Source organism: Panthera pardus, unplaced genomic scaffold (assembly GCF_024362965.1).
Source record: "Panthera pardus isolate Hobbes unplaced genomic scaffold, ASM2436296v1 HiC_scaffold_10, whole genome shotgun sequence".
In the NCBI taxonomy this organism is placed as follows: domain Eukaryota; kingdom Metazoa; phylum Chordata; class Mammalia; order Carnivora; family Felidae; genus Panthera; species Panthera pardus.
Genome location: NW_026526655.1, coordinates 18,113,034 through 18,385,925, shown reverse-complemented (window position 1 = coordinate 18,385,925; position 272,892 = coordinate 18,113,034). Strand labels below are relative to the sequence as shown.

General features: G+C 54.7%; 12 protein-coding genes, 3 long non-coding RNA genes and 1 pseudogene across 46 annotated transcripts; 9 read left to right on the top strand and 7 right to left on the bottom strand.

The window, feature by feature from the left end:
- Positions 1–7,546: 7,546 nt before the first annotated feature.
- On the bottom strand, positions 7,547–26,852 carry DNPEP (aspartyl aminopeptidase). 4 transcript variants are annotated; one of them, XM_053904595.1, is made up of 16 exons: positions 26,740–26,852; positions 18,592–18,639; positions 17,591–17,684; positions 17,416–17,504; positions 17,180–17,293; positions 16,828–16,953; positions 16,493–16,623; positions 16,156–16,231; positions 15,941–16,048; positions 15,118–15,195; positions 13,823–13,906; positions 12,645–12,805; positions 12,227–12,266; positions 12,021–12,122; positions 7,986–8,153; positions 7,547–7,679 (listed from the first exon to the last, which is right to left on the bottom strand). In XM_053904595.1, exons 1-16 carry the CDS (start codon positions 26,797–26,799, stop codon positions 7,629–7,631), a joined length of 1,530 nt encoding a protein of 509 aa, XP_053760570.1. In that variant the 5' UTR covers positions 26,800–26,852; the 3' UTR covers positions 7,547–7,628. The 4 variants fall into 4 exon arrangements, with proteins under 4 accessions (XP_053760570.1, XP_053760576.1, XP_053760580.1 ...); XM_053904601.1 differs by lacking the exons at positions 18,592–18,639; positions 26,740–26,852 and adding an exon at positions 18,302–18,422; XM_053904605.1 differs by lacking the exons at positions 18,592–18,639; positions 26,740–26,852 and adding an exon at positions 18,223–18,334.
- Positions 26,853–42,920: 16,068 nt separating this feature from the next.
- On the top strand, positions 42,921–50,285 carry DES (desmin). The gene is made up of 9 exons (XM_019445862.2): positions 42,921–43,605; positions 44,633–44,693; positions 44,813–44,908; positions 45,061–45,222; positions 45,394–45,519; positions 45,937–46,157; positions 47,700–47,743; positions 49,184–49,266; positions 49,482–50,285. The coding sequence occupies exons 1-9, from the start codon at positions 43,022–43,024 to the stop codon at positions 49,521–49,523; spliced, it is 1,419 nt and encodes a 472-aa protein (XP_019301407.1). The 5' UTR covers positions 42,921–43,021; the 3' UTR covers positions 49,524–50,285.
- LOC128777665 (uncharacterized) lies at positions 44,194–44,414 on the bottom strand. The gene is made up of 2 exons (XR_008422935.1): positions 44,336–44,414; positions 44,194–44,224 (listed from the first exon to the last, which is right to left on the bottom strand). It is a non-coding gene; the product is annotated as an uncharacterized LOC128777665 (long non-coding RNA).
- A 6,090-nt stretch (positions 50,286–56,375) lies between the features above and the next one.
- On the top strand, positions 56,376–112,797 carry SPEG (striated muscle enriched protein kinase). Of its 17 annotated transcripts, none has more exons than XM_053904555.1 (43): positions 62,169–63,784; positions 64,838–64,880; positions 65,794–65,823; positions 66,410–66,499; positions 66,583–66,919; positions 69,770–71,073; positions 72,902–73,045; positions 73,353–73,535; positions 82,766–82,941; positions 83,176–83,264; positions 84,160–84,335; positions 86,858–87,118; positions 88,147–88,305; positions 88,412–88,601; positions 88,705–88,928; positions 91,421–91,540; positions 91,760–91,864; positions 92,465–92,671; positions 93,074–93,197; positions 93,315–93,490; positions 95,816–95,928; positions 96,373–96,541; positions 96,792–96,888; positions 97,014–97,214; positions 98,742–98,799; positions 99,383–99,460; positions 99,567–99,745; positions 100,257–100,283; positions 100,974–101,126; positions 101,312–101,354; positions 102,294–102,362; positions 102,630–104,604; positions 104,889–105,020; positions 107,584–107,700; positions 107,841–108,008; positions 108,121–108,243; positions 108,399–108,566; positions 108,654–109,269; positions 109,727–109,966; positions 110,049–110,272; positions 111,339–111,414; positions 111,617–111,766; positions 112,091–112,797. In XM_053904555.1, exons 1-43 carry the CDS (start codon positions 63,752–63,754, stop codon positions 112,281–112,283), a joined length of 9,540 nt encoding a protein of 3,179 aa, XP_053760530.1. In that variant the 5' UTR covers positions 62,169–63,751; the 3' UTR covers positions 112,284–112,797. The 17 variants fall into 17 exon arrangements, with proteins under 17 accessions (XP_019301404.2, XP_053760533.1, XP_019301405.1 ...); XM_053904568.1 differs by having other exon boundaries at positions 63,498–63,784; positions 65,789–65,823; XM_053904560.1 differs by lacking the exon at positions 62,169–63,784 and adding an exon at positions 64,175–64,343 and having other exon boundaries at positions 65,789–65,823.
- A 2,827-nt stretch (positions 112,798–115,624) lies between these two features.
- Positions 115,625–117,492, top strand: SPEGNB (SPEG neighbor). The gene is made up of 4 exons (XM_019445844.2): positions 115,625–115,752; positions 116,077–116,384; positions 116,947–117,088; positions 117,258–117,492. The coding sequence occupies exons 1-4, from the start codon at positions 115,625–115,627 to the stop codon at positions 117,394–117,396; spliced, it is 717 nt and encodes a 238-aa protein (XP_019301389.1). The 3' UTR covers positions 117,397–117,492.
- A 584-nt stretch (positions 117,493–118,076) lies between these two features.
- GMPPA (GDP-mannose pyrophosphorylase A) lies at positions 118,077–125,472 on the top strand. Of its 9 annotated transcripts, none has more exons than XM_019445836.2 (14): positions 118,077–118,171; positions 119,058–119,118; positions 119,229–119,326; positions 120,247–120,350; positions 120,606–120,792; positions 121,144–121,203; positions 122,502–122,632; positions 123,335–123,349; positions 123,726–123,860; positions 123,967–124,064; positions 124,232–124,278; positions 124,473–124,565; positions 124,687–124,855; positions 125,172–125,472. In XM_019445836.2, the coding sequence occupies exons 2-14, from the start codon at positions 119,079–119,081 to the stop codon at positions 125,270–125,272; spliced, it is 1,278 nt and encodes a 425-aa protein (XP_019301381.1). In that variant the 5' UTR covers positions 118,077–118,171; positions 119,058–119,078; the 3' UTR covers positions 125,273–125,472. The 9 variants fall into 9 exon arrangements, with proteins under 9 accessions (XP_019301381.1, XP_019301385.1, XP_019301388.1 ...); XM_019445840.2 differs by having other exon boundaries at positions 118,150–118,171; positions 119,064–119,118; XM_019445839.2 differs by lacking the exon at positions 118,077–118,171 and adding an exon at positions 118,187–118,479.
- LOC128777649 (uncharacterized) lies at positions 120,460–122,518 on the bottom strand. Of its 2 annotated transcripts, none has more exons than XR_008422905.1 (2): positions 122,428–122,518; positions 120,460–122,316 (listed from the first exon to the last, which is right to left on the bottom strand). It is a non-coding gene; the product is annotated as an uncharacterized LOC128777649 (long non-coding RNA). The 2 variants fall into 2 exon arrangements; XR_008422906.1 differs by having other exon boundaries at positions 120,460–122,319; positions 122,428–122,503.
- Positions 125,473–132,603: 7,131 nt separating the features above from the next.
- On the top strand, positions 132,604–156,045 carry ASIC4 (acid sensing ion channel subunit family member 4). Its single transcript, XM_019445829.2, has 10 exons — positions 132,604–133,841; positions 149,462–149,606; positions 149,702–149,829; positions 150,025–150,187; positions 150,720–150,776; positions 152,793–152,946; positions 154,315–154,406; positions 154,488–154,567; positions 154,894–154,998; positions 155,216–156,045. The coding sequence occupies exons 1-10, from the start codon at positions 133,260–133,262 to the stop codon at positions 155,327–155,329; spliced, it is 1,620 nt and encodes a 539-aa protein (XP_019301374.1). The 5' UTR covers positions 132,604–133,259; the 3' UTR covers positions 155,330–156,045.
- Positions 133,905–141,765, bottom strand: LOC109265017 (uncharacterized). The gene is made up of 3 exons (XR_002078992.2): positions 141,554–141,765; positions 137,294–137,543; positions 133,905–134,161 (listed from the first exon to the last, which is right to left on the bottom strand). It is a non-coding gene; the product is annotated as an uncharacterized LOC109265017 (long non-coding RNA).
- A 168-nt stretch (positions 156,046–156,213) lies between the features above and the next one.
- On the bottom strand, positions 156,214–161,092 carry CHPF (chondroitin polymerizing factor). The gene is made up of 4 exons (XM_019445827.2): positions 160,562–161,092; positions 158,950–159,523; positions 158,256–158,435; positions 156,214–157,937 (listed from the first exon to the last, which is right to left on the bottom strand). Exons 1-4 carry the CDS (start codon positions 160,873–160,875, stop codon positions 156,678–156,680), a joined length of 2,328 nt encoding a protein of 775 aa, XP_019301372.1. The 5' UTR covers positions 160,876–161,092; the 3' UTR covers positions 156,214–156,677.
- A 184-nt stretch (positions 161,093–161,276) lies between these two features.
- TMEM198 (transmembrane protein 198) lies at positions 161,277–167,876 on the top strand. 2 transcript variants are annotated; one of them, XM_019445833.2, is made up of 5 exons: positions 161,277–161,693; positions 162,035–162,204; positions 164,734–165,309; positions 166,385–166,587; positions 166,972–167,876. In XM_019445833.2, the coding sequence occupies exons 1-5, from the start codon at positions 161,404–161,406 to the stop codon at positions 167,107–167,109; spliced, it is 1,377 nt and encodes a 458-aa protein (XP_019301378.2). In that variant the 5' UTR covers positions 161,277–161,403; the 3' UTR covers positions 167,110–167,876. The 2 variants fall into 2 exon arrangements, with proteins under 2 accessions (XP_019301378.2, XP_019301377.1); XM_019445832.2 differs by having other exon boundaries at positions 161,583–161,693; positions 162,000–162,204.
- Positions 167,877–168,011: 135 nt separating this feature from the next.
- OBSL1 (obscurin like cytoskeletal adaptor 1) lies at positions 168,012–188,161 on the bottom strand. Its single transcript, XM_019445823.2, is given in 22 exon segments — positions 168,012–168,144; positions 168,842–169,111; positions 169,415–169,519; positions 169,834–169,995; positions 170,166–170,322; positions 170,872–170,984; positions 171,852–172,118; positions 173,117–173,389; positions 173,557–173,826; positions 174,423–174,698; positions 174,870–175,157; positions 175,232–175,507; positions 176,270–176,542; positions 179,419–179,691; positions 180,413–180,685; positions 181,863–182,135; positions 183,142–183,438; positions 183,616–183,688; positions 183,690–183,919; positions 184,089–184,340; positions 184,425–184,694; positions 186,838–188,161. Coding segments are annotated over 22 exon segments (5,691 nt in total). The 5' UTR covers positions 187,850–188,161; the 3' UTR covers positions 168,012–168,136.
- An 18-nt stretch (positions 188,162–188,179) lies between these two features.
- Positions 188,180–192,693, top strand: INHA (inhibin subunit alpha). The gene is made up of 2 exons (XM_019445834.2): positions 188,180–189,251; positions 191,685–192,693. Exons 1-2 carry the CDS (start codon positions 188,978–188,980, stop codon positions 192,515–192,517), a joined length of 1,107 nt encoding a protein of 368 aa, XP_019301379.2. The 5' UTR covers positions 188,180–188,977; the 3' UTR covers positions 192,518–192,693.
- Positions 192,694–201,802: 9,109 nt separating this feature from the next.
- On the bottom strand, positions 201,803–210,178 carry LOC109264729 (UBX domain-containing protein 2B-like; annotated as a pseudogene).
- Positions 209,879–225,632, top strand: STK11IP (serine/threonine kinase 11 interacting protein). The gene is given in 26 exon segments (XM_019445819.2): positions 209,879–209,983; positions 210,152–210,237; positions 212,736–212,941; positions 213,140–213,214; positions 213,511–213,606; positions 213,988–214,095; positions 214,213–214,284; positions 215,366–215,492; positions 215,726–215,829; positions 215,964–216,032; positions 216,034–216,060; positions 216,296–216,337; positions 216,511–216,651; positions 216,850–216,934; positions 217,508–217,846; positions 218,252–218,457; positions 219,167–219,283; positions 219,385–219,562; positions 221,328–221,558; positions 221,672–221,775; positions 222,721–222,818; positions 222,912–223,090; positions 223,311–223,392; positions 223,607–223,677; positions 224,232–224,479; positions 225,224–225,632. Coding segments are annotated over 25 exon segments (3,216 nt in total). The 5' UTR covers positions 209,879–209,983; positions 210,152–210,176; the 3' UTR covers positions 225,374–225,632.
- A 13,579-nt stretch (positions 225,633–239,211) lies between these two features.
- SLC4A3 (solute carrier family 4 member 3) lies at positions 239,212–253,287 on the top strand. Of its 3 annotated transcripts, none has more exons than XM_019445813.2 (23): positions 239,212–239,523; positions 239,688–239,829; positions 240,166–240,331; positions 240,917–241,197; positions 241,360–241,475; positions 241,855–242,081; positions 243,645–243,793; positions 243,933–244,113; positions 244,584–244,719; positions 245,419–245,602; positions 246,036–246,135; positions 246,600–246,784; positions 247,455–247,680; positions 247,858–248,076; positions 248,365–248,513; positions 248,694–248,888; positions 249,338–249,556; positions 249,905–249,994; positions 250,509–250,675; positions 251,168–251,421; positions 251,749–251,918; positions 252,127–252,300; positions 252,966–253,287. In XM_019445813.2, exons 2-23 carry the CDS (start codon positions 239,779–239,781, stop codon positions 253,041–253,043), a joined length of 3,717 nt encoding a protein of 1,238 aa, XP_019301358.1. In that variant the 5' UTR covers positions 239,212–239,523; positions 239,688–239,778; the 3' UTR covers positions 253,044–253,287. The 3 variants fall into 3 exon arrangements, with proteins under 3 accessions (XP_019301358.1, XP_019301359.1, XP_019301361.1); XM_019445814.2 differs by having other exon boundaries at positions 239,213–239,523; positions 241,882–242,081; XM_019445816.2 differs by lacking the exons at positions 239,212–239,523; positions 239,688–239,829; positions 240,166–240,331; ... (1 more) ...; positions 241,360–241,475; positions 241,855–242,081 and adding an exon at positions 242,823–243,164.
- Positions 253,288–272,892: the final 19,605 nt, after the last annotated feature.

Genomic DNA, 272,892 nt, shown 5'->3' with positions numbered 1-272,892 from the left:
CGGAAGACTTTGAAACCCAGAAGGGGAGGTCTGGTAGAGTATCAGGAGCAGAACCCAGGAGTCCTGCTTCACAGCTCATCGGGGAGATGGGGTGAGAGAGCCCAGCTAGTCCCAGAGCACAGAAGCTGCTCATCCTGATTGGGAGAGAGGGAGCCCCAAGGCAGCCTCACCAAAGCCGGGCTAAGGCTGGACTCAGCCTTGGAGGCTCCCCAGTAGCTTTTGTCTAGGGGTTACTTTGGGGTGAGGGTGGGGGGGGGGAGGCAATGAGTGAGGCATGGGCTTCCATTACTGTGCCTCCTCTTGGGTATCCAGGGAAGGAGATATTATCATTGTGTTGAAGTCTGCAAGACCTGGACCACAACCCTTGGTCAGGCAACAGTGTCTTCCCTCCAGGACATAATCATCCTTTGTGGGAATCTCCTGGAAAATGAGGCTGTGCACTAAAGGAGCAAAGGAAGGGCAGTCTCCAATCCCTGGAAGCTGAATTCCGTGGAGAGCAGCGCCCCCTGGGGGATGCAGGGGAGGGGGATTTTCCTGGAAAGCAGGACTGACCTCCTCTATTCTCTGCCCAGGGCCAGTCCTGAGCTTCTCAGGTGTATTAGGCAAGAAGGGAACATTTCTTTACATCTAATAACCCAACCATCTTAGAGGCAACTCTTCTATTTAGAATGCATCTAATGCCACCTTTTGTGTTTGGAGGACTTTATGATTTTTTCCCCCCACTTTTTGATGAATATATTTAAGTGATGATTGTGAAAAGTGATACAGATAAACACAAGTGGTTAAGATATAAAGGCGAAGCTCAACAATTAGAGTGTGAACAATCATGTCATACTCTCCAGGCCACAGAACACTGCCAGTACCCCAGAAATACCTCCTTGTCCTTTCCAGATTTCAGCCCTTCTTCTCCCCACAGTTAATCACTCTCTGACTTTGTGGGCATAACTCCCTTCCTTATCTTTGTTGTGCAACGTAAGTGAGTACACATTTCTAAAGAGTAGTTTTTAGAAATGTAATTATACAGTGTACTAGCTTCCTAGGGCTCCTGCAACCAATCACATGCTTGGTGGCTTAAAACAAAAAGGTATTCTCTCCAGGTGCCTCGGTGGCTCAGTTGGTTAAGTGTCCAACTTTTTTTTTTTTTAATTTTTTTTAACGTTTATTTTTGAGACAGAGAGAGAGCATGAACGGGGGAGGGTCAGAGAGAGGGAGACATAGAATCTGAAACAGGCTCCAGGCTCTGAGCTGTCAGCACAGAGCCCGACGCGGGGCTCGAACTCACGGACCGTGAAATCATGACCTGAGCCGAAGTCGGCCGCTCAACCGACTGAGCCACCCAGGCGCCCCAAGTGTCCAACTTTTGACTTCAGCTCAGGTCATGATCTCACAGTTCCTGGGTTTGAGCCCTGTGTTGGGATCTGTGTTGATGGTACAGAGCCTGCTTGGGATTCTCTCTCTCTCTCTCTCTCTCTCTCTCTCTCTTTCTCTCCCTCTCTCGAAATCAATAAACTTAAAAAATGTTATCGAAAATGTATTGTGTCACACTTCTGGAGGTCAGAAGTCCAAAATCAAGGTATTGGCAGGGCAGTGCTTCCTCCAAAGGCTCTAGGGAGGATCCTTGTTTGCTGGACTAGCTTCTGGGGACTCGAGTTCTTTGGCTTGTGACAGCGTCTCCGCCTCCATCCCTGTGTCTGTGTCCACATATCCCTCTCTTTTCTCTTATAAAGACACTAGTCATTGGATTTAGAGCCCACCTGAAATCCACAATTTCATCTTGAGATCTTTAACTAATTACATCTGTAAGACCCTCTTTCCAAATTAGTACAGGGAGGCAGCAATTTTGGAGATATGCTATTCAAGTCACTAAATGACAATATATATTATTTTGTGTTGGCTGCTTTTGTTCAACATTATATTTTATTTTTTAAAGTAATCTCGATGCCCAATGTGGGGCTTGAACTCACGATCCCGAGATCAAGAGTCGCATGCTCTACTGATTGAGCCAGCCAGGTACCCCAACATTATATTTTCAAGACTGACCCATATCATTTTTTAATAAATGTTTATTTTTGAGAGAGAGAGAGAGAGAGAGCAGAGGGAGAAGCAAAGAGACAGGGGGACAGAGGATCCGAAGCTGGGTCTGTGCTGACAACACAGATTTGAGCCCCGCAAACTCACAAGCCGTGAGATCGTGACCTGAGTAAAGTTGCAGGCTTAACTGTGCCACCCAGGTGCCCCAACTTACCCATATCATTGAATGAAACAGTATTGTATTCATTTTCATTGCGGTTGTAGTCTTCCATTGTGTGATAACATTACATTACAGTTCAGAGTAGGGCATACTATAAAGCCAAGAAACCTCTAGCTCCAGGGATCCTTGTCTTCCCAGACCACTTCCAAGGTTCTGGGAGGAGCCTTAGCAATGTGTTCACATGATCGAATGTTTGTGTATGGTTTGTAAAAATTAATTTGTTGTACTATATATTCATATTCTAGTTACACATTTTTCTTGCCTGATTGCCCTGGGTAGAAGCTCTAGTATAATGCTGACTAAAACTGGTGAGCGTAGACATCCTTGTCTTGTTTCTGATCCTTAGGGGGATAGCTTTCAGTCTTTCATCATTGAGTATGATGTTTATCTGTTGGTTTTTCATGGATACCCTTTATCAGAGTAAGGAAGTTCTCTTCTATTTCTGGGCGTTAAATGTTTTGTTTTTTGTTTTTAATCATGAAAGAATGTTGGATTTTGTCAAATGCTTTTTCTGCATCTGAGACCATCATGTGGTTCTTGCCCTTTATTCTATTAATGTGGCATATTACGTTGATCGGTTTTTGTAAGTTGAACCAAGCCTGCCTTCCTGGGATAAGTCCCACTGTATCATGGTGTATAGTCCTTTTACTTGTTGCTGGATTCAGTTTGGTATTCTGTTGAGAATTTTTGTATCTAAATTCATAAAGAGTGAATTTCTTTCCTTTTCATGTGATGTCTTTGGTGTTGGTATCAGGGTAATGACTGATGTTCTCTCTTTCATTTTTTGGAAGAGTTTGTGAACAATTGGTGTTACTTCTTCCTTAAATGTCTTCGTTCTTGTGAGATATTTGCTTTCGTACTAAATTCTTATTTGTAATTTTGTATGCTTCTACTCAAAGAGGGTCCCCAAATTGTATGTTTCAGCCCCCACAAACCTGTGACCTCTACCAGAGTCTACTGTGTTGTGTATGGACCTTGGGTTGTTTCTGGTTTGGGAATCTTGTGAACAGTTGCTGTGAATACTCTTGTACATCTCCTGGTGCACACGCAGATGCTTTTGATGCCAGCAGGCTAGGTCCAGGGACCAGCCAAGAGGGTCCCTAGCTGTGTGCAGGATACAAATCAAATGCAAGCCCGCAGGAGGTGAAAGCAGAATTCACTGTAGAGAGAGAGTGTAGGTATAGACAAAGTGTCTGGGAGATCTCAGTAAGGAAAGGAGAGAAAGTCTCCCCTTTGCTTAGGATCTGGGGTTTTTATTGAGGATTGAGGTCTGGAGTATGTGTCCTCTCAGGCTTCCAGGAACCAGGTAGAACAAAGGGCCCAGGTGTTCTTAGTGTTGAGATGTCTATCATTGGTGGTCTGGAATACACATACGATAGCTTCCTCCGGTCATTTTCATCTGGCCTTTCCTTAGCTGTTATCTATTCTAAAGAAATCATCACCTCTTTGTTCCCTTCCAAGGAGGACATATGCGTTTTGCATTTCAAGGCATAAAGTGGGTGTGCATGATTTCATCTTGAGATCTTTAATTACATCTGCAAGACCCTCTTTCCAAATTAGGACACATTCTAAGGTTCCAGGGAGGCACCGATTTTGGGGATATGCCATTCAAGTCACTAAATTACAATATATATTATTTTGTGCTGACTGCTTTTGTTCAACATTATATTTTATTTTTTAAAGTAATCTCGATACCCAATGTGGGGCTCGAACTCATCATCCCGAGATCAAGAGTCGCATGCTCTACTGATTGAGCCAGCCAGGTACCCCAACATTATATTTTCAAGACTGACCCATATCATTTTTTTTAAATGTTTATTTTTGAGAGAGAGAGAGAGAGAGCAGAGGGAGAAGCAAAGAGACAGGGGGACAGAGGATCCGAAGCTGGATCTGTGCTGACAGCAGAGAGCCCAGTGCGGGGCTCAAACTCATAATAGCAGGAAAAGAAGATTTTTATGGAGCCCTTTGGCTTCCAGTCTCATTCTTACTGAGGGTGTCTGCTGGAGTGAAATAGCTGGGCCAGTGAGGATAATGCCAAACTGACGTCCTGAACTGTTGTCAACTTACATTCCCACTAACATTGTACAACTGTTCCCATAGGTCCACATCCTCACCAACACTTGGTATTGTCAGATTTTAAAATTTTATCTATCATAATGGGTGTGTGGCAAGGTCTTATCACGGTTTTAATTTATATTAGATTAAACCATATGAAATGACCATTTTTCAGTCAAAATGGTCAAACACAAACAATGTCATGATTCAGCCAAGTTCCTCTGATGACTGACAAAGTAGGGCATGTTTTCATATATTTAACGGCCATTTAGATTCCCTCATTTATGAAGTGACTGTTTAAGTAATTTGCCCATTATTTTAGACGTCTGACTTTTCTTATTGACTGTAGGTCTTATATACTCTGAATATGAGCTCTATGTCAATTACATGTGTTACAAACAACCTTTCTAATCCTTTTAGAGAGGTCTTAATTTCCAAGAGGCCAAATATGTCAATACTTTCCTCTATGTTTAGTGTTCTTTGTATCCTACTTAAATCTTCTCCTAACCAAGGTCATATTCTCCTCTAATATTTTCTAAAAGCTTTATGATCTTGCCATCTACATTTAGATTCAAAATCCATTTGTAATTGATTTTGCGTGTTGTGGGAGGTAGGGCTCCAACTTAATTTTTCCATATGGATATCCAATTTCCATAGCACAATTTATTGAAAAGATCATCTCAATTGCCCCTTTCCTCATAAATCAAGTAACAGCTATTCGCTTGTCTTTATTGGTTCTATTGGCCAGTCGACCCTTGAAACAATAATATACTCTCAATCACTACAGTTTTGCAATCAGCTTTAACTGATAAGGTGATTGTCTTCTTCAAGTGTATTAGCAATTTCCATATATATTATAGAATCAATTTGTCAACTTCCACAAAATAAGAAAAGCAGGGAGGAGCAAACCCGTTAACATTGTTATCAGGATTGCACTGAATCTATCAATTTGGGGGATAACCAGTATTTTAAAAATATTTTCACATCCACAAATAACACCTATCTTGCAAATTATTTGGACCTCCTTTTATATAATTCTTTTCTGTAGAAATCATGCATACTTTTTAAAAAAATATGTTTATTTTTGAGAGAGAGACAGAGCACAAGTGGGGGAGGGACAGAGAGAGAGAGGGAGACACAGAATCTAAAGTGGGCTCCAGGCTCTGAGCTGTCAGCACGGAGCCTGATGCGGGGCTTGAACCCACGAACTGTGAGACCATGACCTGAGCCGAAGTCTGATGCTTAACCGACTGAGCCACCCAGGGACCCCCATGCTCACTTTTTATATTTATTCATAGGTACTTGATTATTACGCTTTGTAGAAGTTGTTCTAAAATTTTCATTTTCAAACTATTCGTTGCTGGCCTAAAGAAATAATTTCTGTATATTGATTTTTCAGCCAGCTACCTTGATAAACTCTATTAATTCAAATAAATAATATAGCTTTTGAATTTTCTATGTAACAAATCATATCAAAAGGAAATTTACTCCTCCCCTTTCAGTGTTTCCTTTATCCTTTGTCTTCACCATATCACCCAAACTAAGGACTAACAGTGCAGTGTTAGCTAAAAATGGAAAACCAAGCATCCTTGTCTTATTCTCCCTCTCCAAGGAATTCTGTTTAGGCTCTCCCAGCAGCAGACCTGAGACCAGGATCCAAGTGCAAGGAGTTTATTTGGAAGGTGGAGGTAAACACTGGCAGGGGCGTGGAGGTGTGAGACAAGGAAGGGAGGGTGGACGATAAAGGGGTATGTTATCAAACTTAATTCTGGAGCTTGGTTCTGCTGCAGAGTCCCATGCTACCCATGTCCAAGTGATCTCCCAGGATGTGAGGGAGCTGGAGTTTTCTTCTAGCCTTGGCCTTCTGGTTGGAGCTGTTCTGGGGTGGGGAGAATTCATTCCCTGGCACTTCCAAAGGTCATGAATGGAAAACTGTAGTCGAGCAGCAAAAGCCAGCCCCCAGGCAAAGAAGTGTAGCTGTAAGCAGTTGGAAGTTGGGACAAGTCTACTGAAGTGATCAAAGTGAGGCACAGAGGGGGGGTTGCTAACGGTGTCTTCTACCAACGCCTTCCGTGTTTTACTATGACAAACAGCACTGGCAGTCCCCATAGGAGAGCAGCAGCTGCCTAAGTCCAGAACACGTCCTCCAAAAACCACCCAGTTCATCCAAAAGAAGGAAATAAAAATACTCGTATCTCGGGGCGCCTGGGTGGCCCAGTCGGTTAAGCGTCCGACTCTTGATTCAGGTCATGATCTCAGTTTCTTGAGTACGAGCTCCATGTGGGGCTCTGCACTGACAGCACAGAACCTGCTTAGGATTCCCTCTGACCCTCCCCTGCTCACACTGTCTCTCTGAAAAAAACTTAAAAAAAAAAAAAAAACAACCAAACTACTTGTATTTCACGGTTACAGCATACTGAGAAAATACTAGACTTCGGTGATAAAGGGCTGCCACCTGGTCTCAGCGATTCTGAGATCCTATGATCACATCAACACCAGGGAACTCAGTTCCAAAGCAGCATTCTACCGTCAACCCGGCCTCCAAAGGACTGGGCTCAGCCAGCGAGAGGCTTGTATTGGTGACCGTGCCACATGCCAGGGTCTGTCACCAGCACACTTAGCGCTAACAAATACGACTGCTGGCGCTTAGGAAAAAAGCCACAAGATAGGCAAACTTAAGACAAAGAAGGGGAATGAACAAATACAAGGAAAGGAGCAGGAGGAGGAGGAGGAGGAAGAGGAAGAAGAGGAAGAAAAAGAGGAAAAAAGGAAACAGGAAAAGAGAGGAGAGATAAATGATGGAGGGAAATTACTAACTAGAGGAAAAACATTTAATTTAAGAGATTGATTATAAAAATTCATAAGAGGCTGAGAGGGGCGGGGAGGGGGACAGCCTGGGCTGCCCAGGGCAGCTCTGGGGTCCCATGCTGAGCGTGGAGCCCCCACAGCACGGAGATGGGCTCCTGGACTCTTCCGGTAATGGAAGATCATTAAAGCTGCTTCCCAGAAGGGAGGAGTAGGGATGGGAGAAGAACCTTCCAATTGTGGACCCACCTACCTGTCACCCACTTCAGGCAGGGGCTTAAGGAAAAGAGATTCGAGATCCGGCCTCCAGCTCCCAGGAGCTGCGCCCCCACCCCCAACCTGCCCCCTACCTCCCCCTCTGTTCTGGTTCTAGTGGTTCAAGCCAGAGTCAACTCCCACCCCTCCAGCCTTCAAATGAGCACAACAGAATGCATCTGAGTGAAAAATCCACTTTAATAATCCAGCTTCAGCTCAGCTGACAACTTCTCAAGTGCAAGAGAAGTCTTTCCAAGAGGCCTCAATCCACTAAGAGGTTACGGCTCAGAGAAGGGAACAGCTCAAAGAAGCCCTAAAATGGAGAGCAACAAGGGATTTGGAATCAGTGCAGACCAGATGGGGGGGCCCTGCTCCCGCCAACATAGGCCCAGCCAGAGAGACACAGGTCCTTGACCCACACATGACAACTGCCCCCGTCTTCCCATCTCTCGTCCCCACTCTATCCTCTCATTATCCTCTGGGGGCTGATCGGGGCCCCTGTGTCTCAAGAAGAATGGGCACCCTTCCTTTCCTACAGGGTAGCATGGAGCCCCAGCAACCAATCCAGGCACCAGAGGAGGAGCCCAGCCACCATGATGATGGATGAGGTGGGAGTCACCTTGAAGAGGGTGAGGGTCTGGAGCACTCCTGAGGTGCAGGCGGTCTCCCGGATGGAGTGCATGGCCAGCTGGGGGCTGCCTAAATCCAGTACTCGCAGCCCCAGCCGCGAAGCCAAGATAGGTCCAATGGTGGTTCCACAGGGAGAGTCATTCCGCACCATGAGATCCTACGGAGAGGAGGACAGGTTCATGAACAACAGGTAGTGTCTGCTCATTAAGCCCAAACAGGAAGTCATCTTAGAACTGCAGGACTGAAAGGGGCCCTGGCAGAGGGCCCACTTCTGCCCCCTCAGAGAGTAGATGTGACCAGAATAAAGATAGCCTACATTAAATGGCAAGCCCAAAGGACAGTATATTCTGAATTGGTCCTACTCTCTCCATCTGAACTACTGCCACCCTAATTCCAGCCACCTTCCCTTCCATTAAGATTCCTTCCTCCACATAGCAGGCAGGGGAATTAAAAAAACAAAATGTACCCTTTATATCAACCTCTTGCTTAGCACACACTCACTTCCTGTACCCATACACACACAAAGATCACTCTGTAGTTTTAGTGTTTTTAGAAATATTGCTATTGGCATTCTGAGTTTCTTTACATTCTGATAAAATTAAATTAAATAAGAAGGGGCACGTGGTCGGTTCAGTCGGTTAAACATCAGACTTTGGCTCAGGTCATGCATGATCTCATGGTTTGTGAGTTCGAGCCCCGCATCGGGCTGTCTGCTGGGAGCAGAGCCTGTTTCTGATCCTCTGTTCCCCCTCTTCTCTCTGCCCCTTCCCTGCTCACACTTTCTCTCTCAAAAATAAACATTTAAAAAAATAAATAATAAGAAAATCATAATATGTTCAAAATTAAGATTTTTAGTATAAGGGAAAACAGGATTATAAAATCAGATAAATTAAGCAGTAACTATTACTTCTTACACAAGTGTAGTATTAATTCGTGGTTTGCAAAAAATATGTATATCTTTCTAACTATGTCTACAGAAATGACCCCAAAGCACCCCCCCCCCCTCCTCAAGAACAATGGACACTCATGGTGCCAGACAATGGTCTCTAAAACCATCATCCATGTCTGGGGACAGAAATGAACAAGATGAGCCTGCAATTTCTTGTTATGCAAAAAGCAAGACAACTTTCAAGAGTCCTGTCAAAGGTCACATGTCAACAGGGTTCCCACTGGTCAAAGTTATGATGATCCGAGGGTGAAAGTAAATGGCTACAGGGGCGCCTGGGTGGCTCGGTCGGTTAAGCGTCTGATTTCGGCTCAGGTCATGATCTCACGGTCCGTGAGTTCGAGCCCCGCGTCGGGCTCTGTGCTGACTGCTCAGAGCCTGGAGCCTGTTTCAGATTCTATGTCTCCCTCTCTCTCTGCCCCTCCCCTGTTCACGCTCTGTCTCTCTCTGTCTCAAAAATAAACGTTAAAAAAATTTTGGAAAAAAAAAAAAAAGAAAGTAAATGGCTACAGTGCTTCGGGTCACAACGAACCAATGAAACCCTTGATTTAATGACACAAACGGAAAAGGAAAAAAGCCCCTTATCTGTCACCATGTAAGGTGGCTACTAACACAGCTCGCCTTGAAAACTGATTAGTAAAGGGAAAGAATTAGCATTTATCCCGTCTTTCCACCAGAAACCCTATTGCATGATAACCAAATAGCCCTGGCTGACTGGGGAGAAAAGTTCTGCTTCCCAGAACAGCAGCTAATCTATGCAGAAGGGATTATGCGTAGAAAAGGGATGAATTGGGGGAATGAATTTAGTGATTTCAGCAAGGATTATTGACTGGTGTCAAAACCATCATGTGTCTGGTTGTCAGGGATCTCATCACTTGCACAGGGTACTGTCCAGCCAAAGGAGGAAAACCCCCATATGACAGAGGGGAAGGAGGGCACCCCAACGCACTGCATCACTAAGGGTGGGGCGCCCAGATAACACAAGTATGATGCAACATGAGGGACCCACCAGTCATGACTTCTGGCTAAAAATGTTTCATCTGCTAAGCCTTTAGGTATGAATTCCAATCGACAGGAAATGCAGGACCTACAGGCACCAGCTAACCACCACCAAGAGGAAGCAATCAGACAAATTCAGCAGGTGGGAAATCCTGTGGGATGATGAGCCTTGTTTCTTCAACAAGTCAATATTTTATTTTTTTAAGTCAATGTTATTTTAAAAGGGGGGTGGTGAGGGCTGCACTACGTTATGAGACACTTAAGCAACATATCAACCAGACATGATGCGGTCCTGAACTGGATACTAAGGTGGGACAAATGTCTGTAAAGAATATTTGGGGGAAAGGTGCCAGGGTGGCTCAATTGGTTAAGTCTCCGACTTCAGCTCAGGTCATGATCTCATGAGTTTGTGAGTCTGAGCCCTACATCGGGCTCTGCACTGACAGTGTGGAGCCTGCTTGGGATTCTCTCTGCCCCTCCCCCACTTGAGCTCCCTCTCCCTCTCTCAAAACAAAGAATATTTTGGGGATAACTAGGGAAAACTGAAAATGATCTGGAGGTGACTGGCTGGTTCAGTTGGTAGAGCATGTGACTCTTTATCTTGGGGTCGTGAATTTATTATTTTTTTAATTAAAAATTTTTTAGTGTTTTTTTATTTATTTTTGAGAGACAGAACATGAGCAGGGGAGGGGCAGAGAGAGAGGAAGACACAGAATCTGAAGCAGGCTCCAGGCTCTGAACTGTTAGCACAGATCTTGAAGTGGGGCTCGAACCCACGAACCGTGAGATCATGACCTGAGCTGAGGTCAGACATTTAACCGATTGAGCCACCCAGGGGCCCCTCGGGGTCGTGAATTTAAGCACACTGGGTGTAAAGCTTACTTTTAAAAAAATGATCTGTGCATTAGATACAAATTTATTGAAACAAAAATTTACTGAAATGAAAAGGTAAAGAATACGGAGTGAAGAGAAAACAAGAAATATATCCAATACGATTCCATTTTGTAAAAAAAAATGTTTTAAGTATACGCATAGAAAAAAATCTAGAATATACACAAATCTCTGTGGATTAACATTTTGTTTCTTTTTGTATTTCCTAATTTTCTGAAGGACACATGTCCTGCTTCTGCTGTAAGTTATTAAAGAAAATTCCTCCAATGTCGTCTCACTGCCTTAGAAGAAAATGCAAACCCCCTTCCATGGCCTAGAAGGCCCTATAAAGCTGGCCTGGGCAGGCCTCTCTCCCTGCAACTCTGGCTCTCACCCCAGCTCTATCACTGGCGCTCTGTCTCTTCCTGACAGACCAAGCTCGCTCCTGTCCCCGCCTCCCCCCAGGGCCTTTGCACTCATTCCCTTTGGCTGGGATGCTCTTCCTGCAGACTCACCCACGCCTCTTTCTGGTAGTTAAGTCCCAGCTCAAAGTGTCACCTCCTCAAAGAGGCTTCCCTAAGAGTGGAACTACTCAGGTCTAGAGGGGACAGGGTGGGGCTGTGCGGCAGAGAGAGCCCTGAGCCGGGAGACAGGATGCCAGGGTCCTGAGTCACCAGGACCTGCTCGCTGCTTGTCACTGGATCACCTGGGCCCCAGGCCCTTAAATCTCTGCTTCTACCTATTTCTGTCGAGATGGGCCACTGCTGAGGCAAGAATGCCGAGGCCGTTAGAGTTCCAGTCTCCCCAGCCCTGAACTTGCCTTATGGAAGCCCCCAGGGTATGTCAGAGAGACACAGGGGGCTGGATGGGAAAAAGGCAGGACTGACCCACCATGTGCCTCGAGCACTCTGTACCTTCAGTTCTGACAGAAATCCAGGAGAGGCATCGTTATCAGCCCCATTTTACAGGTGTGGAAACTGAGGCTCAGAGAAATGAGGAGACTGGCCCTCAGCGGCAGGACCAGCCCCACAGCAGAGCCAGCACTCATCCCAGCTCCGCCTACATCCAAAACCCACTCTTCTCACTCAACTGGAAGCCCATCCACTACAGGTTGGCTACCAGGCCCCCCTCCACTGGCGGGGCCCATCTGCTTATGTCCCCCAACCCCACTCCCTCCATCACATCTTCCCAGGCAGGGCCCGGCCTCACCTGCAGGGGCACCCCAACATTACTGGCCACCTCTCGGATCAGGGCCTCTGAAACCGCATTCGAGGCGTAGCGCTGCTTGCTGTTGACCTTGATCACCGGGCCCTGGAGAGAGGGACACCAGGAAATGAGGGCGAGCCACACATGAGTGATGGGCCCAGAACCAGCCAGGCCTCCCAAGTCCCTAAGGAGAAACAGGACTACCTCACCTTGTGGAATAAGGGCCGGTGGTTCTCCTCATGCTTGTCCCTGCAAGAGGCGGATTAAGGGCCAGGGATGGCAAACAGGAAGTGGGCCTGGCATCACCACCACCTACCCCGTGGAAACATCACTAATGCATCCCAGCATTCTTCCCCACCCAGCCCGGCAGGACCTAGGAGGCATATCAGTGTTCCAGGCGGCCTCTAGCAACAGAGGGAAAGAAGTTCACAGAGTCTCTTCAACGTACCTGGGAGGGGCATCACATGACTTTGGCCAATTTGGGCCTTGGAGCAGTCAAGAGGAAGCCACCACTGACCTTTCCGCCAGAAGGAGGAAGGAGGGGAAGGGGGAGGGGCTGGGGCCCAGCGTTAGGTTACCCGCGGGCCGCCAGCTGTGAGGACTACGAGCCTGGCCCGGCGGACTCACAGGTAGTTGGGGTGCACGGCGTGGGCCATGTCTGCGCTGATCATGTAGGACTTGGGGATGGCTTCCTCGAAGGCCGTCAGGTGCTGGGATGAGGCCGAGATCCGGCGCAGCACCAGCTCTGTCAGCAGCGACTGTGCCCCCTGGGCGCTCTCGGACCCCACCTGGTGAGAGCAGAGACTGGCTTTGGGATCGGGGGCCTGAGGCAGAGGCCAAGGAGAGGGGCCCAACACCCCAGACCGGCCCGGGACCCAACTGATTCAGTGGCTGAGGACTGTGGGATGTTGTCAGCAATGTCCCCAACACCATGCCACCGAAAACCTGATGGTGGGCTGGGGCCAAACTAACCCTGAGTCGTCTCTGGGGCAGCAACAGCACTTTCTGCGGGCTTCCTACATTGCCCCCCCCTCTTCTTCCTTCCCCTGACCCTCATGTCAGGGCCTCCTCGCAGATGCCCTCTCACACTGGCCAATCTTCTTTTATGCATGTGACAGAGGCGGCTAACTACCCGTGCTAGCTTGTACAACAGAACACCCCAACTGCAGCTAAGCATACAACTACTCAGGTAGAGAGGACATTCCCAGCTTCCCCTGCAGCTAAACGTGGCCATGCCAAGTCCCATGAACACAGACAGTGAGGAACGGCACCTTTGGGTGGTGCCTTAAATGAGCGTACACTCTCCCTGTGCCCTTTCCTCTCCTCCTAACTCAGTACAGACACGATGGCAGGAGCTAGGACAGCCACCCTGGATCCTGAGATGGAAGCCGAGTGCTCAGGATGGCAGAGACCTGTCCTGAACTGCTCACTCTGACCCGTGCAATTATGTGCGAGAGAACAACCCATCTGTTCAGGCTCTGTTGCGTTGTCTAAGACTGCACCTGACACAGGCACGCAGAGTAAAGGACCCGCCATGTGCTGAGCCCTGGGACTAACAGATGAAAGGGCAGGGTCCCTGTCCTCGAGACGCTCACCATGTGGCACACACAGAGACAGAGGAGGTATGGTCTCACTACTGAAAGCAGATATATGCTGAGCCAGGGGGACCAGGCACTAAGAGAGCACAGGCAGTATCTTCCCACCTTTGTGGCTTCCGGAATAGCCCTGGCTTACGGTGGGTACCTGACACGAGCTGGCTGCAGAAAGCTTCACAGAGGGGACCCTCCACAGAACCCTCTATGTACCTCTTCGTTGTCGTAGAGAGCAATCATGCGCACGTGGGGCTCCGCGGCCAGAGAGGCAGGAGATGCACAGGAGTCGATCAAAGCCTGTTTGGGGGGCGGGGGGGCGGTATCAAGAGCATCCTCCTCATCCCCCCTTCTTCCATAACCCTCCCCACCAACACCTCGGAGGTTCACACTCCCCGCCTGCCTTCTGTCATCACGGCCGGAGGGAAGTGGGCTGGGGCTTTCACAGGCTTTCATCTCTTGGGGCGCTGCCCAGCATGCGGGAGACCTTTTCAACTGGGCTGGGAGAACCACCCTTTGGGTGTTCTCCTCCCCTACCTTCCTATGCAAAAGGCAGGAGGATGAATAAGCTGGAGGGGAAGAGCTGAGAATCCTGGAAAGTCAAAAGAACCACACAGAGCGTGTAAACTAATTGGCCTCAGTGAAAAGATCAAGGTCCAAAGAGGTGACCAGGTGACCCGGACTCCATCGAGGTGATGCAGCTGGCTGGCTGCAGAAGCTAATACAGGTCCCAGGTCTGGCTCTGGTCTCAAGTTACAGCCCAAAGCCTGTCTCCAAGAACAGGATGGGGAGGGAGGGAGAGGTATGACAAGGGACAGGGCAAGAGGAAAGAAAGAAATAGAACTGACAGGCACCTGAGTGGCTCAGTCGTTAACCATCTGACTTTGGCTCAGGTCGTGATCTCACAGTTTGTGAGTTTGAGTCCCATATCGGGTGAGCACAAGTCCTGCCTTGGGTGAGCCCTGCTTCTCTCTCTCTCCCCCTGTCTCTCTCTGCCCCTCGTGGGATTCTCTTTCTCTCTCTCTGCCCCTTGCTCACTTGTGCCCTCTTTCCCTCTCTCTCTCTCAAAAAAAAAAAAAAAAAAAAAAAAGGAAATAGAAGTAACTAGGATAGAAAGGTGGGGACATCAAGGTGACTGGGAGGAAGACAGACTGCCCCACTGAGACCCCAAGGCACAGACAGAAGGCTGGGTGGGCCTCAGCCTGGAGGGCAGGGGGAGCAGAGGGAGGCGGAGGACATTGCCTTATGAGATACTAAGGCCTCTCCCTTGGAGCAGAGGCTAACACAGGGGAGAAGCAGACGGAGCAGGGCGAGGAGGAGACACCATGGTGCCCTGGCCGGCCTCTCAGCCTTCCCCCACCTCAGCCCCTGCCCATGGCCCAGCCAGCACCAGCAGACCGGGGAGGTGGCCAGCGGCCCTCTTCTGACCTGCTAGGACCTGAGGCAGTCCTCCCCACCCCCACTGCTGCTCCTCCTGGTGATGTGCTGCCTGGGGTGCCGCCACCACTCACCTGCAGGGCACAGAAGCAGCTGTGCAGGTTGTCCAGCCGAGGGGCAAAGATGAACTCCTCGTAGGCACCGCCCAGGACCTAGAAATACAGGACAGTCAGCCTGCCCTTCGACCCCTCACCCCAACTCACCTGCTTCTCCCTGCTCCCCAACGCCTGAGTGTGAGCGAGCCTCCCTGGCTCTGTGCGCGGCCCCTCCCTGCCCCCTGGCTTAGGGCACTGTGATCCTGCCGTGTAGGGCTGAGTGGACGATGGGGAACAGGGTCGGGCAGGAGCTGAGGGATGGGAGGGTGATGTCTATAGTTCCTACCAGTTCCTGTGAGACTAGAAAAGGGAGACGCTGAATGGTCACAAGACAAGCTAAGGAAATAAACAAGAGACCAGCCCGGAAACAGTGCACATTCAAACAGGCCCAAACATCCAAAGACTTCACAGTCTCCTACTGTGGGCAACTCAGAGGGGCACGAGGGCAGGCTCCAGAGAAAGGGGTGGGGGAGCACAGCCAGCCCTTCTGCCCTCAGAGGTGTAGGGCCGGTATGGGTCAAAGTACGAGTGACCACCTGCAGCAGAAACCCCTAAGGAGTGTGTGGAAGGAATGATTTCCAGGCCCCATCGCAGATGTCCAGGTAGGCAGTTCTGGAGCAGGAAAGTGCCCTTTTGAGAACCACTGGCCTGGAGGCAGAGGGGCATGATGACTACTGGAAAGAACAGGGATGAGATGGGAGTAACTGGGGGACCGGCCGACACGGTGAGTGCTTCAGGGCGCACAGAGGCAGGCTAGGATCCCGGCGATCCCCACCCATGAGTTCCGGCAACCATTCCTCACCGCAGGCTGGGTGTCAGCAAGGCAGAGCTCCATCTCCAAGATATCCTCAGGGCTCAGTCCCAGATGGGCACAGAGAAGGGACATGAGGACCGAGTGGTGCCGGTCATCCTGCAGGGCAAAAGGATGTTAGGAGAAGGTCTGCTCTTCCCCTCCTCCCCCTTCTCAGAGAATCAGTCCCTGCCCCACTCCTCCCCATGAGCAGGGGACTCTCTTACCGCAGCACTGAGAGGTCCAGGCTCAGGAGTCCCCTTCTCCAGCTCCTCCTGAACGGCTGTGGCAAGAATGGGGACTCTGTGTGGAGTCACAAGAGGGAAGTGTGGGGAGGGCTGGAGGCATGGCATCCCTGAGCTCCAGCATCTCCCAGTGGGAACTGCCCTTGCCCTGATTCTCAGCTTGCTTTCCAAGTGGCAGAGCAATGAGGGACCTCAGATAGCATCAGCTGGGTCCCAACAGTAGAACCTGGCTGTGGCCACCATTAGGTAGGTAGTGGTGTCCTAGATCCCACCGGGCCCCTTCCCTCACCTGGTGCCACAGCCCTCGCACCAGACTCACAAGTGCATCTCCATGTTGGGCCCGAAGTTCTCATTGACATTTCGCTGCAGATGGATGGCCAGGTGTGGGATGCGGAGAATGGGCCGGTCCACGTGCACCAGGCGCTGCTCCAGGCGGCCTGAGGCAGGGCACTGTGGCCCACCAGGCCAGGTCAGCCCAGGGCACCTCCCAATCACCGTTGGTTAAAACCCCAGACTGACCAACATGGTCCTCAGACCAGACTGCCCCGCCACCCCTTCCCTGGGGGGCTCTCCACAGGTACCCTAAGGGAAGGTCACAGTCAATCTTCAGGCAGCTGAAGGTGAGAACCTCCCAGGTCCCACCCCAGTTCCCACCTTGACAATGACTCGTCCGGCCAAGGTCAGGTCCCGGTCAAACCAGGTGCTCCAGATCCCGCCACCATAGGTCTCCACACCAACCTGCTGGAATCCCACCTGGCTGCGGCGGGACCGCCGTTTCACCTGCGTGTGAAGGTGGGGAAGTGAGAGAAGGCTGAACGACAGGATGTGGAGAGGAGACAGACTGATCGAGAGCTAGTTAACACAGAGCGAATACTGCCGCAGAGAAGGACCCAAAGTGTGGAGAAAGGGGGCGACAAGTTTCAGGAATAGACTCCCCAACCTGTACCTCTCCACTTCCTTTTGACCTGTCCCCCCCACCCCCGCCCCCGCAGCCCCAGTTCCTCACCCGCAGGCAGGGGCTGTCCGTGTGGGCCCCAATGAGGCTGAAACCGTTGCCAGGAACATACTGGCCTCCCACAGCAAAAGCGATGATGGTGGAGGAGTTCCTGGTCAAGAAGTACTGGGGGGGGTGGGGGGTGAAGGGGTGCGGAGATTGAGTTGGATTAGCTAGCCAGCTGGCACAAAGGACTTTGAGCCCCAGCCTAGGAACATGCTTCTCTGCCCCCACCCCACCCCAAGTACCTTGCTCTCTGGCTTGATATCCCAGCTCTCCGTCTCTTTGAGTTCATGGAAGCCAGCCTGGAGGAGGCGGCTGCGGCACTCAGCCACAGCTATAGCGAAAGAAGGCTTTCAGAGCGATGGAAGCGGGTAAGGGGGCACACCGGCCCCACCCTCCTCCCCTGTCCTGGTCACTTACCGTGGAAAGGAGAAGGGCTCTGGTTCACGAACTTGAGGAGTTCCCGGGCCGCGGCCTGCACTGCCTCTTTGCGGGCTCTGCCGGTCATGACCACCTAGGGGAGGGGAGGTGCTCAGACTCCTAGAGGTTTGGGACCCTAGAGTTATATCATCCAGGCCCCGGGAACCACCTCCTTCCCCAGCCCCATTCTCCCTAAGTGACCGCTGCGAGGTTCAGACCTCTGCTTCCGCCCCTTTCGCTACGGACAGACGCAGATGCCGGGCCAAACCTGTCTCAGCAGAAAGCTCCAGCCCTCCAGCCAAAGTATCACAACCCCAAGGGTGCTCCCCGCCCAGCTCCTCCCAGACGGCCCGCCCCCAATACGAGCTTTAGCCCGGCCCCCTAAATCCTACCCCCACGTGCCCGCCCACCGGGGAAATCCCGGTCGGTTCCAAGCTCTCAGCTCCCAAACGGGCCCCTAAACTCCGGGCGGGCCTGCACCAAGGAGCCAAAGCCCTATTCTCTGGGGAATACCACCCCCCCGTCCCCTCCACCCCCACAGTCTATAGCAGGCCACCCTTTTCCAACCCCAGGAAGACCAGGTCACGGAGGCCGGGCTTTCGGTTTCGCTTTGGGTCGGGCACGGCCCTCACCTCAGAGCGCTGCTGACCTCAGTCCCGAACGGGATCGGAGGGGATCTGAGCTGCAGCTGGGCGGGCCGGAGACACCTACCTGCATAACCCGACGCGTGGGCCGGTGTCCGCTAGCCTGGCTCCGGCTCTCTGCCCGCCCCGCCCCTCGCTAGCCCCCGCCTCCGGGCCCGCCCCTGCCGCGCCGTTTGCTCTGCCGCGCCGTTTGCTCCGCCCCGAGATAGGCCGCGCCGCCAGCCCCGCCCCGCCGTCCGCGGTGGGGGCGGGGGCCCTCTGCTGCCCGGGAGGTGCTAGAGCAGCCTCCGAGTAACGCGCCTCGTCGCCTGTCCCAGGTCAGAGAATCTGAGAAAAAACTCGCCCCTGCCGGCTCACCTGGTCCGACGAGTACGGTACAAAGTGCTCTCTCTCACCGCAGGCACCCTTGTGGTAATAAAAGCAACATGACTAGTGTTCATGGAGCGTTCACGGTAAGCTTTAGCTTTCCAGTAAGGCTTAACGTGTTACCTCGTTTAATCTTCGCAACTGCTTCGTCAACTTTGTACTTTTACTGTCCCCATTTTACACATGAACGAAACGAAATACGGAGGCAAGTACCCTATCCAGGGCAGTAAATGGCAGAGGTGGGGTTTGAGCCCAATTAATTTGATTCCAGGGGCCTGGAGCAAGCTACTCTCAGATCGTTTCTCGGCCTTTTTCTATGCACCTTGGTGAGTGTAACGTTACACGGCAAGTCCCCGAGGCCCAGGGAAGTTAATGACTTGCCTAAGAGCACACAACTGTTTGGATGCATCTGGAATGACTCATACCTGCACTCTTTCCACTTCTTAAGAGGACAAAATAAACTCCACACGTTCTTGGAGGCAATCCCAGTTTTCACATGTCAAGAGTGGTAAGCCACAATTTAAAAAACCAAGGTGCCCACCTAGTCATAGATTCTGATCAGGACTGTTGGTGGCCCCTAGGTACAAAACAGGGCCCAGCACTCAGCGGTGTTAACACTCTAGGGATTACAGGTGAGCAAGCTGCCCTTTATATACTGGGGTAGGAATGGGCCAGGGGAGTGGTCAGAAAGGCCCCGCAGCCTTCAATTCACAGAAGTAGGTATTGCGGGGGAGTGTTCCAAGAATATACGGGTGGTGGGGTAAATTCATGGCATTCCCTGTTTATTGAAATGTATAGTTTTTGTGCTGAGAGTGTCATGGAAAGAACATTCTTTTCCTCTGAGAGCCAGAGGCTGGTTAGTGGGGGACACATTCGCGGACAGTGACAAGGACTGAAACGGGTGCAATGTATAAGGGAAGGAGATTTAACAAAAAATTTTTGATGCTCTTCTGAGTACAAAAAAAAAAAGTACATGCTAATGTGAGAAATTCAAATAACACCAAAATGGGTAACTTAGAAAGTGAAAGTAAACATTTTGATAAATTGAACATCTATTCTTGATTAAAAAAACCCAAATGAAATCCTCTTAAGAAACCAGAAAGAGGGGGGCGCCTGCGGGGCGTTGGGCATCTGACTTCCCCTCAGGTCATGATCTCGAGGTCCGGTCCGTGGGTTCGAGCCCCGCCTCCGGCTCTAGGCTGACAGCTCAGAGCCTGGAGCCTGGTTTGGATTCTGGTATTCTGTGTCTCCTTCTCTCTCTGCCCCTCCACTGCTTGTGCTCCGTCTCTCTCTCTCAAAAATAAATAAGCTTAAAAAAAAGAAAGAAAGAAACCAGAAAGGAAGGATAAAGACTATCTACCAGAAATCTACAGTAGAAATTAGTGGGGAAATACAGAAGTGCTCCTGTTCAAGTCAGAAGTAAGACACTGGTGAGCTATTACTGCTCGTAGTCAACGTGGTTCTGCAGTGAAAGCCAGTGCCACAAAGCAAAATAAACAACTATAAATGTGGAAAAGTAAATTTTCTCGTTATTTATAGATTATTTGATTACCTAGAACCTCCAAGAAAATAAGCTGATAAGGTATTTGAGCGGGTAGCAGGAGTGACCTGATTTTGAAAATCATCAGCTTTCCTGTGCAATAATCAACTAGAAAATATACTAGTAAAAGGGTCCTATTTACAAGAACAAGAAATACTATTAAATTCCTAAGAATGAGTATGAGATACTCAGTCTCACTGTAATCTGGGAAATGCAAGCTGAAAGTGAGGTGCCATTTTTGATTTGTCATATTAGCAAAAGTGAAAAAAACTGGTAAAGTCAAGTGTTGGAGAAGACTTGGGGTAACGCATGCCTTTATACCCAATTTCTGTGGTGTAAACTCTCCCAGTGACTCGTTCCAAGCTGCCAGCATGAACTGAATGTGGAGTTGGGAAGAGATGCACAAAAGCAGGGCATTGTATAGATTTGTACCATACAGATATAATGGACATAAATAAACTCAAGAGCAGAGATTGAGGGGGGCCTGGCTGGGTCCGTCAGAGGAGCATGTGACTCTTGATCTTGGGGTCATGAGTTCAAGCCCCATGTTGGGTGTAGAGATTGCTTACATAAATAAATAAATAAACTTTAAAAAAGGAGCATAGATTGATAATAAAATAGCTAAGAAGGTGATGATTTTTGAGTATTTATTATATGTTTGCAATATAATTTATTAAGAGTGCATAATTGAATTTTTTAATGATTTCTATGTTTAATGGCAGGATCACAAAACTCCTGGACATTTGATAATCATTTCTCACGAGCTGATCCAAGTCAGCTCTAGCACACAACTTCTCTCAGACTCTACGTCTTTGTTCCTCACAGTGTGATTTTTGACCAGCAGCATCTACAATTCTAGGGAACTTTCTAGAAATGCAGAATGACAGGGCTCACCCCAAACCTATCAAATCATAATCTGCATGTTAACAAGATCCCTAGCTAATCTGTATGCGAATTCAAGTTTGAGACACGTTGTTTTAGACCGCTGTGTGGTAGTAAAAAGCAATGAGGTCAGGGGTGCCTGGGTGGCTCAGTCGGTAAGTGCCCGACTTCGGCTCAGGTCATGATCTCACGATTCATGGGGGTCATGATCTCACGATTCATGGGTTCGAGCCCCGCATCGGGCTCTGTGCTGACAGCTCGGAGCCTGGAGCCTGTTTCTGATTCTGTGTCTCCCTCTCTCTCTGCCCCTCCCCGGCTCATGCTGTCTGTCTCTGTCTCTCAAAAATAAATAAATGTAAAAAAATAAAAAATTAAAAAAAGCAATGAGGTCATGCTTTTCATGTATTATCATAGAAAAAAATTCTGAATATACTGAATGGAAAAAAGGCGATTTCCAGAACAACACTTACACGGCAAGAGCATTTAGGTAAAATTCACATAATGAGCTAAATGTCTAGATTTTATATGCATATACATGTAAGTGCGTGGAAACAGGTTTGGAGGGAGAATGGAATGGCATTAGTTAGGAAATGGGAGGGTCAAGGGGGGGACCTTAGCGATCCAAAAAAAGTTTCTGAGAATCATTCTTGCCCTCAGCCTGCTGAGAAAATCTTCCCGACCAGTCCTTAGCTGATGTTTACAATGCTACCATCATTCATTTCTGTTTGGCTGAACAACTTTTATCTTACTTTATTATTTTTTTAAATGTCTATTTATTTTTGAGAGAGAGAGAGAGAGAGCATGAGCAGGGGAGGAGCAGAGAGAATGGAAGACACAAAATCTGAAGCAGGCTCTGACAGCTGACAGACAGCTGACAGCTCAGAGCCTGACCCGGGGCTTGAACCCACCAATGAAGAGGTCATGACCTGAGTCCCACGAATGAAGAGGTCATGACTTGAGCCCAAGTCAGATGCTTAACCGACTAAGCCACCCAGGTGCCCCATTGGCTGAACAACTTTTAAAGAGCAAATACCTGGAAGTTATCATAGCAATTAGTCACACACACTTCAGCGTGTGTCCATTGGTTATATGTATCCTTTCTGACCCCTCTGTTTGTGAGAGAAGCTTTCTAAGTAGTAATTTGTTACATAATTGTTAAGACTGCTTTGAGATACAGAAGACCAAAGCAATGTAAGGGAGAAAAGGCGTGGGGTGTGTGTGTGTGTGTGTGTGTGTGTGTGTGTGTGTCTGTACTGTCCCTGTCTGCTAAAATGATCTTGATTTCCTGATTCTAAGACAGACCTGGGTGTCTCATTGATATCTTGGTTGTTTAAATGTATGAATAATTTGCTTCTGGGCATAATGATAGGAGCATACATAGGACACAGTACAATATGTCCTCTCACAGTGTTGTTGGAAGGACATTTTCGTTTCCAGCACAAGTCTTCTGCTCAAGTTCTGTTTTCCATGCAGGACTCAACGGATTAAGAACTACAAATCCCAGGATGCCTTGAGGTGATCTTCGGTAAGATTGAAATTTTCAACCAATTACGTTCTAGGAGGGAGGCTTTAAAAAGTAGTTTGTATGGTTAAAAAGAATGCAGCACCTCTATAGGTACTGATAGGGAACAATTTCCAAGATATACTAAGGGAAAAAACAAGGTGCAGAATAGCAGTTATGGTATGTTCTGTTTGTGTATAAACACACACACATACATACACGCATTCTTATATGTTTAAAAGCAGTCACAAGAAAATAGTGACTCTGGGAAAGAGAAATTTTGGCTAAGGGTCTGTGGTAGGAGGAATGTTTCTTTTTTCTTATAAATCCTTTTGTATGTTTTGAATTTTTTTCTACATCCACATATTACCCACTTTTAAAACGAAATAAGTAAATTTAAAAAACAGATGGAAAGATGATCTTTAAGTACTTTTTGTGAACATCTTGTTTTCTTCTGTACCCTGATTGAGTTAGTGAGCAATTTGTTAGTTAACACTTAACCCTAAAATCTTCAGTTTAAAAATGCCCATGTAATCGCCTCTGTGGCTCAGTCGGTTAAGCATCTGACTTCGGCTCAGGTCATGATCTCGCAGTCTGTGAGTTCAAGCCCCGTGTCGGGCTCTGTGCTGACAGCTCAGAGCATGGAGCCTGCTTCAGATTCTGTCTCCTTCTCTCTCCTCACCTCCCCCACTCACACTCTGTCTCTCTCTCAAAAATAAACATTTAAAAATTTTTAAAAATACCCATGTAGGGGCGCCTGGGTGGCTCAGTCGGTTAAGCGGCTGACTTCGGCTCAGGTCATGATCTCACAGTCTGTGAGTTCGAGCCCCGCATCGGGCTCTGTGCTGATGGCTCAGAGCCTGGAGCCTGCTTCAGATTCTGTGTCTCCCTCTCTCTCTGACCCTCCCCTGTTCATGCTCTCTCTCTGTCTCAAAAATAAATGTTAAAAAAAAAATTAAAAAAAAAACCATGTAAAACTGTATTACTTCTTTTTATTTTTTAAAATTTTTTAATGTTTATTTTTGAGAGAGAGTGAGACAGAGCGTGAATGGGGAAGGACCAGAGAGAGAGAGACACAGAATCTGAAGCAGGTTCCAGGCTCTGAGGTCAGCACAGAGCCCCGACGCAGGGCTGGAACCACGAACCGTGAGAACATGACCTGAGCTGAGGTCGGACACCCAACTGACTGAGCCACCCAGGCACCCCTGTATTACTTCTGATATAGAAATTGTGTCTACATTTGGAAGGAGGTGTGGATAGAATGTTTCTTTTGATGTTGATGATATTTAAACAAAAAATAGGGGCAACTGGGTGGCTCGGTTGGTTTAAGTGTCCTAAGCATCTGACTCCTGATCTCGGCTCAGGTCATGATCTCACATGTGATCATGTTGAGTTTGAGCCCCACATCGGGTTCCAGCATAATTCACTCAGTTGTCTTAATCATGCCTGTGCCCTGCCACTGCATTTGCTTACTTGCCTGGCAAACACCCAGCCCTGACTGCACCGAGATCACCTGCTCCATGTCTGCATCTGGCACCTTGTAGAGATACAATAAATACCCAATGAATGAGATTAAAAAAAAAATTGTTCATTGTTAAAATTGGCCCCCAGAGAATACTCCCCAGCATTTAAAAGGAACAAAGTATTGAAAACTGCAACAACTTGATTGGATCTCATGGATGTTATGCTAAGCGGGGAAAAAAATGACAAAATTATAGGCATGGAGAGGGAATTAGTGGTTGCCAAGGGACAGGCGTGATTCTAAAGGGGTAGCACAAGGAACATCTTTGTGGTGGCAGAATGGTCCTGTATCTTGATTAGGGCAGTGGTTGCATGCCTCTACACATGTGATAAAATGAGGGTTGCCAGCTAACATACAGGACACCCAATTAAATTTGCATTTCAGATAAACAATAATTTCTTAGTATAAGTATGTCCCAAATGTTGCATGGGATATACTTACACTAAAAAAAAAAAAAATAACCGAGTATCCTTTATCTTTATTTGTCAAATCTGGCACTCCTAGGTAATAGGGCATAGAAATATACACACACCTTTTGCCAATGTCACTTGCCTGATTGTGATATTATCCTGTCGTTATGTAAGATGTGACCATTGAGGGAAGTGGGTTAAGGGTACACAGGCCCTCTCTGTACTATTTTAGCAACCTCCTGTGAATGATAATTATTTCAGAATTAAAAAGTTTTTTAAATGGCCCTCGAAAGAAAACCAACGGCTCTTGTGGGTAATAAAAACAGAGCTAGAGGAAGCACAGGCTATTAACCAGCCAAGAAGTTTTATGGAGCATTGTAAAACTGGCACTTCACAAAGGTCTTAAGATGTATCCCCTTTCAAATGTCAATGATCTCATGTAGTTATTGACGGTTTAACAAAGTGGTTGTGCACGGGGGTTTGGGATTACACATACCTGGGTTTAAGTTCTGGCCCCTCCATTGATTAGCTGTGAGCCTTGTTTGCCTGAAGTGCTGAAACCAGCTCACACCCCTATGTCTTTCCAACTCCACATTCAGTGACATCGGGCTGGTAGCTTGAAACCAACCCGGGAGTATTTACACTACCGAGATTGACAAACACTATGAATCAGGGCTTTTTTTTTTTTTTTTTTTTTTTTAGTTTCAAAGGGCTTATTAACCATTTACCATCATACCATAGACTTTGAGCCTCAGTTTACGCATCTGTAAAATGTGGAAAGGCATCCGTAATGACTGCCTGATGTCAGGAAGAGTAAATGAGATCCTTAAATGAGACCCATCATGTTATGAGGGCTAAAGAGTGCCTGTAGGGTGCTTATCATTAAGTGTGTCGAATCGGCAGTGAACACTATATGTTACTATTTGTTCTTGTTTCTTTCATATTAAGCTGTGAGCAACTTGAGGGCACGGTTATGCCTTCCTTATCTTGATATCTTTAGCGACGGGCTCAGGGCCTGAAACACAGCAAGTGCTAAATAAATGTTCGCTAAATTAAGGAGTAAATGGCATATAATAGCGACTCAAGGTTCTATACCTCCAGAAAATATGCATTTTATCAGAGGCTTTTTGGGGCACACTTCTTGATCTTGAAACATGGAGATGTTCAGGCCCCGCGGTGGGCTTGCAGGGAGGGTTGGGGAGCACCCATACCCCCCAGGATGATGTCTGCTTTTGCAGGCCCGGCTCTGGCCACCAAGGCAGTGAGCCTGGCATATACCCCCAGGTGACAGGGACAGGCTCTCACCTCTCCTTCCTCCCGGAGCCAAGATGGGGCATTTCTGGCTCTGAGCCTGTCTGACTAGAGGTCATTTAATCCTCGCTGGATTTGTCCTGTTTATTTTAGTGAACAGGGCTGTTTACTTTCTGTTTGTATTTCTAGGGGTGGCTTGCTCATTTTGCTTCCCTTTTATTTACTTTTTGCAAGCACTTGGGTTTGAGTAAATATGTCTATAAAGTTCCAGGGACTGGGTTATTCTGTGTCTGGTATTTTAATGGCTTTTAAACAGTGTCTGCTCAGGTAAGCATTTTATAGATGGATCGAAAAGATAGAGAATTCTTTTCTCAGTGGCCTCTGATTCTTTCCAAGCTGACAGCCAGCCACTAGCAGCCTATGAATCATGGCTTTTCATCAGTAATAAAAATATCAAAACCAACACCCATGTTGGACGGAGAAACTGACCCAGGCTGGTCAGCTGGACTGGGGAACTATAGTAGGTATTTAAACACCAGGGCAGTGCTTAGGGTAAAAATTACCTAGGGTGTTTTTGAAAATGCAGATTCATGAGCAGCTTTGGAAGGTTTGGGCTGAGGCTCAGGAATGTGTGTTTTTATCTCGTGCTGCAAATTCTATCCTTAGATCACCCTGAGAAACACAGTTCAGATTCTCAAAAATACTGCGGCCGACGGGGGAGCTGCCCTTAAGCTCAGTGCCTTGTGGGCCCACACAGAGAGAAACTGGGGGACCAGACAGGGATGTTTGTAATGATCCCATCAACAATTAGCACCCTCCGCCTCCAAAGCTAGCCAGGAGAGGATGAGGAGTATTATTCTGATAAGCCTCTTGCTCAAGGTCTAATTTGTCAGCAACTCGAGGGTAGGGGCCATATCTCCCGCATCTTATCACCCCTCACAATGCCTAGGACAATGCTCGGCTTACAGATTGGCGATCTGCTCTGGCTGGGACTCTCCCACCCAAGACAGACCTAGAAGGCAGGCCTGGTTACCTCAGGGTAGCTTGGGAGCCAGTTGTTGGCAATGGACGAGGCAGAGAGGCTGATCGCCATGGTCACCTGCTCACCTCCTCCTGAGCCGGGCCAGGTCTGTCAGAGGCTGGATAGAGACCTGGGGTGGGGGGGGGGGGGCAGCGGGAGTCCCTACTGCCTCTTCTGCCAGCTCCTCCCCTCACCTCTGCCCCTCTGCAGCAATTCACTGGGTCCTCAGTCCCTGTCCCCATAGGGCCCATTGTGACATCATCAATGCAAGTTGAAACAGTAATGCCCTCACAGCGCCAAGCCTCAGGCTAGCCAAGAGCGCCCGATGTCTAAACAATGACTCCTGACCTGGGCGTGGGAGGGTCCTGCGTCCCAAGAAGCTACAAACAGACTTTCTTCTCTGCTTGAGGGATTCCGCTCTCATTCTCTCTCTGGGCCCCTTTGTTTCCCTTCCCAGGTCAGTGTGCTTAATTATTTCATTTTCACGTGTTTACTTGTTTATCCCATTTCCCGACCAGAAAGTCAGCTCCAAGAGGGCTTGGCCCACATCTGCTTTTCACTGCTGAATCCCTGGTGCTCAGCACAGTGCCTGATACGTAGCAAATGCTCAACAAACACTTTGGGGGTGCACGAATGCATGAATGAGAGGCTTCGCTGGCTCCAGCCGTCCGTCCATTTATTCACTCGACAGGCACGCTTTGTACATCTGTCGCGGATCTGGCTCTTGTCAACCCAAATAACTCCTTTTCTGCCCCAAGGAGCTCCCAGCCTGGTGGTGGGATGCTGGAGACGCATCCTTTGTGCAACGCGCCCTGACGAGGGCTATATCCAAGGTCTGCGGAGATGGGGTTGCAGGCAGGATCACGCTGTGGCAATGACAGGCACTTAAGCCAGAGAAATGGTATATGGTCTGGCAGGATTTCCCCAGCCTGAGTCAGGGGGCCCTAACTGCCCTGAGGCATCTGCCTCTGCCTCTGCTGACAACCACGGCTGCTTGTTTCTGCTAATATTGCAGCAGGGTGCATCTATAGAAGCGATCTATAAAACACCATTTACAGCCATAACTAAACCACAAAAATCAATCCCCAACGCTCACTCCCATCAACAAACATGCTTGGAGGGCCCCTCCTGGGGGGGGGGGGGGGCGCACAGCTTTAACGTGCCACAGGAGATACAGGGATGAATGAAGTGAAAGCTCTGACCCAGGGGGCTTCTAATCTCCCTGGGGAGACAGGACATGTGGGGAGGGGTGATTAGCCACACGTAATAAAAGTGTGTACGCACGACCCCGTAGAGTAGCCACCGGCCACGTGTGGCTGCTGACCGCTTGAAGTGGGGCTAGTCTGAATTGAGAGATGCAACACACAGAAAGCAATATACACATCAGCTTATGAAAAAATATATAATCTCAATTTTAAAATATTGATTACTTGTTGAAACGGTAACATTTTGGAAGAGCTGGGTTAAAATACTATATTATTAAAATTAATCTCACCTGTTTCTTTTACCTTTTATTTATTTAAAAACATTTTTTTAAAAGGGGTCCCTGGGTGGCTCAGTCAGTTGAGCATCTGACTCTTGATTTCGGCTCAGGCCGTGATCCCAGGGTCGTGGGATCAAGCCCCGTGTGGGGCTCTGCGCTAAACGCGGAGCCTGCTTGGGATTCTCTTTCTCTCTCTCTCTCTAATATAAATACAATGAAACGAAATTAGAAACATGTTTTTAATGTCTATTTATTTTAAGTGACGGAGAGAGTGCAAGCAGGGGAAGGGGCAGAGAGAGAGGGAGAGAGAGAGTCCCAAGCAAGCTCCGTGCTGTCAGTGTGGAGCCGGACGTGGGGCTTGATCTCACGACCGTGAGATCATGACCCGAACCAATATCGAGTGGGTGCTCAACTGACTGAGCCATCCAGGCGCCCCTCTTACATTTTAAAAACATGGCTGCTACAGGGTGTTAGTGCTCAGTTGGTTGAGCTTCTAACTCTTGGTATTGGCTCAGGTTATGATCTCACAGTCGTGAGATCAAACCCCACATCTGGCTCCACACTGACCGCATGGAGCTTGCTTGAGACTCTCTCTGTCTCTCTCTCTGCCCCTTCCCCTACTTGTACTCTCTCTCGCTCGCTTGCTCAAAATACATACATAAATATAAAAAAAATAAAAATGCGACTGCTAGAACTTTTAAAATGATACCTGTGTGGCTCTCATTACATTTCTATTAGGCTGGTCTAGGAGTGGAGGGGACCCAGCGGTGGACGGGTAGCCTGTGCTAAGACAGCTGGGAAGAATTCTGAGGAAACAATTAGGAACAATTAGGAGCAAGCAAGAGGGTGGGAAGGGATGGGAAGACATTTGAGAAGCTTGATCACAAAGGAAGGAGGGAGGATGACAGCTCAGGGAGGCAACAGAGTCCTAGGAACAATGCACACATCACCCGGGCTCTTCCTCCCCCTCCTGTCATCTTCCCAAAAGACGAACCTTGGGTGCCTCCAGTCACCCTCCCATGCATTAACTCTAGAATAAGGCTCTCTTCTCTCAATCCTGGGCAATACACAGTTGGCCACACGTGGCCAGTGATCTGGGTTTGGATGCTGAGTATCAGGTAAGTAAAATCCCTATTCACACCGTCCATTGCAAGAGTGGCCCCCATTACCCCTCCCTGATTCCCAGCACAGGGAATCTGGGCCCTGGGCAGAGGGCAGTGATGGGGGAAGGGAGAGAAGACCAGGGACACGGAGGCAGGTGGAGCTGGGGGTTTGGTCCATGTTTGAGATGGGGAGGATTTCTCAGAGGAGCAGTGTGGCCCAGGAGGGGGAAGTCAGCCCCCAAACCTGGCCAGGCAAAGCTTCCATTATGGACCTATTTCATCTGGGGAAATCAGGCAGCCTGGATCGGATATTCCTGCCTCTTCCCTCCCACTCAGCCACATAGAGAAGCTGTAAACACTCAAATGCAAGGATTAACTCTGCATGTGGTGTCTGGGACATTGTGAACAACTCTTGGGGGCTGTGTTTGTGTCTGTGTTAGATTGATCTTTTTAACCCCAGCACCTAGGACGTGAAGCTTGGTACACAGCCAGTGTTCAGTAAATACTGAAATATAAAGGAAGGAAGGGAGGGAGGGAGGGAAGAAGGAAGGGTGCATGAGTGAATAAATGACAAATCTGTGAACGGACAGAAGCAGATACTTGGAATGGGCTATACTCGGTCTATGCCAGATTTCTGGATGTGGGTAGCAGGAAGGTTTTCTCAAGGGCAAGATACCAGTGTCCCAGTTAGAGGAGAACTGATGCCCAGCACAAACCATCCCACCATCCTACCTCCCTGCCACAGGGCTCTGGGCCCACAAGTTTTGAGAGACAGTGTATGTCCAGGCTCTAGCCCTTCCTGGGCTAAAGCTCTGTCCCTGGTGTCTTATCCTATTAAGTACTTCTTTAAAGCCCCTTAAAGCCTCTGTAAAAGGAAAGATAATGTGAAGAATTCCAGAAGGGTTGGATAAGCCTGGCTGGGGGGTGGGGGTGGGGGCTGAGTTCATTCCTGGGACAGCAAAGGAAGAGCGCCCCAAGCTCATCAGGGAGCCTGCAGTTTTCCCTTATGGCCACTGGAGGGCACTTTGATCCTGAAATACCAGCTCTTCACCGCCTGTCTTCGGAGAGAACCGTTTTTTAAATCCTCCCAATAATGGTCGTTCTCCTGTGTTGAATATCCAACACAGTGCCAACACCTTAAAATATATATATTATCTCACTTAATACTCACTGTAATTGTGTCATCTTGGCTGTGTAGGAAAAACCGAGGCTTAACGAAGCAAAAGAATTTACTTAAGTTGGATCAGCTAAATACCATTTGGGGGGCGCCTGGATGGCTCAGGTCATGATCTCACCGTTCGTGGGTTCGAGCCCCGCGTCCGGCTCTGTGCTGACAGCTCGGAGCCTGGAGCCTGCTTCGGATTCTGTGTCTCCCTCCCTCTCTGCTCCCCCCCTGCTCACACGCTGTCTGTCCCTCAAAAATAAGTAAAGATTAAAAAAAAAATAAATATCATTTGGGAGTAAGAACTTGAATCCAAGCCCTTATCACCAACGATAATCAACAAATGTACAGGGGTGCCCAGCTGGCTCTGCGGGTAGTGCATGAGTCCCCAGACTCTTGATCCCTGGGTTGGGAGCTCAAGCCCCACTGTGGGTGTAGAGGTTACTTTAAACAGAAATGAATGCACATGAAGCAGCAAAGGGGGCTGGCTGAATAGGAGCGTAGAGAAGAATATGTTCTTCTCAACACAAATATTGTTACTGAACAATTTATACATATACAGAATTGGAAGATGGCTTACAATTTGTACATTTCATATGGTAATGTTTTTTTCCCCCTGAAATGATGTTATTAAATAAATGGAGTGTTTCACAGTTCATGGGTGTCTTGAAGGAAATGGTCATTGTAATATAAGGCAGAAAAAGATAATTTTCATTTCATACTTAAATAGCACTTTACAACCTACCCAGAACTGCTTTAAGCACTTTATTTACATAAAGTAACTCAATTAATCCTCAGAGCCACCCTCTGAGGTATGCACTGTTATGATCCCCATTTACAGACGAGGAAATAGGAGTCTCAGAGAGGGAAGCAATCTGCTCAAGGGCAGTAAGAGGCAGAGCTGGGATTAGGGACGCTGGCAGTCTGGAATCTGTACAGAATCTATAGTCTGGAATTTGGGAAATTAGGCTGGAGCTGGCCTGGAGAGGGGAGGGCTAAGAGTCCCTTGGGAAGGAATGCACTAGGGAGGTGAGGGTATTCCAGGCAAAGGGGAGAGCATTAGCAAAGGCCTAGAGGTGGGAAAGTGAGGTGAAGAGTCAGGCTAGTCTGAGGCCGGTGGCCCTGTGTGGAGGCCAGATGGCAGAGGCCTGCGCAGTCAGAGCTTCCCTGGGCCTCCTAGAGGTGGGAAGAAGAGAGGCACTGCAGGGGTGCCTGGATGGAGTGGGGGTGCTCCAGTGCGGGGTAGAGCTGAGGCCACCCTGCCCCCACCCCTCTCCAGGGACCGGCGTTGGGGAAGTGCAGTCTGTGCTCAGGAAACGGTTGGATTGGATTACAGGGAAGATTAAAGGAGCTAAATTGGGCCTGGGGCTGGGGGAGGTGTCTGAGAAGGGGACTGCAAAGGGCCAGCAGCTGGCTGGCCCCAAGAGGCTGCTGGGAGCTAAGGGTGGGGGCAGGGATCCCACACCAGGCAGGAAGTCCTTCTGACCCCAGTAACCGGAATGTGGGGTCACCAAGCAAGGGCATCCTTACTCAGATGGAGCTGGGGGAGGGTGGGGGCAGAGACCCAGAGACCAGAGGGGTGGGGTGGAGAGACCATGGCGGGGGCGGAGACAGACCTGAAGGTTGAGGGTTGAGGAGGGGTAGGAGGAATGGCCTGGAGAGGAGGGAGAGGGGGCAGAGACCAGAGAAGGGGAAGAAGCCGGGCTTGGAGACAGTCTGAGCCCCATCCTGAGAGGGTATACGGCACTCCAAGCCTTGTGGCTGGGAAGAGGGAGGCATTGTTGCTTGTAGGGTGTTGGTGGAGAGCTCCTGGCACAAAACTGAGGAGTACCCTCCCACAGTCCCAGCGCCCCCCTCCTCTCCTCCTAACCTCCCCCCACCCCATGCCTGATTGGCAGCACCAGCTGTGGCCCCTCCCAGCTCCCAGGGCAGGTGGTCAGTGGTCTATTCTGGTGCCAGGGTGGCTGGGGAGCTTGGGGAAGGGCAGAGGGAGAGCCTGGCCCATGTCTTCAAGGCTCGATGGGGAAGGGGCATAAGGGGGGCTTCTTGGGACAGTTAGGGGATAGGGTTCTGACTGCTCTGGGTACGGAGAAAAAACTCCAGTGCTCTGTTTCCAACAAATTGTCTCTCGGGATCTTTAAAGTTGGGAAGGGGGGTGTATCTGAGACATCTCTAGGTGGCTCTGGGGCCTGAGAGCTGTGGCAGTGGGAGTCCCCAGCAGCTGACCTTGGACCCCAGGATCCAGCCCAGCCCCCAGTCCCAGTGCTCCAGGCAGCCTCTCGAGGACAGAATGGGGCATGCTTCTGCCTGAGGCCAGCTCCCAGGCCAGCTGGGGGCAGTCTGGGGCCAGGGTGCATTCAGGGGATCCTCTCCAGCTGGCAGGGGAGCCCCAGTGCCTGGCTGGCCTGAGGGTGGCACTGGGCAGAGTGACCCCCACCAGCCTCTTTAATCCCTGGATGGAATATCCTCAGTGCTCCCAGGTCCCATGGGATGGAGGCCAGACCCCATATGCTGATGGGGTTTGACTCCCTAAAACCTGCCCCCTCCAAGCCCAGTCCCCTTCCTGGAGGGCAGTGGGGTTGGGGAGAGGAGCAGGGTGGAAGGTTGAGAAGGACTTGCCCACTACTAGACAAGGGACTTTTCAGTGGAGATCCCTGGATGGGGCTGAGTTAAAAAAAGGAAGGACCTAGAGCTGAGGCTACCAAGTCAGTCTGTGGCAAGGCCTTAGAGACGCAGAGAAATGAGCTGGGTTTCTAGGAGCTATCAACTTAAGGTTCAACCCAGACTTTGTTTTTACTTGCTATGCAACCTTAGAGAACTTCCCTAACCTCTCTGAGTCTAGTGTCCATAACTGCAAAATGAGGATAATGGTTACTTCCCCATGTTGTAAGGATTAGAGATATGGTGATTTTATACGGCAGGTGTCCAGAATACTATGCCTAGTATACAGTAGGTGCTCCATAACTGGTAGTTTTGTTGGGCATGGTATTCTGGACACCTACCATATAAAAATCTATCTCTAATCCTCACAACACTGGGAAGTAACTATTATCCTCGTTTTACAGATGAGTAAACTGAGGCTCAGAAGGGTGAAGTAACTCACTCAAGAGCGATAGATCCAATTTGACCCCAAGCAGCGGTCCAACAGTTGCTTCCCAAATCCCACCCCCCCCCCCGACCCACCCCTTACCCATACCTCTGTAGGGTCAGATGGAATTTAAGCCACTGGCTGGCTCTCTGGACAGGTGTGAGAAGATAGAAAGATGAAGGACAAGGGCTACAAAAACTCTGAGGGTTCGAGAAGGGCTATCTTCTGGAACCCACGACTCACTTCCACTGTGTACTTGGATGGTTTGAAGAATAAAGCACCCCACTCAGCCGCTAGAACAGCTCAGAGTGCTGTGGTGGACTGTGGTCTGGACTGGCAGAGAAGGCCCTAGGGTCTGAGTGGACCCCAAGATGACTGTGACTCAGCTGGCTAGAGGAAGAGGAGGATGATCCTATAAGGCTATAGATAGCAACTGTGCATAGTGGCCATGTGAGGTCATTGCCAGCCTGCTCAGGCCCTGTTTAAAGCACTCCACAGCCTCAGAGTGATGTAGGAAACCTGGAAAGGGCCCAGGACAGCAGAGATATGACCAAACTGGAGGGGCTGAAACCAAAAAAGCCTGTGAGGAAAGATGAAAGGAATGGGGACGAATCAAGGAAGGAGAGGCGGAGTGATGGCACTAAGAACCTGCCAGAAATCCAGGGAAGAGAGGAAGCTGCCTTTTCTATCTGGTCAAATTCTAAGAAAGAAGGGGCTTGCATTTCAGCAGAGGGATTAGAGTCAGGCCTTGAGAGGCTATCCAGGGTGTGAATCCTTGGGCAGGTGAAGGAGCCTGTGAAATCTTGCATGGAGGTCGGAGCAGGGCGGAGTGCCATCGGACCCCATCTCAGGGGCTCTCGACTTCCCTCTGACACCCTTCACCCCACTTCTCAGACCCCTTACCCTCTTCCACCCAGATACACCCTAGTGTGGTCAAAGAGCGTTTCTCTTCTTCTGCTTGGGGGTTTCCGCGGGGGGGCGGGAGGGGTGCATGGCTGTGTGGGGACAGACAGCTCCTCTGCCTCGGTTCTCTGTCTCTTCAGGAAATGGCTCAGGATCCGGCGCCATTTGGAGAAGTTTAGAGGCATCCCCTCCAAACTGCTGGTAATCGTGCTGAGGAGAGATATGTGTGGGGACAGCTGGGAGAGCCGGCAGGACACAGGGCTGTGTTGTTTTGTTGGGCGGGACCCCCCCCCCTCCCCAGGGAGAGGGAAGACAGGAGCACCTACAGGTTGCAAAGAACAGGAGGGTAGGGAGAACGTATGTCTAAGGAGGATGTTGATCCCATTTCTGCTGGCTGGTGTAGCCACGTCTCATCATGGGATTGGGGCCATTCTGTGGCTGTGCCAGGGAGCTGGGTTCCGATTGATGGTGAGTCTGAGAGGCTCCCAACAGGGCTGCCCCGGGGAGGCACCCAAGCCTTGATTCAGAAGAAAAAGGCCTCTCTCACTCCTCTCCTTGAGGCAGAGTAGGGAGGGATGTCCAGGATATTTCACTTTAAGCAAGGAGAAACTGACACCCAGAGAAAGGACATAACAGTCTGGTCACACAGCTTATCTGGATCTGGCAGGCCTCTGGCCTCCCAACTCCCAGCCATAGGCTGCTCTCTGCACATCAGAAAGCCTTCTGGGGGGGACCTTCTTCTAATGCTACTGAAGCCCCTTCTCCTTCCCTGGATTTGACTTTGGTCCCCTTCCTCTGCTTCTCCATCTCCTACCCATGCGAGTGACACCTGAGGGGACAGGATGCTCCGGGTCCACAAGGCAGTTTCACCTCTGCCATCTCAGTGGCCCCTCCCCTTGAAGCTCAGCCTCACCCCCCATTCTCTCCCCAGCCTGCAAAGTGTCCTATTTGGTAGAAGTTGGGGGCTGGGAGGAGGTGAGATTGGCCTCAGACTTCTCCTACTTTGGCAGAAAACCCTCAGCGTTCCATGTCTGTAAAAGGAGCCGTGGGGCAGGCAGGGGGTTGGAGCTGGGCTGTGGGGCCTCCCCGGGGAAGGGGCTGGGTCAGCGGTGTGGGGGTGATGAGGAGGAGGTGGAGGAGGGATTTATGAGAATGGAGGTGGGAGTGCCCCCCACCCCCCATCATGAAGCCAGGGGCTCAGAAAACAGTCTGGGATCACATGGAGACTGGCCTGAAGGTCTTAAGCCAGTGAGAGGCAGAGGGAGGCAGATGAGGGCTGGGGGGCTGGCCCAGCCTGGGGAAGGGCAGTATGAGAGAGAGGAGTTGCAGGGAGAATCCTGACGCCACCGTCCTGCTGGGCCCCCAACTCAACCTCCCCCTGGTGATATCAGGAAGAAACAATTGCCTCTGGACATTCCTTCCCTTTTACAGTCACTCCAGGCTCCTCAGCAGCCTGTAGAAGGTTAAGCAGCCACTAGAGCTGAGAGGAATGGGCAGGGGGGGGTGGGGAGGTGCCGCAGGGAAGGGGGCTGTTGCCCAGGGAGAGCTCTGGGAGCGTTGAGGCAGGGAGGCACCAGAGAGCAAGGGCTCAGCCCTCAGCCGGGGACCACTCACCACTCCCTGTTCCCACTCCCTCGGCCCAGGGATTCAGGATATCAGAGGCTGAGGGGACCTCAGAGGTGACCTGGCCTGATCCCCTTTCACACTTCTGACTGACAGAGCCAGAGAGCAAATGGGACTTGTCCAGGTCACCCAAATGATTAGTTGGTGAACCCCCAGGATGAAGACCCGTATCTTAGCCTCTGGCTGACCACCCCACACCCACACCCACACCCCCATGCTTGAGCTTACTACCTCCCTACCAAGCGGAAAGCTGAGGCAAGAGCCAGGGTTCCAGAGTTCACACCTGCCACACTGTCCCCAAGGCTCTCGTGCAATGGCTGCCTCCTGGCCCAACCCAGCTCTGGGTAGAAGCCCCATGTGTTCAGCTGGAAAACAGAAAGAGGGGGAGGATGGGTCCTGGAGAAAGGGGCAAAGGGAAAGCCTTGAAGGGGGGGGCACGTCAGTGGGTGGAGGAGGGGTGCAATGTGGGGAGACATCAACACTGTCTCCCACCTGGGATCCTGGGCCAGACTTGGGGTATGAGGTGCTCCCAGACAGGGCAAGGTGGAAGAGTGGCTCCTGGTCCTTTTCTGCCCTCTTTCAGTTTTTCCTCAATCCAAATGCCCCAGGCTGGTCAGGTCAGCACCCCCACTCCAGCCACCCACCAAGGCCAGCCACCTGACCCCTCATCTGTGCCATCTATGGGATCTGGGAGGTTCTATGGGCAGTTCCAGGGAACCCTTTGTGAGGTTCAGAGATCTGCCTCGGTATCTATAGGCCCTCCAGACACTAGGTCGGCGTCCACAAGCCCTCCAGACACCGAGCTTAGAGGAAGGCAGGGGACAGCAAATGCAGAGGTCTGGCGGCTGGAAAGAGCCTGGCAGGGTCGTTCAACTGGTGTCATCCAACCAGTGTCACCCAACAGAAAAGAGGATGGTGTGGTTGAAGTAAGGTGTGCCCAAAGGAAAAGTGAATGAGCTGAGGTTGGCAAGGTGAGCAGGGCCGGTCCTATGGAGCCTTGGAGGCCATGATGACTCTGGGTTTTGCTGGTTTGTTAGCTCAGGGAAGGGAGAGAAACTGAAAATGGTGAAACAGGCAGAGTCTCCAAGAGGAAGGTGTACTGCCCCCAAGTATTTGATCTGTGAAAGTGGAGCTTTTTTCACTCTGCTGGGCTCCCTGGTCAGAGTAAGAGCATAGCAGAGACACATCATGCAGGTTCAAATATAAGGGAATGTTTTCATATATATGTGTGTGTATATGTGTGTGTGTGAGTGTGCGTGCATATTACATATACATATACATATGTATTGGTATTGGAAATGGGAAGGTCCCCTAAGACAGACCATTTCATTCAGTGTTTTTCAGTATATATATTTTCAATATAATTTCAGTATTTTCAATATATATATATATATATATATATTTTAAGTTAAGCTCCATGTCCAATGTAGGGCTTGAACTCACAACCTTGCGATCAAGAACCTCATGTTGTACTGACTGAGTCAGCCAGGTGCCCTTAAGGAAATGTTTTCTAACAGCACAGCTGTCCATTGTCCATGACAGAGATGTGTGGTACCCAATGACTCTTAGTGGAATGGAATGGGCTGCCTAAAGACACCAAGTTCCCAGGCAGTGAAGGGATTCAAGCAGGACCCATGCCTGCTAGAGACACCAGAGAGATTTCAACCTTAATTGAGAAGTAAGGACATTGGACTGGCTGACCTCGTGACTTTTGAAGTCACCTCCAACCTCAAGCTCCCAAGACTCTCCAAGGTCAGGGTAATCTGGGAGGATTTCAAGCAAAAGCAGGACTGACTTTTTTCTTTAATTGGGTTGACAAAATGTATTGATAGCAACCAGTGTACAAGACATTGTACCACATACACAAGTTTATAAATCGTCCCCTTTTTTTCCTGAAAAACACTGAATGAAATGGTCTGTCTTAGGGGACCTTCACATTTCCAATACCAATTAGCTCAAAGTAAGACTGTGACCATAAAATAATCTATTTTTTTAAAATAGCTTATCAAAATTTATAAATTCAAAAGTGTGTCCCCAGGATGTTCACAGCAGCATTGTTTATCATAGCAAAAGAATGGAGACAATATAAATGCCCATAAATAAAAAATTGGCTAAATAAATTATGGCAAGCTCAAACAGTGAAATACAAATGAGGATATTAAGAAGAATGACTCAAAATGTCCCAATAAAGAAAAGAGCAGGCCCAGATAGATGGCTTCACTGATGAGTTTTACCAAACATTTCAGAATTAACACCAGTACTTCTCAAACTCTTCCAAAAATTTGAAGAGGAGGGCATACTTCCTAACTCATTGTATGAGGCCAGCATTTCCCTGATACCAAAGCCAGACAAAGGCACCAAAAAAATGAAACTACAGACCTATATCCCTTATGAATATTGATATAAATTCTAGAGGCTCCTGGGTGGCTCAGTTGTTAAGTGACCAACTTCTGCTCAGGTAATGATCTCACAGTTGGTGAGTTTGAGGCCCCCTTGGGCTCTGTGCTGACAGCTCAGAGCCTGGAGCCTGCTTCAGATTCTGTGTTTGCCTCTCTCTCTGCTCCTCCCCTGCTTGCACTCTGTCTTTCTAGCTCTCTCAAAAATAAATAAACATAAAAAAATTTTAACAAAACACTAGCAAACTCATTCAGCAGCATATTAAAAGGATTATATACCATGACCAAGTGGGATTTATTTCTGGGTTGCAAGGATGTTCAACATATGAAAATCAATCAGTTTAATATGCCACATTTACAGAATGAAGGGCAAACGCCACATGATCAATTTCATTTATAATAGCATCAAAAGAATAAGATACTTAGGAATAAACATAATGGTGGAGGCATAAGACTTGTTCATTGAAAACTATAAAACATTACTGACATAAAGAAGACACAGATAAATGGAAAGGCATCCTATATTCATGGATTGTAAGACTTAATATTGTTAAGCTGTCAATACTGCCCAAAGTGACCAACAGATTCAATGCAATTCCTATCAAAATCCCACAAATATGTTTTGAAGAAATGGGAAAATCCATCCTAAAATTCGTATGGAATCTCAAGGGACCCCAAATAGCCAGAACATATTGAAAAAGAACAAAGTTGAAGGCTTCACATTTTCTGATTTCTTTTTTTTAATTACAAAATTTTTTAATGCTTATTTATTTTTGAGAGAGAGAGAGAGAGAGAGAGAGAGAGAGAGAGAGAGGACATGAGCAGGGGAGAAGCAGAGAGAGAGAGGGAGACACAGAATCGGAAGCAGGCTCCAGGCTCTGAGCTGTCTGCACAGAGCCTGAAGCAGGGCTCAAACTCACAAACTGTGAGATCAAGATCTGAGGGGAAGTTGGAAGTTTAACTGACTGAGCCACCCAGGTGCTCCTCCTGATTTCAAAACTTATCACAAAGCTACAGTAATCAAAGCAGTGTGGTATTGTCAAAGGACAGAGAGATCGGCCAGTGGAGTAGAACAGAGAGCCCAGAAATAAATCCTCACACATAGGTTGAAATGGTTTTTAGCAAGGGTGCCAAGACCATTCATTGGAGAAAAGACAGTCTTCAACAAATGGTGCTGGGAAAGCTGGATTTTCACATGTAGAAGAACAAAGTTGGACCCTTACCTCACACCACACACAAACATGAGCTCAAAATGCATCAAGGACATAAAACTGTAAAACTCTTAGAAGAAAACATGAGCGGTAGAATTCATGACATCAAATCTGGCAGTGATTTCTTGACTATGACACCAAAAGCACAGGGAATAAAAGAAAAAATAGATAAATTGGATTTCATCAATATGAAAACCTTTTGTGCATCAAAGGGTATGATCAACAGAGTGAAAAGGCAACCAACCCACAGAATGGGACCTCTTGAATTTTGTGCCAAGTAGATTACACATCCAGATAAATTATTATTCTTTTTAGTGTGTCCCAGTCTAAATAGTTCCCTGGGGAGGCTAAACTCTTACTCCTGAGGTGCTGCCCAGTTCAGAACGTGTTTTGGAGCACTCCTCTTTCACCTGCTGTCCAAGACTTGGAGTGTTGTTTTGCTGCACTCCATGGTAGCAAATTCTTGGGGTTGGAACTGAAGTTTGGAAACAGCTCCAAGTGGTTCAGAGCCAAGTCTGGTAGATGTTGATTTTGAGTAGAGAATAGGTGACATAATTTATTTGTTTGTTTTCTACTTCATTTCACCAAGGAACTGAGATCTCGGGCTGGTCTGAAGGGCAATTTCCTTATGTGGTCTGGAGACTGTTCACAGAGAGGACTCCCAAAAATGTTCTGTCCTCCCTAGGAAATGGGTGCACAGTCTCCTACAATAGATTAGTCAGGAATGTTTGGCTACAAGTGAGAGGAGCCAGCACCAAGTGCCTTAAGTGAAAAAAAATGGAAAAGTTTATTGGCCCCAAAGTCAGGAAGGACACTGGGGGAGCTCACAACATTGAGGGAAGAGCTGCAGAACCAGGGCCCCAGGGGTTGGAATTTAGGACTTTTTGCCTGGCACTCTCCTCTCGAGGTGTCTCTGCTTCTCCTTGAATGTTGACCTCCCTTTCCTCCTAGTGCAGAAAGACCCCAATGGGCAAAAAACATGGTTGCCACAGCCTCCAGTTTAGTAATCAATGTTCCAGCTATAAATTCCAGGGAAGGTCTCTGATTGGCCCTTCTCAGGTCCAGGTCACCCGTTGAGCCAATCATTGCAGTCAGAGAGATACAGTTTATAATACCGGCTGGGAACTGAGTCACCTGTCCACCCATCATGTGCAGTGTGTGTGTGTGTGTGTGTGTGTGTGTGTGTGTAAGTGTGTAGTGTGTGTGTGTGTGTGTGTGTGTGTGTGTGTGTAAGTGTGTAGCATTTGTTACCAAAATAAGAGAATGAGAAATAAAGCTTGCAGGCTAGTTTGAATTACAACAAGGACGGTTGTTGCCTAGGATATGCTAAGGATCCACATGGTCTCTAAAATTCTCCAGGAGCCTACAATCTAGTTTGGGAGACAAGACACAAAAATAACCAGAACTCAACAGCTTGCACTGACTCCAGGCCTGGATAAGAATATCTGGAACTCCCCACCCACCTCATAGGCCTGTCTCCTGGATAAAAATTAGATACTTGGTGTAAAAAGACTTTGAAAAGACAGCAGTAACAAAGCCCTTTACAGTTCACCTGGCACATTCACATCCATTCTGGGGGCAAAGCACAGCTCTGGAGTTCGACTGCCTCAGCTCCCTGCAGTATCCCTGGGAATAATACTAGTTCCTACTTTATAGGATTGTTGGAGGATTGGGGGTCATGGGTGGGGAGTGCTCAGCACAGCGGGTGCTTAGTATGTGTAAGGTATTATTTGCATGCTGTTACCCAAGCCTCTTCAAACCCCTGTGGGGTAGATATGGCGAGGCTGACCATTTCCACTTTATTTGACTTGTGTGACTATTTCCACTTTATAGTGGAGACACAAAGAAGAAGGACTTGCCTGCTAGTAATTTGGCCCCCTGGTGACGGCAGAGCTAAGCCAGGACCAGCACCCTAATTCCAAAGTTTGCATTCTGAGAGGGTCAGATCTAAGAGAGGCCTGGAAAGTGCCAGGTGGAGATGTAGGGAGACAGCCAGTGCTCGTGGAGAAGTCCTCAGAGGTCAGCCAGTACCTTGTACGCTGCGGACGGGGAGCTATGAAGGACTGGACAGGTCCTCTGTGGGACTCCATTCTTGCTGGGGGCTTGGAGCCTTATGGGGGTGGGAAGTGACTGGGGCTTCTCTCCCCAAACCTCCCTCCGCCATCTGACACCCATGCCTCCTCAGGTACGGGCCCCCATCCCCCCAGAGCGCCTCTCCCGTGCACTTGCTTCCCGGATTGATGCATTCTCCTCTATAAATACCAGCTCTGGTATGTCAGGGCTGGCAGCTGTTGCTGCCAGAGAGATGGCTGGGTTGACATGTGGCTCCTGACAAAATACAAACCCCTGGTGTACGTGGGTGTGGGTGATGTGAGTAGGGGGATGAATCAGAGTATGGGTGGGGGTGGGCACAAGGGGGCAGAAGCCAGGCGAAGTTGGTGTGTGGGGGTGAGAATACACAGCAACTGGAAACTGAGAGGGCACTAGACTCTTTCTGGAAATCACCCTGTTGTTTATAAACTTGAGGCTCCGCCCTACCCCCCCCCCCAGGAGGGGTGGGGGAAGGGCCTAGACTAGCCCAGAGGGAAACTGAGGCTCAGGACTAGAACCCTGGTACCAGTGTAGATTCAGGAGCAGGCGGGATCTGGCCAGGACTGTTCTTTGCCCCCCAGGATCCTCTCCCACCCTGCCTGCCTGGAGACCCTCTTCCTCTATGCCTGGCTGGTGGACTGTGTTGCCTGAGCCCTGCCGAAACTCCATCCCTTCTAGAAAATCTTTGCAGGGGAGGGAGGATGTGGTTTTGAGCCTTTCTTGGGAATAGGTCTTGTCCCTTCAGGAAATGACTCAAAGTCTCTCCTTAGAGCAAAAGGGACACCCTCAAACCAAGTGGAACCCTCTCTCCTACTCTCTCCCCTGACTCCCGTCCCCCTCCCCAGGCACCCAAGGGCTGAAAGAGGCCTGTCAAGGGGTTCTGGACATGCTTGCTGCCCCCGGTGAAGGGGTTGGCAGGCCTGCCCATCTTCTGCCCTCCTAGGTCCTCCAGTCTGCCCCACACCTCTTGCGGGCCCCTTCCCACCAGCTGAGGGGCGCAGGCCTCCTGCGGGGGAGCCGGCCTCCCCGCCCCCACGCCAGCGGCCGCCCTTCCTGGCAGGACAGCGGGATCCTGCAGCTGTCAGGGGAGGGGCGGCGGGGGCTGATGTCAGGAGGGATACAAATAGTGCGGACGGCTAAGGGGCCCTATCTCCCCTCGACGCATCCACTCTCCGGCCGGCCGCCGCCGCCCGCCGCCTCCTCCGTGCCGCCCAGCCTCGCCCGCGCCGTCACCATGAGCCAGGCCTACTCGTCCAGCCAGCTCACGTCCTCCTACCACCGCAGGTTCGGTGGGGCCTCGGGCTTCCCGCTCGGCTCCCCGCTGAGCTCGCCGGTGTTCCCGCGCGGGAGCTTCGGCACCAAGGGCTCCTCGAGCTCGGTGACGTCCCGCGTGTACCAGGTGTCGCGCACGTCGGGCGGGGCCGGGGGCCTGGGGTCGCTGCGGGCCAGCCGGCTGGGGACGGCCCGCGTGCCCTCCTCCTCCTCCTACGGCGCGGGCGAGCTGCTGGACTTCTCGCTGGCCGACGCCGTGAACCAGGAGTTCCTGACCACGCGCACCAACGAGAAGGTGGAGCTGCAGGAACTCAACGACCGCTTCGCCAACTACATCGAGAAGGTGCGCTTCCTGGAGCAGCAGAACGCGGCGCTCGCCGCCGAGGTGAACCGGCTCAAGGGCCGCGAGCCGACCCGGGTGGCCGAGATCTACGAGGAGGAGCTGCGGGAGCTGCGGCGCCAGGTGGAGGTGCTCACCAACCAGCGCGCCCGCGTCGACGTCGAGCGCGACAATTTGCTGGACGACCTGCAGCGGCTCAAGGCCAAGTGAGGTCCCGGCGCTCCCGGAACCCCTTCTCCATGGGCTGGGCGCGGGAGGCGAGGCCGGGGGGCTGGGGCGCAGCCGTCAGCACCTGCCTGCCTCCAGGGCGCCAGGGACTCCTCTCCTCCCCACTCCGGGGAGAGAGCCATCTACGGTGTCCTCCGAGGAGAGATGGACCGCAGGTCTCTCCCTCGTGCTCTCACTCTGCAAAGGAGGAGTTTTCTTGGGGACCTCCTGGGGGTGCAAATGGGAGACCTGGGCCCTGAGGACAGCCTCCTTAAGAGCATCTTAAGATGCTGGGGTGGTGTTGACGGGGGACAGGCAGAGGAGTGGAGGGAGGAGGTCGGGGTTCAGTCAGAGGGAGAGGAGAGGTTGATAGGAGACAAGGAGGATGGGGCCGGCTGGGACAGGCAGGGGCTGGGGAATCCAAGTGGTAGCTCTCAGCTCATCTGTAAGGGGGCCCAGGGGAAGTGGGTAGACAGCAGATCTTGGTCCTTGTCCCTAGCTGAGGCTGTGCCATTTCACAGAGGGAATGGATAAGCTAGAGGAAAAGGCGGGGAGGAGCTAGCTGCAGCCCCCAGAAAACTTGGAGGACTTGGTGGTGGGCTTCATCAGGCTTCCCATCTGAACAGGGAACAAGAACAGAGCAAGTGTTAGTAGGTCCTGCTTCTGACAGCTTAAGTGAGCAGAATCACTGTCCTGCCACTGGGACACAGACAATAATTGAGTGCCTACATGGGCCAGGCTGGGGCTGGGAACCAGGAACATAGCAGTGGATAAAATAGACACAGTTCCTAATCCCAGGGAGGTCACAATCTGGTGGGGACATAGACTTCCGGGGTGTGGCTCTGGGGAAGAAGTTGGACCACTTCCTGTCCCCTCCCTGGGTGGGCGGGGCCTCTTGTCTCTACCCTTTAGCCAGGCCTCCTGACACTGTGGGAGCCCCACTCCCTGGGCAGCCCCCATTCAGGCATCTCCACTGCCAGTTTTATCCCCACGGACTGTCACTTCCTGTCTGTCTGTTCTGGCCAGGCTGCAAGAGGAGATTCAGTTGAAAGAAGAAGCAGAGAACAATTTGGCTGCCTTCCGAGCGGTGAGCCCTCTTTGGTCCCCCAGTGGAGCCTTACCCTTCTCACCCCATGTGACCCCTGGTCTCCCTCTGCCCTGCCTGGGTTATCAGTGACCCTGTCCCTCTTGCTTGATCACTCCCAGGACGTGGATGCCGCTACTCTAGCTCGAATTGACCTGGAGCGCAGGATTGAATCTCTCAACGAGGAAATTGCGTTCCTTAAGAAAGTGCATGAGGAGGTATGCCCTCGGCCTTCATCTTCAGGGTCTTTAGACCCTGGTGAGGGCAGCTGGAAGGGATGGGGGGCAGTGCAAGGCTCTGGGAACGGGGCTGTGAGGGTGCTGTGTGGGTGAGTCTTGGTAAAGCACTGAAACCCAGCTGCACCCTGCAGGAGATCCGAGAGCTACAGGCCCAACTTCAGGAACAACAAGTACAGGTAGAGATGGACATGTCCAAGCCAGACCTCACTGCTGCCCTCAGGGACATCCGGGCTCAGTATGAGACCATTGCAGCTAAGAACATCTCAGAAGCTGAGGAATGGTACAAGTCAAAGGTGGGTAACCTAGCCCAGGCGCCCTGGCTCTTCTGTCCCCCTCCATCCCTGTTTAGAGATGCTTCCTCTGCTCTATCCATGGGGAGGAGGGTGAGCCAGGTCTCCGTGCTCCCTTGTCCCTTGCCGTCCCTACCTGCATCCTCCTTTTCTCATGCCCCTCCCTACCCTTAGGTGTCCGACCTGACCCAGGCAGCCAACAAGAATAACGATGCGCTGCGCCAGGCCAAGCAGGAGATGATGGAGTACCGACACCAGATCCAGTCCTACACCTGCGAAATCGATGCCCTCAAGGGCACTGTGAGTCCCTGCCCACCTTGCCCAGCCCGATCCTTCAGGCCTACAGCTCACACTCTCCCTCTGTGACCTTGGTTCCTTCCCATCACATGACCTCTTTGGGCTTCTGTCTCTTTATATCTACCACAGGGATGAAAACAGATGGGTGGATTCTCAGTTGGACTCTCAGGAATTATGGGGCTCCTAGGTGGGGGTGGAGAGGGTGAACATTGATGCTTCCTTTTATCACTTCTGTTCTCTGGGTTTCTACATAAGACTTCACTTGAGTTCAGGGTCCCCTAGCTCAGAAGAGTTTTCCAGCTCCTGGACCTGACCATCTGGGGTTGCCTCCTAGCTCTGAGGCTGTGTCTCTCCCCATCCCGGGTCACTAGTGCCCACCCCTCCATGCCTGTTCTTGACCTGGGTGTCCCTCTCCTGCAGAACGATTCCCTAATGAGGCAGATGCGGGAGCTGGAAGACCGCTTTGCTAGTGAGGCCAGTGGCTACCAGGACAACATTGCACGTCTGGAAGAAGAGATCAGGCACCTCAAGGATGAGATGGCCCGCCACCTGCGCGAGTACCAGGACCTGCTCAATGTCAAGATGGCCCTAGATGTGGAGATCGCCACCTACCGGAAGCTGCTGGAGGGCGAGGAAAGCCGGTGAGAGGCGAGGCCGGGGCTGGTGGTGGGGTTCTGGGGAGTGCTAAGGCGCCCATTCCTGCCCTGGGAGGGGGGCTCAGGATCACCTTAGCAAGATCTGGAAATAATTTTGTACACGAGGCCACCACACCACTAATTGTGGAGAATTAACTAAGGCCACCTGAGTAAAGGTGATTTAATTAATAGCTTTTATAAAAAGAGAAACATAAGTATTCCCTCATCCACCTTCAGAATTAAGAACCAGCAGCATAAAACCATGTTCAGCAACGAGTAATAAAATATTACTGCCAGTCAAGGGGGAGTTGAAAGCAGAGTAGGGGATGATGAGGAAGGTAAAGGAGGGGCCAATAGAGACAAGTAGAGAGCCTTGGACACAGGCTAAGAAGGAGAGTGCAAGACTCGTGCACTGAGGGTGTACAAGTGCACACACACACACGCACACACACACATACACATGCTCGGAGGATAAGACAGCATGACATGCTCAGAGCAACTTAACCTCTAGATACCGAAAATGACATGTGACTAGAAGGCAATGTGAGGGAAATTTCTGGGGTGATGGAAATGCCATACATCTTTTTTTAATGTTTGTTTATTTATTCATTTTTGAGAGAGAGAGAGAGAGGGGGAGAGAGGGCATACGTGGGAGAGGGGCAGAGAGGGCAGGAGAGAGAGAATCCCGAGTGGGCTCACAGAGCTCGATGTCATGAACCATGAGATCGTGACCTGAGCTGAAATGACGAGTTGGGTGCTTAACCGACTGAGCCACCCAGGCGCCCTAGAAATGCTGTATATCTTGATTTAGACTGGTAGTTACATGGATGTAGACATTGATCAAAACTTGCTGACTTGTATACTAAGCAACTGTGCATTTCCCTGCATGTAAACCTAACCTCAATTTAAAACAGGTCAATTGCTCAAAAAAAAAAAAAAATGACACCTATTGATACTCATAAGAATGATAATATCTAAGGTTTTAAAAAATCAGCAGACATGTTTAGATAGACTGCACATAGAGAGATTTCAGATTTCATAGAATTACATGTACATATAATGACCATTTAAGGTGGCTCAAGTTGCATTCTCAATGTTGCATTCTCCCAGCACTAGGCATAAATGGGGATGGCATTTACGCTGGCACTTGCCCTCCCATGGGTGGGCTGGAGGTTCCCAGCCTGGCTGGAGGGTGGGCATACATGATGGATGTTGCCCACAGCTGCTATCGATACACCCTGCAGTGCCTGAAGAAGGAAATCCTGGTGAACTGGAAAGGGCAGAGGGTTTGGGAGTACTGATATGAGGCCAGCAAGTCAGGGATGGAATAAGTGATCCTTCCAGAAGGAATAGTTCCTGGGATAGCTGCAGTTGACCTTTGACCCCATGCCCTTAGTGGCATGAAGGTGGGAGTGTTAAGGTCAATGGGACAGGGACAGCTGACAATGGTCTTTAGAGGGGGCCTGGGCAAGCTTTGGTGGGGGGGGCGGGTCACAGGGAGAGATGGAGGGCCCTAACCCTTTGGGGGCTTGGTCTCTCCCCTTTCAGGATCAACATCCCCATCCAGACCTTCTCTGCTCTCAACTTCCGAGGTGAGTGCCTGTTGGTCAGTGGATGCTGGGTGGCAGGGGCAGGCGTCCGGCATGGGCACTGCCCGAGGCCAGCCAGGAAGGGAAGATGGAGCCGTGGGGACAGGGCTGAGGTCTGGGAAAGAGAAAGGGGGCTGCTGCAGGTGGGTGAGGGAAGTTAGGGACAGGCACCGTCTGACAGCAAGATGTTCCCAATATACCCAAACTCTGAAGGTACCAGGGGTGTCCTTGGGGGTCTGGCAGCAGAAGCATCTAGAACCATACACCCTGGGCTACAAGGCACCCACCAGCCAGTGTCTGTTTGGCAAATTGCCAAGCATCCCCTACCACTCCCACTCCCACCCCCAGCTCCTTGTTGAACACCTCCAGTTTGCTGGAGCAAGATGTTGGATGCATGTTTTAAAAAAATGGAGCCAAACCTTAGCAAAGCCAAACAATTAAAAGAACGAGCTCCTAGGGCATTCTGCCATTCTGACATTAGTAATATGCAGATCGAGTGGCTTTCCAGCCCCAGAGAGCAGAAAAACACGCTATAATGATACATTAGGAAAGCAAGTCGGAGTCCTTGGCAGGATCGCCTTTCCTAGATCAAACCTTTTATATCTTCGACGTTCATTTCCATCGGGAAAAATACATGCCGTGCCCCACCGAGTTACAACGTTCATCACAGGCTGGTTGCTCGCTAAGGAGATTCATGAACACCAAACTCAGAATACTCAGGACCTAAATTTGACCTGCCCTGTAAAACTCAGAACCTCTTTTTTCAGTTGGTAGTTTATGCAGACACCCGAGCGTAAGCCTTGCAACTGAAACTGCTTAATGCTTTTTCAAACCAATGGTTCTGTGGCCATGACAGTGCAAGTATCATTGTTCCTGTTTCACAGTGAAGACACTGGGGCGTAGAGGGGCAAGTGACTGGCCACCAGCACGATGAATCAGTAGCTGACTTCTCTGTCTGTCGGTCTTTCATTAAGACACAGTTTACTCATCTGGAGTCTGAAAGGGGGCTGGGTGCCATGAGGTCCTCCAAAAGAGTGTCTTGACGCTGGGGTTGGGGTTCTTTCCGGGTACAAATTCATGCAGGGCTGTGTTGGAGCCCAGTGGTAGAGAGGGAGCAAAGAGGTGTGTGAAGAATGGGAATGTTGGGTGGTCTGGGGCCTCAGGGGTCCCCCACCCTTCTAAATCAGCCCATAGCTGGAGCACATCTGTTGGCTTCTGAGCCCTTCCCGGCCATGGGATTGGCCCCAGTGTCTGCAGAGCCCGCTGCTGGATGCTGGGCTCAAGGACAGGTTATGAAGTCTTGCTGAAGAAGTAACAGGCCCATCTTGAAGGGGGAGGCGACTTCTGGGCTCCATCCCATGGAACCAGGGATGAACTTCTAGTCCCTGGAGTGGCCCAGGCCTGGACTTGGTCAGGCTGATTATGTGGTTGGATCTATTACAGAAACAAGCCCTGAGCAAAGGGGTTCTGAGGTCCATACCAAGAAGACAGTGATGATCAAGACCATCGAGACCCGGGATGGGGAGGTGAGCCATCTGCCTGGTCCCCTTACCCTTGGAGGGGGGGCTATGGGGTGTGTCTGAGAGGCTGTCAGCCAGGTGCCTTCCACCAACTGTGCTGGTTCAAGCCTCTACCTGGAAGGAGAGGGGGTCCTGCTGCCCTGGAGTTGGGGGGCAACCCAGGATTGGGGCTCCATTCTCCTGCCAACACTGGTTTGCACTGGGCTTCTCTTCTTCCCCAGGTCGTCAGTGAGGCCACACAGCAGCAACATGAGGTGCTCTAAAGCCAGAGACCCCTCTGCCATCAGAGACCATCCTCGCCCCTGTCCTCACTGCCTCCTGAAGCCAGCCTCCTTCCATCCCAGGTCACCACACCCAGCCACAGTGCTCCCCTCACAGCCTCTGACCCCTGCTCACCGACCACTGCTCATGGCCCCTACAGGGGACATGGCTCACCCCTGCCCAGGCACAGGCAGCCCCAGCTGTGTGAGTCCTGGATGTTGGAGATGAGTGAGCCTGGTTCCTGGCTGCCCTCAGGGTGTGCTGGGCAGGGCCAGGATGGAGCCAAGGCAGAGCAGTGCCCCTGCCCCTCCTACCTCTGTGACCTCAGGCTCTAGCCTCTGGCTTTGGAGAGGGCTCCAGAGCAGGGTGTTGAGACCCCATGTGATCAGGATGGAACCTATGGACGTGCCTACTCCCTACTCCCTAGCCTGGGTCAGAGAGAAAGGGCAGCCTCCCCAACACGCCGGGCAGGTGACTGGGAGACTAGCCCCTGTGGGAATGGGGGCTTGAAACTGACCCCATGGCCCCTTCCTTTCCCACAGTGGGCTTAGAAAGCAGGGGCTGCAAGAGGGAACCCCCGAAGGTGCCAGATGTGGGAGCAGGAGATTCAGAAAGAGAGAGGGTGGGCGAGATGCTGGAGAGGAGAGGAGAGGAGAGAGGCAGAGAGCGGTCTCAGGCAGGGGGAGGGGTGCCCCCCTCCATGCCTGCCCCTCCCCTGCAGCAGGGGCTCTGAACAGAAACAATAAAAAGGAAGCACAAGCCTAGCATGTCCTGGCTGTGTTGACTGCCTGGTTGCCTCTGGGGGCCCCCAGGGCCCTGTCGCACGCCCCTTGAGATGGATTGTGCGCTGCCCTCCTGCCCAGTCAGACTGTCCCCCAGGGCCTGTCACCCCTACTGTTCCCAGAACTTCCCAGCCTTGCTGTGTGCATGTAGTGAGTGGTGGAGGGGGGTTGGGCAGGAGACTTTTTAAAGGGACCCTTGAATACCTCCTGTTAGGCCCCAATTCCTGAGCTGCTGCCTTTGGGCCCCCTACCCCACTTCGAGATGATCAGGGCCCCAGGGACATCACCTGCTGCTCTTTCTGAAGGACACAGACTGGCCCTGAAGTAGAACTCCCCTATTCCCTTCCCCAAAGAAGTTCACAGCCTCCTCCCATTAAACCTGCCTGAGCACCTTCGATGAACAAGGGCTGATTCAGGAACAAAAACAATGTTAAGAAAAATGGAAAGCTTTATCTTGTTCTTGGAGAAGAAGTCTCAACATTCTAAAGATGTCAATTCATCCTACATTAATCTATAATTTCAATGCAATGCAATCTCAGTGAAAATACCAAAGGGAAATTTGGGGACAATTTGGTAAGCATAGGAGAGGGGCGTGTAGGACATATGAAAAAGCATTAGGAAGTCCTAGAATAAAATATTAACACAGATGTGTTAAAGGTTTCTGTGGGAGAATATATAGGCTTAGGGGTCATTGGGCAGCCATTGGGGCAGGAGTGAAGCCTGTCTCTTTTTACTCCTTCCAAAAAATTCCAGATGGACCTAAGATTTAGGAAGCCTGATGGATCCGTATAGGCCTCAACCTTCAAGTTAGTCCTCACAGATTTAAGAGATTATTCTTTATAAGAGAGGAGAAGAGAGTAGAGATCACAAATGTGGTCAACTCAGGCACAGTCTGTAAGGAAAAAAAAAAAAACTAATAGGGTTTTAGCCTTAAGGTCTCTAGGCTGACGCTCCTAACTGGCTTTTGCTAGAAACTTCCAGAGCCTTTCTGGTGTCTCTATCATTCTTCTTCTCCTTGGATGCCACCCTCCCTCATGAGTTGCCCCTTCCCTCTGGGTTGTGTAGCCCCTCCCTATAAGAAGGCTCCATTCTCTGTCTTTGCCCTGGGAGCACCGTGGGCACACCCAGGTCCCCACCCTCTGTCACTGGCAACTCATGGTCATTTATTTCCCCCCAGTGATCTAGTGGGATGAACCCTGCGGGCCCCAGAACTACCCCAATCAACCCGTAGTGAAATTCCAAATGAAATCAGGAGTAGCGTTTACAGTGTCCCCTTCCTGGGATACAGGAGGAGGGACAGGTGAGGGGCTTCTCATCCCTGAGCCTGGTGGGGGCCCTGGAGTCTGAATTAGTTTCTCTGTGAGAGACATGCTTGGGTGAGGCTAGGCTCAGGTGGATAAGAGGTAGTGTGTGTATCTGTGAGTGATTTCAGGAGCCTCTCAGCAATTTCTTCTTTCCCCTAAATGAGTATGTTCACTCATCTACCCCACAAAGGCTAAAGGGACACGTAGGTCAGGGGAGGTCTTAGAGGCATCCCTACCCTCCAAAAAAAGGGTAGGTGTAGACTAGTCACTAAAGTGGAGAGAGTCTAGGCATCTTCGACTCTCATAGTCAGACCCCAAGTCCCTGAGGCAGTGACCCCCACAATACAGGAGTCCCCTCCCCAGCCTCGCCCCAACACCTTGGTGAGCGGTCGTCAAGCTCTGCTTGAATATCTCTGGTGTCAGAGAACATACTACCTGCATGGTGACCCCTTCTAGCTGGGATAGCTCTGCAAGTCAGAAAGTCCTCCTCCTTGGCACACTTCTGTCTCCGGTAACTACTACCCACTTGTCCTCAGAGAAGAGAGAAGTCCAGACCCACCCTGTGTCCCCAGCGGGGAAGCATTCTCTGAGCAGAGCCTTCCTGGGCCTAGAAGTCCTCTGGTTCAGGGTGCCTGCCTGGCTCAGTCGGGAGATCGTCTGACTCTTGATCTTGGGATTGTGAGTTCGAGTCTCACGTTGGGTGTAGAGATTACTTAAAAATAAAATCTTTAAAAACAGCAAAAAACCTAAATAGAAATCCTCTGGTTCTAAGTCCTCTGCTTTGCCTATCTCTTTGGGAGGTGGACAGTGATACAGGGACTCTAGGGCAGGGGACACGGATGTGGTGCTCCCAAAGAATGGACAAAATGAGCCAAAAAAAAAGATCTGGGTTCCATGTGGTCATATATATGCACCCCATCACCTCCATGGCAAAAACTCTCCCTTTTCCTTGGGACACTCTGGTATCTTCTCCTGTAAGACTCTGAACATCATGAAATAAGAGAGCCCATGGAGGGCTGACTAGCTTCACATTAGACCCAGGGGACCTGTTCTAGACCAACTCAGACGCCACCTGAGGGGTGAGGTAGGAAGGACTATAAAGACAAATATGTCCCTGGGCCAGGAACTGAGGGCTCAGCGGACACTGTCCTGCCCTCTCTGTCCATTCTGACTACCCTCCTCCTCCCCCTGCCCCTGAGACAGCACCGTCTACCCAATTACGCCTCCCTCTCCCTCCTCTCACCTGGTGGCCCAGGACACTTATGCAAATACATCAATGGCCTCCAGTCCAGCACCTGAATGTCAGCTAACCAAGGTTGGGGGGGGTGGTTCATCATTTTACTCACCACTGTTCCCCTGGTGCCTGGGAGAGTGCTTGCTTGCTCCATAGAAGGTGTTCGTTAAATATTTAAGTACTTGTTGAATGAATACCCACCGAGCACTTTTATTTACGTTTCTCTAAATTAAATATTTACTGGGAAGGCTGATGGCCCCCACTTCGTTTAGTGATCCAACCAACATTTATTGACCTTTTGCTGTGTGCCAGGCACACGGTGCATCCTTATGTTCCAGAGGAAACCCCCCACGGCCCAGAGAGGTGGGGTGAACTGGCAAGGTCACACAGCATCTCCACGGCACAGGAGGACCAGGCTCCAGGCTCCTTGGCCTCCGGAGTCCAGATCTCTTTCCATGACACCATAGGCTTGTGATCGCAAGGCAGGGCAGACTGGCAGCACACACCCAGCCCGGCGCCAGGCCGCAGAGCACTATGGGGCCCATTGTCAGGGACAGATGAGCGCCTTGTAGCCAGCTGCCCCGGGTGGTGGGCCTGGCCAGAACCTGCTGGCTTCTGACCGGCACGGCTAGTACGGGCTCCTCCAGGAGAGGGCACCAGTGACTCACATGGGCCTGTGCCCTCCCTACGGGGCCCACACACCCCTGAGCACACATCAATGAATGGCCCCCCTTATGGACCTTCTGCCAGGAGATACACAAGCCATGTCCCAGGCCCTGCGCCAGGCCCTGTTAAATAGTTAATATTCATTTTAATATTTAATATAATAATTTAAAGCCATCACAACAACCTAAGTCAGATCATGTAATTCCTCAGCTCAAAATCCTCCGAAATGACTTCCCGTTTTCACTAAGAATAAAAGTGCCATGGCCTACGAGATGCTTGCTGTCTGGCCCCTGCTACCCAACTGACCTCATGTCCCTCTACCCTCCCTACCACTCCCTCCAGCCCCACTGGCCCCTGGCTCTGCTTGGAGCCTACCAGGCACGCTCCCCCCTCTGCCAGAAGCAGTCCTCTCCAGATATCCACACCTTTTGTTCCCTCACTCCTTTAAGATTGGCTCAATTATTCCCAGTGAGCCTCCAACCACCCTATTCGAAAGTTCAAGCCCCATCACGCTCCCATCTCCCTTGCCCTGCTCCATTTCCCCCGCAGGGCAGGAATCCTTGTCTTTTTTGTCCACTGCTATATCCCTACTGCCTAGGACAGTGCCAAGCACAGAATAGGAACTCAAGAATGTTTGTTGAATGAACGAATAAATCCTGAGTTGGGCTACCCCATTTTATAGATGAAGAAACTGAACCTCTATGACATTAAGTGACTTACTCAAGACCACACAGTTCATTTATTCAACCAACTGACCAACCAACCAACCACCCAGTCAACATTTACAGACCACCTAACTGCATGCTTTCTGAGCGAGTTGTTGAGGTCTAGTGGTAGGTGGCTTTGGATTACTGGGTTTTGTTCTTCTTCTTTTTTTTTTTAATGTTTATTTTTGAGAGAGAGAGAGGGAGAGAGCACTCCAGATGGGGAGCAGCAGAGAGAGAGAGGGAGGCTCCAGGCTCTGAGCTGGCAGCACAGAGCCCGACGCAGGGCTCGAACTATGAACCGTGAGATCATGACCTGAGCCGAAGTGGGACGCTTAACCGACTGAGCCAGCCAGGCGCCCCTCTAGTTCTTTGTTCTTGATGTTCCATCTGCTTGTGAAGCCTCCTGCCCTGCCCCCCGCCACTTTTATCTTTTTAGAATTACATTCATGTTTAATACTTCATTATCAATGGCTTCCAGGGATCGGCAGAGGGGATGTGGTTGTGCACAAAAGGGATATTCAGGCAAATATTTAAGGTGATGTTCTGTACGGTCCTGAGGTAGAGGATGCACAATTCTGTGCTTTCGTCAAAACCCAAAGAACTGAACAGCACAAAGAGTAAGCTCTAATGCATGCAAACAACAAAGAAATTTCATTCCTCAAGGCTCTTAATCCCTGTGGACATAATTCAGTGCTTAAATTGTCTCTTCTGTACCCTCTGCATTCACATGCACAAGCACACTTTGACTTTGGTCTTCCCGAGTGAGGGTGGGGGGTGAGGTGACATTGAGAGTAACTTTCTGCATCTCAGAATGACTCAGGGCTCCTCCTCGGGCTCCTCTCTGCCCTCCCAGGCTTCACTCCTTGAGGCTCAAGTTCAGGCCTGGGTCTGTCACCTGAACTTTTGTTTAACTTTTTATTTCGAGATAACTGTAGATTCACATGAGATTCTAAGAAACAATACAGAAAGATACTTCACTTGGCGATCCCCAATGGCTCCATGTTGCATAACTATAGTACAATGTCACAACCAGGAAATTGCCACCCACTTTCTTGACATTTTACCAGTGTTCCATGCACTCATTAGTGTGTGTGTGTGTGTATGTGTGTGTGCACGCAATTTTATCACATATGTAGATTCATGTGGCTACCACCAGTCAGCATATGAACTGTTCTGTTGCATAAGTCTCACTTGAACTTTTAAGACCAGTAATGTCCCATCTTGATGTTTGTCAAAGTGCAACCCTTAGATGCATCTGAGTCACCTGGGCCACTTGTTAAATGTGCAGATTCCTGGACCCTCCCAGCACCCCCGATGCACCTTGGTCTCTGGGGGTGGGGACTGAGAGTCTGTACTTTCAACAGGTGCCATACTTTGAGAACCACGCTGTAACTGACCTCCAGCTCTCCCATCAACTCCGACTCACCCTGAGCACCATGGCTGCCAAGAGGGATCCTTCTAAAACACAGCTCTGACCATGTTATCCTGCTGTGTAACTCCCTGTAGCAGCGCCCCACTGCCATCAGGATACAGACCTTGCAAGCAAAACCTCCACTCACCCCACCCCACTGCAGTTCAATGTCTCCAAACTCCTCTGACTCTTAGAACATGTCATCTACTTTCAGCTTGCTCTGATTTAGGTCATGCTGTTCCCTCTGCCTGGAACGTCCTTCCACCCTTCTCTGCCTGTTGCAACCCCTATTCAACTACCCATTTTTAACAGATGAGGACTTGGGGGTTGAGAGAGCTTCAGTACCACCCCGCAAGTTAGGGCAGGACCAGCTGGGAGCCTGAATCCACTGACTCCCTGTTCCTGGGCTTACTGTTCACCAGGCTGGCATGGAGGCTGGGGGAGGCCACTGGTCCTTCTTCCTGGCTGTCTACTCACCTCCGCTGCGGCCTGCTTCCCCATCTGTCTCTTAGACATGTCATCCAGGACCTCCTCTCCCTCTCCCCCAGCTGGGAATCAGCAGCACCAGGGGAGGGTGGAAGGAAGGGCAATGTGATGAGCCCAGGGGTAATCCGACTCCAGACTCCTGAGTGGGCCGGGGGCGGTGCACCATGGGGGATGGGGCCTGGAACCAGTCCTCAGGGCCCCCATTTAAGCCGGTGTTGGAGATAGGGGCTCCTGGAGAGAGGGAAGGGGCAGTCTGGAGTCCAAGTCCCCTCCTCTGCTGCCCCCTCCCTCCACTGCTCCCTCGCAACCCGAGCCGGGGGGCCTAAAAATAGCCCCCGAGGCGCAACCGGCAGGCCGCCCTGGTGACCTTCTGGGTAACACAGGCCGAAGGCGGGCGGGCGGCAGGAAGGCAGGGCGCCGGCCCCCCAGGACTCGTCTCCCAGGGCACCATCCCCCGGGTGCCCCCCGTGGCCGTCCGGTTCCAGCGTTTCCCCCAGCCCAGCTCGCAGAGGCCATGCAGAAAGCCCGGGGCACGCGAGGCGGGGACGCGGGCATGAGGGCACCCCCCAGCCCCGGGGTGCCCCCGAAGCGAGCCAAGGTGGGGGCCGGCGGAGGGGCGGCGGCCGGGGCGCCCGTCTTCCTGCGGCCCCTGAAGGACGCGGCGGTGTTGGCGGGCAGCGACGTGCGGCTGCGGGTGGCGGTGAGCGGGACGCCCCAGCCCAGCCTCAGCTGGTTCCGGGACGGGCAGCCCCTGCCCCCACAGGCCCCTGAGCCCAGCTGCCTGTGGCTGCGGAGCTGCGGGGCGCAGGACGCCGGCGTGTACAGCTGCAGGGCCCAGAACGAGCGGGGCCAGGCCTCCTGTGAGGCTGTCCTCACGGTGCTGGAGGTCGGAGGTAATGGGGAGGCGGGGGTGCCCGGTGGGGAGGGGTGCTCGGAGCCGGACAAGGACTGCCAGGCCACGTGGGGAGGTCCCGGTGCATCCAGGTCTCTTCCCAGGTGCTCGGGCTTCTTAGCTGCGCTGACCCAGAAGTGCCCATAAGAGGAAAGTGTGTGCTGGGGGGAAAGGGGTGTCAGAGTAGAGAGGCTTCCCCCACAGGAAGGTCAGAGGTCAAGGGTCAGCATTTGGTAAGCAAAACCTGAGCCCCACTCAGGCCTCTCTGGGACTTCCATAGTGAAAGCCCTCCTAGTTTCCAGTAAAGAGAGTCCTCCTGGGGAAAAATCATATTCATCAGCTCAGATAACTTAGACTTGGGACCCCTGACAGGTGTGCACATGTCTGAAAGAGGGGCGGGCTCCCCAGGTCCCACTGCGATGTGAAGGGATGGGTCAGAGCTCCTCACAGTCCGTTGCTGGGGAGGGTTGGTGTAATGGGCACCAGGCTAGTTAGAAGAAGCCAGTGGGTAGACAATTATGAACAGAGTGCAGAGCATCAGAGAGTGAAGCTAGGTCTGGGGGCTCCCCGGTGTGCAGGGAGGAGGGTGCTTGAGAATCCACGTGCAAGGGTGTGCACGTGCATGTGCGTGTGTACCTATGCGGGCCGTGGAGGGGTCTGGTGGCACAAGCAGTTGAGGGATAGGGGTTTGTGGAATTGGGATGGAAAGACAATCGGCCATGTATGTCTACCTGAGGTTCAGAGGGCGTGGAAAGAGGATGCTCAGGCCTGTGCTTGGGCCCCTGCCCATGTGGGGGTAGAGTGCCAGGCTCGTGTGTGAAGGGACAGATGTCGATCTGAGGCAGAAGGGAGGGGACCGAGATTGGGCCTGGTCCTCAGGGTCCTGCTGGGGCTGGTGTGGGGGCCAGGCCAGGGCGGACTCTCCCGGGGTCAGTGTCTGGGTTTCCTTAACTTTCTCAGCCCCTAAGCCAGCCAGTTCTTCTCTGCAGACAGAACCAGAATCCTGGGGAAGTAGGCTGGAGTTGGGGAGATGGCAAAGAGCGTGGGGATCACTGATCACTGAGTGTGTCCCAGGCATCTTCAACAGGGAATTCTCATTCCAGCTGGGTGGTGTTGTGTAGGGGTGCACCCTTGGGTAGACACAAGGAGGAGGCACAAGGATGGGGGACCTCGGTAGCTGACTCTGAGTTACAGCGTGTCGGAAGATGGAGCAGGGGCTCAACCTCCCTCTGTCAGCATCCCCCCTCTCTCCTGCGTGCCACCCTGCTCACCCCCACAGTCTTCAACAACTGGTTCCTCGGACTTCCTGTGGCCAAGCCTGGGACGGAGAGGGTCAAGGCTGGCTTCTCTTGATTAGCCTTGTACTTGGCCAGGCGCAGGAGTCGGGGAAGAAGACCCATCCTGGTAGTGCTCTGAACTGGGGGAGGATCGGAGTCCTTGGGGATCTGGTCCCCTTGGGGCAAAGGGGACCGAAAACAGAACATAAACCGAAGTGCATGATAGATAGGTTGGTGAGAATACAGTCTGGGGGAGAGAGATTTTAGGGAGGGGAAAGAAAGCACTGAGGAGTGCCATATTTGTTTCAAGTTGAAATGACCACAGAGAACCGTAGCTCCAAATACTTCCTTTTGTAGGCGAGGACACTGCAGTCCAGAGTGGAGAAAGATCTGCCAGAAAAATATTGCTAGTTATGGCCACCCCAGAATTAAGAGCCCATTCCTCCTGGTTTCCACCTTGGGGGCTTTTTTACTACTCAAGGAGTTCTGGAGGTAGGAGAGAGAAAGAGAAAGGGAGGGAGGGCAGCTGTCCATTGTATGGGGAGTAGCCCAGACCTTCTCTTTCAGAGGAGAGCCTTCTAGCCTGCTCTGGTTCCTCAAAGTGGGGAGAATGACAGGGTGCTAGAGCCCTCCTGCAAGATGTGTTTCCTCAGTCCCTCTGTAAACTGGGTAGCATGGTTGGCAGGGCTGAATGCTGGCGGGGCGTATCTAGATAGAGGCCAGGAGGATGGTCTCCAGGCTGCGCTGGTGGAACAGAGGCGTGGGGTAGGAAAGGACCCTAGGTGCCCCGGGGACTGGACTTGGGGCCTTTTGGCAGTTATGTTAAAACAGAAAGAGGAGTGGGCTGCAACAAGTCATAAGTCACATTTGAGAGCTTTTTCCTACGGGCAAAATCTCTACCCCAAGACCAGTCTTATTATTTATTTGTTTGTTTGTTTGTTTGTTTGTTTTTTTATGAGAGAGAGGCAGAGGGAGAGAGAGAGAATCTTAAGCCGGCTCCCTGCTCAGCACGGAGCTCCATGCAGGGCTCGACCTCACAACCCTGAGATCGTGACCTGGGCCGAAATCAAGAGTCAGACCCTCAACCTACTGAGCCACCCAGGCGCCCCTACCCCAAGACCAGTCTTATAATTATTATCAGTAGGTAATAATTCTTGGTAGTAATCTGTAATGTTATGACGAGCTCCACAGTACTGCGTGGCAGATGACACATTATCATATCTGTTGATATATAATTGAAGTCCCATAGCAATCCTGGGGGAGCTGGTGGAGAGGATTAAATGTCATTTCTTATACAGATAGAAGGTGGCTCAGCTGGATTTTGGGGGGGGATCTGATTCGCCGCAAAGAACTAGGTGCTTAACTACTACGCCCCTTTCACATGATTTGGGGGAGGGCAGGGCTTTGCTTGGTGGTGGTGGGGGACTGACTGCATGAGTCTGGCTTCCTCCTCCTCCTATTGCCCAGTCCCCGCCACCCCACACCCGCCCCCCGCCCCCACTGCCAGTCCCTGCAGTTACAGGTCTTGGTCAGAGGCAGCTGGGCCAGCAGCTCAGCATTGCTCAGACTTACTCATGGAAAACTTTTCTTGGTGGGGATCGACAGCAGGAAGACTTCAAGGTTCTCGAGGAAGCCAAGCCAGGACCTGGCTGCAGAAGAAGGAGGCAGTTTCCTGGCTGGGATTGCTGTCTGGCTCCGGAAGACAGGGTGATGCTAAGGCTCCTGGCACTCCTCCTGAGATGTTAGCTTAAGGATGGAGGCATATTGGCATGGCTTGGGGAGACTGAGGCCTTAAGAAGACAAGTGGGCCACAGGCTGGAGAGTTTGGAGGATGGGACACAAGAGAGTGGGGTTTGGGGTGTAGAAATGAGGAAAGACTAGGAATAGTGAACACGGCAGACATGTAGGCTACCTGTAGAATCCTTAGCATGTGTACAGAACCCTCTATCATTCCATTATTTAATCTTCTAAGCCTAGATTACTGTTGTGATGGTTACACATACAAGAAAACTGGCGTTCCAAGAGGGAATTGACTCAAGGTCACATGCCTACAAGAGGTGTCAGAGCCAGATCTGAAAGCCAGGTCTTTGGGTTCAGGTCCACGTTGCCTGTCCTCAGGAAGAGAAGCATGGGAAGACTAAAGGCAAGGATCTATCATCATTAACCATCCTTCTCCCAACCATATCCCCAAAGCCATCTTCTGGCCCGTAGCTGGTCCAAGATAGGCGGGGGCATTCTCTTTCATGACTGGGTTGTGGAGCGATGTGCAAATCAAGTGACCAGAACAAGCACCACCCTCAAAGCTTGGGACATGTGTGGTTGGAGGTGGAGGCTTAAAGGGCAAGGGGTAAGGAGGACAAGGCACAGCCGAGAGAAGGGGCAAGCTGACAGTGCTTACCCTGTTAGTTGCGTGTTGTGTAGCTGGAGTCTGGAAGACTCTGGTTTCAATCAGAAGGGCCAAAGGTCAACAGAGAGGAGTGGGCCATGCTGGGGACTTGAGAGCATGGAGAGGAGAGGTTAGAGACAGGGAGAGAGGGCTTGTTCAGCAAGGAAAAGGTGGGAATACACCAGAACCTGTGTTGAGGAATATTCTGCAGTTCTCTTTTTCACCAGGAATTCGGAGTGTCTGGATGAAAAGCCAGGAGGAGACTAGTATGGAGTTGGGAATGGGTGGGGAGAGTGTCGCCATCCATTCATGCCCAGGCCTCATCAGGTAGGGGAGGAGGAGCCAGAGTGGCAGCAGTGAGGAGCCCTGGGATAAAAGAGAGACAGGAGCAGAGAAGCCCCAAAAGAGCCAAAGCCCATGCAGGAGAACTTTCCTGAAGCCAGGGAAGGCTCTCCTGGGAAGATCCTGAGTGGAACTTGAAATGACCATTTCTCCAGCTATTTCTTAGGAAAGGGTCTGGGTCTGGACAGAGGAGGGAGGAGGGCTCGATGAATGAGCTGTTCCAGGAAGATTTACCATCCCTATCCCCACCATCCCCAGCTCTGCCCTCCCCTCTCATTTTATCGAGTGTCTACTGTGGGCCAGGCACTGTTTCAGGTGCTTGGGCTACATGAGAGGAGGGGAAACCCCCAAGTTCCTGTCCTAGAGATTACATCCTAGTGAGGGGAGACAGACAATATGCAATCAACACAATAAATAAGTAAAAATATTATGGTATGTCCGAAATGCAGAGCAGGGTAAGCAAAAGGAGGGAAGGGGGAAAACTGGACCTTCCAGGAAGGAAAGAGAAGAGGCAAGGAGGAGGGGAGTGGGTGCATCTGACTCTGAGGAGGGTCCGTGTGAGAGATCGGGCATGGCATGATGAGTTGGGCTTTCTTTGGAAGGGGAAATGCTAGCAGTGTGGGAACTGGAAGTCTGGGTTTGGGGAAATGACAAAGGGGCACACCTGTCCAGCCATGGAGGGGAAAATGGGGCAATCTAGGGCCAGCTGGGGGTGGCCCACCCTGCAAGCCTATCGCAGGCCAGCCCTGTGGGGGTGAGCAGTGCAGACCCAGAACAGGAACACAGAATCCCACAGGCCTGTCCTCGGCCCAGCTGTCCCGTCACTCACGCCCGCTGCCCATTGGTTATTTTTGCTATGGAATGTGCCAGCCCCTCGGATTCTCCTGGGGAACAGGGGCTCAAGTTACCCCCTCTCCTCACTCAGCTTCCCCATCTGTGAGTGGGTGTGTTTGGGGGTGGGCAGGGAAAGCGCCTGTGGGTGTCCAGGGTCCTCTGACTGGAACCGATATGGACGCACACGTGTATGCTCTGAGTGTACATCCCCATGCACATACCTGTACATGCGACATTTGCCTTTGGGGTTCTGGGAAACAGGACCACCTGTGTGCACCCAGAATGTACAAGACATGACTTTAAACTTAAAAAGAAAAAGGTCCATAAATTCAAATAACTTCAGAAGCCCAGTAGAAATTGATAACAGAGAGGTATTGTCGTCAGGGGCTGAACTTGAAGGTCCATGCCCCACCTAAAATAGAGTGCAGGCTAAACAAAACTCATCAGTTGGCTGCGTATTTATTTTGGACCCCTGTTTTAAAGAAACAAAGTTAGGGAACATACTGACTTATTAGCATGTGAGGCTCTATTGCATAGTGGCCAATAACTCGGTCACAGTGCTTGGGTTAGAATCCTGGCTCCCCCAGTGATTGGCTGTGTGACCTTGGGCAAATAACCTCTCTCTGCCTCAGTCCTGCCTCATTGTAAAGCTTAAATGAATTGATTCATGTAAAAGTGCTTAGCACAATGCTCAGTACATACTAAGCATGCAGTAACTGTTAATGAAGATGACTTTGTAGTCACAGCTCAGAAACCAGGAATGGCACTACTTGTGTATGCTGGGGTGGGGATTTGGATCTAGAGGACAGGGTGACACAGAACCTGTATGGCTTTGGCTAAGTGATAGGACTTCTCTGAGCCTTAGTCACTTGTCAGTTAAATGGAGCCTATTAAATGTCCATAAGGGGTTGTTGTCAATGAGGTAACATTTATAAAGTGCCTGGCACTTAGTAAATGCTTAAGAAACTTAGTTATAATGATTGCTGGGTGGGGGGAAGGAAGGGTTGAGTTTTGTGTAGGCAGAGTGTGTGTGGTTCTGAATGGGAGAGGGACAAAGGAAGTCTGGGAGTACACTCACCTATGAATGAGAAAATGGGTCCTATTTGTGAATAATAGTATCTCTGGGCACCTTAGCTGGTGTGTGTGTGTGTGTGTGTGTGTGTGTGTGTGTGTGTGTGTGTGTATGCCCCACGGGGTAGGGACAGAGTACCTACCATCAAGAGACTCTAGGGCCCTCTCTGGCTCTCCTGAGGAGCCAGAGGGTTTTTAGTCTCGGTCCATGGCAGCACGGAGCCCCCACCCACCAGGACTTTTACCCCGTGTGTGACCTAGACGCCCCCGCCCGGCGCTGTGGCCCTGCGGCGTGTTCCCGCGGTGACGAGTTCGGTACTGCCTGGCACAGTGGAGTGTGCGCATGTTTGTGGAGTGAGCGAGTCGAGATGCGGCTGACCTTCCAGAGCGGCCCCGCGGGACGCGAGTGGGGGTGGCGTGGAGACCGCGTCGGGCTGCCAATGAGAGGGTGGCCCGAACTCTCATAGGGGCCACTGCACCCCATTCTGTGCCTCAGTTTCCCCATGTGCCCAGGGCCCGGGAGGCAGGTGCGGGGCGGGGGTGACCGGAGGCAGGTGAGCGCCGCCCCGGAGGTCGCAGGGGAGCAGGCCTGGGAAGGGGCGCCAGGTGGGGTGCAGGCTGGCGGGGGAGGGGCGGGCTCTGGACGCCGCCGCCGCCGCCGCCGCGGCTGCCGCCGCCGCCTTCCCCCCGCCCGGGCTCCAGCGGCCCCGCGGCTCCTTCCGCCACCGGCGCCGGCTCCCGCCCGCTCCCCCGCTCGCCCCCGGCCCCGCCTCCGACTCCGCCCCGCCCCCGCCCGTCCCCTCCTCGCCCGGCCGCCGGCGCGGCCCCCTCCCCCGCCATGAAGAAGCTGTGGGTGAAGAAGCGTTTCCAGGTGAGGGCTCCGGGGGCGGGCGGCGCCGGGAGGGGGCGGGCAGGGCTGGGCGCCCCAAGGGAGGGCGGGTCACCGCGGCCGGGCCCCGGGGGAGGGGGCGCCGGGGCCGCGCCCGCCCCACCCAGCGGCCCAGAGCCGCGGCCGGGCGCGCTGTGGGGGGCTCCCTAGACTGCGTGCCGCGCGCGCCGTCCCCTCCCCGTGCCGAAGGGCAGACCCCCAGTTTCCCGCAATCCCCGCGACCCCCCGGGAAGGCCCCCGCCGCAGTTCGGCGTGGAGCACCCACTGGCTTCTTTGCCACCCAGTCCCCTCTCGCCTCGGTCCAACCCCGGCCCCCCGCCCCGACTTTCCCCAGCCCCCCCCCCACTCTGGAGCCTTCCATCTTCCCGAGCTCCTGGAAGCAACGCACAGGGATCCGCGCCGAGCGCAATAAATTCCCTAAGCCCTGCCCTGTCCTCCGCGTACCCGGGCCTCCTTCCTGCATTCGTGAGGCTCCGGCCCTTGGGGGACCTTGCCTTCTGCTCCCCCATCACCCTCCCCGCCCGCTTGACACCTATTTCAGGTATCTGTCCTCACCCACCTACCCCCCCCCCCCCAAGCAGGAATCTGTGCCCTCGTCCCTCCATCTCCCAGTCATCCAAGCACCCCACCCCCCACCCCCCCTCTATTCCTTCACGTCAGTCAGCTTCCTATTTTATCCCCTAGCTTCTATCTCGGGGGGGTGTCGCTCAGGTCTCCAGTCCTGTGAGCCTCTGTCAGAGTCCCAGCATTTGACCCACAGCTTTGCTGTCCTCTCTCTCCTTCCTCCTCTGCTCCTCCCCAGAGCCAAGCTGGGTAGCCAGCCTGGAGCTCCTGCTGGGAGGGCTGAAAGGCAGGGAAGAGTGGAAACATTCCCTACTGGGGAAGCTGGCTGCCCTACGTCTCTGTGCATTAACCCCCCGCCCCACCCCAGCCCCTGGAACGAGTTTCTGTTTAATATAGAGGTTTCGATGGGAAGTAAGGGACATCAGGAGTGAGCCTTCCCCTCAACAATTCATTCTGGCTTTTCTCTTTCAGAAAACCGGCCACTCCCGCCGGGCCTTTGGCCGACTCACCCATGGTGCGTGGACCATGGGCTCCTTGCTCTAGCCCATGCCCACTCCTTTTCTTGGTCCATGTCCCTTCATGAGGCACCCAGGCCCGGAAGACAGCGCATGAGATGTGGGATCCCCCAGTACACATCCATACCCACTCAAGGAGGTGCCCCGTACCCTCTGAGAGAGAACCTAACAATGGCGGGGGAGGGGGGGACTCACTAGCACACCCCAACATGGGCCTGGGCTCAGGGTTCTCCATCTGTGGGGCCGAGTGGTGATGAGCTCACTGCCATGCTTTGACAACCAGCACGTGGCTGCTGCTTGTCATAGCACTCATAGAGAAACTGAGGCACAGAACCTGATAGAACCTGGGAAAGTTAAAAATATGCCCAGGAAACTTTGCTTCTCACCTAACCACTGGGCATTTTTGAGGACCACTCAGAAGTAGAAGAGAGGGATCAGGAAGAGGGTAGCTGTCACATCATGATGCAGGACAGGTGGGGAGATTGGTTTGCAAGGAAGGGTCAAAGCACAGCGCAAGTATTTTAAGGAGGGTGGGCCTAACCCCTAATGGGGGGCCTGGGTCTGTGACTGGGCTCAACACAAGCAGATGTATGTGTGTACATGTGTGTGCGTGGCCAGTGGCAGCACCAGTGAGAGTGCCAAGGGTACAGACTTGCTGGGGTAGTTGGAATAACCAGTCTAAACAGGTGTGCTCCCCAGCTGGGCACAGTGGGAGCCTGTAGGCAGTCAGGATGAGAGATGCTTTGCCCATTCCAGGTGCCTCCCTCCCCCTCCCCCATCCCCACAGGGCATTTCTGGGCACTGGGTACCCTCATGCCCCCTCTGTCCTGCCTACCCACCACGCCCTGCACCACAAACGCTCTGATAACAGTCTGTCCATGTCTCTCTCCTGCTGCTCCTATGGAAGCGAAGTTTTCCGCTCCTGCAGAAAGCAAAGTTACGGTAGGAAACTGGCTCCTGCCCTAGCCCTCCACTCCCCTCTCCCTGCCCGGTCCTGGCCTCTCCTCACCCTGCCTCAGCTGCACCCTGATGTGTTCCGGCTGGCTTGGGGTGGAGGACAGGCTGGCCCTGCGGTTGGTCAAGTGCCCTGACAGTACGACTCTGAGGTGACTCCCCTTTGTTCCTGGAGTATTGGAACCCACACTTTAGAGCCTTGGAACCTAGGATCTTGTTATTTGGGGGCTGCACAGGAACCGAAGCTATCACTGACCAGGGAGGAGGGGGAGGGCTGAGACCCTGGTAATCCATTAAGTGGCTGGGAGGGGGGATGGTAGGTGGCTTTGAGAGCACTACCCGGGAGGCAGGGGTGAGTAGCCAGGGGCGCAGAGGTGAAGCCACGGGACTGGCCTGAGCAGCCCAGGAAGGGCAGGGGGACGTGGGGGAGCAAAAGAGGGGAGAAGATAGGTGTGGAAGCCGTGCTGGTGGTAAGATGGAGCCTGCTGGGTGGGGGGGAGGCGGGAGGAGACACAGGGAAGAGTTGGAGTCAGAGGGAGGAGGGCCCTGCCCACACAGACCCCTTCTTCTCCAGACTCGGAGACGGGCGAGGATGACATCAGCGATGTGCAGGGGACCCAGCGCCTGGAGCTTCGGGATGACGGGGACTTCAGCACCCCCACGGGTGAGCTATCTGGGCTGCTCTAAGAGCAGGCAGGCGGGCTTCCTACAAGAGGTGCCCGGGCTTCACCGTGCTCCTTTCTCTAGGGGGCTCCGACACCCTGGTGGGCACCTCCCTGGACACACCCCCGACCTCCGTGACAGGCACCTCAGAGGAGCAAGTGAGCTGGTGGGGCAGCGGGCAGACGGTCTTGGAGCAGGAAGCGGGCAGCAGGGGTGGCACCCGCCGCCTCCCGGGCAGCCCAAGGCAAGCACAGGCAACCGGGGCCGGGCCACGGCACCTGGGGGTGGAGCCGCTGGTACGGGCGTCTCGAGCTAATCTGGTGGGCGCAAGCTGGGGGTCAGAGGATAGCCTTTCGGTGGCCAGTGACCTGTATGGCAGCGCATTCAGTCTATACAGAGGACGGGCGCTCTCGATTCACGTGTAAGTAATGGCCTCACCCAGGCCTGCACTGTTCCACCTCACCATGCTGTCCTGCACTGCCCCTCACCACCCCGTCAGCCTTCATCCCCACCTCCCCTGCACCATCCATCCCTCTGTGCACTTCTCCACCGCCCCTGCTTCCACCCTGGCCCCAGCTACCTACTCTGTCCTCCCACACTTTCCGTCTCCCTCCTGTGCCGTCACCACCCACAGCCTCCTGTTCCCACCGGCCCTGGCTTCCCCCTGCCATCGCCATGGTCTCGTGGACCCCTCTGTCCCTTCCTCGTCCCCTCCAAGATCTCCACTTTCCCAGGGGCCCTCTCTCACCTCGCCCATTCAGGCTCCAGTTGTCCCCCAGATTCCCCCCCCCCCCCAGGGCCCCCTCCGTGCCTGCTGTCTCAGCAGCTGCTGCCTTTTCTTCTCTCTGCACATTCCTGTTCCCATGTGGGCCTTTTTCTGGGAGGAACGGAACCTTTCCGCAAGGCAGCTCCCGAGAGAGCAGGAGAGCAAGGGAGCAAGAGCGCAGCCGGGAGAGAGAAGAGAGTGAGGTGGTCAGGGAGTAGATGGGGCCAGGGGCCCGGGAAGGCAGGAGGATGTGGGGTGTGTGGGAGGCAGGGGTGGGCAGGGAGGGATGGAGTCAGGGGGCTGGGGTGGAGGTAGAGGGCTGAGTGATGGAGGCTAGGAGCATGTGATGACCTGGTGGGAAATGCCTGTGGGGGGGGGGGGGCGTGGGAGGGATGAAGGTTGTCGTGGCAGGGGGTGGCAAGGAGCGGAGGTGTTTGGAGTGAGGCATTGGAGCCATTTTTAGAGATTTGGGGGCTGGCAGATACAGGAGGGAGTGCTATAGTAGAAGAGGGGAGTGGCTGATGGTAGAGGTATTGGGGGACATTTGGGGAGCTGAGAGGGGCCTAACTTGTGATGGGTATGAGTGTGTGGGGGAGGGACCATCATGGAGGAGGATGAAGGAGCCTGGTGGAGGGAGGCTGTTTTGAAGGTGGTTGGAATGGCTAGCAGTAGGCAGGGGAGAGGTCTGGGGCAGGGGAGGCTCCCTTGCTTTATCTGGTTGGCATTAACCAGGCACTCCTGGGCCCTGGACTCGCTTTTTCCTTCCCTGCCTTCCTTTGCCAGGCCTCAGCCTAAGCCTGGAGTTGCTATGGCAACTTCAGAGGAACCCATTTCCTTAGCGGTGTCTGTGGTACAGAGGCTGGCCTGGAGCTCAGAACTGCCAGCAAGAGGCCTCCTCTGCTGTCCCCGTTTTCTTTCCAACGCCTTACCCAGTTCCCAGAGGCCATTCATCAGGGACTCTGCTCTCTGCTGTCCCTTCCCCATAGTAAACTCTGCCTCCCTGCAGGTGGCTGGCTGAGATTCTGTTCCCTCAGGACACTGTGGATTGCTCTTCCACCCATCATCCTCCCCTCCCCCCCCCCCCCCCCCACCTTGCAGTCGGAGGTGGGGTCTGCAGTGTGGGTGGCTGACCCAGGTAGGCTGAAACATCCGTACACTCAGGCACCTGCTAGAACTTCTGCTTGTGGCTGGTACCCTATTTCTCCTCCCTTCTGTGCCCTCAGAATCCTAGACATTTGCAGGGAATAAGGGCTCAGGAGTCAGACCACCTGGGTTTCAGTCCTGATACCAGCCATTTCCTAGCTGTGTGACCTTGGTAAGGCACTTTTCCTCTTTAAGCCTCAATTTGTTCATCTGTAAATGGAAGCAGTAACGCTTCCTATCTCGGAGGATTGTTGTAAGGATTAAGCGGCTCAGTGCACCTTAAGCATATTTAGTCCACGCTTTGGCACACAGTGAGTACTCAATGAGCCATTTTCTAAGTTTTTAGTAAGCTCTCTCCAGTGAGTCAGGTATGATGTTAATATCTCCGATTCCTTTCCTTGCCAATCCTTCTGTTTGATGTGTTCCCCAAGAATCCAGATAGGGGAAACTGAGGCCCAGCTCTTGGGCATCAAAAGCTCTGTGGGTGAGAGGGGTACTCTGAGCTGACCAGCTTATTCCCTCTTCCTCTTCTCCCACACCCCCTCTTCAGGCCCACGCAGTAGTTATTTCTGAGCTGAGTTATTTCGGAGCATACCCCTTTGGGGAGCTTCTGTGCTGGGTGGGAGGAAGGTGGCGGAGGTGGGTGAGGGGGTTCAAAGGATTCAAGGTAATTTTCCCAGAGGCAGGAGGAAGTCAAAGGCCTGTAATGGGGGCAGATTGATCAAAGAGAGTGGGAACCTGGGTATTCTAGTCTCCCACCCCAGGGACTTCAGCTGCCACCTGCTGCGTTGTGTCAGCACTGGCAAGGGGCTTAGGTCTGAGTAGGTGCTAGGTAGTCCCTGGGATAGGGGTGTTGCCCCCCGAAAGGCTAGTGCCTATTCTTCTAGAGGCCACTGTGAAAGGGGTATGTCCTGCTAAGGATGGGCAGGGCTGCGGGGGCCAGCTGGGGGCAGGAATGAGTGGGAGGCTGCATTCCTGAGAGGGCCCCTCCCCATCCAACCCTCCTGCCTTTCTTCACCATCCTTTGGGTCCTAAGCTCATTCTTTTCTCTCCCACCGCTCCGTTCTGTTTTTGCTGTTTCCCAGCTTCCGGGGCTGGGGGGAGGGGACTGGCCAGAGCCCGGGATGCTGAGTCTGTACTTGGGCCCAGCCACCAGACCAGTCTTCTGGTGCCAGGGCAGCCAGCCTCTCCCCAGCACCTGCTATGGCTGTGCCTTCCTCTTGGGGGGAGGGGGCAGAGGGTCTGACCCATGTCACCCCCAAGCCTTCCCAGCATGCCCCACCGTCCAATTCCTATGACGAGCTGAAGGTCTAGGAGGGGAGATCCCTAAATCTTCCACCCCTCTTCCTCTTGGTTCTGCAGCAGCGTCCCTCAGAGCGGATTGCACAGGGAGGAGCCTGATCTTCAGCCTCAGCCGGCCAGTGAGGCCCCGCGTCGCCCCGCCCTACCGCCTCCCTCCAAATCCGCGCTGCTGCCCCCACCGTCCCCTCGGGTGGGTAAGCGGCCCCCGCCGGGACCCAGCGCCCAGCCCCCCGCCACCCCCACATCGCCCCACCGGCGCACGCAGGAGCCTGTGCTGCCGGAGGACGCCACCGCAGAAGAGAAGCGAGGGAAAAAGTCCAAGTCGTCGGGGCCCTCGCTGGCGGGCACGGCAGAGTCCCGGCCCCAGACACCACTGAGCGAGGCCTCTGGCCGCCTGTCGGCGCTGGGCCGCTCGCCCAGGCTGGTACGTGCCGGCTCCCGCATCCTGGACAAGCTGCAGTTCTTCGAGGAGCGACGGCGCAGCCTGGAGCGCAGCGACTCGCCGCCGGCGCCCCTGCGGCCATGGGTACCCCTGCGCAAGGCCCGCTCACTGGAGCAGCCCAAATCCGACGGCGGAGCGCCCTGGGGCACACCCAGGACCTCGCAGGAGGAGCTTCGGGCGCCGGGGGGCAGCGTGGCCGAGCGCCGCCGCCTGTTCCAGCAGAAGGCGGCCTCGCTGGACGAGCGCACGCGGCAGCGCAGCCCGGCCTGTGACCTTGAGCTGCGCTTTGCCCAGGAGCTGGGCCGCATCCGCCGCTCCACGTCGCGGGAGGAGCTGGTGCGCTCTCACGAGTCCCTGCGCGCCACGCTGCAGCGGGCCCCGTCCCCCCGAGAGCCTGGCGAGCCCCCGCTCTTCTCCCGGCCCTCCACTCCCAAGACCCCTCGGGCCGAGAGTCCCGCCGCCGCCCAGCCACCCCCTCCGAGCGTCACGGGGAAGCTCGGGGACGAACAGGGGAGGCCCAGGAGCCGCGGGCCGGCGGGCAGGACAGAGCCGGGGGAAGGCCCGCAGCAGGAAGTCAGGCGCCGGGACCAGTTCCCGCTGACCCGGAGCAGAGCCATCCAGGAGTGCCGAAGTCCCGTGCCGCCCCCCGCCGCCACCGATCCCCCGGAAGCCAGGACGAGAGCGCCCCCGGGTCGGAAGCGGGAGCCCCCAACGCAAGCCGTGCGCTTCCTGCCCTGGGCCACGCCGGGCCAGGAGGGCACTGCTGTGCCCCAGACCTTGGAGAAGAACAGGGCGGGGCCTGAGGCCGAGAAGAGGCTCCGCAGAGGACCGGAGGAGGACGGTCCTTGGGGGCCCTGGGACCGCCGAGGGGCCCGCAGCCAGGGCAGAGGTCGCCGTGCCCGGCCCACCTCACCTGAGCTCGGTAAGGCCTCGGGGAGGGCTGAGAAGGTGCTGAGTGAGACCTGGGTGGGAGGACGTTTGGGGAGAGCGACGCTGCTGGGCAGTTGAGAGGGCGGGCTTCACAGGGAAAGCACCAGGTTCGAGTTTGAGTGAAGGTCTGTGAAGGTCCTTGTGCTGGAACCTGCCTGCTGGTGAGGCGGAGTGCGAGTGTGTTTTGGTGGAGGCTGGGGGAAGCCGAAGAAAGAAGGGTGCCCAGATGCCTGCCACAGGTGCCCTGGGTCCAATGGCCAGCTGGGTCAAGGACCTAACCATGGTGGGAGGCATTGCTGGGAATCTAAGGAGCCCCTCCAAACCCCACTCCTCTGTGGGGGAAGAGATGGAAAGCCGTCTCAATAAATAATGTGTCAGGCCCCTGTTCCAGGCGAGCTTTGGGCCAGCCACCTCTCATCTGTGCCCTTTCATCCCAGCGCCATCCCCTGACCCACCTGTGGCCACTGAGATCTGACCCAGTCGATCACCTCGCTGCCTCTCTCCCATCCTTGAGTCCTTGTGTGGCTGTGCTGACCGTAGATACATGCCAGCCTGTGTGTTGTCTCCCAGTCGTCCTGTGGATGGTGTCCCTGCTCCTAATTCTGCTCACCCTGAACATCAACTCGGGGTCCACTCCTGGATGGAGGCCTAGGAAGCCATCCTTGACTCACTCGCACCCCCTGCTGCTTCCCCAGGCCAGGTGCCTCGGTTCACTGCTCCCAGGACCCTCGTCAGAGTTGCTTTCGTTTCACTTACCACCTTGTGTTTTTCTTCATCACAGTTAATTTATTTTTAATTTAAGTATTACCATCTCAAAGTTTTAAAAAATAATTAGGTACCTGTCCATTGCCCTATTGGCCACATTATTGCATACCGCAATACAGGTGTCGTATTAACTGGGAGCTTAGGGATGTTGCTTTATTTTAATTTGTATGTCAGCTGTGTAAGATGTTGAGTGTTACTAATCAGCTCCACCTTGCAGATAACAGAGCTGAGGTGCAGAGAGGTTATATCATTTGTCGAAGGTTATGGAGCTGGAAAACAGTGTGATTGGGAGTCTCGCTGCTCTTTTGGCTACCTACGCTGTGCTTTGTTTGCTTAAAGAATGTCAGAGTTGGGCCATTCTGGTAGAGGGATCCACTGCAGTGGGGTTGGAGGATATATTCGTGCGTACAAGCTTCCTGGAAGCAGGGAGTGCTTCTTCTTTCTTGTTGTATTCCTGGTACTCATACAGACCTTAGTGCACTGTAGGTACAGTATTACTGTTTGGTGGATGGTCAGAATCAAAGCTGATTTGAGAGGCATCTCAGACGGCTGCTGGACCCACGTGCTGCTCCCTCTTGAATCCGGTGGCATCACTAATTTGGCAACTTACCACATGTTGTCCTGTGACAGCGGTATTACTGCTTAAGGCTTGGGTTGCTGTTAGCTTGTACTCGGTCTCCTTGGCAGCTGGGAACACCTTGTGCACTCAGAGCACTTCCTAAAACAGGGCCTGATCTACCACCCTTGATGACTGATTTGTGGAAAGACGTGCAAGACTTCTTCCAGAAACCACAGTCGCTGTGGCTGAAGTTGAGAAGTCAAGCTAATGTGGAGTCCTGGCTGCCCTGTCCTGTTTGAGAACCTCTCTTCTGTCTTTTCCTCCCTGTTTCAGGACATTCAGGAGTGAGAACCCTTGTTCCCCAAACCCCACCTTCCGGAAGCCCTTCTCTCTGGGTTTGGCTTTCTAAGATACAAGGCTGTCACGATCCCCTGTCCCCCTGAGTCACCCCCACAGGGACCATGTCCCCTTACCTCGTCACCCATGTCTCCGGCAGAGTCTTCAGATGACTCATATGTGTCCGCTGGAGAAGAGCCCCTGGAGGCCCCTGTGTTTGAGATCCCTCTGCAGAATGTGGTAGCGGCTCCAGGGGCAGATGTACTGCTCAAGTGTATCATCACTGCCAACCCCCCGCCCCAAGGTGAGCTCCAGGGCTGGGGCCAGGCTAAGGTTGAGACAGGGAGCGGGAGGTCCCCCGTCAGTCCTCGGAGGGAGGGGAAGGGGAGGAGGCACATCTGCCCCATGGGGCTGGCTGGACTCCTGTGTGTGTGTTAGGGGAGTTTTCCCAGAACCCCCTGGGAGGAGAGAGGGCAGGCCTGGGCTTCTGTGAGTGAGGGGGCAGTCCTCAGGATTCCCTAGGGTTTGGGCTCTGTGTGGGGTGAGGGGAGATTTGCTCCAGTGGACTACTGTGGGCCATGGCATCCAGTCACTCCGCTCCTTCCTCACAGTGTCCTGGCAGAAGGATGGGTCTGCGTTGCGCAGCGATGGCCGCCTTCTCATCCGGGCTGAAGGAGAGCGGCATACCTTGCTGCTCCGGGAGGCCCGGGCAGCCGATGCCGGGAGTTACACAGCCACCGCCACCAACGAGCTGGGTCAGGCCCGCTGTGCTGCCGCGCTGGCCGTGAGACCTGGTAGGGAGCCTGTGGGGCCCCGGGCGGGATGAGCCGTGACCCTTCCCACTCCCAGCCCAGAGCTCAGGTTCTCGACCAGCGTGCACAGTCTGTTCTTAGATGTCACCTGCTCTGGTGGAAGCATTCTAAGTGGCCCAGCCTCAGAGCGGGGGCCGCGTTCCCAAAGGCACACACCAGGCCGGCCAATTCATGAAGTCACTGAAATTTGTCTTTACGTATCCTCTAAAAGCCATCCTCCGGTGACATTTCCCTGAAAATGGTCCTGTGGGGAAAGCAACTTATCCTTGAGTCTCAGAGAAGAAGAACCTCCCAGGTCAGAGGGCTTAAAAGCCATCAGGAGCCTTCTGAGGTCTGAAGTAAAAAGAGACCCTTCCCCACTCCCTCGCTCCTGTTGAACCCAAAGCCCTAAAGAGGGGGCAGCTGAGAGCACTGCTCTGGAGATGGCTGTGGCTCTGGCTGCTTTGTTTTCTCACTTGGTGTTGGACTACTTCCTTTGGGTGTAAGCCCGGTTTCTTTCAGGTTCGGGGCAGGGCCAGCCTGGCGTCAGTGTGTGTGGTTGGTTCTACTCATTCAGGTTGATGGGCCCAACAGTGTGCTGATCCTGGGCAGTGGGGGAGGGGTAGGTGAGGCTGGGTAGAAAGGAAAGACACAGACTCCATCCTCAAGGATGTTACCATTGGGTCACCAAGCTTGATCAGAGGACCTAGGTTGGAGGACACCGCAGGGCAGAGGAACCCAGGTCCTAGAACACGGAGCAGAGCAGTCAGTCAGTGTTACGGGGTGCTGGATTGAGAGGCAGATTTACAGCGGCAGCGGGAGGGGCTGGGCATGCCTGGAGGGGGAACAGCACACGCTGTTCTGTCCCTTTCTTTCACTCAGCTCGACAGGAGACAGGATTACAGAGCTTGTCTTGCTGTGGTCCCGGGGCTCCCGCACTTTTCACCATAACGGTGATTTTGGTGGGATCTGCCCTGAACCCCAGTCCTGCATTAGATCCTTTTGTTTGCACCTGTCTGGCTTTGCAGACCAGCAGGTCTTCGTCTGCCTTAGCATACACACCCCTCCCAGGAGCCCGTGTTTAATCTCTCTCCTCACCCCTCCCACCACGCTGAATCATGCCCGGCCCTCCATGGCACGTTTCCGGCCTTCCATCACCTCTGGGATCTGGCTTCTGACTCAGCTCCCAACTCTCCTCAGGGGGCCTGGGGCTGGCTCCAGGACTCTGGTCAATACCTGGCTTGGGCTGGGATCTGGTAAGGGGGTGGGGGGTGCCCCGCTACTGGCTTGTGGCCATTTGGGAGCCTTTTAAGGTTGGGAAAGAGGCTTGGGGCAAGGCAGCTGTCAGCACTTGACTGGGAGCTCTGTGTTTGTTGCACTGAACCTCCCTGTGCTTTGGTTTCCTCATTTGTAAACCAGAGATAATTATACCATCTTCACGAACAAAAGTAAATGTGTGAATGAGCTTTATGAACTGTAAAGCTGTAGACAAACATTAACTGTTAGCGTTATTAAGGGGTGCCGTTGTGCACAGGAGCTCAGGTCTCCACGAGCCTCCAGAAAGCTGCCTTTTCCTTTTCTGACCATTCTCCAGACTATCTGTGCCCTGGGGCCTCCTCCCCTGCTCTTGCCAGGCACGCAGCCCCAGCCCCTCTATATTTCCCAGTGTTTGGGTCCTCAGCTTATGGTGGCATCTGTCTGCCCACCTCCCGCCATGGGGAGTCAGAAAAGCTTCATCTCATTAGTCAGCCACTAGTCAGTGTCTTTGCCCCCAGAGAGCAGCCCCCGTAAGTCATGCTGACTCGGCCCCAGGACTCCCTTGGCAGAAGCAGACTTTCTTCCCCTACAAGGCACTGTTTGGTCCAGAGTGGTTGGACAAGGGCCAGTGGACCTGGAGAGCAACAGAGTGGCTGGAACGATGGGGTGGCACGACGTTTGGCCAGGGCGGGGTCCCGGGCCTGGACTGTGTGCAGTGAGGGGGCGGGGCTAAGGAAGAGTGTCAGGCAGCGTGGCAGTGTGGCTGCCTGCAGGGCGGTGGGAGCCCGCCCAGGGAGGGGGTGCGTAGTGTCTGGTAGGAAGCGGCCTCCTGGAACCATCTCCCTTTCTCGTTCCTTAACCACCCACCCCAGGATCCTGGCAACCAGGGCTGACTGTGCAGTGCCCTCTTGGCATGCCCACCCCAAAAGGGCCTGTTTTGGAGAGCCCACAGATCTCAGTTCCCGGTTGGGAACCATGGGAATTAGGGAATGGGTAACTGGGCAATGTAGTTGCTCGAGTGCTGTGGTTTGAGGGGCAGGGTCTGGTTCTCTTCCACTCCGGCAGCCCCACCCCGGCCCCATGTCCCTTCCAGCCTGCCCCAGCCCACTGGGTACTGCTGAGACCACAGTCGTTCTCCCGGAGGGCGTGTGTGTATTGCAGCGGGTGGTTGGGGAGTGTGAGAAGTATGCTTACCTGAAGTGAAGCATTCTCAGCTGCCTGCATCTGTCACACAAGCATCTATTGAGTACCAGCTGGGTGCCAAGTTCTACATCTCTCTGAACAGTTTTTTGTGTGTTTGGAGAGTGTCCTTTCACATCTCCTCTCTTACTTGAGCTACACTGCACCGTATATACCCCTTGGAGAGGTACATGATAGGTGGCAATGTTCCCATTTGACAGATAGGAAGACAGAAACAAGGAGAACGAAGTGACGTAGAGCCAGCGCTAGGCCAGCAGCCTTTACTGAGTACCTGCAATCTACCTAGGAATGTTGTAAGCAACAGGTGATCTGGGGTGCTGGAAATAAGCTTAGGTGGATAGCAAATGAAAAGAACAAGGAGTTAGCTTCTAGTCAGTGCTTCATATGTACCAGGGCCTGTGTTGATTGGCTTATCACATTTACTCTTGTCCCGGGAGGTAGGTTCTATTATTATGCCCACATTACACATGAGGAAGCTGAGACTTGGAAAACTTGAGCAAATTGCTCTGGAGAAATGCTGATCAATAGAACTTTCTGTGGTGATGGAAATGTTTTATATGTGCGCCGTCCAGTATGGTGGCCACTAGCCACATGTGGCTGTTGAGCCCTTGAAATGTGTCTAGTGTGACCAAGGAAGTGATTTTTCTTTTCATTTAAATTAATATACGTATAAGGAGTCTCAGGTGGCTAGTGCCCTCCCTGTTGGGGTGCTCAGCTCTAGGAGCAGATGGTCAGTTGGGGGCTGGTCATGCTTTGAAGCCCTGTCCCTGGATCTCCCAAGCCTACACTCCTTACCATCACCTTCCCTGCTACTCTGAACAGGTTCAAGGTGAAGGTAGAATTGTGCTCGTGAGCTCACACCGGGTTGGGGGGGGGTGGTCAGAGACTGCTGATGCCCTCTGTGGGTGGGTCAGATGGGGGGGGGTTCTCTCCTTCCTCTCTTGACTCCCCATCTCTGCTGTGGCTGTGGTCCAGCACCTCAGGCTCTGACAGGAGGCCCTTTGGGTGCTAGTCAGGACAAAAGGGGACATGGGGGCTCCATTCTGCTTCCTTCTGTCCTCCCTCAAGCACAGGTCTTGTGTATTTGAGCCCAAGGTTCTAGCATTTTCCAGCTGAGGCCTTGGCCTCTTCATGTTTCCTTGTCTGCCCACAGCTTCCTCATCTGTAAGGTGAGGGTCCTTATATCTACTGGGCTATTTACTTGGTAAGATTTATGAGGCTCTGTGGGGATGAGAATGTAGACAAGGACATTTGGGCCAGAGGATATGGCTTTTCAGGGCTCATTCTGGTCCTACCATATGATTGACACTGTCGCAACAGAATAGAGTTTGGCTATAGCGGGTCATGAGGACAAAAGGAAAGGCAAGAGTGTCTGCTCCTGCCCCTTCTCCTGGCCAGGGCTGCTGCAGAGTTACAGCGTCTCCACTGTGAAGGCAGAGGCTGCCGAAGGAGGGGATCTTGGAATGCCGTGTGACCCCATTGTCCCATCTTTGAAGGGGGGTTGGATAGCATCTAAAAAAGCAGTGTGGTCCCTTGGCCAGACTCAGCCCTTCCTCCCCACTCCTGTCTACCAGGAGCAGGTTGGCCGTGATGGGTGTCTGCCCAAGGCTGCTTCCTCAGAGTGGGGGCTGTCACACTCAGCCCATGAGAAGAATGGGGACTTAGTCTAACATGAGTGCCAACCCTCTGTCTAACACAGAGCAACCCCAAATAGTCACATGTAGGGAATTAACTGTTTCTATGGTGAGGTCAGGCCGACCGTGTGAAATTCTCTCTGCCCCCCTTTTTTTTAAAAAAAAAAATTTTAACATTTATTTATTTTTGAGAGAGAGAAGAGCATGAGCGGGGAAGGGGTAGAGAGAAAGGGAGACACAGAATCCGAAGCAGGCTCCAGGCTCAGGGCTGTCAGCACAGAGCCTGACACGGAGCTCGAACTCACAAACTACAAGATCATGACGTGAGCCGAAGTCAGATGCTTAGCCAACTGAGCCACCCAGGCGCCCCAGTTCTCTCTGCTCCTTGTCCCTTGGAAACCAAAACAGAAACCTCAGTGCTGCTCTTCTGCTTTGGAAGGGGCGGTACCCATGACAGCACCTGTGCCTTCCCAGCCACAGGCTGGCCTGTATCCTCCTTTTCCCTCAGCCTCTCTGTCTTCCATGGTGGCCTGACCACAGCAGACATTTAAAGGCATCACCTCTGGAGGAGCCCACTGAGACAGTGCCCGTGGAGAACGGACTACGAATAATGGCTGGGCCATGTTTGAGTGTTTGTTAAGTCCCACATGTCATGCCCTCCCTCGGAAACCTCGAGGGAGCTGCCCTTTGCCTTGAGAGTGAAGGCCACTCCCCGGAAGCTGGCCTCCACCATCTGGCCCCGAGGATGACCCCAAGGTGGCTGGAGGCCGCTGAGAGGCTGAGAGAGGCACCTACTCTAACGTGGTCAGGTCTCACTCCTTTCACTTTTACCCAGTTTTGTAAGCAAGTTGAGCTGCAGTGGTCTGCATGTCCTTTTTTTCTCCGAATATTTGCTCACACAGTTTCCTCCTCAGGAAAGACTTTCCCCCCTTTTCCTTCTTCAACCAAATTTTTTTTTTAATGTTTATTTATTTTTGAGAAAGCGACTGAGGAAGGGGCAGAGAGAGAAGGACAGAGGATCCGAAACAGGCTCTGTGCCGACAGCAGAGTCCAATGCAGGGCTAGAACTCGTGAACCGTGAGATCGTGATCTGAGCCGAAGTCGGATGCTTAACTGACTGAGCTACCCCAGCACCCCTCAACCAAATTCATAATTCCAATAATACCCCTTCCCTCAGTTACCCTGTCTTCCCTGAGTCCAGAGTAATCTGCTCTCTGCACTCCCGTGGCTCTGATCTGCCCTTTTCTTGCCACCTTATTCGTGCTCACTAGACTAGTTGTGTATGTGTCTCAGTTGTCACCCTTATCAGGCAGAAGGCTCCTAAAATCATGACCATGCTTTGTCCACTTCTCAGCTATCGTAGCCACACCTGGAGGCCCTCCTGGCTAGTCTGGGGCTATGTGGACCGCAGGGATTGCATGTGAGGTAGCAGTGTGGGGGGAATCAAAATCCATGTGACTGTCTCAGTCCCTGGAACAGCCTGGGTGACACGCAGAGGCTGGGCGGGATATGCATCTGCAAAGGGTACTAACGAAGATCTGCCTAAGCATGGAGGTTGGGATGGCAGAAGAAACCATGGGGCAGCGGTCTTTACAGTGTGGTCCCCAGACCAGCAGCATCCGCATCACCCTGGGAATATGGTAGAGATGCACATTAACATACCCCCTCCCTCAGAAACTCTGGGGGTGGGGCACCTGGGTGGCTCAGTCAGTTAAGCGTCAGACTCTTGATTTCAGCTCAGGTCACGATCTCACAGTGTGTGAGTTTGAGCCCCGCATCGAGCTCTGTGCTGACAGCAAAGAGCCTGCTTGGGATTTTCTCTCTCTCTCTCTCTGCTTTCCCCGGCTGGCATGCACATGCACATGCCATGCATGCTCTCTCTCTCCAAATAAATAAATAAACTTAAAAAAAAAAAGAAAAGAAACTCTGGGGGTGGGGCTCAGCTATCTGTGGTTTAAGCTCCATCCTGATGCACTGTGAACTTTGAGAACCACTGCTGTAGAGTCAGGAACCTTGCTCAAGGTGGGAGGCCAGGTGGTCCTGTGGGAAGCACTTGGGCTATTCAGATCCCTGCCCTGATAAGTGGCCAAGTAAGGTGAGCTCACCTCTCAGGGTTGTTCTTCCATGAAGATCACAGGGGTCCCTAAACTTTCATGTGCATAAGAATCACCTGGTGTGCTTTTTTTAAAATGTATTTTCCTGACCCCCATTTTAGGACATCTAATTCTTCAGAGTAAGACCCAGGAATTTATAGATTAAACAGGCTCCCAGGTGGTCCTGATGTGGGTGGCTGAAAAGCCCTGGTGTAGAAGGCCTTTCATGTAGGTGACTGTGACTATATTTATCCTTAGAACATCTCAAGGGATGTTGGGACCAGTATTGAGCTGGATGCACGGGTCTGGGGAGGCTCCCTCACAGTGGTATTTTCATCAAGTGAGTCTGACCTGGGAGCAGTGTTGAAAGGCCACACGTGTGCACAGAGTCGGCATGTTTTGGGGTGGTGGGGTGTGTAGGGGCAGCACTCATGTGGCAACACCTAACCAATATGTGCATATTAGGTTATACCCACTTCCTGGCTGGTATAAGAATGTTTCCCACCGTGAGAGCCAGGCTTGTGGGTGGAGCAGGACTGGCTACAAAGATGGTCTGGGTGGTGGGATCAGTAAGAAGTGGGGTGGCACCAGAGCCTGATGTGGAACCCCAGAGGTTCTGGGAGCTGGAGACAGATCCTTGCTCAGTGTCTCCGGGCAGCCTCAGGACCTTGATTCACCTGGTCGCTGGATGCCCTCAGGGTGCAGTTCCCCGAAGCCACCACCAGGGGTCTCTGAGGCTCCCTGCAAACCTTGCCAATCTGCTTTAAGGCTCTGCTCTCCCTTCCTGGGCCCCTGAGCGCCTGCAGCGCCATCCAATCTCGAGGTGACCTTGGAGGTCACCAGGCACCACAGAGAGGAGGGGGTTCCCGCTTTCAGGGCCCATGCCTGTGGTCTCAGCATCAGCTGGTGGCCAGGGCCCGGGCAGATGTTCTCCAAATGCCATTCCGACTTGCCTCCCCACCCCCACCTCAAGGCAGCCAACCTGAATGGTGGGCGCCCCTCCTCTGCCAGTCCCCTCCTCCTTCTTCACTGGCAGTGCTGGGAAACACAGGTCATGGCTTGGGAATGTGGCCCTGGGTTGTGGGGGGGGGGGGGGGGTGGTGCTAGGAGGAAGGAAAAGGACATGTGACTTCTCCTCAACAGCTCCCCTGTTCTGCTGCTGATCTCCAAGCCCTTTCCCCAGCCCTGGTACAGAAGGATGCTAGTTGTGGGGCATTACGGGGAAGCAGCCCCTGCCTCGTGACTGTTGGTCCTGGTAGAGCTGACAGGGTGAGGGACAGTTGCCAACAGGTGCCCCTGATAGAGCCTGAAGGAGGAGGGGTGAGTGCAGGCCCGGTGCCCCTGGGTGGTACAGGGCCAAACCTGCCATGGCAATAGTGAGGAGGCAGAGGTGGTATTCTGGGCCCCCTCAGATTGAGGAGGGTATTTCTGGGAAGAGGCTGAAGGTCCTGACAGTTCCCTGATTCTCAGCACCAGAAAAAACAGGGTATGGCCTGGCTCCAGGATTTGAAGCTTGTCAGCACATTCCCACGTGGGGAACAAGGGGCATCATAGGGCCCATTTGCCATCGGCCCCTCATCTGGTGGGTATGTCAAAGTGAACGGGTCAGGGCAAGCATCTTAGGTGCTGCAGTGAAGATAGCACCCCCATCTTTCCCTGGGGACTGAGGCCCCCGCACTTTGAGTCAAGGTACCACCGAGGGGGCTTTGCTCTTGTCAGGGTCTAGAAACTGTAAAGAGAGAAAAGGCAGGTCCTGCTGCTTGGGAATGAGCAGGGTGGCTAAATCCAGCCTGGCTGCGCTCTGCCCCTCCCCTCTCCTCCCCCTCTACTCCAGGGCCCGCACTGCTTGTGGTCTTAGCAGGCACCACCTTCCCAGCCAGCTGCCTGCCTGCCACCGAGCCTGTCCCTGCCCTGCCAGCCCCCACCTCCTCCTTCCCCTCCTCGGGCTCCTTCCCCTCCCCCAGGCCCTCGGGTGTAGAGCCTCAGAGTGAGTGGGGCTGGGCAGGCTGGGATCTTGCTCCCTGGGGAGCTGGGTGGGGTGGGCAGTGGGCAGGCAGCAGGAGGGCCTGGTGCCAGGGCAGAGCCTTCAGGACAGGCACAGCCTGGGGTCTGTGTGCAGAGTCTCGGGTGAGTTGGGGTGCGGCCCTGTGGGGGGGCTGGGCCACAGGGGCTTGGGGTGGGGGAACCAGGAGGAGGGGCCAGGGGGCTGTGGTGGATTCATGTCTGTATTTGGTAGTCGGATAGGAGCCAGCTCAGTGAGGCTGGGCCCCTGGCCAGTTGCAGGAGAGGGCGTCAGGGCCCTGGGGACACCCCTCCCCCAAAGCAGACACTCGTGCCCCCCTCCTCTCCCAGTCTCAGCTGCCCTTCTCTGTGGATCACTCAAACTGCTTTTCCATCCCCTGAGAGTTTTGGGGTCCATGCTCTAGGGCTGGGGCCAACAGGTGCCCCTGGGGTATTTGGGGCAGGAAGCTGAGAAGGGAGAGGGGGAAGGGCAGGCTGGACAGTGCCGCCTCATTGGCCCTGGCACTGTCCCGATGGGGCTTGTCTGAGGTGTGTGTTCCTCTGCACCAGGCCCAGCTCACCCAAGAAACGGGTCCCTGGCTGTACCACTCTGGGGACCATCTGCATTAGGAACCTGCAGTTCCATGCCAGGAATGTGGGTTCCCTGCTCCAGTAGAATTCTAAGCCTCCTTTCGGGCCCAGACGGCAGCCCCTCTGGTGCCTGAATGCCTTGTCCCAGGCCATTGCTTATGGTTCTCCCCCCCGGGAGGGTCAGCAGCGTCAGTGTTAGGAGAGCCTGTGGCAGAGCAGGATTCATGGGCTCAGGGACAGGAAACACCTGAGCAAGGTCATGCAGCAAGCAAGTAGGAACCCCATGAAGTGAAATCAGGGCAGGGCTGGCCTATGTCCTGGGCTTTGCGGGACATTCCAGACCTTATCAGGCCCTTGATCTGGGGCTGATCTAGCCAGCTCTGTCATTCTCTCTGGCCCTTCTTCCCCCGCTGGTGTCTCTTTCTGTGCCACTGTCTCTCTTCTGTCTCTTTTCCAGGAGGGTCCACATCACCTTTCAGCAGCCCCATCACCTCTGATGAGGAATACCTGAGTCCCCCAGAGGAGTTTCCGGAGCCTGGGGAGACTTGGCCCCGAACCCCCACTATGAAGCTCAGTCCCAGCCAGAACCGCCGTTCCTCTGACACTGGCTCCAAGGCACCCCCCACTTTCAAGGTCAGACCGCTGAGTCCAGCCCCCGGGCAACCTCATTCCTTCATGTGTGCCTTTGTTCTTGGGGCCACACCAGGTTTTAGCAAGGCCTAGAGCTTGGCCCCATTAACCCTTCTTACCTGGAGCCAGCCTCTGTCAGCCTAGTGTGGAAGAGGTTTCTGTCCCAGAATCCTCTGGCCCCCAGGCCACATCTGGGTCCTGAATGTCTCCCCTGACACTTTGGGGTCCCCCCTTCAGGTCTCACTTATGGACCAGTCAGTAAGAGAAGGCCAAGATGTCACCATGAGCATCCGTGTCCAGGGGGAGCCCAAGCCGGTGGTTTCCTGGTGAGTAGCAGCCACTGGCCACCACAGGCCAGCTTCCCCCATTCCAGCCTTGGCCCTGGGAGGCCTGGCTTTGGGTTGAGGGGAGTGGACCCTTTGTGGACTTCCCTGTGATCTGCCCAGGGGTCTATCCCGGGTCCACTGGTGCCACTCCCTTAACATGCCTTTGTTCAGGCTCATTCAGGGCTTCTTCTGGGGTAGGGTTTGGGTAACAAAAGGTCTCCTGTCTGTCCATTTGGGGATGAATGGACAGGAGTCATCTCTTGGAGAAGGCTGCCCATGCCCACCCCTATCAGGTGACAGCGGGGTGATTTTCAAGGCCTGCTCTGTTCCCAGACCTGTGCTAGGCCTGGGCATAACAATTTGTATCTGAGCTGGCAGAGCCCAGGGTTAAATGTGGGCCTCAGCTGCACTGCTTCCTCCTGGGTGCATAGAACTTTGATTACTCAGGTCGCTTAGATTCTTATTATTTGGATTCTAGTTTTCATCTGTAATTGATTGTCTGGTCCCCTGTGATTTTTTAACATCGTAAGTTATTTCTTAGCCCTTTTGGGAAGTGAGAAAGCTATCCGTTGGCTATAAATAATAAAAAAAATAAGACGCGAAGACAGTTCAGAGCTACCAAGAACGGAAGAGTGTAGTTAGGTTCCAAGGAAGGTTAAGATTCAGGTGGGCAGAGGAGTTCTGGAAGTTCCTGGGGGTGGGGGAGGATCTCAGAGTCAGGGTGAAAACTTGGCCCTGTTAACCCAAGGGTGCTCATGGTCAGTGAGACAGATCTGACAAGTGGACCAAAGACGGGGTGGGGGGTGGAGGAGCCTGCTTGGCTCTGCGGCCCCACTTCCTGGCGCAGGCAAGTCAGGACCTGGGCCCCTAGACTGAGTTCCTGTCCTTCTGACAGGCTGAGAAACCGGCAGCCGGTGCGCCCAGACCAGCGGCGCTTCGCGGAGGAGGCAGAGGGCGGGCTGTGCCGGCTGCGGATCCTGGCGGCTGAGCGGGCCGACGCTGGCTTCTACACTTGCAAAGCGGTTAATGAGTATGGAGCCCGGCAGTGTGAGGCCCGCCTGGAGGTCAGAGGTGAGTGCCTCACGCTCTCCATAAAACCCACCCTGCCCGCCGGCCCTGGCCCCCCCATCCCCAGCCTCTTCCCTGCTCAGATGCCAACTTTCACACAACCTCAGTTAGAGGACGCCAGAACAGAAAGGGCCTTATAAAATCCTGTAATTTGTTGCTTATATTGCAGTTGAATAAACTGAGGCCCAGAGAGGGGAAGTGACTTGCTCAAGGCCACCTGGCAAGTTGTTCAGTGCTTAGTCTACTACGCAGTACTGCCTTCCCTATGCTTAGTCGCACCTGCTCCCTGATATTAGCCAGAGAGAGACCCTACTTCCTGCCACCAGCTGTCCTCTCCACACACTCTTCCAAGCTTTGGTCACCTTGCCCTTTCCAGGCCTCTCCCTCACAAACCCCCTCCCTGCCCCTTTGCCCTCCTACCCATCCCATTGCTGTGCAGAAGCTATTGTGGCTGGAGGTTGCAGTGGGGAGAGTCTGATAGCTGGACCCGTTCCGAGGGGCCCTTGGGGTGACTTGGGCTTGAAGCATTGCCAGGGACCCCAGGGCTGTGAGGGTGAGCAGGGCCATGGAATGTGGAGAGGCCTGGGCCCCCGGAGTTGGGGCATGAGGGCAGGGGGCCTTTCAGGCAATGGGGATAGCAGGCAGGCCTTAGCCAGGCTGCCCTTGGGGGGCTGGTGGTGTTCCTCCCGAGGGCTGGCTGTCAACCTTGCCTTCTACTCACCTTTCTCTGTGGGCAGCTCTTGACTGGGAACCCTTCCTTAGTTCTGCACTCAGCCATCATCCCTCCCTTCCTGGTAGAGGCGAGCTTCTGGATACCACCAGCCCCTGCTGGAGCTTAGACCCTAACAGTCACGGTCACCTTCGCGGGGCCCTCCCTATCTCAGTTACCTGCCCTATGCCTCTTGTTCTTGGAGCTGCCACTCCTTGGTCTCTGAATTCTTCAGCTCTCCCTGCTCCCATTCCCTGGCCTGTTCCTTCCCCTCCAGGGTCTGGCTCTGCCTTGCTTCTCTGTCTTAACCCATGTCTCAGTGCTTCTCTCTCTTTGGGATTCCTCCTGACATCCCCTGGGCTTTGGGTACCCCTGATGCCTTTTCCCTAGTTGCCCACAGCTTCTGCCCACCCAGGAACCCCAGAGACCTCTGCGGTCTCTGCCCGGCCTCTGGCTGGCTGCCAGTCCCCCCATCCCAAGGCTGATCTTGGAGGGAACTGAAAGTGGCAGTGTGCCCTGGCAGTTTTAGAGGCAGGTCTCCACGTAGAGGGGCCCTAGCCAGGTCTGCGTGGTGTGCGTGCCCGTGCGTGCGTGCGTGTGTGCGTGTGCTGCACTAACCTGCCGCTTGCTGACTGAGGTTTTTGTCTGTACACAGGCGAGTGAGCTCAGGGGGCCGACTGCGCTCCCCCCGCTACCCTCCGAGCCGCGCCCCTGTCTCAGGCACCTCTCGGACCTCGCTGTGTTTCACTGCCTCCTGCCCACAGACCCTGCCGGCCCGCCGGCCTGGACCCTGTCCCAGCTTCCCATTCCCTCCCCTCTCCACCTTATGCAGCATCCTGGGATAGCCCATGGGCCCCTAGGGACCCTTCTTCCCCACGTGGACATATGGCTGGGCAGCCCCCACATGGACTGAGTGCCAGGAAGGGGCAGCCATGAGGGGTATCAAGACACCCCCCCCCAACTTCTCCCTGCAGGGGAGCACCCAGCGAGCGCATGTGCTACCGCTGCTACAGGCCCTGTCTGTCTCTCTGTTTGTCTGTCTGTGTGTCTGTGACAGTCAGGGAAGGATGCCTCTGAGCTGGTGTGGGGTGAGGCAGAGCAGGACAGGCCAGGGCATAGCCTCTGCAGGATGGAGGGGCCTAGGAGGGCAGGAGGCTGTTGACAAGAGGCTCATGAAGTGGGGGGCAGTGCACTGACCATTCCAGAAGTGGGTTTCAAATGGCACAACACTTTCTATTTCACAAGAGACTAAAAGCCAGAGGCCTCAGGCCCTATGCTGATGAGGAGGCCTGACCAAGTCCTGCTCTGGGCAGGTTTAGGGCTCATTTGGGGCTCCCCTTTTCACTGTCAGGGCCTGGGACGCTCTGTCTGGAAATGAGGGTGTTAGCCAGGCTTGGCCAAAGAGTGAGGGCCTGCTGTAATGGGTGTGGAGGTATTTGGAAAAAGTTGTTTCTTAGCTCAAATAAAGTCCAGTTTGTACCCAGCTGGTGTGCTGTGTTTTTTTTTTTTTTTTTCCGCCGCCGTCTCTGCCCCTACGTGGCCCTCTCAGTTTCCCTGCCCTTGATTCCTTCCCACTTCCCCTGAGTCCACCTTCCCTGGCCCAGCTTGCCATCCTGAAGGCAGGCCCTGGAGTTCCTTGCTGTCCTGGCCGGGTGGGCGGGCTTTCCCTGTCTCCAAAGGAACAAAATGCATCTCTCTCTCTGTATCTGTCTGTCTCTTTGTGTGTGCGTGTGTGTGTGTGTGTGTGTGTGTGTGTCTCCCTCACCCCGTGTGTCTCTATTCCTCGCGTGCCCCCCTGTGGCCGCTTTCCCCCCAGCACATCCTGAAAGCCGGTCCTTGGCCGTGCTGGCCCCCCTGCAGGACGTGGACGTGGGGGCCGGGGAGATGGCGCTGTTTGAGTGCCTGGTGGCAGGTCCTGCTGACGTGGAGGTAGACTGGCTCTGCCGAGGCCGCCTGCTGCAGCCCGCACTGCTCAAATGCAAGATGCATTTCGATGGCCGGAAATGCAAGCTGCTGCTCACGTCTGTGCACGAGGACGACAGTGGTGTCTACACCTGCAAGCTCAGCACGGCCAAAGGTAACTGCCCGCTCAGACCCGAGGGCTGCCATGGGCACCCCAGAGCTGGGGGGAGGGGACCGGAAGTGTAGGAGCTGGGCGCAAAGTAAGATAATGCGGTACACCTGCCTCAACACGCGGAGTAGCGCCTGGCACGGAGGGCCTTCTGTGTCAGTGTCAGCTGCTGTTCCCGTAGAGAACCAGTCTGCTGAGGTGTAGCAGAACCCACCCGGACTTGGGTTCCAATTCTGGCCCTGCCACGCACTGCCACGTGACTTCAGACAAGTTACTACATCTCTCTGAGCTTTAGACTATCTGTAAAACGAGATCACGAGACTCGCTATCTTGTAGGGGAATTGGTCAGATTAATGAAATAACATGTGTAAAGAACAAAGTACAGCACAAGGCTGGCAAAGGGTGGCACCTGATAAATGTCACCCATTATTATTATTAATGACATCTCTGACCTGGTCTCTGTCCTCATTGGAAGAGCAGAGATGACGCCTCACCAGCTTGTGGTAATGAGCCCCTTAGGTGACACTGGAAGTCTTTGTAAAGCAGGAAAGGATCCGGTTGGCATAAGGGGCTGTTCTTTCCCCCAGAAGATTCCTTGTGGGCTAGCTTCACGGGGTCTGGGGTGGGTGGGAGGAGTGGAGGCACAGCCCAGGCCCAGAGGACAGTTCCGAGGGGAGGTGAAAGGTGTGGGGGAGGATCGGGGTTTGGCTTCCAGGCCCCTCTCCTGGAGCTGAGCGGAGCTTCGTCCTGAGTGGGCAGGGGCAGTGACGAGGGGCTCCTGCTGCTTCCCCAACCACCGTGGCAGCCTGCCGCCCACCGTCGCCAACCTCCACCCTCCTGAGAAGGCCAGGTCTTTGGGTCTTGCCTACTACCTCATTCTGGCGTCTGGGGACCTTGCTGGGCTCTGCCCAGGCTCCAGCTCCTGGCCCAGCTCCCCTCTCCTGCCTGGCATATGAGGGCAGGACCTGTGGGTTGGGGTTCCTGGGACTCCGTGGCCTTCGCTGCCCCAGTGCTGACCTCCCCCCCGCCACTAGATGAGCTGACTTGCAGTGCCCGGCTGACGGTGCGGCCCTCATTGGCGCCCCTGTTCACTCGGCTGCTGGAGGACGTGGAGGTGCTGGAGGGCCGGGCGGCCCGCTTCGACTGCAAGATCAGCGGCACTCCGCCCCCTGCCGTTACCTGGACTCATTTTGGTATGGCCCTCCACCCTGCAGATGTTGGGCGCCTCCTGAGGGCCAGAGGGCCGGCTGGGGGGCCCCCACTGAGCCTGCTCTGCATGCCCGCCCCTCCCTCCCCCAGGCCACCAGGTGGAGGAGAGCGAGAACTTGCGGCTGCGGCAGGAAGGAGGTCTGCACTCTCTGCACATCGCTCATGTGGGCAGTGAGGACGAGGGGCTGTACGCAGTCAGCGCTACCAACGCCCACGGCCAGGCCCAGTGCTCGGCCCAGCTCTACGTGGAGGAGCCTCGGACGGCTGCCACCGGCCCCAGGTACCGCGGCGCGCCCGGGGCTCCCAGGGCTGCCTCTGTGTGGCCTCGGCCGGTGGTGGGAGGGGCTGCTCTGGGCATCTGGGCAGCTATGTTGTTCTTACAGCTCAAAGCTGGAGAAGATGCCCTCTATCCCCGAGGAGCCAGAGCAGGGCGAGCTGGAGCGGCTGTCTATGCCCGACTTCCTGCGGCCACTGCAGGACCTGGAGGTGGGACTGGCCAAGGAGGCCATGCTGGAGTGCCAGGTGACCGGCCTGCCCTACCCCACCATCAGCTGGTTCCACAATGGCCACCGCATCCAGAGCAGTGATGACCGGCGCATGACACAGTGTATGTGTCTAGGGAGGGACCCTGGGGAGTGTCCCCTCTGGCACCCTCTGCACACACAGTACCTTCACCTTCTCCCTGCCCTTGAGCCTTCCCTTTCTAGCCTGCCCAGGGATGGGGCGCTGCCGGGGAGGGGAGTGCGCAGGCGCTAGGAGGTCATGGCCTCCTTCCTTGAGTTGCACGGCGCCACCTGCTGGATCACCGCTCTGAGCCTGGGGTGGCCCCCTTAACACTTGCTGGACAGGCCCTACAACTTGCTGCTGACCAGCTGCAGGACTGTGGGCAAGGTTACGGAACCTCTCTGTGCCTCAGTTTCCTTATCTATAAAAGCTTGTTATGAGCTTTAAATAAGTTAATACATATAAAGCACTCAGAGCGGGGCCTGGCAAATAGCCAGTGGTCAGTAAATGTTAAAAATATTATCATTGCTATTGTTTTTGTCGTTGCCATTATTATCCTTGTTCATAAAGCAGTGTTGCTCACACCTTCCTGGAGAAATTTCAGTGAAAAGGCCAGTGTGGGCAGCGTCTGGCTCCGAAAGGATGCTTGGCCACGGTTGTTAACAATACCAAATAAAGAAAAGGAGCCAGGGGAGAAATACAGAGGAACGTATCTGGGACCGTGTCCTTTCCACCTCAGATATTTCTCTCGGCGGTATCTCATTTCCATCCTGGAAGGGATCTGAGTCTCATGGGAAAAGATTTATCTAACCCCATCAGACAGCCCATGCTGCGACCGTGTTGGGTGCCTCTTACCGCTGCGACATGACAGAACTTATCTTTCTTGAGCACTCTGTGAGTCCCAGACCCTGAGTGCTGAAGGCCTGACATCATCAAGGGCCTATAAGGCAGGTACTATTATCCCGGTCTGCAGGCAGGGAAACTGAGGCTTACAGAAGGACAGGGACTTGCCCAAAGGCAGAAAAACACCATCTGACCCTGGCACCCACCTCCTAACCAGGATGCCCCCTGTCACCTGTGCCCCACTCCCCTACCCCACTGTCCAGTGCCATCACTGTGGCTGTGACTCTTCTCCTCACAGCCCCCTCCTCGGGCTGTCTGTTCAGCCCACAGGCTTCCTGTCTCTCATTCTGCTTGAGGCCCCCGGTGGGTGTCTCTTGGGATCTGAGCTGGCATCTCAGCCTCTGTCTGTATCTGGGGTCAGCGGCAGCCCTTGGTCTCTCTTCCTTTATAAATAGTGTCAGCAGAGATAAATGAATGGGTGAGTGTTTCACGTGGCGATAACCACTAAGAGAGGGGAGGGGTGTTTGGGGATGGCCTTGACGTGAAGGAGGACAGTGCAGGCCTCTTCCCCTTCACACCCCCGCCTGAGATGGCCTCCCTATCATCATTCAGGGATCACAGTGTAGAAAAGGAGGATCAGAATCAGAGGGAAGCAACTTCAGGCCATGGTTCCATCACTCATTAGCTGGGTCACCTTGGACAAGTCCATTAATGTCTCTGATCTCATTGGTAAAATGAGGATCATCTTGCAGGGTTGTTGAAAGGATTATGGAAGAAAGTACATGTCAAGTAGCTGGCATAGACTGGGCACAGAACAGACAACTCTTATTATAATTTATAATCTAACATCTTTGGCACTTACTATGTGTAAGGCGTCGGGTACTGGGCCTGACAGGACAAGTTAGCCCTGTCTTTAAGGAACCACGACACATGTAAGTAAAGGGGAAGAATTACCCACAGCAGTGCGGGCCTGGTGCCGGGCACCCCGGGGAGGGAGTCAGGGGTGGGGGTACAGAGAAGGCTTCCCAGGCTGGCATTCACTTGATCTGTGTCTTGAAGGAGAAGGCGTTAAGTAAGGGAAGAGTATTCCAGAAGGGAGGAATTTCGTGAGCAAAAACCTGGAGATGGAACTCCTGGGGCTTGTTCAGGGACCTGATGGCTTGTCAGGGTTGGAGGAAGAGAGGGAGACGTGGCCGGGTGGGTGTTTGGGCTGAGGGCTTTGGATGCTAGTAGGTACGTCGAGTGCGGTAGGTGCCGTCAAGGTTTCCAGGTCGGGAGGTAGCATGCAATGCCATTGGCAGAGTGTGGACTGTGCCAGTGGAGGGCTTTTTTTGGGTGCCGTGCTGCAGACGGGACCAGCAGTGGCCATGCGGGATGAAGAGGGGACTGAGGGAGGGGCCTTAGGAATGAAACCTGTCAGCACTTTGATGCCCAGGTGTGACCGCCAGAGGTGCAGAAATGAGGGGTAGTTAGCGGGGTAGGAACTCACAGAGGGTGAATCAGTGTGGGAGAAAGATGAGAAGTCACTGGAGGGACAGCCAAGAGGGGCTAGGGCTGCAGGTGTAGGCTTGGCAGCCTGGACTTCGGGTTTGCTGCAGGGTGGACGTGCTTCTTGCCGTCCGCCCCCCTCTTGCCCCCTCGCTGCTCCCTCAGCGGGTGAGGGTAAAGGGCCAGGCCTGTGGTGGCATGGGTCCAGCCCTCCAAACCTCCTCACTCAGGCTCGGTGTCATTGTCTCCCTGCCCACCCCCCAGACAGGGATGTCCACCGCTTGGTGTTCCCTGCTGTGGGACCTCAACATGCCGGCGTCTACAAGAGTGTCATCGCCAACAAGCTGGGCAAAGCTGCGTGCTATGCCCACCTCTATGTCACAGGTAAGGCAGGCACTTTCTCGGTCAGCTGGCTTCTGCCTACACAGAGGCCTAGGTGAGGGAGAGGCCTCCCTTCCCCTTATGCCCTTTGGAGCCACTTGGCCTTGCCCTTGGCCCTGTGGCTGTGCCTCTGGTCTCCATCCCACTGTCCTGAGGCTTGGTGATCCTGCGGAGCCATTGGGCCCTAAAAGACCCAGCAGACCTCTGACCTCTGGCTTTCAGATGTGGTTCCAGGCCCCCCAGATGGCGCCCCGCAGGTGGTGGCTGTGACTGGGAAGATGATCACACTCACATGGAACCCCCCCAGGAGTCTGGACATGGCTATTGGTGGGTCAGGCTGCACAGGGCTGTGGGGTGGGGATGGAATGTGGGCAGGGACACCCAGGCAGGGGCACCCAGGGAGCCAGGATGGGGAGGCAGGACCCAGAGAGGTGTACCAGTGGAGGGTAGGACAGAGCAGGGGACTCGGAACATGGCCAGGAGCTGCTATGCCTGTCTCCTCTCCAAGGTGGATAAAGCCCTGGGTCCACATCAGGGGAGGCCACAAAGGGGCCTCCACGTTCCCTTTCTCAGAGGGACTGGGTGTTTGGGTCATGATCCTGGGAATACCTTCCCCTTCCCTGTGCATATGACTTCTCCCTGCTCTGTACCTCAGTTTCTCCATCTCAGGTTGTAGCAAGAAATTGGGATATGAGTTAAATTCCCTCCATGCCTACAACTGGACCCCATGCCTGGCACCTGGTTGGCCCTGAGCATGGCTGGCCAGGTTGGAAAGAGCAGATGGGAGGTAGGCAGAAGCAACAGGAGAAACTGAGGCAGGTCCTTAGAGCAGACTAATGATGAGTGTCTGGGTCCTGAGCCAGCTGAATGGGGGGGGACAGGGGGTGTCCCAGCAATGCCCACCTCTAGCAGCTACTTCCCCACTAGACCCAGACGCCCTGACCTACACCGTGCAGCACCAGGTTCTGGGCTCAGACCAGTGGACAGTGCTGGCCACGGGCCTGCGGGAGCCCGGGTGGGCAGCCATGGGGCTGCGTAAGGGGGTCCAGCACATCTTCCGGGTCCTCAGCACCACCATCAAGAGCAGCAGCAAGCCCTCACCCCCCTCTGAGCCTGTGCAGCTGCTGGAGCACGGTGAGCCTGGGTTCTTCTATGGGGGTGGGGGTGGTTGGGGCTGCTGGGCCAGGGAACTGGGTCTTCGTGGTGGAGGCTCAAGGGCTGATCTAGACATTCTAGCTATGGGGGGAATAGCACGGCTGGGGGCAACCTTGACCAGTCCGAGCACGTTTTCCTCCTGAAAGCTGCATGCACAGTGGGCAAGGCTGAGGCTCTGGAGTCAGACAAGCTCGGGGCAAAGTCCCCACTCTGCTACTTCCTGGCTATGTGCCCTAGACAGATAGCTGAACCTCTCTGAACCTCAGCTTCCTCATCTGTAAACACGGAGCTCCCATGGTGGTTGGCGGGTGGTTAAGAGCATACAGGACACTAACGACCTGGTATTAAGCCCAGAACCAGCTCGTGCTCTTCTCCATCCAGGCCCACCACTCGAGGAGGCGCCCGCTGTGTTGGACAAGCCGGACATCGTGTATGTGGTGGAGGGACAGCCCACCAGTGTCACGGTCACCTTCAACCACGTGGAGGCCCAGGTCGTCTGGAGAAGGTGGGGCCCTGCCTTGCATGCCTCATTCCCCACCTGTGGCCGTCCAGCTCTGGCCATCCTGGCCTGACCCCCACCCTGTGCCTGGATGCTGGGTGACCTCCCTGTCGTGTCTCTTAGCTGCCGAGGGGCTCTCCTAGAGGCACGGGCAGGTGTGTACGAGCTGAGCCAGCCAGATGATGACCAGTACTGTCTTCGCATCTGCCGGGTGAGCCGCCGAGACGTGGGGCCCCTCACCTGCACTGCCCGCAACCGCCACGGCACACAGGCCTGCTCAGTCACCCTGGAGCTGGCAGGTGGGTGGCAGGACGCTTCCTTCCCTCTCCTCCCTGTCAGGCCCACGGTACTTGCCTTATCCCCCCCGGGTGCATACACCCTCCTGTCAGGCCTGGCCATCTAATGGCTGTAATAATACGAATGCTAGCAGAAATAACAGTGATAGTGCGAATAAGATATTTATTGAGCACCTAGTATGTGCCAGCCTCAGTGCCAGATACCTTCCTGTATCACCTCATGGAATATTTACGTTAGCCCTGCTATATGGGACAGGTTATTATCCTCATTTGACAGATGGGAAAACTGAGGCTTGGAGAGTATGCTAAGTAACAGGCCCAAGGTCACACAACTTGATAAGGACAGGAGCTGGGATTCAAGCCTGGATGCCCAACGCCAGGGCCAACTCCTGGCTCCTGTGTTAAACACAACAGGAAATAGCACCTTAAATGTAACAAGTGTAAGGGGACCAAGTTTAATTTCAAAAAGAAAAAAGCCCAAGCGAGCATATTTGATTAGCAGACTCTCAGCTCTGGGGACCCTGGCTGCCCTTTTGCACTGGTCTATTTGACAGACCCTGCCAGCCTTTGCAGTGAGGACCCTTTTTATAATTTCTCCTTTAAAGATGTAGGCTCTCAACCGGTGGCACGCGTTAAGTAGTAATTGTCTTGTTTTCCGGTTTGTTAATTAACTCTAGGCATATGTACCCGCCACTCAGAACTTCAGATCAGCATGAGCTAAACAGTGTTACCTGCTGAGTAGATACAATTCCAACCAAAGGCAAAGAAAGTGACATTTTAGTTAGCACAGGCAATCATATCTGGATAAATGTACATTTGCTGGTGCTTTTAAAAAATTGTTCAAGTTCACTTGAAACCTTCCAGTCCTTTGACCTTCACGGAGTAACCCCCCCACCACCTCTGGACGAGAAACCAGATTCCCCGAGGGGTGGGAAGGGATCTTTAGCGTGGAAGAGAAGTGGCCGTAGGGTGTGTGAGGAAGAGGTGAGGGAGACCTGCTGGCGCTGATATGGATGGGGGGTGGGCACCGATCATCTGGGTCCCTGTCTCCCTTTTGTGTGTTTCCTCCCTTGCCCAGCTTCTCCACCCGTCCCCCACCCCCCGATACTTCCTACTCAGCTGCCACTTTGCTCCTCGTTTTTCTTCCCAGATAGAGGAAGAGCCTTAGGGTTTGGGAAGCCCTGGCCACTGAGAGCCCTGCAGCCCAGCCAGGCTGGGACAGTGACTGAGAGAGAGAGAGAGACACTGTGTTCCAGTTAGCCGGGACTAGAACAGGCCTGGGGCTTGGATCTTCATGCCCCTCCCACTGTGCCCACCACCCCCCAGCCCCCAGGCAGGGCAAGTGGAATTGCCTCCTTCCTCCATATCTGCCCCACGGTAGGGTCTTCTTCACTCCCAGGGAGCCCCCCTTTTATCTCTACAAAGTCAGACTGGGTGCCTGTGATGGGTGGTGGTCCCTGCCCTGTGCCCCTGTTCTTCCCTCAGGGTCTGCTCACTCCCACTCCTCTTAAAGCTGAGACCCTCAAACATGCTCAGGAGGTGGGGCACTGGGAAGTCACAGGTTCCTCTGTGAAGCACGCTAGAATAGGTATTTAATTCCATTCCGAGAATTAGAAGCCACTCTGCCAGGAAATAACATGACCGCATGATATGCGTAGAGAATGAAATCACTGTCACATGTGGGAGAGCAAAGCTGAGGATTGGTATCTGTTTGTTCATCTTGTCATCTCCCAGATGGCAAAAGGCGCCTTTAAACATTTAAACAAGATTCAGAGAGAAAACGTCAAGATACAGGCAATGCCATCCGCGAATTTAATTCAGGGTCACAGCCTGAGCTGCCTTCCGGGGCCCAGGACAGTAAAGCCCGAGGTAGGGCTGTGCAGAAGGGCGGTCACCCACAGGGGGCAGCATCGAGCCACTCTGCACCAGCCCATTAATGCAGTGAGGGAAGAGGCTCACTCAGCATGGCCAATCCTGATTTTTTCAAGAGAGGCAGGAAATCCAGATTTCTTTTGTGTGTGAAATCTCCTAGTTTCAGAGCTGGCAAATGAACACTGAGGGTCCAGCAAAGCAAGGCTGCACCCTCTGGCTTAGGTTTTCTGGGATTTGGAGAACATCCCAGATGGATTTACAGGCAAGGAACTCTGGTGTTCCCAGGGGCCGAGTTTGAGACCCCGGTGGGTGGGGTGCTGGGGTGTAGGGGCTTCTGGTGTTCTGCCTGAGCCTGTCGCTGAGGGAGGGAGGGCTTGGAGAGGGACTGAAAAGGCACGCCTTCATGACCTCAGTGTTGTCACCTTCCCTTCCTCACCCCACCCCTGTGTATTTCAGAGGCCCCTCGATTTGAGTCCATCATGGAGGACGTGGAGGTCGGGGCTGGGGAAACCGCACGCTTTGCTGTAGTGGTGGAGGGGAAACCACTGCCAGACATCATGTGGTACAAGGTCAGAGGGTGACAAAGGCCTCAGGGAGTCCTAGCATGGGGCTGGCTGGGAGCCTGAGGGTAAGGGAGGAGGGATTTCTGGACAGGAGGGGTCTTGGCAACCTTAGGAGGAGGGGAGCCTGGACAGAGAAGAACAAAGGTGCTGCCAGAGGTGTGGCTAGGAGAAGAAAACGGGACCCAGGGTGCCGTGTGACACTCGTGGGTGTTTCAGGAACCAGGGGACTAACTGGGTGGTGCAGGGCTATTACTGGGAAATAAAGTGGAGCCAGTTTCGGGTGCTGAAGGGAGCAAGTCCCCTGGGGCAGCGATAATATCGAGCCGTGGGGTAGGAGTGTTCCTGGCCCTTGAGGTAGGGCTGAGACTGGGTCTCAGTCATGGAGATAAAGGTGGGTCCCAGGTAGAGGTCAAGCCAGGCCTGGGCTGGAGGTGACGGCCAACTCTGCAGGACGAGGTACTGCTGACCGAGAGTAGCCATGTGAGCTTCGTGTATGAAGAGAGCGAGTGCTCCCTGGTGGTGCTCAGCACAGGGACCCAGGATGGAGGCGTCTATACCTGCACTGCACGGAACCTGGCTGGCGAAGTCTCCTGCAAAGCAGAGTTGGCTGTGCGTTCAGGTGGGCTGGAGTGCGAAGGGAGAAAGGCAGAATGCTTATTCTCGGGAATGCCATGTGAGCCCCCAGCCAGGAACCACTCACCAGGCCCTTCCCTCTTAAACCACCACTGTCTTCCAGCCCCGGCACCCCACGTCGGGCCCCCAACATTCCTGGTCCTCTTTTGTCTCCTTCATCTGCCTTGCCTGTCCCGGTCTCTGCCCTCGTTACTCTCTTGCCTTCCCCCACCTAACACCGGGCATCTCTTCCCCAGCCCAGACAGCCATGGAAGTAGAGGGGGCCGGGGAGGCCGAGGAACAGCGAGGAAGGAGACTCAGCGACTTCTATGACATCCATCAAGAGATCGGCAGGTGTGGGGCCGGGAGAGAGTGCCGAGCCTGGGAGCCAAGGGCGCCTGGGTCTGAGGCTAGGAGGCCTTGGAGAGCCAGGGCTACCTCGATGATGGAGCCCCTCACCTCCCTGTGTCGTCACCCAGGGGTGCCTTCTCCTACCTGCGGCGCGTGGTGGAGCGAAGCTCCGGCCTGGAGTTTGCAGCCAAGTTCATCCCCAGCCAGGCCAAGCCAAAGGCATCAGCATGGCGGGAAGCCCAGCTGCTGGCCCGGCTTCAGCACGACTGCGTCCTCTACTTCCATGAGGCCTTTGAGAGGCGTCGGGGACTGGTCATTGTCACCGAGCTGTATCCTGGGATAGGTTGGGCGGGTAGGGGACACGTGGCCAATTAGCAACATGTTTTATACTTCACAAAGTGGTCCCATTGACCTTTAGGAGGTACTGACCACCTATTAGGAAATGTTCCCATCGATGATTGGGAGTTCTGAAGACATCTTGTCAGAACTTTACAGAGTAGAGTCTGGAGACTTCTGCAAAAAACAACACTTTTTAGCTCCCCCCCACCCCTGTCTTTTAAATTTTTTTTTTTTAATGTTTATTCTTTAGAGAGAGAGACAGAGACAGAGACAGAGGATGAGCAGGGGAGGGGCAGAGAGAGAGAGAGGGGCACAGAATCTGAAGTAGGCTCCAGGCTCTGAGCTATCAGCACACAGCCTGATGCAGGGCTTGAACTCTTGAACTGCGAGATCATGACCTGTGCTGAAGTCAGACTCTCAACCATCCAAGCCACCCAGGCACCCCTTTTAGCTTAAACTTACATAGCATTTAGTGGGTGCCTGGCAGTGCTCCTAAGTTTTGCCAATATTAACCTATTTAATCCTCGTATATACCTATGTCATGGAATTTTTTTATCCCCATTTTACAGATGATAATACTGAAGTATAGAGAGATTAAGTAACTCATCCAAGGTCACATGGCTAACAAAAGGCGTGTACACGAAATACAGTACAATATATTCAAACTTTCGAAGTGACCCCATTTCAGATGAGCATCACGACTGGTTTTATTTGAAAGGTTGTTTTCATGAAGAATAGATTTTGCCCTTCCATGAGAGCTCTGTTTAAACAGAGGCACACTGTGATAAGGTGGTCAGCTTGTCTCTCCCACTAGCAGGATGACCATATCCTTCACACCAGCCTTCCAGTCTGCACTATAAGAGCCCAAACCTCAGAAAAATGACCATTTGTTAAATGTCACGGGTCATTCTCAAAAAGAGGCAAGAAGTTCCATCCGTGGTCCACAAAATTCTGCTCTAACTTGGCCTTTTTAATTTTTTTTTTAACGTTTATTTATTTTTGAGACAGAGAGAGACACAGCATGAACGGGGGAGGGGCAGAAAGAGAGGGAGACACAGAATCGGAAGCAAGCTCCAGGCTCCGAGCCATCAGCCCAGAGCCCGACGCGGGGCTCGAACTCGCGGACCACAAGATCATGACCTGAGCTGAAGTCGGACGCTTAACCGACTGAGCCACCCAGGCGCCCCTCTAACTTGGCCTTTTTAAATAGCTAACAGAGGGGTATGAGTGAAGATGTCATCCCCATTCTCCACCTGAGGGAACCTAGGCTCAGAGAGGTTGGGTGACTTGCCTGAGACCCCACAGCAAATGAGAGTTCAAGCAGGGTGGTCCCATCTATGCACCCAGATGATAGGGAAAGGGTGGAAACACAGAACTGGTATTACATATGCTTTAAGGGGAAAGAGAACTCTGTGCAGAGCCGGGATCTGACTTGAGCTCTAGGGGTAGAGGGCACTGCCCGGGGAGGGCCCAGGAGTTGGCCCTGCTGTCACTGTTCTCCTTGATCTGGGACATAGATGCACAGAGGAGCTGCTGGAGCGAATGGCCAGGAAACCCACCGTGTGTGAGTCTGAGGTGAGGGCAGTGGGTGGTAGGGGTCAGGTTGGGCACCCGTGGTTACCCACCTGAGCTCTGAGAATTGAGGGGTGGGTCCTGGGCATGCCGTCCATGCCCATGAATAGGCCAGGGGTGGTGGTGGAGAGGACTGTTAGGCAGGCAGGACCAGACTTCCCATGCTGGAACTTGCACAGTCCTCTGTAAATCTCAGTAGGCCCACTGGCCCCTACCTGTGTTGTTTCCCAGTCTTCCCCCCATAAACATGACTCAGATATTTCCCTCGGGAGGCGCCCCACCTCGACTCCATTTAGTCTCACTGCTGTCCCGCCATGGAGGGCTGTACAAATTGTACACTGCACAGTTCTACTTATTATAATGTAAATGGCTCCCTCCTATATTTGTGCTGTGCCCAACCTATACAGTTGTACTTGGAGACCCCAGATCTCAGGAACCCCAAACCTATGTTTCAGCTACCTCCACCAGCCGGCCATCTGAAGGCCACTTCTCAGGCATGGCCTGATCTCTTGCCACAGCTCTGGTGGTGAGCAAACCTAATACCCCACCCTTGCCCCCGCGGACTTTGGGCCTCCTGTTTCCACAGATCCGGGCCTACATGCAACAAGTGCTCGAGGGAATATGCTACCTGCACCAGAACCATGTGCTGCACTTGGATGTCAAGGTGAGGTGCAGGCGGGGGTGGGGAGCAGGCAGCCCCCGTGGGAGGCAGGCAGTGGGGCATCCCCCCCTCTTCACTCAGCTCCCATGCCTTCCCTTGTGTTCTGCAGCCTGAGAACCTGATGGTGTGGGATGGTGCAGAGGGTGAGGAGCAGGTGAGGATCTGTGACTTTGGGAATGCCCAGGAGCTGACTCCGGGAGAGCCCCAGTACTGCCAATACGGCACACCTGAGTTCGTGGCACCTGAGATTGTCAATCAGACCCCCGTGTCTGGAGTCACTGACATCTGGTAATGCTGGCATACTGGGCCGCGGGTGGGCCAGGGCCTCTTCCCTCAGTGCCGTGCTGGGGCCTTGCTCGCTGGCAGAGAGGAGCCTCACTAAGCCCAGATTCCTCCTCTGACAGTAGGTCTATTGACCATGTTTCTACCTGCCCCTCATCAGTCAGAGTTGACCCAGTCACTCAAGGCCTTAGCCCTCCCTGTCCGTCCTTGGCTCCTGATCTCCCCTAGGTGCGGCGACTTCCCCCTTTGTGGCCATCTTGCCTCCCCGCAGTGAGGGAGGCCAGCTCTTTGGCTCCCAGACTCCTCTGTGCTTCCTGGGCTGGCCCTGCCGTGACCCTTGACTCCTCCAGGGACCTTGAGACCTCTGGGTTGAGAGGCCTCCTGGAAGGAGGCATCCCTGTGCCCATTTGTCCCAGTGAGGACACTCCTCACTAGATTAGCGGTTGCAGAAAACCGCTCACTGCTAGTGGGAGGCGGGCTGTCCACTTACCCCTCGATTACTCTCTTTTCCCCACAGGCCTGTGGGCGTTGTTGCCTTCCTCTGGTAAGGACCCCTCTACACTACGGACCCCAGTTTCCAATGGTCTCCTAGCAGGCCCACCCCTAACATTTGCAGAGCCTGGGGCAGGAGAGCAGTTTAGGGCCTGCAGCCTACCCCTTCTCTTTCTCACCCCTGCACTGTCAGGGGCCTCACGTGCATGAACGTGTATGCCTCGGGCTGCGAGTCTAAGCTCTGTCTGCCACCACGCTCCTCCGTGAGGGGCGGTCATGCTAGCAGCATGCTTGGGAGGCTGGACAGAGAGAGGCCCGTGCAGGCTCAGTGCCATCTAGGCAGGGTATTATAAGGCCCTGAGTGTTCAGAACAGGCAGTAGAAGAAAGAGGCTCAGGCTCAGGGCGCATATCCCCTGGGCACAGACTCTTCACCTCAGGAACAGGCCGTGGCTGGAGGAGGGACAAAACAGGTCCTCTAAAGTATGGGTGCAGGGCCCACCTGGGTGCTCAGGTCTCAAAGCAGTACTGCCTCCTCACCTATTTGGCAGTGGGGGGTGGCGGCAGGACAGGCAAGAGTCTGAAAGACTGCCCTCTGTTTGGATTCACCCTGCCTCTGCCTTCCCCAGAGCCCCAGGGCCTCCACCTGTCCCCAGCCCCATGTCCCCACTGGCATCCCTCATAGTCTCTGCCTCAGCCCAGGGCCCCACCCACCTCTCATGCTGGCCCTCTCTGCCTCTGCAGTCTGACAGGAATCTCCCCATTTGTTGGAGAAAACGATCGGACGACATTGATGAACATTCGAAACTACAACGTGGCCTTCGAGGAGACCACATTTCTGAGCCTGAGCAGGGAGGCCCGGGGCTTCCTCATCAAAGTGCTGGTGCAGGACCGGCTGTGAGTACAGGGTCCTGAGGAGCCCCCCACCCCTCAGAGTCCCCTCATGCCTGTCCCCCACTCCTGACCCAGCCTCTGCCCTTAGATGTTCAGTCTCTCAACTCCTTACAGGCCCTGTTTGCCCATGTGTTGACTGGCTCTCTGAATGAGTGATGGAGCCCTTCTTAACCTTCATTCCTTTACAGGAGGCCTACCGCAGAGGAGACCCTAGAACATCCTTGGTTCAAAGTGAGTCTCTTGCAAAGTTGTGGTAGAAGAGGTGGGGGGAGAGAACATTATTAACAGCTCCATTTACTGAGTACCTACTGTGTGCAGTATAGTCTGCGAGAGGCAATTTATAACCATATGGTCTGTTAGCCTCACAATAGCTCTGCATGGAAAGACATTATTACTCCTGTTTTGCTAATAAGCAAAGTCATCAGGGTTTTTCCTGGCTCTCAAGACCAGCCCTGGTCCTCCTCACTCCTGTGTGTCTGCCTCTGTCCCGCCCTGCGGTTGGTGGGTGGCCCGGCTAGACCGGTCTCTTGGTTTTGAGCTCTGTGTGGCCAGAACTCTCACTCATTGATCTTCAAACCCCAGCACCACAGGGCAGAGGGGTGGAGTTCAGCATATGACCCAGAAAGAGTGACTGAATAAACCATCCATTGAGTGTTATGCTGGGTCAACTGAAGGTTGAGGTCATTCTGGTATCTGTCCTTGGATTATGAGCCTTGTCTCTCAGATCATAAATGAGCTCTTTTCAGACACCTGGGTGGGAGACTGAGGGAAATATCTGTCTCCGCCTGGCCCACCAAAGCTCCAGATGTCTGGGACGCCGGCTCTGCGTGAGACAGGTGGTGAGCTGGGGAGTGGAGCCCAGGCCAGGGGCCCAAGTGCAGGCTCCTGAGGGCAGCCAATGTGCCAAGACGGTGTAAGAGCCCTGGCGTAAGCCCCAAACCCACACGAAGAGCCACTGACTTTCCACTTAGGTTCAGGGATTTTGTCATACGTAGGCACCTTGGCTGTGGGAGCCGTGACAGATCTAAGGGGAAGGGACTCCTAGGAACCCAGACTCAATGCTGCCCAGTCCACTGTCCCCTGCTGTGGACTTTGCCTCTCTGTTGCCAAACCTTGAGGGTCTAGGTTGACAGAGGACTTTTCCTCAGGCCCTCTTTCCTGGGTTTGCAGACACAGGCCAAGGGCGCAGAGGTGAGCACGGATCACTTAAAGCTGTTCCTCTCCAGGCGGAGGTGGCAGGTGAGTTTGCCTGGGCCCTGCCTCTGTGCCTTCCACCTTTTCGCTCCGCAGTTTTTCTCCTGAACCCTGCCTTGTTTCTATCACGTGCCCTCGCTCCCCACTCGTCTGTCTTCATCTACTTTTTATTCTCTCAACCCCCAGTTTCACTCCCGTTCCCCAACCCTCCGCCTGCCTGGGGTCTTCTCCCCTGGGGCTGACGTGGGCTTGAGTGGGTCAGTCTGGCCCCGGGGGCCCCTCTCAGGTCTGACTCTAGTACCTTGTCTCCAGCGCTCCCAGATCAGCTACAAGTGCCACCTGGTGCTGCGCCCCATCCCTGAGCTGCTGCGGGCACCCCCAGAGCGGGTGTGGGTAGCCATACCCAGAAGACCGCCCCCCAGTGGGGGGCTCTCGTCTTCCTCTGACTCTGAGGAGGAAGAGCTGGAGGAGCTGCCCTCAGTGCCCCGGCCACTGCAGCCTGAGTTCTCGGGTTCCCGGGTGTCCCTCACCGACATTCCCACTGAGGATGAGGCCCTGGGCGCCCCAGAGGCTGGCACGGCCACCCCCATGGACTGGCAGGAGGAGGGAAGGGCCCCCTCTCAGGACCAGGAGGCCCCCAGCCCTCAGGCCCTCCCCTCCCCAGGCCAGGAGCCCCAAGCTGGGTCCAGCCCCCAGCGGAAAGAGCTCCGGAGGGGCACCTCTGCCGAGAGTGCCCTGCCCCGGGCCGGGCCGAGGGAGCCGGGCCGGGGCCTGCACAAGGCAGCCTCTGTGGAGCTGCCACAGCGCCGAAGCCCCAGCCCGGGCACCACCCGCCTGACCCGGGGAGGCCTGGGTGAGGGTGAGTATGCCCAGAGGCTGCAGGCCCTGCGCCAGCGGCTGTTGCGGGGAGGCCCTGAGGATGGCAAGGTCAGTGGCCTCAGGGGCCCCCTGCTAGAGAGCCTGGGGGACCGTGCCCGGGATCCCCGGCTGGCACGGGCTGCCTCCAGCGAGGCAGCCCCTCGACACCAGCCCCCACCTGAGACCCGGGGCCTGCAGAAGAGTAGCAGCTTCTCACAGGGAGAGGCGGAGCCCCGGGGCAGGCACCGCCGTGCTGGGGCGCCCCTCGAGATCCCCGTGGCCAGGCTTGGGGCCCGCAGGCTACAGGAGTCTCCCTCCTTGTCTGCCCTCAGTGAGGCCCAACCACCCAGCCCTGCGAGGTCCAGCGCCCCCAAATCCAGTGTCCCCAAGTCTTTGAAACCTCCTACCACCACACCCAGTGATGCCCCGCAGCCCTTGGCACCCCAGCCTGCCCAAGAGAAGGCCCCAGAGTCCACGCCGGAGCCGGTCCCAGCCCCCAAGCCCACACAGCCCTCTGTGACTCCGCAAACCCCAGTGGCCCCCCTCACACCTTATGCCCAGATCATGCAGTCGCTCCAGCTGTCAGGTCACACGACGGGCCCCCTGCAGAGCCCTGGGGCATCTCCATCAGAGCCCAGACCCCACCCTGCTGTGTTTGCCCGGGTGGCCTCCCCACCTCCGGGAGCCTCCGAGAAGCGCGTGCCTTCAGCCGGGGCGCCCCCAGTGCTAGCCGAGAAAGCCCGGGTGCCCACAGTGCCCCGCAGGCCAGGTAGCAGTCTCAGTAGCAGCATCGAGAACCTAGAGTCAGAGGCTGTATTCGAGGCCAAGTTCAAGCGCAGCCGTGAGTCGCCCCTGTCGCGGGGGCTGCGATTGCTGAGCCGCTCGCGCTCAGAGGAACGCGGCCCCTTTCGCGGGGCCCAGGAGGAGGACGGCATGTACCGGCCCAGCCCGGCAGGAACGCCACTGGAGCTGGTGCGACGGCCGGAGCGTTCCCGCTCCGTGCAAGACCTCAGGGCGGTCGGGGAGCCGGGCCTCGTCCGCCGCCTCTCGCTGTCGCTGTCCCAGCGTCTGCGGCGGACCCCGCCCGCGCAGCGCCACCCAGCCTGGGAGGCCCGCGGTGGGGACGGGGAGAGCTCGGAGGGCGGCAGCTCGGCGCGGGGCTCCCCGGTGCTGGCCGTGCGCAGGAGGCTCAGCTCCACGCTCGAGCGGCTGTCCAGCCGGTTGCAGCGCAGCGGCAGCAGCGAGGACTCAGGGGGCGCATCGGGTCGCAGCACGCCGCTGTTTGGACGGCTGCGCAGGGCCACGTCGGAGGGCGAGAGTCTGCGGCGCTTCGGCCTCGCACACAACCAGCTGGCGGCCCAGGCCGGCGCCAGCACGCCTTCCGCAGAGTCCCTGGGCTCCGAGGCCAGCGCTACGTCCGGCTCCTCGGGTGAGGGACAGGGGCAGAGTGGCCGGTAAATGTGTGAACACGTGCGGGTGGGGGGTGGGGTGGAGCTGTGATGACAGGTGCAGAGCCCGGAAGAGGGTGGGAGGGCTGGAGGGAGGCTCTGGGAGGAGGAGCTGGAGGTCCTGGAGAGGGGGCTGAGGCTGGTTTGGGAGCAGGCTGCGGTGGGGGCTAGAAGTTCTCTACTTCCCTGGGCTGAGGGCCTCAGGGAGGTGGGAGCTTTCTGGCACTGGTTGGGCCAGGGCTTACGGTGGCCTGGGTCTTCACAGCTCCTGGGGAAAGCCGGAGGCGGCTTCGCTGGGGCTTCTCTCGGCTGCGAAAGGACAAGGGGTTATCACAGCCAAACCTCTCTGCCAGTGCCCAGGAGGATTTGGGTCACCAGTATGTGCGCAGTGAGTCAGGTAATAGAGGCCTGCTGGGTGAGTAGCCCCCTCCCTGCCTCAGGAGCGGTCATAGCTGGGTGGAGCCCACCTTGAGGACGCTGGGCAGTAGTGGAAGGGACCCAGAGTCGGGAGAACAACAATAATAATAGCATTAACTGATCCTGTTGACTAGTAATGCTGAATGTCCTAGTAAGTGCTTTACAAGCGCTGCCTCATCTAACCTTCCCACGTTGTTTAGGAACTGTTCTTATCATCATCCCTATTTTATGGGTGAGGAAACAGGTTTAGCCATGCTAGCCGAGAGTTGGACTGCACGGTCCTCTGTAGCCAGAACCCAGAGGTGGCTTTGGGACACCGTACTTATGCCTCTCTTTGGCTAGCCTCCCCCTCCAAATGTGTGTATGTACAAAGACATTCTTTTTCTCCCAGCCCAGCGGCCCACAATCTGGACTGTGCCCCCAATTCTCTACTCCTCCAGAGCCCTGAACACCCTTGCTGCCCCTTCCTGTCCTCCCTGCCCCCACAGAAGGCACTTGTGTGGGGACAAGCAGTCTTCAGGGCTCTTTGCTGAGGGGTGGGGGACTTGGCATATGCCCTGGTCTGTTTCTCTGCCCAAGTATCCTGGGGCTGCAGGGAGAGAGGTATTTTCCACCTGGGGTCACCCCAGTTCCCCACCAGAAAAGGGCTCGTTCCTCAAGGACCCCAGACAAAGGCTTTTGGGGGGAGGGCAGCTTTTCCAGACCAGCACGCAGAAAAGAGCAGGCCCACCAAACCCTGCTGTGTGCGGGATCTGTATCAGTCACCGCTCCGATCTTCCCCAGTTTCCTGATAAAACTCCTCAGCACCGTTCCAGCCGTGCCTCTGCTGGGCGCAGGGTGACTGTGTCCATCTTTGGCCAGGGGAGCTGGGGTGTCTTTCTTAAGGCAGCAGGGCCTATAGTGAGCAAAGGGGAGGGAAGGAGGCCAGCCGGTGGGGGCAGGGGTGGAAGAGGCAGGGAAAGAGAGATAAGCCAGCACTGAGGCCCAGGGACAGCTGATTCCTTCCCACTGGGGCTTCTCTCCCAGCTACATTTTGCTTGTGCAGCTGATTTTCTGCCGAGGCAGTGTCCCCTTACCTCATCCTCTGCCCCCTCCCTGCAGGAAGAAGGCTATCCCCCATCCACTTTACCAACTAGGGCTGGCCTCTGCGGGAATGGAGGTGGGGCTGGCAGGGCTGAGCTGGGGTCACCTTTCACGTCTCCTCCTGGCCCCCCTCCCTCTCCCCTCTCCCCAGTACCCTCACTTGGCCTGGAGGTGGCCACTGATGAAACTATATTTACTTTGCATTGTTGGCGCCTCGGTGTGGGACCCCTCCTAGGGAATACTGGGGTATAGTGTGAAAGGAGGGGTCATGCTGGCTCTCCTGATATCCACTCTGGCTGATCATCCCTCCCCTACGCAGCTCATCCCCACCTCTGCTCCCTCCTGGTTCTTTAGACAGGCAGCAGCTGGGGCTCCCAGGGGTATCGACCCCTCAGCTCTCTTCCCACATGAAAAATGTGCCCCATACCCCACCCCGCACTGGTCTCGACCAGATTGGGATTTTTCTAAAGAGACTTTCCAGGGAGCAGGAATGCAAATCCTCAGGACACCAAGGAGCCACAGGCAGGCTGTACAGCGGCAAAGACCTTGACCCATCCACAGCCCAGGCTTGGACACACTCACCAGCCAGCTATGAAGCCAGCTTTGCTGAAACAGCCTATTTCTCTGGGGGTCTGGCCTTAGCTCCTCTACTGGGCATGTCAACGGGATAGTAATCCTGACAACAATAAAAACTAACATTTGTGAGCACTTATTACATGTTAGATACATGCTAAGCACTTTCCATACCTCTTTTAATTCTCACAGCCTAGGAGCTTTGTGTTAGGATTTTCCTCGATTTACAGACAAAACATGGTCCAAGGTCATACAGATACTGTCTCTTGTCCCTGAAGAAGCTCTCGCTACTTAGCTGACCCGAAGGAATATATATGAGGTCTGGGACCGTGTGCCCAGACCCCAGGTGGGGTAAGGGGCCGGGGAGGCTGACACACTTCTGGGGTTTGCCCCGTTTGCCTTGACTTTGGATCTTTCGAGATGATGCGTTTTGATTGAACGTAATGTTCAATCTCAGCAGTCTGTGCCCAAGTCACTGGCTCCTCTCACTTGCCCTGTGGTGCCCCACAGGAGTGGGTATTTCAAAATCTTAATCAGCATAGTGTTCCAATATTTGTTTTTCCTTTATTTAACAGATGCTTACAGAACACTTACTTAGTTCCAGGCCCCACTCCAAGCGCTTTACAAACATTATGAGGTAGCTCCCAAGCATCTTCAATAGTCAACGAAAGAAAAAGCTAGTTCTACACCCAGAGGAGGTGATACCCTAAAGAAAATTCTCAAAGGCATGGTGTTGGGGTTCTCCTTCCCACATCTGACTGGGAAGGGACAACTTTTCACTCTGCTTCCTGCTGGCAGCCCCCGCTCTCACACACATCTTCCCTTCCCTCCTTGGTAAGTGAGCTGGGGTTCCTGCAGACCCATGGCTGTCTTTGTCCTCCCTGCAGATTTCCCTCCAGTCTTCCACATCAAACTCAAGGACCAGGTGCTGCTGGAGGGAGAGGCAGCCACCCTGCTCTGTCTGCCAGCGGCCTGCCCTGCACCCCACATCTCCTGGATGAAAGGTAAGGAGAACACTCCTGTCACAGACAGCGGGCAGGCAAGTGGTCCCACAGCCAGGGGATGCTCAGGGGAGGTGGTAACTGGGGAGGGGGGCCTGGAGCCGTCTCACTCAGCAGCCCCCTCTGCTCTTCCCGGCCCGCAGACAAACAGTCCCTGCGATCAGAGCCCTCAGTGATCATCGTGTCCTGTAAAGATGGACGGCAGCTGCTAAGCATCCCCCGGGTGGGCAAGCGACATGCTGGGCTCTATGAGTGCTCGGCCACCAATGTCCTGGGCAGCATCACCAGCTCCTGTACCGTGGCTGTGGCCCGTGAGCTAGGGGCAGGGACTGAGGGGGGCAGCGATGGCACGTGGTGGGCTAGGGTTTGAGGGTCCCTAAGCTGGGGCACAGGGGCTCACTGGGGCTCCCTTCCTCTTGCCAGGCATCCCAGGAAAGTTAGCTCCTCCTGAGGTGCCCCAGACCTACCAGGACACGGCACTGGTGCTCTGGAAGCCAGGAGATAGCCGGGCACCTTGCACATACACGCTGGAGCGGCGGGTGGATGGTGAGGGACGGGGCAGGCTGGCGGAAGAGGGGGTGGGAGCTGGGAGGTGCACGGGTCCCGGGAGACAGTTGCCCTCCCTGGCTCCTCACAGATAGCCCTGGGAGCTTGGGCCACCCCTTCTGTGGCCTCAGCCCCTCCCCCATGCTGCCCTACAGGGGAGTCTGCCTGGCACCCTGTGAGCTCAGGCATCCCTGACTGTTACTACAACGTGACCCACCTGCCAATCGGTGTGACCGTGAGATTCCGTGTGGCCTGTGCCAACCGTGCTGGGCAAGGGCCTTTCAGCAACCCTTCCGAGAAGGTCATCGTCAGGGGCACACAAGGTCAGTGGGACAGGATGGGGGGTGGCCAGAGAACTATGGTTTTGCCCCAGGGGTACCATGGTGATGATTTTCTTTCTCTCCACTTAGATTCCTCAGTTCTGCCATCTGCTGCTCACCAAGACGCCCCTGTTACCTCAGGGCCAGCCAGGGCCCCGCCTCCTCACTCTCCTACCTCACTGGCCCCATCCCAGACTCCCACCCCAGCTCCTGCTCCCCCAGCCCCTCAGTCAGCCGCTCTCAGCCCCTCATGTCCCCCAACACCCCCCAGTCAGGCCTTGTCCTCCCTCAAGGCCGTGGGTCCACCACCCCAAACCCCCCCACGAAAGCACAGAGGCCTGCAGGCTGCCCAGCAAGCAGAGCCCGCCCCACCCAGTGCCCAGGCCACCCCAAGTGAGCCCAAGTCTTCCATCCCTGACACTGGGACCCCAACCCCAGCCTCCACCCCTCAAGGGGTTAAACCAGCGTCTTCCTCTACTCCCCTGTATATGGTAACCTCCTTTGTGTCTGCACCCCCAGCCCCTGAGCCCCCAGCCCCCGAGCCCCCTCCCGAGCCCACCAAGGTGACTGTGCGAAGCCTCAGCCCGGCCAAGGAGGTGGTCACCTCCCCTGTGGGTGGTCCCCCCAGCTCTCCTGGGCCAGAGGGCACCGCTCTTCGACAGGGGCCCCCTCAGAAACCCTACACCTTCCTAGAGGAGAAGGCCAGGCAAGTGGGTCTGGGGAAGGGACAGAGGACGGAGTGGGGAGTGGATGGGATGTAGGGAACAGCAATTCAGAGAGAAGATCAGGTTGCCCTGGGCAGGGTTGGGGAGGGACTGAGATCTGGGTGCCTGGCATATTAAATTCAGATTTTCTCTGCCAGGCACTGTGCTAAGCTCTTTAATCATATGATACCATTTAATCTTCACAACCCTGAGAGACAGACAGAGACTGCATTATTATCATCAGCCGTTTCACAGATAGGAAAACTGAGGTTGGACAGGTTATGGGATTTGCCTGAGGCACAGAGCCAGTAAGTGGCAGAGCTGAGACTCCCATCCAGGCTCCTAGGATTGAACTTCAGAGGCCACGCTCAGAACCATTGCATACTTGCTGCTGGGGGTCCCTGCTTCCCCGACCTCCTCTTCTCTGATCATGTGGTGTCCCCCCCCATACACACATAGGGGCCGCTTCGGTGTAGTGCGTGCATGCCGGGAGAACGCCACCGGGCGGACATTCGTGGCCAAGATCGTGCCCTACGCGGCTGAGGGCAAGCGGCGCGTCCTGCAGGAGTACGAAGTGCTGCGGACATTGCACCACGAACGGCTCATGTCCCTGCACGAGGCCTACATCACCCCGCGTTACCTTGTGCTCATCGCTGAGAGCTGCGGGAACCGGGAGCTCCTCTGTGGGCTCAGCGACAGGTAACCCGGCGACCTGGGGGAGCAGGGAGCAAGTGGGGGCAGCTGAGCTGGGATGTCACCTGCTCCGCCCGGGCCCCCCCAGGTTCCGGTATTCAGAGGACGATGTGGCCACCTATGTGGTGCAGCTGCTACAAGGCCTGGACTACCTCCACGGCCGCCACGTGCTGCACCTGGACATCAAGCCTGACAACCTGCTGCTGGCCCCTGACAACGCCCTCAAGATTGTGGACTTCGGCAGTGCCCAGCCCTACAACCCCCAGGCCCTGCGGCCCCTTGGCCACCGCACAGGCACGCTGGAGTTCATGGGTGAGGGCGTCATGCCAGCCGGGGGTTGGGGTGCTACCAGAGGGGTGGAAGCCGGGGCTCACTCTGCTTCACTCACGTATGTGCCATTTATTGAGTGCTTATTATATGTGAGCAACGAATTCGGTTCTTTCCATGCATTTTCTCTCTTTTCTTTTTTTAAGTTTATTTTTTCTGAGAGAGAGAGAGAACACGAGAGCATGGGTTGGGGAGGGGCAGAGAGAGGGGGAGAGAGAGAATCCCAAGCAAGCCCCACACTGTCAGCACAGAGCCTGATGCGGGGTTTGAACTCACGAATCATGAGATCATGACCTGAGTGAAATCAACAGTCAGCCGCTTAACTGACTTGAGCCACCCAGACACCCGCCATGGATGATATTTTCAGTAGCCCTAGAGATTGGCATAACATTACCCCCATTTTACAGACGAAACAGAGGTGCAGTGAGGTTAAGTATTTGTCCAATATCAGACAGTTTATAAATGGTAGAGCCAGGATTTGATAAAATTGGACAGAGAGGAGATCAATCATTAATCTATATACATAAGGTAAACCAGCTACCGTTTAGCTACCTACTGAATACTTTATGCTCATCATCTCTATTCCTTGGAGTTATTCTACAAGCCACACTTTACAGATGAGGAAATGGAGAGCCAGACAAGTTTAGTACATTGCCAACATCCCACGGCTAGAAGGACAGGCCTGGGATTAGAGCCAGCCAGGCTGATTTCAAAGGCTCTTAACCTTGGTGTTGGCCACGCTTTTTGTGAATGGGTGCCCTACCTCAGGGCTGATCCGAGGGAGCTAATGGCCCTGGTTCCCAGTACCTCTGCAGTTCTGGGGACCCCACCATTCAGTACCTGGGCCAATTCCTCAGGCAGCCCACATCTCCGCTGGGGGCCACCCAACTCCCATTCGACCTGCTGGATCCAGGGCCTGTTGCTCTGGTTGTGCCCATGGTCTTGTGACCTGGGCACTGTCCTGCTCCCCCAGCCCCCAGGGGCCTCCCTTGTCTCTCCCGCTCCCCTGCCATCAGGAAGCTGGTTCAACTTGGCCTCTGTCTCCCGTCAGCTCCTGAGATGGTGAAGGGAGAGCCCATCGGTTCCGCCACGGACATCTGGGGAGCGGGTGTGCTCACTTACATCATGTGAGTGCCCCTAGGACCCACCTTCCGCCTACATCCCTCTCCCCGCTCACAGCCTCCCCAGCACACAATGCACACGCCCAGCTCAGGCTCAGTAGACTTGTCTCTGAGCACTGTGCCCTTCTGAACCCCCACACTAACGTCCCCCTGGGGCTGTGAGCTGACCTTCGGTCCGCATGCATCAACTGAACCGTCTCCACAACAGGCTCAGTGGACGCTCCCCGTTCTATGAGCCAGACCCCCAGGAAACAGAGGCTCGGATTGTGGGGGGCCGCTTTGATGCCTTCCAGCTGTACCCTAACACCTCCCAAAGCGCCACACTCTTCTTGCGGAAGGTCCTCTCGGTACACCCCTGGTGAGTAGGCCCCACACTTGCCAACCCATCTGGCATTGCCTGCCCGCGGCCTCAGACCACCCTGGCCAAGCCTGAGCCGAAGCCCCCCTCCCACCCCAATTCCTCCCCGGCCACCACTAATACACCACTACTTTTAAATGGTTGTTCTCTCCACCACTGATGCCTTTAAGCCCCGTGAGGCGGGCAGAGTCACCGCCCCTGCTCCAGAGATGGGGAAACCGAGCCCCAGAGTTGGCTCGCTGAGGGATGTGAATCCAGGCCCGGGACTTGGATCCGTGGGAGGGCGGAGCCTTCCAGGCTCACTGTCCCTGGCCGGCCTGGCAGGAGCCGGCCCTCCCTGCAGGACTGCCTGGCCCACCCCTGGCTGCAGGATGCCTACCTGATGAAGCTGCGTCGCCAGACGCTCACCTTCACCACCAACCGGCTCAAGGAGTTTCTGGGCGAGCAGCGGCGCCGCCGGGCTGAGGCTGCCACCCGTCACAAGGTGCTGCTCCGCTCCTACCCAGGCAGCCCCTAGCGGCTCGGACCACAGCCTGGCCTCGGGCTTCAACTCGGGGCTCCACTGAGGCCACGGGACATTCCAGGGCCCCTACTGAGCCGGGTGGGCCCAGGGCTTCGGACACCACCAGCAGCAACATCCAGCCGGGCTGTTACCTCATGGACCTGCAGGGACAGAGGCCCTGGGCTTTGCCGATGCCACCCCGGCCAGAGCCAGAGGGGGAGACCCATGGGCCAGGCTGGGTGGGGGTGGGGGCACGGGAGCAGGGAAGCAGGAAGAGGGGCAAGAAGGGAATGGGTAAGAGACAAGGAAAAGAAGCCACGGGATAGGGAGAGGAGACTCTAGGAAGGTTCTGGGGGGGAGAGACAATGTATCTGGGGGGAGACCAACTTAGCAGGGTATGAATAGCTGGAGAGGAGGAAGAGGAAGGAGCCCAGCGTTGTCAGGGCCATGGGCTGGAAGTGAGTGTTGGTGGAGTGGGGACAGGACGTGGAGACAGCGCTAGGGAGCCAGAGCCAGCACGTGAGGGAGGGCAGCAAAGTGGGGGAGGGAGAGGAGAGGACTCAGGTGGGGTGGGGTGAGGTGGGCCAGCTGCCAGCATCCCAGAAGGAGAACCTGGAGCACTGGGGCCTGGAAGCAGTGATTACGGGAGCCAGTGCTCTCCTGTCCCAGTGGATGCAGCTGTGAGCACTCTGCTGGCCCAAGGATGTCCCCGCTGCCCCTCTGTGGCCTTCACCCTTCTTCCCATTCATGTTTATTTATTTATTGACTTTTATGAAATTTCCCTTCCATCCAGTTCCTATTGCCCGTGTTGTCCTGACCATCCCCCCAGCCATCCAGCTGTCTGTGCAGCTGTCTGTCTGTCTGTCACAAGGAAAATAAAAACGGCAAGCAGCAGGACCTATGTGTGGTCAATGGGGAGGGATGATGGGGGGGAGGAGAACAGGGTGCTGGGGGTGCTGGGACAGGGGCATTTCGGCCCGCTCTTGGCCAGTGAGAGCTGAGGTGTAACAGCTAGCATCTTAGGACCATGGCTCCTGACCCTGACCCTCCTGGCCCCTCACCTTTCCCTTATTCTGCCCCTCCGTCTGAAGTTTTCTGGAATCCTGGCAGGACCACTGACTCCTCACCACTACCATGTAACCAGACTCTGGTGGCCCCCATCTTGTCTCACATATTACCTCATTGCAACTTGGAGGATACTGGGCTCTGGAATGTACCAGTCCACACCCCAAGGCTGGAGCGGCCAGCGTGTCTGCCCAGGAGACAGGCCAGCTCTGGTCCCGACCCCTGGAACAGAAGGGCTTTCATCATGATAATTGGCAAGATGGTGATGATGTCACGAAAGGGCCGCAGAGGAAACCAGGACACGTTCTCGCTCCATGCTTTTGTGTTAGAGCACCAATCAGGCACCTGGGGCGCCAGCTGCACAAGGCTGTGGCCGGCGTGTCGGCTGAGATGGGGCCACCGACGAGCATCTTCCTAGAGCTAAGGGGCACGCCCAGCTGGATCTTCTTGTCCCCATGGCACGCTAGGGAGTCTGATGGGTGCCGAGGCTCCTTGACTCTAGATGCTCCCTGCAGCACCACAGAATGGTCGCTGGGGTCCTAGAACTGAGCTGCCCTGCCCAGAGGTGAAGGGGAGGAGGGAGCCAGTTCTCCTTGTGTCCAGTGGGGGCTGTTTCCTACCTCCTCCTCACCTTGCAAACTCTGTTCTTGGCAAAGTGAGAGGAATTAAAGTCTCCTCCCACCATGAGCAGAGAGAGGTAGCACTGGTGTGTTGCCGATCGTGGTTGAGGGCCCCTTGGCTGTGCCCCCAAACAACCTTCGCCCAGCCTCACCCAGCCCAGCCTCCCTGGCTTCTCAGGAACCCCAGGGAAGAGGCAAGCCCCACCATCATAAAATAACAGGATGTTCAAGCCAGCTGGAAGGAACTACAGAGACGTCTTGCCCACCTGTCATTTTAGCGATGAAGATATACAGTTTGCCTGTGAGAATCTTTAATCCCCTACTCACTGCAAGTGTTTTCATATAAAAATGAGGTGCCTGAACTCATATCTTGATAAATGGTAAAATTCCTCTCCCGTCCCCACTCTGATCTTGAGCTCCCTTCCCATCTCCATTGAAAATGGCATGTGAACTGCTTGTTCCAAACCCGGAGGAGCAAAGGTAATTTATGTCAGCAGAGCTGTGTCAAAATTGCTCTGATCAAAAGGTGACAGTGCTCCACACCTGGGCGGGCAGTTACAAAGAGTGGAAGCAATGCTCTTCCTGGTGCCCTGGCCTGGGTAGGCTGGACTCCAGGCAAGTCCCAGCAGGGTTAACGGAACCCCTTCATCCAAGCTGTCTGGTGCCCCTATGCACTAGTTTACGACCCCAAAGGGGCTTGGGCAGACCTAGAATTGGGGAATTGGTAAATCCCCAAATCCCCAAATCTCCTGGGACAGTGCAGCCCAGCCAGACCCTACCATGTCACATGGAGGGAAGAGAGTGGGACTGGGGTGGTAGAAGGGGGTGCTGTTCTCAAAAATCTTTACCGTCCCCTCTAGGTTTATCTCAGTTGACCGCCAGGGGGCACAGTGCGGAAATGACAACCCTAGGCTTCCAGGGCCAGGGGAGTAAGTGCTTCCAGATTGGTCCTGACAGCCACACTGCCCTCTCATAATTGGCTGGATGGACAGCGAAGTACCCCGCTACTCTAGCGTCATTCAGGGACGCCCCCACAAACACTTGTGCCCCTTAATGGACAGTGTCCTGGGAAGCGCATGTTGTCTGACGGTCTGGGGACTGACCAGAGCGTAAAGCTGCCCCAGCTGGGAGCTGAATCTCTTGTCAGCCTGGGCCCTTGTCTGGTCCTCCCAGGAGTGGGATGGTTACCCCCTGCCCTGGGAGGGGGTGGGGCCGCATCCAGCTGCCCAGCTGTCCAGGTGCTGACATGAAGTGCACCCCAGAGCTGCTCGGGTTTCCTCCCCCGGGCCTGCCCCAGAGGCTGAGCCAGCATCCCAACACATCCTCAGGCTAAATAAGGAGCCCGCTTGGGTCAGTGGGCGGGGCTGGGGTCCCCGGGGGGCTTGGGGCAACCACGCCAAACAAGGCAAGGAGGGGAGTGATGTATAAAACCGGGGCCCTGGGCTGAGCACCTGCTCGTGCCCCTACTGTGCCTTCCAGGAGGGCTCTGTCCCACCTCCCACCCAGCTAGTCGACCCAAGTCCCGAAGTCGACCAGCCCGCGGTGAGTCCCCATCCTCAGACCAGCCCCAGACACTCCCATCCCCCAAGATGTTCTGAATTGACAGGGAAAAGGCTGAAACTCAAAGTCTCTGTGTGAGCCTAGACCCCATGTTTGTTTTGCGCTCCCCAGATGTCCAAAGCAGCTCCCGCCAAAAAACCAGCGGCTGCGGCCCCGCCTCCGGGATGTACCCTGGATATCAACGACCCCCAGGTCCAGAAAGCAGCCATTCGCATCCAGGCCTCTTACCGGGGCCACAGGTGAGGGGGAGCCCGGAGCCCTCAGGAGGAGGGGAGCTGGAGCTGCAGAAAGCGCCCTGCTGCGTGGGGGGTGGAAGCTGAGCACAGTGTTATGGACCGCTGGGGTCCCTGCACTTAGGGGAAAGCCATTAGTGAGGTGTGGCACAGTGGCCGACAAGAATAAATCATTTCATCAGGGTAACAATTCAAGAGCAGGCTCCCTCCGAACCCATCCCCACATTTAAAGTTCTAGTGGACCGAATGGGGGAGGGGGCGAGGAATTTGGTGCCGGCGGTCCAGAGCCGTGTCGTAGGACCTCCGGGCCCTGAGCCGGCTCTCTGATAGGTCCCGGAAGGAGCTTCGCGAGAAGGGGCCACCGCGAGTGCTGGAGCCCCTGAAGGACGTGGTGCTGATCGAGGGCAGCGCGGCCAAGCTGACTTGCCGCATTTCGGCTTTCCCGGACCCATTCATCCGCTGGAGCAAGGACGGCAAGGAGCTGCGTGACGGGCCCAAGTATCGTTACGTCTTCGAGGACCCTGACGTGGTCGCCCTGGTGGTGCGCGACGGCGAGCTGGCAGACCTGGGCCAGTACAGCATCAACGTAACCAACCCCTTCGGCCAGTGCTCTGACTCGGCGCGCATCCTGGTGGAAGGTACGCGCGCCCCGGGTGCCACCACGCAGAGCGGCACCACCTCCAGGTGCCGCAACTGGGTCCAGCCGCGCGCGATCCGCTGGGCCTAGCCGAGTCCCGATGGGGCTGGGGGCACCGCCTGCCTCAGGAGCCCTTCCCACCCAGACTGAGAAGTCCGCAGTGGGCTTCTATCACTCCACACCAGGGCCCCAAGGTCACATTGAACCAGAGGCATTACCAGCGTTAGGGCCCAGGTCTTCGGACTCCAACCCGGGGCAATTTCCACTACGTGGAGCTGTCTCCAGGGCACCGAGGTGTGTAAACATTCCCGGGCTTGCACTCTTAGTACCTCTTTTGATCCTCCGTCCCCCCCTCTCCCCCGTGGGAAGTTGGAACGGCAGCTGCTAGCCCGGCTTAACAGCTGAGGAGATGAAGCCACAGAGAGGCTACAGGCTTGCCCAGCGTCACACCGCGAGTTTAAATCCATCTCGTATTTAGCGCTGGGTATTATCTGGGGAGGTGATGCCCCTGCCCCGCCTCACCCCTAGGACCCTCACTAGGTCGCATGCCCTTTCTCTTCTAGTCCCTGCGAAGATTCAAAAGGGACCGGATAACACTAAGGCGCGCAAAGGCGCCACGGTGACGCTGACTGCGGAGATCATGGGCGAGCCTGCACCCGACGTGGGCTGGACCAAGGACGGGGAGGACATCGAGGAGGATGACAGGCGAGGGCGGGGACCTGCCGCTGGGGCGGAACGGGGCCCAGAAAACTGGCGGGAGTGGGCCGGGGGGCGGGGAACGGGAGGCGAGCGCCAGAGCTGGCTAACCAGCCGGGCCCCGGGCGCCTGTAACCTGACCGCGGCCCGCCCTCCCCTCTCCCGCTCTCCCCGCCAGGGTGTTCTTCGAGATCGGCAGTACCACCACGACGCTGACCATCCGCCGGGCCACGCCCGAGGACAGCGGCAAGTACGAGGTGTACGTGGAGAACAGCCTGGGCATGGACCAGAGCTTCGCTCGAGTGGACGTGGCCTGAAAGGAACGCTCGGACCTTTCACCCTGGCTCCTAGCCCCGGGGTGGGTGGGACCGACAACCCTCCTCCATCTTGCTTAATAAAGCTGCTCTCTCTGACCCTCCGCCTGTTCTGTTCTTTGGAGACGCCGTTTCTTTTCCCCTGCACTCCAATCCCACGCTTACTCCAGACCCACACACCACGGTCACAGAATGTTGGGATCAGAATGTTTGGAGAGTGACTGGTCCGGTGCTTTATTTTACAGACTGTAAATCTGAGACAAGGTTTCTCTCACCGACCGAAGCTCCTTCCCTTGCCAGCCGGACGGTCGGAGGATCTTATGACTCCGCCTTCTCTTTTTCTGAGTCCCTCAAGCCCCACCCACTCGCGGTAGGAGGCTCTCGCCACGCCCATCTCAAGACTGGCCACACCCCCTTTCGTCTCTAGCCCCGCCTCTCCGTGTTCCTGTTCTTTACTTTGACTGCTACTCCTGGGCCCGTTCCTGGACAGTTCGGGGTCCTAATTTTAGCTTCCAGCATCGCCTCTTAGGCCCCACCCTTCTCTTTAGCCACTCCCCTCGATCCCTAGGCCGCGCCCCATTCTTCTCCGTTTAGTCCCACCTCCCTCCTCTTTTGTAGTTGGAAGGAGGGGTAGCGAGGAGGGCTACGGAAAACAAGAGCTTAAGAACTACTATTCCCGGCATACTCCGCGAAGGAGTTCTCGCGAGTCGCGAGAAGACACGTGCGCGGAAGGAGCAAGCGGTAGCTGGCCGCAGAGCTGGAATAAAGGGACCTAGTGGTAAACGGAGCCAAAGGAGGGGTGGCGAAAGGGGTAGGAGGGAGGGGACCGCCCCTAGACCGGTGGCTGCTCGGAGGTCCCGGCTGGCCCTTCGGAGGTCTGCTCTTGTGTTAGCCCCGCAACCTCTGTCTAAGCAAGGCTAGGGTTTGTTAGACGGAGTCAGTTGTAGGGTTCAGAGGGTCAGCAATCCATCCTCCGAATGCAGAGTTTTAGCACTCGTCGCCAGTATTGGGACTCAGGGGCTAGTAGATTCCGTGTTTGAGATGCCAAGGGAATCTGTCTTTTGATTCACGGTTCATCACTTAGAGGTTAGTTTTAGGATTCAAGTTCGGCATATAGAGGGTTTTTGCTCGGACTTGGGATTCATGAGATGCGGATCAGTGTTACCTTATTTCTAGAGATTCACTCTTAGGATGGTGGTTAAATATCTAGGGCATACTCAGGATTTGAGATTCGGTATTCAGGGTTCACTCTTGGGATTCGGGGCTTAACATCTACAGCATAAGAATGTAACAATTGGAAATCATTGGGTTTGGGGTTTTGGTTTTGAGGTTTGGGGTCTAAGAGGTCTATTACTGAGTTTTTGAGTTAGCTAGATTTGTTTATGGCCACAGGGAAGTCTGTTGGATCAAATTGCAAGGTGCGAATTTCAGGATTTAGGAGAAACCACTGTGGGGTTTAAGGTCAGTTGGAATCTGGGATGGGATTTCAGATGTGTGGGATTTGTGAGGTGTTGTGTCCAGGGAGGGACTACACTGAATTTTGGATTTACATCCTGTGAGAGGGCTAAGTGTTTCTATTTGGGGTTTGGGGTTTGCTTGGGATGTGAGGGGGTTCTTGGATTGGGGTGTGAAATCTGAGCCTGATTTCTCTGTTGGGATTTGAGATTTAGGTAGCAATTGCCATCATGCTGAAAGCTGTGATCCTGATTGGAGGCCCTCAAAAGGGTGAGGAGCCCTGGGGAAAGGAGCAGGGAGGTTGGGCTGGAGCGGATGGTGGAGCGGAGGCAGAGGGAGGGAGGCAAGAAGCTGTAATGGGCTTCTCTCTCCTGTCTCAGGGACTCGCTTCAGGCCTTTGTCTTTTGAGGTGCCCAAACCCCTGTTTCCAGTGGCAGGGGTCCCTATGATCCAGCACCACATTGAGGCTTGTGCCCAGGTAACCCCGTAGGCTCCCCACTCCCACCTCACTTCCTGCTTATCTTCTTCATGCTGTACGTCCCCCTTTCCAACTGTGTCTTGTTCCCACCAGGCATAACTCCAAGGACTCCCATTTACAAATGACAGTGTGAATGGTGTCCCTTAGAGTTATGCAGTGCAACTGCCCTGCTGTCCTTACTAATCTGGTCTCTCATCTGGCCTCTTCTTGGTTAGATTTCACTCCTATTTTTAAAGCACGGAATGTGCGAGCAGGCAGGAATCTTAGAGACCATTTAAAGCTGTAGCATGAGGAACCTTAATGATAGCAAAGCACAGAACTCAAACCGTTGCTCACTATGGAGCTAATTTCTGTCTTGCTTTTATCATTGGGACGGGTAGAGTTTTATCTGAATCCAGTCTCTGCCTGCTATAAGGACTTGAGTACATTTCTCCCTGCTTTGTGAGCCTTAGTTTCCTTATTTGTCAAATGGGGTGATTAAACCTACTTTGTGGGCTGACAGAGCTTAGAGATGAGGTTGGTAAAGTGCCTAGTACAAAGTAGGCACTTGATAAATGGTACCCATATCTCGTGCTGATCTCAAGCTCAGATTGACAGATAATAAATATGGGGGGAAATGAAAGGATTATCTTTTCATGCAGCTTGGTGGGCAGAATCTTTCCTAGGGTGATCTTCAGATGTGGGGGATGGGGGGGGTAGTAAAATAATAAAAGATTGAAAGACCAGGGACAGACTTCCTCTAACTTCCTTTTTGTCTGGAGGAGAAATCAGGCCAGAGTGGTAAAGTAAGTGCCCAGGGGCCCCACAGCTGAGACCAAAACTGTGGTCTCTTGACTCCTGGGACTGTTCCAGGGGTTCCCCGAACATTCCCTCCTATCAGATATTTTCTTTTTCCTCCCAACCTCTTCCCTTGTTCTCAGGTCCCTGGGATGCAGGAGATTCTGCTCATTGGCTTCTACCAACCTGACGAGCCCCTTACCCGGTTTCTAGAGGCTGCCCAGCAGGAGTTTAACCTTCCAGTCAGGTGTTTGTGCACACGTGCAGTATAGGGGTGTGGGACGGTGACCTAGGCCTCAGGGTTCTCGTGAGTGGGTTGAGTTGGTGCTTGCCAGACTTTACCCTTCTATACTGGGAGGATTCTTGTTTGGGCCTCTCTGAATCCCTGAGTATATTGGCCTTAGGCAGATGTACTCCTGGGAGCAGGAGGGGTCAGATGCCAGGCTCAGGATATCTGCCTCCTTTGATCTCACTGAGCTGGCTCTGGGGTCCCTGGGGACAGGTACCTGCAGGAATTTGCGCCCCTGGGCACAGGGGGTGGTCTCTACCATTTCCGGGACCAGATCCTGGCTGGGGGCCCTGAAGCCTTCTTCGTGCTCAACGCTGACGTCTGTTCTGACTTCCCCTTGAGTGCTATGTTGGATGCCTACAGACACCAGCCTCACCCTTTCTTGCTCCTTGGCACCACGGTGAGGGGGCTGGGAAGGCGGGAGGGTGTAAAGGGGGTGATCCAGAGAAGTTCCTGGAATGCAGGGTGTCGGGGAGGCAGGGGCAGCCCAGGGAGCTGGAGTGGGAACCGACATCAAGAGGGAAATGTGCCAGAAATCCCAGCAGTAGCTGAGGTGGCGGTGGAGACCCTGAGCCCTGTGGCTGCTTGGAAAGAAGGGAGGGGGAGGGCAGCTGTCAGTTCTCCCCCTGCTGAAGGCCTGTCAGTGGCAGAAATACGTGTCAGGTGCTGCAGAGGAGAGAAAGAAAGCAAGAAAACAGACCTTGCTGCCCTGGAGCAGGCGGGTCATTGTTTTGGTGTGTCTGTCTTTCAGGCTAACAGGACACAATCCCTCAACTACGGCTGCATTGTAGAGAATCCACAGACACACGAGGTGAGAGCAGAGAGGGGGCTGGCTGGGTTCTTACTCTGTGTCATGATTCCCCCACCCCTCTGCTTCTAGAGAATGCTAGAATGCTGTTTTTTTTAAAGCACTTTAGTTATTTTGAGAGAGACAGAGAGAGTGCATGCATGCACACACGTGTGTGGAGGAGGGGCAGAGAGAGAGGGAGAGAGAGAAAGAATCCCAAGCAGGTTCCATGCTGTCAGTGCAGAGCCCGGTATGGGGCTCGATCCCTCAAACCGTGAGATCATGACCTGAGCTGAAATAAGAGTCGGATGTTCAACCGACTGAGCCGCCCAGGCGCCCTGAGAATGCTGGAATGCTACTGGGGGGGCCCCAGTGCTGTCAGACTGGTGGGGCATACCCTTGGTTGTTCATCTTCTATCCGTTCTAGAGAGATTGGCAAAAAGCAAAGGGGTAACAGTTAATTTCCATGGGTTCAGCGCCCCAGTAGATGTATGCACAGGGTGCTATGGGAACACAAAAGGAGGCCCACCCCAGCCTTGCCTGGGTGGGGGCTGGGAGAGCTCCCTGGAAGAAGCAAGTTCTGAGCCCAGTTAAATTCACATAGAGGAAGGAGACTGGAAGGCATTGCAGGTAGGGGGCCTGCAGGGCAAAGCAGAGGTTCTCTGTCCTTGTTTGTGAAACTCCCGGCCCTTGAGCCTAATTGACTTTCACACCAACCTTTTATTTGCTCAAGCTTTCCTATTAAAAATACATCTAAACAGGCACACGCAGGTAGACATACACACATACACATAAATATGTGTGATTTCGGGTGTTTTTAAGTTTTATGCGAGGCACTAGCTAGATGTTAGAGAGACAGAGCCAAAGAAATACAATCCCTGCCTCTCAGGAACCCCCTGTCCGTGGGAAAGACAGGCAAAAATCAAACGTTGCAAATGACACAGGTGCCACAGTGGGGTGTGGCCAGAGGCCACGGGTGCCCAGACCTGAGAAGCCACCTGTGGGGCAGAACAGAGGCACTCACAGAGGCAGTGGCAGAGTCGACCGGGTTTTGAAAGCTGGGTTTTCCAGATGAAGAGCGGAGAAAGGGCATTCCAGGCACAGGCAGGCGCGACGGCATTGAATTGTGCTCCAGGGCTGCTGGGAGGTGGGGAGGATTGGGAGGGAAAAGGCGCGGAGTTGGGACTTCTCTTGAAGGTGAAGGGCAGTGACTGCAGTTAGGAAGACCACCCTGGCGGCGGGGAGTACCTGGAGATCAGAAGGTCTTAGGGGATGGTGGCAGCGGCCCCTCCTCTACCAGACTCAGCCTGCTGTGTCCCCAGGTCCTGCACTACGTGGAGAAACCCAGCACTTTTGTTAGTGACATCATCAACTGTGGCATCTACCTCTTTTCCCCCGAAGCCCTGAAGCCCCTTCGGGACGTCTTCCAGCGTAACCAGCAGGATGGGCAACTGTGAGGCGGGCCCCATGGCCCTGTAACCCAAGTACCACTCCGTCCCAGACCACCCGTAACCCCTCCCACCCCCCCACCCCAGTCTCTGCAGGCTCCATCTCTACCCGCTCACCTTCCTCCTTCCTTTTCCTTTCCTCTTGTCATCCCCAGCTGAGCCTTCCCAGTCCCTCCCCTTCTAACCTCATTCTGTCCCTCTTCCTTATCCATCCCGGTTCCTCCTCTGTCACTGCCTGCCCACTCCCCTTCTGGTCCATTTCTCTCAAGCCCTAAGTGTCCCAGAGATGTCTTTCAGAACAGAAGGCAACACACACACTTGGGCGCACACACGCTTGGGTGTAGAGACATGCAGAGAGAGAGAGAGAGAGAGAGAGAGAGACACACACACACACACACACACACACACACACACACTCTCTGTCAGGCTGATGCTCCCCTCAGAGCATAGTGCCCAGAGTCCTGCTGAGCACAGTCCCCTCCCCAGGTCATCCTTGGAGGCCCTGGACGTGTTTCCCCCACCCCCGTGGGTCCTGCCCTTCACCCCCTCCTCCCCGCTGGCTCCCCATCTCGTGCCTCACTCTCTCACTCTCATCCATCTCTGCTTCTCTCTCCATCTCTCCTGGCCTCTGTCTGTTTCTGCTGAGCTGGCACCTCTACCATCTCTCTCTCCCCCTCTCTTTCTGTGACTGTCTCTGCCCTCACCAGCTGTCTTCCTCTGGGGTGAGTGTCTGTGTTTCCTTCCATCCTGTGAGAGGGAGGGTAGCCGGAGGTGGGATTGGGAGGAGTGGACGGGGAGGAGAATAGGAAAATGGGGGGAAGCTATGTCTGGGTCAGCTCCTTGGACAGGGGGCCGAGATGGGGTGTGGGTCCATGCCTGGGGATCCCCCGGGATAGCACCCTAGCTAGGGGTGGAGGGTGATGTGGGTAAGGGCAGTGGGAGAGTCTCCGGGGACAGAAGCCTCCCCTTGGAGAGGATCTGACCCGACCTGGAGAGGGGGTGGGATTCCCTCAGATTCCTATCCTCTGAGAGGCTGTGTGGGTCTCCCAGGCCAGCTCAGCCGGGGCACTGATGCCCACGTCTTCTCCTCTCTGCCAGGGAGGACTCTTCAGGCCTATGGCCAGGGGCAGGCACCATCCGCTTGGAACAGGATGTGTTCTCAGCCCTGGCTGGACAGGGCCAGATCTATGTACACCTCACTGATGGTATCTGGAGCCAGATCAAGTCTGCAGGGTACGTATGCCTCTGGGAGGTGAGCGGGGCACCTGGGGGTTGAGACTTTCGGGTGGTAGGCACCTGCTGGCCCCTGAACCCCTGTTCTACTTTGTGGCCCCTCCAGCTCAGCCCTCTATGCCTCCCGCCTCTACCTGGGCCAGTACCAGCTCACTCACCCAGAACGCCTGGCCAAGCACACCCCAGGGGGTCCACGAATCCGAGGTACCCGCCCTGCCCCCTTCCTAAATTTTGCCCCCCGCCCCAGCCTCCTGTACCCTCTGAGCCATGACTCCCAACCTCAGATTCAGAGGTGAAGACTCAATCCCTGCCCTCCCTGAACCAGATATGGTTTAGGGTATTTGCTCCCAGGTCTTCTCTTCTGCTTCTAGGAAACGTTTACATCCACCCAACGGCCAAGGTGGCCCCGTCGGCTGTGGTAAGCGGTGGGCCAGGCTGTCCCGATGGGTGGGGCGGTGCAGATAACTCCTGAACTCAGAGTGCTGGGCTCTGCGTTGTCAGCCCATTGTGTGGCCACAAGCAGGTCCCTTCCCTTTATCTGTTCTATGAAGGGTTTGGATTTGGGTTTCTCCAAGGCCCTCCAGGGGTCATAGTATGTGTTCCTCTCCACAGCTGGGCCCCAATGTCTCCATTGGGGAGGGGGTGACCGTGGGCGAGGGTGTGCGGCTCCGAGAGAGCATTGTCCTCCATGGAGCCACGCTGCAGGTAGGTGCCCAGGCACATGCGGCAGGGCATGGGACCCCGAGGCTGCAGGGGAGGGGGGAACCCCGCGTGCTCTGCATCTGGCACCTTCTACTCCCTCACTTCACACTGTCGTGTTTGGCAGGAGCACACGTGTGTTCTGCACACCATTGTGGGCTGGGGGAGCACTGTGGGGCGCTGGGCCCGTGTGGAGGGTACCCCCAATGACCCCAATCCCAACGACCCGCGAGCGCACATGGACAGTGAGAGCCTCTTCAAGGATGGGAAGCTGCTGCCTGCCATCACCATCCTAGGTATGGCTTCCTAGGGGACAGACGGCTGTGGAAAACCTCCACAGGTGATGGCTTTGCCCTGTGGGGAGCATGCATGCACGTGTTTGTGTGTGTGTGTGTGTGTTTGCGTGCACACATACACGTGCGTGTTTACTCCCTTAGCAAACATTTACCAAGTGCTTGCTGTGTGCCAGGCCCTGATTTGAGTCACTGGGGGCAAGAGGCCAGGGCACAGATGGGCAGGGAGGGATCCCTCCCGGATGGCAGTGGCCCCAGCTCCTGGCCTCTGGTCTCCCCTCCCCATGGCTTCCTCCTGGTGCCCTCGTCCCCCCTGCAGGCTGCCGCGTCCGGATCCCTGCTGAGGTGCTCATCCTGAACTCGATTGTTCTGCCACACAAGGAGCTGAGCCGCAGCTTTACCAACCAGATCATCCTCTGAGGGGGACTGCCAGAAGGCACCCCTCCAACTCCTGCCCACCCCCCTCAAGGCTGCTGCCTGCATGGCCAGCCTCTGTCCAAAAAGACCGGAGGAAGCCAGGCAGGATCTTCACATGTCGGGGAGCAACGTGGGTGGCCGGGTGGCTGGGGAGACTCCAGGCCTCCCTCTCCGCTCCCTAATAAACCCCCGTGAACCTTGGAGCCAGCACGGACTCCCGTTTGTGCCTGGGCTGGGGGTGGGGGTGGAAGGGGGGCAGCTGAGTCAGGCCCCCCCACATTAGCATTTAAATTGGAGTCATCGCTGCCGGCTCATGAATAATGAATCTGGAGCCCTGGTAAATCTCCCCCTCCCAGTGCCTTTAGCCTCTCTCGCTGCTAGGGAGAAAGGCCCCCAAGGCTCCCAGCCTGCCTGGCCCCTGCCTTCACCCCCACCCCAGCATGGCCAGCTTGCCAGCCTTCCTGTTCCTCTTCGTTGGTCCTGGCTCCGGCTCTGAGTGTAAGGATTCTGAAGGGAAGGGTGAAGGATTTCGGTTGGGCCGTGGGGTGCTGGCCGTGGGCTCACGGACTGAGAGCCACAGGCCTGAGATTGGATCAGCCGGTGGTTGCTTTCCTCAGTTTCTGCCCGGCCCAGCCCCAGCCTGTTTTCCACTTTGCCAGCTCCATCTGTTCCTCGCCTGGCTTTTGGCGGGGTGGGGGTTTCTCCCCTCCCGAGGCCTGGTTGGTGTCTGTCTTCTACTCCCCTGGCAGGCGGGACAGACCTAACTAAGCTGGTACCTGCAGCATAGTGGGGGCCCCTGGTGCTGGGAGGGGAGGGGCCCTGGCCACCTCCCGCCACCAACTCTGCCCTTTGGGAGGTCTTAGTCCTCTCCACATTCCTGAAGCCCCAGAGAAACCCAACCATCTATCATGTTTGCCCGTGACCCCCGTGTGCCCCTCTTGGTGCCCCCCCCCCTTTCCCCAGCTGTGGGTGCGGAGCTTAGTTGCCAGATGAGCTGGTAATGATCGTAATCTGCTAATTGAGAGGAATCTAATTACCCAAAGAGAATGGGGGGGCAGGGTGTGGGTGGGAGGGAGGAGGGGGTCCTGGCAGCAAGCAGGGGTGGCAGGCGGCAGGGTGCCGGGGCCTTGTTATCGGCACCAGGGTCTGGGACAGAGCCCAGGATTTCAGAGCTTCAGAACTGAGCAGTTAGGAAGATGTGCTTTCTCTGGAGCTGGGCTGAGGGTAATGTGGGAATTGGGCTAGATGTGACCTCCCAGCCCCCTCAGGCCCTGCAGGCTGTATGGGAGCGTGTGTGAAAGGAGCCAGGTTTTAGCAGTCCCGACCTACGACCTGCCTTGACTCAGCCTCTTTCCCATTTCCTGTCCCTGCCTCCAGCCCAGACCTTCCATTATCAGCATGGGGTTGGAGGGAACAGCAGATGCTTACTCTGGGCCTGGGGTCAACTCCCTGAGGAGGGAGCTGGGAGAGAGATGGGCTATGGGGCCAGAGACTGGGTCCCTTCCCTGCCCTCCCCCCAGTCCTGACCCTTCTGTTCCAAGTGGTTGGCAGAGGCCATGGCAGCTCCATCATAAATATGATAATTTAATTATTTTCTCAGCAAAACACCGTGAAATCCAATAAGTCTGTGTCAGGCCCTGGCCCCCGGGATCCCCCTCCTAGGCCCAGTGGGGATGGGGAGAGGCACTGGAAGGGGAAAGGGTCAGTGTTTGAAGTGGGGGGTGGCCAGTGTAGCGGAGATCCTTGTAACATGCCCCCTCCCACCAGGCTGCCCTAGTCACTGCTGCGTGTGTGCTCAGGCAGAGGTGGGGGTCTAGGAAGGAGCTGTGATGCCCTCCACTCCCCTCCAGCCCTTGTCCGCCCCAGGAGGGACTCAGCACCCAGTCTGCCTCTGAGGGCACAGCTCAGGGCCCAGGATGTGGGAGCCCCCTTCTCCACCACCTCTAGGTCTTCATTGGCCCTGTAGGAGTAGGAGGGTGCTGGCCCCCAAAGGGTTTGAGAAGGGAGAACGGAGGGAGCTGGGGTGGGAAGTGGGGGTGAGCGGAGGGAAGGGATGCGGGGGAGGGGTGCGCTCCTGCCATTAGTGCTTTTTTAGGTTTCCATAAAAAGATGATTCTGTAAAATCCACGAGGGGGAGCAAGCTGGGGGCTGGGGAGGGGGGCAGGTCCCTGGCACCGAGCTGGATGGGGCAATGGGAGGAGAGCTGGGGACCGACCGGGACCGAGCTTGGACGGAAATTTGGATGGGCTTCAGGAGCCAGCGAGGGGGAGAGGCCGAGCCAAGAACACTGACTGGGGGGAGGTTGGCCGGGGTGGGGTGGGGGCAGGGCCCTCATCTCCCTCCTGTCCCTTTGGCGGGGCTGACCAGGGCCCCAGTCCCACCCCCATCTCCATCCCCTCCCCCTGGCGCTGAGCAGCCATTATCGGGGGAGCAGATTGCAGCCCCCTCCCCCTCTCCGGGAAGCAGGCACAGCTGGGGCCCCGCCACATCTGCCGCATCAGCACGGAGCACAGCTGGGTGTGCCCAGAGCTGCGCTCCCCAAAACACAAAGGGGAGGGCGGGGGCCAAGGAGAGCCCAGACCCCTGAGACAGACACACTGACACTTCTGCCAACAGACACACACTCCTCGAGGCGAAGCTACACCCACCACCACACACGCTCCCTCCTGTGCAGACAGGAGAACTGACAAACACGCAATTACTCTGCCCCGCCTGCCACCCCCGCTCCCCTCCCCCCCGCCCCTTCTTCCTCCTCCCCTTCCTTCCCTCCAGGCTCCCCCTTCCGCCGCCTCGGCCACCTCGGCTCCTCTGGAGGGAGCAGGGGCCTCACCCTGCCTGAGCACACCTTTCTGGGAGGCACGGAGAACCGGAGGGCAGGAGGTGGTAAGGGGCCGCCCGGTCTGAGCAGGAGCCTGGGCAAGCCACGGCCCACCCTCCGGGCCCATACTCCTCCCTACGAAGAAGTGCCCCTTGAGACATTAGTTCTTGCCACCCTGGGCGTGATGGGGCTGGCGCTCCATCCCGGGGCGGGTGGGCTGAGCACCCTTGACTGTTGCTCCCCGTGGCAGAGTTCCATTGGTCACCTCAAGGAGGCGCTGCGTTGCCCTGGGTTCTCCAGCCAGGAGCTCAGAGGCTCCCAGGGCCGGCACCTGCCATTCCCACCCAATCTACCCTGCTCACCCCTGCTTAGCTCTGCCACCCTTGGTACTCGCGGGGTATGGGGCCTCGCCAATAGTGGCAGAGTCCCCATGCCCAGAAGAGATGATCAGGAACTCCTTCTTTCCTCTCTGCCAGGCAGTAGTCATCTCCTGGCCCCTGATTTAATCTTGCCCCCTTCACAGCCCTTGTCTCTCCTGCTCATCTCCTTGGCCCTGATGTCCTGCCCTCAGCCCTTTTCTTCCTACCCCTCACCCCACGCCTCCCCCCCACCCCCGTCCTGCGTCGCGCCCCCGCCCCTGCCCCTCAGAGCTTTAATCCCTCCTGCTGCTGTGCCGCCTTATCTGCTCCCAGCAGCTTTCGCTGCTGCAAAGCCCTCTCCCCCTCCTTCTCTGGATCTTCTCCCCCTCCTTCCCTGGCTCCCTCTTCTCTCTGACCAGCACCCCCACTCCCAGCCGGTCTGTCTCTCAGGCCTCCGTGACGGCTCCTGGCTGACCCCAAATTTGCCCTCCAGTGCCCCTTGCCCTCTCTCCAGCCTCAGTTCAGAGGTTGCCTGATGCCCACCCACTCCCACACTGGTCTCTTCCTACCCCGCCCCGCCCCCTCAGGCCCCGCAGACTTGGTCAGTTTCTGACTAGCCAAGATTTTTCATCTTTCTTCTTCCCTGCTCTCCCTTTCCTGGTCCTCTCTTCAGTTCCTCCGGTTGCCTGCCCCTCGATCTTGGACCTGGTGTCCTTCGGCCCCGGTGATCCATTGCCTTGGCTTGGCCATCCTCAAAAGGGGATGGGGGGGGGGGTGTTGGTGTGAGCCACAGGAGAGAGATCAGGCTGGGTTGGCCCTAGGACAGGGAAGGGGGTGCAGAATGCTGGCGGGCAGTGGGGGCAGGGCCTGGCGGTGGGACGCTAACCCTCTTCAGTCGCCTCAGATCACGTCCGGGCCTCCCCACCCCCCTTCACTGGAACTCTCATTAACCGCTTCTCCTGCCTCGTCCGCGGCATAAATAACCCAGATAAATCAGCCGCCGTCCGCCCCCCGCCCCTCGGCCCCCGCACAGCCCGTTTGTCACCGCTGCTCGCTCACCAGCCAGGCCTGGCCCAGTCCCGGCCTCCACCCCCCCATCCTTGTCCCTTCCCGCCCACGTCTGTCCCACACTAGCTCATCCCTTGGTCCGCACCAGAGCCAGGCCTGGGACAGGTGTCTGGGCTCGGAAGGATGGCAAGGTGTCCACTGGGAGGAGGGGGAGGCTGGGGACTCTCTCTAGGAGAGAGTTTGGGGGTCATGTCATTTATGTGTGGGCCACCCAGGAAGGGAGTCTGAGGCTGACACAAAGGTGAGAAGGGGCAGATGCAACTCAGCATGGGGGGGGGGGGTCCCTCTGCTGGGAAAAGAGGTGAAGCCCCAAAAGCCTGGGTATAGGAAGGACCTTGGAGGATCCCTTAGGAGCCCCCCAAGCTGGATCATGAGAGGTGTCTGGATCTGCCTTTGAGGCATTTTGCCCAAATAAAACCTGCACCTTCTCAGGTGCTCTGTAAGAACCTTCTGCCCTCCCTGTCATCTCCCTCACCCTCTGTCCCCCATTCCCATGCCCTGCCTTATCTGGCTGTACAGATGCCACTCTAATCTCTGCCTCTCAGTCTACCCACTGCCATCAGGAAACCTAGTTCACCCTCTGGGGGATGGAGATGGGTGGAGATTGGACTAGGAACAAATCTGGGAAATGGGGACAACTGGAGAGCAGAGGAAATCTGGCTCTGAAGCCCCCTTACCCCTGTGCCCCACACCTACTCGGGAACCAGGTCCCTGACAGACCCTCTCCCTCTGCTCACACCCAGCTCAGGTCCTGGCCAACCACACTTTGGCCCTGATGCTCACTGCAGGGGGCAGGTGGTCCCTGGGGAGTGGGTGGGGGAAGTCAGGAGGGGATGGGGGAGCTTGGGCGCAGGGCTGGGGGTGGGGGTGGGGAAGAAGCTGGGCCAGGCCCCAGGGACCAGCTGGGCAATGAGCCGGGGAAGCAGCCGGGAGGCTAAATGAGGGAGATTATCACCCAACTGCAGCCGGGCAGAGAGGGAGGCAAGCAGGGAAGCGGGGAGAGGGAAGTGGGGGGGGGAGGACGGGGGCCAGAGGGGAAGGGGGTGTAGGGGGGGCAGGAGAGACGGAAGAGACCGGAGGGGAGGCACAGGATGGGCTGCAGGGATATGGAAGGGGGACTCTCGCCAAGCGTAACCAGATTCCTAGGGGTCTGGGAGACGGGGTGATGGGGACCTGGGGACAATTGGAGACAGCTGGCTGTGGGGCACTGGCGGGGAGTGAATGCAGTTCTACTTCCCCGTGGCCTGAACTCTCCTCTCCACCCACCCCCCAACTTTGTGCCCTCCAGAGGAGTGTGATTTGGGCTGATGATGACGGAGGCCAGTATGTTAAAAGAGTATGACCCCATGATCTCAGTGGATGGCAGGGCAATTTAGGCATTGAGTACAGGGTAGCAACGAGTGCTGGGGAGAGCTTGGGGAGTAGCTCCCTGATTTCTTGGCAGAGCCCCAGACTGAAGTAACCTTAAAAAAGCAATTAAATCACCTTAAAAAAAAAAAAAAAAACCAGTAAAGAAAAATCAATACTAGGAGAAAGGGGAAGAGAGGCTGGGGGAGGAGGAGGTGGGGTGGAAGCACTAGAAGGGTCTAGGAGTCTAGCCGGGAGGGCAGAGCATGGCAGGGGGCTGCCTGGGTAGGGGGTAGAGAAAGGGGGACTGTCTGTGGTCACTTGGAGACTCGGAGTGCTAACTCGGCAGCTGCTTCCAGTGCCGTCCCCACTTTCCCCTCTGGGAGGCCGCCAGACGCAGCCCTGACCCCAGGGGTCTCATCTTCCCAGCTTGGGGGAGCTGGCTTGTGGGGAAGCCCAGCCGCAGTCCCCCACCCCGCCCCCAGGAAGCTACTTTGATGAGAGGCTGGGGACAACACCTCAGGGTGCCAAGGGTGGCCAGGGCAGGGGGCTGGTGGGCTCTGTGCTGGGGCGACGGTGACTGATGGGGCCTGATTTGGTCTCACAGCCAGGGTGGCCCCCGTGGTTCCCTACCCCCACCCCCGGGGTAGCCGCCCGTGGGCCCCTCCTCTGGGCCCAGGCGGGGGCTGCGACTGGCAGGGCAGGCCTGACGCAGGGGAGGGGTGGCCTCTGGGCAGCGGGTGGACCTCGGGCTCTAATCCCCAGCAGCTGCCGTTTCCCTCAGATCGATTCCCTTCTCACTTTTTTTTCAGCTGCTGGTTCCGCGGCTCGGATCGATGGAGCCGCCTCCCCCGCCCCTCTGAGCTTCCTCTCCCTGCTGCTCATTAGTGCCCCGATTAATCAGCCCCCCCTTTTCTCTGGGGGACAAGTGCTTCCTCCCCCATGAGGGCTCACGTTCTCACGCGGGCCCCCCAGAACACAAGCTGCTCCCTGTGACCACCCCAGCCTGGGAGCACCAAGGCATTTCCTCCTGGGCTGCCCACTGGGGCCCCACCCCTGCCTGCCATACCAACCCACATGCCTGTTCCCCTCGGCAAGACAGCAGCCTCACCAGGGCGCCCCTGCCCTATTCTGCCATCCACCCCCTGCTTCCGCTTCTGAGATAGTACTCCCCATCCAAGCCCGCACATTTCTCCTCCCTCCCAAATCCCCATTTGGGCTCTTCCACTCCCTCCATTCCATACCCTCTCCTCCACCCATCACACCTCCTCCCTGCTCCTTGGCCCGTTCACCCAACACCCTCCCCCACCCACCAGACAGGTGTGGCAAGGGATTTGGGAAGCGTTTGGGGAAGAAAAATGTGGCCACAGATGTTCAAGTCAGCCAGGGTGCCCTCTGTCCCAGACACAGGAATGACTGAGTTTGGGGGCGGGGGAGGGGGCGGCCAGCATCCCAGGAGGGGGTGGGGGGGAAGGTGGATGTTGAGCCCAGGAGCAAAGGTCCAGGCCAGTCACGAATCTTGGTGGAGTCACCTATGTCCCCTTGTCTGCCTTGCCTGCCCTCCTCTGCCCTCCCCTCCCTCATTCAAACAAGTGGCTCTCCCAAGGAGTTTCTGGAAGCCGCTGTGAGTGGGGTAGTTGGGGGCAGGTGGTGGCCAGGTGCTGGGATCAGGAGTCCGGAGTCAAGAGTCAGGGAGGTTGGGGGGGGGGGGTGGTGAAGTCGGCTGAGCCTGGGTGTGGTCCCCCAAAAGTGGCAGAATGAGCTGAGGACTCTGGGTGCAGATCTCTTCCCTGGGTGGCCTGGGAGTGGGGCCATCTGGGGACCCCGTGAGTGCCTAGGGTGTGACAAGAGTTTGGGCAGGGGGCAGCCCGACAAGGTTGTTGAAGGCGGGGGCCGGGGATCCCAGTCCTGGGCTGGGGGCTGCCCCCGCCCCTGGCCTGGCTCCTGCCGCCAGTGCCGCCGGTGAAGCGCTGTTGACATGTCCTGAATTATTAAGCACGGGGTGGGCTCCGGAGCACATGCTGAGCGGAGCGGCTGGGGCTGCGCGGCGTGGCGGAGCAGCGCTCACTCCCTCGCTCGCTCGCTCGCAGGGACACACGCAGGGGCTGACAGCTGTGCTGGTGCTGATAAGGGAAGCCACAAGGAGACGATCGAGGAGAGAGACAAGCAGCAGCAGAGGCAGCAGCAGCAGAGGCAGCACGAGGGCTGCGGAGCTGCTGGGAGTGGGAGTGACTCCCCCACCTCGGGCCCCCACCCTGTCCCTGTCCTCCTCCCGCTTGCCCTGAGTTGAGGAGAGCGGCCGCTGCCACCACCGCCACTCCGGAGGGCACCGGGGGGCTGCCGGCCAGGGAGGGACAGGGGCAGGGAGGCTCTGGCCAGTCCCAGCAGCCGGGGACAGATGCCGATCGAGATTGTGTGCAAAATCAAATTTGCAGAGGAGGATGCGAAACCCAAGGAGAAGGAGGCAGGGGATGAGCAAAGCCTCCTGGGGGCTGCACGGGGGGCAGCAGCCCCCCGGGACCTGGCCACCTTTGCGAGCACCAGCACTCTGCACGGGCTGGGCCGGGCCTGTGGCCCAGGCCCCCATGGACTGCGCAGAACCCTGTGGGCACTGGCCCTACTCACCTCGCTGGCTGCCTTCCTGTACCAGGCGGCTGGCCTGGCCCGGGGCTACCTGACCCGGCCTCACCTGGTGGCAATGGACCCTGCTGCCCCAGCCCCGGTGGCTGGCTTCCCGGCCGTCACCCTCTGCAACATCAACCGCTTCCGGCACTCGGCGCTCAGCGACGCCGACATCTTCCACCTGGCCAATCTGACGGGGCTGCCCCCCAAAGACCGGGACGGGCACCGAGCCGCCGGCCTGCGCTACCCGGAGCCTGACATGGTAGACATCCTCAACCGCACTGGCCACCAGCTTGCCGACATGCTCAAGAGCTGCAACTTCAGTGGGCACCACTGTTCCGCCAGCAACTTCTCTGTGGTGAGTCCTGCCAGCTGGCCCGCCCGGCCTGGGGTGGCCGGAGGCCGGTGGGGGGGTGGGGGGGGGGGAGGTGGCGCGCAGGGGCATCCTCAACAGGGCTCTACAGGGCTTCCCTTCCTTCCGCCACCAGAGGCTGGCCTCGTGTCTCCCCCAAGCCCGGTGTTTCCCTCTAGCTCCCCAGCCGCGGAACAGGGGACACTCCTAGGGGCTCACCCTGGTGCTGCTGCGGCCGCTCCTCTTCTCGGCTCTGCTGCTGCTGCAGGGCCCAGGTCTGGGCCCGGGGGGCCCGGAGTGGGCCCGGGGTCCCCGAAGCTGGGCAGCTTGCAGGGAAGGAAGGGATGCACCGTGCCAAGGCCGGGCCGACTGACCCCCACTCATCTCTTGTTCCCTTTTTCCTCTGGATTCTTCTCCCCGCTGAATGAGGGTGTTGGGGATGGGGTGTCTGGGGGGCTCCAGCAAGAGAGGGACTCAGGGCTGCCTCCTGGGGAGCTGGCCCGACCGGCAGGCTGGATACAGACGATCTTGATCTTCGTGTACACTGGGTGCCAGTGTCTCTTCTCTGTCTCTGTGTCTCTCATACACACCCCCTTTCACAGACTCCCTCACACATCCCTCTTTCATGCTGCCCCTCCAGCCTCTCTCCCTTTCCCTCCCTCCGTTTCCTGGTTCTTGCTGTTCCCTTGCCCGGCTCTGGCTCTTACACTGAGAATCACTTATTCACTCCTATGTGCATGGCTCACCCTCACTGCAACCCAGCAACACACACACACACACACACACACACACATACACACACACACACACACACACACACCTACTGCTCAGGGACAGTTTTCTGCGCTCCCTCTCTCATACTCAGTGTCCCTGTCACCACACTCACATGCACACCTGCACACCCACACACCGAGAGCTACCCATTTCTATGCCCAGATCCCAGCTCTTACTTAGCTGCTGAGGACGAGGACAGGGTCACACTGTGGATGCCATCCCCTTTGTGATGCCCCCCGCCCATCTATCTTGATCCCTGCGCCCCATGCGGGGACTGCTGGTGCCATCTCTCACATGTGTGTGGACACAGACACACACACACACACACACTCTCTCATTGAGATCTGGAGTGTCGGCTTGGGCTGCCCTCCCATGCACACCTCCCACAGTCAGGTGTGAGCTCAGGGGGCGTGTCTTGTGTGCTGTCTGTCTGTCTGTCAGTCAGTGCTCCATTCACCCACACTCACAGGGTATCTATTATCCCTGGTGCTAGAGATCCCCGGTGCACGGTTGACTCCCAGCATTGTGTACATGTGTGTTTACATCCTTGTTACCACTGCCCAGTGCATATGCAAATACGTGGCGCCAACATGGTGCCCACTCCAGCCAGCCTCCAGTGGCCTGCCCCAGGGATGGGGAGGGCGCTTTCCTTCCTCTGGCCCAGGTTCCCATTCGCTCACTCACTGCCTCAGTACAGCAGGAAACGTGCCCCTACTAGGTTCCTCTCACCGCTACCCGTGCCTGCAGCCTCTGGGTCCTCCTGCCACTGGGTGTGGGGGCAGTTGTGTAGAAATGGAGGAAGGGGCAGGAAGGAGGGGTCGTCCTGGGTGGGGGGCACTGGGCTTTTGTGTGGCCACACACCCCTCTTCTAGGAAAAATCACTGCTCCCAAATCCGGGACTGCGAGAGTCCTCAAGAAGGAGGTGAGGTGTAGAGAGTGTGCATGTGGACTTCTGGGTCCATGGAGCCCCTCTGTCTGACATCCTCACCCCTCAGAGTTGGGGGGAGGGAGACACAGCCCAGTCCCAGCAGGTGTTGTTGGGGCAGAAATCAATGGGAGCTTTGTGTCCCTGTGCAGGGAATGGGGGGGGGGGTGGGTGTGGGTAGAAAGGAAAGGGGAAGTGTGTTGAAACCTCAGTGGGAAGGAGGGTGGCGGGGAGGGAGAGATGGGGAAGGGGGGAGTAAGGTGAGGGAAGCAGGGTTTCCTGCCTCGCTCTAGGAAAAGGAGGTGCCCGGAGGATCTGGGAACAGGGAGTCTCTGGGAATCCTGAGGATGGCTAAAGGGGAGGATGGGTGTCCAGCGGGCCCTTTCATACCCTGGGGCTGCAGACAGGAGGGCGACAGAAGTTTGTGGGTCTCAGCTTTGGGGCTGCGGCAGGCCCAAGAAGGGCGGAGGGGCAAAGCAAGCACTGGGGGACAGGAATTCCCCTTTAGAGCCTGCGTTCCCTGTCTCCCACCCAGTCTAGACCCCATATCCTTCTGCCCATCCCCCGTCTGCTGAGCGTAACTCTCCCTTGGACCTGGCCTTCGAGGGCTGAGTCTGCTGCAGATTCACCAGGGTCTGGGAGTGCGGGCTGGGATGGCGGTTCATGCCACACGGCCGTGGGGAAGATGAGGGTGTACCGCAGGGTGAGATCAGAGAAGGGGCAGGAGATGAACACAAGGGGTCTCTCAGGAGGACACGAGATCCACAACAGACCCTGCGGTAAGAACACGGAGCTCCTGGTGGGATCGATGGTGGGGAGACGGGTACGGGGATCCGCTGGCAGGGGACCTGCCAGGGTGTGAGTGGTGAGATGGTCAGTGACAAAGACAGGCTTTGGGGAAGGGGCTGGGATGTGTGTTCTGTGGCTTTCCCTGTTTCCTCCTTCCCACTCCCCACTCTGCTGTGACCTTTCCTCCAGAATCCAAGTTAATAAATGTCACATTTTCCAGCCTATTTTTACTCTGGGTAATGTGCCCTCCCCCAGTCCCCTAAGCTGCTGCTCTTGCTTCTGTTACCACTGCAGTCGCTTTCACCCCCACGCTCCCTAATACCCCCTCACCGACTCCCAGTCACTCGCCCAATCAACAGGAGCTCTGAGTGCCTACTGTGTACCTGCTCGGTGGTGCGGGGGGGGGGGGGGGGGGGAGAACAAAGAAGGGAAGCCCCAGTCCCCGGTCCTTGTCCTCAGGCAGCCTACACTCTCCTGCTGGAGCAGAGACAGGGACACTCAGAAGCTTAACCAACCATGCAAGAGTTAACCAGCCATGCAGGTGGGTGTCCTGAGCTGCCAGGATCAACTGCCAAAAGAGGTCCATGGGTAGTAAGAGCCCAGACAGAGAGGCCACTCTGGGCGGAAGAGGGCTGGGAAGGTTCACGGGGTGAGGCAGACCTGGGAGGTTTGGAGAGGAGGGGAGAGAGAGAGAGGAAAGAGCTCCTGGGCAGTGGGGGACACTCACCGCTCCACCCATGCTTCCTTCCACCTAGCTTACCCCGTCCGTTCTGTCCGTTCTCCTCTTCCCTTCCGGCTCCTTACTCAGTCTCGTACCCACCCACCCACTCCCACCTCGCCTCCTGCTCTCACCACCTATATGTTCTCTCCCTTCCTCCGATTCCCACCACCATCTGCTCCCCCCACCCTGGTGCTCCGAGCCCCATCCATACTTTCCCCATTGCGGCTTGCTTTCAGCCTGCCCACTTACTCGAAGGCAGAAATCACTCTCTCTCCCTGGGCTTCATCTCTTTAGCTGTAAAATGCAAGGGTGGCTCTAAAATTCAGCTTCTCCTCTCAGCTGGGGAATGTATGGCGGAGCAGTCAAGTGTGGTTTCTGGAGCCGGACCGTCTGGATCTGAACCTCGGCTCTCCCCTCTAAGCTGTGTGGCCTTGGAGAAGTCAAAAAGCTTCCGTGAGCTTTCGTTTGTTTCTACATCCAGTAAATGCAATATTAGAACCTAAACAAGGCGGGCAGTTGAGAGGATTAAAAAGATGGCCGAGAAGAACTCAGCACACTGCCTGGCGTGCACATAGTGTGTCCTCTGGAAGAGTCCACAATTGCAAGTGCCACTGCCCCAGCTTCCTGCTCTCTTACCTGTCGATTCCCAGCACCACCCGCGGTTGCCGACCCACATGCAGGCATCTTTGCTATTTGCCGTCTCCTGTCTTTCCCCCGGTCTTGATCCTCAGGCCCAGCCCCTCCCCTCCCCTGTTACAGCATTCCCGTGTTACCCACCCCTTCCAAATATTCACGCATGTGTGCGTGCGTGCATGCGTGTGCACAGACTCTCTCCAGATCGGTGCTCTCCCACAGAACATCTCTGGGATGATAGAAATGTATCCGTGCTGTCCAACATGGGAGTCACCAGCCACACTGGCCATTGAGCATCTGACATGTGATTCGTGTGACAGAGAAAATGAATTGTTCAATTCAGAGAGCCGCACGCGGGTAGTGGCAACCGTGGTGGACAGCACAGTTCTCAGTGGACCCAGGAACTAGGTTCAGACTGCAGGACTGGGCAGGGCTAGGAATTCCAGCCGGGGCCAGAGGATATGGGTGGCAGGTGTGGGCTCTGGTTGGAAGCTCTGGTGTCTACGATCTGGGCTGAGGTCCCAGGTTGAGCTGAGGATAGGGCCTGGGTCTGGAGACACGGAGGTGTCTGTTGACATCACATGAACCGATGCACCTTTCTTCCCAGGTGCAGGACATGACCTCAGTCTTTTCTCTTCCATTCTATTGTCTGGAAAATTGAGGCGTGGGGGAGGTGGAAAATCCTGGAGGAGGCAGGGGTAGGATGCAGCCCCTCTCTGTGGGTCGTCAGGGGTCCAGCCACTCCCTGGAGGGGCAGGTGACCAGGGACGTGTGGGCACTTCACTGTCCCCATTCCCTCTTGGCTCTCAGACCTCCCTCCCCCTCCCAACCCTCCTTCCCCACTCGCTGGTGACTGCCGTGACTATTAATCACTCGCCCTGTTCTCTTCCTCTCTACTAATCAGGCACAATTAGACAAGGCCTCTTCCAGCTGGGCAGTCCCCCTCCCTGCCCTCCTCCTTCCTCTCCCAGCCCCACCCCGGCTGCCAGCCAGGACAACTCAGAGGCAGGGGGGCAGCATGCATTCGGCCCTCTAGCCCTCCCTGGCTCCCCCATGCCAGATCCTGGCAATCCCCTGCCTTCGATCCCAGCTTCCTCCGAAGCTCACGGCTTCCTCCTAAGCCCGTTCCCTTCCCTGGTGTGGTCAGGGCGGTACTGATCAGCTCTGCCCTGCCTCCTCGGTTGTGGGAAGGCTACCCCATGAGCGTGACAACTCCATACCTTGGCTGCTGGCTCCTGAGGGCCTGAGGGTTGCCCCCTGCCCCCTCGACTCAGGAACGGACGGGCTTCCCTCTGAGGTTGGCGCAGGCCTCTTACCTACCAGACAAGCTTACCTCTTACCCTCACCCTCTGTCCAGCCCCTCTGCCCTGTCCTCTCTTAAGGCATGAATCTTGAGAACATTTAGTTCAACATCTAGTTCAGGGTTGTCCTGCCTTCAGGAGCCAGGCAGGTCAGGTAGGGGAGGGCACACGTTAGGGAAGGGTGGGGTCTGAGCAGAAGGGAAGATCACTTATCCCCGAGGGGAGCCGCTGTCCCTCAGCCCCAGCTAACTCACGACCGGGTCGGGGATGCCCAGTGTTTGGGGGTGGGGGCAGGGTCTTCCAATTTGTCCAGGGAAGCCCAAGTCTTGATGATTTGAATAAAAATTTTCCTGACTTTAAGAAATATTTTGAGGGCTACCTACAAGTCACAGCTTGCAGAACCCAGTGTTTGCTCTCCCCACCGCCTGCCCCAGAGCTGGCTGCTGGCCCTCCTGGTGGCGGTGCCCTCAGTCTGGCTGCTTCCCATTGGCCACAAGTGGAATTGGTGGTGGGGGATTCAAGTGGTGTGGCCAAGCACCCAAGGGCGGGGGCTGTTATTGTTGCAGAGGACTATCTTCCAGGGCAGCGGGGAGGGCCAGGAGGGACCTGCCCCACCCGGCCCCACTCAGCAGCCCTGTGGCCTCTTCATTAATCAGGAATCAGCCCCGAGCTGGGCTCATTATCAGCTCAGCTTCTTGTGGCACTGCCGGAAGATGCTGATTAGCATTTGAAGAAATGGCCCCAGTATCCCCCTCCTGTCCTCCCCCTGTCTCCCCTACCCATGCTCCTTGCAGGATTCCCACCCTTGCCCTTTGGATTCCAGGGAGAAATCTTCTCCCTCTTGTGGCTGGCGGCAGGGCTGCCCCTGCCAGTCCCAGGCTAGGGGGCAGAAAGGAACAGGAATGGGTGGCAGGGAGGCAGGGGCATCCCAGGGAGCACTAGGAGGGCTGAGTTTCAGCGCTGCTCAGGTTGAGGCCCCTGAGTCAGTGGGTTCCACTGGGCGGGAGTGAGTGCAGGGTGGAGACAGGGTGGTCAAGGAGAGATGGACAGTCACCCTGGAGAGGGGAGGAGGGCAGCCTCAGGCTGGTGGGTTATCAGCGTTGCCCTGTCCTTCCATGCTCTCGGCAATGCCACCTCTGTCTCGTGGCGGGAGGTGGGGGCGGGGGGGGGACAGCCAGAACCTTGGTCAGGAGACCTGAGGGTTAGGGTCTTGGAGCCATCCAGATGAATCCAGATGAATGGGGGTGGGAAGGTGGGAGGAGGACAGAGACAAGGAGGGTGGAGAGGAGAAGGTTCAGAGTGCTGTGTGTTTCCAGAAAGGGGTTGGTGGGGGGAGTGTTTGCACTTCTTCCCCTGGCTCCCAAGCTGGGGACCCGCAGCGTTGGAAATCCAACCCCGGGCCCCCTCTAACGTTCACCATGCCCTTGGGACACCCGTTTGGGGTTGGAGGGGGAGCAGTTCCAGAGAGACAGGCATGGGCTGCAGCAGCCGAGGCGGCAGCGAGAGTTCAGAGAGGAGCCACGGGATGATTAAGGGGAAATGGAGGACTGATTTAGGAGGAAAGATTAAAGGAGCTAAATCCGTGGCGCTTGGCTCAGCGGTGACTAAGCGTGGACAGGATAATAGCTTACAAATGTGTGAAAGGTGTAAATACCAAATGGGGGGAGGGGAGGCGGCTCGGCAGGCCAGGGGAGCGGGGACGGGGACTGGTCAGGCCCCACGGGGGGAACTGGGGACTCCTGGGAGACTGCCCGGTAGGGCTGGCCCCTCTCCAGTGGGGGTGCAGTGGAGGGAAACGGGGTTGGGGCTCCCCAGGTTCCAAGCGGGTTGTCGGGGCGCAGCTTCGCGGGCCCGGTGCTGACCTCCACGTTCCACTCCCGCAACACAGAGGACCTGAGGTTCAAATCCCATCGGAGTCCGTCTGCGCCCCTCGGCCCCAGGCCTTTCCCGCCGCTCCCGGGCCCTCCAGCTGCCCCCAGAGAACTGTTCCCCCGGGCCCCCGCCCTGCCGTCCGGGCTTGCGCCCCCTCGGCCCTCCCCGGCCGCGGCGGGCGGCGGGAGGCGGTGTCTCCCTCCGCGGTGGAAGCCTCTGGCTTCTGCTGTGTGCGGAGGTCACTTTGCCGAGGAGCCGGGAGCCGGGGGAATGCAAATGAGGCAAACCCAGGGAGGAGAGCCGAGGCGCCCGGAGGAGACGGGAGGGAGGGCGCTCGGGCGCGGTGATGGATGCTTGCCCCGCGGGAGGGAGGAGGGGGCGGCGGGGAGCGCGCGGCGGTGGGTGCGGCCCTCGGGGTGCGGGTGGGCCCGGCCCGGATGCCCGGGTGCGTGTGCTGGGGTGGGGGGCGCACACCCACACACCCACCGCCACCTGCTCAGTCTTGGCCCGGGAACTCCCGCCCGGCCGTGGGTGTGTGCCGCACTGTGTCAACAAAACTCTCTAACGAATAACTTTGCGTCCAGGGGCGGCAATGTCAGGCAAGGGCTTCGTTACAAATTAAAAATATTCTCGCCTGGAAAACTGCCTTTCTAGGGTTTAAGGCCTAAGTGGTAGCTACCTGGGAGCAGGTTTACGGGTTTACCTGCTTGCTGGACACCCTGCGCGCTCCTCTCCCGTGGAAACGCGGCGCACTCCTGGAGTCACCGCATTCTTCTACGGCCCCAAGCTCTCCTGGCTCCCAGAGCGACCTCGGCCTGGAGTCACGCGGCCTTGACCGCCCCCTACTTCTCTTCCACCGCAGCTCACACATTTACATTTGAACAAACACTGCTCCCATTTCCTCCCGGACCTGGGAGCGGGCGCGCTTCGACCTTGGGGAGGAGGTTGCTCTGAAAAGCACCTGGCTGGCTGTGGGGGTGTGGTAGGGGAGGAGGCCAGGCCTGCTTGGGGGTGGGGGGGGGTGGGGGGTGGGCATTCTCCGGTCTGGACCGTGTGGCGGGAACCCAAGCCCTTCCGGTGCGGGTGAGTGAGCTTGCTCCGGGAAGCTCTACCCTCCAACCCCAATCCCCCTGCCGGAGGACTTGTGGGATTCCCGTCACAGCAATAGTCCCAGGCAGTAATGATCTGCCTATACGTGTGATTGTTCTATTTTGTTCCCGGCTGCTGTGCACCTGCCTCATAGTGTAGGTGGCTCGATAAACACGTTTTGAATGAATGAATCCCTTTGCAGCCAGACAGCAAACGCCTTCAGGGCAGAGACTGTCTGTTTTGTTCTCTGAACCATCCCCGGCACCAAGCACAGTGCCTGACACAGTGCACAGCCTCAAAGAATAGTGACGGGCACATAAATGCTGTTTTAACACCTGCCATTTCTTGAGCACCTACTATTTGCCAGTGCTGTGACGGGTGTGTATCATCACACAGTGGATATGAGCACAGGCTTGGGCATCGGACTGCCTGGTACCCTGCTGTGCCATGATATGCGACCCTGGCAGGTTCCCTACCCTCTTTGGGCTTCTAGTATTTTGTCTCGACAATGGGGATAAGAGACCTCTAGTGCAGGGTTTTTGTGGGAATTAAGGAGTGAATTTATATAAAGTGCCCAGGGCCATGCCTGACACAGAGTAAGCACTAAATAAATGTTAGATGTTGCTATGATTTATGTATATCATCTCTTACCTCATAACACAGATCTGAGAGGTTCAATGACTGAATCCGAATCCCACAGACAATATAGGCAGGCCTCAGATGTGAACCAGGCTGGGCTGCAGGCCTGTTCATTCAGTGCTGCTTCTCATCCGGTAGGAGAGCCGTATCCCTGTTCCCGGGGCGGGTGGTTCACTCTGACAGAGCCCCATCCCCTAAGAAGCACAGTCTCTCCCAAATTGCTGGGAGAGCCTTTACCAAGGTGCACGGTGCCCTGAGAATGGGACCAGTGGGAATCCAAGATCAAAATGCTACACCAATGTCAAGTATACTTCAATGAGGAAGAAAGAAAGAAAGAAAGAAAGAAAGAAAGAAAGAAAGAAAGAGAGAAAGAAAGAGAAAGAGAAAGAAAGAAAGAAAGAAAGAAAGAAAGAAAGAAAGAAAGAAAAAGAAAGAAAGAAAGAGAAAAAGAAAGAGCTGCACCATTTGGCAAGAAGTCCCATTCACAAATCTATACCCCATACCATACCCCTTCCCTTATCTTTCTTGAACACCCTACCACACCCCACTCTGAATTTATCTCTAATCCTCATAACTAACTTCAGGAGAAGTTACCACTTCCCTTTCACAGATGCGCAATCCTAGGCTCAGAGAGATTAAATCATGCATCCTTACCCAAGGTTACTTGTCAACGGTTGGTGGCATAGCCAGGATTTGAACCCTGTTCTGTAGGATTCCAAAACACGTGCCCCTTTCCCCATGTTATGAAGCTATGATATGTGTATCCATTTCCAGCACCCCCTCCAGTGGTCGATCTCTGCCCCAGGTTTTATTGGTCTCTATGACACTCTTGTTACTAATATTGAGGACTCATGTATATTATTTCACTCTGCAGATGCCTCTTTCATACACTTACAACCGCCCTATGAAATAAGTCAGGCAAGAATTTCTATTTCCACTTGACCGATGAGGAAACTGAGGTCCAGAGAAGTCAATAAATCACTTTACTAGCCAAGGTTACACAAGGCTGTCAGTGGTAGAGCTAAAGCTGACACCAGGGTCTGCTGACCCCTCAGGGGGGGTTAGAGGACAGTGTTGGGGCCAGTGGAGGAGAGGGACTGGACTCTGAATTTGCCCCGTCTTCCTATGTGCCTTTGGATACGTACCTTGCCACCCCTCTGTTGTGGCCTTTGCACGATGATGCCCTCTTCCTTCCCCATCGAGGAGGATAGAGAGGCAGGAGCCTTTGAACTTGGACACTTGGGCCACCCCTGAGTGTTGTTTCAAGAGCTGTTCGGCCTGGGGTGTTACTCACAGTCCAGAACGGATGAAGATGCACCCCCTTCCACTGGCCACCCCCACAGACTCCAGGGCACCACAGGGTTAAAGGGAATTCATTCCAGAGGCCTGAGTGAGAGGCCCAGGCCTGGACCACATCAGGGGAGGGCTGACGGAATGTGGGGCAGGAGGAAGCTCTTATGGAAAAGTTGGGGGGAGGGCGCCAGGGCCTTAGCAGAGGCAGGGTGCCCAGAAGGCAGTGGAGATAAAAGCCTAGGCTGCAGATTAGCTCTGGGATTAGCCCAGCCTTGGCTGCTTGGCTTCTTATCTCCTGGAGGCCCCTGGCCCTCTCCCCCACAGCTCTGAGCCCTGGCCCTGCTAATTGCCTGTTAACCCCGTGGGCTCTGTGACTGCAGGGAGGATGAGGGGTGGGGAGGGCCGGGGGTGCATGCAAGCCAGCCAAGGAGAGCTTTCCTGGGGGAAATGGGAGCTGTGGGTAGATGGAACCCAAGAGGCTGTGAGGAGCCACTGCTCAGAGTAGGGAGCTCAGAGAGGACAGATCCCTCCCAACCTCTGATGTTGTCCGGGGCAGACCTGGAGGAGGGGGCAGGGAGAAGGAGAGGGGGGCATGCCCGGAGAAGGGTTCCTGGCTTGGCAGCAGCAGTCTCAGGCCCAGGGGAGAGTCTAGTAGGAAGATAAGAGATGGGGACTGGACACCTCGGCTAGGATAAACAGGCTGCAGATGCAGAGGGCAAAGGAAAGGAAAGGACAGGGCGCAGCCAGGCCAATGGGAGAGGAAGACAGAGGCCAGGGGGATGGGCTGGCTGACAGAGGGCAAGGGACCGAGAAACAGAGGCCAGATGGGATAATTTATCAGATGCTGAGGACAGGCAGGCCAGGAGAATAGAGAAGGGCCGTGAGACACAGAGATCAGAGGGACAGAGACTAGGGAGTCAGACTCAGGCCAGGGTCCAGGCCAAGAAAGGGTGGGCTGGTCTGAGAGGGACAGGCGGAGGGCTGGCCAAAAGGAAAAGAAAGGACCCTTGGAAGGGTCCAAGGGTCCACACGCAGCACAGACAGATTCCCGTCTAGAAGCTTATTCAGCCCGGGGCCAGAGGGATTCTGGGAGGCCATGTGCTCAGCCTAGGGTCAGGAGGGCGGACCCAGGAGCTAAGGCAGAAAGCGAGGCGGGGGTGGGGGGGTGGGGGTGGGGGTGTGCAGACCAAAGGCAGAGGTAGGGGTCTGAGATGGGAGGGGTCTGGGATGGGAGATACAGAGGTAGGGGTCTGAGCCCCTAAGGCTGAGGGCTGGTAGTGGGTCATTTGGAGACAGACCCTCGGCCCACTCCGGCACATCCTAGCCTAGCACCTGCCCCTTTCCGCTGCGGGGCCCTGGACTCTCCTGTATGCATTCCCTCCTTCTGGGCCAGTCCATGGGGAAGAAAGCAGTGACCAGCCTGGGGGACCTTGAGGCAGAGCGGCCGTGCCGTCTCCATGGAAGAGGCTGTGGGCTGTGCCGCCACCAGGGTTCTGCCACTTAGGAGCTGGCAGTTCCACCCGCCGCTGCCTGCCTGGCCCGGGGACCGTCTCCGGGGCAACGCTCTGCTCTGCCCAGCGGTCGGGCCTGACCTGGGCTGCGCAAGTGGCCCGGCCCTGCCAGTCTGGCCTGTCCCTTCCCTGCAGAGTATCTCCATCAGACCCGGAGCACGTCCACCCACCGTCACCCCCACTCTGCACAACCCCCTCCAGGGCAGGGGTGCCAGGTAACCACCCCCCCTCCAAAGCCATTGTAGTCAAAGTCTTCCTGGTTACCCCTGCCCCACACAGGGCCGGGCTCAGTGTCATGCAGAATGGTCTGTGTGTACTTACCGGAGGTATTGAAAGGGAGGCTGCCCAAGGCCCGCCCAGGGTCAGGAGCCTACCAGAGTCATTTAGTCACCGGATACGCACCCGCCAGGTGTTTTATAAGCGCTAATTCTGCTTTGGCACTGGGCTCAGTTCCGTTCGGATCTCTTGTCGTTTACTGGCTGTGTGCCTTTAGTCAACTCACTTTCCCTCCCTGGGCTTCCTCACCATTAAATGGGGGCAACGATACTTTCCTCATGTGGTTTTCCAGAAGGCAAAGGAGAGCCCTTCTCAAAGGAGAAAATAAGTCAAAAGCACCATAGTGCAAGACCTTTGGTAGGGTTCACCTGGCACTCCTTCCCTCCACCTCACACCTTCTACGAGTTGTACTGGGGTCTGCGCAGGCCGAAATGGGCTCTGAGCCTCTCAGCTGCGGGGAGTCCACAGTCCTTCGGGCTGGGTCAGGCTGAGCTGTGGAGAGGCCGCGACGGTTCCTGGTGATCAGGGGGAGCCACCGGGGCGGTGCTGCACAACGGGGGTGGGGGGTAGCTCACTAAACCTAAACGGGTCCCCCATACAGTCCACGCCTTGTTTGGCCTCTCAGCTGGAGCATACACTCAAACCAGCGGCATCAGCAAGAGCTGATTCCAGCATCTTCTTGGCCCGAAGTAGGAAGAGGGCGGCCGCCTTGAGATTTGAGTCAAATACTTCTGTATTCTCCCCATCTACCCTTCCCACCCGCCCTGGGGACCCAGGAATCTTGCACCAAGCCCCTCTCCGGGTTCCCCTCCTTCCAGTAACACATTGTCAGAGCGCAGACCTAAAGTGGAGCTGTCCTACGGGACTCTCACCCGTTCATTTTGGGCCTTTCTACTTGAAGTACGGTCCACGTGCCAGCGGTTGTTAGAAATGCAGAATCTCTGTCTTGTCCCCCTCCCCTTGCCAACGCACACGACTGAACCAGAAACTGCATTTTAACAAGGTCCCCAGGTGCTTTGTGTACAATACAGTTTGAGAAGCAATGATCTTGGAGACCTTGGTAAATCAACCCATCTCTCTGAGCCTCAATTTCCTCATCTGATAGAGGGGGATGTGAGGATTCCATTGGAAAGAGCACGTTAAGCATTTAGTCAGTGCCTGGGCACAGCGAATGCTCTGGGACTGTCAGCCATGCCTACTCTTGCCCCACAGATAGACGTGCAGCATGGAGTGGGCAAGGCTGATACAGACAGGGTCAAGGACTGGAACCCAGAAATTGGTCAGGGGGAGAAGCAGGAGGGAGGGACAATGAACTGAGGGGCAGCAGATCTGGAGAACAAAGAATGAGGAAGGTGTGGGGCGCCTGGGTGGCTCAGCCTCTTGATTTCAGCTCAGGTCATGATTTCATGGTTCGTGAGTTGGAGCCCCACCTTGGGCTCTGCACTTACAGTGCAGAGACTGCTTGGGATTCTCTGTCTCCCTCTGTCTCTGCCCCTGCTCATGCCCCACCCTTCACTCACTCAAAATAAATAAACGTTAAAAAAAAATGAAAGGCTTAGAAACAGGTAGTCCCTGACCCCTTATCCCAAAAGAGAGGGTTAGCTTTCCAAAAAAAAAAAAAAAAAAAAAAAAAAGTGAGGAAGATGTACGGAAGTGGAATGGAAGGGAAGGAGGAAGTGGTGGGGGAGGGGACAGACGGGTGTTAAATCACTCACCTCTCTCATTTCTCACCTGTCTCATTTCAGCTGGTGGGACTGAGAGGGAGCTGGGGCTTGGGTTGGCAGGTGGCAGCTGTGGGTTGTGGGAACAGCTCAAGTCTTGCATCCAGATGAATTCCGCCTCTCCTACCGACTAGTTGACTGGTTGTGTGGCCTTGAGCAAGTCACATCACCTCTCTGAGCTGCAGTTTCCTGGTCTTTAAAAGCCAAGTAATTTAAATCTATCCATATCAGAGTTGCTGAGTGCATGAAATGGGGGTGGGGGGGTGGGGGTGGATGTAGCCATGATTTGTAAATTGCAAGGTGCTTGTTAGACACGTGTTTGTTTGAGGATCTGCAGGCAGGATATTTGGGTGACAGAAGACTTAACCCTGCTCCCCAGACAACGGTGCCCCAGGCCCCCAGTTCTTAGAAATCATCCTTCTCGCTGCCCACAACCCAGCCCCTCTCCCTTCTACACCCTTTCTCTGAAGCTAGGCATTTAGGATATCTTTTCCCCAACACCGCCCAAGCCTTTTCTCCCAGCTTTTACCAGCTGGAAATGTTTCCAAGGAGAGGGGAGAGGGAGCACGAGAGTGATTGAGGGCACTGACCCCTTGCCCCCAGGGAAGGTGCTGCCTGTGATGGGTTTGACCCGGGGGCTCGTCTCTGTGGGGTGAGCCTGGCAGCGGGGCACCTGCCTCCGCCTCTCTCTTGACCCCCGCTCCCCAGCTGCTGCGCAACGACCCCATCGCAGCTCCTGGCCGGCGGGGCTTCGGCATCCATCTCCGGGACGCCAGCGCCATCTGGTGTCCATTCTTGGGAACCCTCCGTAGTGGAAAAGAGCTTCGTTTGGTGTGTCAGTAACTGCTTATAAGCTTTCCTCCTGCCGGCCGCTGGGCCAGTGCTGGGGACACCAAACCCACTGCTCCTGTGCAGCATAAACCTCAGTGGGGGAGATGTTGACACTGAACAAGGACAACCAGATAAACAAGATAATCTCAGGTCTTGGTATACAATGAGCAAACCGATGAACACCTGCGGAGGATCACCCTAAGTGTGTGTGTGGTATATGTGCGTGTGTCTGAAGACGGGACACTTGGGGCGCCTGGGTGGCTCAGTCGGTTAAGCGTCCGATCTCGTCTCAGGTCATGCTCTCACAGTTCGTGGGTTCGAGCCCCGCGTCCGCTCCGTGCTGAAAGCTCAGAGCCTGGAGCCTGTTTCAGATTCTATGTCTCCCTCTCTCTCCCTGCCCCTCCCCTGTTCACGCTCTGTCTCTGTCTCAAAAGTAAATAAACATTTAAAAAAAATGAAGAGGGGGGCACTTAAGCTGAGACTTAAAAGACAGCTAACCATGCCAAAGGTGGGGGGAGGTGGCATTCCAGGAGGGAGAAATAAATGAACAAAGACCAGAGGAAGGAAAGGTGCTCCATGGGTTTGAATTTGTCAGAGATCTGGGGGTAGAGTGGCAGGAGAGGTCATGACACATGGCGATTTTTCAGGCTAGGGAAGGAGTTTGGCTTTATCCTCTGGGGAACGTTGGGCTCCAAGCCAGCAAGGGACTCAATTGGATCCCTGTACTTTACAATGGGCACTCTGGCTGCTGTGTGTGGGGGGGTGCCAGGAGCGAGAGGCAAGGGTGGCTGAAGGCAGACCAGTTAGGAGCCCGGAGCGAGGTGGGAGATGCTGGTGAAAGAGGGGACACAAGATGGAATGAAAGTGTTTGGATTCCAAATAGATTTCAGGAGTAGAGTTGCCCAGCTCAGATTCTGGATTGAATGTAGGAGTGAAGGAGAGGGGGAAAAGCCAGAGATTCTGACTTGAGAAATGGGGTAGATGGTGGGGCCCTTAAATCAGAGGGCCGGAGCACAGAAGATCGCAAGAGTTCTGCTATTGATACTCTAAGCTGGAGATGTCTTTTAATCAGCTAAGAGAGGATGTCAGTAGAAAATATAGAGCTTAGGGAAGAGGCTGGGCTGTAGAGTGGTTGCTGTTGGGCAGCGATGTCCAGGCAGGCAGGCCCTCTCACAGGACAGGGAGCCTTGAGCTGCAGGAATTGTCTTAGCTTCACCTCCTCTCTTCCTCTCTCTCACCCCCCTGCCCCAGGTGTATACTCGCTATGGGAAGTGTTATACCTTTAACGCGGATCCACAGAGTTCACTGCCCAGTCGGGCTGGGGGCATGGGCAGTGGCCTGGAGATCATGTTGGACATCCAGCAGGAGGAATACCTGCCCATCTGGAGAGAGACAAGTATGCAGGGAAAGGGACAGGGACCGATTTGGGGGCTCCAGCCTGGGCCCTCTGCCTGGGAGGGGTTTCCAAAGGTCCGCATCTCCACTGTGCAGATGAGACATCGTTTGAGGCCGGCATCCGAGTGCAGATCCATAGCCAAGAGGAGCCACCCTACATCCACCAGTTGGGCTTTGGCGTGTCCCCAGGCTTCCAAACCTTCGTGTCCTGCCAGGAACAGCGGGTGAGCACCTCCAGCTGGGCCCTGGATTGGACACTGGGCAGGGTCTTTGGGCCCAGAGGGGATGCTGACCAGACCTACCCTCCACTCCAGAAGCTCACAGGCCACCAGGCCACTCATGGACTTTGCTGAGGTTGTGGGCAATGGAGGGCCAGGTGGGCCTTTTGGGCATGACCCCATTATGCACCCCCTCTGCAGCTGACCTATCTGCCCCAGCCCTGGGGCAACTGCCGGGCAGAGAGCGGGCTCAGGGAGCCTGAGCTTCAGGGCTACTCAGCCTACAGTGTGTCTGCCTGCCGGCTGCGCTGTGAAAAGGAGGCCGTGCTTCAGCGCTGCCACTGCCGGATGGTGCACATGCCAGGTGGGCACCCTCCCCTCCCGCCAGCCCTCCGTGCCCCCCTGCCAGGCTCCAGAACCTCCAGGGGCAGAACACTGCTCATGTGCACGAGCAAGTGCATGTGTACAACAACATGTGTGCGTGTCTACACTCACGTGAGTGTATGCGTATGTGTTTGGGACTTTATAAATGTTTTCACGTGTGCATATGGCAATGCACGCATGCATGTTTGTGGGCCTGTTGATGCGCACTTCTGCATACGTGGGCTTACGTACATTTGGGCTTGTGTATTTGAGGCGGTTGTGTGCATGTGCTGGTACACATGCGTACAGATGTGTGTGCATGTGTGCATGCAGGCAATGTGCATTCGTTTGATGCACATATGCATGTGTACATTTTCGGGCGTACATGCACGAGCATGTGTACGCTCATGCATGTACAGGGATGTGCAAACATGTACGTCTGTGCGCGCGCATGTGCGTGCCCGCATTTGGGAGCGTGGTGGGGGAGAGGGGGTGGAACCATAGACTCCAGGAATAATCTTCTCTCCTTTCAGGCAATGAGACCATCTGCCCGCCAAATATCTACATCGAGTGTGCCGACCACACACTGGGTCCGTGCTGCCTTCTCCCCTCCCCTGCCTCTCCATCGCCTCCCTCTTCACCCCCCCTGTCTGCTGTTCTCCTCATTGCCTTGGCCCCCTTCCTCCTATTCTCTCCCTGGACACTCCCTCCAGGGTTGAGCCTTATCCCATACCTCCAGGGGGTCTGAGGACTTTGCAGGTGTGGACACTTGGGTAAGTGGAGGCAGCAGGGTAGGGGTTGCAGAAAAACCAGGACTGGGAGTGAAGGGTTGGGTTTCTGTTGTGGCTCCACCAACGAGCTCACCCTCTCTGGGGAAGCGAAATGACTTCTCTCTTGGTCTGAGGAAACATGCGCTGCTATCAGTGTGGGTAAGGCAAACCCCATCTGGCCATAGGTCTCACCTGGGTTGCGATTCACTCATTCTTTCCTCCATCCATCCATCCATCCATCCATTCATTCCTCTGCAGATGGTGGCAGCCTGGGCTGGTGCTGGAGGTGAGAGTGGGAACGAGAGGCCGCCCTCATGGAGCAAGGCTGTGAGCAGGCACCGTGCTGGCACAGGCACAGCCTTGGTCCTTGGATAGGGGAAACACAGGGGTGCTACAAGGCCCCAGGGATGGGCGTGCAGCTCCACCTGGGAAGGCAGGACATCCTTGGAGGAGGTGATAGATTGATTAGCTGAGATTTGAAGGGTGTGGAAGAGTCAGCCTGGTGAAAAGGTGGGGACATGTTCTACGCAGTGGGAACAGTTCAGTGCTAAACATCTGTAGCCGGAAAGAGAGTTGGGAGGGGAATCACGGAAAGGTCAGTGTGGCTCGAGGCAGAGAACACAGGAGGTGGGGAGGGGGGAGGCAAGACTGGAAGAGGCTCTGGGAAGCCAACAATGGCTTAAGGCAAGGCAAGAATGCCATCTGATGTTATCAAGGTGACTCCGATTAGCTGTGGAGAAGGGATGATGGAAGTTAAGACCAGAAGCAGAGCAACCAGTCAGGTGAACACTGCAGTAATCCAGATGATGGGGCCCCCAGGGAGGGAGAGACATGACAGGAAGTGGAACTGAGACCTTCTCTGTCCCGCATTCCAACTGCGTCGGCCAAAGGGGCAGTGGGAGAGTGTTTAATGAAGGGGCAGATGTGTGAGCAGGGACTTTAGTTGTCCAGAATTTTGGGGTGTACTGTTAGGCAATGGGGAGCCACTGAAAGTTCTAGAGAGGTATTGGGATGATAAGGAGTGAATGCCATTTGCTGCTTTACAGGGTAAAGGAAGGGAGCGCCTCTGGGGCCCAGGCAGAGACATGTGGCTGTCCCAGAGGACGGGAACTCCGGCCACAAGAGGGGGAAGCAGTCTCAGCCAACCAATGGCCTGGTGGTGAGGAAGCTGGGGAAAGAAATATCCTGGCATCTCTCCCCTCCTTGCTCTCTGACCCTGCTGGGGTCTCCCACTGGCCAAACCCAACTCAAAGCCAGAAGACAAGGGAGTCTAGGTAATGCATTTGGCAGAGAGACCTGCCTCCTGGACACAGAGAAAAGTGGAGGAGAGTGGAGAGTGGATCTGAAGGGGGGAACAAAGAAAATCCAGCATATGAAACATAGCATCTGTCCTTCTGCCCATCTGTCCACCCATCCACCCACTCATCCATCTGCATATGTGAAAACATGCATATAATCCCATTCATCCGGCATCCTCTCCAAGCCCCGTGTGTGTCTGAGATCTCGTGTGAATGGCTCTGACGGATGGGCTGTGTCCTCCGTCTGCACCATGAGGACTCCTCAGCCCCAAAGGGCTAGGACACAGAAAGATAAGCCTGTAGGAGGGTGCTGGGGGGTTCTGCCCTCACCCACTTTCTTAGGTGGTCTGAAGCTGGTCCAGGAAGGAACTCCCAGCCAGTCCCCCTTAGGCAGTGCCAGGGTGGCCAGTAGAGGCCCTCAGTGAGGACCTGCCTGCCTCAGGACAGCCCCTTTGCCTTCTCCCTGCAGCCAGTGGGCCTCTGGGCCACCTGCCCCCCCTCCCCCCCCGCCACTGCAGTTGGTACCTCTGTGTTGCAGACTCCTTGGGTGGGGGCACCGAGGGCCCGTGTTTCTGCCCTACTCCCTGCAACCTGACCCGCTACGGGAAAGAAATCTCCATGGTCAGGATCCCCAACAGGGGCTCAGCCCGGTACCTGGCAAGGAAGTACAACCGCAACGAAACCTACATACGGTATGTGTGTGTGTGTGTGTGTGTGTGTGTGTGTGTGTGTGTGTCTTTAGTAGAGGCCACCTGCAACAGGCCTGGTCCATGATGGAGACTGGGAGTGGGCGTATCTTTCTTACTAATGAGTCTTCTGCCAGGAATGCCTTTCATGATCCCTTTCTTCTAATTAATCCCTACCCATCCCCCAAGTCACATCCTGTGTCCCCACCTCCAGGGATGCCCTTCTTGATCCAAACGCCTTTCTTCTGAGCCCCCACAGCACTCTGTACCTCTCTCGGTCATTGCACTTAATGGTTGTTTTACAGCCCTCTGCTTGTGTCTCCCCAACCCCCCCCCCCCCCACCCCAAGCAACCTGGGAGCCATTAAATGCACATTGAGAGAATGCTGTGCCAAGGGAGAGGGACAAGGTGGCCTTCAGGAGAGGCCTCATTGAGTCTTGGGTCTGGTCCCCTGCAGTCAATCTACAAAGGCTGAACATCCTGTGGGTGCCAGGGTACCAGGGTGTGGGTCCTGTGGGGACAGAGGTGATTACACCACAAAGCTCCTGCCACAATTTGTGGGTGAGGCCACGTTTGATAGTGAGGTGCTGATCGTCAGGCCTCCGCTGAGATTAATGGGCGGGGCAGGTGAAGCAGGGAAGGCATGTGTGGGGCCTCTGAGGACCCTGGGTGTGTGACAGGAGGAGACAGGGTGGGGGAGAGGCATCCCAACTAGAGAACTGTGGGATCATATACAGACCAGCCTGAGCAGTGGGGAGGCTGTGTGGAGAGAAGCAGGTAAGAAAGAAGTCTGGATAAGAAGGTGCAGATCACAGGCAGTCTTGGAAGTCTGGAAAAAGAATTTTGGGGTGTACTGTTAGGCAAAGGGGAGCCACTGAAAGTTCTAGAGAGGTATTGGGATGATACAGAGTGAATGCCATTTGCTGCCTTACAGAAGGCAGGAGGGGCTCCTTCAGGCCCAGGAGGTTTCTGTTTGTTTGTTTTTATTTTTGTGTTCGTTGTTTTAATGTTTATTTTTGAGAGAGTGCACGAGAGGGGGAGGTGCAGAGAGGGGGTGGGGGCAGCGGATCCAAAGTGGTCTCCACACTGATAGCAGACAGCCCTATGTGGGGCTCAAACTCATGAACTGTGAGATCATGACCTGAGCTGAAGCCAGACACTCGACCGACTGAGCCACCCAGGTGCCCCCAGGCCCAGGAGTTTCGTTTTGCTCTCCCAGGCCCTTGGCTAACCCTCAAAATATGAAACAGACATGCATCTGGGACTGTCTTCCCTCACAGCCTTTGGGAGTCTGAGGGTGGTCACCAGCTTCTTGGTGCAGGGGACTCAGATCAGGATGGCCCCACAGGGACACCCTGCTTCCTGTCTCCACAGGGAGAACTTCTTGGTCCTTGATGTCTTTTTTGAAGCCCTGACCTCCGAGGCCATGGAGCAGCGAGCGGCCTACGGCCTGTCAGCCCTTCTGGGTGAGACGAGGCCCTGACCCAGATTCCATGGGGGCAGATGAGCCCAGCCTGTGCCTCTGACCCTGCTCTTGTGCGCCCCAGGAGACCTCGGGGGACAGATGGGCCTATTCATCGGGGCCAGCATCCTCACCCTGCTGGAGATCCTGGACTATATCTATGAGGCAAGGGATGGGGGCCTGGTGGGGGCCACCCAGAGGGGGCGTGGAGGGTGGGAGGAGGGGCTGTGGGAAAAGCAGGGGGCAGTACAGTCTTCCTGGTGCAGCTGGCTTGGCCGCAAAGCCGGGGTTCTTGGCCAGGGTCTCCTGACTGGCTGGAAGGCTAGGGGGTGCTGAGGAGTCAGGAGAAGGGGATGGGTGGGGAGGATTGGGGAGTCCTAATGGGGGTTTGCTGGGGAAGCAAGTCCTACAAGGTGGACCTGGTGAGGCCTGCCCTTCTCCTCTACCAAGTTTCCTGAGCCCGCTGCTGTCCCCTCACTCTGAACCCCAAGGTGTCCTGGGACCGACTGAAGCGGGTGTGGCGTCGTCCCAAGACCCCCCTGCGGACCTCCACTGGGGGCATCTCCACCCTGGGGCTGCAGGAGCTGAAGGAGCAGGTGAGGGCGAGCTCTGCAGAGTGCAGCCGGTGCCCTCTCCCGAGACTGAAGGCCTCGGCAACTTCTGAACTAGCCTGGCCAAGCTCTTCCTGGGTTCCCTGGAAGCCCCTACCCTAGGGAGCGAGGAAAGGCTGGCTGCTGCGGGGTAGGGGGGGGGCGGCGGGGCATGGGGGCAGGGCTTGCATTCTCCACGTCCCGCTCCCTCTTTACCTTGCAGAGTCCATGCCCAAGCCGGGGCTGTGCTGAGGGTGGGGGAGCCAGCGGCCTGCTCCCCAACCACCACCACCCTCCTGGTCCCCGAGGAGGCCTCTTTGAAGACTTTGCTTGCTAGGATGGTGCTGTGTCTAAAAAGACCCAGGAGTCTGGGACCCCTCCCAGGATCCCCAACAGTCTCCTCCTGATCCTGGGACACAAGGCCAGGGCGTGACCCAAGGGGAGGGGGAGAGGGCGGTGCTCACTGGGAGGGTGGGGACTCAGTTCACCAGCTCTGGTGCCAGCTACTTTGCACAAGGGTCCTTCTTGTCCACACCTCCCACCCCCAGGCTGGTGCCCAGGGAGGGCTGGAGGGGAGGGAAGGAAAGGAGAGAGGGAGATGGAAGAAGGGGCCCACCCAGCAGGGGTGGAACCCCCTGTACATTTGTATATATTTAGGGAGGACAGGGTGGGGGTGGGGATACAGAAGTAGAAGCAGGGTGGGGCTTTGGGGGTGGGTGATTCAGGGACAGCCAGGGTCCCAGCCCTAGAATGTCAGCAGGAGAGGGAGAACCCCCAGGACTCAGGAGGGCTGGGCTGGTCCTACTTCCTGTCCCTCTCCAGGCCCAGCTCCCCTTTTTGCAGGGGGACTGGGTGGCCCAGCAGGCCTGGCCTAGCTCCCAATTTCCCCTGCCCCCACCCCACCTTCAGAGTCCCCTCCACAGGGAGCAGGCCGACCTATCAGACCTTGGCTGAGTTTGGGGGTGGGGAAGGGAGCCTTCCTGAATGGCCTCTCTGCCTCCAGTCTGGTTTTATAAGTGCTGACGAAACTGAGAATAAAGAGGCCTAAAGAACTTTCCGTGTGCACATATGACCAAGCTGTGAGCTGGGGCAGGGCTGGGCATCTCATGGCTTAGTCCCTGGGAAAGGAGACCGGGGCCCCAGCCAGGACAAGGGAGCCTCCATCCTTACCACCAGCCCTCCCAGTCCCTGTGCCACCTTGTGAAAACTCAGAATCACTAGTCCACACTCAGCCAGTTTATTAAAGGCAGGGAGCTTCATCCAGGTCCAGAAGGGAGAAGCCGGGGGACACCCCCCCTTCTTCTCTCAGCTCCCCGCTTCCCCAACCACTCATCTACAGCCCAGCCCCCAGGAGGGAGATGGGGCTGGCGTCAGGCAGACTGCACTGCATAAATACTCAGAGGCCACAGCCTGAATCAGCAGCGTCAAGGGCGGCTGGGGGGGGGGGGGGGGGGGGGGGGAGGCAGGGAGACCAGGTTTGGGGCAAGAAGGGGTGGCTCCAAAGGCACCTCCCAGGGCTTGTCCTGAGCCCGAGGACCCACAAAGCTAGAGAGAGGGGGCCAGCGGGCTCTGCCCTGGGGTCTGAGACCACGGCCGGCCCTGTCCGGCGAGGCTGGCAGGTGACTCTGGGTTGTTGGGGAGGAGAGGGGTGCTGCCGTGCCAGGGCGCTGGGGCGCAGGGCGGGCTCAGGTGCTGTTGCCCTGCTCCTGCTCGAAGAGCAGCATGGCCAGCTGGGTGCGGGAGCCCAGGCCCTCCAGCTCGCCCTGGCGGCAGCGGTGGTACAGGTCCTCGCTGAGCCGGGCACTGCACGTCTGGGCCCGGTAGCGCTGCAGCAGCGCCGGCTCCACGGCCCGCAGAACGTGGAGGCTGGAGAAGCGCAGGAACAGCTCGTACACGTCCATGCTCTCCAGCAGCTCCTCCTCCTGCTCTGAGGCCGCCGCCAGCCGCCCTCGGGCCGCCACGTAGTCGGAGTTGTAGAAGCAGGCCTCGCTGGCTGCCTGGCGATCGAAGCGGCCCGTGTCTCGGCCCAGCTCCGGGGGCCCAGGGCCCTGGGGCGGGGCCACGGCAGGGTGGAAGGCCTGGAAGTGCATGGGAAAGAAGGCCTGCCAGCCAGAGATGGCGTGCATGCGGCAGCGGTTCAGGAAGTCAGGCGTGAGCACCGTGTCTGGCCCGGCCAGCAGGAACAGTGTGTCCAGCGGGTGCTTCTTGGAGAGCAGATCCATGAGGCGCAGCGGGGAGGGTGCGGCCGTCTGCACGCTGAGCCAGGGCACCCGGGCCCCGGGGAAACGCCGCTCCAGTTCCGCCACGTGGGCCTTGACGGGCGCAAAGACATCCGCGTGGGCCGCCCGTTGGGCCTGTCGTGGCTCGTACAGGAGCAGCAGGGTCAAGGCTGCTGCGGCATCGCCAGGTTCCAGCGCCGCAGTGGCGAAGGCTTCCAGGAAGCCAGGGGCCAGGTCCCGCTCGGCCGCAGCCAGAGGCAGTAACACGGTGAGACGCGAGGCTTCGGTGACGTAGGGCACAGGCAAGATCTCCACACGGCTCAGTGGCCGCAGCAGCTGCACCCGGCGGGTGAGGGGCCGGCGGCCACCCTGGGGGGTGAGCGCCTCCAGCTGCAAGTCCAGTGTGTACTCCATACCCCGGGCAGGATCAAAGCGTCGGTAGCCATTAACTAGCTGCTGCTTCTGGAGCCGCAGGGCTGGATGATAGCGACGGTTGAGCTCTTCCAGGGCCGCCCCCAGAACGTCAGCCACATCGGCCCGGTCAGCCCCTCGCAGCGGGCAGCGGGGCGAACCATCAGCGCAGGAGAAAGCATGCTGCTCCGTGAAATAGTCCCAGCGTAACACCTCAAAACGGGAGGCCGGGCGGGATGGTGCCGGAATGCCCACAGGCCAGGCGGCTGCGCGCTCCCCATCGGCTGCCAGATGGCTGGTGTTCTGGATCTCCCACTAGATGGGAAAAATAGACCAGGAGCAAGGTATACACCGTGGGGGCCAGCGCAGAGCTGGAGGACTAAGCAGACGGCAGGTGCTACTTGGGATGGGTCCCTAGTCCCCAATTTCTACTATCCCAGGGCCTCCACCTATCCTTTCCCCAGATTGAGGCAACCTAAGAATTAAAAGGGAGGCTTCTGGAAGAGCTTCTCAGAAAAGGCAGGAACAAACAGGGACTGGGAAGCCAGTTTGTTCTGATTCTAGTTTTGACTTCCCTGGGATCTCAGATGTCTTAGGACCTGTCCCCTCTGTCCCCCAGGGCCCCGACCATACCTGCAACTCCTGGATCTCCTGGTATGTTCGTTCCAGCTCAGCTCGGGCAAAAGCTTTGTGCAGCTGGTACATGTGTACGGGGTCATGCACAGGGTGGGCTGTCAGGGCACTGCGGAAACGGGGGTCTCCTTCCTGCACATGCTCCCCAGGGCTCAGCTCCAGGTAGCTATAGTGTACCCCCTGGGGAGAGGAAGGGAAGGGGTCTATGATGGGAAGAGATGGGACAGCTCCCCATTCACCTCCCAGTGTGGATTTCATCTTCCCCTCCCATGACCTATGTGGACCTGGGGTCGGAATTACTGGGTTTAAGTACACCTTGACCAGTTGTTAGCTTGTGTGACTTTGGGCGAGCCTCTGCTAGCTCATGTGTGAAATGGGCATATGCATCCTATCTCAGAGCTGTCCAGGGGCTCAAATAAAAATCATAGTAGCCAACACTGAACGCCTGCTATGTGCAAGGTTCCCTTATTTTTTCTAATCCTTAGAACACACCTGAACCATAGTTATTTTCATTGGTATGGATGAGGATACCAAAGTTCAGGAGATGCAGTCATTTACCCAAGGTTACAGGGATAGAAAGTGACAGAACCGGCATGGAAACCCAGGCCTATTATTTCCAACTACCCCTTTGCCTCCGAGGGGGAAGGGCACAAGCTCAGGCAGGAGGTGCCAACGGGGCGGCTTATCTTCCCACCTCGTGGTCGCCAGTGCAGCCCACCCCTGTGGCATCGAGGATGCAGCGTCCCAGCCACTCATCCGGTCGCGCACTGACGATGTCGTTGCGGCAGCCTTCCAGGTGGGGGCGCAGCTGCTGCAGCAGTGTGCGGGACAGCAGCACCCCAAAGCCGCCATGGCAGTAGCGGCCTGGGGCGGGCTCTCCACCGATGAAGTCCTGTGGCCGGCCCAGGTACAGGTGGGCAGCGGCCGCCAGGCTCAGACGGCCGGCTAGGCGAGCCAGTCCATGTGCCTCGGTGTAGGTGGCATCGGGCACTATGAAGAACCAGTCAAAGTCGTCACCGTGTTGCTCCAGTAGGTGGCGCAGTGCCAGGTGCAGGTGCCCTATGGGCCGCTCCTCACCCAGTGTCACCACTGCCATGCCTGGTGGTGCCCTGCGGCCGCGAGAGCCCGTCAGGAACACCACACGCTCTAGCCGGTGCCCCAGCGTGCGGTTCACGGCCACACCCAGTGTGGGCAACGTGGCTTGTGAGGTCAGCACCGCCACAAGCAGCCTCTGCCTGATGCCCAGCTCCGTGCTGATGTATCGGGTTCTGGGGGAGAAGAGGGCACAAGGTTATCAAGAAGACAACATAGGCTCTGGCAGGTCACATCCTCTCTGGCCTGTTTCTTCACCTACGAATAGGATAAGAATAACCAACTCCCTGGGGGTCATGGGGATTTACACGAAATATTTGCCTTACCTATATAGTGCCTTGAGGAGGGGGGGATGGCAATGTGTGTGGAGATATCAGAGGTACATTGTGGATTTGATTCTCTGTTTCACGACTTAGTAGTTGTGTCCTTGAGCAAGTTATTTAACCTACCTGAGCCTCATTCAGTAGTCTGCTCTGCATAAAGGAGCTGATAGTATCTATTCAAAGCACTTAGGCAACTGCTCAGCACATAGATACTCCACACACCATGTATATACTTATTTCTATATAAATATGCCATCATAGCACAAATACATCACATAAATGATGTAAAGGAATATAGGGCAGAGGGATGTACTGACTGTGTTTGGGACAAGGGAAAACCGGGGCTCAGCAGTTCTGGTAACTTAGCTTCCATAATGCAGAAGGTAAGTCGCAAAGCTGAAATCTGAACTCAGTGTTGCTTAGAAGAAAAGTATTTCAACTCATGCGCAAAGGCATTAATGGGATGGGTACCTCACCCCTCCCCCACAAACCTCATCCCGAGGTGCCCCACCCAGGAACAAGAGATACAGGTAAATTCTGGTTTCTCTTTTTTCTGTCCCTCTCTCTATGCACCCACTCTATGTACCAGTCATTTCTCGAAACCCAACAGCCCAATCAGGGAGCTAATAGGATCTATGAGGGACCATGGGGTCGAGCCAGTTTAGGACAGAGGAGGGCAAGTTCCGCCCAGGCCTGGACGGGGCCCAGAAAGGGCCTCAGATGGGTTCCACAGCTCCCGGGGAAGCAGGGCAATCGGAAGTTATTGGGGCCAAAGACTTCCTGGCTGGCCAGCCCCTTCCTTCCGGAGCCTAACCCAGCCTCCGGCGGCCTCCCCGGCGCGCCCGACCCGACCGGTGCCCAGGGGGTGGGGCTGGCGGGGCTGATCCCTACCTGACGGCCTTTTTGGCGGCCTGGCCAGGCTGTGCAGGGTGGTAGGGCAAGACACGCGGCTCCCAATTCTCCCCGGCGCCTGCGCCGACCCCAGGCCTCTCGCGCTCCGCTCCCGGCTGCACCGAGTTGGGCCGGCGCGCCGCGTTCGTGTTGCCGCGCGGCGGCAGCTCAGACTCTCCTGGTTGGGGCGGCCCTGGGCCACACGGTTCCTCCACCCAGGTGACGCTGAGCAAGCTCAGAGTGAAGCCCAGGGAGATGCCCACGGCCACAGGCCCTGCGGGCCGCAGCACCGACAGCAGCAGCGATGCCCGCATGGCGCCGGGACCACGGGCCCCGGGGCCCGGAGCAGCCCCACAGCAGCCCGAAGAGGCTCCGAGGGGGCGGGACCGGGGAGGGGGCGGATCCGAAGGGCCCGGGCCAAGCGGGCGGGCCCGCTCCCTCCCCGCCGACGCGGTCCTAGTCGAATCCCCTGCGCGGCGCTCCGATCCTCCTCCGTCCGGCGCAGGGTCCCAGCGCTCCGCGCAGGAGCCTCGACCACGGCCGCCGCTGTCCGACGTGTCACTGCGAGGTCCCCGCCCCCGGGGTGGGGTCTCGGGCTCCAGCTACCGGAGACGGAGGAGAAGGGGGAGGTTAAAGGGGAAGGACCCCCGGAAGTGCCCCCTCCTCAGTGCCGGTGAGGGAAACGCCGGAGGCGGAGTCCCCTGCCTCTCCCGGCGTGGTTGGTGCGTCCCTGGTGACGTCAGAAGCAGCCCGCCCCTGCCTGGATGGTGCGCCCTGAGTGACGTCAGGAGCAGAGGCCGGAGCTGTCCATCAGCACCAAAGGCCGCGGGCGGGCTCAGGGCATGGGGCCGCGGCTCTGGGGCAGCCCAAGCCCCTGCTCCTGCTCCTTTCCCTTCCCCAGACCCAGCCTGAGTCCCCAGACTCCGCGGCACTGGAGTGCCAGCCGGTGTTGGAGGCGGAGCAGCGACGCCGCCGCACAGAGAACGGTCCCTCCGGCCCAGCAGCCCCCTTCCCGGCTCGGCGGACTTTTCCCGGACCCCAGTCAGCTGGGGCCTCTGGCGCTCTGCAACCCCGGACCCTCCGGCCCCTGCACAGCCTCTTTCGCTAGAAGCTCAGGTCGCCTCCTGCCCAGGTAGATCTTGGACAATCCCAGATTTGGCCGCCCACAGAGGAGTCTCCTGGCTGCCTCTTTCTTATGGGCAGCACACTGTCCTCCTCTTCCCCCAACCAGGGTCCCTTTTAACTTCTACATCTCAGCCTCCTTTAGCCAGGCACTTTTGTTTCCCTTTGTCTTTTGCTCCACTTCAGAGATGCTTCCAGAGCTGGGCATCACTCCTTTGTCCACTGGTGTCCTTGCCTAGTTCTCCCATTCCCATTCTTGCCCCCATCCTGGTGGAGACCCAGCACTCCTCCTTGACCCCAACTTATTCTTTGTCAGGCTGACCTGGGAGGTTGACTCCCTTCCATTCCCAGCACTATGCCAGGCACTGTGGCGACACTGCGGTTCCAGCTGCTGCCCCCCGAGCCAGATGATGCCTTCTGGGGTGCACCCTGTGAGCAGCCCCTGGAGCGCAGGTACCAGGCACTGCCGGCCCTCGTCTGCATCATGTGCTGTCTGTTCGGAGTCGTCTACTGCTTCTTCGGTGAGACCCCTACCTCATCCTTCACCTGGGCTCCCCACTGTTTCCCAAATTATTTTTTAGGCGCCTCAAATCTTCTCTAGAACATCATCACCACTACCACCATCACCACCACCACCATGAATAACTATCTTTCTTTTCTCTTTCTTTCATCCCACACATGTTCATGGATCATCTAGACTCTAGGTCCTAAAAAACACAGGCTTTTAAATTCAGCATGCTTGAATTTGAAACTGGCTCTGCACATTACTAATTGTGATACCTCGGCACATTAACCTGTCTGAGCCTCAGTTTTCCCATCTAAACTGTGCGAACAATGATAATTGTCTCATAGAGGGTTGTTGGGAAAATAGTAGATGCTCAATAAATAATAGCTATTATGGTGAAGATGGGTTTGGGTCACTGTGCTAGGTAGGCACAGAAAAGCATTTAGCAGGGTGGTTGAACATGGTCCCTTACCACATGGCATATTGTCTGATAGGGGAGAGACTTCTGGAACATTCACACCTGTAATACATGTTAGAGCGGGCTAGATGGTAGTCACATACATGGAGATAGCTATAGTAACCAGGCCTGCTATAAACAGTTGTTTAGGATGGGTACTGCACAAGAACTCCCACAAGGGAGTTCAATTGAATAGGCAACCGGGAGCTGAAATCCAGCCCATGGTCCATTTGCCAAACTCTAGGCCTTGGCACAAGGCTGCTTTACCTAGAGGAAGACATGACTTTTTCTAATTTGCACAAAGGTACCAGATGGGCTAGTGGAATAAGTGCCTGGTGACTACTGCAAGAGTTACAGAATTTCAGAGAGGGGAGTGAGCTCCATGGGCTGGGGGCCCAAGGGAAGCCTCTAGGAGGATCATTATAGGCAATTGGAAGAAGTACAAAGGAAGCATGGAGATCTGGATTCCAGGCTGGGCAGAGGTGCCATGAGACTAGTGTTCTGCAGCATTTATACCTCCCCCTAGAATGGCTGTGTAGTAGGTAAGGATGGGAGCCAGATGGTCCCTCCTCTTCCACCCCCAAACTCCAAGCTGAACAACTGCAGAATGAGCAAGAGGAAGTGCCCTTCTAATGGTTTAGGACACATTCTGGGTCTCTAAGGAGTCTGTCACCTCATGCTCTCCACTACCCATACCCACTCTCTCTGCAGTTGCTCAAGCAGCCTGACATTCTCTCCCCTGGGCTTCTCTGCCACTTTACCCACCTTGGATGCCCTCATTCCCAGGCTCTTGGACTCTGAGCCCTTGTGTATGCCCTACTCCTCTATCTGACCCCAGAACCTCTTGGACTCTGATGCTTCCCTCATTCCTAAAACTGAATCTCCTCTTTTTTAAATTTATTTTTGAGAGAGAGAGAGAGAGAGAGAGAGAGAGAGAGAGAGAGAGAGAGAGAATATGCACAAGAGCAGGGAAGAGGTGCAAAGGGAGAGAGAGGATCCCACGCAGGCTCCATGCTCAGCACAGAGCCCAACATGGGGCTCAATCTCACGATCTCGAGATCACAGCCTGAGCCAAAATCAAGAGTCAGATGCTTAACTGACTGAGCCACCCAGGCACCTCCTGAATCTCTTTATGAACTTTCTCTTTGGCGTACCCTGACCCCTTGACCTCCATCTCTGACTTCCATCTTCCCAACTGTTCAGTATCTACAAGTCCCTCACTCTTCCAGTTACCCTTAATGGGTATAACTTCCATTTTTCTGAAACTCCATGACCACCGGTTCCCCTTATAATCCTCTTGAACACTCTATGACCCTAGTGACCCCCAGCCGCCTCCAGTTATCTCATTACCTTCCATCCCTCTGTCTCCCTCTGTTACTCCTGACACTTTGATCCCTATGATGCCATTGTCTGCCTACTCTCATGATCTCCCATTTCTCTGGCTTCAATATTACCCTCTCAGAAACCCTTTAACACTCTCAACGATTCCATGTCTGTTAATTCCCCTGCTTGCAATGACCTCATCTTCTGGAACCCCTCCCCAATAACCCTGCTTTTCCATTCTCTTTGTAATTTTCTACTAATGTTGTATCTCTGAAGCCCTGTTACCCCTTAAAGACATTATCTTTCTGAACCTGTGTGACCCTCATCTCTCAAGTTCTTTCTGACTTCTAAATACCTCGTATCTCTGAACAATCCCTCCTAAGGCCCCAGTGATTCTATTGCTGATCGCCTGTGACCCCAAATGACCTCTCTCTGACCCCTATGATTCCAAAGACCCTAATGACCCTATCACTGATTCACTCTTGACTCCAATGGTTTATCTGACCCTCAAAGACCCAACACTCATCTCAGTAACTCTTATCTCTCTGCTTTCCCAGTGAGTCCCAATGACCTATCTCTCTGACCTCCTTGGACCCCAATGGTCCCATCACTGATGCCCTCAGAACTCCAGTGGCCCCCAAGATTCTGACCTTAGTGTCCTGCTCCTGGTTCCTCTGTGATTCTCATGTCCAAAACCCCTCTGATCCCCTTTCTGGAGCCTGGTGACCTCACTTTGGCCCCTCACTAGCCCTTGTTCCCCTCCAGGTTACCGCTGCTTCAAGGCAGTACTCTTCCTCACTGGGTTGCTGTTTGGCTCGGTGGTCATCTTCCTGCTGTGCTACCGAGAGCGGGTGCTGGAGACACAGCTGAGTGCCGGGGCAAGTGCAGGCATCGCACTGGGCATCGGGCTGCTCTGCGGGCTGGTGGCCATGCTGGTGCGCAGTGTGGGCCTCTTCCTGGTGGGGCTGCTGTTGGGTCTGCTGCTCGCTGCTGCCGCCCTGCTGGGCTCCGCTCCCTACTACCAGCCAGGCTCTGTGTGGGGCCCACTGGGGCTGCTGCTGGGGGGCGGCCTACTCTGCGCCCTGCTCACACTGCGTTGGCCGCGACCACTCACCACCCTGGCCACCGCCGTGACAGGTGCTGCGCTCATCGCCACTGCCGCTGACTACTTTGCTGAGCTGCTGCTGCTGGGGCGCTACGCGGTGGAGCGACTGCGTGCCGCCCCAGTACCCCCCCTCTGCTGGCGGAGCTGGGCCCTGCTGGCACTCTGGCCCCTGCTCAGCCTGATGGGCGTTCTGGTGCAGTGGCGGGTGACGGCCGAGGGGGACTCCCACACGGAAGGTGAGAGGGTCCAGGCCAGGGTGGGTGAGAGAGAAATGAGTGGCCAAGGACGGGTGGGAGGACTGAGCAAATGGGGCACGGGGGAAGGAGCAGTACATACTAGTAACCAAAGGCCTCAATAGGGTTAGAGAGCTGACTGGCTCAGGGTCTGGGAAGACAGGACCGCAGCCCCACTATTCATTCTGCAACGAGGTATGGGGCAGTGGCTCTGTGGCAAGCCCGTTTCAGGCACAGGGGATCCAACAGAAAAGGACCCTGCGCTCATGGGGTTGCATTCAGGTGGAGGGAGACAGACAACAGAATGCATACAAACTAGATAATTCCAGCTCCGGAGTGATACAAAAGAAATATGCAGGGCAATGTAAACAAGTGACCTACAGAGGCTGTTACAGATACAGGGGTCAAGGAAGGCCGCTAGGAAGAGGTGACATTTGAGTACAGTGCTCAAGGATAAGAGGCCACGTGCAAAGAGCTAGAAAAAGAGGGAACAGCAAGGGCAGGTCCCCAGAAAGAAAGATCTGGGCTTGTTGAGGAAGTGGGCTGCAGTGTGGTGGGTGAGGCATACCGACTGTGCGGGCCCTGTGGGCCGTGATTAGGACTCTGGATTTTACCAGGAGGGCAATGTGATGCTATTGCAGGTTTAAAGCAGGGGGTGGATAGAATCTCATTTAGCGTTTGGGATGCTTGTTCTGATTGCTGAGTGTAAGAAACATTGTGGAAATGGGGGGCAAGCATGGAAGGCCCAACCAGTGAGAAGGAGGCTGTAGTTGTCCAATTGAGAGATGATGACGGCTGGTTTAGGTGAGTCACCTGGGGCTCAGGATTGGGAAAGGGATAATAGCTGGAGAGGGAGTACTTAGAAGTCTAGGAATCTTCCATATGACCTTTGGAAGAAAAGAACAACTGCAGGAAGTCCCATCTGGGGCGTGGGAGATGGGGAAAGGAAGGGGGAGCAGGAGGTTATGGACAAAGGGAATCTGGACACCTGGAGCCCTGAGGTAGGAAGGATCAGGGAGGCTTGGAGGACACGAGGCGTGTGAGCCTGTGAGTCCCTTCTCTGCCCACCCCTGCACAGTGGTCATCAGCCGGCAGCGACGACGCGTCCAGCTGATGCGGATTCGGCAGCAGGAAGAGCGCAAGGAGAAGCGGAGGAAGAAGAGACCCCCTCGAGCGCCCCCCAGAGGCCCCCGGGCTCCTCCAAGGCCCGGGCCTCCTGACCCCGCCTATCGGCGCAGGCCCGTGCCCATCAAACGCTTCAATGGAGATGTCCTCTCCCCGGTGAGCAACCTGGGCCCCTCCAGCCTGAATGGGGGGAGAAGGGAGTACTGTAGACTCTGTCCAACGGAACTGGGCCTTCCCCAGAGGCCGATCTCAATCTAGAAGGGCTAGCATTTGTCTGCCTATTGTAACCCCTGCACAAGGAGCCTGACGGGTTCTGGCTCTAGGACTGGGGGAAAGGTGTCCTGAGTAGGAATTTTAATGAGGTATAGTATGGGTAGGGTCTCGGGCTATGGACTATAGCCCGAGTGGGCTGTGGTGAGGCCCTGGGCCTGTGGCACTCTGGGGTGAGTCTGAGGCTGTGGCGTGCAAGGAGAGGATGTCCCTGGAGGTGGCTTCCGGGGCAGGATTTCCACGCTTACACCCGTGTTTACTTTCCCACAGAGCTACATCCAGAGCTTCCGGGACCGGCAGACGGGGAGCTCACTGAGCTCCTTCATGGCCTCGCCCACAGACGCGGACTATGAGTATGGGTCTCGGGGGCCACTGACGGCCTGCTCAGGGCCCCCCGTGCGGGTATAGCAGTACTGCTGCTCCTGCCCACCTAGACTCTGCGGTCACCAGCTCTGCCAGCTTGGGGAGGTCTGCTGGGCCGCTACCCAGCCTGCCTGGCCCTGTGGCCTGTGGCTGTCCCCCTCCCCACCCTGAAGAGGGCTGGCCCGGCTACTGGAAGAGAGAACCTGTCTCAGGCTGGGCCTGGCCTAAGGGGAAAGCCTCCTCCCGAGCTCCAGAGGGGCTCTTGAGGGATGCGGGGTGTGAGCCCCATTGGGGTGTGCTCAGGGTTGTGAGTGTGCCGCCTGTGTGTGTGTGTGTTTATGTGTGTATGGAGGCGTGGGCTTGAGGGGACACTGGGACCCTTGCCTTAGATTTCTGATTGGTGGGGCTTCTCCAAGGTTGGCCCTGCCTCCACCCCCACTGCTGGGGTCCCACAGGCCACTCTCCTGCATGTCTAAGTGGAGGATGTCTGCCTTCCTCCCCCACTGCTCCACCTCCCAACCAGACTCATCTAAGGCTTCTTGTCCTTGTCCCTGGGGCAAATGGCAGCACCCCTAGCCCTGGTCCCCTGTCTCCTACAAAGCCACCAGCCTGAGGGCAGTGGCAGGGGAGGGGGGTGGGGGGTGCTGCTCTGGGCTGGGTTAGGGAAAGGGGCTGGGGGAGGGGGCTTAAATGCACGGTGCATGTCTGGTGTCTGTCATGCCACCCTGGACACCTCATGCTTCTGTCTCCCCTCACCCCACCCTGTTTTACATATTTTATAAATGTGCCAAACTGTGTGGCTTCTGCCAGGAGTGGTGGTGGTCTTCAGTGGCTGGCACTTTCACGGGCCAAATGGGAAGCCCCGCAGCCCTTGGTGTCCTGTGTCACTTACTACACAGAGGCTCCAGGCAAGTTCTGCCCTCCTACATCACACAGAGAGCCAGGGAAAAGGACTGCACCACTTTATTGTCCCCAACACCTGTGGTTCCCTTGCCTCCCCACCCCTGCCCAGGGTACGGGCACACGCCTTCCAAGCTGTCCGAGGGCACCTGCCTGGCCTGGTTCGGTCCTCCTAGCTACCTGCAGAGGAATGACTCGGCGTGGGGCTGGGGAGAGAGTGGGTACCACCGTCCTCTCCCCTGGCAGAGCCTGGGCACCCGCACAGGAAGAGCTGGCTCCTCACCCTCTGCCCCACCCTTTCTGGACCTCTGTCAGGGATGTCTATGAGGGCAGGAAAATGGGAGTCAGCCCCCAGTTAGGGGTAGGAAATGCGGGAATTCAAGTGGAGGGGGCATCTCTGTGGAAGAGGAAGGAAATGGGACTAGAGGAGCCCTCTTCTCAGCCCGATGTGGAGCTGGCTGAGATGGGCAGAAGCCAGCTGGGCAGAGAGCAGGAGGGGGATGAGGGACAGGTAGGCACAGATCAGGGGCTAGTAGGTAGGAAGGAGAGGAATTAGGGTCCAAATGGGGCATTCAAGAGAGACAGACACAGTCCAGAGGCAGGAGAAAGTGAGAAGCCTGGACAGGAAAGGGCATAGAAAGGTGGAAACGGCTGACCTGAACCAGACGGTTCCAGTAGAGAACACAGGGCTCCCTCCTCTGCTCAGCCCTCAGCCCCTCCCCCACTCCCCACCTCCACACACCCCAGAACCAGTTGGCCATCCCAAGTCCTGGAAAACCTCTGGTAGGCGTGTCTCAGCCCACCAGCTCCCAGGCGACCCCTCCTGTCTGGCCAGCCAGCCTGCCCCTCTGACCTCTGCCCAGTCAGCTCCACTCACCCTCTACCAGCAACCGTGTGTGGGCGCTGTCCTGGCCGGCCTGGCAGCAGTAGGTGCCCTGGTCCTCAGGTCTCACGTCATGGATGACCAGGCTGTGGGTGGGGCCGTGGCTGCGCAGCTCATACTTGTCTCCCGGGCACAGCTCGACCCCCTCCCGCAACCAGCACACGTGGCCCCCCGAGCGGGACACAGTCACCTCCAGCACCGCCCTGCGGCCGACCAGAACCGTCTTCTCTCGAGGCGGGCGGCGGCACATCTGGAGAGGCAGTGCTGGGGGTGAGGACGAGGGCTTAAGTTAATAGGGACACGCAGGGCCCCCAGGAGGAGAGACGCATCTTCCCCCTCCCTGCAGCCTCCACTTCTCTTAGATATCTAAGGCACCAGCCCGATCCTCTGTACCCTTAACCCAAAGTCTCCTCCTCCCCAGGAAACGCACTGCCCTCTGTGACCCGCCCCAGAAGAGTCCCTCGAGGAAGGGAGGTGGGGAGGCAGTGTTCCCAGGACCAGCCGCCAGCCTGCCAGTCCCGAGGGGAGATGATGCCCTCTCCCAACCGTCCCTCCCCAGTTGCTTACCCTCCACCTCCAGCTGAGCCACGGACTGTGCGGGTCCCGCCTGGAAGCGGACCTCACCGGCGTCCTCCGGGCGCAGCTCGCTCAGCACCAGAACATGTTTCCTCCCTGGGGGTGAGAGAGGCGCTAGCGAGGCCGGAGCAGCCAAGGGGAGGGTTCGGGGATGAAGGTGGGCCGGAGTAGGTCCCCGGGTCGGTTTGGACGCGGCCAATGTGCGCCGGGGGCGGGACTGAGGGGAAAGAGGAGTGGTCCAGGACCGGTGGCTCAGAGCTGGGGACGGGGGAAATACCGGGAGAAGGTTCCTTGGGCTGTGGGGCGGGGCTCACGCGAGCCAGAGGCGGGGCTTATCCTAGTAGGGCGGGGTTTGCCTGAGCCGGGGGCGGGGCAGCAGGGGGCCAGAATAGGAAGAAAGTCCGCCAGACCTTCCTGTCGGATGCGGACGCGGCCTCCGGGTCTCAGCGGCCGGCCTCCGAGCTCCCAGCTCCCGGTGGTCTCCACCTCCGACACGGTGCACTCGAACGTGGCGCCGTCGCCTTCGCGGGCGCGCACCGCCCGGAGCTCGGAGAGCACTGACACCGTGCGCTCTGGGGCGGAGCCGGGGGCGTGAGGCGGGGGCGGGGCTGAGGGGGCGGTGCCCGCTCACGCCCACACTCCGCCCTACTCCCGGGAGGCACCGGAGTCTGTCCGGGGCTAGTCGGGTCCGCAGCCCCCGCGCCCGCAGCACTGCCCAGTCCGGGCAGCGCCCGGTACCCACCGCGCACTGCCAGGCGAACGGGCCCGGCGCGAGCCGTCCCCACTGCACAGCTGTAGGTCCCGGCGTCCAAGGGGCAGCAGCGCCGCAGCTGGAGAAGGCGTCGCGTGCCGAGGGCCTGGAGCCTGAGCCGAGGGCTGGGGGTGAGCGGGCGCCCGTCCTAGGGGCGAGATTTGCAGAGGGTCGGGGAGAATTCGGTTGGACACAGGCAACCTCGGCCTTGGGAGAGGGCGGCGCCGTCTGTTGAAGTCCAGAGGTTTCGAGGAGCATTTATGCCTCTCTGTCCCCCCAGGCTGGGATCTGGCTGTCCTGAGCCTTTGGGGCCTCCCCAGGAGCCTCACTGGGAAGGTGTCATCCTTGGGGATGTTAGGACTGAAAAGGGGCGCCGTGGGCACTGGAAGCCAAAAGTCGTGTACCGATCACTCTGGACATGAGCATGGATTCTAGAATAAGGCAAATCTGGATTCAAATATGGCTCTACCCCTTTTGTCTGCCGCTGGGCGATACCACCCCACTGAGCTTCAGGCTCCTTAGAGATAACACAGAGATAGCAAAACCTACTCTATAGGGCTGTTGTAAGGATTAGAGGGTTTAATGTAAAGTAAATCTGAGCACAGTGCCAGACACATCTGTTCAGGGAGTATTAGTTGTTTCCATTTGGGCCATTATCATTATGTCCTTATGATGTCAAGGTGGGATGGGTTCTGACCTTCTCCCAAGTGACATCAGCCAAGGCCTGGGAAAGCTCGCACTCCAATGTAGCTGTGTCTCCCTCGGTCACCTCTAGGTCCTGCGGCCCCCTCACAATGGTCACTGGGGCCTCTGGGAGGGGGAGAAGGAAGACACACTTGGGCACAGGGGTCAGTGGTGGACGCATTTGGGGAAGGTGGTGGGTGGAGGCCACTCGTCAGAGGGGGATGTGCCGGGACACAAGTGGTCCAAGTGGGATGCTAGTCAGTGGAGGACACAACAGGGCCACAGGGGTCAATGGGACAGGAGTGGCCAGCTGGGGGTATCACACTTTAAGTTGGCCAGTGGGGGACATGCTGGAATTAGCGGGGCATGGGGGCGGGAACCAAAGCAGGGACGCCAGTGGAGTCACCTATAGGCAGGTATGGTCAGTGGGGACCACACTTTACTGGAATGGGCAGGTGACACTGGCCAGTGGGAGACATGATGTGTTCAGAGGAGCAATGGGGGGAACTCCAGAGCACATGTTGTCAGTGGGGAATATGGGGCGTAGAAAAATGGGCGTCCCTGAACCAGAATTGCTAGCAGAGTCATCCTTAAGCAGTTAGTGGGTCACTGGGACTTGAGCGGTCAGAAGGGCACACGCAGGCAGGCAGCAGGGGCCACGGCAGGCAGGTGTGGTCAGTGGGGCCACACTCAGAGTGGTCAGTGGGGCCCTGGTCAGGCAGCAGACAAGAGGGACCACACCGGCACAGGCACACTCACAGTGGCATGGTCAGTGGTTCACAGGGACCAGAAGGTCAGTGGAGTCACGCTGGATCAGATCGGTCAGAGGAGCCACACTCAAGCAGGGCGGTCTCGGGGGCCACCCAAGGCCAAAGAGTCAGGGGAGGCACACTCCGACAGGCAGGGTCAGTGCAGGGGGCCACACAGGGAGGGGGATCGGTGGAATCACACTCAGGGCAGTCAGCAGGCAAGCAGCGGGCCCAGAATCCACACCTCTCACAGTGAGTCTGGCTGCGCAGCGCAGGGAATCCGCCGTGAAGGTGATGCAGCCCGAGTCAGCCAGGCCCAGGCCGCTGAGTACCAGACGGTGACTGTGGCTCTCTGCATGCATGTGGCACTTGGGCCCCGGCTGCAGCCGGACTCCACCTCGGGCCCACTCCCCGGTCACACCCTCCTGGGACAGCTCCAGCTGGAAGGTGGCACTGCCCCCCTCAGTGACGGTCACATCCTCCAGAGGCCGCAGCACCCTTAGCTGCCTCGCTGGTGGGGGGAGATGGGGAGAGAGGGAGGATGAGGGCTCCAGCTCTGGGCAGGGGTTTTGAGGGTTCACACAGCTCTTGGCCCCGCCTGTACCACCCCTAACACCCAATCTGAGCCCCTGTGGAAGGAAGCCCGGAACCAGGGTCAGGGAGAAAGGAGCACAGGAGGCCAACTGGGCGGGGTGGGGAGGGGCTTAGGAGAGGGCACACGTGAAGGAGATGAGTTGTGGCTAGAGGGTCGAGGAGTCTGGGTGAGGGGTACTGTGACACTGGGAGGAGCGCAGGAATCGGAGTCAGACAAGCTGGGATTACGCCCTAGCTCTGCCACATGGTTTGTGTGCTGTGTGACCTTTGGCAAACTGCTCGACCTCTCTGGGCTTTAGTTTCTCCAACCGTACAAGGTGAACAGCATTGAGACATGGGTTTATTGCGATTAAATGAATGAAATAAATTAGAAGAGACTACATATCAGCAACAGCAACCATTTACCAAGCTCTGTGTGGGCATTTTTCATGTCATCTCAGCTATTGTTCCTGAAGACCCTTGAAGTACGGATCAGCCCCATTCTTGAGAAGACTTGGCTCAGAGAGAGTAAGTAACTTGCATGAGGTCTCGCAGTTAATAGAAAGCTCTGGCTTGGGGCAGATGGGGGAGTTGCTATTTGCCAAATGGGCCCGTGGACCGTGGGGCAGGTGACTGAGGGATAAACACGGCACGTGTTTCTGGAGTATAATATTTACGTTTACAGCAAAGCCAACTGGGACACGTGAAACGGAATGCAAAATCCACACGGACTTCTAGGGTAAATAGAAAACACTAGAAAATGAAAAGTTTTGCTTTGGGCAGGCTGCTTCAGCTCACACTTCTGGAGGCCAGCCAGGGCTGACTTGCCTCAGTGGCAAGGGGCACTTTGGTGGGGGGTCTGAGGGGCCCTGGGGCAGCCAGGAAAGGCTGCGCCACGGGGCAGTGTGATGGGTTAGGAGAAGACAGGGCACTCACGCCTCACGCTGAGCCTGGCCAGGGTGCGATCGTGGTGGCTCTCACAGCCGTAGGTGCCCTGGTCGGCCAGGACGACGCCGTGGATGAAGAGGCGGTAGACGTGGCCGTCCTGGGCCGTGGACACGCGCGAGTCACGGGGCAAGGGCTCCCCACCTCGCACCCAGCGCACGGCACCTGCTGCGCCCACTCGACCTGTCTCTACTTCGAGGCACACGTCCTGGCCTTCCTCTGCCCGCACATCCTGCAGCCGCCGCAGGAACAGCAGCTCCGTTTCTGGGGAGGAAGGGGGAGGGGGTCATGGAGCCTGGTGGGGCCTGGAGGCTGATGACCGACCCCCTGCTCACCGGCCGGTCCCTGGGCAGAGGCGCAAGGCTGCCAGGGCCAGGGCTGAGAGAACAGGCACAGGAGACAAGACCACTGCATCCCCATCAGGACCAAACCTCGAACGTGGAGCCGGGCACTTGTGGCTGTGCCCCCTGCTCGGGCAGTCACGGTCCCCGCATCGTCCAGCTGACAGCGTCGCACCGTCAGCGTGCGGCTGGAACCATTCTGGGCCATCTCTAACTGGGGCCCCGGAGTGACAACGGCCCCGTTGCGGAGCCAGGTGACATCGGCATCTGGCGGCGAGACTTCACACCGGAATGTGGCATCGTCACCCTCATGGACGGTGAGTGGCGTCAGCTCTGAGACCAGCTTTGCCAGTGGTGGTTCTGGGGGGATGGGGTCAGGCAGTGAGGTGGGGCTGTGTCTTTCCCTCTCCCTCCTTTCCATCCTCTCCTGGGTGCAGGTCCTTGTCTCTCAGTTATCCGAAAGATCTTTGCTGAGGACCACGGGGGGTATCTCAGAGGACAAGATGCCAGCTCCCTGCCGCTCCTAGCTACCTCCTTTCAATCCCAGCCTGGCTCCCTACTTCTCTGACTCCCTATTAGGTAATTTACCATGGACCTTATCTATCTCATTTAAGGGTCACAACAGCCCTACAAGACAAGCACCACCCCCCGCCCCGCCCTTCAGAGCCGGGGCCCAGAGAGGTGGAGCCACTTGCCAGAGTCTCACACTACTGACAAGTGGAACCCAGATTGGAACCTGGGTGGGTTGACCCCAAAGCCCCTGCTTTTAACCACTGGGTTATGGCTCCTCCTATACAGAGGGTTCCTGAAGCCTCATCCAAGTACCGGTTGTGCATGCACGGGTTAGAGCCCGAGGCAGCAAGGAGGGGGTCGGGGGCTGAAGGAGTCCCAGAAGGGTGCAGGGGTGTGGTCTTTGGGGTGACAGGGCCCACAGGGAGTGAGGGGTGCACTGTTACCTTCCACGCGGACGAGGAAGATGCGGCTGTCCTGGGGCGTGTCGCACAGGTACTCCCCAGCGTCCCAGCTCCGTGCCCCCCGCACCCGCAGCACCTGCCTCGCCCCGGCCTGCTCCAGCTGCACCCGCCCCTGGCTCGACAGTCGCTCCCCGTCCTTGTACCAGCGCACAGGGCCCCCGGGCCCGGAGAGGCGCACCACCAGCTCTAGGTCCCCGCCTGGGGTGCTGCGAACCCTTGTCTGGGCTGCCTCGGGGGCCACCACCCGCACGGGGGGCTCTGTGGGGTCAGAGCTGGGGGTCACTGGATGGGGAGAGGCCCGAGGGCTGTGGGGAGGGCAAGATACTGAGAGGTGGGTGAGGGATGGACAAAGCATGCTAGAGAGGCGGGGAAACTCATATGGGCTTGGGGGTGCAACGCTCTCAGGCTTTCTGCTCAGGCCATACTCACCAGCCACTTGGACAGTGAAGCTGAGGCTGGGGGCCCCCGGGGCTGTCCCGGACTGGCAGGTGTAGAGGCCTGCGTGGGCCAGGTCTGCGGCCCGGATACAGAGGATGCGGCGGGGGCCCTCAGCATGGAGCTCCAGGCCCTCGCCCTCCTGCACCGGCCTCCCATTGTGAGTCCAGAAGACCAGGGCACTAGCCCGGGACAGTTCGCAGCTCAGCACCACCGGCTCCCCAGGGGCCACACAGAGTGGGGCAGGGGCTGCCTCTGGAGCAAGGAACTGGACTGGGGGCTCTGGACAGAGAGAGGAACATGTCAGCTCCGGCTGACTGCCCCCTCCGGCACCCGGGCTGGCAGGAAGCACCCACCGGCCAGGCTGACGTTGAAGGTGACGGCTTCATCCCGAGTCTCGCACACATACTCCCCGGCGTCCTCGGGCTGGGCGTGGGGCAGGGTCAGGGTGCGAGCGGGCCCCTCGGCTCCCAGCTGCAGTGCGTCCGATGCTTCCACCTCCAGCCCATCTTTGTACCAGCGCACCTGGGACCCGGCAGGGGCCACCTCACAGCGCAGCTCCACACGCCCTGGAGCCCTGAACTGCAGGTCCAGGGAGCGAGCTGCCGGGTGCACGATCCTCTCTGGTGGGGCTGGTGGACAGACAGAGGGAAAGGTGCTCAGGCTCAGCCAGCAGGCTCCCACCCACTCACACTGGCTTCCCAGCACTCTCTCTTTCCAGAGCAGTTCTCGGGACTTGTGTGGCTACCATCTGGGGGCATCTACTGTGTGCCCGGTGCTGTGCTAAGCACACGGCAGCTCTTCTCACAGCTACTCCTGACACTCCCGAGGGCGGCACCGATGTTGGTTTCACTTTACAGAGGAGGACTCGAAGCCTCTTTAGAGGAAAGTGATTTGTCTGAGGGCCCACGGATAGACAGAGGTAGACCCAGACCGATGTGACCCCAATGCACGCCCCACCCTACCACGCCCCCACTCCATACCCCCTTTCCCCACTTTGCTTCTGATGTACTTATCATCACCTACTGGTTGTCTGTGTATCCTCACTAGAACTCGAGCTCCACAAAGACCGGAGGTGTTCTCTTATTGGCTTGCTACTCTATCCCTCAGCATCCAGAACAGTGCCGAGCACATAGTAGTTGCTCAATAAATATTTGATGAATGAATGGATGAATGAATGAATGCTCCTAACTGCTGGGCTCTCTCTAGTCACTGTCATGGCCTGATCTGGGCAAGCCAGGGCTCTCTGATGGCTGAGAATGAGGAGTCTGGGGGAGGGGCAGGCTGTGTGGGGCAGGTGGGGGGCCCCTAAGAAGCAGGAAGTGAGAAGGTTGGGTGTCTGTCCCTCGGCCTCCTGCCTCTCTAGCTCCCCACGGTGCCCAGAGAATGCCCACCTGTGATGGTGACAGTGAAGAAGGCTGAGTCATCTCCGGCATCACACACGAACTCGCCCCCCTGCTCGGGCTGGGCCGCAGGCAGAACCAGGCGGCGGCGTGGCCCGTCGCTCTCCAGCACCAGGGCCTCGCTCTCCTCCACCTCCAGCCCATCCTTGTACCAGCGCACAGGGGCGTCCTCCCGAGACAGCTCACACATCAGCACCACACACTCCAAGCTCACGGCGATCAAGGTCACCTCATCTCGGGGGTATATGATGCGCACCGGGGGCTCTGCAGAGTGGGGCAATCACAGGCTGTCACAAACTCAATCGCCAGCCGCCCTGGCAACACGGAGTTCCTGTCGCTCGCAACAACAAGAGTGATAAGGATAATGATAACAAGGAATAACAGGTCCACGATCTACCCTCCGAAAACCCTGGGGCCAGAGATGTGAATCCAGAATGCTTCAGATCCCAGGAAAAAAAGGTGCATTTATTATATATCACATACCTGCCTCTCTTAGCCCCCACTGGAGCACCCCCCCCCCCGTGCCCCATCCCCCGCCGCAACCAACCACACTAACATTTCGGCAGTGTGACATATACATATACTCACTCTAAACAAGATACTTAAAGAGCAGAAATAGTTTCACAGGTTTTACTGAAATGACTCTGAAGACGAAACTTAGAAACAGACTTTTGGTTTGGAGAGGTTTTTTGGATTTCAGAATTGTGAACAAGAGATTGTAGATCCGAAACAGCGAATACTTCTGTATGATTTCCTAAGGTTCCAGGAACAGTCCTAAGCACTTTACACATTGAACTCTCACAGCAATCCTAAGAGGTAGGTATCATTTTATCCCTGTTTTCCAGATGAAGAAATCGAGGCAAAGAGTGATTAACCAATCTCTTTAAGGTCACAGCTGGGTCCACGTACTCGAGGGCTGGAGGAAGAGCCACCATGTGTTAAAGGGAGGCTCAGACTCTGTGAGCAGTGGTAGGGATCGAAAGCCAAAGCTTGCAGAACTCAGTAATGATTTTTGCATCTGTGTCTACGAGTTGCCAGCACCTGTCTGAGTTCCCCAGGGATGCTAAACGCTGATTCTGGGAGTTCATCTCCAACTGCTCCAAAGGGGTCATTCCTCCACAGGAAAGGACCTCCTATGTCAACACTGGAGGTGACTGGTGCTCAGGCACTGAGTCCGAGCCTGCCCATGCTCCCATGCGCCCTGAACATCTCCCAGAATCTTCTAGTTTCCAAGACATTTTAGAGCCCCTTTACCATGCGGCCCCCTTGTGGCTAAGCTCAGGAACTGCTCGCTTCCCGGAAACACTTTTTTGCAGAGGTGCGCATGGGCAGACGTGCTCACCAGCACACAAGTCCTCTGCCTCCACAACCCACCTCCCTAACAGGGCTTGTTCTAAGAGTCCAAAGGACGCAGGCTGGTTCTCGGGGGTCCAGCAAGGCTGGTAGATTGCAAGGTGCGGCTGCCTGGGGAGCTAAGGAGGTGAAGGGAGCAGTGGGGTGAGGACAAGGTGCCGTGACAGGATTGGAGTGTCCGCACAGCTGCGGGACCTCAGCTTGGCATCAGACTTGTTTATCCCTGGCCCAAAGCCGGGCTGGCTCTGTGTGCACTTCCCGGCCGCTTGTGTGAACTTCCCGGTGAGCAATCTGGTGTTTTGTGGGGAGGCCAGGTGTGAGCTGAAATGCGTGTCTGCCATTGTGTCTGGCCAGGGCGTGGGGCTGAAAAGCTTGAAGGGGTCACTACAGGACAAAACATGCACAGAGAGGCCTTTGGCTTTGTGGCTTGGGTGTTCCAGGCTGCACTCTCACGGGTTGGGGGTGGGGGCACCCAGGCAGCTCAGCCTGGATCGAGGCATCACTGCTGGGGCAGAGCGGAGGACAGGGCGACAAGACAGTGCAGTGCAGCCAGCACGTTTCTTCTGTGCCACCGAGCTGTCAGGCCCTGCGAGCGCCCCCCCACCCCCCCGAGCTGCATATCCACACCAGGTCTGGCGCTGAGGCCTGCGGCCCCACGCTTTCCGGCACCGAACCACCGTGACTTTCACAGTCGTCTTGTGCTTTTCCAGCTTTGAACATTCTCCCATCTACCTTCGGCCCAAACCTGACCCCACTCAGCTACCTCGGCCCCTGCCCCCAAGTATCTGCCTTGAAGGCACTTCCTGCCTGCCGACAAGGTTAGGAGCCCCCCAGCCTTGAGCTCCCTCTGTACCCCTGTCACAACACTGGACAGTCCACCTTCTGAGACCCTCTAAAGTGTCTGGCTTTCCTCCCAGGCTTCGTGCTCCCGGAGGGAAGTGAGCGGGTCTGTCTGCTTGCCACCAGGTGTCCAGAGTCCAGCCCAGGGGCGTGGCGGCTTTCTCCGCAGCCCTCTCTGACTCTCCTGTTCTCTCTCCAGCCCTCTGCTCCTTCACATCACTTGTCACGACGTGTCAACTGTGCATTTATTTGTGCATTTATTGGTTTAACACAGGGGTCGCAAACTCAAATGCCCACAGGGGCCAGGTAGGTGGTCAGGTGAGTGGCGGAAGGGGTCTGGGGAGAGGCAAAGAGGAATGGCAGAGGCGGAAGGGCAGAGGAATGTGGGCCCCATATTATGGGGGCAGCTGCTACTCAGCACCAGCTGTTCGTCGCCATGGGGGGAATCGGGACCAGAGCCGCCGGGTCTTCGGCTTTTTCAAGAGGACGCATAACTCCGGATTGTTATTTGAACTGTCCTGACTTTGGTAAGACTCTGCAGGCCAAACAAAACACATCTGTGGGCTGCATGGGGCCCTACGGACTGCCCGTTTGCGACCCCTGGTTAACAGCTGCCTCCCCAGCTAGACTGCAGCTCTGAGAGCAGAGACGGTGCATGTATATCACACACCAGTTACCTGCAGCACCCGGCCCGGGGTCTGGTGGCACGTGGGAGGCACCCAGTAAATGAGCCAGGGGAGCACAGCTCTTCCTGGCCCTGGTGCTGGGGAGGAGCCTGCTTCCTTGAATAGGGGCCCTGGGGTCTTCCGGGCAGGGAGCCTCGGTACATGCACCCGCAGCCCCACCTCCCTCCTCCCCAGTGTGCCGACTAGGGAGTAGGTGGCCAGCTCCCCCGAGGGCTCAGGACTGTCCTCTGGTGACCCCGGGCGGCTGGGGTGAACCCACACCTGTGACAGTGACGGTGAAGGAGGCCGACTCGTCATCGATTTCACACAAGTACTCGCCGGAGTCCTCCAGCTGGACGGCAGGCAACACGAGGCGGCGGACGGTGTCCTCCTTCTGCAAGAGCAATGCGGGGCTCTCCACCACCTCTTCACCGTCCTTGGTCCAGCGCACCTCGGCCCACGGCCGGCACAGCTCACAGGTCAGCACCACACGCTCCAAGCGCACGGCCGCCACATACACCTTGCCACTGGGGTACACGATCCACGAGGAGACATCTGCGGGACAGGGACAGTCATAGCTGGGACCGAGGCGCCCGGCTGCCCTCCCTGAGCCATGCCTGTTCCCTCCTCCTGCAAGTGGGCCACGTGTTGACGAAGAGAGCCTTCCCACCTTCCCACTTACACAGAACGCCCAGTGCTCATCACAACAAAAAAAAGAAAAAAAAGAAGAGAATCTTCCTTTGGATTAGGTCTCCTAGCTGCTGGGACAGCCACCCCCATCTGGAGACACAACCACAGTCACCAAAGCACGTCACAGGCACGGTGGCCCCATCGGGATCACGGTGTCAGCCTTTGCCGTAGAAATGGTCTATGCTCTCTGGGTTGGGGCAGGGACCGTACGTAAGATGGGGCTGGGGAGAGGTGGGTTAGGTGCCCAGGTGGAGCCAGGGTCTCCCATAGACTTTTGAGGTCTTCTGACCCCTCTAGGGTGGGGGCTTACCTGCCCTACACCCTGCCCCGCAGGAAAGCTCTGCCATTCCTGAAGGTTCTCCTTCTCCAGAGAACGGAAAGGGGCAGAGGTGCCCTGTGACTCGTGGAGCCCTGGCCAGCGTTTAGGACAACGTAGTTTTGGTGGGTGACTGAATCGTAGGATGCAGACCGAGGAGGGGCACGCAATCAGCTTGCGGGGAGGGAAGAGGGCCTGGGGAAGAGTGGCCCGGAGGGGATCGTGTGACAGCTGCTAGGCGGTGCCACACGGACCTGCCTGTCCCCCCACCTGTGATGGTGACGGTGAAGTAGGCACGCTCATCTCCAGCGACGCACTGAAACTCGCCCCCGTCGGGGGGCTGGGCGGCAGGCAGCACCAGCCGGTGGTGGGGCCCCTCCTTCTCCAGCACCACAAAGTCACTCTCCTCCACCTCCTGCCCATCCTTGTACCAGCGCACGGGTGCATCCTCTCGGTCCACCTCACAGGCCAGCATGACACACTCAGAGGTTATGGCATGCACAAACACGTGCTCCTGGGGGTCCAGGATATGCACCGGGGGGTCTGGTGGGAAGCAGACAAAACGAGGTCACGCAGACAGGAGACTCACAGGAGACAGTTTCCTCCCCAGGGGACACTAGGAGGGTTAAGGCCGTGCTGTGCAGGGTGGTCTGGAGCAATGACGTGGGGTACTGAGGGCATGGCAGGTGAGGCAACGCAAACCATGTGGCACCTTTGTGTTCTGGGCGTCCCCACGGGACATGGGGGTGGCTGGGCGGGGACATGGGGGAGGGGGAGGCACAGATGACAGCCTTTGCCTAGGCTGAGAGGAGGTCATTATCATGGGCCACACTGGGCCACGCTTGCTGCTGTTTTTACAAGGGATCCCCTGGAGCACCGGCCCTAGGATGGGCAGGAAGGGGGAATGACTTGGGTGCCACAGTGAGACAGCTGCTCACTACAGGTAGTGAGTTCCCTGTCACTGGGTGCGTGTACAGCAGTTAGAGGGCCTCCTTGCAGTGGGGTTGAGACAGGATGTCCACTCGAAGCGAGAAGATGAGGTGAATCAGTGGTTCCCAAGCTGCCTTCCCGGAGTGATTCCCAGGCTCTACCCTGGATAGTCTGGAGCTGGAGAGCTGGGGGGCCTGGGTGTATGCATTTTATAACAAGCTTCCCAGATGGTTCTGAAGCAGCCAGAACATGGCTTGAGAACCACTGGACCCCTGCACTTAAAGCTTCCCTTTGACCGTGGCTACCTGAGATAGTAGGATAAGCACAGACCTGGGTGTGAACCCAGCTATGGTGTTTGCTGGCTGTGTGATAATGGGCAAATCACATAACCTCTCTGAGCCTGTTTCTTCATCTGTGTTGTAGAGATCTACTGCTTCTCATCCAGATGTGAAGATTACGTGAAACCCTATGTATTTGAAACATTTGGTATTATGTTGGGTTCACGGCAGGGACCCAGTAAATGTCAGCACGTGCCTCTCCTTCCCTTCATTGAATTTCATTTCCCCACCCTCATTACCTAGCCAGGGGTATGTGGAGGGCAAGTATGCTGGAGGGTGTTGGTGCACGGGAGGATTAGGAAGCAAGTACAGAGTAATTTGAAAACGTGTCCGCTGGCCCCCCTGGCTCTCCCTGGAAGGGACCCCCAAGCAGGCAGACCAGGGGGCAGGGCCTGCATGGCCCCCGGCAATCAGCCTCAGCTGCAGGAGCCCAGACCACCATCATTGCTGACCTCGGACGGTGACACTGAAGAAGGCTGAGACGCCTTCTGTTCTGCACTCAAACTCGCCGCTGTCTCGGACTTCGGCGGCCGGCAGGATCAGGCGGTGTTTGCGCCCATCTATCTTCACCACCAGCGACTCGCCCTCCTCTACCTCCTGCCCGTCCTTGTACCAGCGCGCTGGGAAGTCCACCCGGGAGAGCTCACAGGTCAGCACCACCCGCTCCGAGGTCGTGAAGGTCAATGACTCCTTGTCCTGGGGGCTCAGGATGTGCACCGGGCTCTCTGTGTGGGGAGAAGCGTGGGCACAGGCAGCACCCTTGTCATGCTCCACCTGGGATAAACACCCCTCGCTGGTGCAGGCCGGAGTACATCAGGCCAGACAACCGCTGGCTCAACGCGTTTGTTGGAATTAAAAAGAAAATCGCTGGGCTCACGCGCCAACTCTCAAGGGCAATGTTTGAGCGTACAGAATTCCTAGGGAGTCTACTGAAAATGCAACCTCTTAGGCCCCACACAGGCATGCAAGGGCCAGGGGATCTGCATTATCAACCAGCCCTCCAGGCAGTTCTGATGTCAGGGGTCCCAGGCTGCATTTTGAAAATGCCACTCTGGTTGTTGGTTCTTACTCTGCCCTCCTCCTAGGATGCCAGCAGCTGACCACCTGCCTGGCCCTGTGCTCGGTCACCGAGGAATTCCTTGATTGGCCGGACAAACTCCAGCAATGGTGAGATGGCAAATGCCATATGTCCCCTGCACTTTCAGATGCCCACCAAGAACCGTCCTCCTCAGGGACCCCTCATCCCCTTCCTTCCTTGTTTCCACAGGTAGCACAGTGGGATTCTGGCACCAGACTGCCTGGCTTCATAACCCAGCACTACCACTCATTAGCTCGGTGACTCTGGGCAAATCACTTAACCCCTCTGTGACTCAGTGTCTCCATGTGTAAAATGGACTCACCAAAGAATCTATCTTGTAGGGCTGTCGAGAGAACCGTGTTAATTAACGCACGTAAAATGATTAGGATTGTGCCTAACACCACAAGAAGTTGCTCTGATAATGTTGTCGGTTACATGATAAGGCAGGAAGCAGTCAGGGACTAGGGCCCAGGGGCCATGCCTCTAAGATAGCAAACGTGATGGAATTCTATAAGCCACAAAGAGAATTTGGCTACGATGCTGAAGATAACGTACGTTGTACGTAGGTGGAAATTGGCCTTCTGGACCGCTGAGCCCTCCGTCTGAACCCACCAAGGACTTCTGTGTCCACCCAGGTCCCCACCAGCACCAACCTTGGATGGTGAGGGCGGCCGAGTCCTGCACACCGGGGCAGCTGAAGCCAACGAGTGCCCCGCTGTGCTGGTGCCTGACAGCCTGCAGGAGGAGTCTGTGCTGTGAGCCTTTCTGCTCTATCCGGTATCGCAAGGCCCCAGGCTCCACCTGGCCCTCTGGCTCATTACTCTCGAGCTCTTCCCCGTTAAGGAACCAGGTGCCCTGGATGATGGTGGAAAGATCCAGGGAGAAGACCGCATCTTCCCCGTCGTATACCTGTACGTCCTCCAGACCTGCCACCAGGCGGGCTGTGGGCACTGAGATGGGGACAGAGTGCCGCCATCAGAACCAGAGGGCTGGCAGAGGACAAGAGTTGGCAGGCAGAAGGCATATAACACGACGGGGACCGAAGGCTGGGGAAGGGAGGAGAGAGGGTGGGGAGGTGTGACTGGGGTACGGCCGCGGACAGGCTGGGTCTGGAAGGACTGACTCACCGAGGTGAGCAGACCCATGGAACACAACGTGGGGACTGCGGCCGTGCTCGCTGACTGTGCAGACGCGGAAGCGGGTAGTCGCCCTCGGAGGGCACGCAGTCCCCTGGGACCTCCACGGCTCCGGCTTTCTCGATGCTGAAGCACTGGATCCAGTCTTCCGAGCCCACCTCCTGCCGCTCCAGCCGGTAGATGAAGGGGGTCTCAGGAGCCGGCTCGGGGGGCTTCCAGGTCAGCAGGACTGTGTTCTTATGGCCCTTGAACATCTCTGCCAATACCGGGGGTCCCGGGGGGCTGTGCTTGACGCCTGAGACAGAGGCAGGGTTTGCATTCCAGCCCTGCTCCAGCCTCCCACAGCCCCCCCAACTTGAGTCCGCTTTGCCAACCCAGGCTCTGGCATCTGGTCACCCTCCTGCCCTGGCCCTCCTGTCCGGCCCTCGAAGAGTCAGTCTGCCCACGGGCTTTCCTGCCCTCACATTTGACTCTGAGCAGAGTGGTGGTACGGGAGTTGCCCAGGCTAAAGGTGACCTCGCCGGCATCTTCTCGGGTGACCCCTGGAAGGACCAGGGCATGCATGTGGCCGGAGCTGCTCTGGCAGATGGTCGGCAGGTCCTCCCCATCGCGGCTCCAGCGCCCCTGGACCCCAGCTTCCTGTGTCTCCACCAGCAGCACCGCATTCTCTCCCTCCAGGACGTCGAGCTTCCGGGGCAGCCGCTTCAGGATGGGCCCTGAGAAAAGGACGGGAATCCCCCAGCCTGGGGCCTGGGCATCCGCCTGCCTCAGCCTCGGCCTCCTCCCACTGGCCAGCCCACCTTTGACTGTCACATTGGCCACCGTGCGCACCCGGCCCCGCATCTCGCACAGGTAGACACCGTCGTCGTCTGCCTTCAGCCTGTGGATGATGAGGCGCCGGACGGCGCCCTCCTCGATCTGCTCGTACTTGCGGCAGGGCAGCAGCCGCTGGTCCTCACGGAACCAGGCCGTGGGAATGCGGGAGTTGGGCACTTTACACTCCAGCACGGCAATGCCATGCTCCCGGCCCTCCACGTCCTGCAGGGGCCTGGTGAAGCGCAGACGGGGCTCTGTGGGGAGGGGAGAGATAGAAGGCTCTGGAGAGGGCCAGACCAGGGGAATGGCTCCGTGCATTACCAACTGCCTATACCCGCGTCAGCTCCTGCCATTTTCCTCCCAGGCCAGCAGGTATTCCAGGATCACAGAAAACCCAACAGGAGAGACGTCAGGTGGCCTGGATTCTCATCTGACCCTGACACTCCAGCCACATCACCCTGAGCAAGGCCGTTTCAGTGATCCTGGGCCTCAGTTTCCTGACCGTCAAGCGGGGAAAGGGATGGAAGGGTTTGGACCACAACGGTGATTTTCCAGCTGTTCCCTGGGGTCCCTCAGAGGCACTACACAAATTCTGCAAGGGGCTGAGCTGAATTTCATTTTTAAAGAACTTTAGTCGTTTTCACCTGGCTAGAGCTAGAGCATATAATGCTGAGTGAAATAAGTCAGTCAAAGAAAAATACTATATGACCTCACTCATATGTGAAATTTAAGAGACAAAGCAAATGAGTGAAAGAGAAAATAAAAAAAGAGGGAGACAAATCAAGAAACAGACTCTTAACTATAGGGAACAAACTGATGGTTAGCAGAAGGGAGGTGGGGCGGGAATAGGGGATGGGGATTAAAGGGGCACAATAATCATGATGAAAAAAATAAAATGATTTTTAAAAAGTGCAATTAAAATTTAAAGAAACAGGGGCGGCTGGGTGGCTCGGCAGGTTGAGCGTCTGATTCTTGACCTTGGCTCGGGTCATGGTCTCACGGTTCGTGAGTTTGAGCCCTGGATCAGGCTCTGTGCTGACAGTGTGGAGCCTGCTTGGGATTGTCTCTCTTCCTCCTCCCCTCCTGGCACATGAGTGCATGCGCTCTCTCTCAAAATAAAGAAATAAATAAAACTTAAAAAAAAATTTTAAAGTAGTCATTTTCAGGGGGGGACAGGTGGCTCAGTGTGTTAAGCAGCCGACTTCGGCTCAGGTCATGACCTCGTAGTTCTTGAGTTCAAGGTCCACATCGGGCTCTGTGCTGACAGCTCAGAGCCTGGAGCCTGCTTCAGATTGTGTCTCCCTCCTCTCTGCCCCTCCCCACTCTGTCTGTCTCTCTCAAAAATAAACACTAAAAAATAAAATAAAATTGTCGTTGTCAAAACCGCATTTTACAAAAAGAAAGCATGATGATGGAAATGGCCAGCGGGTTATCAGGCCGCTGGAGAAGCGTGTGTGTCCTGTGCCTCTGGGAAGTTCTGCCTTCGCACTGGGCTTTTCTTTCCTGATGGTGTTAGTGCAGTTTTGCGAGTTTGTGCACATCAGACCTCACCACAGAAGCACAGGTGCCACATGCTGCCCTCGAGCCAGGCAGGGCTCAGGAAATGTGCCCACTTTTCTTCCTCTGAGGGGACAAGTTGAGGAATAGCCAGTGAAAGTATAATCCCTGGAGTTGCAGGGAACTCCTATTCTGGAGAGCTTCACCTTCCAGTGGGAGTTTGGGATGTTTTTTTCCTCTGAGTTTTCTGTTTATGAGCAATGTATCTAATGTTATTAGATATTGCTGGTGACTCAACTTTGAAATGGAAATCTCTTCTCCTTCACCTTCTTCTTCTTTCAAACCTGGAGAGCAGTTTCATAAAAGTGCATTTTTTTTTTTCCGCCCTCAAGTCTACCTTTGGTGTGAATCAGGAGTTTCTCAATGTGTCGCTTGCAGCCAGACTTTCCCCCCAGGACTCACAGACTAGACCCAGTTGTGAATGCAGCCTCCTCTTACCCTTGTTCTCATGGATAGTTATGAATCTGGACCTGGAAATGTACACCCATAAAATGTTCCTTATATCAGTCTCCACAAGGGATTTCCATTGAGGGAAGGGGAGTGAAACAAAAAGGCTGAAATCCCCTGGACTAGAAGTGCTCCCTCTTGGTTTGTACATCAATCACTCCTTAAAGCGGTTTATCAAAGGCTGGTTTTCCACCCTCGGCCTCAGAATCACTTACGAAGTTTGCTAAGAAGTTCCTGGGTACCCTGGAGACCTACTAAATACGAATCCCTGGGGGGTGGGAGGCAGGCAGGAAACGGTATGCTATTAGTCCGTCTCCCCTCCCCCTACCGGCTCCCGGGCAGCGCTGGAGGCCCCTCCCCAGGGCCCGGGCAGCCCCAGGGGTGCCGCAGTACCTTTGACATGCAGCTGCACCGCGCTGAGAGTCTGGCCCGCCGAGTTGCGCGCTGCGCACACGTAGAGCCCGCGGTCCTTGGCCTGGCAGTAGAGCACCTTGAGCACGAAGCCGCCGTCGCGGTCGCGGTACATGAGGCGGCGGCGGTCGGAGAGCAGCGGGCGGCCCTCCCAGTGCCATTCGATCTCGGGCTCGGGCTTGCCCATCACGTAGCAGCGGAACTTGGCGTGCTTGCCTTCGTTCACCCAGAAGGTCTTGGGCGCGCACTTGAGCGGCTCCACCACGGGCTTGGGAGCCTCATCGGGGTCCTCGGGCGGGCTCTCGGGGGGCTGATGCACCTGCAGCAGCGCGCCGGCCTGCGCGTGGCCGTGCGCGTTGCGGGCGTGGCACACGTAGACGCCCGAGTCCGGCAGCCGCGCCGCCAGGATGCGCAGCGCTAGGCTCACGCCGGGGCCGCCCTCGGCACGGCCGGGCTCGAGCACGAAGTGGCCGCTGTCCCACACTTCGTCCAGGGCCATCCCGTCCTTCTCCCAGTAGAGCGCGGGCGCGGGGAGGCCCCCCACCTGGCACGTCAGCACCACCTGCTCCCCCCGCAGCACCCACTGGGACCGGGGCCCCGCCAGGAACACCGGGGCGCCCTCCCCCGCCCCGGGAGGAGGCAGCGGGCGCTCGGCGGGCTGGGGCTCGGGCTCAGGGGCCAGCGGCTCCAGCACGGTGACGGCGGCCGCCGCGTAGGCCTCTCCGGCCGCGTTGCGGGCGCGGCACACGTAGACCCCCGCGTCGGTGGGCAGGGCGCCACTCAGCAGCAGGCCGTGCTCGGCGCCGTCCACCGGGAAGCTGAGGCGCTCGGAGGCCGCCAGCTGCTGGCCGCCCTTCTCCCACACGACAATGGGCGGCGGCTCCCCCAGGACCACGCACTTGAGCTCGGCCTCGGCGCCACTTACCACCCGCACGGGCCGCGGGAAGCGCAGGAAGCACGGGGGGCTCCCCTGATCCCCCGAGCCCGCCTTCATCGTGGCGGCCGGCCCGCAGCGGCGCGGGGGGGAAGGGCGGGCGGCGAGCGCGCGGAGGCCGGGGGCGGCGGCGGGAGCCCGCGAGGCGAGGCGCGGCGCGTCTGGGGCCGGGGGCGGCGGGGACCCGCGGGGCTCTCCCCCGGCCGCCCGCTCCCGGCTCGCCTCCTTACCCTCGGCCCGGAGCTGCGGCTCTGCGGCGGCGGCGATTCCCGGGCCCCGAGTCGAGAGCTCGAGGGGCAGTCCTTCCTGTTTGCCTTTGCAGCGAGGGGCCCCGCAGCCTCCCCTGCCCGCGGCCTGGCTTCCTGCTCCGGAGAGCCTCTCTTCCCAGCCCCCTCCCACAGCCTGGGCCTCTTTCCCCTCCTCCCTCCCACCTCCAGCCGCCAGGTCCCCAACCGCCCGCCAGGCTTGGGCCTGAGTGGCAGAGGCGCCTGCAGCTGCCAATCCCAAAAATATTCTCTGATGACACAGCTGGAGGACAAGAGCCCAGACTGGCTCCTCCAGGCTAAGTTTAGAGCAGGCGGGACCACCTGCCCCCGGCCCTAGCCCCAGTTCTAGCCCCGACCTCAGCCCTTCCCCCCCCCCCATGACCCGCCCAGCAGCTGCTTGGTTGAAAGCCACCCCCCCCCCCCCCACTCCGCCCAAGGTCTGAGGGGCTGGCGCATTCTGTCTCCCCGACGACGAGTAACACTGTTAGGAGCTGGCTGACCCCAGCTCCCAGGCTCCTGTTGTACCTGATGTCACCTCTGTGCTGGGTGCTGGGATGTGGCTGTGTGTGTGTGTGTGTGTGTGTGTGTGTGTGTTTGAGAGAGAGAATAGGGGGAAAGGGTTGTATGTGTAGGTCAGGTCACTCTGGGTGAGAACTCTCACCAGCCCCCTCCCCCACATGCCTGGCAGGAGTGGGAGATAAGGCTCAGGGCCACAGACATCTGCGTCAGAGATAGGAGGTCTCAATGCCATGGGCAGGGGCAACTTGGACTGCAGGGCGTGGGAAGGACTGGGGAGACTGGGATGAGAGGGGTAGAAGAGGGCCAGTACTGGGATGGGAGGGCAGAGTGGGGAGGCGGGGGGTGGGGGGCAGACCCTGACAGAAAGGGCACCGGACATCGCTGGCCCTCCGCTGGGTGAGCCATGTTGCCCCAGCCTCCACTCCTGCTCCTCTTACTGCTGTCTCTGAAGAGTGGGCATGGCTGCCCCGGGCCAGAGCTGGACCGGGAACTTGTCCTGGCCAAGGTGAGGGCCCTGTTCTTGGATGCTTTGCGGCCTCCGGCAGTGACCGAGGAAAGTGGGGATCCTGGAGTCAGGCGTCTGCCTCGAAGACATGCCCAGGGGGGCTTCGTGCACAGGGGCTCTCAGCCCAGGGAGGAGGAGGATGTCTCCCAGGCCATCCTTTTCCCAACTACAGGTAATGAGGGCAGGGAACTGGCAGGGTGACTTTGACTTTGAGAAGCAGTGTGGTACATAAGGCGTGGGCTTGGGAGCCAGACAGGTCTGGGTTTGAGTCCCATACATGCTGCTTAACTGGCTTTGCAACAGGGGACCAGTTACTAAACCTTCCTGAGCTTCCGTTTCCTCACTTTAAAACGGGCAGCAGGGGCGCCTGGGTGGCGCAGTCGGTTAAGCGTCCGACTTCAGCCAGGTCACGATCTCGCGGTCCGTGAGTTCGAGCCCCGCGTCGGGCTCTGGGCTGATGGCTCGGAGCCTGGAGCCTGTTTCCGATTCTGTGTCTCCCTCTCTCTCTGCCCCTCCCCCGTTCATGCTCTGTCTCTCTCTGTCCCAAAAATAAATAAAAAACGTTGAAAAAAAAAATTTTAAACGGGCAGTAATGCCTACCTCTTAGGATTAAGTGAAATGATGTAAGGCTGAGAGGAGGCATTTGGGAGATACTCATTGGGGAGACCTAGAGTCTCTAGCAACAGAGATATTTGGGTATTGGCCCCTTCCTTCCACGTTTCCTTCTTTCTCTGCCTCCACTCCCTGCTCGGAATCTTGTTTCTTTAGCCCCAATTAGCTGAGGCTTGAGAAGGTATCAGAGATGCAGGAGTGAGATTAATTGAGACACTTTTCCAGGAAATTAGTCTACTTTCTCTTGACTTCTCATCTCCTTATGCACGTTCCCATGTTCCACTGACTGAACCAATAAAGTCCTCTTCCGGGTGGACTTTCTCGTAATCTGGCCCATCTTTCCCTCAGAGGGGACCCCCTGCCTCCCTGTGCTTTAGTCCTCGTGCAGCACTGTGAGTTGGTGTGGCTCTGGGATGGGGCAGAATCCCAGCCTGGCCACTTAGTAGTTCATTTTTGTAACCCTTTCTCCTTATCTGCAAAATAGATCACTTGTGAGATTTATAACAGAATCTGGGTCACACTATAGTCCTAACCCCAGTCTGTCAACTAGTCCAGATTGTTTAGTATAGCCTGCATACCTGTTGGGGAAGGATGCCAACCACCTTCCTTCTCTCTCTCTCTCTTTTTTTAACTTTAATTTTGTTTTTTTTTTAATTTAAAAAAAAATTTTTTTTAACGTTTATTTATTTTTGAGACAGAGAGAGACAGAGCATGAACAGGGGAGGGGCAGAGAGAGAGGGAGACACAGAATCAGAAGCAGGCTCCAGGCTCTGAGCCATCAGCCCAGAGCCTGACTCGGGGCTCGAACTCACGGACCGTGAGATCGTGACCTGAACTGAAGTCGGACGCTTAACCGACTGAGCCACCCAGGCGCCCCTTAATTTTGTTTTTTAAATTTACATCCAAATTAGTTAGCATATAGTGCAACAATGATTTCAAGAGTAGATTCCTTAATGCCCCTTACCCATTTAGCCCATGCCCCCTCCCACAACCCCTCCAGTAACCCTCTAGCCAATCACCTTTCTTAGAAAGCCCTGCCCTCTATCCTGGGCTGTTTACCTTCCCCTCCTGTCCCTCCTTTTTCTCTCTGGTATTAACCTTTTTTTTTTTTTTTTAAGTGGAATTGTGTGTGTGTTTTTTAAACGTTTATTTATATATTTTGAGAGAGAGAGAGAGAGAGAGAAAGAGCGCGTGCATGAGTGGAGAGGGGCAGAGAGAGAGGGGGAGAGAGAATCCCAAGCAGACTTCTTGCTGTCAGCACTGACCCTGACACGGGGTCCAATCCCACGAACCTCAAGATCATGACCAAGAGTGGGAAGTTCAAATGACTGAGCCGCTCTTAAGCGGAATTGTTTTTTTTTTTTTTAATGTTTATTTATTTTTGAGACAGAGAGAGACAGAGCATGAACGGGGGAGGGGCAGAGAGAGAGGAAGACACAGAATCCAAAGCAGGCTCCAGGCTCTGAGCACAGGCTCTGAGCCTCAGCACAGAGCCCGACGCGGGGCTTGAACTCACAGACCGTGAGATCATGACCTGAGCTGAAGTCGGACGCTTAACCCACTGAGCCACCCAGGTGCCCCAAGCGGAATTGTTTTAAAGAGTTTATCGTGCAACATTTCTGACTTGTAAAAAGATATATGAGGTACTAAAACAATTGCCTGTGTATCTAAAGTACTATCATCCATTTCACACTATCAGTGAGCAGAGATTCAGGCCTAACAGCTCCAAGTGAAAGTAGAGGGTGGGCAGGGCCTCGTATACGTTGCTGATAGGAATGTTAATAGGTAAAACCACTTCAGAGGGAAGTTGGCAGCGTCTTATATTTTCTGCGTCCTATAGAGATGAAATAACAAATGGAGAGCCTCTGTCAGTTCTCTCAAGACCGGAGAGGGGCCCCAAGTCTGACAGAGCACTCAGGAGAGTGGCTGAGGAGGAGGGGTCCCAGGCTCTGCCAGTCCGGGCTGCCCTCTCCCTTCCCGCTATCTCCTGCAGGTGCCAGCTGTGGGGATGAGCCGGCTGCCAGAGAGCTGACCCAGGAGGCCGAGGAGAGCCTCTTCACGTATGTGTTCCAGCCATCCAAGCACACACGCAGCCGCCAGGTGACATCAGCCCACCTGTGGTTCCACACGGGACTGGACAGGCAGGACAGAGCAGCCTCCAACAGCTCTGGACCCCTGCTGAGCCTGCTGGCGCTGTCATCAGGGGTCCCCATGGCTGTGCCCATGTCGTTGGGCCAGGCCCCCTCTCGCTGGGCCGTGCTGCACCTGGCCACTTCTGCCCTCCCTCTGCTGACCCACCCCGTCCTGGTGCTACAGCTGCGTTGCCCTCTCTGCTCCTGCTCAGCCCGGCCCGAGACCACACCCTTCCTGGTGGCCCACACGCGGGCCAGGCCGCCCAGTGGAGGGGAGAGAGCCCGCCGCTCCACTCCCCCGCTGCCCTGGCCTTGGTCTCCCGCCGCGCTGCGCCTGCTCCAGAGGTCTCCAGAGGAACCCGCTGCCCATGCGGACTGTCACCGAGCGGCCCTCAATATCTCCTTCCAGGAGCTGGGCTGGGACCGGTGGATCGTGCACCCTCCCAGCTTCATCTTCCACTATTGTCACGGTGGCTGTGGGCTGACTGCCCCACCAGACCTGCCCCTGCTGGTCCCTGGGGCTCCTCCGACCCCTGCCCAGCCCCTTTCTTTAGTGCCAGGGGCCCGGCCCTGCTGTGCTGCCCTCCCTGGGACCATGAGGCCCCTACGTGTCCGCACCACTTCAGATGGTGGTTACTCTTTTAAGTATGAGACCGTGCCCAACCTTCTCACGCAACACTGTGCTTGCATCTGAGGGAGTCCTGCTGGTGGCCAAGCCCCCACCATCAACAGCTGGAAGGAAGAGCCGAGTTCAGAAAATAGATGGTTCTTACTTCCGCCTCCTTCCATCTCTCTCTGCCTGAGGGCCCCCCTCCCCCATATGACCCTGTCCCATGGGCAACATGTGACAATAAACAACATAGTGCATATGACTTGTCATGCATTCTCTGGCTTCTCTGATATGGTGGGGAGCAGGTCTGGGCCCCAGGAGCATAGGATTGTAGGCTCTCAGGTCACACAGCCTCACTTGACCTAAAGATCTGGAGTTCAAGAGCTGTAATTGGACATGCATCTGGTGGGGAGCTGGTGTGGAGAAAACATAAAAGTGTTCTGAGCCCTCGACAGCTGCTCTGGAGACAGCTGACCCTCATGCCTCTCCCTTGCTATTCTCTACCTTAGCTGATGGACCCCTAGTTCAAGATCAGCTGATTTGCAGACTGGCCAGAGATCACGGCTTTCAGGGCCCCACTGAGATAGATGTTCAGAGCAGCTCAGATCTTGGGTTCCTCAGGAACTTGGGTGGGAAAGTCAGGGAAAGACGGATGAATTGGCAGAGTCTGAAAGTAGACAGGGGCAGAGACGTGGAAGAACGAAGACCCAAGAATTTCAATTTGCTGAGGGTCCCAGGACTCCTTTGAATCTGTCACTGGCTCTTGATGTAGACTCCATGAGGCCTGGCCTCATGGGATTCAGGTTCTAGAAGCCTTTCCTTCCCTTAATGTGCCCGGTATATCTTTACATAAACCCCTAACTCAGTCCTTAACGTTGGAGGCGTGGAAAGGCAGAGCCTACCATGGGAGAAACGCGCTCTTCCTGTTGTGTCTCCTGTCAGTCCATTCCTGCCTGCCTTGACTGGGCCCTGCTTCCCTGGCCTTCCTTCCTGCTTTGTCCACTCTCCCCTTTCTCTCTCTGTCTTATTATCTTCCTGCCCTGCCCCGGGGTCCTGGCTCAAAGCCAGTAGCTTCCGTCCAGTCTCCCTTTAAGGGGGATGTTCAGGTCCCTTAGACTGAAAGTTGGAGCACTTTCTGATATTGACCGCACAACCACAGCTTGGATTGTGACTCATCAAAGACTTGTTCCTGCGAACCCAGCTCCACGGGGTGGTGACTGCTTGCTCTAGGAAGGGAGTGTGGAGGGGCGAGACTCCCATCCCTTCCCCCGTGGGCTAACACCTTCCCCCACTCTGAGCTCAGCTGAATGAGCTGCTGTTCCTCATGACACAAGGGAATAGCCCGCATCCACACTCCTGAGCTAACCTGTCTCTGTTGATGCTGAATGCCCAGCTGGTTTGCTCCTGCTTCCGAGCGGGGGGACCTGCCTGTTCAGTCTCCTGTCTCTCCCAGCACCTTCATCTAGACCCAGCATTGCAACTAGTCTGTGCTCAGGGCTCCTGGGGGTCCCTACTCAGGCGGTGGACTTGGGGAGAGGGCTGGTTGGGCTAGGTCAATGCTGGGAATGGGAGATGTTCCTCAAGTCTCTCTGAGCTCCACGCTCTTGCTGTCTGGCTTTCCTTGCCAGATCCTCCCTGCTTTGGGTGAGGCCTTCCCTGAGATCTGCAATCCTCCTATAGGCCTGGGACCCTGTGTTGTTCAGACTTTCCCTGTCCCAGGGATGTGGATGACATCTGATGGGTGGAAACTCTACCAAAGGGCACGGGTTCTCTACTAGGCCAGTTAGCGGGTTGCTGGTAAAAGGTTTTCACATACCTGAGACAGAGTGAGAAAAGTGAGTACAGTGTAGTGTCTTTCACAAAGCCAAAGATACTCATTTCACATTTTTTTTGAGAGAGAGAGAGAGCAAGAGAGGGAGAGAGAGAGAGACAGCATGAGCCGGGGAGAGGGGCAGAGGGAGATAGAGAATCCCAAGCAGGCTCCGTGCTCAGTATGGAGCCCAGTGTGGGCTTGATCCCAGGACCCTGGGATCGTTACCTGAGTCGAAATCAAGAGTCGGATGCTCAACGGATTGAGCCAGCCAGGTGCCCCCCCAAGGTATTCGTTTTAAAGAGATATCCTTTGGGGCGCCTGGGTGGCTCAGTCGGTTAAGCGGCCGACTTCAGCTCAGGTCATGATCTCGCAGCCCGTGAGTTTGAGACCTGCGTCGGGCTCTGTGCTGACAGCTCAGAGCCTGGAGACTGTTTCAGATTCTGTGTCTCCCTCTCTCTGACCCTCCCCCGTTCATGCTCTGTCTCTCTCTGTCTCAAAAATAAATAAACGTTAAAAAAAAATTAAAAAAAATTTAAGAGGTATCCTTTGCTTGAAAGTTACTCTGTGTGTGTGTGTGTGTGTGTGTGTGTGTGTGTGTGTGTGTGTGAAGAGAGACAGAGAGTGTGTAAAAGTATCATTTTTCTGATATAATATTCTTTTATGGTTACTTAACAAATTAAAACTTAGCAATTCTAATTTGGACCCTAAGATTTGTCGTTATAATTTTGCTAGCTGAGATCTGCGAAATCCCAAAGTCAGGGAGTCACACATTGGTCTGGGCCACCCCTTCCAGAATCTCTAAAGCCTTAGATTCTTCTAACTTAGCAAATTGAAATGACACATCTATCCTCCCTAAGAGGGGCTGACAGTAGCTAAGGACATGTTTTTGTCCTCACTTCTTGCAAGAGACTAAGAGCGGTAGATTTCAGAGATGCTCCTCCTTCCAGTGCTAATCATTAGAAACACTCTGAAGACTTTTAATTCAGAGTCAGTTTGAACAGAAAACACAACTCAAACTGACTTAAACCAAGCTAAATTTAGTTTAAGTTAATTTAAAAGCCACTGGCTCATGGGGTGCCTGGGTGGCTCAGTTGGTTAAGTGTCTGACTTCGGCTCAGATCACGATCTCACAGTTCATGGGTTCGAGCCCCATGTCGGACTCTGTGCTGACAGCTCAGAACCTGGAGCCTGCTTGGGATTCTGTGCCCTGCTCTTTCTCTGTCCCTCCCCTGCTCGCGCTCTGTCTGTCTGCCTGTCTATCTGTCTTTCTCCCTCTCTCTCAAAAATGAATAAGCATTAAAAAAATTACTGGCTCGTGAGACTTTTGTGACCACGTCTGGCTAAGTTTTGGCTTGTTTGGGGGCTCCAAAGATGCCTCCAGGATCCAGCTCTAGGCTTGACTTCCCTTGGGCCGACTTCATCCCAGGCACACGGCAGCCTGAGCAGTTCCAGGTTCTTGGCATCTCATACCTGGTGTCACGAGGGAGTCTGCTTCCAGACATCCCAGAACGTGTCTCGGTGGCCTGACTGTCCTGATTGGGGTCGTGTGCTCCTCCGGGAAAGGTGGCCGAGGGAACAGAATGAGTTAATAACTTATATATCCTGTGTCCTATCCCCGGAGCCCCAAGCCTAAAGCACAAGGGCTAAAAGTGAAAAAAGGTGATTCCCCAAAGCAGGGTACAGTTAACACAAAAATGTGGAGTCGATGCCTAGAGGCAGGTACTGTTGCTGCCTCCTCCTAACTATCTCTAAAATCAAGCCCCTTTTCCCTGCATAGACGCTATTCTGTCACTTCCGGGAGAATTCTCGAAGGGCAGTGCAACAGCCTCCTGAACCAGTTCCTAAGCAATCATCCCCACCTCCCCAGCCACTTTCCACCTGGATGCCGAAGGATACTTCTTTTGTGATCATGTCCCTTGGGTGGCTTAAAAAGTTGTGTCCACAAAGTTCAACCTCCTCAGTGTGTACAGCAGGCCTTTATAACCCGTCCACACAGCCTGATCTCAGACCCGTCCCTCCCTTCCTCTCCCCACCCAACCACACACGCCAGAAATATAAATTCCCATCTTCCTCGAATCCATCATTTCATTCTCAGGCAGCCTTGTCTTCAGCCAATCTCTTTTCCTCAGGCAACGCCTCCTTGAAGATCCAATTCTCATGTCATCTCTTCTGTGACTTCCCTTGACCCCCAGATGGCAGAGCCACTACTCTTCCTTGCTGTTTCCTGGGCACTTTGTTCTTTCACGTTGATTTTCAGTAAAAGTTGCTTGCTTGTTATTGCACAAAGAACACGCAGATATGTTCTCTCGGTCAGGTTGCAAATATGGAAAATAATGCTGAGGTTCTCCTTGGTCGTCCCCTCCATAGAGGTAAGTATCCTGCCAGACACATTTCTATGAATTTACATACAGACATATACCTTGTAGAAATAGCTTTTTCCTCCACAAATGATATCATGCCTTATGTTGAAACTTTACATTCTGGGGGCGCCTGGGTGGCTCGGTCGGTTAAGCGTCCGACTTCGGCCCAGGTCATGATCTCGCGGTCCGTGAGTTCGAGCCCCGCGTCGGGCTCTGTGCTGACAGCTCAGAGCCTGGGGCCTGTTTCAGATTCTGTGTCTCCCTCTCTCTCTGACCCTCCCCTGTTCATGCTCTGTCTCTCTCTGTCTCAAAAATAAATAAACGTTAAAAAAAAATTAAAAAAAAAAAAAGAAACTTTACATTCTGAAACGTTATATTCTGAGGACTTTCATTGACTTTATTTCCAGTCCTGCCATTACCTTTTTTTTCCTTAGAAATCACACTCCAGGGGCGCCTGGGTGGCGCAGTCGGTTAAGCGTCCGACTTCAGCCAGGTCACGATCTCGCGGTCCGTGAGTTCGAGCCCCGCGTCAGGCTCTGGGCTGATGGCTCGGAGCCTGGAGCCTGTTTCCGATTCTGTGTCTCCCTCTCTCTCTGCCCCTCCCCCGTTCATGCTCTGTCTCTCTCTGTCCCCAAAATAAATAAAAAACGTTGAAAAAAAAAATTTAAAAAAAGAAATCACACTCCACCCACCAAATAATCTTGTTTTATTAATTTTACTATTTATACAACAAAGAGCTATATAGAGCTTACTGTGTGCCAGGCACGTTACAAGTAAGAGCTCATCCAATCCTCATAACCATCCCATGAGGTGCGCACTGATATCACACCCATTGCACAGATGAGAAAATGGAGGTATGAGAGATTAATTAATTTATCCCGAGTCACATGTCTAAGTGGTGGAGCCAGGATTTGGACTCCAGAAGTCTGGTTCCAGAATCTGTGCACCCACCACTATGCTGCATTACCACATGGCCTTTCCTCTCCACTGTTCTCCAAATGTGCCTGCTGAGGATATGAAACTGTGCTCATTGGTAAGGAAGACATCCTAGTGCCAGGACACTTGTGAAGGTGGCAATTTCTTTCTTCCTCCCTTCCTTCCTTTCTTTCTTCCTCTCTTCCTTCCTTCCTACTTTTCTTCCTTTCTTCCTCTCTTCTTTCCTTTCCTTTCCTTTCCCTTCTTCCTCTTCTCCTTCTTCTTCTTCCTCTTCCTCCTTTTCCTTTCCTCCTCCTCCTCCTCCTCCTCCTCCTCCTCCTCCTCCTCCTCCACAATCACTTTTGATCTCACAAATGTCTTGTCCTTTTTTTTCTTTTCCGCTGAAAACATTCTTCATTTTCGTTACCTATATCATGCAAAACAACTGACCTCACACGGGGCTGTCTAACTGCTCACTGTGACACCATCTTTCTTGAGACCATTATACATTTTTAAAAGCTACAACGATTTGGGGCGCCTGGGTGGCTCAGTCAATTGGGCATCCCACTTCGGCTCAGGTCATGATCTCGCGGTTTGTGGGTTTGAGCCCCACGTTGGGCTCTGTGCTGACAGCTCAGAACCTGGGGCCTGTTTCAGATTCTGTGTCTCATTTCTCTTTGCCCGTCTCTGTTTGCACTCGTATTGCTCTCTCTCAAAAATAAACATTAAAGAAATTAAAAAACAAATAAATAAAAGCTACAATGACTGCAGGGATTCAGTAAAAGGAATTCAGGAAAATGACTCAATGAAGCAGCATGCTGTGCACTTTCACAATGTGAAAGTATTGTTTGTCTACAGGCAGGAAACAAGCTGATGAAACTCCTCAGCTATAAACACGTGCCACCTCTCATGAAAAAGCAATGATTCTGATAAGGAGTCACAGGCTCAAAGGGTGAAGCCGGAAGCCACAGATTATTCCCAGGCCTTCAAACCTAATGAATGCAGTCTTCCTGGCTGGATTGCTACATTGCTTGGGACTGCTAGCTCCTTCGTTCATTCCATTTTCTGTTTTATGAATGGGAACATCTGTTACTATTACTCTATGACTGTCTTACCATTATATTTGGGAGCAAAGAACTGGTTTTGTTGGTTCACAGGTGCACAGATGGAGAGCAATTATGCCCCAGGAATCATACCCACATCCTCACCCATACTTTAGATAATTTAAATAATAAGATCTGGGACTTTCAAGTTGGTGAGATTCAGATAAAATTTTGGGCTTTGAGTTGATGCTGTAATGGGTTGAGACTTTTGAGAACCTTTGGATGGGGTGATTTTACTTGGGATGGATGTGAATCTGGGGGGCAAATGTAGACTGTGGCAGGCAGAATAATGGCCCTCCAAAAATGTTCACGTCCTAACCCCCAAATCTGTGAATAGGTTACCGTGATAAAAGGGATTTACCAATGTGATTAAGTCAAGAGTTTTGAGATGGGGAGATTATTCTGGGTCATCTAGGTAGCCTAAATGTAATCACAAGGATCTGTGTAAGGGGGAGGCAGGAGAATCAAAATTGTAAGGCCAGAAACAGAGATTGCAGTGATATGGCCATGATCCAAGGATGCCAGCAGCTTCTATAAATTGGAAAAGGCAAAGGACAGGTTTTCCCCTGGAGAGAAACTTTCCTTCCTACCGGAAGGAAACTGTAAAGTGTTAATTAACATGGCAAAGGCCACTTTGCAGGTGTGATTGAGGTTCCCACAGACTTTAAGATGGGGAGATAATCCTGGATTATCCAGTGGGCCAATCTAATCACAGGAGTCCATAAACACAGGGAAACTCCCTGGCTGTTGCAGAGAGATGGGATTGTGGAAGAAGGGTCAGAAAGGTACAAAAAGGGGGCTACAATCTAGGAGATGCGGGAAGGCTCTAGAAGGTGGAAGAGTAAGGAGATGATCCTCCTCTAGAGCCTCCTGAAAAAAATGCAGGCCGGCTCTTACCTGGATTTTAGCCCAGCGAGACCCATGGTGGATTTCTAACCTATGGAATTGTAAGATGGAAAGTCTGTGTTATTTTAAGCCACTAAATTCGTAGAAATCTGTTGTGGCAGTAATAGGAAACTAATCAGGAGTAGTGACCAAAGAAGACATGGTATCTGGGAAGAAGAGAAAGCTTTTCTATCATTCCTGATGTAGCCCACCTCATTCAGGAAATGCTTGGGTTCCGCAGAAATGCAAACACTTACGGAGGTCATTCCTTAGATCCAGTGTGTCTGACAGAAGATACATTGCTGAGTCTCTAGACTGGTTTTGTCCTGGAGTAGAATATATTTTGAGTTGAGCAGTTCGAACAGTTTTCAGGATATACAGTGGGTCTCCTAGAAGACTGTGTTGAGTGAATGTGATCAGGACAGTCTCTGGGAGGGACTGTAATGACTCCATTTTAAAGTGCTCTTGGGGCTCCTGGCTGGGTCAGTCAGTGGAGCATGTGACTCTTGATCTCAGGGTTGTGAGTTCAAGCCCCGTGTTGGGTGTAGAGATTACTTAAAAATAAAACCTTGGGGCGCCTGGGTGGCTCAGTCAGTTAAGCGTCTGACTCTTGATTTCGGCTCAGGTCATGTTATTGATGTTCTTGAGATGGAGCCCCCATGTTGGGCTCTGCGCTGATGGCACGGAGCTTGCTTGGGATTCTCTCTCTCTCTCTCTCTCTCTGCCCCTTCCCTGCTTGTGCTTTCTCTGTCTCTCTCTCAAAAATAAACATTAAAAATTATTGATAAAATTATTAACATTAAATTATCAAATTAAAATTAAATTATTAAAATTAAAAATTATTTTGGATGTTTATTTATTTTTGAGACAGAGACACAGCATGAGCAGGGGGAGGGGCAGAGAGAGAGAAGGAGACACAGAGCTGTCAGCACAGAGCCCGATGCAGGGCTCGAACTTATGAATCGTGAGATCATGACCTGAGCCCAAGTCAGATGCTTAACCGACTGAGCCAGCTAGTGCCCTAAAAAAAATATTAAAAAATAAATAAATAAAAAATAAAACCTTAAAAAAAATAATTAAAATTTATCACATCTTTTCAAGAACTGTTGACCTTTATTTCCTTTTATTTCTGGTTTATGATGGTCACAGCTCTACAAAATAGAATCAAACTGTACTTTTTGATACTATTAATGTAGTTAAATCAGTAAGTAAAAAGGAAGCATAAAATCTTGGGACACCTGGGTGGCTCAGTCAGTTAAGCATCCAACTTCATTCAGCTCAGGTCATGATCTCACAATTGTGAGTTCCAGCCCCGCATCAGGCTTTGTGTTAACAGCTTGGAGCCTGGAGCCTGCTTCAGATTCGGTGTCTCCCTCTGTCTCTCTGCCCCTCCCCAGCTTGCTCTCCGTCTCTCAACAAAATAAATAAAAAAACAATAAAAAAGTTTTGAAAAAAGGAGGCATAAAATCTAAACAGGAGAAGTAATTATTATCTGATCAAACTATTTCAAAATAAGAATACAGATACTTTTTGGTATATATCACAGAAAAACTTTCAACTTAATTTCCTAAAAAAATTTCTTAATGGCTGTTGGTCAATGCAGCATTAAGAAACTGTAGTGCAAATTCTACCAAATACATTTATCACAAAGGGGGTTTGTTCATTTTTCTGCAAATAAATGTTGTTACATTAACAGTGAACATGTAACAGATTGGGTTGCCTGGATGTTTAAAAGCTATCACCATGGGGTGTGTGGCTGGCTCAAGAGGTAGATAGAACATGCAACTTGATCTGGGGGGGGAGGGGGTCCTGAGTTTGAGCCTCTGCTAGGTGTAGAGTTTACTTAAAAAACAAAAAAGCTATCCCCATAAGCCAGCCCTGCAACTAAAAACTCAAACATATTAATCTCAAGATTCATCCTTAGTCCAATATTATCTATACCAAGGCTGGAAGACCTTAATAATAAGAATAAAACCAAAATGTATTTATAAAAGCACTAAAGAGGCACCTGGGTGGTTCAGTCCGTGAAGCATCCAACTCTTGATTTCGGTTCGGGTCATGATCTCTTGATTTGTGAGTTCGAGCCCTGTGTCCAGCTCTGCGCAGACAGTGAGGAGCCTGCCTGGGATTCTCTCTCTCCCTCTCTCTCTGCCCCTATCCCACTCATGCTCTCTCTCTCTCTCTGAAAATAAATAAACTTTAAAAAAATAAATAAAAGTAATAAAAATCATTTGTTTTAATGTTGAAAGTATTTTCCTTACTAATATGGCACATACTCTTTCCTAGCCTTTAATCAGCTATTTGGAAATGAAGTCACGAGAATAAAGTGAAGACTTGGAAATTCAGGATGAGACTGTGCAATAAAGTCCCCAACATCCAGGAAACTGTCTGGTACACTATTGTATCTTCATATCAAATGACTGTCATCTGCTAACCCAGATGGAATTCTTTTTTTTTTTTTTTAATGTTTATTATTGAGAGACAGACACAGAGCATGAGCAGGGGAGGGGTAGAGAGAGGGGGAGACATAGAATCTGAAGCAGGCTCCAGGCTCCGAGCTGTCAGCACAGAGCCTGATGCGGGGCTCGAACTCATGAACTGTGAGATCATGACCTGAGCCGGAGCCGGTCGCTTAACCAACTGAGCCACCCAGGGGCCCCTGAATTTTTTTTTTTGAAGTAATCTCTAGGGGTGCCTGGGTGGTTAGTGGGTTAAGCGTCCAACACTTGATCTTGGCTCAGGTCATGATCTCATGGCTTGTGAGATGGAGCCCCGAGTGGTGCCGGCAGCTTGGAGTCTGCTTGGGATTCTCTGTCTCTCTCTGTCTCTCTGTCTCTCTGCCCTTTCCCCACTCTCTCTCCCTGTCTCTCTCAAAATAAATAGATAAACTTTAAAAAATAATTCATAAAAAAATAAAAATAATCTGTATGCTCAATGTGGCTCTCAAACTCACGATCCTGAGATCAAGAGCCACATTGTCTACTGATGGAGCCAGCATGGCGCCCCTGGATTTGAATTGGGTTTTGTTGGCCCTGAATCATCAATAAGAACAACTGCATTAAGTATTGACTTCTCCTCCTCTTCTGGGGAAGAAGGTGTACTGACTATCTCAGGTGTAAGGCTTCCAAAGGTTTGCCTTTCTCCACGGAAAGCCTTGAACCTTATTCTAGGCTATAGGTATTCTTGATCTTGACCATTCTCCATATCCAAATTCACTTGGTCACCATGAACCAGTCACTGAAGTTCCAGGGGAGTCTCTTTTGAGAACTTCTGCCAACAGTAATGTCACTTTAAAGGATTTCTAGTAGAAGTTGCTGAATTTCAAGCATACACGCAGAGTCACCCTTAACAGATTCCAGAAATTGAACATTTGTTGGATCATTGTATGGTTTCAACTCACCATCATCTAAACTGAAACTGTTATTGAAACTGTTTTAAGCAAAATCTGAACATCTTGTGGCTGATTTGGTCTATAGATGTATTCATTCCTTACAAAAGGAATGCCCCAACCTGTACCTTCTACATGCAAATGACTTTTGTTTGTCATCACTCAAGGCTCACGTGGCTTCTTTCACAGGGACATCCAATGTTCCCTCGCTTCTTTGAAAAGTTCATTCACAACTTTTCCAGCTGAAAGTTGAATTACATGTGATCTTCTGTACTCATGTTCGTTTGCACAGCACCTTACAGAGAAGTGATGTGGTCAGCACCTTAACCAAGGGAACATATCTTCAATAGCAGGAAAACCTTTGATGTAGTCTTCATGGTCTTTTATTTATTTATTTAAAAAAAATTTTTTTTAACGTTTATTTATTTTTGAGACAGAGAGAGACAGAACATGAATGGGGGAGGGTCAGAGAGAGGGAGACACAGAATCTGAAACAGGCTCCAGGCTCTGAGCTGTCAGCACAGGGCCCGACGCAGGGCTCGAACCCACGGACTGCGAGATCATGACCTGAGCCGAAGTCGGCCGCTTAACTGACTGAGCCACCTAGGCGCCCCTTCATGGTCTTTTAAAGACTGTAACTTTAGGCCTATCAAATTTGGAAGATTTGTATTTCTGCCCAGGCCAATTTCTTTCTTCCTTCCTTCCTTCCTTCCTTCCTTCCTTCCTTCCTTCCTTCCTCCCTCCTTCCCTCTCTCTCTCTTTTTCTTTCTTTCCCTTTTTCTTTCTTTCTTTCTTTCTTTCTTTCTTTCTTTCTTTCTTTCTAAATGTTTATTTATTTGTTTTGAGAAAGAGAGAATACAAGCAGGAGAGGGGCAGAGAAAGATTGGGAGACACAGAATCAGAAGCCGACTCCAGACTCCGAGCTGTCAGCACAGCCATGCAATCACAAAGCCATGAGATCATGACCTGAGCTGGTGGTCACTTAACCGACTGAGCCACCCAGGGGGTCCTGAGTCCAATTTATATCTTGATACATCATCACTTAGGTTGTTTTCAGGTTTCTTTATTTTATTTTAAAAATTTTTATTTATTTATTTTTATTTTAGAGAAAGAAAGCATGAGCGGGGGGAGAGGGGTGGAGGGAGAGAGAATCTTACGCAGGCTCCACGCTTGGCACAAAACGTGACACAGGGCTCAATCTCATGACCCTGGAATAATGAATGACCTGAGCGGAAGTCAAGAGTTGAACACCCAACTGACTGAGCCAGCCAGGCACCCCTGTTTTCAGGCTTCTTTGTAAGGTCTTCACATTCTTATTAAATTCTGCAAATCCTGGGGTGCCTGGCTGGCTCCATCAGTAGAGCATATGACTCTTGATCTCAAGGTTGTGAGTTCAAGCCCTACATTGGGTATGGAGCCTACTTAAAAAAAAAAAAATTTGCAAATCCTGTGTGCTTGGGGGCCTTGGCCCTGTGACCTCCTCTCCTATCTACCCTGTGGGCTAGGCACTGCCCTTGCCCTCTCCAGCCAGCCCCCCCTGCTCTTATCCTTTATTGTTTTTTCTTCCTCCCTCCCTCCTTTGTATGTGTGGGCCTATTTTGTCCTACATTTTAGTTTGAATGAATTTACTAAAGTCTTTGCTTACCATTGCTGTTTGCTCCCTCACTTCTTCCTCTTGAATTCATTTTTTTCTTAATGCTGATCTATCCTCTTTTTTTTTTTTAAAGTTAATTTATTTATTTTGAGAGAGACAGAGACAGTGCGAGGGGGAAAGGAGCAGAGAGGGAGAGAGAGAATCCCAAGCAGGCTTTGTGCCGTGAGCATGGAGCCTGACATGGGGCTCAAACTCACTAACCGTGAGATTATAACCTGAACTGAAACCAAGAGTCAGACGCTTAACTGACCGAGCCACCAGGCACCCCACTTTTTTTTTTTTTTTAATATTTTATTTTTAACTAATCTCTACACCCAATGTGAAGCTTGAACTTACACCCTGAGATCAAGAGTCGTATACTCTACTGACTGGGCTAGCCAGGCGCTCCTACATTAATTTTTATATCCTTCGTATATTTTTATTTTTAACCATTAGGGATGAGAGCAAGAGGCTGCAGCCTGTATTCAGCTTGCAGTCTGGGACTGGAACCATCTCCCCAAAGCACTATCTCTACCATAACACGCATCATGCATATGGTAGGCAGAATAATGGCCTCCTCCCTTCCCTCAAGATGTCTGTGTCTTAATCCCTGGAACCTGTGCAAATATCATGCTAGATAACAGGGGAGAATTAAGATTTCAGATGGAATTAAGGTTGCCAATTAGCTAACTTTACAATATGGAGAGTATCCTGGGTTATCTGGGCGGGCTCAATGTAATCACCAGGGTCCTTAAATGTGGAAGAGGGAGCCAGAATAGCACCAGAAGGATGGATGTGAGAAAAGCCCAATTAGCCATTGCTGGCTGTGAAGACAGAAGGGGGCCAGGGAAGTGGGCAGCCTCTGTAAACTGGAAAAGACAAGAACGCATATTCGCCCCTGGAGGCTCCAGAAAAAAACGCAGCCCCACTGCCACCTTTATTTCAGCCCAGTGAGATACATTTTGGACTTCTGACCTTCAGAACAGTAAGGTAACAAAGGGGTGCTGTTTGAAGCAACTAAGTTTGGTGTAATTTGTTACAGCAATAGGAAGTGAACACAATGTTGAAATGTGATTGTTGGTGTCTGTCCTTCCACCTCACTGCCAGCTTCTTTAAAAAAAAAAAAAAAAAATTATGTTTTTATTTTATTTTTGAGAGAGAGAGACAGAGTGAGAGCCGGGGAGGGGCAGAGAGAGATGGAGACAGAATCTGAAGCAGGCTCCAGGCTCTGAGCTGTCAGCACAGAGCTCGACGTGGGGCTTGAACTCACAGACTGAAAGATCATAACCTGAGCTGAAGTTGGACGCCCAACTGGCTGAGCCACCCCTGCGGCCCTCACTGCCAGCTTCTTGAGGACAAGAGCCATACTGTTGTCTCCTTTATTTACACGGAATCCAGCACAGGATCTGGCATATAGTCAGGGCTCAGTAAATATTTGTGGAACCGGTGAAAGAATGAAGACCTGCTTTAACTTTTTGAGGTTCTACTCGGGCTCTGAGATTCCAAAGCGGCTACTGCCTTTCCCTTTCCCCAGGCCCTTGGAGACCCTCAGCCCTTTGATCTCACTTTTCTCTAGTTTCCTTGCCCCATTGATACAAGTTTCCCGTTGCACTACTCCACTTCCAGATTCCTCCCTTGTTGTGGACTCTTCTCTCCAGCTTTGTGTGCAGGAAGAATTGAGATGGAAGGCACGTGTCACATAACGCACCTGACTCTGCCATCAGGCTTATGCCTGAAACCAACGTTTTCTTCTTTTCCAAGATTCTGCTTGCTTTCCTGTCTTCTCCGTAGCTGCCTCCAATCCGGTTTCCTATCCAGCTTCTGATGAGGAATAGAGCTTTCATTTCATCTCTTCCTTTCTGTTTTCTGGATTAACCTCAAGGTTCCCATCTTTCTTCCAGCGCTTCTTAACCCCTCCCCATATGATTCTAGGGGTTTCCGGCAGAGACAATGTAAAGAATTAAGGCACTCTCAAGGACCTCAGGTTTATAAAGCCACTCAGGGACTCCCTCAGTTTATTTTATGCAGCACTGCAAAATCTGCTCAGGCTGGGCTCTTCTAGCTGCTGTTGGGTCACTGCGATATTGTTATTTTGTTACTTCCCTTTCAGTCAGCCATTCTCAGGCCCTGGCTTCTCTAATCTCACGCTGAGCTTGGCTTCTGCTTCTCTGGCTTTCTCTTCATGAGCCTTGTGTTCAGTCTCTCCTGGAACCAGGCTCTGATGGGCTCGCTTGGTCACCGTCTAAAGCAGTGTTCTCATGCCAGACCTCCTGTAATGCTGCTGATTTGTCCCATATGTCTGATTCTGGTAACCGGGCCAATTCCTGGGCAGTCTTTTGTGGCTAGGTCTGGTATCAGAGCCAAGAGAAACAATGTGTGGTAACTTATGCAGAAAGAGCTGCCTCTGACCACTCAATCCTGGGGCCATCGGTGCCAGGCACAGGGCCTCTCTAGCACAAACTCCTTTACCACAGCACTCTTTTTTTGCAGGTGATATTCACACCTCTTCATTCTCTTCCATTTGCCCCCCTTTCCCACTCCATGAAGAGGTTGGTGAAAGAAACAGATCATCCAATTTCACTCTCCCTACCCACAACCCAGTTTCAAGTGTGAAATTTTCATTTTGGAGGAAACCTTAGGTCTCAGTCATCTCATCTGCTGTGGGAGGTTGTAGCACCACAGCAGTGAGGTCTATATCTAGGACAATGGTTCACGTCCTAACCAGGAATCATTACTCTGTTGCCCTGTGGGCTATAGTCTAGGGGCCTGCATGCTCCAAGGTACCAGATACAATCAGGCTTTGGACTAGGACTCTGACGTCTGTATTATCTGGTAACTAACTTTGTCATCATTTTCTTCTTTTCTTAAAAAAAATTTTTTTTTAATGTTTATATTTGAGAGAGAGACAGAGGGTGAGCAAGGGAAGGGCAGAGAGGGAGACACAGAATCTGAAGCAGGCTCCAGGGTCTGAGCTGTCAGCACAGAGGCTCAAACCCATGAACTGTGAGACGGTGACCTGAGCCGAAGTCGGATGCTTAATGGACTGAGCCACCCAGACTTCAGTTTTTTAAAAAAGGTTTTGCCTTGGGGCATCTAGGTGGCTTAGTCAGTTAAAGCATCTGAACCTTGATTTCGGTCCAGGTCAGGATCTCACAGTTGTGGAGTTCAAGCCCGCCTGGGGCTCTGCACTAAATGCAGAGCCTGCTTGGGATTCTTTCTCTCTCCGCCCCTCCCCCACTCGCGCTGTCTATCTCTTAAAATAAACTTGAAGAATAAAATAAAAAAGCTTTTGTCTTCCTCAAGGTTCTTAATGGTAGCAATTTACAGAGACACACTCAGACTAATTTAGGCAAAAAAAAAAAAATTGGGTAGGAATTCTTTGGAAGGTGGCCAAGGCCTCTCCCGCAGCCTGAGGGCAGAAAGGGGAGTGGGCCTCCCGCGGGGCCTGGAAACAAGAACTGCTTAGTCTTCCCTTGTTGCTTCTCTCAGGGGATGTTTTCCTTTCCCTCCATAGTTCAGTTTTCTTTGCTGCTCTCTGTTCCACTTTCACATTTCTGGGGGGCCAAGGGATGGAGAGCAAATCTGGCTACAGGGGTCTCTCCGTATTAATAGAGCAGTTCTCAGAATCTGTGGGCTGGCAAGACACTCCTGAAAGATTTCAAAGCACTGTCAAGTCAGGAATTTCAAAACAATCTCTTTTTTTTTCATTTTTTTTTTAACGTTTTATTTATTTTTGAGACAGGGAGAGACAGAGCATGAACAAGGGAGGGTCAGAGAGAGGGAGACACAGAATCTGAAACAGGCTCCAGGCTCTGAGCTGGCAGCACAGAGCTGGACGCGGGGCTGGAACTCATGGACCGAGAGATCATGACCTGAGCTGAAGTCGGCCACTTAACCGACTGAGCCACCCAGGCGCCCCAAAACAATCTCTCTTCTTGCCTAAGAGGGTTACCGTTGGCAGTGACAGCTATGGGAGAACCCTCCCTTCCTAATTCCAGGTGATGGATGAACAGAGATTGACAACCATCATGGCTCTGGGATTAACAATTCGACAAAAATATATTGAGACCCTACTCTTCCTTTGTATACTGCTCTACCGTTCACTACGTGCTTCCACTTACTTCATTTGACTGCCTTTTAGGCTTTTGGCTCAGATCACACAAGTATGTGATAAACGCTAAATTGTCTGGTTTAGAGGCAAAAATTGCCATTTCAAATATTATGTCTTTAGAAAAATAGATCCTTCAAATTTTGCAACTTGAGATAAAGGTAACTATAGTCTCACCCTCAACTGGTAAAGGATTCATTTGATTTTCCTCTGTAGAAAAGGAATTTAAGAAAGGCACTTACTTAATTAAGGCACAACACTCCCTGAAAAACAAATCGTTACATTTTTCTTTAATCTAGCTCAGTAGTTGATGTCTTTTTTTTTTTTTTTTAATGTTTATTTTGAGAAAGAGAGAAAACACAAGCGGGAGAGGGGCCAGAGAGAGGGAGAAAATCCCAAGCAGGCTCTTCCGTGGCGTCAGCGCAGAGCCCCACGCAGGGCTCCATCTCACGAACCTTGAGATCGTGACTTGAGCAGAGATCGAGTCCCAGGCTTAACCAACTGAGTCGCCCAGGCAACGGGAGGTCCTCTTTTGACCAGGAGCAAGGTGAAAGCTCTAATGGGAACTTGGAACCAGGAAAATTCGGCAGTCTTGACAAAATTGGTTACTAATTGAAAGACCTTTGCAGGTAACGGAGCCTCTGTGAACCTTTTTTTTTCCAAAGCTGGCCTAACAATTTTTATTCACGTGTTACGAGACGGAACGCGGTAAAAACAAGAGACCTGATACACGTGGAGCATTACCAATCTCAGTATGAGAGTCTGACATTGCTGAAGGAAAAAAGGACAGAGTCTGGAGGGACGTTAAGGAAAAACCGTCAAAGGGGCACTCCAGAAGAGGCAAATTTGCCAGCTCCCGCTTTCGGCAGATACCAAAAAAACTCCTATGGCGGACTCGCTCTCCTTTAATTGGAAAACAAGTGTTCGCTTTGGCCGAGTCCTTTCCTCACTAAGAGAAAATTCCGTTTCCCAAAACTTTGCTTCCTCGCCCAGTCTGCAAACAACGAGTCAGGTTTGTTTTCCTCACAGGGGCCGCGGCAAGCCGAGTGGAAGTCCCTTGCCGAGCGGAGCCCACGAGTGGGGCGGGGGTGGCGGTGGAGGTGGCGGCTCCCCTTCGGGCGGGGAGGGGCCGGGCCCAGCAGGTCGGAGGCCGAGGGACCGCCCCGTCCGCACCCAGACCCCACCGCCTCCAGCCGACACGTCTGCACGACTTAGGGCGTGGTTTCCGGCAGCGCAGGCAAGCTTTCCGGTTGTCCCGCTTCCCCGCCTTCCTTCCGGGGCGGGACTTCCCGTCCATTATTGATAGGCGCCGGGCTGCAGAGTTGGTGGAAGGAGCACACAGGAGGTCAGTTTGGGTGGCTAGGTCTTATGCCCCTCGAAAGGGTACCCGGAAGGATACTCTTCCTCGCTCTCTCTCTTACTTTTTTTTCCCTGCGAGGTCTCGGCTTGCTCGGACGTCCTAGGCTTTTGGTACTACCACCCACCTGAGGCTCTTCCGCTTCCTCTTTCTCAGGCTCCGCCCCCAGCGTCCCGTGGCCATGACGACCGCCCAGCGGGACGCCCTGGTGTGGGAGCTCGCCGGGCTGCTGCGGGAGTCTGGTGAGTTGATCTGGGGGCTGGGGCAGGGTGGGGGTGCACCCTGCCTTACAGAGACACTCCCCCTAGGAGTCATAGAATTACAGCTGTTTAAGGTCACGAGGGTTCGAGCGGCAGTTCATTTTTTTTACTTCTCTGGGGTTTTTTCTCTGGTGCCATTGCTTACAGTGTCCTTTGTCTTTGACAGTTCAAACCTTAGCCATCCTTCGAGGTCCAACTCCAGTACCACTTCCTCCATGCGTTCTCTGATACTCTCAGAGGAAGGTGATCATTACTTGGCTGTAAGGCTCTGGAGACCAGGGACTAGTATAATCATTGCTGTGTGGCAAGACCCTTCGTATAGTTAAAAGCACGAGGTTTGTTGGAGTCAGATTCACTTGGGTTGGAATCCCAACCCTCTTTCAAACGTGGCGAAGTTAAGTTTTCTGAGCTTCAGTTTTCCTCACCAGCAAAATGGCATAATGATTGTACTTAACTCAAAAAGTTGTCGAGGGGATTAATTTGAATTCATGTAAAGCACTTAGGACAGTGTTTGCATAATATGTAAGGGCTCAAAACTGGTAGCTGTTTTTACTAGAGTTTCTTCTTTCAGGACTTGGGCATGGTGGAGCCACACTGGTTGTTCAGTATGTGGTTGACATTAGTTGTGGTACAACAAGCCTTGGCTTTGAGATCAGACAGAAGTACCAACTTCCTATCACCTATATAATCTCAGTTGATATTCTTTTCTAAGCTCTCATTTTCATATCTGAAAGAGGTGGTCAGTAGTGCTTCTCTTTAGGAGATTTTAAAGAAGTTTAAATGAGGTAACAAAGTTGTCTGTCACATACTACCCAATTCATGTTAGCTGCCTTCTAGCACTCTGTACTCCCATTGATGGTATCTGTGGAATCTCTGTTTGTAGCAGTTTCAGTTTCTGGCTTGTTTTATTAACTGTGTATGTATTTTATCTCTTGTAGACTGGGGGGCTCTTTGAGGGTGGGAAGAGTCTTTGAACCCTGTCTGCATCTATCCTTAGTGTCAAGTACATAGACCATCTTTCAAGTAAGGTTACAGGATTTATTGGTTTGTTCAGACAAATCTGACCTGGTGCTCCAGGGGTTAGGCATGATGGTGTGTGTGTGTGTGTGTGTGTGTGTGTGTGTGTGTGTATGTATGTATTGCTATAAAGAGGTAGCTAGAGAGAGAGATTTATGGTGATGGAATAGTTTTGTATTTTCATGGTGATGTTGGTTATAGGAATCCACACCAATGACAGTGGCATAGAACTATACGGATGAACTATACGGATGTACATATATACATCATCAGTTTCCTGTCTTTGATCTCTTACCACATTTACATAAAATGTAACCATTGGTGGAAACTGGGTGAAGGGTATAGAGTACCTGTCTGTAAGATTTTTGCAACATCCTTTGACTCTGTCCTTGTTTTTATTTAAAATATTTGTTTATTTTTGAGAGAGAAAGAGGGAGAGCATTTGTGTGCAAATAGGGGAGGAACAGAGAGAGAGAGAGAGACAGAATCCCAAGCAGGCTTCACGCTGCCAGGGCAGAGCCTGACCCAGGGCTTGAACTCACGAACCGTGAGATTATGACCTGAGGTGAAATTAAGAGTTGGACACTTAACCGACTGAGCCACCTAGCACCCCTATATCTTGGTTTAAAAAAAAAAAAAAGTAAAAAAAAATATTTCTCTGTGCCTACCTCATAGCTATACTTTTTTAGGTGCAGTGATGGGTACCAAGGTGATCAAAAGATGCCCTCAAGGATGACAGTCTCGTTAGAGCAGTTTTAGCATAGAGATCAAGAATAGTACCAATGCTATAACGAGCGGTTATTCTTTTTATGACGTGCATTTTAGGATTGTTTGAAAGTTTCTGCAGGTGTGCCTATATTTCAATCAGAAAAAGAAGTAAAGATGAAACCAACACCTGGGGCACCTGGCTGGTTTAGCGGTGGAGCATGTGACTCTTGATCTTGGGGTCATGGGCTTGAGCCCCATGTTGGATGTAGAGTTTACTTAAAAAAAAAGAAAAAAGATGAGACACATTACCAGCTTTTATGTAAAATGAATGATTATGGTCTAAAAGTACAGCAGTGTGACACAGTGAGAAAGAAGCCTGCCTGGAGGAGGTAGGTCTCAAGCTGAGCAGAGTGGAAGGGAATATCAGAAAACGAGGAAGCTGTGAACCACGCTGACTGTATTCCCAGCATCGTGAGTAGGCCAGACTCTCTTGAGCAGATGGTGAAAGAAAATTTGGAAAAGTCGGTTGGATGTAGTGACACGATTTCATATTTCAGGCTGAAGAGTTAGGACTTTTTGGGAAGATAGAGGGGAGCCATTGAAGACTTTTGGGCGGGGGAGGAGATAGTATGATCCTGGCAGTGGGAGATTACAGTGTGGATTGGACTGGGTGTATCCTGGGGTCGCAGAGTCTTAGGATAAAGGGAAAGACCCTTTTGTTATGCTCTCCTTCCTGTCCGCCCCTTTCCCTGCAGGTGATGTGGTCCTGTCTGGCCGTAGCACTCTGAGCCTGTTGACTGGCACCCTGCAGCAGCTGAGCCACGTGTTTGAGCTGCACCTGGGACCATGGGGCCCTGGCCAGACAGGCTTTGTGGCTCTGCCCTCTCATCCCGCCGACTCCCCTGTCATCCTCCAGCTTCAGTTCCTCTTCGATGTGCTGCAGAAAACTCTTTCACTCAAGGTCCTGGGGTGGGAATTGGGTAGGATGTACACAGGGCCCAAGAGCTGGGGGTGGGTACATGGGTGCAAGAAGTCTGCAGGGCCCAGAACGAGGAGATGTGAGAGCTGTGGGTGGCTGTGCCCAGGAGGAGAGGTTAAGGAAAGGGAGATGTGCTGGCCTCAGTGACATGAGTGGTTTTTTCGTTTTGTTTTGTTTTAGCTGGTACATGTCCCTGGTTCTGGCCTCCCAGGGCCCATCAAGATTTTTCCCTTCAAGTCCCTTCGGCATCTGGAGGTATGGAGTGTTGGATGCTGGCACACAAAACCCAGCTTGGGACAACCTTTTGGGAATGGAGAAAGAGAGACGGCCTCTTTTGCCGGGGGTGGGGGGGGGGTGGGGGCAGGGGGGCAGGCCTGAGTGTGCCCATTGCTCTGTGGCAGTGTGACATCTGTCTCGTGTAACGGTTCCCTGAGTCATAGTTGGCCTTGTCGACTTTTCCCTCCCTGTAAAAGGAGGGAAAGTGAGGTGAAGCGTCTGCCTTTTGTGAAGTTTTGTCTCCCTCCTTCCTGCCCTCCTTTTCTCCACCGCAGCTCCGAGGTGTCCCCATCCATTGCCTTCGTGGCCTCTGTGGCATCTACTCCCAGCTAGAGACCCTGATTTGCAGCAGGAGCATCCAGGCATTAGAGGTAAGGAGAATGAAGGCTGGGCCCGGATGCCCTGTTCTGAGGGACATAGAGGACCAAGCTCTGACATTCCCTCTTTTTTGCAGCCTTCCCTGCCTCCTGCTTCCCTCTGGACAGTGTCCTTGCCCCCTTTGCTCTGCTCCCAGAGCACTATGTATCTGTTTATATGTTTATGGCCACACCTACCCTCTTGTATTCAATATTCCCATGTTTGTCTCCCCATTCTCCCCAAACGAACTCCTGGGGGCAGGGCCCTGGGCTTTCTTTCAGTCTGCCTCTGCAGACCGACTTTAATATATAAAGAACGAATGAATGGCTGGGAGACAGCGTGGCCTTGCATTGGGGAGGAGGGGACAGTGGTGGTAATGGAGCACCCTGTCTCAGGAGCTCCTCTCAGCCTGCGGTGGTGACCTCTGCTCTGCCCTGCCTTGGCTGGCTCTACTCTCTGCCAACTTCAGCTACAACGCACTGACTTCTTTAGACAGCTCCCTGGTGAGTGCCTGAGAGGGAAGGGAATTCGGGGAAGGACAGGGACAGGCCCTTAGGGAGGAGGGCCAGCTGGTTGCATGGAGGTGTCTGATTCTCTGCTGCTTTTCCCATGCCCCCCAGCGTCTCTTGTCAGCTCTGCGCTTCCTGAATCTGAGCCACAATCAAGTGCAGGACTGTGAGGGCTTCCTGATGGTGAGTATGGGCAGGCTGGTTGGGGCTGGCACCACATGGGTCTCTGATTCTGCTCTGATCCTCTCTCCTGGACCTGCTTTTGCTCCCACCTTCGTCTTGTCCCCCGCCTTCCCCCAGGTGGGGCTGCATCCTGGAGGCAGTACTGTTTGAGAACTCAGGCTCTAGCATAAGACAGGCCAGCATTCAAATCTCAGCTCCTAATCCTTGTGTGATTTGGGACAAACTAACCTCTGAGTTTCTTCACCCATCAAGCAGAAGTCATAGGAGTACCTGCTTGTGTAGTATTACCGTGGGTGCGAAGGTTGTGGGATGTTGCTCAGCCTATGCCTAGCTCAGAAAAGATGGCTTCGGGAAGATGGTGAAGAGCCTTCTCCCGCATCTCATAGTCAGGGGTAGCCAAAGTCAGACACTAGTTAATGTGGTGAGAACAGACTTTAATCCGTAACGCACCATTGGAGTAGTAATAAGCTATCGTGGAATGTAATCAGCAGTAAAACTATTTTAATTGGTAGTAAACTTCAGCGTGAACTGAATTCCAATTCAGTTTGTGCAGAGATTACTGGGACCTTTAAAGGGAGAGTGAGGGAATGGGGCCGGGGAAGACAGGGGCTTGAGCAGATTGTCTCCAGTTAGTTTGCTCAGATCAAGAAAGTAGAAATGTACAGAAAGCAGGAAGGGGGCATTGGTCCATATGAAACCCATCTGGGTCTGGGTTTGCTAACCAGTGCTTGCCAGAGTTAACTTCCTACCTTCCCACAGAGGCTGGGACACAGGGGCTGTATCTTCAGGCATTGGCTGCAACAAACTAAATTCTCCTGGCAGCCTGGAGTTTCTCTAGGACGGAACGGAAGGGGGTTGGAGTTGTCTTCCCAATGATGTGACCTTGAGCTATTAGGAACTATGCCAGTATTTGTTCAAGTCTGTTAACGTGGTGCGGGGAGGGGGGGTGGAGGACTGGATGAATCATTTGTGCTGAGAGTACGCAGTCTTTATAGGCCAAGGTTGAGGCCTGCTTGAAGGCTCAGAGGAGCCCGGCTAGAGTCTGGTCAAGGAGAGAATCTTTGTCACCAACCCCTCTCAGGACTTGTCTGAGCTCTGCCATCTGGACATCTCCTATAACCACCTGCATATGGTGCCAAGAATAGGACCCTCAGGGGCCGCTCTGGGGACCCTGATACTGCGAGGCAATGAGCTCCGGAGCCTGCAGGGTGAGTGGGAATTTGGGGAGGGAAGTGGGGGGCCAGAGAGTAGGCGGGGGCACACAGGGTTTTAGGGGCAAAGTGAGACCGAGAGTGGTCCGGGAACCGCATGCCTCCAGGGCCTCATGTGGGTCTACGGGTAGGTCTGAGATGCCCAGGCTGGTCTTTCCGCTGCATGTCCCCCAGCACCCTGCCCCCTGAACTCACCCACCTGTCCTTCCTCCCTTCTCATCTCTACCCAGGCCTGGAGCGGCTGAGGAACCTGCGGCACCTGGATGTGGCGTACAACCTGCTAGAAGGACACAGGGAGCTGTCCCCGTTGTGGCTACTGGCTGAGCTCCGCAAGGTGAGTCTTGAGCGTTTCCGGGACTTGGGAGCCAGCTGTGCGCCTCTCCCTCCCTCCTGGGCTGATTTGGTGAGTGCCCTTCCTCACTCAGGGAGGCTTGAGGCCCATCTCAGTCTCCCCTTCCTGCTCTTCAGCTCTACCTGGAGGGGAACCCTTTGTGGTTCCACCCTGCGCATCGGGCGGTCACTGCCCAGTACTTGTCACCCCCGTGTCAGGGATGCTGCAGCCGGCGTGAGTAATCTTCTCACATCCGCTCTGCTGTCCCTTTCTTGCCTGGTCCTGCCCTCGCCCCCTTGTGCCTCTTTCTACCCCATCCTTGGGTGAGGGGCCATAGCCCCGGACTCTCTGCTTGTTACGCTGTTGCTCCTCGCTGAGCCTAGTGGTCCCTGGGCTGAAGGGTTTCCCTGCGTGGGCAGGCAGGAACTCTACCACCAACACGACCCCCTCCTCTTTTGTCTTTGCTCAGTTCCTTCTCGATGGGAAAGTCTTGTCACTGACTGACTTTCAGGTTAGTATGCTGGGAGCTCTGGGAATAGGATTGGTTTGGGAGGACATGAGGGGTCCCAGGGTAGGGGTCTTTCTGGGAAGCTGCAAAGTAGGGCCTGTCCTCTGGCTAGCCTGGCAGGGCAGAGGTGTACCTCTGGCTCCAACCTTTCTGTCCTTCCTGTTGTCACACCCCAGCTCTCCACATCCTCCAGCTCCATGGCTCCACCTGTGCTCTGGCCAGCAGGGAGTACTGTTGAAACCTCAGGTGGCCCTGACTTGAGCGACAGCATCTCCTCTGGGGGCGTTGTGGCCCAGCCCCCACATCGTAAGGTTAAGGTAAACGGTGTCCTAGGCTGCCTTGTGCTGGGGTTGAGTCCCTTTAATGGGTGCTCTGGTTTATCGATGGGCTGAAAATAGTAAGGCCTTGTCCTTGGTTGTGAGTGGGGCTTTCTGGGTAGGTTGGGTGGGTGGCCGTGGATGGCAGGGTGGGAATCCCTGGCTTTCATAGAGCATGGGCCCTCTGTCCACCTTCAGAGCCGAGTCCGTGTGAGGCGAGCAAGTATCTCAGAACCCAGTGATACAGACCCAGAGCCCCGTACTCTGGACCCCTCCCCGGCTGGTAAGTCCGCCATGCTCCCAGCTGCCCTTGCCCAGTCCTGTCTTCAGTGCCCTGTCCCAGTCTTCTCGGTAGAACGATTCTGTCTGTGGTGGAGCACAGCATTATAGAGGGCCTCGTAGGCTTTCCTCTTTCTTTCTAATTTAGGGAAAGGAGAAGAGACCACTCCTGGGCAGCATTTTCCAAGGTGTTTTTCAAGGAACGTGAATTTTGTAGGCTGTCGAAAGGTCACTTGATGACTAGATTCCGTGGGAACTTCTGGGCTAACCAAAGTCAAATAGACGTCCTCCTTCTAGGACGTCTCAGGACCTCCAGGGTGCCCCCTTGTATCTCGAATCTCCCAAACAGTGGATGTTGTGTGGTTCCAAATTGCACACGACCACAGGTGTTCTACAGAACACGCTTCAGGACACGCTGCTGAGGGGAAGCCTTTAGTTTCCCCCCGATGCCCAGCCCCTATTAACATTACACACCTGTTTACTTCACTGTGAGGAAGAGTTGCAGAAGAGGTCGGGCTCGGCGCGGGTTGTGGTGGGGGCGTGGGCTCGCTCAGTGGTGCTCTTCCCACTGGCCCAGGGCAGTTTGTGCAGCAGCATCGGGAACTTGAACTCATGAACAGCTTCCGGGAACGGTTTGGCTGTGACTGGCTACAGTATAGGAATCACCTGGAGACCTCTGGGACCCCGGTTCTGGCTGCCTCCCAGACCCCTGCCCTCAGCACTCTGTGCCCAGACACCCTGAGCCCAGGGTCCGTGCCTGGGCCTCCCTGCCCAGAGAAGGAATCACCGCAGGAAATGGCAGAGGAGGTCAGGCTACGGCCGGAGCCCCGGGAAGAAGAGGTGGTGGAGGAGCTGGTGAAGGAGGAAGAAGGAAAGGAGGAAGACGAGGAGGAGCAGGAGCAGAATGAAGTGGAGGGTGAGTTGTGAGCGCTCAGTGCCCGTCAGGGAGACGGGGCCCGGTGCTGGTGGCATATCTGGGAGAGTTAGGAAAACCCAGACTGGGGATAGCTCACCCCTGCAGTCTTTCTTCATGTTTATTTTTGAGAGAGAAACAGAGGGCGAATGGGAGCGGGGCAGAGAGAGAGGGAGACCCAGAATCGGAAGCAGGCTCCAGGCTCCAAGCTGTCAGCACAGAGCCCAATGTGGGGCTCGAACCCACGGACTGTGAGACCATGACCTGAGCCAAAGTCGGACGCTCAACCGACTGAGCCATCCAGGCGCCCCTGGCTTACCCCTCTTGGATGGAAGGCCACCCCTTGGGAGGGCAGAGTCAGGGATACCTCTCTTTTCTCATGGGGCTGCTCCCCTGATCTCTCCTCAGCGGAACTGTGTCGCCCCATGTTGGTGTGTCCCCTGGAGGGGCCTGAGGGCGTGCGGGGCAGGGAATGCTTTCTCCGGGTCACTTCTGGCCACCTGTTTGAGGTGGAACTCCAAGCGGCCCGGACCCTGGCACGGCTGGAGCTCCAGAGTCTAGAGGCGGCTGAGGTGGAGCCCGAGCCTCGGACCGGGAGAGAAGCGGTGCTCGAGGTGAGCGGTGGTGTTAGGGGTCCTGGAAGAGGGGCTGGGCTTTTTGCAGGAGCCGACTCGGACAGCATGGCTGTTGGGTGCCAAGCACCGGGACTGCGAGTTTCCCACAGTCGCTCGTTGGCTCTTGGAGCAGAAGAGGGAAGCTGCGGGGGCAAAGGCATGGCCCCAGGCAGCCTGGGAGGCTGGGCTGCTGAGCTGGAGTGTGGATGCAGCAGGAGCATTTTCATGACATCCAGAGCTACTGTTGTCTGCCATGCTGTCAGTATAACCGGAATCCCTCTGGTCCACTCTCTACTCTCTCTTCCTTTTTCTTTTCTTTTCTTTTTTTTTTCTTTTCTTTTCTTTTCTTTTCTTTTCTTTTCTTTTCTTTTCTTTTCTTTTCTTTTCTCTTTTCTTTTCTCTTTTCTTTTCCTTCTTTTCTTTCTTTCTTTCTTTCTTTCTTTCTTTCTTTCTTTCTTTTTTAACGTTTTTATTATTTGTTTTTGAAAGAGACAGAGACAGAGTGTGACTGGGGGAGGGGCAGAGAGAGGGAGACATGGAACCTGAAGCAGGCTCCAGGCTCTGAGCTGTCAGCACAGAACCTGCTGTAGGGCTCGAACCCACGAACCATGAAATCATGACCTAAGCCAAAGTCGGACGCTTAACCGACTGAGCCACCCAGGCGCCCCTTCTCTACTCTTTTCTACCCAGTCCCCCTCTTTGTGTGCAGGGCTCAGATCCGCTCCCCAGGGCCCCTGTCCTTGTTCTGCGTTTCTCCTATATTTGCCCTGACCGGCAGCTGCGTCGATATGTGGTGCTGGAGCCCGATGCCCATGCAGCTATCCAGGTAATGGGGCCCGGAGCGAGGCCCAGGAGGCTGGGGAAGGATTGGGAGGTCAAGGGCCAGGGTCCATTGCTCACAGCTGCTTCTGGCCAACCCTGTATCAGGAGCTGCTTGCCGTGTTGACCCAAGCAGCCACCGCGGCTCAGTGTCAGCTTGGGGAAGCAAGAGACCCGCTGAGGGGCAGACTCCAGTGTCTACGTTGTGGCCATGAGTTCAAGCCAGAGGAGCCCAGGTTGGGATTAGACAGTGAGGAAGGGTGGAGGCCTCTGTTCCAAGACACAGGTACGGGCCCTGCCCTTGGCCTTCCTGCCCACACCTCTCCCACCATTTCAGAGACAGTGGCTTTGAGGGAGGGAGTGTGGAGGGGGAACCCCAGGGAAGGGAAGGAATTGGGACCAGCTTTTCTGCCTGGAGGAAAATAGACTCATCTGTCTGATACATTTATCAAAAAAAAAAAAAAGAAAAGAAAAAGAAAGGAAGAAAGAAAAGGAGCAAAAAGAGAAATTATATTCTTTCTTTTTGAAAGTCAGGAAATACAATCTCTGAAACTATTTAAACGTACTCATTATTTTTTCATAACTTGAAGGCTCTTTCCACTTTTTCTGGCTAATATTTAGAAACTGCATAAAAGCTCCTGAGTTCTTACTGCAGTATTGGGTGTAGTGCTGTCCTCTGAGTGTGTTTGGCTGTTGAATAAGATGCTGTGGGAGTTGGCTGAGATTGTCCTTCCTTGGAAGGACTGACCTTGGAAGCTACTTCATATCGAGTGGTGCCTCATGGCATCTTTTCACACTGTGTTCTTTAAAGGGAGAGATTTTTTCCACTGTAGATCAGTCAAAAAGTTATGTCTTTGAAGACATTAAAGAAGAAAGAAATATTCTTGATAACGTCTGTGTTGAAACGTATGACTTTTAGTAGCCACTTTTTTCTTCTTGGCAGCGGCTAGAGCAGAGGTTTAAAGTTTATTGAGAAAATAGACCCCTTTCCACCCCCCTCTCTAAACCTCCCTCCCCAGAGGCCCAGAAGTACAATGTATACAGTGGAAAGAGCCCCATCCCCTCTAAGACCTTTCTGTGGTCCACAGGGTCACATGGCCCCTGGGGTCCCTTCAGTGGGTCATTATTATTGAACGTTCCTGTGTGTTACGTCCTCTTTTTATTTGAGCCTTGGTTACCTCATCTGAACAAAGAAGGGAGTGAACTTGTCCTCTGTACTGTTAGGAGATTTAAATGTGACAGAAAGACGCCAGGCACAGTGTCTTGCACAAAGCATAGGTCCCCGTAAATGGTAGCTACCACTGCTAGCCTCAGCTCCACGGTCTCAGTCCAGGCACATTCAGTTATTAGATCGTTGCTTTCCTCATTTGTAAAATGGGGTCGGGAGAGTTTTGATTCTGTCGTCAAAAGTTCTAGCGTATGCCCAGCACGCTATAGCTGCTCAAGGAATGTTTTTTCTCTTGCTGCCGATCCCTGACCTGGGTTCTTTACCTGGTCCGTTCACCCATCCTGACAACTCTGTGAGATAGGCACTGTCATCACCCTCTGTTACCGAAGAGGAACCGGGCTCAGGGAGCTTAGGTGACTTGTCATAATTGCCTAGATGACAGCCGTTAAGTGACAGAGTCTGGAATTGGACCCATACCTGGCACCCTGCCTTCCTGATCTGTTGATTTGGAGCTTTCAGACGTGGCTGGTGGAGCATCAGAGCACATGACCAGCCTGAGGCTGTGGGAGGGGACCAGAGCAGGGCCTGGCTGAGTTTGGTCCTCTCTGAGAAGGCCTCAAATCAGAAGGTGGGGTCCATTTTGAGGAGGTTGCAGGCCATGGGTCTGGGTTTGCTGCTCCCTCACCGGGATGGAGGGTGGTTAACAGGCCTGCAGAGGGAGTGGGGAGAGGGGCGTTGGGAATGGTAGGAGTGTATGAAGCTGGAGATGTCGGCCAGGGGGAGTCCAAGAGGGGGTGGGGAACATTATGAGCGTGGTAGGGGATTGTGACACTGTGGGGCGGGGGGGGTGGTTCACAGGGACTGTGCCCATCCTTCCTTCCAGAATCTCCTGCTGTATGTCCAAACTGTGGTAGCGATCATGTGGTTCTCCTGGCTCTGTCCCTGGGGACCACCAACAGGGAGCACAGGGAGGGAGAGCAATCGCCAGCTCCCTTGCAGTCCACCAGCACTGTCTGTGACCCTTCTGACCACAGTGACCACAGCGACAGGGCCGACCCGGCCCCGTCTCAGGCACCAGGCTCCCGAGATCACCACAGTTGGAGCCTCAGTCCCCGTGAGTAGAGGTGAAACGAGACAGGGGTGGTGTTTGCGGGAGGCAGGAAGTCCTGCCGGGGAGGCGGGATGGCGCTGTGGCAGCCAAGGCTGACGGCCCACTGCTGCCCCCAGCCCCTGAGCGCCATGGCCTCCGCTCCGTGGACCACCGACTCCGGCTCTTCCTGGATGTTGAGGTGTTCACCGATGCCCAGGAGGAGTTCCAGTGCTGCACCAAGGTCTGCGCCAGCCCGGCACTGCCCCGCGCCTCTCACTGACCAGGGTGTCCACTCGCTGCCAGCGCAGCAGATCGTGTCAAGGCAGTGGTTCTGGAAGCACCGGGTCCGGTTCCCGGTTTCAACTCCAGTGGTCACGTGCAGCGTGGCTGTGATATCGGAGTCTCAGTTGTCACTGCTCTGCAACGGGGGTAGCAGGGCCTGCCTTACAGAGCGTGGTGGCGTCAGTGAGGGCCCGCGTCACAGCTGCCTAGCACAGCACCTGGCGCCTGAGGGGGACCTCCCGTTGCTGTTGTAGATCTACGATGTCACTGGTTCCTCTGTGAGCATCTAGCATGTGCAGGACACTAAGGGTCTAGGGTGAATCGGTGTCGCCAGCCGTCTTACGTTGTGGTGTGAGAAACCCGATGGTCTGGAAAGGGCTGGGATCGGGCTGAGTGAGGGAGCCTCTCTTTGGGGAGCCGATCTAAGGTGTAATCCGGGTCTTGAAAAAGGAGTTACAGAGTAGGAGGTGAGGATCTGGGGGGAGGAAGCAGCACGTAGGTGGGGGCCTGAGAGAGGAGCTAGTGCGTGGGGAAGACTGCTGTCGGGGCAGCAGGAGGAGGGGGCGGGAGGGGGCGGGTGTCCTGAGAGGAGTCTGAAGAGGGAGGCAGGGGTCAGCTGAGGGGCAGCCTCAAGTGCCCGCCAAGGGGATTGGACCCGATCCCAAGGGCCGCAGGAGCCCTGAGGCAGGGGAGTGGCAGTCTAGTTTGCTTTAGGACGGTCCGGCGGAGTGTGGAGGGTGGGCCAGAGGGGGCACGGTGCCAGGCAGGGAAACCCGCTGAGCCCAGCTGAGGGTCAGGGTGCGTGAGCACCGGGGGGAGGGTTGAGCACAGCGAACCTGTTCTCAGCCTGGCAGCCTCCTCCCTGGTCCTCCCTTGCTTCTCATTAATTTTCCCTGCTCCTCAGGTGCCCGTCGTGTTGGCAGGTCACCCTGGGGAGTTTGTGTGTCTTGTGGTGGTGTCTGACCACAGGCTTTACGTGTTAAAAGTGACAGGGGAGATAAGGTGAGTGAGCGGGGCCGCCAGGGTCAGGGCGGGGCCCCCTTGGGTCTCACGCCACTCACTCTTCGCCACCGCTTTGGCCCTGCCTCTCTTCAGCGGGCCTCCGGCTAGCTGGCTACAGCCAACCCTGGCCGTCCCCCTGCACGACCTGAGTGGCCTCGAACTGGGGCTGGCAGGACAGAGTCTGCGGCTGGAGTGGGCTGCCGGGACAGGCAGCTGTGTCCTGCTGCCCCGCGATGCCAGACATTGCCGGGCCTTCCTAGACGAGCTCACCGGTGAGAGGGGGGGAGAGGGAGAAGGGAGGTGCAGGGAGGGCAGGTGGGGGCTGCCCGTGTCTGGCAGCCGCAGTGGAGACAGACGGGTACCGGGACTCGTCCCTTGTAGAGGTTTCTGAAATCTAGAGATTGTGAGAACGGAAGGTGTTGAGTGGCGGAGAGGGTGGGGTGGAAGAGGTGGGGTCGCTGAGGTTCCCTGTCCCTGGCCGGCTCGGTCCAGATGTCTTGCAGGCTCTGCCTCCTGCCTGGAGGAGCAGTGTCAGCGCCACAGAGGAGGAGGTAACCCCGGAGCACCGCCTCTGGTGAGTGGATAGGAGGCCGAGGCCGGGCTCGGTGGCCCATGCGGCCGCTCTTGGAGCACAGGCCCTCTCCACCAGCTCCGGCTGCGGTTAGGCCCTGAGCACCTGGGCCTGCCACCTGCCCTCACGCCTGCACCCCCCTGACCCAGCTCTGGTCCCTCCTCCCTGCCCTTCTCAGTATTTTCTGCCCCCCTCGCTGACCACACCTTCTCCCCAGGCCTTTGCTGGAGAGGGGCTCTTCCTCGGAGCCTCCCCTGTTCTTCTACCTTCGGGTGTTTCTGGTCGAAGGTAAGGCTTCGGTACCTCATCTTGTCCAGGCCGCTGGCTACGCAGGCTACGCGCACCCCCCCTCCCCCCCCCCCCGCCCCATACCTCTCATGCCGTGGTAGCAATTTTCAGCTCCTGGAATCCGGACTTCCTCTCACTCACAGGCACACCCAAATGACAGCCTCAGTCTTCCCGGCCTCTCTGAGGGGGGCCAGGAGGTTTCCTGGGTCCTCAGTTGCTCAGAGACCTTTGCTTCCGGGTATGGGCTTTCTATGAAGTGGAGCCTATTGGCTGGGTCTGCTCCACCTCATCCTGTCAGAGGAGGCGAGTGGATCTTTCTTTCTGAGTGGGGTGGGTGGTGGGGCAGGTTCCCTTTGTCTTGGGCCTCAGGTTTTGGAAGCTAGAGATGCCTGGAGTTTGGAGAAGGCTGGTCCCTGGCCTCCAGGGGCACAGGCTGCCCTCTGACCACCTCAGCAGGGTGTGGTTCACTCCTCTCAAGCACACTGGGATGCTGCCCCAGGGATCTGGGCTCCTCTGCGGCTTTCCATCCTGGGCCTCGCCCTCTTTCCCTCTAGGCCCTGCAACCTGCCCTGTGTCCCTGTTGATGACTCTGTCCACCCTGTACCTGTTAGAGGAGGACGTTGCAGGGTCCCAGGCAGAGCCTCCTCTTCCAGCACCATCTGGTGAAGCTTCTGAGAAGTCCCTGCCCTTGGGGCTGGGCCCTTCTGTGCATGTCAGGGAGCAGTGGCCACTCAGCAGCCTGAGCTCGGTGCTGCTGTATCGCACGGCCCCGGGGGACCTGCGACTGGTCTTCTATGACGAGGTGTGTTTGTGTGTGTGTGTGTGTGTGTGTGTGTGTGTGTGTGTGTGTGTGAGAGAGAGAGAGAGAGAGAGAGAGAGAGAGAGAGAGAGAGATGACGACAGGGGTGGTGGGCAGTGTGGGAAATGAGTCTAGGAGGGCTGGGCATTGGAGGCAGTGTGGATGTGATGGGCAGTCATGCTGGAGGGAGCATGGAGAAGTGGGGTGCAAGGAACTGGGAGGCTCGCTGGGTGTCTGGATCAGCAGCAGGTAGAGGCGGGGGAGACAGCCACGGAAACCCCATGGACCTGGAGCCTGGCTTTGTGTTGCCTGGGAAGCCTTTCATGACGCACCGGCTGCTGCTTGGAGTTCGTGTTCGATTGGGCCCCAGTGCCAGCCACCTGGTTTTCACAGCCTCTGTGGGAGGAGTACTCTCATTAGGCCTATTGCAGATGGAGAAACTGAGGCTTGGGGACATTAACTTACTTGCCTGGGTCACAAGTGGTAGATGCAGAAATTGAACTCCAGCCAATTCCTTGGAATTAACTCCAGAACTTATATTCTGAAAAACAGTGGATTAAAAGAACAAGATAGTAAATGTGAAAGCCTTCTGGGGGGCCTCCAGTAAGTGTTGATTGTGTTCTGTTTAAAAAGCTCAAAGTCAGGGTCTCCTACAGGGAGTGACACAGGCTTGGGGAAGGAAAGACGCCTTTGAGTCGGGCGGTGGGTCCTCTGTGAGCCTCACCTCACCGCTACTTTGTCTGCCAGGTGTCCCGGCTGGAGAGTTTTTGGGCACTTCGGGTTGTGTGTCCTGAGCAGCTGACGGCCCTGTTGGCCTGGATCCGGGAGCCCTGGGAGGAGTTGTTTTCCATCGGACTCCGGACTGTGACCCAGGAGGCTCTAGATCTTGACCGGTGAGGCTTCCTTGCCGACCCCGCTTTGGCCTTAGGAGCCACGGCTGCAGACTGTCTCTCCAGACTCTGGCTGTGGACTTCTCCAGCCTTTGGATGCTCAGAGAGGCCCCAGAATGACCCAGGAAAGGGTCATCTCACCCAAGGGAAGGGTGAGAGAAGTTGCCTGGCCTGGTCTGGCCCAAGGGGTCAAGCTAAGTGGTTAGTAGGAACGTGTCTCCTGCACAGTGTCTCAGGTATCAATAAATTGTTTCCATTCCAGAGGCCGTGGAGGTATTGACATGTGTCATTCATGCAGCCTGTCGCTCCTTTCTCTCTTCTAACAGAAACTACCCCACCCATAGGTCTCTCTCAGTGGACAGCGCAAGCAGCCTTGCTTTTTCTGTGAGACCCCATCTCCAACCCCACTCTGCCCTGGCTGATGGGAGCAAGTAGGACCCCTGACTCATGGGCCCCAGTCCTCAGCCAGTAGTGCCTGTTACGGGGCCTGATGTGGAAATCACTGCCTAACGAACAGTCGGGCCAGTTTGATTCTCACTGTCTCGGATTACCGTTGGGAACTAATGAAGCTCTCAGGTCATTGGCAGGAGGTGCCCGATATGAGACGGTGTCTGGGGCGAGGGTGTGTGGAGTTGGGCTGTGGAGGGAGTGGTTGGCATTCTGTGGGTTGCCGCTCCTACCTCTTCTCTGAGCACTTCCTCGCTCAGCCTGGTGGCCTGGCTGGGTTGACCCTACTCCTTCACCTCTGTCTCTGTAGCCACAGCGATCAGTTCAGGGATGCTCATGTGACTTGGTCGGGTTGCCGGAACGCCCAGGAAAGAGGTACGTTTCCCCCGTGAGGGGTGCTGAGAAGAAGCCTGGAGCTGCTCGCTGTGAGGGGAGAGCTTTCCTGAGAGTGGAACTGCGCAGAGACAGGACAGGGCCGAGAGACGGGGCGGGCAGGACCAAGTCCTGGTGGTGTCTTTGGAGTTCCCGGGTCCAGTCATGCCTGGAAGCAGGTGCCCCTGGAACTTTGGGTTATGTGAACTAAAGGAAATCCCCTCCTTTTTTCTTCTCTTTGTCTCTCTTTTGGCTTAAGCTAATTTGAAGCAAGTAACAAGCCAGAGAAAGGGTCTTAATTGTGTAAATCCGCACCCTGACTTGAACCAGCCTGACTTGGGACCTGATTTTTGCACCCAGGAATGCACGCAGCGGGAGGAGTGGCACCCACATGTTTGTGCACAGAGGCCCTGGGAGGAGAGCTTGGGGAAGGAGTGTTGAGGGCTTAAGTCAAGCTTCCCTTAAACCCAGAAGCTGGGCCCTGGCTGAGTCTGTTGTGTGGTTTTGGGGTGGCTCTCATCTATGGAGCATTTATATGCCAGGCCCTGAGCCAAGTGCTTAGGGATGGTACCTCCTCACAGGAGTCCTGAAGTGGGTGGCATCTTGTTGAAGGAAATAGGCTTACAGGAGGTAAATGACTTCTTCAACGTCCTATCAGTGAAGGGCGGAGACCTGATGAGTCCGGACTCGTGGGACTTCAAAGCCTGGGCAGTCAGCAAACCACAGAGCCTCACTGCCTCCCATTCCCTGCCATGGATGGGCCTCTGTGCCCGGCCCCACTCACAGTTCACAGAGAGGGACCACTGCCCACCCTGCCCTGCATAATCCTAGATTCGTGCAGGACGGGTGAGCCAGATGGAGTGTATCTGAAGTTTCTCTTTCCTCCAGGGTGTAGCGAGATGTTAGGTGAAGTATTAATTCATGGGTGATTTTCACCCCTTCTAGCAGAACTGTAGAGAACAGAGATGACGATCCTTAGGTTTTAAGTCAAAGGGCTAAACAGTAAGAAGAGATTTGAGAGCGACCATAAAGGGACGAAGAGCTCTGCAGAGGAGAGAGGGGAGAGTGTTTACAGAAGGGCATTAGGAGCAGTGAAGGAACGATGCCCCGTACCGCTGGGGGCTCTCAGGGTGGAGGGGCCCTGTGCCTAGCTCCGTGTTTGGAACTAGGGAAGACAGTGACCAGTCAGATGTTCCCTGTGCCACGAGGACACACAGAGCTGGCCTTTTGGAAGGACGTGGCAGGATAGGGCTGGCGACAGTTGCCCAGATTTCTCTCGAATGGAAAGGGGAGGGGGCCCAGAGGATCCTGTGGATTCCCGGAAGTGCGGGAAAGTGCACGGAAAGCGTGCTAGAGAGCTTGGCCAGGTCCTTGCAGCAGCACGGCCGGAGGGTGGTGTAGGTCCAGCCCCCAGATGGGGATATGACCAAGTTAAATTTGAGTCGCTTGAATTTAAATCACTGATGAGGCTGACTTGACTTGAATGTTAACAGATTAACTTCTCTGTTGGTTGGAAATGGGGCTCGTTACAAGGATAGAGTTGAGTTGTCAAGAAAACCACACTTTTGCATACCTGAATTTGGAAGACTGCCATGTTTTCTGGAATTTTCATCTGTTACAATTGGAAGAGTCAACATAGAAGGGTGTGGAAGGTGTGGACCTAGAGAGCAGGGGCGTATGGTTTCTTTGTTAGTGGTCTGGGGGTTACTCCTCTCCACTAGAAGGCCTTCAACTTAGGGTTCATGGGGGAGGGATGTGCTCTGGAAAATGGGTCAGGCATCACTGTAAAGCTGCTTTGGGGGAGTCCAAGGTGGGGCCTGGGGTTGGGGTGTGCTGTAGGCTAGAGAAGACTGTGCCCCAGTTCTACCCTTGACCCAGCCAGCCTCTGCAAACCCTGGGGCTCCAGAGGGTGGAGTCGTATGGGAAATAATCAATGCCACTGGAGGCCTGTCACTCAGCCTCAAACCCTGCTCACGAGAGAGCAAAAGTACAAGAGAGAAACCCCTAGATTCTTTTTTTTTTAATTTTTTTTCCGTCTAATTTATTTTAAAGACAGCAAGAGCATGAGTGGGGGGGAAGGGCACAGGGAGAGAAAGAGAGAGAGAGATTGAGGGCGAGAATCTCAAGCAGGCTCCGTGGTCAGCCCTGGAGTCTGACGCAGGGCTCTGTCCTGTGACCCCGGGACCATGACCTGAGCTCAAATCAAGAGTTGGACGCTCAACCGAGCCACCCAGGCACCCTGAGAAGCCCCTGAGTTCTGAGGAGGTGAAGGAACTGTGGGGCCCTGGGAGGGAGAAGCCTTTGATCCTGGTTAAGACCCCCTCCTTAATTCTGCCTTTTCTGACCCTCATGTGGGTCAGCATTGTTCCTGTCCTGAAGCATATTTCTTCCTAAGTACACTGAAAGGATGAGTTTATTTATTCCTTCACTTGATTGGTTAATAGGACACAGGTCCTACCGCAGAGCCCATTAGAGCACACGTCAGGGCAGGCGGGCTTCTCCAGCAGCCCATAAACTACCTCCAGGAAATCACCTACCTTCTCTGGGTCAGGACTGCTGAGAGGGGCTGGTGGTGCCAGTATGTAACGCTCCCTTGAGGATTTATAGAGGCACACCTCAAAATAATGAGGGAGGTAATAACCTAACAGCTATGGCTTAGTGAGCCCTTACTACGGTCCGTACATCGTTTAAAGCAGCTCATTTTCCCAGGTGTTTCCTACACCCTTTGATCATGAGATGTAGAGCCAATTCGCCTAAGAAAAGAGCCATCAGTATAATAGAAATGACCCAGACCTGGCAGACCTGAGCCGAGGCCCCAGAGAGGGGGTTTCTTCTGCACCTCAGAGCCAGATGGCTTCTGTCTCCTGCTTCCCCAGCCGGATCCTGGTCTGGTCTAGCTGGAGAGTGGAGAGGAAGCGGTGTGAATCTTGGAACTGACCAGTCGGGAAATGCTGGCTAGGGTGGAGGTCCCTCGGTGACAGGCCTGCGAAAGGACTGTGCAGAGGTTCAGAAAATAAGTTCACCTACTTCTGTTGGCTCAGAGCTGGCCTGAATTTTTAATTGAAGCAAATTAAAACTTCCCAAAAAGATTAGTCCACTTTCTTGGTGGTGTGCACACCCCCTTCCCCATCAGCACTTTTGCACCATCTGCGAACAAGCCGGTATTGGCCCCAAGAGAGACCTTCCCCAGTCGCTGGCCCAGAGCTATGGTTCAGAAAGGTCGGGCCCATTTATAAGGACTTCTCCAGAAGTCCTGTCAGATGGTCCCTATGAGGCAGACTAATGTCTAGTCATCGTAGTGTGATTTGCAAAGCGGTGTGAGGCTGGTGTAGTTCACGAGGAACTTCTTCCGTTTCTTTGTGCCTAAAATCTCCACGGGCTTCTTTGTCTTCTTTAACAAGTCAGTGGAGTCCTCTGCGCCCTTTGTCCTGTGGTTGCTCTTTCTTTGGTGACCCAGAAGACAGGTGCTGGTATCAGCCACCGAAGAAGTGGACGATGGTGAGGCCATTACCATTACCACTCTCGGAAGCATCTGGCCTTTAGCGCCACGCCTCACCAGGTGCCAGGATGCACCTGCTTCTGACACTCTGCTGCCCTCTGAGCGGATGGGACCTGCTTTGCTACTGATGCTTGTGCACAGATGGCCGTCAGCAAGCACTGGCCTCTCACGCCCTGGACTGGCCCCAGGGATCGACCTGTCCATCCAGTCTGGCCTTTCCCCTCTAACAAGTGCTCATTGATCATCTGTCTGGCCTTGGGCTTGCTGGCAGTGCAGGCCTGAAGCAGTGGAGAGAAAGGAGTCACTCCCTAAAAACGTCACTAACAGCACTGTGCCACATTTTCTGTAGAAATAAGGTAGGATGAGATGAAATGTATATATTCATATTTACTTCTGTTTGTGTAAGTGAATTCCAGAGGGACAAGTTGTGACGGGGATGAAGATGAGAACAAGGCAGAGGGGGTCAGGGATGGTATTGAGGCTCTTTTTATTTTAAAAATATTTTTAACTCCCCTAAAGGTATGATTCAAAAGTAATATTTATTTTATTTATTGATTTTTTAAAAATGTTTATTTTTTAGAGAGAGAGAGAGAGAGACAGAGCATGAGCGGGGAAGGGGCAGAGAGAGAGGGAGACACAGAGTCTGAAGCAGACTTCAGGCTCTGAGCTGTCAGCACAGAGCCCGACATGGGGCTCGAACCCACAAACTGCGAGATCATGACTTGAGCCAAAATTGGATGCTCAACCCACTGAGCCTCCCAAGCGCCCTCAAAAGTAATATTTAAAAACTTAGATGAGGCCCTAGGCGGTCAGTGGCCAAAACTTAAAAGTTTTCATTTATTTTTATTTTTTTATTATTTTTAAAATTTTATTTTATTTACTTTTTAAGTAAACTCCATTCCCAACATGGGGCTTGAACTCACGACCCTGAGATCAAGAGTCTCACGTTCCACTGACTGAACCAGCCAGGTGCCCCCTAAACTGAGTGGTATAGACGACTCCTGAGACTTTGGAAGGTGGGGAGTAGGTCACCTCGAAGACTCTTTCTTTCTTTCTCAATGAGACAGGGTCCACCCTTGCTGATGGGTCACTTCACGTGGAATGAAGAGTCACATCCCTCCCCCTTTGCCAGGATGCCACGGTGGCTTCTGAGAAGACCCTCCCCGGATCGCTTAGGCGTGGTTGGAAGTTCAGCCACAGTGCTGGGCTGCGCGTTGCCTGTCTGCAGGTGCGTGCAGTATTTTGCATCTGTGTACTCATGAGTGCGTGTGGGGTGATGGTCATCCAGGGAAAGGCACGGTGGATTCGATCCAGAAGGTCCAGGCTTATGCCTTAGTTTTGTGGCTGACTATTCCACCACGGGCAGGTCACTTGTCCTTACCGATCCGTGGCACCTCGATCTACAGCGAGGATGAGACTCATCCATAACTTGCCAGTTCACCAAATCGTGGAGTGCAGTAATGCATGTGGAAGTGCTCTGTGAGCCAGAAAGCAGTAAATAAATGCTGGTTTAAACAAACTGCCTGCGAGTTATCACAGCCCGCTTTGTTGCCCAGAAATGCCCTTTGTAATCAGAAGAAACCTACATCTTGACCGCCCGCTTGTTCACGAGTGGCTGTTTCCCCAGGGTGCTTCGGAGGGGAGCTCGGACACTGCTGGGGATGCGAGCAGGCCATGGCATGTTTTTTTCTTGGCCCGTCCTCTGTCATTTGATCGTCTTGGACGCGGGGACTTCTCTGTCCTCCGCAAAAACATTCCTCAGTTTATTAGTTACTATAATTACTCGCGCGCTTGTCTTCAATTCCACGACATTTATTGAGCTCTTAAAATGGGCCAGGCTCTCTGGAGAGAAGATGGGAGGGGGAGAATAAAGACGAATCAGACGTGCTCCTGCTCTCAAGGAGCTTCCAGTCCGGCGAGCGAGTGGGACACGGCGCCTCGGAGCCGGCGCACGAAGGGTGGGTAAGACTACAACGGGGAAGTATAACCTCCATTTTGGAGCACCTGCTTTGCGCTGGTCTTTGCACTGATCATCTCAGTGACGCCGTTGCCCTCAGTACAGCCCTGAGGGAAAAGCATGATCTCTGTTTTACAGGTGAGGAAACGGAGGCTCAGGGCAAGGAAGGTTAAGATTCTCACCAAGGGGATGCCAGATCCCAGACAGGACCCCTCTTTTTCCTAAATGGTATTTCTTGCCTCTTAGACCTTCTAGACTTCTAGACTAGGCTGTCTTCTAGACTTCTAGACTGTCCACCCTGGCTCACCCTCAGTCACTGTATTATTATTTTTGAAAAAGATCTTATTTTTTTTAAATTTTTTTAACATTTATTTATTTTTGAGACAGAGAGAGAGCATGAACAGGGGAGGGTCAGAGAAAGAGGGAGACACAGAATCTGAAACAGGCTCCAGGCTCTGAGCTGTCAGCACAGAGCCCAACGCGGGCCTCGAACCCACGGACTGTGAGATCATGACCTGAGCTGAAGTCAGACGCTCAACCAACTGAGCCACCCAGGCGCCCCAGATCTTATTTTTTTAAAGTAATCTCTGCACCCAACGTGAGGCTCAAACCCACAACTCTGAGATCGAGAATTGTATGCTTTACCGACTCAGCCAGCCAGGTGCCCCCACCCTCAGTCGTTTTAAATCCGTCTCCTGGTGGCTCCAGGCTCCAGGGATACCACGTCCTGCCAGAAGAACACCATCCAGACCCTCCACACCCAAATATCCATGCCTTTTCTTTCCTGCCACCCGGCCTTCCCCAAGCTCTTCCTTCTGCCTGGAATGCTCTCATTTGCCCTGCTTCCCCCCATACCCTTCATGGCCTTTGCTCAATCATCCCCTCTCTCCAGAGCGTATCCTTAGCTGTGCCACCTCAGTGGTCTCTGTAACTGGCACTTGCCATGTTTTGTAATACACTTATGTGTTGCTTGTCTGTTGACTATAAACAGCCCAAAGGCAGGGAGCATGGCTGATTTTTTCACAGAGGTACATCCAACACCTGATGTATAGAGTGAGTGTGTGGGTTTTGGTTTACACACTTGGGTATGCCTGAAACCCTGCTTTACAAAAACATTTTCTTCTTTTTTTTTTTTTTTCCATTAAAAAATTGTAAATGTTTATTTTTGAGAGAGAGAGAGACAGAGCATGAGCATGAGCAGGGGAGGAGCACAGAGAGAGAGGGAGAGACAGAATCTGAAGCAGGCTCCAGGCTCTGAGCTGTCAGCACAGAGCCTGACTCAGGGCTTGAACTCAAGAACTGTGAGATCATGACCTGAGCCGACGTCAGATGCTTAACCGAATGAGCCACCAAGAAGACGTCCCCATGAAAACATTTTCAAACTTTTATTTCAAGCCCCCATCCTATGAGGTTGGCGGAGCTCACTGACCTCACCCTCCCCATTCCCCACATCTTGGGGGAACCTCCTCCTGCTTTGCTGACTGGGGGAGGCGAAGGGTCTGTGACAACCTCTGGACCCTCCACCCCTTTCTGGCCAAGACACCGCATGTCTCGCTAACCCCTTCTTTTTCCCCCTCTGCAAACCTCCCTCGGTTTCCTGAGACTTCGACTCTGAGTGCAGAAGACGGAAAGGCTTGCAGGCTTCTGTCCTACCCATTCTCAAAAGCCAAAATTCAAAGCAAGCTGTCTGCTCAGGCGGGTTGGGGGAGGAGAGCAAAAGGACCTAAGCTTCTGTGTCAAAATGTCAGTCTAGCCACAAAGAATCCGTATATCCAAAGCTGAAAGGTGGGCTCTGCAGGGGTGAAAAAACCTTCCGGGAGAGGCAGTGCCCTCAGATTGGATTTGTTTCAGATCTGAGTCCAGGTTTGCTGAGGGACACGGGTTATGGCGGAACCACTGCAAATAACAATAGTAAATAAGAATGACATTTGTCGAGCACCTGTTCTGTGCCAAGCATTGAACTGGTATTTTGTTTTATTTTTGTTTTAGCCCAACTCCAGAGTTGGGGCTCTTTCTCGAGCCATGGTATCTCTCTTGTAAAAATAAGGTCTTACTCATCACGAGGCTGGCCAGTCAACCACAAATGGCACTGGGTGTTCAGCTCGGGGGAACAGGGGTGAGGGACTCTTGCTTGGCCAGAGGGGATTCTAGGCCAGTTGAGACGGCGACTGGCTCCGTCGGTAGCACATAGGAACCCACACCCTCCCATCTTCTAGAAGCTCTCCAGTCTGCTGAGGGACGATTACCAGAGCAAAGTTTGGTTCACTGGCCAAGGAGTGTCAGAATCTATCCTAGTGGGGATAAAAGCTGTTCTGGAGCTCTCTGTCTTTGAATTCGCATGACTAGTACCCAGTTTGGCTGGAAGACTGACTTAACGGTCCTTTTAAGTGTAAGACCATTCCTGCTTACTTCGTGTGTGTACATCTCGTCACTTTTCGTAGTTTAAGTTACCCGAGGTCTTTTCAATACCGTGTCTCTTAGATTTGTAATGGGATTGAAGCTAGCTAACATTTACTGAGCATTTACTATGTGCCTGGCACTGTTTTAAGTGCTTTACATGGATGAACTCATTTCATTCTTTCAACAACCCCATTATTATTGCCGTTTTACAGATGGGGAATCTGAGGTCCAGTGAGGGTAAATAACCTGCTCAAGGTCATGTGATTGTCAGGTGGCAGAGCTGGGCTGTGAACTCAGGCTGCTTGGCTCTAGCCATCTCATGCTTAACCACTCCCCTCTGCAGCCTCTGGTAGCAAAGGTGCAATCTCCTTAAAAAATTCATCTGGAATTTCTGTTCTCATGGATGGCACAGTTTGTGCTCGTGACGCGGAAAGTTCAACAGTTGCAGGAGGACGTCAGGACATGGGGGTGGGGCTGGGGCCACTGTAATGCATGGGGATGAATATTGCACATGAAACCAGAAGCCCTTGGGTTGAATTCTTTTTTTTTTTTTTTAAGATTTTTTAAAAAGTAATTTCTACACCCAACATGGGGCTCAAACAACCCCAAGATTAAGAGTCGTATGCACTACCGACTGAACCAGCCAGGCTCCCCACCCCTGGGTTCAATTCTTGGCCATGCTGTCTCCAGAGCCCTGGACCATGGGCAAATCACTTCAACTTTCTGAGCCCTTTCTCTCTCTCTCATGTCAAATGGGATTAAGACACTCTACCTCAGAAGGTTGTTGTGGACTAATGAGATTATGAATATTAAAGTGGTTTATAACCAGGATAGCACAACCAACATTTAAGGTAATGAGGTTATTATTGTGTATCATGAAGGTTAGGGAATGGAGGGCCGCCTGGGTGACTCAGTCAGAAGAGCGTGTGGCTCTTGATTTGGGGGGTCATGAGTTTGAACCTCACGTTGGGTGTAGAGATTACTAAAGAAAAATCAACTTTATTTTATTTTAGTTTTGTTATTTATTTTTTTAAAACTCATTTTATTATTGATTTATTAATATAATTGTCAAATCGGCTAACATACAGTGTATAAAGTGTGCCCTTGGTTTTGGGGGTAGATTCCCATGGTTCATCGTTTCCATACAACACCCAGTGCTCATCCCAACAGGTGCCCTCCTCAGTGCCCATCACCCATTTTCCCCTGTCCCCCACCCCCCATCAACCCTCAGTTTGTTCTTTGTTCTAAGAGTCTCTTATGATTTGCCTCCCTTCCTTTCTGTTTGTAGCTATTTTTTTCCCCTTCCCTTCCCTCATGGTCTTCTGTTAAGTTTCTCAAGATCCACACAGGAGTGAAAACATATGATATCTGTCTTCCTCTGACTGATTTCACTCAGCATGATACCTTCCAGTTCCATCTACGTTGCTGCAAATGGCATGATTTCATTCTCTCTCATTGCCAAGTAGTATTCCATTGTGTATATAAACCACAATTTCTGTATCCATTCGTCAGTTGATGGACATTTAGGCTCTTTCCATAATTTGGCTATTGTTGAAAGTGCTGCTATAAACGTTGGGGTACAAGTGCCCCTATGCATCAGCACTCCTGTATCCCTTGGGTAGATTCCTAGCAGTGCTATTGCTGGGTTATACGGGAGAACTATTTTTAATTTTTTGAGGAACCTCCACACTTTTCCAGAGCAGCTGCACCAGTCTTTATTTTTTATTTTTAAAAAGTTTATTTAAGTAATCCTCTAGAGGTTATTTAATCCTCTAACGTGGGGCTCAAACTCATCATCCCCCAAATCAAGAATTTCATGTTTTTCCAACTGAGCCAGCCAGGCACCCCAAATGAATAAACTTAAAAAAAAAACAACAACACAACAGATTAAGGAGTAGAGTTGGTGAGGAGTGACATAGTAATAAGAGGACAGAGACTGCCCAGGTCTGCTAAGAAGATGGTCATCTCGGGGCACCTGGGTGGCTCAGTCAGTTGAATGCCTGGCTCTTGATTTCTGCTCAGGTCACAATCTCACAGTCATGAGATTGAACCCCATGTTGACCTCTGCGCTAGGCATGGAGCCTGCTTAAGATTCTCTCTCTCGGGGCGCCTGGGTGGCTCAGCTGGTTAAGTGTCCAACTCTTGATTTCGGTTCAGGTCATGATCTCATGGTTCATGAATTCAAGCCCCACGTTGGGTCTGTGCTGACAGTGTGGAGTGTGTTTGGGATTCTCTCTCTCCCTCTCTGCCCATCCCCCACCTCAAACAAACTTAAAAAAAAGACACTCTCCCTCTCTCAAAAAAAAAAAAAAAAAAAGGATTGTCATTCTCTCATGTGCCTGCCCCCAGCTCCCTGGTATTGGTCCTGCTAATGCCTGGTGCCTGCTTAGCCTGTGCCCTGGACTCAGAGCCATTTCCCCGATTCTATCAGTCAGAATGCTGAGCTACTTCAAGCTGGAATTTGTTAAAGGAAATACTGAACGTTAGGTGGTATTTGGGGGAGGAATAGAGAGGAACCGGCCCCGTCAGTACAGCTTCTCCAGCAAAAGCAGCACCGCTGCTCTCAGAGGACCCACCCGCCTCCACTCCTGTGCTCACTTCTGATTTCAGGTCTTGCACAGGCAAGTCTGCTTGGTGGAACCCAGGTTGCGTCTGTACCCTAGCTGCAAGGGAGTCCGGCGAGGGGCACTCGGCTTTGACCTTGGAGGGACAGTACTCATGGGCAACGACCAAAACTGTAGAGGGTCTGCAAAGGTTTGGGTGGCCGCAGAGGACAAATATCCACTACGTCAGGCTGGTTCCCAACGTGCTTGGTCACAAGACTGTGATTGCAGGGAATGGCTAGGGGAGGACCCACCCCGAGGGCTCCTGGTCCATTTGTGAGGAACCCTAGAGGACGATGTGCTCGTGTGTCTGCATCCGGGCGGCGTGGTGGCGTGGCTTCTGAGCTCTTGGACATACGGGACAGGCCTTGGTGGTGGTACATGTGTCAGATAAGTGTTCTGGGCCTCAACATGCAGGGTACGGGCATTCAAGTCAGTCTGGGCTGAGGAGAAGGGTGCCAGTGGGGTACTCTGAGTTTCTGCGTTGGTCACCTTTCCTGTTTCCTTTGTCTCGCACACACAGTGGCCATTCTTTGAGTATGCAAGAAGCACGCTTGTCGCAGGATTAAAGACTCCACTGGGAATCCCCACTGTGTTGGGGATTGACAATTACAGGTGCGGGAGAACACAACTGGAAAAGCCTCCAGGAGGCCAGGACATCTGAAGTGGGAGAAATGGAGCATTCCCTGATGTCTAATGGGATGAGTTGGCATGAAACAGCCAATGGCCATCAGCATTTCCCCCAAACTTGGATACCAAGTTTGTAGCCTAGAAGCCAGGGACGGGGCCATGAGGACGACCAAGGGGTCGGAGGTAGACTGAACAGAGCCCTTTGCAATGTTCCCCACTGGAAAAGGCACCAAGGCTCTTGAGTATCTCTAAGGAGGTGAGGGCCCTGTGCAAACATCCCTCAAGATAGAGTCTTGGGACCGAGTCACCTGGCTCAGAGTATAAAGGTTTGGGGTGGCATGTCAGCGTGTTAGGGCTGCCGTAAGAAAGCACCGCAGACCGAGAGGCTTAAACAACAGAGATTTAGCTCAGAGTTCTGGTGACTGGAAGCCTGAGATCAAGATGTCAGCACAGCTATGTTCCCTCTTGAAAATGGTAGAGAAGGATCTGTTCCAGGCCTCTCTCCCAGCTTCTAGTAGCTCCTTGGCTTGTGGCATCCAACTCTGTCTTCACACGGGGTCCTCCCTGAGTGTGCGTCTGTGTCCAAATCTCCCCCTTTTATGACAACACCAGTCCTTTTGGAAAAGGAGCCCACCCTACCCCAGTCTGACTAGGCTGTTTCCATATAAGGCCACCTTCAGAGGTGCCCAGGGTTAGAACTTCGACCTATAAATTTGGCGGGGACACAATTCAATCCATAACAGATGGGTGTCACTCCCGGAGTTCTGGGGCACAGTTCCACATGCTCCATTGGCACACAGCTGACTCACACTGGCGTCTTGTTTCATCCTCTCGATGACCGCCCGCCCTGCAAGATGGGGAGGCCGAGCACATTTCTTTCGATGTAAGAGGCTGGGGGCAGTTAAATGGCTGTGGTTCGGACAGTCACCCTGTACACACCCCCGAGACCTGCTCGGCAGCCTGCTTTCCCAGCTGTGACCATGGCAGGGTAATCAGCCTCCCTGCATCTCTGTTGTGGGAAGGCTGAAACGAGTTTGGAGAGTGTCTGGTGCGGTGCAAAGCCAAGTGGGTGTTCACAGGCCCTCGCTGCCCTCCCCTCTCCCCTTGTGTGGCTCTCGGTGTCGAAAATCTCTTGAATTGAGCCGAGAGCCAGATGAGGGCAGGGGTAGGAGAGCGTATATAACATGCCCAAGGTCACAAGGTTAAACCTCTTTCCCATGCAGAGCACCATCCTGTCCAGCACCCTGTCCCCCATACCCCTTCTCTGCAGGCGTTTTTTTCCCCTCTCCTGGGCTGGCTCACCTTCCCCTGCCCTTTAGCTCCCTCCCGGTCCTGCCTCCACATCGTCTTCTGTCTTCCCAAAGATTGGGGAAGTGGCTGCACTATGTCTTCAACACATTTTATTGAGGGGCTGTTATGGATGTAGCCTGGGGCTGGGTGCCCAATTTCAGCCAGACACCGGAGGATCAAATTGGGATCCAGCAGTTCCTTCCAAAGACCTTTGACCTTGGAAAAGGAGATATGACCTTGGAAAAGGAGAAGTGACCTCAGGGAGTGTAGGTGGGGAGGGGGGCTGTGGCAACTGGGCTACAGAATCTTAGAGCTGGATGGAACCCTGGAACACTCCTACTCCAGGCCACAGAGGGGCAAACCCGGGAGGGGAGGTGATGTGCCAAGGTCAAATGTTGGGTGGTGCCCGGTGGCAGAAGCCAGGCATCTGAGGCTATATTGGGACCAAAGGGGGACGTGGGGGCTGCCTTCCGGTGTCTGTGAGCCTAGTTCCCAAGGTTGGAGGGGCTTGTGTCGGTGCAGGGGTCGCCTCCAGGGCTCCTGAGGGGAGGGAGGGGAGGCTAAAAGCAAAGTGGGGGAGCGATCTGGGGATTGTGGGAATGTAGGGCCGTGCACCCGCCCCCGGCCATGCGTGGGGCGCCGGGAGAAGGGGCTGGCGGGCAGGGTGGGTCCTGCGGGGGCTCGCGCGTGGGGGCCGGGCCGGCCGGGGCGGAGTGAGTCACGGCCCGCCCGCTCCCATTGTGCGGCCCGGCGGCGGCGGCGGAGCTGCGGAGCCGAGCGCGAGGAGGTGGAGCCCCGGGCTGCGGGCTCCGGCGCCTGCGTCCGCCCGGCCGGCCCGGCTCGCCGCCGCCGCGGGCGCCCCCCGGCCGTCCGGCCCTGCGCGGCGCCAGGCCCCGGAGCGCGCGCGGGAGATGGGGCGCGGTGGCCGGCGTTGGCCCCGCACGCTCCGGAGCCCCGAGGTACCGCAGGGCGGGGCGCGGCGGGCCAGGACCAGGGCCGGGGCCCCGGAGTGTCCCGGGCGTGGCGGGGCCTCGGATGGGAGCGCGGGAGGGCGGGGGGATCGGGCTCGGCGAGGGGGAGAGGGCGGCCGCGCGAGGCTCCTGACCCCGCCCTCCTCCCCCAGGGCTCCTCACTAGGCCCCTGCAGCGCCCCCTTCTTCTCAACCGGGTCACGGGTCCCTCAGTGAGCAAGGCTCCCAAGTCGCCTCCCCGGCCATGGCCAACGGAGTGATCCCGCCGCCCGGGGGCGCCTCCCCCCTACCCCAGGTGACTGACGCGCGCGGGGGTGGAAGAAGACGGGAGGGACCCCCAAAGAGGAGAGGGGAGTCCTCTGGCCGACCTTGGGACCCCCAGATCCAGGGATGGAGCTGGGTTGGAGGGTATGGGGCGGGGGGGGGGGGGGCGCTTTGGTATTTTTCAGTTCTGTTGCCTCCTCCCCTCCCAAGCCCGGGGAGCCTGGGATGCTGACCCAAGCCTGGGGCACAGGGAGAGGGGGTTGTTGAAGGTGGAGCCCGCTGGTCTCCCCCGCCCACAGCCAGGGCTGGGATTTGGGGGGGCGTTCTTGGGTCAAGGGTCCTTAGGAGAGGCTGTCTGAGCCTGCAGGTCCGGGTGCCCTTGGAGGAGCCCCCTCTGAGTCCAGACCTGGAGGAGGAGGACGATGACTTGGGCAAGACCTTGGCTGTGAGCAGGTTTGGGGACCTCATCAGCAAGCCCCCGGCCTGGGACCCTGAGAAGCCCAGCCGCAGCTACAGCGAGCGGGACTTTGAGTGTGGGTAGCCTGGGGACCCCTAGTGTGGCCGCCCTCACCACCATCACCTTCATTGCCACCATCACCGTGCTCACCACTGGCTTGGTCACCCAGTGCCATCTTGTGCTGGACGCTGTGCTGGACGCTGTGCTGGGCCACCATGCCATGTTAAGTCATCCTGCCTCACCCATCGCCTGTCCACCTTCCAGGGGACCGGGCCCCAGACGCAGGGGAGACACAGGGAGATGGGCCTGAGGCTTCCCTCCGTGACCTTCGTCTTCCCCAAGTCTCTGCCATACCTCTGGCCCTGCTCTCTTCTCTCTGCCTCCTCCCTCAGCTCTGACTCTGCCTTCCCCCCTTGCTGTATCGTGTCCTATTTCCCCGAGCCCCCCTTTCACGACCTTCTCCCTTAGGCCCATTCCCCCGCTCTGCCAGGCCTTACCAATGGCAGGACGTGGATACAGGTGTCGGGGGGAGCCTGGCTCTCGAGGAAGGACTAGGGTGCCCTTGTTTGAGGCCCTGAGCTAGAATAAGGTGTGTGCCCCTAGGGTGGTGAGGGGCCCCCTTCTGCTGTGGGAACCCCAACCGGCTCTCCTGCACCCCCAGTTCACCGGCACACATCCCACCACACCCACCACCCGCTCTCGGCGCGCCTGCCTCCACCCCACAAGCTGCGGCGACTGCCCCCCACCTCTGCCCGGCAGACCAGGAGGAAGAGGAAGAAGGAGAAGACCTCTGCTCCCCCCTCTGAGGGGACCCCTCCCATCCAGGAGGAGGGGGCAGCCGGAGTGGAGGAAGAGGAGGAGGAGGAGGAGGAGGAAGAGGAAGGGGAATCTGAGGCAGAACCTGTGGAGCCCCCGCCCTCAGGGTCCCCACAGAAAGCAAAGGTATGGGTCTGCCCCCGAAGGAGCACCGACTCCTCAGGGAGGGGTGCAGAGAGGAGAGGAAGGAAGACGAAGCAGAGGGGGCTGGGGCTGCCTGGGGGAAGCAGAGTCGGGGGTTGGGGGCTGAGTCTGGGCAGGGACCCAGGCACTCTGCTTTGTCCACAGTTCTCCATTGGAAGTGACGAGGATGACAGTCCTGGCCTCTCCGGGAAGGCTGCCTTCACCAAGCCCCTGCCCTCGGTGGGCCCTTGCTCTGACAAGAGCCCCCAGCAGTCAGTCAGGTACTGGCACCCAGCCCAGAGCAGGTCCCAGGCTCCTTCCTGACCCTGGGGATTGTCCCCAGCTCTGACCCTGGGGAAGAGGGGAGGAGAGGAGAGGGGGCGGAGGAAGCGAGGAGGGGCACGCCTCCCTCTCTATCCACATGACTGACAAAGAGGAGAGAGAAGGTGTCACCAGAGAGGACAGGGCTAGAGGGGGAAGGACAGAGAGGAAGGGGGGGACTGGTGTGGTGGGGGCAGGGAGCTGGACGTGAGCTTCCTTCTCTGCCCAGAAGGAGTCTGTGTCTAGTGCCCAGGGGGCTATTCCAGGCCCCACCCCAAATTGGAGGAGGGCAAAGGAACCCCCTAACCTGGCCCATCTCCACCATGGTTCCCTGTCAAGTCCAAGGCTGCCATGGTGCCTCCTCAGCTCCCCGAGCCCCCGGGCCCGGGCCTCCCGAGTCGCTGGGGAGAAGAGCCGGCCCTGGAGCCCGTCGGCCAGCTATGACCTTCGGGAACGGCTGTGCCCAGGCAGTGCCCTGGGTAGCCCAGGTGGCCCGGAGCAGCAGGTGCCCACTGACGAGGCGGAGGCCCAGATGCTGGGCTCCGCGGACCTGGACGACATGAAGAGTGAGTGACACCCTGTGGCAGCCCCCGTGGCCCACCCCCATGGGCGCCCCGCCTGTGAGGAACCTTGGGGAAGCTCTGTGCTCTCCCCAGACTAGCGCTGGGTCCCCTCTGCAGTATCCCTGTCTGCTGGAATGTGGCCAGGGGCGGGGAGCTCACTACCTCACCAAGCCACTTCTCTGGTTGCCAGAGCTGAGATTTCCCTTCGTGACACCTCTGTCCTTCTGTCCTGATTCTGTCCTCTGAGTCACCCCCTGAATAAGGCAGCCTCTCTTCCCCATGGCATTTGGAGATTTTATATCTCCTCTTCCCCTAAGGCTCATCTTCTCATCTTCTTTTTGGCCCCTTCACACTGGCCCCCTGAGCGTGAGCCACTCTTCTGGGTCCTGCTTCTCCCTACATCAGGGGCCCCATACTTGTCACACCACCGTTGGCAGGGCCTGGCCGTGATCTCGGCACATTCCTTCCGTCTTATCAGTGCCCTGGTTTCTGTGCCACCTGTCATCACCCACGGGGCTCTGCACCCGGGCCAGGGGCATCACTGACCCCACCTCCCTCCCCCTTGGAACCACAGTGTGTGGGCGCGGGTGGGAGGGAGGGCTTTGAGCTCAGTACGTCATGGAAAGTTGCCAGGGCCTGAGGACAGGGACAGGAACAATCCGATGGCAGCAGTGGTGTGGGGGTGGGGGTCAGGGGGAGGGCGTGTTTACAGACTCAGGGAGGGGGCTGGAAGCAGCAGGGAGCAGGCCCGGGGCTGCCAGGAGTCAGGAGGCTCTGGTTGGGTGAAGACCACTGGCCCAGGCTCCCACCTTTTAGGAAAGCCAGGGCTCTGGGAGGGAGCAGGGGCCGAGGGCTCTCCCCCCGGGGGAATGATGAGCCTGCTGGAGGAGGTCACAGAGCCCATCGGGGCACCAAGCCCTAGGCCTGAGGACGCTGAGAGCTGGGGCCCTGGAATGGCCCCAGCCCCCAGCACTCGAGACTCGCTGACCTCAGAGGACTTAGAGATGTTGGTGCTGGACCTTGATGACTGTGACCCATGGGAACCCACCCAGGGCCAGCTGAGCCCCATGGCAGGGGGACCAGCTTGTGAGTAACTGGGCAGCTGGCCTTTCCGCAGCTGCTGGCCTGGAAGGGGCAGGCGGGGAGGAAGGGACAGAGCCCTCCTTGAGTCTGCCAGATGTGTGTATCAATGGGGGAGACCTGGGTGCTGAGAGAGGGCACAGGGAAAGTGTTGAGGGCCTGGTGAATTGATACAGGTCATAGAGCTCCAGCATGAGAAGCAGCGGCCATGGGCGAGGGAAGGGAGCTGGGGCCGTGGACTGAGCTGGGGTCTGCCTTTTTACTGTGCTTTGGCCGGTGGTCCCCTGTGTTACTTTGGGCTAGTCCATCTCCCTGTCCGGGCTTCACTGTCCTTGTCTGTGGTGTGGAGGTGTGGACATGGCCCCTGGGCGACCGTGGCACCCGCCAGGTAGACTGGCTGGGCAGAGCAGGGGGCCGGAGGGGTTAACTGTGGCTGTGAGGCCCTGAGCTGGACCCCTGGGACCACGAAGCCTGCCTCGTCTGCAGGTCACCGGCTGGAGGACAACCCTGGCATGCGGCGTCACCTAGTGAAGAAGCCATCGCGCACGCAGGGTGGGAGGGGCAGCCCCGGTGGCTTGGCCCCCATCCTGCGCAGGAAGAAGAAGAAGAAGACGTTGGATCGGAGGCCTCATGAGGTACCGGGCCTGCGGCTTCCTCTCCCCTCCTCCCCAGAGCCTCCTCTTCCCTCCTCCCTGCCTCGCCTGGGCGCCGTGTCTCCGAGACCGCCGGTCCCACCTGGCGGCCCCCAGACCCTCACCTTGGCGTCCACCTCAGGTGTTTGTGGAGCTCAATGAGCTGACGCTGGACCGCAGCCAGGAGCCCCACTGGCGGGAGACGGCGCGCTGGATCAAGTTTGAGGAGGATGTGGAGGAAGAGACAGAGCGCTGGGGCAAGCCCCACGTGGCCTCGCTCTCCTTCCGCAGCCTTCTGGAGCTCCGGAGGACCATCGCCCACGGTAGGCGCCCCGCGGGCCTGGCCCTGGGGTGCAGTGCCCTCTTCAGAGGCCCCGGAGGTTGGCCCGCAGCAGGCCGTCCAGCTCTTGGGGACTGCTCCCTGGAGTCCCGGGCCCAGGCGAGGTCCGGCTGCCACTCTGGAGATGTGGGGTCTGACTGCTTGCGTAGCCATAAGCTCTGAGGGCCTGGGCTGTGCCTCTGGTGCCCGGCGCAGGACCTGGGCCGTAGTAGGCCGCAGTCCACGTGCGGGAAGCTCGCCCATGGCTCCCCTTCCCGGGTTTGGAGGGGCCGTCCCTTGCTCTTGCGTTCCCTTTGCACACCCCCCTCTCTGGCTCGGCGAGGCCACGTGGAACGGTGAGCCCCGGGCGCTTGGCTCGCGCCGCGTGTCTGCCTGCCCCGGGGGAGCGAGGCGGCCGGGGTGGTTGTTTCCTATCTGACGGGGCCCTGCCCCCTTCCTCGACTGTGCCCCCAGGAGCTGCCCTCCTGGACCTGGAGCAGACCACTCTGCCGGGTATTGCACATCTCGTGGTGGAGACCATGATCGTGTCTGACCAGATCCGTCCGGAGGACAGGGCCAGTGTCCTTCGCACCCTCCTGCTGAAACACAGGTGCCAGGGTGGGGCGCCTGGGACGGGCCTTCTAGGTCAGCTGCTCTTCCAGGAACACAGACTCACCTGTGTGGCTTTCTAGCCTCTGCTTGCATAACCCAGGTGACAGGGAGTTTATTCCTCGTTCATCTTTGGACAGCACCAGCCGTTAGAAGGTTCTTTCTTACACTGAGGTACAAGGGATGCAGACCCTTTTCTTTTTTTTCTTTTCTGTTTTCTTTTTTTTCTTTCCTTTTCTCTTTTTTTTCTTTTCTTTTCTCTTTTCTTTTCTTTTTTCTTTCCTTTTCTCTTTTTTCTCTTTTTTTTTCTTTCTTTTCTTTTTCCTTTCCTTTTTTCTTTTCTTTTTCCTTTCCTTTTCTCTTTTCTTTTTTTTCCTTTGTTTTGCTTTTTTCTTTCATGTTTTTAAATGCTTTTATTTATTTTTGAGAGAGAAAGAGAGAGAAAGAGGATGAGCAGGGGAGGGGCAGAGAGGGAAACACAGAATCCGAATCAGGCTCTGAACTGTCAGCACAGAGCCCAACGCAGGGCTCAAACTCACAAACTGTGAGATCATGACCTGAGCCAAAGTCGGATGCTCAACCGACTGAGCCACCCAGGCGCCCCCCCCCCCCCCCCCGCTTATTTCTCATTTCTTCATGACCTCAGCCCACTAAGGGCATCTCCTCTTAACCTGCCTTGCTCCCTCTGCCCTCTTCACAGCCATCCCAATGATGACAAGGACACTGGCTTCTTTCCCCGGAACCCGTCCAGCTCCAGCGTGAACTCGGTCATGGGGAATCATCACCCAACCCCCAGCCATGGCCCTGACGGTGCAGTGCCTACCATGGCCGAGGATGTGGGGGAACCAGCCCCTCTCTGGCCTCATGACCCAGATGCCAAGGAGGTCAGTCGCCTTGCTCTGACCTGGGCTGGGGGACTGAGAGGGCTTCTGATTTCACACTGGAGGCCACTGATGGCTTCGTTGAGTGGGTCAGGAAGTTTGGATGCCTGGTACCACACAAGGCACGTGGGGGATCCAGATATGCATGAGGGCCTCTGCCCTACAGAAATAGGAGGTTTAGATGAGATGATGCGGCAGACCCATGGGAGCCGTTTAAACGAGATAAGGCTGAGGCGGTCGTGAGCTGCTCGGAGGAGGGGTCCACAGCCCGAGTGGTCTCCTCCCGATGTGGGGCGCGTCACCCCGGGGAGGGACAAAACAGGGCCCAGGTCCAGGGGTTGGAGGGCAGAGTCCAGGGGGGCTGAAGCAAGGGAGGGGAGGGCCTGCCACGGCCTCCGGTCAGGGTCCCAGCCCTATTCCAGTTCTGCGTCCTTAGAAGCCCCTCCACATGCCTGGGGGAGACAGTCACCGGGGAAAAAGCCTGAAGCTACTGGAGAAGATCCCTGAAGATGCCGAGGCTACTGTTGTGCTCGTGGGTAAGGAGGGCGGGGGGCTGGGGTTACTGGGTGTGTGGGTTTCCTTCCACTGTGGTCTGCTGGTCTTATGCTCTGGCCTGCAGGCCACCTCTTCCATCCCTGGCCAGCCCCCCAACTTGTACCTGCTTTTCCTGACAGCCTATCTTGCCCCCAGCTCTTTCTTTCTCAGTCCTCTGCCTGCCTCCCGTCCAGTTTTCTGCTGTTTGGGACTGCTGCTAGTCCGCACGGCACTTTTGTGGGAGTTAAAAAGAAGCACTCTTTCTTGAAGACTATGAATGTTTCATCTATTGATGAATCGTAATAAATATGTAAACGTATGAATGAATAGGGTTTCTTTAGATTGGGGTTTCTTCGTGCAGCACGCAACCTGCTCAACTGTACATGACAGCCCCAGATGTTTTCTTTAGGGCCAGCCTGGACTGATCCTCTTTACCCAGTGCCCGGTGCCTTACTCTCCCCCACAGGCTGTGTGCCTTTCTTGGAGCAGCCGGCGGCAGCTTTTGTGCGACTGAATGAGGCTGTGCTCTTGGAGTCTGTGCTCGAGGTCCCGGTGCCGGTTCGCTTTCTCTTTGTGATGCTGGGTCCCAGCCACACCAGCACTGACTACCACGAGCTTGGGCGTTCCATTGCCACCCTCATGTCTGACAAGGTGGGTCCTGCAGGCCCTGGGCTGGGTGCTCTAGGCCTGTTCCCCTGAGCCCTACTTTTCCCCAGTCTCTCCCTGCCTACCTTGGTGCCTGTGGATGCAGGGGTGCTGGGGGCCCTTCTGGGTGGAGGCAGTGCTCTGGAGTGGTTGTGAAGGAGCTGTTGGCCAAGGGGAGAAGAGGGAGCCCTAGGCTGGGGCCGTTGGAAGGGGAGGTGGTTGAAGAGGGAGAAAGAGTTCTGGATGAGTCATGAGACTTGAAGGGGAGGGCTGGGTACGTCGGTCTTTGCTGTGGCTTCTCCTCGGCTTGGATAGGAAGGTCCTCTGGCCAGGGGTGATGTTGGAAATCCGTACTGACCAACCTGTAGGCTGTGGGTACTCTAGTCAGAATGGTTTCGGGGGCCCCTGCTATGCCAAGCGTTGCCCCTTTAGTTGTGGTGTTGTGGAAAAATCTCGAAGCTCCTAGGGGAACAGAAAGCATTCGGAGGTTCAGGGTTGTGGCCGGCCGATTCCTGGCCAGCAGGGACATGACTTCGTATTTTGACAATCGGATTGGACGTGTATACGTGGCCAGACATCCACCCTGCCTCTGGCTCTGTGAGGGCCCAACGCCTCCTCTCCGAAGCCCTCCCAGGGGCGCTCTGGGAGGCTCAGCCCTTGCCTCTCCTGCCCCCAGCTGTTTCATGAGGCTGCCTACCAGGCAGATGACCGGCAGGACCTCCTGAGTGCCATCAGCGAGTTCCTGGATGGCAGCATCGTGATCCCCCCATCGGAGGTAGAGGGCCGTGACCTGCTGCGCTCCGTGGCCGCCTTCCAGCGCGAGCTGCTGAGGAAGCGGAGGGAGCGTGAACAGACCAAAGTGGAGATGACTACCCAGGGAAGCTATGTGGCCCCTGGGAAAGGTCAGCCCCTTTGGGGCCCATCCCCTACCCGCCCTGGAGCTCCTAAGGTCGTGACCCAGCCTGCCCTGACTCCCTAGCTCCTGCATGCCCGCTCCCAGCCCCTGTCGGGGAGGACTGAGCCCAGGGCCCCGCCGCGGGAGGGGTGGTCTGTGCTCCAACAGCCCCTTGTTCCCCCAGAGCTGGCTGTGGAGTTGGGGGGCTCTGAGGCGACCCCCGAAGATGACCCCCTGCTGCGGACTGGCTCAGTGTTTGGGGGGCTCGTGCGGGATGTGAAGCGTCGGTACCCGCACTACCCCAGTGACCTGCGAGACGCCTTGCACTCCCAGTGCGTGGCAGCCGTGCTGTTCATCTACTTCGCTGCCCTCAGCCCTGCCATCACCTTCGGGGGCCTGCTAGGTGAGAGGGAGGGGAGGCAGGGCGAGGTGCCCAGCGTCACCCTCAAGGTCTGTGGTCGGGGGACCCCAGGGATCACTCTTGCAGGGGGTGGGAGGGGTGCAAGGGGCGAGGGAGGCTGTGGCCGCCCCAGGGGTGCTGGTGGTGAGGGGCCTGGGAGGGATGGGGCTGGGCTCTGGGGGGCTGCTCTGTCCTAGTTGGGTCTCCAGGTCAGGGTAAGTTAGATGAAGAGGAGGGCCCGGGTCCAAGGAGCCAGGCCAGGGCCCTCCTACTGACCCTCGCCCTCACCAGGGGAGAAGACGGAGGGCCTGATGGGCGTGTCCGAGCTGATTGTGTCCACCGCTGTGCTTGGCGTCCTCTTCTCCCTGCTGGGGGCCCAGCCGCTTCTTGTGGTCGGCTTCTCCGGGCCATTGCTGGTGTTCGAAGAAGCCTTCTTCAAGGTGACGGCACTACCCTGCCCCTCCCCAGGGATCAGCTTCTCATGCCCTGTCCCTTGGCCCAGGCCATGGGTCCCTGCAGTGTCTCCCCTCCTCCCCGTTTGGATCCCGTGACCTCTCCCCCCCCCCCCCCACAGGGTCTCTGACCTCTGTGGGTAACCACACCTCCCTCCTGTCCTCCAGTTCTGCCGAGCCCAGGACCTGGAGTACCTCACCGGCCGGGTGTGGGTTGGCCTCTGGCTGGTGGTTTTTGTCCTTGCCCTGGTGGCCGCCGAAGGCAGCTTCCTGGTCCGCTATATCTCACCTTTCACCCAGGAGATCTTCGCCTTTCTCATCTCGCTTATTTTCATCTATGAGACCTTCCACAAGCTCTACAAGGTGGAGGTCCAGAGAGGTCTTAGGGGGTGGGCGTAGGTGGGGTCTGGGAAGCACCCTGGGGAGGAGAGCATGGGGGTGGCGCATGGAGCCCTGGGAGCAGAGGGGGCAGGGAGGAGGGCTCCGTTGGGTGTGGGCGTAGGGGGTTGGGACACCCTGGGCTAGGTCAGCGCTGAAGGGCAGGGAGCCACAGCCAGAGGGTACAGGTTAGAACTCCAGTGGGGTCCAACCAGTATGTGATGGAGTGGGGCGCTGTCGGTGCTATGGGGCTCCTTTTGTAGAGGACTGTGTGTGTGTGTGTGTGTACACGCGCGTGTGCGCGTGCATGGTGTAGCTGGGTGTCCCGTGACACTGTTGCCTGGTCAGGTATGTGAGGACCCAGGGCGAAATCAGGGTGATGAAATTAGGGTCACCTGCCCAGGTTGAGTGTCACAACCTTGTAACCCACACAGGTATTCACGGAGCACCCGCTGCTGCCATTCTACCCTCCTGAGGGGGCATTGGAGGCTGGGCTAGACCTGAATGGGAGCGCCCTGCCCCCCACTGAGGGGCCGCCGGGCCCGAGGAACCAGCCCAACACGGCTCTGCTGTCCCTCATTCTCATGCTTGGGACCTTCCTCATTGCCTTCTTCCTACGAAAGTTCAGGAACAGCCGCTTCTTGGGTGGCAAGGTGCGTGGCTGGGGAGTGGGGGGCCCCCGTGGGTCCCCCCCACCCCCAGTTCCTGCCGTCACTGCCAGTCTCCGCTCCAGAGAGAGGCTTCCCCCTTGTCCCGGTCAACCCATGGACCTAAACCAAATCTGTGCAGTCCCTTCCCCACCGGAAGCTTCAGAGAAATTGAATCGGGGGAGGAATGTCCTCTTGAGCTGCGCAGCACCCGTGGGACTTAGAGGGACGGGTCAGGGGATTTCTGGCTCCAGCTCAGACCCAAGGGAATCGGGAGTAATGAGCCCTCATGTCAGTGCCCCTGACCCTCACGTTCACCTTCTGCTCCTTTACCCCATTGGCTCCTCTCTCCAGGCTCGCCGCATCATTGGGGATTTTGGCATCCCCATTTCCATTCTGGTGATGGTCCTAGTGGATTACTCTATTACAGACACCTACACGCAGGTGAGCGAGCTCCCCCGCCCCCCAGCCCCGGCAGGGGATTCTCACCCCAGAGTCCTGAGAGGGAGGCCACGACTCGTTCCCACTGCTGCAGTGGCCACGATCAAGGGTGGGCCTCAGCTTTCCTAGTGACATGGTGACCTGCTGGGGCTGCGCTGGGGTGGGTGGGTGGGCTGGGGGCCGCTGAGGAGGCCAGCCGGGGGGTGTGTGTGTGTGTGTGTGAGGCTGTGTGACCCTGTGCCTAGACTCCTGGAGCAAGTAATGGGCTGGGGGCCAAACGACAGGTGTCCCTGGGCCTCAGGGAGAAAAGATGTCATTCTCTTTTACCAGACCCTTGCAGGGACAGTGACTTTGGAAGACGGAAAACTAATTTCCCCCAAACCTGTTCACATCCAGGTTTCCTGGAGTCCTGGGACAGGGAACACAGAACTTGGTGGTGGGGGGCAGTGCCACCCTGTGGGGTTCTTAGCAAGGGGAGGCCGTGTGCCTGAACCCTGTCTTCCTTCCTGCCATGCAGAAGCTGACGGTGCCCACAGGGCTCTCAGTGACATCTCCCCATAAGCGCACGTGGTTCATCCCACCCCTGGGCAGTGCCCGTCCCTTCCCGCCCTGGATGATGGTGGCGGCGGCTGTCCCTGCCCTCCTGGTCCTCATCTTGATCTTCATGGAGACACAGATCACTGCGTGAGGGGGCTGGAGGACCCTGGGTGGAGGAGGTTGGGGAGGAGCGGGAAGCGGTGGGAGTGGTGGCAAGGGGGGGGGCACGTGGGCCTGGGCACAGTTTCCCTGCGGTGCTGTGACACGATACCCATCTGTCTGCATCACCATTTGCGAGGTGGCACTTGGCAGTCCTCACCACACTCTGGCAGTACGTTCTCTCGCCCAGTGATGCTCGCATGTGTCTCATTTTGGTTTTAAACCACAACGTGGTGAGATCTGGCATCTGGCTTTTGTGGTGCTTTAAATACCCACAGTATGAGATTTTAGCTCTGATTTGCTTAGCCGTGAGAACATCGCTTTGGGAACTTGAAAGAGGAAACTGGCAGGCCCTGGGGAGAGCTCTTCCCTGCATGTCGTTCCCCCCACGACGACGCTGTCCCTGCTGCGCGTGCCCGGCCTCGCGGCTGGCCTGCCCTCCTAGCCCCTCAGCCCTCGCTTCCCGTCCCGTCCCTGCAGGCTCATCGTCAGCCAGAAGGCACGGAGGCTGCTCAAGGGCTCTGGCTTCCACCTGGACCTGCTCCTGATCGGCTCGCTGGGGGGGCTCTGTGGGCTGTTTGGGTTGCCCTGGCTCACGGCTGCCACCGTCCGCTCAGTCACTCATGTGAATGCACTGACTGTTATGCGCACTGCCATCGCTCCTGGCGACAAGCCCCAGATCCAGGAGGTGCGGGAGCAGCGGGTCACTGGAGTGCTCATCGCCAGCCTCGTGGGTGAGAGCACCCACCTTGCAAGGCCCCCTGCCCCCACCCCACAGACTTGCCTTCTCGGACCCTGTGGCCTTAAATCCATTGTCTATCCCGGACTTGACCCAGGCGACTCCTGAGTCTCCGAAGGCATCACGTCTAGCACCCGCTGTGACCCCAACCTGCCTCTTAACACTCTGTGAACCTTTTTACCCCGAGCCTTTTCCTGGTTCTCTGTCCTGCTCCATCTTCTCTTGTTTGTAGCAACGAGGCCCAGATCCCCTCTCCACGGGGCCCGTCCATCTTCATGGGGGCCGTCCGAGGGGTCAGGTAGGTCTGTGTCACCTCCTCCAGGCCTGTCTATCGTCATGGGGGCTGTGCTGCGCCGGATCCCGTTGGCTGTGCTCTTTGGGATTTTCCTGTACATGGGGGTCACGTCACTGTCCGGCATCCAGCTGTCCCAGCGTCTGTTGCTTATCCTCATGCCGGCGAAACACCATCCTGAGCAACCCTATGTGACCAAGGTAGGGCCAGGAAGCATGGAGGTGGGGGGGAGGGGTGATGGGGAGGGGCCGCGAGGGATTCCCCGGGCTGGAGATGGACAGGATGACGGTGGAGGGTAAGTTGGGGCCTGGGGAGCTGAGTCCCCAGAGACTCGGGGGGGGGGGTGGGGGTGGGGGGAGGAGCAGGCCGAGGGCTGCGCCGCCGTGAGACTTGAGGCCGGTTCCCCAGGTGAAGACGTGGCGGATGCACCTGTTCACCTGCATCCAGCTGGGCTGCATCGCGCTGCTCTGGGTCGTCAAGTCCACAGCGGCCTCACTCGCCTTTCCCTTCCTGCTGCTGCTCACGGTGCCTCTGAGGCGTTGCCTTCTGCCCCGGCTCTTCCAGGAAAGGGAGCTGCAGGCGGTAAGGGATGCCGCGCGGGGCGGTGTGAGGGCAGATGGGCCCTGGAATCGGGGGCTCCTGGGTCCCAGCCTCTGCTGTGCCACCTGCTAGTTGTGTGGCCAGAGGCAAGTTACCTAACCTCCTGGAATCTTACTTCCAGCTGTAGGAAGGGGCTGATAATGGAGTCTTCCTTATAGGAGTGTCGTGAGGGTTAAGCGCTAATCCAGGTAAAGCACCAAGTATGACGGTTTGGTGTGAAATCCGCACAGGACTACTGCAGATAGCTGTGCAGGTCGTGTCCTGGACGAAAGCACACAGCTCAGGGACAAGCGGGGGTGGAGTGGCACCGAAACCCACCCCGAGCTCTGGTTTGGTCAGCTGGAGGAAGGGACGTGGTTTTGAAGTCACCCACCCGAACGCGCTGTACAGGGGTAACACAGGAGCGAGGATTGGCCCCTTGGAAGTACTTGAGTGGCGGTAGCGGCTGTCACCGTTACTGTTATCGGGAGGTGTCACTGGGCCGGCGACCTGAGGGTTTTGGCCAGAGGGAAGTGTTTCAGGCTGGGGTCATGGTCCCCGCAGTCAGCGAGGCCCGGGAGGGTGTGGGCTGCTGGCCGGAGGCGTTGCCGGGGACTGGGAGGGCGGGAGCCGCCTCCCTGCCTCTCCCAACCCTCTCCCTTCTGCAGCTGGACTCTGAAGATGCTGAACCAAACTTTGACGAGGACGGCCAGGATGAATACAACGAGCTGCACATGCCCGTGTGATCCTCCAGCGTGGTGCCCCTCAGAGACCCCGATACCTTAGTGGTCGACACCTGGGCCCCAGTCGGAGCCCAGCCCCAGGGCCAGCGGGTTCCTCACAACCCAGAGACGTGCCTGGAACCACCACCGCCACGGCCAGAGCAGCCCGATGACTCTGCCCAGGGCACTGACCTTGGCTCACCCAGGCCCTTTCACAGACCAGACCGGCACAGGCTTTGAGCTCATTATAACCACACTCCTTGTCTTGTGTCTGCCTCACTTTCTTGGTTCCATCTCTGGTCTCTCAGGTCATACTTATCCAACTGGAATTGGAAGAATTCTATTTTCAGGGTCATCAAAGCCAGGGAGAGTTTGGAGGCAAGGACAGAATTCCTGGGGGAACGGGAGAGAATCAAGGCCACAGAAGGTCAGAGCTGGACCTTATCGTCACCCCCTTGGGCCCTCACGAGTACAGCTGAGGAAGGAGCAGGAGGCTCAAGGTCTGGCTCAAGGTCACATACTGCTAATCTGGCCCCTGCTTAGAAGGGGGAGGGTGGGAAAGGGGAAGGGGAGGAGGTTGCTCCGCTTTAGCCACTAGAGAAATCAGAGTGTCCCCAGTGGCATTGGGACTGTAGAGGGAAATGGAAAATGTTTATCTTCTTTTCCTGATCCCTGGCATTCCGAGGAGCAGGGACAGTAGCCCAATCCCCTAGACGCCAGGGTGGTGCTGGATTTGGGTCCCTGGACCGTTTTAGATTCTCACGGCTTAAAAGAGTGGCAGTTGGGGATTCCTGAGGCCACTCCTTGTGCAACAGTCTGTTATGCCAGAAATAACCTGTGAGGCCTTGAAGAGGGTGCAAACTGGGAGCCCATTGCGTCACAGTTGCTAGGCAACCGGTAGCGTTGTGAAGCAGGTTGGCCCTGTGTTGCCCCCTGGTGGCCATTCTCTCACACTGCAGGCTCCGTCCCCACCGGGCAGGAGTAGCGCTGCCACCTGGTGGACCGCTGGATCTCGTGGTCAGAGATCCCAGGGAAGCACATTCTGTGCCTCCTTGGGAGACACGGAGAGGGGCCGGGAATGTTACGTGGAGTTCCACAGCCCCCTGGGTGGCTCTGCGCATCCCGATCCAGGCTTCCTCAGCCCCACCCTAGCTGGCCTTGCTTCTTCCTTAGCCTTTTCCTAGTTTCCTCCCTCGTGTTCAGGCCAACAGCTAGAGCCCTGAAGCTGGTCAGCACAGAGGGGACAGACCGCTGTGAGGCCGTTTGTCGTGTTCATCGGGAAGAGATGCGCCCTTCCAGACGTCCCAGATTGTCATTTGGGTTTAAGCATTTCAGTCCAGCCGGCCCCTTTGGTCTCCGGCGACACCATGGCCTCTAAGTTCATTTGGCCTTTGACTGGCTCGCTTGGCCTAATGAAGACAAAACCCCTTTTCCCTGAGGTTGGCCAAGTCCCGGTGGAATTTCAGAGGAACTGTGCCAGGAGCAAAGTGAATGAAGGTCAAACACAAAAACCCGGAAAGTAGATGAGAGCAGAGCAGATTGCGAACGAGATGGCAGAGGCAACAGATGGGCGTGGCTGAGAGGCGTTGTATGCAGGGGTGGGGGTGGGGGGTCCGTCAGGGTGCGGGTGGGTTTCCCCATTTGGTCTGGGGGATGCGGGGACCCCACAGGAAAGAACCTACTACTTCCTAAGCCCCTGAGGGCAAGTGCTAACTTGAGCCACGAAAGCTTGGCTCTTCATTGGACACGGGCTGTGTCAGTCATCTCTACTTGGCAAATAGCTGAGAGGTGGGGGTGTTCCTCAACCGGAAAATGAGAAACAAGATGGCGGGGGCTTTTCAAAAGGAATGCGTCTGGGTCCTGGCTGGTGGCCTTCAGTAAAATTAGGAGCCAGGGCCTCAGAGCAGTAGGTGAAAAGGTAGAACCAGATACAACTTCTGGCTAGTGAACATGTCGCTCAGTGTGGAAGGATTTGAATAAGACCTAAGAGCCTGGGACCCTGAAGACAAGCGCCACCCACCTTTTCCCGGCCCCCACTGAGGGAAGGCAGGTGCAGTTGAATCAGGTTTTGGAGGGCAGAGTTGGCCAACCCATACGCTGAACTGCCTGGTCAGAGGGATTCTTCCTCACCCAGGGTGGGGGCCTGTAGAGGCTCCAAGAGGCCCGAGGAGGTTGCAGCACCCCGAAAGTTTGCCAGGGATGGGTACCTTGAGGGTGGCAGAGGAAGGAGGCACAGTGGGGGCCAGGTTAGGCATGGAAGAAAGACAAGGGATGATGAAGCAGTGGCAAACCCATAGAATGGCAGCTGGCTTGGTTTGGGGCCTGGACAGTTAGAGCTCATTTCATTTCATTCGGGTTTTCTCTGACTTTCTCTTCACTGACCCTCTCACCTCATCCTCCTGGGGCATTGGGCAGCTTGATTGAGGATGTCTTCTTCCGGGGGAAGGAGAGGGAACCAACAGAGAGGAGCCCCATCTGGTACCATCTGGTGGCCCAGCTCTGGGGGACTATGATGGGGTTAGAGGCCACGTATTTATTTTTTTATTATAATTTTTTTATTTTAGAGAGTGAGAGCACATGGGGGAGAGGGGTAGAGGGAGAGAGAGATAATCCCAACCAGACTTCACACTCAGCGCAGAGCCCAACAAGGGGGTTAGATCATGACCCAGGGTCAAAAGTTGGATGCTCAATCGACTGAGCGACCCAGGTACCCTGAGGTCATGGTACTTAAAAATTTTTTTTTGCTAATGTTTATTTATTTTTGAGAGACAGAGACAAAGCACGAGCGGGGCGGGGGAGCAGTGGACAGAGAGAAAGGGAGACACGGAATCCAAAGCAGGTTCTAGGCTCCGAGCTGTCAGCACAGACCCCGACGCAGGCTTGAACTCAAGAACTGTGAGATCACGACCTGGCCTGAAGTCGGATGCTTAACCAACTGAGCCACCCAGGCACCCCTTTGGTATTTTTGAATGACAGGCCCCACTGCTATCTGCTAGAGACTAGAAGCAGCTTGGCAAGTGGGCACAAGCAAAGTGGGACAGGACCCTTCTGATAAGGAGAATAGTAGACCCACCGCCATTTTACCCTCCCCTTGCAGCTTTCTGAGTGGAGTCATGGCCACATCCTGGGTGGCTTCCCAACACTTTCGTTCTCAGACAAGTCCAAGCCCACTTCAGGCCCAGGGAAGTGCTACCTCATTCTTTTACTTTGAGCAAAGAGGGCGGCTGGCGCCTTGTTCCGTGCTGAGGATTCAGCTCACTCAAGATGTCTGATGCCCTCGTGAAAGCTTCTGGCTGTCAGCGCTCATAGACCATCTGCTTGGATTGCCCTGAACCCCTCCTTCAGGGCACAGAACCTGGCAATAATGTGTCTCGTTTGGCAGCCTGTGTGACATCTCTTATTGTGTTAGGTGACTCAAATAATGATCATGCCTGTTGACACTTAGAGCTTCCGAAGGGAATTCTGAGTAGCAATGGAAAGGCGAAGCAGAAGTCAAGGACACTTGTGCCAACACTGCCCGTATAGCTGGTCATGAAGCCATTGCTGAAAATAGCAATAAAACAGGTTCTGTGGATCCAACTGTGGATTGAATCTAGTGTGGCAAATAGGAAACCCAGAGTGAGGGGTTTGGTTTCCAGATAAATAAATGATATAACTCTCCGAGAGACAACTCGATTAGTTGTGTGACTGCCCACTTGTGCAAAGAGCAAACTCCAGGATTTGTAGGGTTTATGTTCTGGAAGGAAGATTTATTTGAGACCTCTGCTGGGATTATTTTTAATCTAGTTGAAAATGTTTCTTTTGCTTTTTTTTTTTTTTTTACATTTATTTATTTTTGATAGGCAGAGAGAGACAGAGCACAAGTGGGGGAGGGGCAGAGAGAGAAGGAGACACAGGATCCCAAGCAGGCTCCAGGCTCTGATCTGTCAGCACAGAGCCCGACGCCGGGCCCGAACTCACAAACCGGGAGATCATGACCTGAGCCGAAGTCGGACGCTCAACCGACTGAGCCACCCAGGCACCCTGGAAATGTTTCTTTTTATTGAACAAGTCTTTGTCAAGTGCTGGCCAAGCAGGCAGCTGTTGGGATGTTCTGTGGGGGTGGGTGAGCCCCACTTAGATCTGGGGGGCCTGGAGAAGCAGCAGAGGGCTCTTGGGTCAGGGCTGCCATGGTCATGGAGGTGACGGACAGAGAGGAGATGGGTCCAACTGGAGAGAGAGCAGGCCTGGGGGCTGCTGGATGACAGTGTTGAGGAGAAGGGGGCACCGAGGAATGTACACAATGAGACTTTCATTTCAGGCTCCCTTAGCATGCTGGCCACGACATGACTCCCATGGCACCTCCATGGCTCATATTCATCTGTCTCCGCTCTGGGCCATAAGATGGGCAGAGACCCAGCCTGAGCCTTTTTTTGTGCCCCTAACAACAACAACAGCAATGACAACAGCAGCCACAACAAAACAAGGCCTGGTCACAGGGGGGCATGGAGGGCAGAGAGGTGAGTAGGTGGCAGAGAAGGAAGGGTCAAGAGGTCAAGGACGCTGCCCTATTTAGGATCCCCTGAAAGCCAAGGGTGACACCAGTAGAACCGTTAAAAAATTCCAAAATATGTTTTGGTTCTTGTGTTTGTTAGTTTCATTCACAGCTGTCACTTTCTTGGTGTCTGGTAGTGGTACTACCCTCAAGACCCAAACGGGCATTGTGGGTTTCTTTCTGAGTCGGCCGGAAGGAGAGATGTTGTGATGCTGCATACTAGGCTGATGAGCAGACGGTGGCAGGTGGGAAAGAGAAAGTGCCATCAAGGGCCCCAGGAGCTGTAGGAGCCAAGATGGGGGATGGATGGGAAGCCCGAGAGATGGCCCTGGGGCTCCAGTCAGCAGAAAGCTTTAAGTTCCATCTTAGCTGTCCCATTCCTGCTTTATGGGTGGTTCTTCAAAATGTTAATGATGGAGGGACCACAGCCTCTCCTTCGTTCCGGTTTTGGAGGTCCCGTCGAATATAGTGCTTCTTTGTAAGAGCTCTCCCTAATGCCAGGATCTCTGGAGGCCATCCTCATACCCTGTTTGCTCTCTGAGGCCCAGCCCTCACCTCCATTCCCACTATAGCTGAAAGTCATTTCTTATCATTGCTTCTCCTTAGTGTGGACATACAAATACATGGTGCATTTATTTACTTTAGAAAGGGCAGGACCATGCCTATTTCTCTTCTGTTTCCCATGCAACCTGAAGGGCTGTATGTAGCATATTCTAACGTTTGGGCTGATTGGTTGGGGGCTGTGATCTGTGAGGTCCTTTCTGGCTCTGCTGGCTTTGCTGTTGTTGAGGGCGTTGTGTTTCAGTGGCCAGAGCATGAGGCTGGGAGTCAGGAGTCCTGGGTCCTAGCTTGGCTCAGGGGATTAGGTGATGACTTTGGTTATGTCCCCTCATCTTTCCGGGGTATTAGGGATTTGCTTCAGTGCCTCTTCTGTGGACCTGTTCTTCCAACGGACCTGGACTGCTGCAGTGCTTGCCCCAGGAAGGGTGGGGAACAAGAGGCTGCAATGCCATGGTAACCCCCAAACAATCTATGGGCAAAGTTGCTAAGCTTAAGAACATTTTCCTTAGCCTTGCCAGGAAAATAGATCTTGGGAGAGCTCACTTTTCTATTCCCAGGGGAATTAGAAACTCAGGGATCTCCAGGGGGTGAGGTGGGGTGAGGAGTGGGGCTGAGCGTTGATCTTGGAGGATGACTTTGGGAGTCATGACTGAATAATCAGACAAAGCTCTAAGAGATAACTGGAATTCAATTAGAGGAAAGTTTAATATCCATGAGAATTGTGCAGTCCTAAGGCATGAGAAGCACGTGAAAAGAATGGGGGATTCTTTATTTTTTTTAAGGATTTTATTTTTTTAAGGGGTGCCTGGGTGGCTCAGTGGGTTGAGCGTCTGACTTAGGCTCAGGTCATGATCTCACGGTTGGTGGGCTTGAGCCCCGCATCGGGCTCTGTGCTGACAGCTCAGAGCCTGGAGCCTGCTTCGGATTTTGTGTCTCCCTCTGTCTCTGCCCCTCCTCTGCCTACACTCTGTCTCTCTCTGTCTCAAAAAATAAATATTAAAAAAAAATTTAAAAATTAAAAAAAATATTTTATTTTTTTAAGTAATTCCTACACCGAATGTGGGGCTCAAACTCATGACCCTGAGATCAAGAGTTGCACGCTCCACCAGCTGAGACAGCCAGGTACCCCTAGGATTCTTTAGAGTTAGATGGAAACATATATATAGTTACATACCTTAAGGGTCAAATAAATGCAAAATCAAATGTGGGCCCTGGATAGGGGCTGTGGACTGGACTCTGGTTTGAAAACTAGTAATCAATTACCAGTATTTAAGGGAGTGGTCTCCCACCAATGAGGATCCAGTCAGCATCTGCCCCAAAGTTTTCATTGATGAACAACCTTAGTTAAAAAGAAGGAAATCATCTCTATCATGGATAGACATTTTAGTAGTCCAGGGAAAACATGAAATTCAGCACACGAATGTTTAAGGGAATCAAAACTGTAGTTTTAATTTTTTCAAGTTAAAGGAATTTGTGTGTATATTATTGTCTTAGCTGTTTGGGCTGCTATAACAGAATACCATAGAGTAGGTGGCTTATAAACAACAGAAATTTATGACTCACAGTTCTGGAGGTGGGGAAGTCCAAGATCAAGTTGCTACAGAGTTGGGGTGTGTGAGAGCCTAGTTCCTGGTTCCTAGATATCTGCCTGTCTTCTCACTGTGTCCTCACACGGCAGAAAGGGCAAGAGAGTTCTCTGGGGTTACTTATAAGGGTACTAATCTCACTTATGGGGACTCCACCATCATGACCTGACCATGTCTCAAAGGCCCCTCCTAAATGCCTTCACACTGAGGGTTAGGATTTCAACATAGGAATTTGGGGGGGACACTAACATTCATTCAATAGTGAGGATATTTCATGTACGTGTGGTTTTAAGGAGAATTTGGCTATGACAATAATAGATCACTAACATTCCACTTTTATGTTTGTACTTGAATAATTGATTGAGATTTGAAGTTGAAATCTCTCTAAATTTACATATAGTTTGGAAATTTATGAGAACATAAGCTTGACTGCTTTTTGCATGCCGAATTTATTTTTTCTGAGAGTCACTTTAGTACTTGGGAAGGTGTGTCAGTCAGATGAAGTACTTAAAGAAGAATGGAATGTATTAAATTTATAAATGCTGCTTAAAATGTTAAAGAAGTTTAATTAACTAAGTGTATAAATGGGACCAAACATTAATCAAAAGCCCTCTTGAAGTGATTGTTAATATTTGCTAGACTTATAAATAGGACAATAAGCTTCCTAAGCCAATTTTAAAAGCTGAAGGAAGAGCAATACATTTCTGAATCTCTATTTTAAATAAATCAAATACTCATTTGAGTATTTGCGCAGACCCAAGTAGAGCTATGAGTGGTCTCTTCTGTGCCCCAAAGCCACCCTCAAGGAATTAAAAAAAAAAACAACGTTCCTCTAAGCAGTGAATGGGTGTTCAGTGATGCCGGAGGGAGCACAGTGAGTGGAAGGGGAGAAAGGGAAATAAAATTTCAGTGTCATTGGGATTGTCTCGTTCCTAGGGTCAGTCTAGTTGGTTTATTCCACTCAATGCCAAATTGCTCATCTCACAGGGAGAGACTGTAATTAAGTGTATGCTCACTGTGTGCGGGGTCAGAATAGCTGACGAGGGTGTTTGGCAACTAAGTGAAGTCCTGGTGGCTTTGGGTTCCTCCGCCGTCCCTCTCAGCAAGCCCTTCTAGATGCAGGTCCCCTGCTCTTCTACCTGTCAGTTATTCCTCAAACCATTTCCCCTGAGCAAGAATAAGGACGTTTGCAGGAGAGACCAAGATTTTGTTTTCCAGAAGGGTTTGCTGCTGAGGGCCAGTGGAATGTGCATCAGTCAGAATGCTTATTTGCACCTCATAGAAGCCAGCTGTAGCTAATTTAAGCAGAAACAGAGCTTAAAGAACCACATATAGAACCACTGGGAAGGTAGGAGAATTCAACTCAGAAGTGACGTTGGCCAGAACCACAGTCAAAGACACGCCATAGAAAAAGTTGGGTGAGAGGCGCTTGGCTGGCTCAGTCAGAAGAGCATGTGATTCTTGATCTCAGGGTTGTGAGTTCCGGTCCCAAGTTGAGTGTAGAGACTACTTAATAAAAAAAAAAAAAAAAAGCAACACACACAAAAACCCAGTTGCATGAGAATGCTGCAGCCACCACTGAGCCTACCATGACACAGCTTGAGCCCCTGGTGGTGGATGCCTTACCTGGTATTGCTGCCACAGGTGGTCCTAGAATGATATCCTGCCGTCCTGCCTCTTGGCATGGCCAGAGCCTGACCCAAGGTCTCAGGTGGATGCATCTGGTTCTCCAAGCATATATCATATGCTTGTGTCCATACTGCAGGGAAGGCTGGGAATGAGAATCTGTGACATTTCTAGCTTCTGGGGTGGAAGATGGGCTCTGACTTCCTCTGAGATTCATGGCAGTGGTGTCTGGAAGCCAGTTTACAGGAATTGTTAGAATTTCAGGGACTTGTGAGCTGGTTGTTAAACACAGCCACTATTAAAAAACAAATTACAGTAGCTGTAGTTTCCCCTATTTTTCCTGCAAATTACAACTAAAGCCCCTGGTCATTGTATAGGAAAGAAACACCCTAAGGAGACCAGAAGGCAGACCAGCTAGGGACCTAGAGACCAAACACATCAGTGATTTCCTTGGGATTTCTTTTTGCCTCATCTTTCCCAAATATGGAGCTGTAAAAGAGCCGGCAACCCAGAAATTGCCCGCGGGTACAGACAAAAAAGCTCTAACAAAAGTCTGCTCTCTAACCAGTGGTCAGGAAAGGAGCAACACGGCGAGATAGAAAACGTCTAAACAATAACTGCCAAACACCAGAGAAAACTGCAGCCCCATACCCACTCATGCCAACAAAGGTTAAGTGGGGAGCCTACATTTCCAACCTTGAGAGACCTCCACACCTTGCTGGGGTAGTGTCATAGAAGGCCAACTAGGGGACCTATACTTCCATCTCTATCTACCAGTAAGGAAGCACAGTCTCCCACATCCCCTGAGGTGGAGGCAGAGGAGGGCCCGGTGGAGAGTCAGAATCATTGCCCAGCAGTAGGAGACAGAGAAGATTATTATGTAATGATGATAAAAAGTCAATCCATTTAGAAAACTTCAACAACCAAGCTATGAAATATGCAAAGTAAAAGCTTATTGAACTGAAAGGAGAAACAGACAAATCACAATTATAGCTGGAGATGTTAATAATCCTCTCAACAGTTGATAGAACAATTGATAGAAAACTAGCAAGGATATGGAACTCAACAACACCATTGGCCAACAGGACCAAATTGACATTTATAGAATGGTAACCCAACAACATTAGAATATATACTCTTTTCTTTTTTTAAAAGTTTATTTTGAGAGAGAAAGCAGGCACGTGGGGGAGGGGCAGAGAGAGAGAATCTCAAGTGGGGCTTGAACCCATGAACTGCGAGATCATGACCTAAGCTGGAATCTGACCTGAGTCAGATGCTTAATGGACTGAGCCATCTAGGTGCCCCTGTATTTGAAATTGAAATCATCAGTGTTTGTTCTCTGACCATGGTGGAATTGAACTAGAAAATCAATAACAGGAAAATTTACAAATGTCTGGAAACTAAACAATACACTTAAGAAAGAAGTAAAAAAATAATCCAAATACATGGAGGGACATACTATGTTCATGGACTGGAAGACTCAGCATTGCAAAGATATCAACTGCCCCTAAACTGATATACAGTTTTAATGTAATTTCTATTTATTAAAATTTTTAAAATGTTTATTTATTTTGAGAGAGAGAGAGAGAGAGAGACCAAGTGTGAGTGAGGGAGGGACAGAGAGAGAGAGAGGGAGAAGCAGGCTCCAGGCTCTGAGCTGTCAGCACAGAGCCTGGCATGAGGCTTGAACCCATGAACTGTGAGATCATGCATGACCTGAACCAAAGTTGGATGCCTAACCGAATGAGCCGCCCAGGTGCCCCTTTAATGAAATTTTTATTAAAATCGAAGCAATATTTTTTTTGTAGATATATACAAGATTATGCTAAAATTTGCATAGAAAAGTGTATGAACTAATAGCTAAAACAATGTTGAAAAAGTGGAATAAAATGGGATGAATCAGTCTCTCTGATTTCAAGACTTATTATATTGCTACAGTAATCAAGACTGTGTGGTATTGGTGGAGGGATAGACACACAGATTAATGGAGCAGAATGGAGACGTTAGTTCTAGATCCACACAAATATGTACAAGTGATTTTTGACAAAAAATGCAAAAGCAATTCAACGGAGGAAAAATAGCCCTTCTAATAAATGGTGATGGAGGATTTGGACATCCAGAGGTGAAAATATGAACTCTGACCTTAACTGCACACCTTTGATAAAACTTAACTCAAAATAAGCCACAGACTTAAATGTAAAAGTCAAAACTATAAAATTTTTAGGAAAAAAAAAACCAGGAGAAAATCTTTAGGATATAAGGCTAATCAGAGTTCTTAGACTTGGCAATAAGAGCATGACCCATAATAGGAATAATTGATAAACTGGACTTCATCAAAAACTTTCAATTTTACTCTGCAAAAGACCCCAAGAGGATGAAGAGATAAGTTACAGGGTAGGATAGAATATTTGCAAACCACATGTCTGACAAAGGACTAGTATCTAGAATAGATTAAGAATTTCTAAAACAACTGCAAAAAACCAAGTAATCCAATTTGAAACATAGGCAAAGCACATGAAGAAACACTTCACCAAAGAGGATATATAGGTGGCAAATAAGCACATGAAAGATGCTCAATCTGGGGCTGCTGGGTGGCTCAGGTGGATAAGCGTCCGACTTCAGCTCAGGTCATGATCTCACGGTTGGTGGGTTCGAGCCCTGCATGGGGCTTTGTGTTGACAGCTCAGAGCCTGGAGCCTGCTTCCGATTCTGTGTCTCCCTCTCTCTCTGCCCTTCCCCCACCCATGCTCTGTCTCTCTCTCTCAAAAATAAAATAAACATTAATAAGATGCTCAACCTTGGGTGCCTGGCTGGCTCAGTCGGTTGAGTGTCTGACTTCAGCTCAGGTCATGATCTTGCCGTTCCTGAGTTCGAGCCCCACATTGGGCTCTGTGTTGACAGCTCAGAGCCTGGAGCCTGCTTCAGATTCTGTGTCTCCCTCTCTCTCTGCCCCCCCCCCCCCATGCTCTGGTCTCTCTCTGTCTCAGAAATAAATAAGCATTAAAAAAATATTTAAAAAAATAAGATGCTCAAACTTATTAGCCTTATCAGGGAAATGCAAGTTAAACTTGCAATGAGATATCACTACACACTTATCAGAGTGGCTAAAATAAAAAATAGTGACAATTCTTTTTTTTAAAGAAAATTTAATGTTTATTTTTGAGAAAGAGAGACAGAGTGTGAGCAGGGGAGGAGCAGAGAGAGAGGGAGACATATAATCTGAAGCAGGCTCCAGGCCCTGAGCTGTCAGCACAGAGCCCGACGCGGGGCTCGAACCCATGAACCGCGAGATCATGACCTGAGCTGAAGTCGGATGCCCAACCAACTGAGCCACCCAGGGGCCCCAAAATAGTGACAATTCTTAAATATAGAGAACAAACTGAAGGTTGATGGAGGGAGGTGGTGGGGGATGGGCTAGATGGGTGATGGGTACTAAGGAGGGCACTTGCTGTGATGAACCCTGGGTATTGTATGTAAGGGATGAATCACTGAATTCTACTCCTGAAACCAATGTGGCACTGTATGTTAACTAACTAGCATTTAAATAAAAATTTGAAAAAGAGAAAAAATGACAACACCTAAATTCAATGAAGATGTGGAGAAACTGCATCATTGACACATTGCAGGTGGAAGGGAAAATGTATAGTCTCTCTGGAAAAACAGTTTGGCAGTTTCTCAAAAACCTAAACATGCAAGTACCACATAGCGTAGCATGTGCACTCCTGGGCATTTGTCTCAGGGAAATGAAACCTTATGTTCATACCGAAACTTTTACACACGTATTTATGGCAGCTTTACTTGTAATAGCCAACCCAGATGTCCTTCAGCGAGTGAAAACAAGCTGGAATACTAGTCAGCAATGAAAAAAATGAACTTTTGGTACACACAACAAACTGTCTATATCTCTGGAGAATAATGTTGAGTGAAAAAAGCCAATCCCCAAAGGTTATACACGGAATGATTCTATTTATATAATATCCTTTTTTTTTTTTTTTAAAGAAAGTGCTTTATTTATTTATTTTTTTAACATTTATTTATTTTTGAGACAGAGAGAGACAGAGCATGAACAGGGGAGGGGCAGAGAGAGAGGGAGACACAGAATCTGAAACAGGCTCCAGGCTCTGAGCCGTCAGCACAGAGCCCGACGCGGGGCTCGAACTCACGGACCGCGAGATCGTGACCTGAGCCGAAGTCGGCCGCTTAACCGACTGAGCCACCCAGGCGCCCCTTATAATATTCTTAAAGTGACACCATCATAGAAATAGTGAACAGGTTAGTGCTTTTTGGGGTTAAGGAGGGGATGTGGCTAAGAAGGAAGTGGGTGGCTACAAAAGCACAGCCTGAGTGGTCATTATTGCGATGGCAATGTCCTGTATTCTTGGCTGTGTCAATGTCAGTATCTGAATTGTGATATGACCTCAGACTAAAAAGCTTAATTTGAAAAAAGTAAATTATGTAAGCCTAATTAAATACATTATTAAGAGCAAAGGTATCAAATACTTGAAATTTGTCACTCTCTAATTATTTTATTACTTTTACTATTATCTGTGTTCTTGAAGTTATTTATGCCTGCGGTATCTGCACGGGAGGAAAGATTTGTAACAATGTGCAGCTGTATCTTTCTCCCCAATTCTGCCTTCAGTGTCATCACCCTGATAGCTTCATCAACCACAGTGGGAGTATCTCACAGTGGCAGTGAGCAGACACTGTGGATTAGGTCTCTGCTCTCTTCATAACAGGTTGTTAAACTTATACCCGGACACCACTGCTTATAAGGTCATGGATTTCCGACCCCCCCCCCCCCCCCACTCCCACAACGTATGTCCATCAAACAACGGATAATGACTCAGATCAGTTATGAGAAGAAGAAGCTGGGCTTCTTAAGGTTATTTTCCCTCCACTTTGTTGCTACCTCATTTTATATGAGGCAGTGGTGGACTGAGGGTGATGCGGATGCTGGGGGGGGGGGGTGGGGTGGGGAATGGAATCCTGGGTGTTGATAATCTTGTTTTTTGAATATTCAGCAGGATGATAGAACTACAAAAAAAAAAAAAAAAAAAAAAGGAGCCTTATGAATGCTCAGATATCTTTGTACTTTTCTCCAGGCAGTCCTCTTTCCTCTCTCTCTCCATCAAATTCTTTAGCACCCTGACCTACGGACCGCGCAGCTATTGTTTTGCTCTGCCAGTAAAATTTTCCTTTTCATGCTTCTCCGTTTGGCCACCGGTGGTGACGGGAGTGGGGGGCGATGGGCCTGTGATAGGGATCTGATGAGCCACCCTATCCCATGTGGTGGGACGGCTGTGGTGACCGGTCCAAAAGGGGGGCATGCACAGACAAGGGGTGACATGGACACGGGGTATAAGAAGTTCTCTTCATCCACTGGGGTTGCTAAATTGGCACTGACAGAATCTATGCTCCTTGCCACCCAGAGACAGCCTCTCTGAAGCCAGAGAATGGCCAATACAGAACGAGGCAGAGATAAGAGACAGACAGACAGATGGAGTCCGATTTGGGCTGAGTCCCTGCGAGTTCCTGAGGCCCTGTCCCCGGAAGCTTGTTCTTCCTGGCTGAAGTCCATTCTTGGCTGAAGCAAATTCTAGTTGAGGTTTTTTTTTTTTTTTTTTTTTTTTTGGCACGTGGAGCCAGAAAAATTCCAGATAAACACACGCTCCTTATAGAGCCTCTCCCGGTCTCCGTGGCTTCTCTCCCTTCCTCTGGTTCTGGATCTCTCCTCTCCCCCGCCGTTTGGAATTTATATATGCTGCCCAAAGGGGCCAGCCTGAACCTGAAACCACGGGAAACCCCTTTCCCCCAGATGTCTGTGAACTCACAATCTCCAGAGATCCCCTTAGCAGGCTGCTTTGCTCCTCTGAGTGGATACCGCATCCAGCCACGGAGTCGGGTCAGAGGCAGGGTAACAGCACGATGCTGCCGCCTGCAAGAAACATTTGGGCCGGAATCCACTTTTTTTTTTTTTTTTTCCAATATAGAAGAAACCTCCAAAAATCAAGCCAAATGTTTTTGAGAAGCCTTTCGAGGTGGTAAACTGATTGGGTGCTGAGACACCTCCGTCGTCAGCCCCCGTATTCCCTGATTTATTCTGGCACGAGAACGTCTGTAGTGCCTCCATCTAGCCACATGTTCAGTTTTTGTCTACGCAAGGGTGTAGACCGCATATGGTTTGTTTCAATTAGCTTAATTGTTTTTGGTATTTAATAGCTAATTGTCTTAATGAGCTTCCAGAGCACAACAATGCCGACAACGGTAATGACTACATCTTAGCCATATGGTTACAGAAGACGGACGACTCGATTGCCCGTCCTCAGGCTGCGCGGGTCCCAGGAGAGGACCGAGCAGATGCGAGAGGAGGAAGATGGACGTCCTCCAGAGGACTGACCCGGCCTTGAATGCAAACCTGAATATTAAGAATAAATGAGGAGGTGATGGACAGGGGAATAAAACAGCAGAGTGAAGGATTTATGCAGGACTTGAGTCATCGATTTCCTTAATGTACATACCATGGAGTGATGCTGGGTGAATAATAACACCAAATTGCATGGTTCCAGCAGGCTCTATGGCTCTGATATGAAGAGGCAATGTTGGAAGACCAAATTGTAGGACACTGAAAGTGAGGAATGCCCCGAAGTGCAATCTGTCTCAGGAAAAGCTGGTCCCAGTCAAAACGTGGGTGACATTTCCTTGGCAAATCTGGCTCAGAAGAAGTTCATAGCTAGCGCCTGGCGTATGTTCAAAGCTTAATGTATGTTTTAATCAGCACCTGTCAGGAAATCCTTTGGGCTCAATCTTCAAAATATATCTAGATCCTGCCGCTTAGCACATTCTTAACGGCCACAATCCCGCTCTGATCTGCCATCATCTTTGACCTGCCCGCCTCGCCCGGCCTCCCCACTCGTCTCCCAGCGTCTACCCTCAGCCTCTACAGTTAATTCTCAACACAGCAGCCAGAGGAATCTTTTGAAACATAAATCATATCGCTGCCCTTCTCAGAACTCTCTAATGGCTCCCACCTCACTCGGAATGAAAGCGGAGTCCTTGAGATGCCCAGCCAGGTATCTGATCTTGTCTTACCTTTCTGAGCTCATCTGTTCCCACTTTCCCCCCGTCCCTCCCCTGCACCTGCACTCGATGTCCTGCACGTTTTCACACTGCACAGGGCCCTTCCCACTAGCCACATGTCCCACACTGGACAGTGCACGGATAGAGCATTTCCATCGGCACAGAAAATTCTGCCGGACAGTGCGGCTTTAGGGGCTTTACAGCGGCCGGAAAGCTCTTTCCAAAGATGTCCATGTGGCACACTGCCTCGACCACTGAGCCTTTGCTCAAATGTCACCTCTAAGAGGCCCAGCCTGACCACCCAGCTTAAAATCTCAATCCACAGCCCGGTTCCCCCACCAACCATTCCTGCTCCCCTCACTCTGTTTTTTTCTATAGCACCTAATGCCTTATTGCATATTATACAACTCAGTTATTTATTATTCTCATTGATTATTGTCAGCCTCCCGCCATGAAAATGAATAGGGGTTTTTGCTACTGCTGTCTCCCCAGCATCTAGAATGGTGCCTAGTACAGAGTAGATGCTCGTTAAATATTTGTTGAAGGAATTGGTTAATGGACCAACATATTTACTGAGCACCTGCTGTGTTCCAGGCTCTGTGGTAGGCACTGGGGATACACAGAGGAATAAAACAGACACTGTTCCTGCTGTCATAGTTTCTATTCTAGTGGGACAGACAAGTAAACAAATACTTGATACAAATTCTGAATGGTTCTATGAAAGAGACAAATAGCAGAAATAGAAGATAACGTGTGTGTGTGTGTGTCTGTGTGTGTGTGTGCGTGCGTGCATGTGTGTGTGTGTGTGTGTGTCAGGGTAGGGAGACTTTTTGGTGAGGACAAGCCAGCTTTGTAAAGAAGGGTGGAAAGGAGTGCTTGTAGGGAGGTGCTGAAGACTATTCCAGAGGAAAGAGGCCCTGATGCAGACAGGCATGCACGGAAGGGCGGGTCAATAGCAGGGGAGTTGACTATTAGTCATCAGAATTTGGGCACCAAGGGGGACAGCCTTTCCTGGTAGTGCTACTCAATGTGTGGTCTTGAACCAGAAACATCCACATTATCTGGGGTCTTGTTAGAACAGCAAATTCTGATGCTTCTGGGTGGCTCAGTCGGTTTAGCATCTGACTCTTGATTTTGGCATAGGTTATGATCTCGTGGTTCGTGGGATCGAGCCCCACGTCAGGCTCTGTGCTGATGGTGTGGAGCCTGCTTGGGATTCTCTCTCTCTCTAGCTCTCCCCTGCTTGTGCTCCATATCTCTCTCTCACGCGTGCTCTCACTCTCTCAAAATAAATAAATAAACTTAAAAAAAAAAAAAGAAATGCAGACTTCTAGGGCCTATCCCAGACTTGGGAATCTGTATTTTAACAAGCGTGCCAGGTGATTCTGACACTCTCCGTGCTAAAACACTGCCTCCCCTGGAGAACCCAAGCAGAGCCGGGCATCTGATGACCTTCGAATGAATGAATGAGTGAATGAGGGGATATGTGCAGTGCTTGTGTGAACAGTGCTTGTTCCCTTTTTATGCTCTCATTCTTTGGCAAAAGCTCAGAAAATAAGGCGGCCCAGAATACAAAGCGTTGTTTGCTTTGCTTATCGAGTCAGATGGCAATCATTAAGTGGAAGAATAAAAGAGAAGGGAAGACCCAAGCATCACAGGATTCGGGGGTATGGATTTGGAGGGGAAGGTGGAAGGCATTCCTGATGCAGAAATCAAAGGCTTGAGGCTGAGGGGAGCATGCCTTGGTCCTGGGAGAGAGCAGGGGGCCACCAGCTGGAAAGGGCACTGTGTATGTGAGGAGGGGAGTGTGCTGGAAAATGGACAGGTCTGTATTGCTGCTGTAGAAACTGGACCGCAGTAGGTACAGGGAGCTGGTCTGCGGGCAATTTTAGGAAGGTAATGTTGCCTTTGCGAGCTGATCGGAGTGACATTGTACAGTGGTCTTGGCATTACTTACAGAATACCTTAGCTATGCGTTTAGTATTTAAAAGAGCAGGATGGTACCATCACCTTCTAGCATTTTCTATATGCCACACACCGTTATAAGCGTTTTACATGCATATGGTCATTCAATCCTCACAATCCAATGAGGCAACTACTCTTTTATTGGACCGATGAGGGACTGTGGCACAGAAAGGTCAAGGAACTTGCCTAAAATCACCCAGCTGCTAGGTGGCGGAGACATTTTGAGCCCAGTCTGGTTCCACTATACTCTGCTGCCTCTACTACACTCTGTGCCCAAAGGACCTTGGGAAGTAGTTTGCTCCCTTCTGCTCACCAGTCCCTTTGGAGGCCCTCTTGGGTGTGGTGGTAGTGGGTGCTTCAGAATTCCCCTCTTTTCTGGATCCTTCTTCCTCTCCTCTGACTCTGTCCTCTATCCTCTGGTGTTTGTGGTCAATGTGTCGGCCAATTTGCATGGGTGGATGGGACTGTGCAAGTAGAAGGAGGGGGCTGTGGACCTTGTCCTTCTGCATAGGGGGGAGTGGGATTTTTACAAAATATTTATTTATTTAGAGAGAGTGAGAGAGCGCACAAGCTGGGGAGGGGCAGAAAGAGAGAGGGAGAGAGAGAATACCAAGCAGGCTCTGCATTGTCAGCACGGAGCCCGATGCAGGACTCAAACCCACAAACCGTGAGATCATGACCTGAGCCGAAACCAAGAATTGGACACTTAATCGACTGAGCCACCTAGGTGCCCTGAGAGTAGGATTTTATGGGGTGGGAAGTTTACATTATGGTGGGAAGCTTCTTTAAGAAAAGGAATACAAAAATGCCTGGCTTTTGCAAGTTAAAAAAATTTTTTTGTAATGTTTATTTTTGAGAGACAGAGATTGGGGGGGGGGGGGGGGGGTGCACAGAGAGAGAGAGAGAATCCGAAGCAGGTCCTGAAAGAGCAGACCTAGGCCGGCCGACTAGTGACTATATCCCTGACATGGCTACAGAAAGAGGTTCCCGCTCAAACCTCAGACCACGCCTCCTCCCCTTGAGTAACTTATGTTTTCTAAGAAAGCAGGCTACTGATTGATGCATTCTTCCAAAGTCTAAGGTGGGAGGAAGGGGAGTATGAGAGGTGTGGAAAGTGTGAGTAGAAGAGGGATGGCTTCTCTCAGGTAGGGGCCAGAGGCAGGAGCCCTCAACCCTGTCCAGGCTTAGAATGACCTGGGAGCATTTTACCCCTCCCCAAACCAATTAATCAGAGTCTCTGGGGATGGTGTTTGGTGCTAGGTATTTATATAGCACAGCAAGGCTGACAGCCAATGGTTAATAGGTGACCAGTGAGAAATGTTCTGTATACACTGAGGCCAAACATGTTAGAGATCCTCGGACACAGTAGTTCTTAAACTTCAGGTGCATCAGAACCTCCTGGAAGACTTGTTCAAACACAGATTGCTGAGCCCCACCCCCGGAGTTTCTGATTCAGTAGGTCTGTGACCACCAGGCCCAACATTTGCATTTTTAACAAGTTCCAGGTGACGCTGATAATTGCTGATCTGGGACCACACCTTGGCAGCCATTGTTCTATCCTTCCCCAGCCAATCGGCTGAGGCCACGATCCTTCCCCAGCCAATCGGCTAAGACAATGATCCCTATAAAACCTTTGTGCTTTTGAAACCCTCTTTATCTCACCGCTGCGTCGGTGCAGGTAGGGGATTGAGCTTGAGCTAGCTTGAATACAGGCTCTTTGCTTTTGCATTGGACTCGGCTCCCTGGTGGTCTTTGGGGATCACGAATTCGGGGCATAACAGTCCCAGATTCTGAGCTGTTAGCACAGAGCCTGATGTGGGGCTCAAACCCACAAACCTTGAGGTCATGACCTGAGCCGAAGTCAGACACCTAACTGACTGAACCACCCAGGCAGGCGCCTCTGGCTTTTGCAAATTTTATAGAACCATTGACCTTGTGAGTTCTGCAAATACCCTCCCCACATCTGGGGCTTGGAAGGGGCCCCATTAGCTTTTGAGAAAAAAACTGCCTCTGGGTTTGGGCCCATTTTCTTTTCTTTTTGAATTTATTAATTTTTGGTAATCTCTACACCCAGCATGGGTCTTGGACTCACGACCCCGGAGATCAAGAGTCACATGCTCTACCAACTGAGCCAGCCAGGTGCCTCTGGGCTTGTTTTCTTCAGCTATGCCAGAGTGGAAGGTCTACAAGACAAGCATCTAGTTAATAGTGATCTCCTCTTAGAGTAAGTGCATTATGCTTCTGGAATCTCTTTTTCTCACCTCAGCAAATCCTTGGGGGTGACCCTGGTATCCTTCTAGCTTGGGAGAGCGCAAGAAAAGTCCACCCTGCCTCATTTAGGAGGATAGTGGTGTATTAAAGGGTAAGGCGGTACACAGAGGACCCCACTGTGAGCTGGGACACATAAACTCCTCACCTCCAAAAAAGGAGCTGGCTTTCTCTTGGCTGGGCTCCTAGGGACAGCCTGTCATCTACTGCAGTAAATGACCCCCAAACCTTCCCCTTTGCTGGCTTTGTGTTT

Coding starts and splice junctions, on each gene's coding strand:
- DNPEP (XM_053904595.1), bottom strand. CDS start 26,799: ATGGCGATCAGCCTCTCTGCCTCGTCCATTGCCAACAACTGGCTCCCA. Junction 16,624..16,827: donor CCGGACGAGTCATTGTCAAG/GTGGGAACTGGG, acceptor GGTGGGCCACAG/TGCCCTGCCTCAGGCCGCCT. Junction 15,196..15,940: donor TTGCTGACACCCAGCCTGCG/GTGAGGAATGGT, acceptor CTGTATTTCTAG/GTCCTGGGCGGTGCCTACGA.
- DES (XM_019445862.2), top strand. CDS start 43,022: ATGAGCCAGGCCTACTCGTCCAGCCAGCTCACGTCCTCCTACCACCGC. Junction 44,909..45,060: donor TTAAGAAAGTGCATGAGGAG/GTATGCCCTCGG, acceptor TGCACCCTGCAG/GAGATCCGAGAGCTACAGGC. Junction 45,520..45,936: donor TCGATGCCCTCAAGGGCACT/GTGAGTCCCTGC, acceptor CCTCTCCTGCAG/AACGATTCCCTAATGAGGCA.
- SPEG (XM_053904542.1), top strand. CDS start 56,626: ATGCAGAAAGCCCGGGGCACGCGAGGCGGGGACGCGGGCATGAGGGCA. Junction 99,461..99,566: donor TGCTGCACTTGGATGTCAAG/GTGAGGTGCAGG, acceptor TGTGTTCTGCAG/CCTGAGAACCTGATGGTGTG. Junction 101,355..102,293: donor TAGAACATCCTTGGTTCAAA/GTGAGTCTCTTG, acceptor CTGGGTTTGCAG/ACACAGGCCAAGGGCGCAGA.
- SPEGNB (XM_019445844.2), top strand. CDS start 115,625: ATGTCCAAAGCAGCTCCCGCCAAAAAACCAGCGGCTGCGGCCCCGCCT. Junction 116,385..116,946: donor GGCGCGCATCCTGGTGGAAG/GTACGCGCGCCC, acceptor TTTCTCTTCTAG/TCCCTGCGAAGATTCAAAAG. Junction 117,089..117,257: donor GACATCGAGGAGGATGACAG/GCGAGGGCGGGG, acceptor TCTCCCCGCCAG/GGTGTTCTTCGAGATCGGCA.
- GMPPA (XM_019445836.2), top strand. CDS start 119,079: ATGCTGAAAGCTGTGATCCTGATTGGAGGCCCTCAAAAGG. Junction 123,861..123,966: donor AGCCAGATCAAGTCTGCAGG/GTACGTATGCCT, acceptor TGGCCCCTCCAG/CTCAGCCCTCTATGCCTCCC. Junction 124,065..124,231: donor AGGGGGTCCACGAATCCGAG/GTACCCGCCCTG, acceptor TTCTGCTTCTAG/GAAACGTTTACATCCACCCA.
- ASIC4 (XM_019445829.2), top strand. CDS start 133,260: ATGCCGATCGAGATTGTGTGCAAAATCAAATTTGCAGAGGAGGATGCG. Junction 152,947..154,314: donor CGCAACGAAACCTACATACG/GTATGTGTGTGT, acceptor CTGTCTCCACAG/GGAGAACTTCTTGGTCCTTG. Junction 154,568..154,893: donor TCCTGGACTATATCTATGAG/GCAAGGGATGGG, acceptor CTGAACCCCAAG/GTGTCCTGGGACCGACTGAA.
- CHPF (XM_019445827.2), bottom strand. CDS start 160,875: ATGCGGGCATCGCTGCTGCTGTCGGTGCTGCGGCCCGCAGGGCCTGTG. Junction 158,436..158,949: donor GCTGCACTGGCGACCACGAG/GTGGGAAGATAA, acceptor TCCTCTCCCCAG/GGGGTACACTATAGCTACCT. Junction 157,938..158,255: donor AGGAGATCCAGGAGTTGCAG/GTATGGTCGGGG, acceptor TTTCCCATCTAG/TGGGAGATCCAGAACACCAG.
- TMEM198 (XM_019445833.2), top strand. CDS start 161,404: ATGGGGCCGCGGCTCTGGGGCAGCCCAAGCCCCTGCTCCTGCTCCTTT. Junction 161,694..162,034: donor TCAGGTCGCCTCCTGCCCAG/GTAGATCTTGGA, acceptor TTCCATTCCCAG/CACTATGCCAGGCACTGTGG. Junction 162,205..164,733: donor AGTCGTCTACTGCTTCTTCG/GTGAGACCCCTA, acceptor GTTCCCCTCCAG/GTTACCGCTGCTTCAAGGCA.
- INHA (XM_019445834.2), top strand. CDS start 188,978: ATGTTGCCCCAGCCTCCACTCCTGCTCCTCTTACTGCTGTCTCTGAAG. Junction 189,252..191,684: donor CATCCTTTTCCCAACTACAG/GTAATGAGGGCA, acceptor TATCTCCTGCAG/GTGCCAGCTGTGGGGATGAG.
- SLC4A3 (XM_019445813.2), top strand. CDS start 239,779: ATGGCCAACGGAGTGATCCCGCCGCCCGGGGGCGCCTCCCCCCTACCC. Junction 240,332..240,916: donor CAGCGAGCGGGACTTTGAGT/GTGGGTAGCCTG, acceptor CTGCACCCCCAG/TTCACCGGCACACATCCCAC. Junction 248,514..248,693: donor TCGAAGAAGCCTTCTTCAAG/GTGACGGCACTA, acceptor CCTGTCCTCCAG/TTCTGCCGAGCCCAGGACCT.